Raw genomic sequence first — 288,358 nt, 5'->3', positions numbered from 1 at the left:
AGTATTTTGCTAAGTGAAATAAGTCAGACACAGAAAGACAAATACCATATGATTTCACTCATATGTAGAATTTAAGAAACAAAACAAACGAGCAAGGCAGGGGAGGAGAGAGAGAGAGAGGCAAACCAGTTAACCACAGAGAACAAACTAACGGTTACCAGAAGGGAGGTGGGGGGGCGGATGGATTAATTATGTGATGGGGATTAAGGAACACAATTGTGATGAGCACCCTGTGTTATACGGAAGTGTTGAATCACTATATTGTAAATCTGAAACTAATAATATACTATATGTCAGCTAACTGGAATTTGAATAAAAACTTTAAAAAAATACACAACTGTAAAAAGACTTTTATTTTTTTGTTGTTGTTTTTTAAGTAGGCTCCACGCCCAGCATGGAGCCCAATCTAGGGCTTGAACTCACAACTCTGAGATCAAGACCTGAGCTGAGATCAGGAGTCAGACACTTAACCAACCGACCCATACGATTGTCCAGTAAAAACACTTAAAATAAGATCTAGAATTCTTTATAGTTTGCTTACAGGTGCCTTTAATTCTCACTCAGCTTTGAAGAAAGCAAACTAAGAAAATGTAGACAATGCTTTATTCATATGTTTCAAAGTGTGTATATATCACTTTTTATCATTTACTCCTTTAACTGACTTTTCCAATTAACTGACCAACTACTGATTCTGATTGTGCCAATAGAGGGATTTTACTCTTTTTCCATTTTAAAATATTTTGTTTATTATATGTTTTTATATAATATATATATGTATATCTGTATGACAATTCGTTATGACTGAGTTCATATCATAGTTCCACCAATGACAAGCTAGATGACAATATACTTAACATCTCTGTGCCTTAGTTTCCCCATAAAGTTAATATTAGCATTTACTTTATAGAGTTGTGCCAGACAGATAAATTATGCTCTTGTAATTAGGTAAGCCTCTAGAACAGTTTCCTAATTCAGCCTATGAACAACCTAATGCCATAATTATAAATAAATCCAAGAAATGAATTCTATCCCTTCCCTCTTCTATTTTATACTTTTTACCAGGAAGTTTCTTCCTAATGCCTTCCTTAAATTTACCCTTTTATAACTTAAAGTCATTTTCTCAATTCTATTTTAAACAAAAAGCTCAATGGATTTGACAAGGACTCCAGAGACGAACTCTTGATGTCAAAGGTACTGGTTAAATGTTTAGTGAACTTCATCATTGCAGTTAAAATAGTATTTTGTGTATACTTTAATATTCCTTAATATGACAGTGGGTTTTTTTGTTTTTTGTTTTTGTTTTTGTTTTTTAGAGAGGGAGAGAGAGAGAGAGAGAAAAGAGAGAGCACAAGCAAGGGGGGGAGGGACAAAGGGAGGGAGAGACCCTGAGATCATGACCTGAGCCAAAATCAAGAGTTGGAAGCTTAACCAAATGAGTCACTCAGGCGCCCCTATGATAATTTTTTGAAGAGAAAATAAAATAAAAACAGTAAATGGTAATAGGATGTGTACAAAATTAAAGAGTATCTCAAAATGTTTTCAAACATAAAAAAAGATTAAATAGTATCTCAACACTACATAAAACTTAGTAAAATTATAATTTACTAATAATTGAATACCTACTTTGATTATGAGTATTTTTCAATTTTTTCATATTTATAAAAATTCATATAGAAAATATTTTTAAATGATGTAATATAGCCATAGATCAGTTATGTGTATTTGGGCTTGCAGTATATACCTTACCCTCACTCCCAGCCCTTGAATCACAAGGGTTATTCCAAAGCAAAAGAACAGATGAAATTCAAATACTTCTGAAATCATAAAAAATGTACTTCTGAATAGATTGACAGTGCTTTTACCTTTAAATGTAAGTAGATATCAAATTTTGAATGGGCATTACTATGACTCTCAGAAAATCATTTTTTAAGAAGACTTGATGAGACTATAAATCTCATTGCAAATAAATACTAGAAATGTATCAACAAGACTCCAATGCCATCTTTACTAAAATTTGAAAGTCATATATAAATGATTAAGGATTAGACAGAAAATTCCTAAATCAGACAATGTCACTCCATCACTGAACACTTTTTTAATATAAGAAAATACATGTAAGAAGCAAACATTACTGCATAAATGAACAATGTAAAAATCACATTCTATACTTTCAAGGGATTTGTAATCTATCATAAACAACCCATGTATTTGTCATTAATGATGGAAGTTTATTTGTAATAATGCACAAAATGTTTTGGGTAATGAAAATATTAAATGATAAAATATTTTGTTTTGTTTTGTTCTGTACTGCCCCAAAAATAAGAACATTGCAAACTTTCTACCAACCTCTACCAAAGACTGAGAATAAAGTCACTGCAAACTTCCAAGCTAAAGAGACCCTGATGGTCATCCAAATAATTTATCAATCATAGATAAAGAAACTAAAGACCACAGATATGAAATAACTTGACCAAGTTAGTAACATAAATAAGTCCTCTTGTTAAACATGGTGTGTTGAATACTGATATTTAACAACACGGCTCCCTTCTGAAAACTTCACTGAAATGATAGGAATGAGAGAAATTAAAAATTATATAAATCCAAAGGGAGACAAGAAAAGAAAGTGATGGCAACAACATTTTGGAAATTTAAAAGCTAACAGAAAAATGGCAACTAAAAAGAACAAAGAAAGTGCAAACCTATGGTGGCAATAGGACAAAGCCCAGAAGCAGGCTGATTCTGACTGTAGAAGCCTAGAATCCCACTGAAAATGGAAGTACAGATAAAGCTAAAAGCAGGAGGATGGGTTCAGACTGTATAAGCAAAATGTACTCTTCAGAACACCTCCACACAACATGGAAACTGCCCTTTCTCCCATCCTGGCAAAACACCAGGGATTTACTTTCTAGAAGTTTTAAAACATTTGCCAGGATATATTACACAAGCCCAAAACCTCAGTAGTTTGGTACAGTGATAGTTTATTCTTATTCAGATGGACAACACTTTAGGGCAGTTATCCTCCACATGCTGGCCATATCAACACATTGTTCCCTTGACTGAATTGGTAGGAATGAGTCTCACACCTGCGATTAAATGCTTCTGTTCAGGACGATCACCTCTACTTCCTTTTCATGGGCCAAAAGATATCACATGGACACATCTAACCTCAAAGAGAAGAGAACTAAAAATATTTGTGGGAAGCATCAATATTTGCTACATTGGACTCTGGAACTAATTACCAGGTAGAGCTAAACACGGGAAAACCTTACTAAAATTAAGAAGATTAATTGAAAGTCTATGTACTAAGTCATAAGTTTCCAAGCCCCCTTCCCTCATTTACAACAAGAATTCTTGCAACCCAGTTTTTTCCCCACGAGGCAGAAAATTAAAGGATCTCTTACTAGGAAAAATTACTAGTCAAAGAGAAACAATCTATGGATACTTACAGTAGGGTATCCCCCAGAGAATGACCCAGCCTACTCACCCTCTCTTCAGTCAATAAGCTTTACAAACACAAAAGTTCTAATCAGCTTTTTAGTGCCTCACTTTTAAATATGGGAGTATAGCCAGAGACCACAAATGGACATTTTTGTAAAGTCCCTAACAGGAAAACAAAGATTAAAAATAAATAAAAAGGAGAAAAGAGAATGTGGAGAAATAAAAACTATACAGTAAATAAAAAGAACCTTTTTTATACATATAAGCATATATACACATATATACATATACATTGGTTTGAGGAATGGATTTGCTGTTCTGTAAATGAGAGATATAAGAATGCTTACATATCATGAGGAAAGAGCCAATAGATAGGGGCCTTTCAGCACATCCTTTGGCAATTCACATGTCTGCTGCTCAGCTTGTCATAAATGATTGCTTGGTTAAATACAGTATCAATTCTTACCTATAGATGTTCAGCTCTTTGAATGAATGACACTTGATCTTTGATACTTCCTTGATTCATTTAATAAGAACAGTTCCAATTATACATATTTTAGAATACTTTAAAATCAACTCTGCTGTTGATCCTTACAAATACTATGTTCTCTATTTATAGATGAATATCTGAGGTTTAAAGAAGAGAATTAATTTGCCCCAAACTAGTATATAGCAAGGTTCTTCTGGGGAAAAAAGGAGAGGAAGAAAGGGAGGGAGGTAGAGAGGGAAGAAGAAAGGGAAAAGGGGAGGGGGGCCAAAGAGAGGGAGAGAGGAACAGAGAGGGGGACAGGGGGAAGGGAGAGAGGGAAAGAGAGAGAAAGAAAAAAAAGCACAATTTCTCCTACTCCGATGTCTTTTAAAGTATATCCTACAGTCCTACTGTTCCTCTATTAAGGGTATTCCAGATACTATAACAAATCATGGAGATACTGGAACAGAGTAATTTTACAACTCTTTTTACCTAGATATACCTACAAAAAAGTACACAAATCCTAAGTATGAAGACCAGTGAATAATCACAATCGGCACATTTGAAAGACAATCCTTAAGATTCTCTCTCTGCCCCTCTGCCCCTCCTCCCCCTCTCTCTCTGAAAACAAAACAAAACAAATATTTTGCTATTCTTTTTTTTTAAGATTTTATTTATTTATTATTTATTTGATACAGAGAGAGAGCACAAGCAGGGAGAGCAGCAGGCAGAGGAAGAGAGACAAGCAGGCTCCCCACAGAGCAGGGTGCCCAACACGGGATTCGATCCCAGGACCCTGGGATCATGACCTGAGCCAAAGGCAGATGCTTAACCTACTAAACCACCCAGGCACCCCTTTGCTCTTCTTCTTTACTGAATCTCAAAGTCCCAGAAATTTCTTACTAAACTTAGGGGGTTAACTTAGTTATGTGATACCAATACCCATAGTGAACAACAAAATATACCCACATTCATCTGTGTATTCTGAATATATCTTATATGACCAGTTATCTCCTATTCCAAATTATAATCTTTCTTTTCTCTTCTCATATCCCTGTGTGAGAAAATGTTTGTATAATTCCTGTAGTGCCTATCTAACATGATCTATCCCCAAAAGTCTACAGAAGATTTGATGAGTTAGTCACTTATTCCTTTAGGAAACCACTTCCCTGCTGCTAAAGGAAATATCTACGTACAATACAACCACTTTAGGAAAAAAAACAGATCTATAAAACTCATCAGCATACACTAGAATGACTGCCAAATGTATTTAGTACTTTGAAATGCTTTGAAAAGAATTAAAAAATAATGCTTTTGTTTATGCCGAATCATTAGAGTAACTCTAATTTTATCCGCAAATGTCAAAAAGAGGCAGAAAACCAGTCTCAATCATAAGAGTTTTGAAATTATTTATTCCACTTATTAAGAAACAAGCCTTTTAGCCAAGGAGCTTTGGTATATTGTTAACACTTTTACCTTATCACTAGAATAACAAGAGCTGAACTATCTATCTAAAATATTTCTTCCTAAAGGCAAACCAATTCTGCAGTTTTTAACAACTAAGTGGCCAAGCTGACATATCTTTAGAGAGATTCAAATGATCTATTATCAGTATTCAGAAAACAAATCAAATACATTTTTCAGTGCTTCTAAAAATATAAGAAGTTATGTAAAATAGCAATGTAATAACAAATAATAGTGAGCATTTTTGTGTTCAGTGTCATCAATCTAAAATTTGCCAGGGACATACAATGTGTAAGGTAACCAAAAATCCAGAAATTTCCACCGAGCTCATACTTTGTTCAATACTACATAGGTTCTGTGAACTTGAAAGTCATCAGATTTCTCACAATGTAACTTTTTTAATTTGTTTAACAAATATTTAATTGTGCTTTATTATGTTCTTAGCACTATACTAAATGCTTACAAATATTAACTAAATTAATTCCTAAAATAATTGTGGATTAATAGGCAGAATTGGAACTCAAGTCTAACTTAACCACACAAATCCTCTTAACCACACAAATAACTGAAAATATATGTATAAATATAACCAGAATAATTAACCCCTTTTTTCTTTTTAATAATAAGTCTGGGCTATACTTGGTCTTTTGATCATTTACTTCAGGGAAGTAATTTTGATCATTTATTTAAGAAAGAAAAGCTAATGCCAAGACTCAAAGGCAAGAAATATAGTCCTTTGCTATACGCATATTTAGCTTGCTTAAAACAATTGTCATCAAATTTTATAAATATATTAAGAGAAAATAAGAAAATACATCTATCTTTGGACAATAAGAAGCTTCTTGTAAACAATTTAGAACTACAAAACCCAGAGAGAATAAAAATAGCTTGAGGTCATTCTCTAAGTTCTCTAATTATTCTTGAATCAAGGATGCATTTTGAATCAAGTTTTTGTCTGCCCATTTATCTAGTCTTTACTAAGCATACTAAGAGTACCAACAGACAGTTTCACTGTATTTCTCAGGAGGGAAGGAGGAAACAAGAGAACTGAAAGGTCATTTAGTCAATTTCCTGCTCAAGCATTTTATTTTCCCTATATTTCCCAGGGCTTTGCAGAGCTACAATAGAGACAGGTCCTCACCAGAATGAACCCTTTCCTCTAGATGATATAGAGCATTTCTGGCAAAATAAAAATACATTTACTTTATTTTTTTTGTTTTTGGTTTTTTAATTGAGATATAATTGACATATAACATTTTACTCATTTTAGGTATACAACAAAATGATTTGCTATATGTCTATATTGTGAAATGATTACAAGCTTATTTAATATCCATCACCACACACAGTTACAAATTTTCTTTCTGTGATGAGAATTTTAAGATGTATTCTCTTAACAACTTTCAAATACACAACACAGCATTGTTAACTATACACATCATGATGTAAATTACATCCCTGAAGTTAATTTTTTAAAAAGAAAAGGCCTGCCTGCATGAAGCAAAAGAAAGAATGATCCAAGTCTTTGCTTTCCTGATCTAATCAGATTTCCACTCACAATGGCCCTGCTTCCTCCAAATGGTTTCACTATTAACATAAGTAATTCTAAATCGAATACATCTAGGATGATCACACATTACCAGAACAACCCAAGAAACATCTGGAAAAAACTTTGGTTCCACAGTTGTAAAAATCTTTCCAATCCCAATTCTCTGTAAACCCTATCCTAGTTTCTTAAAAGTACTAGAAGTAGAAACTACAAAAGAATTACATATTAACACCAGACTATATTTTGTGATAGGTACTCAAAAATGCTTCTTTCTCCAGCAAGCCACAGCATCTGAAATTCCCATCAGAGGAAGTTCTTGAGTATCTAGATAACACCACAAAAGTGCCTTAATGATATTACCATATATATACAATTAAACCTAGTAATAAACCTACACTTGTGGTATTTATCAAAAGAGAAAATAAGACTCAGAAGTTATTATGCATGCCCAAGATTACAGATCTTGACTGTGCTACCACTCAAATCCTCAACTAAGTCTAATGTAAATACACTGCCATAGTTCCCAAGTAGGCTGAACATTTTTCATAGATCAGTTGACCATATAGTTGTGGGTACATTCCTAGGTATTTTTATTCTGTTCCATTGATCTACGTGTCTGTTTTCAGGCCAGTACCATACTGTCTTGATGATTACAGCTTTGTAATATAGCTTGAAGTCCAGAATTGTGATGCCTCCAACTTTTTCTTTTTCAGGATTGCTTGGCTATTCCAGGTCTCACTAAATTCCTCCTGAAACCAACATTACACTATATGCTAACTAGAATTTAAATAAAAATTTGAAAAGAAGCCAGAGTTAAGTTAGGTGGATTTACTAAGGTCATGTAATAGATGTCATGTAATAGGTCATGTAATAGCTTTTAATAGGTGAAAAAAAAATAAAGGAGTATCAGAAATTCTCCTTTGTTTTAAATCATGAAATGTTTCTTGAGTGATGTAAAAAAAAAAATCAACAAGCCATATGTCTGCCTCTTTGCTCTTTAAAAATAAATTCAAATATAAAATGTCATTCTACTCAGTTCTATCATGCTGAAATGCTTCAGAAATTTCCAAAGTATTACCTCTGTGTCACAGTATTATCTCTTCACAGAAACTATAGATCTCACAGTAGTTGAGTAATATAAAAATATAATACAGCATCTGAAAAACCAAGGCACTTTTTAATTCTTTTCTAGTGGGTATACCTTCTTATATAATTTTCTATTTCTTTCTTTCCTAAAAGAATAATTTCATGATATACTTAAGGAATGAGGAGTTGGAGGAAAGCTAGAGATCATCTGTTAAATCTCCTGCCTCTAGAAATAACTTTTTTTCAATTTAAATTTTAGTTAGTTAACATACAATGCAATATGGTTTCTGGAGTAGAATTCAATGATTCATCACTTACATACAATACCCAGTACTCATCACAAGTGCCCTCTTTAATACCCATCACCCATCTAGCCCAACCTCCACCCACCTTCCTCCATCAACCTTCAGTTTGTGGTTTTGATTTGTATTTCCCTGATGATGAGTGATGTTGAGCATCTTTTCATGTGTCTGTAAGCCATCTGGATGTCTTCTTTTAAAAAGTATCTATTCATACCTTCTGCCCATTTCTTATCTGAGTTTTGGGTGTTGAGTTGGATAAGTTCTTTATAGATTTTGGATACTAACCCTTTATCAGATATGTCACTGGCAAATATCTTCTCCCATTTAGGTTACCTTTTAGTTTTGTTGATTGTTTCCCTTGCTGTGCAGAAGTTTTTTATCTTGGTGAAGTCCCAATAGCTCATTTTTGCTTTTGTTTCCCTTGCCTCCTGTGACATGTCTAGTTAAGTTGCTACAGCCAAGATCAAAGAGGTTTTTGCCTGTGTTCTCCTCTAAGATTTTGATGGTTTCCTGTCTCACATTTAGATCTTTCATCCATTTTGAACTTATTTCTATGTATGGTGTAAGAAAGTGGTCCAGTTCATTCTTCTGTATGTTGCTATCCAGTTTTCCTAATATCATTTGTTGAAGAGACTTGTTCCCCCCACACACACTGGATATTCTTTCCTGCTTTGTTGAAGATTAGTTGACCATAGAGTTGAGGGTCCAATTCTGGGTTCTCTATTCTGTTCCACCGATCTATGTGCCTGTTTTTATGCCAGTACCAGACTGTCTTGATGACTACAGCTTTCACCATTACTATTTAACATAGTACTGGAAGTCTTAGCCACAGCAATCAGACAACAAAAAGAAAATAAAAGGCATCCAAATCGGCAAGGAAGAAATCAAACTGTTCACTATTTACAGACGACATGACACTCTATGTAAAACACCCAAAAGACTCCAACAAAAAATTGCTAGAATACATGAATTCAGCCAAGTCGCAGGATATAAAATCAACGTACAGAAATCTGTTGCATTTCTACACACCAATAATGAAGCAGCAGAAAAAGAAATCAAGGAATCGATCCCATTCACAATTGCACCAAAAACCATAAGATATCTAGGAATAAACCTAATAGAAATGGGAAAACATTCCATCCTCATGGATTAGAAGAACAAACATTGTTAAAATGTCTATACTACCCAAAGCAATCTACACATTTAATGCAATCTCTATCAAAATACCACCAGCATTTTTCACAGAGCTAGAACAAACAATCCTAAAATTTGTATGGAACCACAAAAGGACCCAAATAGCAAAAGCAATCCTGAAAAAGAAAAACAAAACTGGAGGCATCACACAAAATAAGTCAGTCAGAGAAAGACAAATACCATTTAATTTCACTCATATGTGGAATTTAAGAAACAAAACAGATGAACAGAGGGGAAGGGAAGGAAAAATAAAATAAGATAAAAACAGAGAGGGAGGCAAACCATAAGAGACTCTTTACTATAGGAAAAAAATAGGGTTACTTGAGGGCAGATAGGTGGGGCTATGGGGTAACTGGGTGATGGGCATTAAGGAGGGCACTTGATGTAATGAGCACTGGGTATTATATGCAACTGATGAATCACTGAATTCTACCATGAAACTAATAATACACTATATGTTAACTAAATTGAATTTAAATCAAAAAAATTTTTAAATAAAATAAAATAGTATTTGTCCATTAGTAAGCACACAATTAAAAAAAGCTGGAGGCATCATAACTCCAGATTTCAAGCTACAGACATACCTGTTTTTTTTTAAGATTTTATTTACTTATTTCTTTGAGTGAGAGAGCACACATGAGCTAGAGGGAGAGGAAAAGAGAGAGAGAATCTGAAGGAGACTCCATGCTGAGCACAGAACCAGACACAGGTCTCAATCCCATGATCCTGAGATCATTACCCAAGCCAAAACCAAGAGTTGGCCACTTAACCAACTGAGCTACCTAGGCAACCCCATAACTGTATTTTTAAAACAGTTTTGTAAAACAACGCAAATTAAAAATAAATATCCCCAAATATTGGTATGATTTCTATAATGGCACTAAGTACTAGAAAGAAGTGCAATACCAACATGAGGATGATATTTGCTTTTCACATTTTATTTTCCTTTAGCCACTGTAACAATTTGTTGTCAATCCGAAGCTGATAGTGGTACTCAGTGTAATGGCTTAAACTGCAATGTTCTTTTTTTTTAAGATTTTATTTATTTATTTGACAGAGAGAGAGAGAGCAGAAGCAGGGGGAGCAGCAGAGGGAGAAGCAGGCTCCTCCGCTGAGCAGGGTGCCCAATGTGGGGCTCGATCCCCAGAACCCAGATATCATGACCAGAGCCGAAGGCAGCCACTTAACCAACTGAGCCACCCAGGCGCCCCAAACTGCAATGTTCTTAAAATCATCTGTGATCTGTTACTTACTAGGCATGTAGCCTTGGCCAAGCTATTTAACTACATAAGTCTCATTCTCCTCATTGTAAATATAATGATAATAATACCTTCCTCACAGTAGGTCTATAAGTATTAAATAAGTTGCAGAAATCTGTAACATACAATATATGTTCAGCACATTGATTCTTGTACTAATATGATTATTCATATGAAATTGGTATGTATGTTCTACAGTGCTATAAAAGTGGTAATACTATCATCACTGACATATATTAATGTTGTATCCTCTTCACTATAAAAAAATCTCAAATCTAGCAGGGTCATTTGAGAACTAAATAGAATAGCACATGTGAAAAATGTTTAACACAGAGCAAGCTCTCAATAAACATTTGTTTTAAAAATCTGCAAGTGAAAATTCCTGAAGCAGCCAGGGAGATTTAGTATATACCTAATTTAAACCATTATATGACTGCAATATTTACATATAATAACCTTTCATTTATAAGACAATATTATGTAGTATATTAAAATCATCAACTATTAATGTTTTGAGTCCAAAGACCACTCATGCAATGTTATTAGGACCAATATAACGTGAATTTCCCTTGCAGGACATTAGTCTTAGTATATATCAAAAAATACATATGTATATAATTGTATATATATGTTATTGCTTTCAATATATCTATACAAATAATTTTTATGTCTACATATATGACATACAATCTATTCTAAAAATGACATTTTGCAATCTTTATAATAATCAGAAATTTTATATACCCCAATTTTTCAAAATCTTTAAATAAATGATTCATTTTTATCTCCAGCTTACTCTTTATACAACATATCTATACTTACATTCAACCACATACACTTCCATTGGTATTATCTCCTCTCCTGGTTCTCTCAGAGTCAAGTTTCAAATATCTAACTGCATCCTCATCACGCCCACATGGATATCCCATTATTACCTCAAATTCAATGTGCCTGAAATAAACCTATCCTTTCTGCAACAATACCATTTCCCCCCTCATTTCCTTCCATTTCTGTCAATGAATTACCAATTTTAAAAACTCAAACCTTTTTTGATCTCTTTTTCTCTCCCTTCTGGAAAGAGAGCATATAGAAGGAAGAGCAAAGGATTTTGGAGTCAACTGGATCTGGGATAGTCCTGTTTTTATTTCTTAATAGTTCTATTACACCATTTCTGAACTTGTTTCCATGTCTATAAAAATAGAAATTCATCTCAATTACCTTGTAGGATATTTTATAAGGTTTAAACATAATGTATTTAAGGTGCTTAATAAATAGCATTCATAAACATTGATAAAGCAACTTCTCTTCCTTCATCACATCCAGTCATCAAGAACTACAGATCCTTACTTTGAAACATCCCCATTGTCACAACTAACTGTTCTGGGTCCTTCTCATTTAAATTCTCAAGTTCCAGATCTCATCTACTTCCCTTATCCATCTGGGGCAATGGCCACAGAAAAGCCAATCTGTCCAGAGACCTCTTCTAACCAGGCATCCTAGCTCCCAATGGCACTTAAACTATTTTCCATCAATTTGGAATCCCAGAATGGTTCACTCCTTCAAAACTCCTTCTGCCCACTCTTCTTCATTCCTGTGATCCTTTATGATTCCCTTATAAGTTATAATTCCCTCTGAGAGTAACTTTGGTACAAATCTTCCATCTCATCACTTCCCTTTCTTACACCCTTCTAATTACTCTGCCACCCAGTCTAGCTCCCCATGTCACCCTATCTTGTAACACTAATATAATCTCTGGGACTGGACCTCTTAAAAACTCTCTCCAATGTTCCTATACTCTTCATTGAATGTTCCCACCATCTCCTTACTCTAAAATCTGGCTTTCCCCAGATGGCACCATTACTCTTACAGTCCTCTTAAGAAGAGGCTGCTCATTTTTTCTTACTCTAGAAACTCCAGGATGAGAGGAGGAACAGTATTCTCAGTTCCATGTTTGCTTACAGATCATTACTATCCCATCCTTATTCAAAAATGCATTCTCTTTGGGAGGCCAACTCATGAGACCAAAAAATCCCCTTCTCTAAGACAGCAAACTGCTATAGGATTCCTTGTCAGTTCTTCACTGAGTGCTGAGAATACAATGATGAATAAGGTAAATAAAACAATGCTGGGTGGGACACATTAGTTAAATAAAATACATTAAAATTAATTTCACCTGTTTTTTTATTTTAATGTAGCTACTAGTAAATTTAAAATTACCTATGTAGATGGCTGAGCTACAGCTTTCCATTCCAACGTCTAGCCTTCAGTGGAAGTGGAAGAGGTTAGCTGAATGTGTTTGGAATGTAAACTCTACAGTACCTTCCCTCTCTAGTTTTGATACTCTCTACTCTTCTACCCAGACCTATTCTACCTTCTACCTATACGTATTCTACCCCTAAAAAAAAGGTCTACTTACTAACTCCAAAATATTCTGCATGTATTTGTGCCTCTTCCTACCCAGAATAGCCTTGCCCTTCTCACCCAGAGTAGTCTGTCCTGTCACAGAGTATAATATTCTCTAAAATATTTGCTGTGTTGCCCAATGACACGATTATACACCCCACTCTATATATATCAGGCTTGCTATAAGACTTGAACAGATGTATGAGCAAAAGTGACATGTGCCATTTCTCAAGCAGAAGTGATAATATGAACAATTGCTTGGTTCCAGTATAGTCTCACTTCCTCTTGCATGAGATCAGAAATGTCCCAGATAGAAGCAACGCTATCAGCTTGGGTCCTGACATGAAGATATGGAACAAAACTACAGCTGACCCCCACAGTGGATGCGTACTGGAAGCAAGAAATAAATCTTTGTTGAATGAGATCTTGCACTTTGCAACACTGATGGACCTACAGGGTATTATGTTAAGTGAAATAAGTCAGAGAAAGGCACATACCATATGATTTCACTTATGTATGGAATCTAAAAAACAAAACAAACAAAAGCAGAAGCAAACTCATAAATATAGAGAACAGATGGATGGATGCAGGGGAACCGGGGCAAAATGGGTGAAGGGGAGTGAGAGCTACAGGTTTCCAGTTATGGAATGAATAAGGCCTAAAAGTCACAGGGATAAGATACTGCATAGGGAATACAGTTAATGGTATTGTAATAGCAATGTATGTTGACAGATGGTAGGGACACTTGTGAGCATAGCATAAGTTACAGAGTTGTCTGATCACTATATTATACACCTGAAACTAATGTAACATTGTGTGTCAACTATACTTCAATAAAAAAAAAAGAAAGAAACCTTTGTTATTGTAAATGCCTAGAATTTTTGAGTCATTTATTATCACTGTATAACTTAGCCTAAACTGGCAAATATGTCATATCCTTTTACTATGATCATTCTCATTCTTCATGATATATCTTAAGCACCACTATTTCCATGAAATTTTCCCAGATCAGTTTAATCCTGTTATTTTTTCCTCCTCTAAATTCCTAGAGTTCAGCTGTACAATGTTTTTGGCAATTCTATTCCTGTTTTGAATTATTATTATTTAAATCTGAATCACGCATAATTGTTTAGTGGTTGCTAACATCATAAAAACAGATATATTACCAAATATAATATTATATGCCTCCTAATAGGAACACATAAAACCACTTTTGAAATAGTCTTTTTAAAAAAGGAGCCCAATATATAATCAGACTTCTACATATAATCAGTTGTTTACAAGAAATATAGAAGACAAAAGAATGCTGAACTCCAATATAGGAAAGCAATCAACAAAATCCAAGAAAATAATCTGCTTTCTTCAGACAAAAAAAAAAAAAAAATACAAGAAAAAAAAGAAAGAAAGATGGAGAGGGAAACCCATATACTAAATAATTCAATTCAAAACTAACTGGATATTTGATATTAAGGAATTATTATTATTTGGGATGATTTTACATATATATCAAATCATATTGGTGTGATTACATATACATGTGTTATCTAGTTTATATATAGAAAGTATGTGTCCTGAAACTAATTTAACATTGTGTGTCAACTATACTCAAATTCAAAAAAAAATTTTTTTAAAGAGCACATGTCTTTTGGAGATACATACTGAAATATTTATAGATTAAATTATATACCTGTGATGTACTTCAAAATAGTCCTACTAAAAGGATACTGGGTAGGAAAGAGGAGTACAGTTAATAATTGCTAAAGTTGTAGATGAGTGTTCTTATATTAATTCTATTGTATTTTCTATTTCTGTATACATTTGAAATTTTCCATAATACAAAAGCTATTTTAAATGGAGTTAAGAACTTGCCACATAATACAAATTACTTAAAATACAATGAAACTAAGTAGTAGATAGATATGCCAATACTGTAAGGTAATCTGACCAAGTAAAACCCTTATAGTCTAGAAGAGTGCCTTCAATGAGGATGTAAGGGAGAACATAAACTTACCTCTCTGGCGGGTCAGAAAGAAAAAAAGACATGTATATATATATGTAATATATATATGAATATATTATTACACACATATATGTGTAATATATATGTATGTATACACACACATTCACAAAGATTATCTAAAATGGGGGGTTGCAATATTTATAAACTATGCAGGTAATACCGAATGAGTGAAGTAGACAGAGAATAAGGAATTAAGGAGAAAATGGTGAGGGGTGCGGACTGTAATACCAGAAAGCCTTTGCCCCCTTCTAAGGGTGGCACCAGCCACTCACCCCAGTGAACATGCATCAATATAGGCCCAGTTTTGCCAAGTCTCCTGAATTTTCAAAAGAAGCCAGAAATTCATACTTTTATGTGAAACCTCCCAATTTTTAAACAATTAACAACCAATCAAATCTAATTAATTCCTTGTTCATATGCTTCATGAGCCCAACAAAATATTTCTGATAGGTTGATCCATCCCATGTTTTTTTTTTAAGATTTTATTTATTTATTTGACAGAGAGAGACACAGCGAGAGAGGGAACACAAGCAGAGGGAGTGGGAGAGGGAGAAGCAGGCTTCCCGCTGAGCAGGGAGCCCAATGCGGGGCTTGATCCCAGGACCCTGAGATCATGACCTGACCCGAAGGCAGACACTTAACGACTGAGCCACCCAGGCGCCCCAATCCATCCCATGTTCTGTCAGTATGCAACCACTCATCTTAAGCAAAATGTAATATGGCATGATGAAATTAAGAGAGATGTATTCCAGCCCTTTCCTGATAGTAAGAATGTATTTTGTTCATAGCCACTAAAATGAGAGAAAACTTCATGTAATTCACTGCCACCTTTGATGTTCCTGTTGTGTAAATAAATTATTGAAGGAAATTGTGAGCAGCTGTCATTTATTCCTCTCTCTCATCCCAAAACAAGGCTCCACTAAACAAGTCTCTGGTACATTTATTTGAAAGAATGGTCATAAGCTTCAGTGTGAGTAGGTGAGTCAAATGAACCAAAAATAAATGGTTTTACCTTTGGCTTAAATAGCCAATCTATGAAAAGATATAATACCCCTGGGATGCCTGGGTGGCTCAGTTGGTTAAGCGACTGCCTTCAGCTCAGGTCATGATCCCAGGGTCCTGGGATCGAGTCCCACATTGGGTCCCTTGCTCAGCAGGGAGCCTGCTTCTCCCTCTGCCTGCTGTTCCCCCTGCTTGTGCTCTCAATCTCTCTCTCTCTCTGACAAATAAAATAAAATCTAAAAAAAAAAAAAAAAAGGATATAATACCCCTAAGACAGTCTAGGAACTATACTGGTTTCCTCACATTTATCTGAGCCCTTAAGTTTGTCCTAGTTTTCTGACACATGCCCATAGAGACTGTCCACAGAGGAATTAACTGTGGAGGACTGGTTAAGAGACAGAAAAGACCACCAGAGGTCTTTTACCTTAAATGCTAATGCCTTTTGATTAATAGAGTATGCATTACAGGAAGGTAAGAGGCTCAAGTTTCTTATGCTCCTACTTTTGGTATAGAAGTCAAATTTAAATTTTAAAAACCCTATTATAATAAAATTTGATAATTAAAGTTACATTCTCAAGACCCAAAAAAGTCAATGTAGAGGAATTTGGAAACTTCTGCTCACAAATCCAATCAGACATTCCACACACCCAAGAGTCTCTTGTGCCTGAAATGAATCTGCTTATAATCTTCCAAGGGAAAATGTGCAAAAGCAGGAAAGCATACACAAAAAACCTTGAATGCAAGTATTAATGTGGTAACTATGGTTGAAATAAAGCTATATATAACTTAAAGTGTGAAATAATTAAGTTTATTTAATTCCACATAGCAATCTAAACTTTTTCAAAATGAATAATTAAAACTTGCAAAGCAGAGAGAAGGATAGATTTAGAATTAAGAAACATGGAGATGAGGGATACCTAGGGGGCTCAGTCAGTTGGACATCTGACTCTTGATCTCAGCTCAGGTCATGATCTCATGGGTTGTGGGGTCAGGTCTACTATGGGCTCCCCACTCACCAGGGAGTCAGCTTTAGATTCTCTCTCTCCCTCTCCCTTTGCCCCTCCCCCACCTCTGGAATGAATAAGTAAATCTTAAAACAAACAATCAAAAAAAAAAAAGATGAAGAAGAAATTTGGAGATTCCCTAATGTATCCAAAGATTCCTTTGCTTTTTATCAAAAGCAGTTTTCTCAGATTCAGAAAACTAGTATGAATAGAAAATGGATTTTAAGCCCTCATTTATCATGTTTACAAATTTCCAGCAGTCAAAAGTCAACTTTGATTTTAAGGAATCCTATATACATAAGTTTTTTTTTCTCTCAATTGTTATTTAAGTTCTAGTTAGTTAACATATAGTGTAATATTGGTTTCAAGAGTAGAATTTAGTGATTCATCACTTACATATAACACCCAGCACTCATCATAACAAGTGGCCTCCTTAATACCAATCACCCATTTAGCCCATCACATACCCACCTCCCTCTATCAACCCTCAGTTTATTCTCTATCATTAAGAGTCTCTTATGCTTTGCTTCCCTCTCTTTCTGCCTTCCCATACGTTCATCTGTTTTGTTTCCTACATTCCACATATGAGTGAAATCATACGGTATTAGTCTTTTTCTGACTGACTTATTTCACTTAGCATAATACATTCCACATCAATCCATATCATTGCAAATGTCAAGATTTGATCTTTGCGATGGCTGAATAATATTACATCATGAATATATACCACTTCTCCTTTATCCATTCATCAGTCGATGGACACTCGGGCTTTTTCCATAGTTTGGCTAATGTTGATAATGTTGGTATAAACATGGGGTTCATGTACCCCTTTAATCTGTATGTTTCTATCTTTTGGGTAAATACATAGTAAGGGCAATTGATGGATCATAGTGCAGTTGTTTTTAACTTTTTGAGGAACCTCCAAACTGTTCTCCAGAGTAGCTGCAACAGTTTTTGGTGATTTTCTTGATTGTTTCCTTTGTTGTGCAGAAGCTTTTTATGTTGATGAAGTCCCAATAGCTCATTTTTGCTTTTGCTTCCTTTGCTTCTGCTGATGTGTCTAGTAAGAAATTCCTACTGCTGAGTCCAAAGAGGTCACTGCCTGTGTTCTCCTCTAGGATTTTGATGGTTTCCTGTCTCACATTTAGATCTTTCATCCATTTTGAATTTATTTTTGTGTATGGTGTAAAAAAGTGGCGTCCAGCTTCATTCTTCTGCATGTTGCTGTCCAGTGTTCCCACTACCATTGGTTGAAGAGATTGTCTTTTTTCCATTGGACATTCTTTCCTGCTTTGTTGAAGATTAGTTGACCATATAGTTGGGTCAATTCTGGGTTTTCTATTCTGTTCCACTAATCTGTGTGTCTGTTTTTGTGCCAGTACCATACTGTCTTGATCACTACAGCTTTGTAATATAGCTTGAAGTCTGGAATCTTGATGCCTCCAGCTTTGCTTTTCTTTTTTCAGGACTGCTTTGGCTATTCGGGGTCTTTTGTAGTTCCATACAAATTTTAGGGTTGTTTGTTTTGTTCTAGTTATATGAAAAATGCTGGTGGTATTTTGATAGAGAGATTGCATTAAATGTGTAGATTGCTCTGGTAGTATAGACATTTTAACAATGTTTGTTTTTCCAATGCATGAGGATGGAATGTTTTCCATTTCTTTGTGTCCTCTTTAACTTCTTTCATTAAGTGTTCTACAGTTTTCAGAGTTCAGATCTTCTACCTCTTTGATGAGGTTTATTCCTAGGTATCTTATGAGTTTTGGTGCAATTGTGAATGGGATCGATTCCTTGATTTCTTTTTCTGCTGCTTCATTATTGGTGTATAGAAATGCAACAGATTTCTGTACATTGATTTTACATCCTGCGACTTGGCTGAATTCATGTATTAGTTCTAGCAATTTTTTGGTGGAGTCTTTTGAGCTTTCTACAGAGTGTCATGTCGTCTGTAAATAGTGAACAGTTTGACTTCTTCCTTGCTGATTTGGATGCCTTTATTTTCTTTTTGTTGTCTGATTGCTGTGGCTAAGACTTCCAGTACTATGTTAAATAGTAATGGCGAGAGTGGACATCCCTGTCTTGTGTCTGACCATAGAGGAAAAGCTCTCAGTTTTTCCCCATTGAGGATGATATTAGCTGTGGGTCTTCCATATATGGCTTTTATGATGTTGAGGTATGTCTCTTCTATCCCTACTGTGTTGAGTGTTTTTTTTTTTTTTAAAGATTTTTTATTTATTTGACAGAGAGAGACACAGCAAGAGAGGGAACACAAGCAGGGGGAGTGAGAGGGGGTAAGCAGGCTTCCTGCCGAGCAGGGAGCCTGATGCAGGGCTCGATCCCAGGACTCTGGGATCACGACCCGAGCCAAAGGCAGACGCTTAACGACTGAGCCACCCAGGCGCCCCTGTGTTGAGTGTTTTTATCAAGAACGGATGCTGTGTTTTGTCAAATGCTTTTTCTGCATCTATTGAGAGGCTCATATGGTTCTTATCTTTTCTTTTATTAATGTGGTGTATCATGTTGATTGATTTGCAAATATTGAACCACCCTGAAGCCCAGGAATAAATCCCACTTGATCACTGTGAATAAGACTTTTAATGTACGTTTGGATTTGATTAGCTAGTATCTTGTTGAGAATTTTTGCATCCATGTTCATCAGGGATATTGGTCTCTAATTCACCTTTTTAGTGGGGTCTTTGTCTGGTTTTGGAATCCAGGTAATGGTGGCCTCATAAAATGAGTATGGAAGTTTTCCTTCCATTTGTAATTTTTGGAAACACTTCAGAAAGTAGTATTAATTCTTCTCTAAACTTAGGGAGAATTCCTGTGGGAAGCCATCTGGCCCTGGACTCGTGTTTGTTGGGAGATTTTTGATTACTGATTCAATTTCTTTGCTGGTTGTGGTTCTGTTCAAATTTTCTATTTCTTCCTGTTTCAGTTTTGGTAGGTTGTATGTTTCTAAGAATTTATCTGTTTCTTTCAGATTGCCCAGTTTGTTGGCATATAATTTTTCACAATATTCTCTTATACTTGTATTTTTTGGTGTGGGTTGTGATCTTTCCTCTTTCATTCATGATTTTATTTATTTGGGTCCTTTCTCTCTTCTTTTAGATAAGTCTGGCTAGGGGTTGGTTTATCAATCTTATTAATTCCTTCAAAGAACCAGCTCTTAGTTTCATTGATCTGTTCTACTGTTTTTTATTTGTTTCTATATCATTTATTTCTCCTCTAGTCTTTATTACTTCCTTTCTTCTTCTGGCTTTAGGCATTAGTTGCTCTTCCTTTTCTACCGCCTTTAGGTGTTAGGTTAGGTTGTATATTTGAGACTTTTCTTGCTTCTTGAGGTAGGCCTGTATTGCAAAATACTTCCTCTTAGGACCACCTTTGCGGCATCACAAAGGTTTTGGACTGTCATGTTTTCATTTTCATTTGCTTCCAAGTATTTTTTTTATTTCTTAATTTCCTGATTAACTCATTCATTCTTTGGTAGGATTTCTTTAATCTCCATGTATTTGTGGTCTTTCCAAATTTTTTCTTGTGGTTGACTTCAAATTTCATAGCACCGTGGTCTGAAAATATGCATGATATGATCTCAGTCTTTTTGTACTTGTTAAGGGTTGATTTGTGATCCAGTATGTGATCTATTCTGGAGAATGTTCCATGTGCACTCAAAAAGAATGTGTATTCTACTGCTTTAGGATGAAATGTTCTGAGTATATCTATTAAATCCATCTGGTACAGTGTCATTCAAAGCCATTGTTTCCTTGTTGATTTTCTGCTTAGATGATCTGTCCATTGCTGTAAGTAGGGTATTAAAGTCCCCTACTACTATCATATTATTATCGAGTTTCTTTATGTTTGTTATTAATTGATTGATAAATTTGGGTGCTCCCAAATTGGGGACATAAATATTTACAATTGTTAGATCTTTTTGATGGTTAGAACCCTTAATTATGATATAATGCCCTCTTCATCTCTTGTTACCATCTTTGTCTGATACAAGTATGGCTACTGCAGCTTTCTTTTGGCATCCATTAGCATTATAGATGGTTTTCTATCACCTCACTTTCAATCAGATGTCTTTAGGTCTAAAATGAGTCTCTTTTAGGCATATAGATCGGTCTTGTTTTTGTTTTTTTTTTAACCATTCTAATATCCTATATTTTTTGATTGGAGCATTTAGGCCAATTACATTCAGAGTAATTATTGATAGATATTAATTTAGTGCCATTGTGTTATCTGTAAATTTGGTGTTTCTGGTGATGTTCTCTGTTCTTTTCTAGTCTTTGTTGCTTTTGGTCTTTTTTTTTCCTCCACTCAGAGTCCCCTTTAATATTTCCTGCAGGGCTGGTTCAGTGGTAACAAACTCATTTAGTTTTTCTTTGTCTGGGAAACTCTTTATCTCTCCTGTTCTGAATGACAGCCTTGCTGGATAAAGTATTCATGTTTGCATATTTTTCCCATTCACCATATTGAATATATCATGCCATCCATTTTTGGCCTGCAGAGTTTCTGCAGACAGTTTTGCTGTGAACCTGATCTGTGTCTTCCCTTGGGGGTTAAGGATGTTTTTTCCCTTGCTATTTTCAGTATTATTTCCATGTCTGTGTATTTGTGAATTTGACTATAATATGTCTTCGTGATGCCCAGCTTTTGTTGGATTTAATGGAGCTCTCTGTACTTCTTGGATTTTGATGTCTGTTTCCTACCCCAGATTAAGAAGTTTTCAGTTCTAATTTGCTCAAATAAACTTTCTTCTCCTTTTCCTTTCTCTTCATCTTCTGGGACACCTATGATACAATGTTATTACACTATAAAGATTCACTGAGGGGCGCCTGTGTGGCTTAGTCATTAAGTGTCTGCCTTAGGCTCAGGTCATGATCCCAGGGTCCTGGGATCGAGCCCCGCATCCGGCTCCTTGATCAGCGGGAAGCCTGCTTCTCCTCCTACTCCTCCTGCTTATGTTCCCTCTCTCCTGTGTCTCTCTCTGCCAAATAAATAAATAAAATTAAAAAAAAAAAGATTCACTGAGCTCCCTACGTCTACATTCATATACCAAAATTTTCTTTACCTTTTCTATTCAACTTCATTATTTTCTAAAATTTTATCTTCTATATCACTGGTTCATTACTCTGCTTTGTCCATCCTCACTGTCACTGCTCTATTCATTTTTGCATCTCGATTACAGCATTTTTTATTTGGCCTGACTGGTCTTTAGCTCTTTTATCTCTGTAATAAGGGATTCTCTACAGTCTTCTATTTTTTTCTCAAGCCCAGCTAATGTCCTTATTATTATTGTTTTAAATTCTGGTTCAGACATCATACTTGTATCTGTATTGATTAAATCCCTGGCCATGACTTCTTCCTGTTCTTTCCTTTGGGCTGAATTCTTCTGTCTTGTCATTTTGTTTGGGTCACAGTTTTTTTGTTAGGAAAGCCTGTTGTATTCCTACTCCTCAGAATAATGGTGATATTAAGAAGGAGTCCAAAAAAAAAAAAAAAAAAAAGGGAAGCTGGATTCTATATGTGTTTTGGTCTACTTGTTAAAGGAAGCTCGATCCCAGGCAGGGGGTGGGGGTGAGGAAGGAAGCTAGATCCTATTTCCCCTAGAGCTGAAGCTTTGCAGCACTCTATGATCAGTAGACTTGCTGCATGCAAGGGAGTTTCTGCTGTTCTTCTCGGCATGTGGCCTGATGCACTGAATCTCAGGTGGACTTGCCCTAGTGGAGATGCACCTGCAGGTTGGGGGGGGGTGAGGGAAGGGGCCCTATGGGGCTTGGTGTAGGCAGCTCTAGCCTCCACTGGGTGGCGATGTTTGCTCCCTGAGGTCAGTCAGTGTTGATAGGGGGCAGGGGGCCTGGGGGGCAGGGCAGCACAGGCAGAGAAGATGGCATTGACTAGCCCTCTCATCCCTGGAGTGGGAAGTTTGCAGCGACCACTCTTCAGCAAATCCCTCATAGAAGAGCAAACAATCATCCCTCACCCCTCTTGAGTCCCTGGCTTCTGCCATATCCCTACCTTCACCTTGCCTGCACCTGAGCTATCTACCTGCCAGGTGGCACAATACTCCTGTGTTTTATCTCAGGCTCATGGCTAGATTTCAAAACTCCCAATTTTAGAGACCCCATGGCATGAACCCATGCTGGTTTTCTGGGGAAGTGTCTCACTGAGCTTTTGCCGTTTACCAATTTGTCCCATAAATTGGCGCCCAACTGTGCAGCAGTTTGGAGTTTAAAGTACAGCACAGCCAAAACCCAGTACCAAGGTTTGCTGCCCTCAGCTGGTCTCTCTGTTTTTATGCTAGTGAATAGGGAAGCTCAATGGCACCTGCTGGGTCTTTTGTCCCTAGAGAGGCCATGCCACCATTCTCAAATGCACTCCAAGGAGGGGAACTATTTCTCCCTGGCAACCCAGGGGATCCTCAGACCATGCTGCCTGCTCCCAGGTCTCCATCCTCCTTCCCCACTAGAGCACCATCCAGCCTACCAGGCATAAACCTGGTGATGGCACAGACCTCCAAAGCTGCAGACTTTGTGCTCCACAGCTTATAAAAACTTGCAGTTGTCAGCCCCTCTCTTTTTCCCAGTCACTGGTTTCAGGGAAGAGTTTTCCTTGTGCAATCCCCTGTGCACACTTTTACTCTTTCTCTCTGTCTCTCCCTTTCTCTCTCACTCCTCTCTCCATGATCAGGGCTCCTTCCTCTCTCCAGGACCCACAGTTCTCTTCTCCTCTCCCCCAAATCAACTCTCCCCAGCTCCTACCTTCCACAAGGTGGCCATTTTGGTACCTCTAGTTGTACAATTTTATTCTCTCAGGCCTCAGATTGACTTATTGGGTGTTCAAAATGATTTTATATTTATCTAGCTGTGTTCAAGGGATGAGAAAAGTTTAGGGTCCTCTTACTTCTCTGCCATCTTAAGTCCTCCCCCACACATAAGTATTTTTTTAATTAAATTTCCTAGGCTTTTGGGGCACCTAGGTGGCTCAGTTGGTTAAGCATCTGCCTTCAACTCAGGTCATGGTCCCAGGGTCCTGGGATCAAGCCCTGCATCAGGCTTCCTGCTCCACAGGGAGTCTGCTTCTCCCTCTCCCTCTGCCTGCTGCTCCCCCTGCTTGTGCTCTCTCTGTGTCAAATAAATAAATAAATAAAATCTTTTTAAAATAAATAAATTAAAATAAATTTCCTAGTCTATTTCTGTTCTTTACTTTTTTAATATTTTATTTATTTGACAGAGAGAAAGAGCACAAGCAGGAGGAGCAGCAGGCAGAGGAAGAGGGAAAAGCAGGCTCCCCATGGAGCAGGGAGTCCGCTGCGGGTCATGATCCCAGGACCCCAGGATCATGACCTAAGCAGAAGGCAGACACTTGACCAACTGAGCCACCCAGGTGCCCCTATTTCTTTTCTTTAGCACTAAATATTCATAACAGTCAAAGTAACTGGGAATAGTATGCAGCAGATCCATTTTAGACCTGAAATACCTGAGAACCAGACTTATATTGCCCTGCCAGATAGTAATTACCAAAAACCAATAACAAAAAAAAAAGAGAGAATGATTAAAAAATGGAAGAAAGAAGGAACCAATGATCTAAGATTTATTCAGTAGGACAATCTCTTCTACTTAACTGGAGCAAGAAAAGGGTAGACAAAGACTGTAGCAGGAAAATCAGAAAAGCTCTTAAAGATGAAAAGCTTATAGATTTTGCTGTTTTAGTTTCCTTAAAAAAAAGATAATGTATTAGTACATAAAAAGATAAAAAGCTTGAAAAAATCATAATCAGCAATATGAGAACATTTAGCTCACTAGCACAGAAACAAAAGGAATTCATCTTCCCTTGACAGTACTTAACCTTGTTTTTGAAAACCAATTTGACCAAAAATTCTAAACTTTCAAAGTATGTATTGCTCTGAACAGACAGGAACAGGAAAATGATTCTTTTGTTACTCTAATAACAAGAAAACTCATTCTTAGTTTTAAGCGTGTAATGTGTTTTCAAGAGTGGTTGGCAACTTTTGATAACCTAAATGAGAAACAGCATTAAATTAGATAACTGAAAAAAATTTTACTTACTTCATTTCATCAGGATGACATGCACTTCGATATAAACTTTGCTGAGAACTCTTTGCCAAATTCAAACCATTTTGAAAGTAAGGATGGACAAATGACAAAGCAAAATTTCTCCCTTCCCTCCCCCACCAAAAACATTTGATCCCTGGGATAATCTGGTTCACTAATTAGGTACAGCACCCATTGTCTCAGAACATACCACTTTCATACCAGATGTCAATTAAAAATATATAAAATACCTCAATTATCTATTGATACCCTTAATTGAAGTAATTCAATCAATTAAAAAATACTAATCTACTCGCAATATAAAAATCTCACAGTAAAGAAATGATATAATCAGTATAATACAATTTAAAACTAGTCCCAACTCTGGCAAATATTGATACAAAGGAAGAAAAATTCCTCTTTCTTAGGGCCTTATTAAATCAGCTTCTAGGAATTAATAAAAAGATCATAATTCCCTCCTCAGAATATAGGGAAAAGTTGCTCTCATGAAGTTGAATCCTTGACTACATGTAATTTATATTAAATTGAAATAAAAGATCCAGGCTCCTCAGGGAAAATAATAAATATGATCCAACCCCTTTATTAAATCATTTCATTCTTCATCCAGTTCCATAATATGAGTGATGTTGATCTTTACGTCAAAGTCCCCACAATACTAATAAACCTAAACTGATGAGCCCTTTCAAGTCTTTTATAAGAAAATTCAAAACAATTACAATTTTTATCAGGTTCCAAAAGTGTTACTAGCATTTCTCATAAGCATTGCTATTCCTGATATGCTACACTGGTAATGATATTAGTAAAATGAAAAATTAGAGTATTATTGCTTTGGAAGATATTTCCAATTTAAATTAAAATTATTTAAAGTTTCATAATATATTTATGACACGAGGACTCATGTCCCATCAATACATTGCACTCTTCCAATACATCAAAAAGGCTCTCTAAACATAATATGAAGCTGCATATCTCATGAAAATGGAAAGCATCAATTAATCCAGTGAGTGGGTTAAGAGGATTACTACTCTATCAGAGGTATTATTACATACACCCTCACAACACTATTGAGTAAAGCATTAATATCACCATTTTAAAGATGAATAAAACTGAGACTCAAAGAAGCACTATAACACACTAAGGAGCAGTTAGAATTTTAAATTTTATCTGCTTAATTCCAAAACCTATACTCTATTTACTATGTCATGCTGCATGAAGAGATAGATACCTCCAAATGAGGTTTTACAGGTTTTTTTAATTTTAATTCCAGTATAGTTAACATATAGTGTTATATTAGTTTCAAGTGTACAATATAGTGATTCAACAATTCTATGGGGCACCTGGGTAGCTCAGTCAGTTAAGTGTCTGCCTTCGGCTCAGGTCATGATCCTGGGGTTCTGGGATCGAGCCCCAAGTCAGGCTCTCTGCTATGTGGGATTCTGCTTCTCCTTCTGCCCCTCCCCCCCCGCTCATACTCTCTTTCTTTCTCTAATAAAATCTTTAAAAACAATTCTATACATTACTCAGTGCTCATAACAATAAGTGTAATCTTAATCCCCTTCACCTATTTCACCATCACCCCGCCAACCTCCCCATCAGTTTGTTCTCCATAATTAAGAGCCTGTTTTTTGGTTTGTCTTTTTTTCCTTGCTCAATTGTTTATTTCATAGATTCCACATATGGGTGAAATCATATATTTGTCTTTCATAGGCTGACTTATTTCACTTAGCAGTATACCCTCTAGATCCATCCATGTTGTTGCAAATGGCAAGATTTCATTTTTAATAGCTGAGTAATGTTCCATTGTGTATATATACTACATCTTCTTTATGTGCTCATCTATTGATGGACACTTGGGTTGCTTCCATATCTTGGCTATTACAAATAATTTATTTGTAAATAAATTGCATATATCTTTTAAATTAGTGTTTTGGTATTCTTTGGCAAAATACCTGGTAGTGAAATTACTGAATCATATGGTAATTCTAGTTTTAATTTTTTGAGGAAACTCCATGCTGTTTTCCACAGTGGCTGTACCAGTTTGCATTCCCACCAACAGTGCACAGGGGTTCCCTTTTCTCCACAGCCTCGCCATCACTTGTTTCTTGTATTTTTTATTTTAGCCTTTCTGACAGGTGTAACATGATATCTCCCTGTAATTTTCATTTATATTTCCCTGATGATGAGTGAAATTGAGCATCTTTTCATGTGTCTGTTGACCATCTTTATGTCTTTTTTGGAAAAATTTCTGTCCATGTCATCTGCCTATTTTTTAATTGGATGTTTTGGTTTTTTGGTGTTGAGTTGTATCAGTTCTTTTTTTTTAATTTTATTTTATTATGTTATGTTAATCACCATACATTACATCATTAGTTTTTGATGCAGTGTTCCATGATTCATTGTTTGCGTATAACACCCAGTGCTCCATTCAATACGTGCCCTCTTTAATACCCATCACCAGGCCAACCCATCCCCCCACCCCCCTCCCCTCTAGAACCCCCAGTTTCTCTCAGAGTCCATAGTCTCCCATGGTTCATCTCCCCCTCCGACTTCCCCCCCTTCATTTTTCCCTTCCTACTATCTTCTTTTTTTTTAACATATAATGTATTATTTGTTTCAGAGGTACAAGTTCTTTATATATTTTTTATACTAACCTTTAATTGGATATAAATGACATACAAATGACAAGGCAAATATCTTCCCCCATTCAGTAGGTTGTCTTTTAGTTTTGTTAATTGTTTACTTTGCTGTACAGAAGCTTTTTATTTTGATGTAGTCCCAATAGTTTGCTTTGGATTTTGCTTCCCTTGCCTGAAGAGACATATCTAGAAAGATGCTGCTACAGCCAATGTTAGAGAAAGTACTTCCTATGCTCTCTTCTAGGATTTCTATGATTTCACATCTCACATTTAAGACTTTAATCCATTTTCAGTTTATTTTTTGTGTATGCTGTGAGAAAGTGGTCCAGTTTCATTCTTTTGCATGTTGCTGTCAAGTTTTCCCAACACAATTTGTTGAAGAGACTCTTTGTTCCATTGCATATTCTTGCCTCATCTATCAAAAATTGACTATATAATCGTGGGCTTATACCTGGGCTCTCTATTGTGTTCCATTAATCTATGTGTCTATTTTTGTGCCAGTACAATACTGTTTTGATGACTACAGCTTTGCACTATATCTTGGTATCTGAGATTGTGTTACCTCCAGTTTTGTTTTCATTTTTCAAGACTGCTTTGGCTATTCAGGGTCTTATGTGCTTCCATACAAATTTTAGGATCATTGGTTCTAGTTCTGTGAAAAATGCTGTTGTTCTTTTCATGGGGATTGTATTTAATCTGTAGATCACCTTCAATAATATAGACATTTTAACAATATTTGTTCTTCCAATCCATGAGCATGGACTATCTTTCCATTGAGTCATCTCCAATTTCTTTCATCAATGTTCTATACTTCTCAGAGAACAGGTCTTTCCCCTCTTTGGTTAAGTTTATTCCTAGGTATTTTATTATATTTAGTACAATAATAAATGGGATTTCTTTCTTAATTTGTTTCTGCTACTTGATTATTAGTGTATAGTAATACAACACATTTCTGTACATTGACTTTGTATCCTGTGACCTTACTGAAGCCATTTCAGTTCTTGATGTTTTTTGGTGGAGACTTTAAGGCTTTCTATATATATAATACCATGTCATCTGCAAACAGGGAAAGTTTTACTTCTTTCTTACCAATTTGGATGATTTTTATTACTTTGTCTCGTGTGACTGCTATGGGTAGAAATTCCAGCACTATGTTGAATAAAGTTGGTGAGAGTGGACATTCTTGTCTTGTTCCTGGCCTTAGAGGGAAAAGCTCTGTTTTTCCCCACTGAGTATGACATTAACTGAATTTTTCATATAGGGCCTTTATTATGTTGAGGTATATTCCCTCTAAACCTACTTGAGGGTTTTTATCATAAATGGATGTTGTACTTCGTCAAATGTTTTTTCTACATCTATTCAAATAATCATATGGTTTTTATCCTTTCTCTTATTGATGTGATGTATCACATTGATTGATTTGTGAAATAATGAACCACCCTTCCATCCCAGGAATAAATGCCACTTGATTGTGATGAATGAGATTTTAATGCATTGTTGGATTCAGTTTGCTAATATTTTGTTCAGGATTTTTGCATCTATGTTCATAAGAGATATTGGCCTGTAGTTCTCTTTTTTGTAGTGTCTTTATCTGGTTTGGGATCAGGGTATTGCTGGCCTCACAAAATGAACTTGGAAGCTTTTCCTCCTCTTCTATTTTTTGGATTACTTTGAGAAGAATAGATATTAATTCTTCTTTAAATGTTTGATAGAATTTGCCTGTAAAGACTTCTGGTCCTGGACTTTTGTATGCTGGGAGATTTTTGATTACTGATTCCATTTCACAGCTGGTAATCAGTCTGTTCAAATGTTCTATTTCTTTCTCATTCAGTTTTGGGAGGTTATACGTTTCTAGGATTTTATCCATTTCTTCTAGGCTGCCTAATTTGTTGGCATATAATTTTCCATAATATTCTCTTATAATCCTTTGTATTTCTATGATGTCAGTTATTATTTCTCCTCTTTCATTTAGTTTTATTTCAGTCCTCTTTTTTTTTTTTTTCCTTTGGATGAATCCAGCTAAAAGCTCAACGATTTTGTTGATTGTTTCAGAGAACCAGTTCCTGGTTTCATTGATCTGTTCTATTGTTTTTTTAGTTTCCATATCATTTATTTCTGCTCTAATCTTTATTATTTCCTTCCTTCTGCTAGATTTGGGTTTTGTTTGATCTTCTTCTAGACCTTTAAGTGTAAGATTAGGTTGTTTATTTGAGACTTTTCTTGCTTCTTGAGATAGGTTTGTATTGCTATAAACTTCCCTCTTAGAAACACTTTTGATGTATCCCAAAGATTTTGGACCATTGTGTTTTCATTTTTATTTGTCTCCATGTATTTTTTTTGGTTCTCTGATTTCTTGGTTGACCCATTTATTGTTTAGTAGCATGTTATTTAACTTCCAAGTATTTGTTTTCTTTCCAGATTTTTTTTCTTGTGATTAATTTCTAGTTTCATAGCGTCGATGTCAGAAAAAATGCGTGGTATGACTTCAATATTTTTTAATATGTGAGACTTGTTGTGTAGCCTAATATGTGATCTATTCTGGAGAATGTCCCATGTGCACTTAAATGTGTATTCTGCTGGTTTTGGATGCAATGTTCTGAATATATCTGCTAGATTCATCTGGTCCAATGTGTCATTCAAAGCCATGGTTTCCTTTTTGATTTTCTGTTTGGATGATCTATCCATTGATGTAAGTAGTGTATTAAAGTCCCCTACTATTATTGTATTACTCCAATTACTTCTTTTATGTTTGTTATTACCTACCTTACGTATTTGTGTGCTCCCATGTTGGGTGCATATATACTAACAACTGGTCTTCTTCTTAGGTTGTTCCCTTTATGATTATATAGTGTCCTTCTTTGTCTCTTGTTACAGTCTTTCCTTTAAAGTATATTTTTTCTGATATAAGTATTGCTACTTCAGCTTTCTTTTCACTTCCATTTGCATGATAAATGCTTTTCCATTCCTTCCCTTTCAATCTGCATCTGTCTTTAGGTCTGAAGTGAGTCTTGTAGACAGCATATGATGGGTCTAGCTTTTTTCTCCATTTCATCACCTGTCACCCTATGTCTTTTGATTGGAACACTTAGGCCATTTACATTTAAAATAATTATTGATAGGTATGTACTTATTGCCACTTTGTTATTTGTTTTGCGTTTCTTTTTGTACTTCTCTGTTTCTTTGTTCTCTTGTTCTCTCATCTCACAGTGTGGTGCCTTTCTTTAATGACACACTTGGATTCCTTTCTCTTTATGTTTTGCATATCTATTACTGGTTTTTGATTTGTGGTTACCATTACATTTGTATATAACATCTTCTGCAAATAGCAGTCTAATATTAAGTTGATAGTCACTTATATTTGGTCACTCTTTACTCCTTTCTCCCTCTCATTTTCAGTATATGGTGTCATATATTTGGTATCTTTTTTTTTTTTAAAGATTTTATTTATTTATTTGACAGAGACACAGCGAGAAAGGGAACACAAGCAGGGGGAGCAGGAGAGGGAGAAGCAGGCTTCCCGCTGAGCAGGGAGCCTGATGCGGCACTCGATCCCAGGACCCCAGGATCATGACCTGAGCCAAAGACAGATGCTTAATGACTGAGCCACCCAGGTGCCCCTACTTGGTATCCCTTTATATTCTGAATCCCTTGACTGATTTGTATAGATATACTTAATTTTATTGTTTTTGTGCTTCCTACTTTTCTTATTCCTACTTTCCATTCCTTTCCCTTTTCTTACCCCTGGTCTTTCCTTTCCACTCAAAGAGTCCCCTTTAACATTTCTTGTAGAGCTGGTTTAGTGGTGATGAATTCCTTTAACTTTTGTCTGGGGAACTCTTTATCTCTCCTATTCTGAATGATGGCAATGCTGGATAGAGTATTCTTGGCTGCAGATTTTTTCTTTCAGCACTTTCAATATATCATGCCACTACCTTCTGGCCTGCAAAGTTTCTGACAAAAAAAAAAAAAAAAAAACAGCTGATAGCCTTATGCAGTTTTCCCTGTATGTACGTTTTGTCTTGCTGCTTTGAAAATTCTCTCTTTATCACTACCTTTTGCCATTTTAATTACTATATGTCGTGGTGTGGACCTCCTTGGCCTGCTTTTGTTGGTGGCTCTCTGTACCTCCTGGATCTGAATTTCTGTTTACTTCCCCAGATTTGGGAAGTTTTCAACTATTATATCTTCAAATAAATCTTCTGCCCCGTACTCTCTTCTCTTTTGGGGATCCCTATAATGCAAGTATTATTATGCTTGATGGCATCACTCAGTTCTGAGTCTATTTTCATTTTTGTTATTTTTTTCTCTCTCCTGTTGAGCTTGACTGCTTTCCAATACCCTGTCCTCCAAGTCACTGACCCATTCTTTTGCTTCCTCTAGTCTACTATTTATTCCATCTAGTGTCAGTTTTAATTTCAGTTATCGAGTTCTTCATCTCTAATTGGTTCTTTTTTATGCTTTCTATCTCTTTGTTAAGGGTCTTACTGAACCCCTCCACTCTTCTCAAATCCAGTAAGACTGTTCGTTTAAATTCTCAATCAGGCATATATTACTTATCTCCATTTGGTTTAAGTCTCTTGCTGTGATTTTGACCTGTTCTTTCATTTGGGACATATTGCCCTGTCTCTTCATTTTTGTCTAACTCTCTGTGTCTGTTTCTACGTGTTAGGAAAGTCAGCTATGTCTCCTGCTTGAAAATAGTGGCCTGGGGCGCCTGGGTGGCTCAGTTGTTTGAGTGTCTGCCTTCGGCTCGGGTCACGATCCCAGAGTACTGGGATCAAGTCCCACATCGGGCTCCCTGCTCGGAGGGAAGCCTGCTTCTCCCTCTCCCTCTCCCACTCCCCCTGTTTGTGTTCTCTCTCTCTCGCTGTGTCTCTCTCTGTCAAATAAATAAATAAAATCTTTAAAAAAAAAAAGAAAAGAAAATCGTGGCCTTATGAAGAAGAGGTCCTGTAGTGCCCTGCAATGCAATATCCCCTGTTCACCAGAACGTGGTGCTCACAGTTGTCTCCTATGTCTACTGCATGCACCCTGCTATTGTGGCTGGCTATGATTGCCTTTGGTCCAGTCATCTGCAATGGCTCTCTTTGCCTTTTGTGGGCAGGTCTTGGTCCCTGTGTTTTTAGTGGGTCCCTGTGTTGTTAGTGGGGCCACCTTACACTTGAGTCAAATCAAACCAGGCATTTGCAAAATGCAGTAGCACTGAATTATAGGTCACGTTCCCTGTGTTGTTCCCTGAGAAGCTTTCACTAGTAGGCACAGCCAACTCTCAGACCAAATGTCTGGCCCCAGCCTACTGTGGGGGCCACAGTCAGACTGGTGTGTGTGGTTATCTTCCCCTCTCCCCAGGGCAAGAGTCACTTTGCAGTGGTGCTAGCCTCTGTCAGCCTCTTGCACATTGCCAGGCTTGTGGCACCACTCTGGATGGGCTCAAGCCAAGGGCATATTGAAGGGAGCAGGTCCACAGGAGAATACAGTAGTGGGGCACACTGTGCCAGCAAGGTCATACCACCAGTCTACTGTGGGAAGGGACCTGCAGCCACTGGGGACCAAGGTAGGCAAGGTTGGAGGTGGTGATGCACATGGTGTTTGTGTGGGTCTTCTGTGGGAGGAGACCTGGAACCAAGGCCTGGCTTGAGGGGGGCATGTCTGCAGGAGAACTCAGGGGCAGGGCATGCCATTAGCAAGTTAGATAGAGAATGATGGTTCCATGCTGGTTCCTTCTGGGAGGCAGGGAAATGGGAAATGGCACCCACCAGCTCCTTTGTTCTTATAGAAGTCTCCCAGTGATTCCTGCCCCTCCAGCACATGCTCTGAGATTATTTAATGAATCTCTCTCCCAGATACCCCATGCATTTTTTCAATTGCTGCTTCTAAGCTGTATGTATCTCTAAGGGGCTGTATGTTCTGCTCTCTCTTTAAGGGTGGGGACTCAGTTTCCTCCAGCCCTCCTGGCTCTCCCAAAGCTCAGCTCGCTGACTTTTAAAGTTCCAGGTGTTAAGCCCCACCGATCATAAGAATTCATGAAATTTGGCCCCTCTGGTTTTCAAAGACAAATGTTATGGGGACTCATCTTCCCCATGCAGGTTCTCCAACCCTGGGGTATGGTCTGAGGATCTCTTTCCCCTCCCTGCATCTGCAGCATCCTTCCCTTCTTTCCTCCTGTAGTCCATTTAGCTCCCAACCATGTCTCTACCCTTCCAACCTTCTTTCATTTGGACTCTTCTCTATACTTAGCTATGGGGAGTCTGTTCTGCCAGGCTTCAGTTGCTTCCTGGGTTATTTATTTAAACTCATATGCATGTTATCTATTTGCATCTGTGGACTGAAGTGAGCTTAGGGTCCTCCTACTGTGCCATCTTCCCCAGAAGTCTCCCAAATGAGGTTTTAAATGAGCTGCCCCATTCCCTATATATTGTGTTTAAGTCCTATTCAACTAGGACATTTTGTTTGTGAAATGTCAAAAGTTTCTCCATTTTCCCCTTCATTTGTGTTAACATCCTCAGCTTCCAATAGCCTAAGTTCAAATATTTAAACCTAAAATTTATGGATTAAAAATGTTTCCACTCATTTAGTACACAAATATTTATTGAATGCCTACTATAGCAAGCACATGCTAATTGCTATTTTAGTCCCTACTGTTTCAGCACTAATTAATTCAATGAGTACATAGAGATGCCTAAGATAAGAAACTTCATTAACCCCATATTTCTAATTACTGGATCACAGGAATCAGAAATAAATGTGCATTTTTTTATTTCATACATTTGTCTGAAAATTAAGATATGCATTACCTCTTCCTCAGTAACTCAATAACAAAAGAAAATTTTGAGTTATTTTAAATTCTACTATGTGCCATCCCTTCCCATCATCAAAGGCATTCATTTTATATCCAGGTTAAATAAAGCCAGGAGGCAGAAGTAGTCTCACCAGTATGCACATAGAGCCAGACAGACTTGGGTTGTAATTCAAGTTCTACTATTTATGGGTTGTGTAGCCTTAGCTTCACCACTTAATTATTTCTGAACCCCAATTTTCTCATATGTAAAACTGAGATAATTATACCTCCTTGCAGTAATTCTGTGAGAATTAAACAAGATATATGTAAGGTGCCTAAAAGAAGGGAGGTACTCTGCAAATGACAAAAGACTGGCTTACTGAAATAACTAACTTTGCTTTTTTTTTTTTTAAGATTTTATTTATTTGAGAGAGTGTGTACGCAGGGAGGGGCAGAGGGAGAGGGAAAAAGATCTGAAGCAGACTCCATACTGAGCACAGAGCCCAATGCAGGGCTCAATCCCACAATCGCGAGATCATGACCTGAGCTAATACCAAGAGTCAGATGCTCAACTGACTGAGCCACTCAAGAACCTCACTAACTTTGCTTTTAAAGGCCATTACTAAAGACCTGGTTATTTAAATCTCTCCATTTTAGGGCAGTATATTATTTACTGAATGGGAATCAGGAAATTTAGGTTACAGTTCTGGCTCCTCTTTTCCCTAGTTGTAGGATTCTGGTTAAGTCACTTACCTTCTAACAGTCAATATAAAGAAAAAAAATTCACATTTCCCTTACCATATGCTTTAATTTTATACATGTCTTTTCTACTTAGGAGAGCAAAAATGGAAAGAATCCGAGCTTTGTAATCAGAAATACCTGGTTTCTAGCACATAAGCCTGAACTAATCACTTAATCTCTCTTGAATACATCTATGTAACCCTGGAGTCTTTTTTTAGGTCTATTATGAGGCAAAATGAGATAGTAAACTACTAAGAAGGTACAAGTATAAGATAAACTGATGACCAAATAATTTAGGAACCAGCATTTGCTTTGGACCTGCTCTAGCAGAGATGTTATTAGATCAACCCCTTCTACCACAGTATTCCTACTTTGAAGATTTCAGATTCTTAAATGTAACCTCTGTTACTAACTGAAATGTAATCCTCCATTACTAACAAATAGAAGATTTGGAAGATGGACATTACCTCATAAAATTATTTTCAAATTTTCATATGATTGTACACAGCATGCATTTTCATGAGAATTCATTGTCTTTTCATAACATACCCAAAGAGATCTCTTACCCCATAAATGTTTAAGAACCAATAGAAGGAAAAAAATAAAAAGAAATACAGTCTTTAGCTCTGTTAATAGATGAGCAATACTAGCAATGTTCTGAATAAGCTTCATTCTCTCACGACACAACTTTCCTGGGTATATGTTGCTCTCTCTGCCCTCCATTCCTCCTCTCTATTCCCAGTTCCTCTGCCTACAACCTTCACTGGGCTAATTTCTTATTATTCAAGACTCAATTCATGTGTCCTTCCTCCAAGTAGCTTTACTGAACTACTCTTACCACCACCCCAGGCTGTCAGAGAACTATTCTCTAGCCTCAGAATCCTGTGTACAACTCTTTTCATTGACTGGATGGTAATTTTCTAACTCTATTCCTCCTCCACTATGACTGAAGCTCCTTGAAGGCAGGGACTTTGTCTAATACATCTCTGAATTTCCAAGGTTGGACACAATGCCTGGCACATAATAAGTATTCAACACATATTTTTAAAGGTTTTTTGGCGGGGAGAGAGAGAGAGTACCTGCGTGCATCATGGGGGGGGCAGTGGGCGAGGGAGAAAGAGAATCTTAAGCAGTCTCCACACCCAGTGCAGAGCCCAATGCAGGTCTCAATTTCACAACCTGAGATCATGATCTGAGCCCAAATCAAGAGTGGGATGCTGAACTGACTGAGCCACCCAGGCACCTCTCAATACATATTTTTAAATAAATAATTCTAAAAATGAATAACACAGTCCACAACATAGTGATTTCTTTCACAAAGCCATGACACAGAGATTAATATATTACAATTAGTGACTTCTAAAATTCCTGAAAAAAATGCAGCAAACTGTAATTGACAGCAGATTATTTTCCCCATTTCTTCCACCAAAACTCAGAGATTTTTTTCATAACATTGTTGAAAGTCTTTATTTAGGAATTTCCAATTCTATATAAAAGCTTTTAATCCTAGGGGCACCTGGGTGGCTCAGTCAGTTAAGCATTTGCCTTTGGCTCAGGTCATGATCCGAGGATCCTGAGATTGAGCCCAGCATGAGGCTCTCTGCTCAGTGGGGGAGCCTGCTTCTCAGTCTTCCTCTGCCTGCCGCTCTGCCTACTTGTGCTCTTTCTCTTTCTCTCTCTCTCTGTCAAATAAGTAAATAAAATCTTTTTTTTTAAAGTTTTTAATCCTATATAAAATTCTAGGAGCCTTTTTGTGTTTGCTTGTTTTGTTTTTCTTCAGTTGATATGCAAGTACATTATTCTGAAAACCTGTTCAGAGACTCAAAGGTTCACAATCAATAGTTCTCAAAAATATATGACAAATAAAAACATCTTTCTTTAGAGTTTGAAAAAAATAAATTTCTTTTATGACTCCCATTAAATAAATGCAAAATATAAAAAGTAAAAATTATCATATTCCTATACGGTGAGTAACATTAATGAATTATTGCAAGCTTTCACACTTTACAATAATATCTTATAATCAGAAAAGTCAAATTCAGCTAAAGATGAAAATTTTTCTTAAATCAATACTAAATTAACACCTACTCCATTGCTGAAATTTAACAATTAATAAAAATATTCTGACACTCATATAAGACTGTGCTGTTCTTAAATGAAACAAAGACAAAGCTGGGACTTTGCTAAAAATATGTATGCAAAATACTGACATCCTTCTGACCTTCTTAATACATAAATTTCTCTAGTATCTCTCATTGAAAGTGACACTGAGCCATGATACTGAAACTAAAGCCAAATGCAACATTTAGAGCTCCTTAGAAGAAACAAGCATATAAGCATCATGGAAACAAGAGGTACTTTCTGTCCCAATACTGTACTTTTTGGATCTTTAATAAAGCTATACTTACTGAGGTTACAGAAAATATATAGGTGACAAAAAAATTAAAGTTTTAAAAATATTTCTAAAAAGGAAAAAAATTACATAAGTCCACATTCCCTTTTCCACAATTCCAAAATCCATCAATCTCTAAAAACCAAATATTTTTTCATAGGTTTGGTGCCAAAACTAATTTGTTGGCAAAACTTAACCTAAATTGACATGAAGCTATTTATAACTTCTATTCATTTAGTGTGAATATATTAATGTTGTTTGATTACAAGGTACTTTCCCATACCCCAAGGAGATATTATGTAATCAATAGTTCATATGCTGTATTACTTTTCCACAACCCAAAAAAAATCTGAATTCTGAAATATATTTGCATCCAAGGCTGCAAACAGGGGATGGGAGACCTGGATTTCCTCATCTCCAAAGGTGATTTTACTAGTAAGCCTTTAGGAAAAGACACACAAACACACACACACACGTATATACCAATTAAGCTACCATTTCTTTGGAGGTAGGAGAGTGTAAGACATTACGCATTTTCCAAACCTATCTTTAATTCTTACCTGAAAAGTAGATGTTACTATCCCCAATTTGCAAATAGACTTAATTTTTGTCCAACTACTAACAGAAGATAGAAAATATTATTCTTATTTCTAAGGCTTTTTAAAATTTCAAGATTCTGTCTATAGATGATTTCAGATACCATAAATTACTTTAAAAAAAAAAGACTCAATTTTACAGAGAAAGTGATCAAGGTACAGGCCATTTTAAGAGACCACATCATTCTAAAATTTCTGGTCGTATGGACCTCCACAAAAGTAACAAACTTGGCAATACAGGAAAGCAATTTTACCAGGTAATTCAAACAAAAGCTTTCTTTTATGATAGTTGGAAAGGAAGGAGAAGAGTCTGAGAAATTGAAACAGGTGCAATCTAGCCTGAGAATAATACTCCTACATTTAATTAACTACAAGGTTTCTTTTTTATTATTTTTCATAGTCAAATTATTGGAGAAGAAGAGAAATTCTAACATTCTTGTCCTCATTTTTTCTTGTCCTCATTTTAAAGTACATTATTTAAAAGAAACTTCCTTTTGCAATCCTGACCTTCTTACAGAGCTATCTGCATGCTTGAAAAAAAACAAAAGTTTAACTGTCCCTTCACACCTTTAAGAAATTTCTCAAAATCTATCTCATATAGGGACATATCCCATGACGCTTAGTTCAGGTAACAATTCCACATTCTCCTAAACTAGGTGTCTGCCTTTCTTCCGATAGCAAATAAATTAAACCAATGGGAAAGAAAAAAAGAATGTCTTAAATTCACCACTGTATGTTTAAAGCTTGTTTTTATATGTAAAGTATGGGTAATACATCTTAATTTTCTATATTCAAGCTTCAGGGGAACTAAGGAAATAGCATTTATTGGGCACTTCAGATATAGCACCTCTAGTATTTACACCTATCCTGTAAATACCATCCCCATTTTAGAGATGAGGGAACTTTAGAACAGAAAAGTTGAGTCCCCGGTCCTCATTTAATAAGGTATAGAAACAGGCTTTAAACAAAGATCTGAAGCCCAGTTCTTTCCACATCACCTTGCTAACATATGCTTACCTTAGAATAACATTTCCTGTGGGGCAGGAATTTTCATCGTGGCTATTATTTCTTCAAAATATAGTATGTTGCCATACAAACAGAAAGCCAAATAATGAATCTGGATAATGTTAAAATAGGCCCCAAAATCCTACAATCTTACACTTATTGCAGTTATTGAGCAAGTTGCTTAACTTCTCTGTGCCAAAACTTCTTCAAATATTAGAGATAATACTTTAGAATGTAGCTATGATGCTGAAGTAAATTAAAACATATAAAGCACCTAACACAATATCTGGCACATAATAAACATTCCATAAACGCTAGCTATTGCTACTGAGATGAGAAATCACCAAATGGACGTTTTGCACCAGGTGACTCCAGCCAACAATAGCTGGACATCTAATCCAGAAACAGTCAATCCTACACTGACTTGCAATCCTTTGACATGATCTGGTGGGAAAGATGATAGATATCAATCAGTTTCTCTCTCGGGAATCTGAATTAAGAAACAAAGACTGCACCCATTAATAATGATTCGGAAGTTAAATGGTTTGGCTTCTACCTTCATCAATTTTCTCTCATCAATGTTACCAATAATGCTAAATCTGTTGCTAAAGCTAGTTTTTCAGTCATCCTTTTAATATCATTTGTCAGCATTTAATCTGTTCAAGGCCATTCTCTTCATTTTCTTTGGAAAGCACTGAAATATTTCAGCTATTCAACACTTAATCCCAAGCCTCCGCCTCCCACATGCTACTCTCTCTCTAGGCAATTTCATCCACATTTATGACTTCAGTAATTATCTCCATGTTGGCTCAGACTTTTCTTATACATTCAACTGCCCTGTCAATCCCTCCACTTACCTGGATGGCTAAATGATACCTCAGACTCCATATGTCCAAAACCAAACTCATGATCTTCCCTCTCAAACACAGCCAAAACCCTTTCCACTGCTCCTTATCTCCATAAGTGCACCACCAACTATCCAGATGCACAAATTAGAAAATTGGAAGTATGCCCTGATACCTCCTTTTTCCTTCTTCCCCATCTTTCACTAAATCCTATTAATTCTATCTCCTAAATATTTCTCAATTCCTTCTCTCCATCTCCACTGCCACCCTCTAAAAGGTCCACCTATATCCACTCTTGTACCTTTTGTACTTTCCACACTGTAGCCAGTTATAGTTTTCCTCATGATTCTAATCATGTCATGCTCCTTAAAAGCCCTCAATGGCTTCCTATTATTCCTAAGATTTTTGACCAAAATTTGTATCATAGTACACAAGGCCTGCAAGATCTGTTTCAGTTTCTTTTCTCCTCCTATTGCTCTACATGCAGCCATATTTGTCTCCTTTCAGTTCCTTAAATACATCATGTTTCCTTCTACCTTAGGATCTTTGCACATGGTTCCCTCTGCCTTGACCACTCTTTGTCCTTCTCTTCATTTACACAATATATCTCAGCTAAAATATCACTTCCTCAGAGAAAGTTTCTTGAACCCGCAGACTTTATCAGGTCATTTAGTTATTCATTAAATAAATATTTAATAATAACCTACTGTATACCATGTATGGTTCTAGACATGTGGGTTGTTAAACACAACAAAGACCCTTGTCTTCATGGAGCCTATATTCTAATGGAAGAAAACAGGCAATAAGCAATAAAAATAATAAGTAAATTGTATAATATGTGTAAAGGCAGTAAGTCTATGGGGGATGGGGGAGGGGGAGAAAAAAGAAAAAACAAGGTAAGAGGATCACAAGCAGAGAGTTTCCCTTGCCTAACTTGGACCTGACATGTCGCTGGCACTCAATAAATATTTCTTGAGTGGAGGAATGAATAAAGTAATGTTATGAGGAACTTAAACTATAAAAAGAATAGAGGAACTATTTGGTGGAAGAAACAGAGATGCCATGAAAGAAAGAGAAATCATGCAGGTCTTGAGAGGTAACAATCTCTTGAACCTCAATAGCTTTATTTGGCTTCCAGTTCCAGTCACTATATGGTCTTAGCATAACCTCTATCCCCCTTCCCCACCTCCAAGGGCTGGATAATTCAAGTGAGTCACTCTTGTAACCAAAATACCTAATTAGGACACATATACAAGTCTGTGTATATCACTTCCATCACTCACCACCACACATATCCCCAAAGCCACTGCTTTGCTACACACACAGATATCACTTGTCTTAAAGCTTCAGTTCTTCAGTCCCCAACCCCTTTCAGGTACAAACTCCCCCCCACATACACAAGAATGTGAAAATCTTAGCTCTCTTCTATGACCCTGTAAGACACTTATGTCACTACTCTCCAAGCCCAGTCAAACCCACAACGGGATCCCCTCAGGAATAGGACCTTGGGACCCCCTTCCCAGCAGTCTCCCTGCACCTTAAAGACTATCTTGCACACACAGATATGTGGATATACACTCCTTTGTGATTCTGAATGACCTTCAAGAGCACTGATCCCATATACACTCAAACTCAGGTTCCAGCATCCTTTGGTAAGGTTCCGAAGGACTGAGGCTCTGGGTGTCCCCTCAAGCCTCTTGTCTTTATAAGGACCCACAGGAGGGTTTGCATACTTTCTCCGTGGCCAGGGGTGACTCTAAGGCACTATATACTTCCCCCAAAACACAAATACTTGGTGTATAACCCCCTTCCGTGGCACTGCCTGATATTAAAGTAACACTCCCCCCCCACATACACCTGCCTCCTCAGATTAAGTGACCTTCTCCACCAAACCATGCCCCTTTAGGGAGCCCCCTTATGTTTCCACAGGACTGTGTACCCCCTCTCCATGACTCAGCCTACTCCTTCGATCAGCCCCATTACAGGTGCCCCTCAGGATTGGAGTCCTGTCTTCCCTGGAGTCCCAGCCCTTTCTGGGCCCATGCTCATTCAGGAGTGTGCACACTCCCGCATACACCTCTGCGCCGCCACCGGGACTCCGAGGTCCACGCCCGCCGCCACTCAGAGCGGTAAGCACCTCCCCTGACCCCTGACCCCGAGGTCACAGCCCCACCGCGCAAACACACAGGGGCGCCTCCTCAGGAGTAAGGCCATGCCCAAGTCCCCTCTCCCCTCAGACCCAGGACAGCCGTGCTGCCTTAGCGCTTCCCCCTGATCGACCGCCCCCACAGACCTGCCTCAGGCACCGTCTGGCTCCGCTCCGCCATTTTTTGTTGTCCCTCCGCCTCTAAGCCCACGCGAAAATCGGGGGGCAGTGGGGAGCGGGCGACGGGATCCGCGGGCTGACTGAGCTCCCTCAGGAAGACGCGGTGCGACGGTTGCCAAGGCAACGGATTGCCCGCGTGCGAGCAGGCGGTGCGAGGCTGGAGGGGCGGGGCGCGGAGAGGCGGGCTGGGAGGGAGCGTGCGTCGGAGGCCCCGCCCCCACAGCTACAGCACTCCGGGGTCTAGGCGCCTGCGGGGCTGGGACTCCGCCGCACCTCTCCCCCCGCCCAGCCACCGCGTCCTGTCAACTGAGCATGCTCATCCGCCTCTGGGTAGCGGAGACCAGGGCCGCTGGGATGGCGCTCGCCTGCTGCCGAGGGGGTCCTCCTGCTGACCACAGACCTGGATGGGCTGGCTTTTCTGTGGTTGGCGCTCAATTTGGGGAACTTGAGACAGGTTTCTTGACTTCCCAACGCGTCTACCCCTGACGTGCCCGGCCCTGGTCCAGGTGCTGGGTAACTTAGGTCTTCAATTGAAATGCACCGAGAATCAATCATTCTGTGCCCACCCCACCCCATACTCGGGCTCCTCGCCCCTCCACAACCTCACCAGCCCCCAAACCGAGAAAAGGCTTCTCTTTTGCTGCTGTATGTCTCAGTATACTTAAGATGCCCTTTCCCAACTCTCCGTGGTGAATCGCCACTATCTTCTAAGACCCAGCTAGAACATTACTCTTTCCTGAGCTGCTCTGTCCTCCCACAGTTCCCTGTGCATCCCTGGCCTAATACTGACTGGTTTATGCATTATTACTCTATCTTCCTTACTTAAGGGTAAGGTGAGCTCCCTGTTGCCTGGGTTCGGTCTCTTCATCTAGGTATATTCCATAATACAGCATAGTGCTTGACACAAGGTAAGGGCTCAGTAAATATTTGTGGAATGAAAAATGACTTCTAAGTTCATTCCTGCACATCTTACCAGTTTTATTGAGCACCTAATTTTTTTTTTAAAGATTTTATTTATTTATTTGAGAGAGAGAGAATGAGAGACAGAGAGCATGAGAGGGAAGGGGGTCAGAGGGAGAAGCAGAGTCTCCGCCAAGCGGGGAGCCCGATGCGGGACTCGATCCCGGGACTCCAGGATCACGACCTGAGCCGAAAGCAGTCGCTCAACCAACTGAGCCACCCAAGCGCCCCGAGCACCTAATTTTTTAACAAGTGCCATTCTAAGTAGGCCCCTTCTCTTCACGGCACTCACAGAGAAAGGAAGAGAGATAATGGCTTTACATGCCTCATAGGGACACAGCCTCTAGGCTGGTCTTCAACTTATTCTAGGAAGTCAGCCTGCCAGATGGACACTCAATACATATTCTGAATAAAAGGATATGGTCACAGAAACAAAGAGAGAGAGAGAGAGAGATAATGGCTTTGGTAGAGGTTAACTAGTATCTAAATTGCTACAGGATCATAGAGGTGGAACTGTAAATTGGGAAGGGGGGGAGGGGGGAAGAGTTAAGATTCCAAAGAGGAGTGGATACCCTAGCTAAGTCTTGAAGAATGAAAGCTGTCAGCCAGGCAAAGGAAAGGAAGACTGTGCCAGGCAGAAGGAGCAGCAGGAGCAAAGCAGAGCGTAGAGATCAGCAGTGAAACTACAAGTCCAGTACGCTAAAGCACAAACCTGATGGGACAAAGCATTATCTCTAAAGGAGCTCCTGTATAGCTAGGTAGTATCTTCAGATGTGTTTCCCAAAAGCAGAGCCGGAGGCCAGCACTTGGGTGATGATAATTTGTTTGGGAGGTAAGCCCAGGAAACAGAAGTGAAGGGGAGAGAATGAAGGAGGGAAGGGGGAAAAGCCAAGAAAAAATGTGTGAGATTGAGCTGATTGCTTTAGTAGACAACTGGGTGTAAGCTCACTGGAGAGACCCTCTGAAAACTGTGTAGAATGTGCCTCAGCATTGTCCCACCAAAGAACAAGGAAACGAGGTCATTTACCTCTTGATTTCCATCCCCATTGTTTCAGGATTATCTCCATCCCCCAGCTTGAATTCTCACATTTCCTGGTTATGCTTGCCCAGGGCTAAGCAGCCTTCTAGGATTTGAAAGAAAGCCTTGAGGCAGAAAAGCAGAGGGACTGGAAAGCATTTGGGGTGGGAGGCTGGCAACATGCATGGAACGACACACTCACCTGCACTGAAATCAGGAATAAGGTATGGGCACCACAAGAACCTCTACAAAAAGTTACATGAAAATATTCATCAGAAATATCCCTTATATTTGAGTAGTTTAAAAACTCACAAGCCATGTCACCACAACTATCGAGATGAAAATACACAAGCTTTCATAAATCAATCCTAATGACTGACTGATAAAGGCTGTGAGGGCTATAGGAATTTCAGTATGGGAGGGGTTACTGAGGACTGAAGACCACAAAGGAGCTTCATTAAGTATAGGAAAATGGAAAAGGTTCTACTCAAACTCTGACTTTATAGCTTTATAATCTGGGGCACAAATCACTTAAATAGACATTGAGCCTCAGTTTCCTTTTCCAACAAACCAGCCCTTCCTAATACACAGAGTGCTCTAAGTCACAAATGGTGGGACAGGTTAAAATGCATTTAATAAGTATAATTACAGTAAATAAAAAACCTGACATATTTTAGAACAATTAACTTAAACAAACCTTGATTCCATTTCTGAGCCAGTTTCTGTGCAGATGCTAGTGTTAACCTTAAAAAATAAAACTGTCATTTATTTTACCAATAAAAAAAGTTTATCCGGAAACAACAGAGAATTGCAATCTGAGACAAGTCAACTGTAGCAAAACCATAGATAGGCAAGGCCCAGAGCAAAAGAGAGATACACTCTCTTACATAGAAAAGGGAGGAAGCTGGGAAGGCTGTTAGAAACATAAAGTCCATTGGAGTAAACTAGGAGTCTCAAGTATAGTGGTTTTTCATTGGCTGTGTTGTGACTGTTTCTCATTGGCTGAACTGTTGCCAGGACTGGAGGAAAGCCTTTCTTCATCCTGCAGGGATAGTAAAGTAGTATTCACCTGGGAGGCTCCTCACATCCTGTGGGTCTGCAGTTATCAAGGAGTGCTGGACTTGAGAGCTCCCTCCTGCCCACTTCCCGACTCCTTTCTAAATGAATTTTCCTTTTATTAATTTTCACACTGAAGATAAAGAGATGAATATAACACTGTCTGTGGTTTCTAGGAGCTCACAATCCAGAAAGAAAAAGAGATTTAATCCATAATTATAACCCAGTATGATCAGGGTTCTGATAAAAGAAAGCATGGGAGGTTGTGGGAGTCCAGAGGGAGGCACAAAACCCAGCCTGGAGTAGAGGGGATAGGTAAAGGGATATTTAGGAAAAACTTCCTAGAGGACAGTGTCTGATCTAACTCTTCAAGGGCAAGTAGGAATAAGCTGGACAAAGAAAATGGTGGTACAAGGGAAAAGGGTGGTTGAGGCAACAGAAACAGCATGGGCAACGAAGGGATAGGGTGTCTGGGGTAGACAGCAAGGCTGCATCAATAGGTAAAGACAGATTCTGGAGAACTTCTCTATGGGGAACTTGATCCTGAAAGTGATAGAAACCCAGTAACAAATTTCTAAACAGGTCAGAGACCTGGTCAGCTCCTCTGGTTGCTGTGTAGAGAGTTGATTAGAGTCAGGCAAAGAAGAATTGGAAGGTGCAGTTCTGTACAAATGTGTTTGTTGACATTTCAAATTACCATTTGATGAGAACCTTTTATGCGCTACATATACCACACTGTTCAATTTAAATTTTAAGTAAAACTTAAAAATCAGTTATCTAGTCAGACTAGCCACATTTCAAGTGCTCAATAGCTACTCTATATTGACAGCATATATAGAGAATATTCCCATCAGTGCAGAGAGTTCTGTCGGACAACATTGACAGACATATTCCAACTGGGCAGAAGAAAGAAATGTCTGGAAAAAGTCCACCTTTAAAAAGACCAGGTTCAGTTCTCCTGTGTGTCAGCTTCTCTTCAGGAAGCAGGGCAGAAAGGAGGGTAGACTTCACACCTGCTGAAGTCCTCAGAGAATTCCTTCTGGTATAAACAGCACAGCATGGGGAGTGGGATAGACATGCCCCCCACGTGGACTCCTGGGGGTTAGTTTTCCCATGCTATCATTCAGAGCGTGCCCAGGAGGTCTGCCTTCCCCAGGGATTTCCTGAGGTTTCTTATCTCCACAGACAGTCACCCACCCATCATAGAGCCAGGGTGCCTTCCTTTTGACAAAATATTCCCTGTAGGATTCCCCCACTCCTGTAAACATTTATTAAAATGATGCCTTCCATGTGCCTGCCATTGAGTTACACAGCATGCAATGAGAGATATATTCAAGTTATAATCACATTTCTCACATGTACCAACTCATTTAATTCTCAAAGTAACATTGTAAAATTGGTATTAATGTCATCATCCTGTACAGAAGATGAAATTGAGATTCAGAGAGTTTAAGTGACTTATGGTAAGTCACACAATCAGTTAGCAGTAGCCCCAGGGAAGACTGGAAGGGTGCTAAGAAATTTACCTATGTCCTCCCAAGTAACCTCATATAATTAACTGGGGAAAAAAAGATGAACACACAAAAATCCAGCTTACAATTTCCAAACAATATAGTAAGAGCAGTGATACAAGCATGCTCTGAAAAAGTGTAGAAGCATCAAGAGGGTTGCCCTTGATGGGCATCAGAGAAGGTTTCTGTAGGAAATGACCCTGGAGCTGAATATTAAGGATGAGTGGGGTCAGCCAGATGAAGTATAGGGTGGGAAGAAAAGAAATGAAAATATTTTTTAATTCAGCTTATCATTTGTATTTCTACTCTGTTTATTGCTGGTTTGGCCTTCTAGAAATGTTACCATTCTTTTCTTGTCTTCTAAGTTTTGTTTAAAAAACAACTGCTCCTACACCAAAGCTATAAAAGAATTGAGGATTTCTTCTTAACCTGGATAAACTATTTAAATGTTAAAAAATGACTGAATTTAACAGAAAGGAAAACATTCTGATGTTGAAAGGAAGGAAAAAATCAAAGGTGTGAAGTCATTTGTCCTTGGAGTTTCCTTGGCCTAGAATGCTCTTTTTTTAGATAATCTGCCTGACTGACTCTCACTTCATTCAGATCTCATCTCAAACGTTACATTATTGGAGAAGTGTTCCCTGACAACACTATTTAAAGTGTACTTCTTAGATATTTCAGTTTTTATAGCATTGCAAGTGGTATCTTGGGTTTTCTAATTTTTTTTTCTATGTGCTTTGCTCATGTAGACAAATGCTATTGATTTTGCAAGTTAATATTATAATTGCAAAATTCTGTGAACTCTCATATTATGTCTAATAGTTTGTTGACTGTTTCAGATTTTTCTTAGCCTATAGGAAAAATCAACAGCAGAATAGCTGTTGTCATCTAAATTTTTGCCATTAAATGTAGAGTTTGACCATAAAGTCTTTGTCAAGTTGAGGAAGTTTGCAAGTTTTTAAATTACAAACAGGTAATAACTTTAAAACAAAAGCTTTGTTTGCATCCACTAAGATAATCACATGGCCTTTCTCCTTTAATGTGGTTAAACAAATGATAGATACTCTAATTTTAAAACATCTTGGCATTTCTGGGATAAATACTACTTGATCACAGCTTAGTTTCTTAATGCATTGTTGGATTCAGTTAACTATTTTATTTAAAATGTTTATGTTAGAAAATAAAATGGGCCATCTGAGCCTAGAGAATTTGGAGAGGAACATTTTTAATTATCTTTTCAAATTCTTCAATGGTTGTTATTTTGCATTTTTCTTCAGCCAATTTTGGCATTTTATATTTTTCAGAAATATATAAATTTCGTTATGTTTTAAGTTCTCATTTTTTTATTTTTAAAATCTCTGTTGTGACTATATATTTCTTTTTTATTATGAATTTTATTATTTCAATTTTCTTTTTTTCTTGATTGTTGTTACTAGAGAAATATCTATCTTATTGATCAATTCAGAACTTTTAGTTTTGTGTTTTCTCTCTCTCTCCTTCCCCACTCTCTCCCATCTGCCACCCTTTTAGTTAATCAGGGTTAGGTTCAAGTACAAGTTACAGGAAAACTCAAAATGTCAATGGCTTAAGATAAAATGTTTCTTCTTTCTTAAATCGAAGAAGTCTACAGGTAGTTCAGGGCTGTTATGGTGCGCTAAGTGTCCAGGATCAAATTATATGTATCTTCTTGCTCCACCTTGTATGGCTTCCACCTTGGTCCAAGATGACTATTGGAATTCCAACTATTAAGATTATATTTCTGCCAGCAAGTAGGAGGAATGTCTTTTAAGGACATATTCCAGGCATTGCACATACAATTCCACTTATATCCCACTGAGCAGAATTTCCTCACAGAAACACTCCTAGCTGAAGAAAGAATGGGAAATGAGTCTCTACCATGGACAGTTGTATGCTCAGATCAAGACTGGCTACACAACTGGGAGGGCCCAGTGCAAAAGGAAAATGTGGGGCTCCTTGTTCAAAAAGTATTAAGAATTTCAAGATGGCAACAGCAGAGCATTAAATTAATCTTGGGGCCCTCTGAACACTGCACCCTGGGTGACTGCACAGGTCACATGCCCATGAAACTGATTCTGACCAAGGGTTCTCTAAAACTTGTGGTTCTCTATTTAATGAAAAGGGGGAAGAAAACAAATATTGAGAGAGAACTCAAAGTCTATGGTTCATTATTTAATTTATGCCTTTATTTTTTTCTCCTTGTTTCTTAGGGTTTCCTCTGTCCCTCTTTTTTAGATCCTCAATTGAACATTTACCTGATTTCTTATTTTCTGAAAAATACATTGTATATTTCCATCCATGTACTCAGATAGGTATTATTATTGATGCCATTTTACAAATGAGAAGAATGAGCACAGAGAAGTTGAATAACATGGTCAAGCTTAAAGAGCTAATAATTGGCAGAGGTGGAATATGAACCCAGGCATCTTGTCTCTGGATTCCGTGCTTTTAACTAGTATACTGTACCACCATTCTACACTGTACATACATTTCAATTACATCTATCACTTGAGTTGTAACTTATTTTCTTCTACCTCTCTTTCCAATTGTGGGGACTTATTAAATAAAAATGTGCAAGTCTAAATTAAAGTGTTTAGGGATACACATTTAAATAATAAAACCATAAAGAAATACATAGAAGTGATCATTAAAAAATCAGGTAGGAAGGAAACTGCAATTAGGACAGGGCATGCACAGGCTAGAAAAATTCTCTGGTTGGTGGTTACAAGGATGTTTGCCTTAAAAGAACTCATAAAGCTATATATTTTTGCATTTGTGTTTTATTTTACAATAAAATATTTTTAAAACAGATATGTTCTTTCAGTTCAAGAGTACATTTCCATCCCAACCATTTTTCTTAAGGTTAATATTACATTGTTTAAGACTGCCTACAGTTCACTATAATAACTGTTACCATTTAATATGGGCTTAGTATGTGCCAAGTGCCTTACACACACTCTAATTTCATTCTCACATAGCTCCATGATACAGGTTTGTTTTTGTTTTTGTTTTGTTTGTCTTGTTTTATTTTTTTAAGTAGGCTCCCTGCCCAGCGTGGACCCCAACACAGGGCATGAACTCATAACCCTGAGATCATGACCTGAGCTGAGATCAAGTCAGTTGCTTAACCAACTGAGCCCCCCAGGCACCCCATGTTTTTGCTTTTAAAATAGGTGAATCTTACTTTATTTTGAAGATGATAACAAGACCAAACAGAGCCCATAATTTATGATTCCATTCATGTAAATGTTAACAACAGCCACAACCAAACTATATTTTTGGGACTCATTCATAATAGGAAAAATATCCAAGTGAGGTATTACTGACCTTCGCCTCCCAAGTTTTTATTTAAATTCCAGTTGGTTAACATACAGTGTAATGTTAGTTTCAGGTGTAGAATTTAGTGATTCATCACTTACATATAACACCCAGTGCTCATCAAAACAAGTGCCCTTTTGGGGTGCCTGGGTGGCTCCGTCATTAAGCGTCTGTCTTCAGCTCAGGTCATGATCCTGGGGTCCCAAGATTGAGCCCTGCATCAGGCTCCCTGCTTAGTGGGAAACCTGCTCTCCCTCTCCTTCTGCCGCTCCCCTTGCTTGTGTTCTCTCTCTCTCTCTCAAAATAAATAAAATCTTAAAAAAAAAAATGCCCTCCTTAACCCATCTCCCTGCCCCCTCCCTCCAGTCACCTCAGTTTGTTCTCTATAGTTAAGAGTCTGTTTTCTGGTTTGTCTCTCTCTTTTTTTTCGCCTATGTTCATCTGTTTTGTTTCTTTCTTTTTTTTTTTTTCCTTAGGGAGAGAATGGGAGTGGCAGAGGAAGAAGATAAGAGAGAATCTTAAGCAGACTTCATGCCCAGCATGGAGCCCAACATGGGACTCGATCTTACAACCCTGAGATCATGACCCAAGCTGAAATCAAGAGTCAGTTGGACACTTAACAGATGCCCCACATCTGTTTTGTTTCTTAAATTTCACATATGAATGAAATCATATGATATTTATCTTTCTCTGACTGACTTATTTTGCTTAGCATAATAGTTCTAGCTCCATCCACATCATTGCAAATGGCAAGATTTCATTCTTTTTGATGAATGAGTAATATTCCCTTATAAATATATATATATTTATATTACATCTTTATATATACATTTATATATATAAACATACATTTATTTTATACACACACACAAACACAACAATTTTGAAACATTTTGAAACACAATGTTCATCACTTGATGGACATTTGGGCTCTTTCCATAATTTAGCTATTGTTGATAATGCTGCTATAAACATCAGGGTGCATGTATCCCTTCAAATCAGTATATTGGTATCCTTTGGGTAAATACTTAGTAGTGCAATTGCTGGGTCATAGGGTAGCTCTATTTTTAACTTTTTGAGGAACCTCCATACTATTTTCCAGAGTGGCTGTACCAGCTTGCATTCTCACCAACAGTGGAGGAGGGGGTCCGCTTTTTCCGCACATGATATAGGTTTTACTCCCATTTTACTAACCAGGAAGCAGAGAGAGAGGTTGAATAAATTGCTTGATGTAACAAAGCTACTAAGTGTTACAGTGAAGATTTGAAGCCAGGCATGTTTCCAAAAATTGTGCTTTTTATTAATACATTCCGTTAGCTCCCAGCCTTTTCCATAACAAACTCTCAAATCATATTGATAATATAAAGGCAGCTCATTTTGAAGGACAGAGTATTGTATCAATGACAGTGGGGTTAAGGAGGTCTCTGGATGAGTCAGACTTGGCATTGGCTTAAGGAAACTCACTAGTAGAAGAGACATTGTGGCAATTTAAACCGAAAAATCTGTCCCCTTAATACTTCTACCTCTAAATCGTAGTAAGTCATGTCACTAAAGAGTATGTAATGGGGGCACCTGGGTGGCTCAGTCATTAAGCGTCTGCCTTCGGCTCAGGTCATGATCCTGGGGTCCTGGGATCCAGCCCCGCATTGGGCTCCCTGCTCAGTAGGAAGCCTGCTTCTCCCTCTCCCAGTCCCTCTGCTTGTGTTCCCTCTCTCGCTGTGTCTCTCTCTGTCAAATAAATAAATAAAATCTTAAAAAGAGTATGTAATTGATAGTAACACAATTCTGTGTAGCAAAAAGGGAAAGCCATTGACAGCTGGTTTGGTGGATTTAAAATACAAACCAGGCTCAGGAGAGCAGCAGTGGTTTCTTAGCACAGTAATGCCAGAGGCTACTGTTCTGAGAGGAGCATGGATAAATACTTGGTAAAAGAAGAGAAATGTTGTCCTTGGTAAATCTTGATTGTCTCCAAGAAATATGAATGTCACACACACACCCCCCCTTGGTGAAATTACATATTGGGTGAACTAATGAGAAAATCAATAGTGATTGTCTTTCTCTTAGGAAAAGGAAGTGACCAAGAAGAGTAGGGGCTGAGGGAAAACTGGTCCAAATCAGAAATACACAAAAGGTCAGAAGAGCAGATTATCTTCCTTCAGGGATGAGGAGTAGAATTCCCAAAGGAGGGAATGAGAGCATGGGCCTCAGGGATTTGGAAGAAAATTGAGTTAAAGGGCAAAGTTCAGGGAAATTGAGAAGGGGAAGAGGTCTGAAGGATGGAAATTCCCACAGAGGTCACCCTCTTTTTGAAGGCCCAAGTCTGAAAAGCTTCACTTTTCCAATAAAAGTGCTAAAGATGGATGGGTTCCAGTCCCTATTTCTCCCACTCCTTGCTAAGAGCTGCCTCCATAAAGAATTTATATACTTTATGTGATTCTTCACTTGAATGAGATTAGCAGGACAGGGAAATCAAAGAAGGATCAGACTTCATCAACCTCCTGGTACCTAGTGACTCCAGTGGAGATGGGACTATAGAATGCATTACACCCAGGGTGCCTTGGTGGCTCAGTAGGTAAGTGTCTGCCTTTGGCTCAGGTCCTGATCCCAGGGTCCTGGGATAGAGCCCTGTATTGGGCTCCCTGCACAGCTGGGAGTCTGCTTCTCCCTCTGCCCATCCCCTGCTCATGCTTGTGTACGCTCTCTCTCTTAAATAAATAAATAAAATATATATTTAAAGTGCATTATATCTATATACAAACTTACTTTTTTTAAACTGAGATCTTACACTATGTATCATGTATGCCTTAGTTTCATCACTTAATGTTAATTTATAATTTTTCATGTCATAAAGTTTTCTTTGCAAACATTATTCCCATTCGTGCAAAACATCCATCTTAGGGATGCATCATAACTAATTAAACCATTCACTTCTTGGATATTTAGGTCAATCAGGTCCTACTTTTTTTTCTGTTATAAATAATGCCGCAGTGAACATCCTTATACATATATCTTTGATCATCATTTCTGATCACTTCCTTGTTTGGATTTCTAGACATCAGGTAACTGGATCAAAGGGGATGATCTTTTCAAGTCTGTTGGAACATATTGAAAGTTGTCCTCCCCTTAGAACTCACACCTTTATGCTTCCAGTGGCAGAGCATGTGAGTACCTGTCTCAAGATAAGTTGCCAACATTTTGTCTGTGATATTTATGGGAAAAAATGTTTTACCTGATTAGCCAGGACACATGAACTGATAGAACTTAACCATCTGCTGAGAAGAAATTCAAGAAGTTTGGTTTAAACATGGGTAAAGCTGATTGCAGTTGTCACAGATGAAGCACTGCAAAAAAGGGGGGAAATTGTTTTCAATGTTTTATTTGCATCAGGAGAGAAGCATTGTGCACCCCAGACTTTCATGCCTCTTTCAGAAAGAGGGTTCTTGGTATAAACTAGTTGTGCTGAGTCCTCTGTGGTTTAATGGAGGAACACATCAAGATCTCCAATTTTACTCATGCTTATGCCCTTAACGGGCACTTATCTATGGTGTATTTGGAAGAAGACAAGTAGGGTATGGAAAGCTAGTTTATTTTAATGACATCAGATTACTTGATTGCTTAAACTTATTAAAGAACTGAAATAAAAGACTTCATGCTAAATGACTCTAAGCTAAAGGACTCCATTTTGGTAGGTCCCTCAGTGTCATTAAGATTAGTTTTTCTTAGTGATATGACAAAGACTTAAACACATTGAGCCTGAAACTGTAGGAAATGAAACAAGGCAGTTGCTGACTTGTTCAAGAAAGTGAAGACATTTAGATTTAACATGAGGCCTGGAATTTCATTCTCATACTCAGAGGAATAACAAATTTTAGAATCCTAGAGTCAAGATGTAGAAATAGAGTGAGAGTTTCAGAAGAGATTCACAGATTATGATACCAATGAACCTAAGTATCCAGAATCATTTTTGGAGTGCAAATTTCAGGATGTACCCAAATTAATATGCATCTCTTCAATTAGTTTTAAGAGGAAGTGGTTGATATAAAAGTTAACTATGTCCAGTAAAGAGTCACAGTTTCCCTAAAATGGTGTATGAAAGTATATAAATCTCAGAACTATTTGAAAATGTATTCCAACGTAATGAAACACTAGGCCATGACTCTTTTTAAGAAAATATGTGAAAAGAAAGCTGAATATCACAAGTGACATAAGTCTGGAATTAGAATTGAGATGTTCTCTGATTTTTAAACACAGCAGTTTTCAAAATAGTTTAGTCTGATAAAGACCTATAACCTCACTGAGTTGATCAAAATAGGTCAATGACTAATAGTAGGCCTAAAACTGGATATTTCTTTCCTAATAAATATAATTAATTTTTTCTAAAACATTTTTATTACATCTTAATACATTTTAATTAGATATTTTTGAAGAGCCTAATGGTTTCACTTCCCATCATTGTACTATAGAATGTTATATGTATTGGTAATATACTGATAGGCACAAGCTTTGGAGTGTGACAAGTCTAGTCCCAAATCTTGGCTCCATCAACCCGTATAGTTCTCTCCTAGGCCTTTAATGTCCAACATGACTTGGCTAGGCCTGCCTTTCCAATCTCACCTCCTACAGCATTCCTCCTCACTCACCATTCTCCAGACACACAGGCTCCTTGCTGTTCTTCACACACCTCTGCTTGGACTGCTTTTCCCCCCATATCTTCACATCATTTGCTCTCTCATCATTCAGGTCTCTTTTCAAATGTCACCTGCTCAGAGAAACCTTCCCTGACCACTCAATCAAAATAGCTCCCACCTTCAATCACTCACTATTACATTAATACATTATGCTTTTTTTCTTCACCATCTAGAATCATAAATTCTATTTAATTATTTGCTTACTTATTTATTGACTATCTTCCCCACTGTAAGCTCTATGGAAGTAGGAACCTACCTGTTTTGTGCCCTGCTGTATCTCCAGCAGCTAGAATAGCTTCTGGCATAGAGTGGATGTTTAGTAAGTAATTTTGAATGAATGATTAAAATAATAAACAAACAAAAGCTATGATAGCTTTATGTACAGGTATTTGGGGTATACAAAGAAGGTGCACTTAATCTAAACTTGTAATGAAATTGGGGAATGATCAAAGGAGATTTCACAGAGGATGGTAAAATGTGAACTGAGTTTTGAAGGACAAGTAGGGAGGAAGGGAAGGATCCTAGGTAAAGGAAACAGTAAAAGATGTAAGGAGCAGAGGGTAAGAGAGAACATAGCTTGACTCAGGAAATGCAGGTAATTTGGGATGACTCCACAATAAGGTGAAAACAAGAGAAAAATGGCTTCTGTGTGTTTGCTTGCAAGAGTTGATTATAGTCTTTGAAGTCCTATAGATAATTTGAACCTTAAAGGTGCTAAAAATGTCCTCTGCCTAAAGGCCCCCAAAGGTGATCAAAATAATCTGGACATTCCTTCCAGTAGAATTTCCAGTGATACAGGAAGTTAAAAACATTTACTGGGGGGAGTCCTCTTCTTTAAAATTCTCTGTGTATCCTATGTCCACCTCCCTCCCATACCCACTCTCCAACATCTGGCAGAGACCTGGGCCAGCTACCCTTCAGGACATCCAACAAGATCTATAATCATAAACCCAGCTTCTGATAGGATTAGAGACAGATTCTGTATGGTAAGTGCATCCCACATAGCCGTATTTGATAATACCCAGTAATTGCTGCTGTTGCTATATGTGTCTTAGCTGATGTTTTAAATAGTAGTTCCCCCCCCAACAACTTCCCCACAATAAACTGATTGCAAAAGACACAATTTCACATATGTATATTTTCATGGTTCTTACCATTGTCAGGTTAAGAGTCACATGTCCTCTGGATTTGGAGGCAGAAAGAGTACATGTTGCTTTGCAGCAGGTAAAATGGTCCAAACACAAAACCGCATCCACACCCCAAGGAGTTTGTAATCCAAAAGCAAGAGTGGGCATGCTATGGAACACTGCAGAACAATACCCACACAATACAGGCAGTTGGAGTGACATATGGCCACCACAGCTGGAATGCTTTGTAAACGATCCTCAAACCATCACTGGTCTTTGAACACTTCCCCAGTTCAAAGTACAGAACACCATCTATTATCAGCAAACTCTGAAAAGCCAAATGAGACATTTAAAGTAGCCTTGAGTCAAGGTCATATTCCTAAAATGTGCAGACCTGAAAAATAAAGCTTTCTGATGAGAAGTGAACTACTGCCCACTTTTAGTGGTAACACATTCTGTGTCCTTGTTGTCAGAGGCAGACAACATCTTCCTGATAAGATGCCACTAACCAACACTCAAATTAGGATCTTAGATAAATGTCTTTTAAGGGCAAATAGGAAAGAGTTCAGGAATTATTCACTTGACCTATGTTCATCAACCATTAAAACCCTAGTGCTGTTAGTGCCTATATTGTTGCTAACATTTGGCAATAATAGATAGACATGTAACTGAAATGTGGTGGAAAGATCATTGGTACTAGAGTCAGATCAGTTTTTGATTCCCAGCAAGTCACCTCATCTTTCCAAGCTCTACTCTTTCTAACTGCAAAATGTGGGTCATTAATTGTATCTACTTCATTAGGCAGTTTAAAAATTAAATGAAATGGTATATATTAGGTCATTTCCTAAATTAGAAAGCAGTATACAAATGTTAGAGCTTATTATGTAATATTCATTGTGTTCTCCTCAATCCCCATGAAAGCTCTTTGAATGACCCTATAAGCACTTTGTTAGTTTTTTTAAAAAAATAGGTTTGGCTTTTTAGAACACTTTATTTTAAAGTTTATTTATTTATAATCACTACACCCAACAAGGGGCTCAAACTTGAACTCATGACCCTGAGACCAAGAGTCACATGCTCCACTGACTGAGCCAGCCAGCCTCTCCTAGAACACTTTTAGACTTACAGAAAAGTTGAGAAGCTAGTATACAGAGTTCCCATATATGCTATACCCAGTTTCCTCTATTATTAACATGTTATATTAGTATGTTTTACAATTAATGAACAAATACTGATACCCTATTATTAACTAAAGTCCAGAGTTATTCAGATTTCCTTAGTTTTACCTAATGTCCATTTTCTTTTCCAAGATCCCATGCAAAACACCACATTACAGTAGTTGACATGTTTCCTTAGGCTACTTGTGATTGTGACATGTTCTCAGACTGTCCTTGTTTTTAATGACCTTGACAGTTTAGAACATTGCTCAAGTATTTTGTAGGATGCCCCTTTATAGCAATTTGTCTGATGTTTTTCTCATAATTAGATTGCAGTTATGGATTTTGGGGAGGATGACCACAGAGGTAAAGTGCCATCTTCATCACATCATATCAAGGCTATGTACTATCAGTATGATTTATGACATTCATGTTGACCTTATCACCTGGCTGAGATAGTGTTTGTCAGATTTCTCCACTGTAAAGTTACTATTTATCCCCCTTTCTGTACTATATTCTTTGGAGGAAGTCATGATATGAGGCTCACACTTAAGGCATCAGGAGTTCTACTCCCCTTCTCAGTTTGTTTTTACCAAATAACAGCAGCATTTCCATGGGACAGAGCTTGGTCACTGGCAGTAGGAGAATGTTGGGCTATATTTCCAAAAAGCTGGTATGAGCTCACTGTTTTTCAGAAGAAAAACTACAGTGAGAGTAATTTTCTATTCCTTTCCTTGAAAACCATAGCCAGTTCCCATTTTTTCTTCAAGATAACTTTTACCTTAGAGAAAAAATGTTTACTTTGTTAGATTTCACATTGAATACTTAAGGGGGTCTTGTCCTCTTCATATAATGCTCTTTTTTCCTTCCCTATTCTACTTTCTTATCTGCACCTTCTTTAAAAGGAGAGCTCCTGCATTCATTTCTTCTTTTAGATTTTTCCACCATGCTAGTTCAAATATGTTGCCTGTATAATTTTCTGAGATAAAATTTAGAATCCAAGTTTCTCTCTGAGGAAACATTACCTCTGAAGTTCAGGGAAGCATCAGAATCAAAGTGAAATCTACAATTTACCTCCTTACAACAAATTCTGGGAAGATAAAACTAACAAGATACAAAAGGAAAAAGTTTCAAACTGATAATAAAGATGTTGTAACGAGTAAAAATAAAGAAAACATGAGAAAGTCATGAATAAAAGTCACTTGGTTTACAACAATTCCATTACCCTAAACTCAGCAATGTGGGCCAGCCAAAGTATCTAAATCTCAAGGTTCTGATTCACCCTTTCCAGGACAAACTTCATTCCTCAAATACTAGTCTCTATGGCAGAATAAAATCACCATACACGTACAAATACACAAAGTGATGGGGTGCCTGGGTGGCTCTTGGGTTGAACGTCTGACTCTTGGTTTCAGCTCAGGTTGTGATCTTGGGGTCATGAGATGGAGCCCCATGTCCCGCCTCAGGCTCCACATTCAGCCATGAGTCGGCTTGAGATTCTCTCCCTCTCCCTCTGCCCCTCCCCCAGCTCATGCTCTTTCTCTCTCTTTCTAAAATAAATAAATAAATCTTTAAAAAAAATACGCAAAGTGAGGGGCACCTGGGTGGCTCAGTCATTAAGCGTCTGCCTTCGGCTCGGGTCATGGTCCCAGGGCCCTGGGATCGAGCCCCGCATCGGGCTCCCTGTTCCACAGGAAGCCTCCTTCTTCCTCTGCCACCCCCCCTGCTTGTGTTCCCTCTCTTACTGTGTCTCTCTGTCAAATAAATAAAATCTTTAAAAAAAAATAAATTAAAATAAAAATAAATAAATACACAAAGTGAAATCTAATACAAGGAACTTAGATGGGTTAAACCAAGTCATTAATATTTGTTTTCAAAGAAAGTTGTATAGAGGTAACATTTTTCTAACAACAGCCATGTAGATACACAATTCTTGCCATCTTCCCTGTCAAAAATATGCACATATCTAGAAAAGAAATTTAACATTTGGCTAACATACCTATTAAGACAATTTATTTTTTGACAAAAAGGTAACAAAGATTAAAATTTCCTTGGTTATAGTACAATATTGTATAAAGGAAAGAATACTAGTTTGGAACTGGAAAGACCTCATATCAAATTCTAACCTCACCACTTACTAACGATATGACCTCTCATGAGTTAACTTCCTGAATCTCAGTTTCTTCATCTATGAAAGACACACTAGCCTGACCTTACAAGTCGTTATGACAATTCCATATAATGTAGGTTAGATGCATAACAAAAAGCCTAATTAATATAACCAGGTTCTGAATTAGAAAGAGTGTGGGACACTGGGGTGGCTCAGTTGGTTAAGCATCTGCCTTCAGCTCAGCTCATGATCTCAGGGTCCTGAGATGGAGCCCCACATAGAGCTCTCTGCTCAGCAGAGAGTCTGCTCTCCCTCTCCCTCTGTGTTTTCTCTCTATCTCTGTCTCTTAAATAAATAAATTAATTAATTAATTAATAAATAAATCTTTAAAAAAAATAGAAAGAGAGAAAGAAGATACTAGTCTGATCCCCATAGCATTTATAATCTAGTGGAAGAAATGGAGATTAATCTAGGAATACTTTTTCAAAGTAAAATTATCAAAATAATACATTCTACACAGTGACTTAGAAACAGGTAGGCTTCCCTAAGAAAGTAATGTTTTTTTTTTTTTTTAAAGATTTTATTTATTTATTTGAGAGAGAGAGAGAATGAGAGATAGAGAGCATGAGAGGGAAGAGGTTCAGAGGGAGAAGCAGACTCCCTGCTCAGCAGGGAGCCCGATGCGGGACTCGATCCAGGGACTCCAGGATCATGACCTGAGCCGAAGGCAGTCGCTTAACCAACTGAGCCACCCAGGCGCCCAGAAAGTAATGTTTAAGCTAAAATAAATCACTGAAAGAGCTAAAAGAAAGGTAAGCATTAACTAAATAAAATCCTGAGGCGGAGCATTGCAGGCAAAGGGAATAGAACATGCAAAACTCCTGTGGTGGGGCACATGATGGTGCTTTCAGGGAATGAAAGGAGGCAGGCTCCAGGGACAATACGTGGGAGAGGTGGCAGGAGCCAGGATAAACAGGGCCTTATAGACCACCTTAAGGATTTTGGTTCTTGCCCTACCAATAATGAAAAACCTTTGAAAGGTTTTGAGCAGAGCAGGAACATAATCACATTTTTAAGAAGGCACCAGGCTGCTGTGGGAAGAGACTGTAGGGGCAGGAGAAGAGACAAGAAGGCCTGAGGAGGCCAAGGCAGCAGGCTAAGCAGGGGCTTGACGGAGGTCCCAGAAGAGGAAATGTAGGCACAGAGCAATTAGCAAATGATAGAGCCAGAATTGGCAGGTCCATCTTCCTCTGAAGTTTGTTTTCTAAAATTATATGTTATAATAAATAATAAATACCTGCAACAAACACACATAGAAAGCAGGATGCTTGTGGAATAACCTGTTAAAGAATTTCCCTAGCGTCCAGCATTTAGATTTATTCCCCAGCAGCATCATTACATGGAGAAAATGGAGTGCACAGAATAGCAAAGTTCACAAGCAATTGAGGAGCTAAATACATGAAGGAGAGACAGGGTAGTGGAAAGGGCACTAGATGGAGAAACTGGATTCGCAACTTCTAGTCCCAATTCTGTGACATATACTTGGACAAACAAGCTATTTCTCCTCTTCAGACCATCTGTCATAGGGTCAAGTAGAGCTAGCTGATCTCTAGGGTCCTTTTCAGGGCAAATGTTTTCTCACTGTGGAAGATACATCTATGAACAAAAAAGACGGTTGTTTAGTACAGTGGTGTAGGTGCAGGTTCTGAAGACACCATAGGAAGAGCAAACAATAAATGCTTATCATGTGCCAGGCATTCTTCTAAGTATTATGTATAAACTGCCTTACTCTCCCCAACAAGTCTTATGGGTAAGAACTATTATTATTATCATTAGCTTCATTTTATACTTGAGAAAACATAGGCACAGAGATGTTAAGTTACGTGCTCAAGATATAACAATTACTAAGAGGCAGAGACAAAATTTGAATATTGTAGCTTAGCTATGACATATACATCCTCATAAGGAAGCCTGGGTTCAGGGTGCCTGGGTGGCTCAGTTGGTTAAACAACTGCCTTTGGTTCAGGTCATGATCCTGGAGACCTGGGATCAAGTCACAAGTAGGGCTTCCTGCTCAGCAGGGAGTCTGCTTCTCCCTCTGATCCTACCCCCCTCATTCTCTCTCTCTCTCTCTCTCTCTAATAAATAAATAAAATCTTTAAAAAAAAAAGGATGCCTGGGTTCAAATACTGGCTCTGCTATTTTCCAGTAGCGTGAGTCCTTCTGTGACTCAGTTTTCTCATCTACAAAATGGAAATAATAATAACTTTTACCTAAAAGTATTTTTGTGAGGATTAATTCAGGATACACATATAAAGTGAATAGAAGAGCATTATCTAGGACTTAGTAAGCACTCAGTAAATGTTAGGTGTTATTATTACTTGGTGGCCCAAGGAACATTTTGGGAAACACTCAGTGGCAAGAATGACTCATTCTTTCCCAAGCTTTCCTGATGTTTCCAAGCCCAAGAGGCAAATTTTAAAAACTATGAACCCTAGGGAGGGGAACTACTGTCTGTTCTATACAAAGACTTTCTCCCCACATATTTATTTTTAACGTATGCCCTCACTTTACACTTGAAATTAAAAAATGTGGTGATGGTAAATAAAATAACCTATGACAAAATAAAACATAGCTCCTAAACCTAATCTAATATGATTTGAATTAGGTTTGGAACTCCTTAGGGTCATAAATCAATTTGTTGGGTCATAACCAACATTTAAAAGAAATGAAATAGGATGGTGTAGGATTGGTAGCAAACATCAGAGTGAATTGCAATTAGTAAAGGTAAGTATTGTTTCATAAAATGAGAGAGGGGAGAACATAAATTATATTCTTTACTTTGCACAGTTAAAAAAGTTTCAGGGTGTGGAGCAAGATCGCAGAGGAGTAGGAGACCTGGATTTTGTCTGGTCTCAGGAATTCAGCTGAATAGGGATCAAACCATTCTGAACACCTACGAACTCAACAGGAGATCGAAGAAGAGAGTAGCAACAACTCTCTGAACAGAGAAGCGACCACTTACTGGAAGGTAGGACGTGCGGAGAAGTGAATCCGAGGCGATATTCAGGAGGATAGACGGCGGGGGAGGGGGACTCCGTCGGCAGCTTCTGGCAAGTGCTAGAGCCGCGGAGCACAAAATTGGACCTTTTAGAAGTCGGTTCCACTGAGGGACGTCACTCCAGTGGCTAAGCGGGAGGTGGAAACCTCGCAGGACAGTGTGGACTCAGGACCCTCAGGGTCACAGAAAGACCGGGGGTGCCTGAGTGCAGCAGAGCTCCTGGGTATCGGAGCAGGGAAGCCGGCTGCAGAGATGGAGCCAAGGCGCGGTCGCTCAACTCGGGGTGGCCATAAACTGTGATCCGCGGCCCAGTTGGGCCACTGCGCCTCCAGCAGGGACCCAACAAGCAGCAGAGCCGGGGAGACTCCCCTTCCTCCCCCAGGAGGAGCAGCACAGGAGTGCACCGCAGGGATCTGCTGGGTTTGGTGACTCCACACAGGGTCGGGTGCCAGAGATAGAAACGCTCGGTCACAGGCTGGGTGAGCACGGAGTGCGGCCGGAGACCGGGGAGACGGGAGTGATTGATTGCTTTTCTCTGGGGGTGCACTGAGGAGCGGGGCCCCGAGTTCTCAGCTCCTTGGGGCAGATAGTGGGAGGCCACCATTTTCACCCTGGTCCTCCAAAGCTGCACCGAGAGCTTGCAGGGAACAAAAGCTCCTGAGAGCAAATCCGAGCAGCTTGCTTAGCCCAGACCGACAAGGGCAGGGCAATTCTGCCTCTGGCAAAGACATTTGGGAACCACGGCAACAGGCCCCTCCCCCAGAAGATCAGCACGAACAGTCAGCAAGCCAAGACCAACTTTACCCATCAAGGAGAATGGGAGAACTCCAGCGCTAGGGGAATACTGCACATAGAATTCATGGCTTTTTTTACCATGATTCATTAGTTTTTTAAAGTTAATTTTTTAACTGGTTTTTGTGTTTTTTTTTTTAAAGATTTTATTTATTTATTTGAGAGAGAGAGAATGAGAGATAGAGAGCACGAGAGGGAAGGGGGTCAGAGGGAGAAGCAGACTCCCTGCTGAGCAGGGAGCCCGATGCGGGACTCGATCCTGGGACTCCAGGATCATGACCTGAGCCGAAGGCAGTCGCTTAACCAACTGAGCCACCCAGGCGCCCCAGTTTTTGTGTTTTTTTTTAATTTTTCTTTTTCCCCTTTTCAACCAACATCTTATCAATCCCTTTTTTTAAAAAACATTTTTTATTTTTCATTTTTAGAGTCATATTTTATCCCTTCATAGTAGTTACCCTTATTTTTGGCATATATATATATAAGTTCTTCTCTCTTTAAAATTTTGATATACAGTTTCTTCTAACAGATCAAAATATACCCTAAATCACTAGTGTATGGATTGTTCTAGTCTCCTGCCTGATCAAAGTCTCTCCCATTTTTTTTCTTTTAAATCTTTTTCTTCTTTCAAACAACTTCTTATCAATTCCATTTATAAAACCTTTTATAATTTTCATCTTTACAGTCATCTTCCATCCCTTCATTGTATCAACCCTTATCTTGTACATATATAAGTCTTTCTTCAAAATTTTAGGAGGCACCTTCTTCTAACAGACCAAAATCGCCCAAAATCTAATGTGTGGCACTGATCTATGCACTAGCGTGATCATTATTGGTCATATTCTGGTTTTTTTTGTTTTGTTCTGTTTTTATTTGTTTTTATCTTTTTCTTTCTTTTTTTTTTTCTCTTTCTTTCCCTTTCTTTTCCCCTGGTTTCAGGTCTTTTCTGATTTGTATAGAGTATATTTGCTGGGGACGTTGTTAACCTGTTATCATTTTGTTCTCTCATTCATCTATTCTCCTCCAGACAAAATGACAAGATGAAAAAAATCACCTCAGCAAAAAGAACAAGAGGTAGTACTGTCTGCCAGGGACCTACTCAATACGGACATTAGTACGATGTCGGACCTAGAGTTCAGAATCATGACTTTAAAGATACTAGCTGGGATTGAATAAAAAATGGAAGTTATTAGAGAAACCCTTTCTGGAGAAATAAAAGAACTAAAATCTAACCAAGTTGAAATCAAAAAGGCTATTAATGAGGTGCAATCAAAACTGGGGGCACTAACTGCTAGGATAAATGAGGCAGAAGAGAGAATCAGCGATATAGAAGACCAAATGATGGAAAATAAACAGGCTGAGAAAAAGAGAGATAAACAACTACAGGATCACAAGGGCAGAATTCGAGAGATAAGCGATACGATAACACAAAACAACATTAGAATAATTGGGATCGCAGAAGAAGAAGAAAGAGAGAGAGGGGCAGAAGGTATATTGGAGCAAATTATAGCAGAGAACTTCCCTAATGTGGGGAAGGAAACAGACATCCAAATCCGGGAGGCACAGAGAACCCCTCTCAAAATCAATAAAAATAGGTCAACACCCCAACATCTAATAGTAAAACTTACGAGTCTCAGAGAAAAGAGAAAATCCTGAAAGCAGCTTGGGAGAAGATATATGTAACCTACAATGGTAGAAACATTAGATTGGCAACAGACCTATCCACAGAGACCTGGCAGGCCACAAAGGACTGACATGATATCTTCAGAGCACTACACTAGAAAAATATGCAGCCAAGAATACTATATCCAGCTAGGCTGTCATTGAAAATAGAAGGAGAGATAAAAAGCTTCCAGGACAAACAAAAACTAAAGGAATTTGCAAACACAAAACCAGCCCTAAAAGAAATATTGAAAGGGGTCCTCTAAGCAAAAAGAGAGCCTAAAAGCAGCATAGATCAGAAAGGAACACAGACAATATACAGTAACAGTCACCTTACAGGCAACACAATGGCACTAAATTCATATCTTTCAATACTTACCCTGAATGTAAATGGGCTAAATGCCCCAATCAAAAGACACAGGCTACCAGATTGGATTAAAAAACAAGACCCATCAATATGCTGTCTGCAAGAGACTCATTTTAGACCCAAAGACATCCCCAGATTGAAAGTGAGGGGGTGGAAAACCATTTACCATGCTAATGGACACCAAAAGAAAGCTGGGGTGGCAATCCTTATATCAGACAAATTAGATTTTAAAACAAAGACTGTAATAAGAGATGAAGGAGGACAGTATATCTTACTTAAAGGGTCTATCCAACAAGAAGATCTAGCAATTGTAAATATCTACACCCCTAACATGGGAGCAGCTGATTATATAAGGCAATTAATAACAAAAGCAAAGAAACACATGGACAACAATACAATAATAGTGGGGGACTTTAACAACCCCCTGACTGAAATGGACAGATCATCTAAGCAAAAGATCAACAAGGAAATAAAGACTTTAAATGACACACTGGACCAAATGGACTTCACAGAGATATTCAGAACATTCCATCCCAAAGCAACGGAATACACATTCTTCTCTAGTGCCCATGGAACATTCTCCAGAATTGATCCCATCCTAGGTCACAAATCAGGTCTCAACCAGTACCGAAAGATTGGGATTATTCCCTGCATATTTTCAGACCACAATGCTTTGAAACTAGAACTCAATCACAAGAGGAAAGTCGGAAAGAACTCAAGTACATGGAGGTGAAAGAGCATCCTACTAAAGAATGAATGGGTCAACCAGGAAATTAAAGAAGAATTAAAAAAATTCATGGAAACCAATGAAAATGAAAACACAACTGTTCAAAATCTTTGGGATACAGCAAAGGCAGTCCTGAGAGGAAAGTATATAGCAATACAAGCCTTTCTCAAGAAACAAGAAAGGTCTCAAATACACAATCTAACCCTACACCTAAAGGAGCTGGAGAAAGAACAGCAAATAAAGCCTAAACCCAGCAGGAGAAGAGAAATCATAAAGATCAGAGCAGAAATCAATGAAATAGAAACCAAAAGAACAGTAGAACAGATCAACGAAACTAGGAGCTGGTTCTTTGAAAGAATTCACAAGATTGATAAACCCCTGGCCAGATTATCAAAAAGAAAACAGAAATGACCCAAATCAACAAAATCATGAATGAAAGGGAAGAGATCACAACCAACACCAAAGAAATACAAACAATTATAAGAATATATTATGAGCAACTCTATGCCAGCAAATGAGATAACCTGGAAGAAATGGGTGCATTCCTAGAGATGTATCAACTACCAAAATTGAACCAGGAAGAAATAGAAAACCTGAACAGACCTATAACCACTAAGGAAATTGAAGCAGTCATCAAAAATCTCCCAACAAACAAAAGCGTAGGGCCAGATGGCTTCCCAGGGGAATTCTATCAAATATTTAAAGAAGAATTAATACCTATTCTCCTGAAACTGTTCCAAAAAATAGAAATGGAAGGAAAACTTCCAAACTCATTTTATGAGGCCAGCATTACCTTGATCCCAAAAGCAGACAAAGACCCCATCAAGAAGGAGAATTACAGACCAATATCCTTGATGAACATGGATGCAAAAATTCTCACCAAAATACTAGCCAATAGGATCCAACAGTACATTAAAAGAATTATTCACCATGACCAAGTGGGATTTATTCCTGGGCTGCAAGGCTGGTTCAACATCCGCAAATCAATCAACGTGATATAATACATTAACAAAAGAAAGAACAAGAGTCATATGATCTTCTCAATAGTTGCAGGAAAAGCATTTGACAAAGTACAGCATCCTTTCTTGATCAAAACTCTTCAGAGTATAGGGATAGAGGGTACATACCTCAATATCATAAAAGCCATCTATGAAAAACCTACAGCGAATATCATTCTCAATGGGGAAAAGTTGAGAGCTTTCCCCCTAAGCTCAGGAACGCGGCAGGGATGTCCACTATCACCACTGTTATTCAACATATTATTAGAAGTCCTAGCCACGGCAATCAGACAACAAAAAGAAATCAAAGGCATTCAAATCGGCAACGAGGAAGTCTAACTCTCACTCTTTGCAGATGATATGATACTGTATGTGGAAAACCCAAAAGACTCCACCCCAAAACTGCTAGAACTCATACAGGAATTCAGTAAATTAGCAGGATATAAAATCAATGCACAGAAATCAGTGGCATTCCTACACACCAACAACAAAACAGAAGAGAGACAAATCAAGGAGTCGATCCCATTTACAATTGCACCGAAAACCGTAAGATACCTAGGAATAAATTTAACCAAAGAGGGAAAGGATCTGTACTCAGGAAACTATAAAATACTCATGAAAGGAATGGAAGAAGACACAAAGAAATGGAAAAACGTTCCATGCTCATGGATTGGAAGAACAAACTTTGTGAAGATGTCAATGCTACCTAGAGCAATCTACACATTCAATGCAATCCCCATCAAAATACCATCCACTTTTTTCAAAGAAATGGAACAAATAATCCTACAATTTGTATGGAACCAGAAGAGACCCCGAATAGCCAGAGGAATATGGAAAAAGAAAAGCAAAGCTGGCGGCATGACAATTCCGGACTTCCAGCTCTATTACAAAGCTGTCATCATCAAGACAGTATGGTACTGACACAAAAACAGACACCCAGATCAATGGAACAGAATAGAGAGCCCAGAAATGGACCTTCAACTCTATGGTCAACTAATCTTTGACAAAGCAGGAAAGAATGTCCAATGGAATAAAGACAGTCTCTTCAACAAATGGTGCTGGGAAAATTGGACAGCCACATGCAGAAGAATGAAACTGGACCATTTCCTTACACCACACACAAAAATAGACTCCAAATGGTTGAAAGACCTAAACGTGAGACAGGAGTCCATCAAAATCCTAAAGGAGAACACAGGTAGCAACCTCTTCGACCTCGGCCGCAGCAACTTCTTCCTAGAAACATCACCAAGGCGAGGGAAGCCAGGGCAAAAATGAACGATTGGGACTTCATCAAGATAAAAAGCTTTTGCACAGCAAAAGAAACAGTCCACAAAACCAAAAGACAACCGACAGAATGGGAGAAAATATTTGCAAATGACATATCAGATAAAGGGCTAGTATCCAAAATCTATAAAGAACTTATCAAACTCAACACCCAAAGAACCAATAATCCAATCAGGAAATGGGCAGAAGACATGAACAGATATTTTTCCAAAGACATCCAAATGGCCAACAGACACATGAAAAAGTGGTCAACATCGCTCGGCATCAGGGAAATCCAAATCAAAACCTCAATGTGATACCACCTCACACCAGTCAGAATGGCTAGAACTAACAAGTCAGGAAACGACAGATGTTGGCGGTGATGTGGAGAAAGGGGAACCCTCCTACACTGTTGGTGGGAATGCAAGCTGGTGCAACCACTCTGGAAAACAGTATGGAGGTTCCTCAAACAGTTGAAAATAGAGCTACCATACGATCCAGCAATTGCACTACTGGGTATTTGCCACAAAGATACAAATGTAGGGATCCGAAGTGGTATGTGCACCCCGATGTTTATAGCAGCAATGTCCACAATAGCCAAACTGTGGAAAGAGCCAAGATGTCCATCGACAGATGAATGGATAAAGAAGGTGTGGTATATATACACAATGGAATATTATGCAGCCATCAAAAGGAATGAGATCTTGCCATTTGCAATGACGTGGATGGAACTGGAGGGTGTTATGCTGAGTGAAATAAGTCAATCAGAGAAAGACATGTATCATATGACCTCGCTGATATGAGGAATTTTTAACCTCAGGAAACAAACTGAGGTTTGCTTGAGTGGTGGGGAGTGGGAGGGATGGGGTGGCTGGGTAATAGACATTGAGGAGGGTATGTGCTATGGTGAGCGCTGTGAATTGTGCAAGACTGTTGAATCACAGATCTGTACTTCTGAAACAAATAATGCATATATGTTAAGGAAAAAAAAGAAGAAGAAGATAGCAGGAAGGGAAGAATGAAGGGGAGTAAGTCGGAGGGGGAGACGAACCATGACAGATGATGGACTCTGAAAAACAAACTGAGGTTTCTAGAGGGGAAGAGGGTGGGGGGATGGATTAGCCTGGTGATGGGTATTAAAGAGGGTACGTTCTGCGTGGAGCACTGGGTGTTATGAACAAACAATGAATCATGGAACACTACAACAAAAACTAATGATGTAATGTATGGTGATTCACATAACAATAAAAAAAGTTTCAATAACACTGAGCTAGATTATTTATTCATTCAACAAACATTCACTATGTGTAATTTGTGCTAAGTATTCTGCCAAGAGCTAGGTTCATAAGAAATAATTAACAGAGTGCCAGCGTCAGGAAGTTCAGAGTGAAGTGGGAAAAACAGACACTAAACAAAACCAAACTGCACTTTATCGGGCCTAGGCCTTCCTTCCTAGGAGAGGAGTGATGTTTATAAGGGAAGGAATCTTTGGAATTACTGAGGTGTCATGGGAACCACTTGGCTGGGGAAGGAGTGCTTATTCTGTCAAGGTCACTTATAGCTTGGTAAATTTTCTTTGATTTTGGATTTACATTGATTAAAAAATTACAACATTTACACAGCTAAGGAACAGATAAACTGTGAGATATGAATTAAGTAGCTGATTTAATATGTTTTCTTGCTTTTTGACAGGTGCTTTTCTTTTGGAACACTGAGAGGGGACATAGGGTGGCATGGGAGAATATTAGATCCCTGTTCACTCCTTCTCCTCTAGATCCTATCATTAAACTGTGTTAAAGAGAGAAGATGCTGAATTGTTGGAACTGGATATAGTTAAAACCTCACTGTAATTATTGCGGGATCCCCACAGACTGTTAATAAGGTTGTTTGAATTAGCACCTGCTCCTGGAAGGGTAGGGTGTGAGCCCATTGGCAGCCAGGCCCCTTGAGTCAGTGAGGAAAAAAATGGGACTGGAAGAAGGAGTCTACGTACTGCCTTGTAGGTGTTTTCTGAAAGTCCCTGAATCAGCATTTTATTTTCTGCTAATTTGTGTCATTCATTATGTGCAAGAGATTGGGTTAGACAGCAAAAGAGACATAAAGGTAAGAGATTCAAACTTCTAACACAAAGAACTCAAACAGAGGGACAAAACATTTACACAAGGGACAAAAGTCCGAAGTACATATGGAGCAACACAGTTCAGCACAAGAATACTGACCTTGGAGTGAATCATGGTCCTGCCACTTTCTAGCTGTGTGACTCTGGACTCAGGTCATCTAACCTTTCCGAGCTTCAGTTTCCTTATGTACAAAATTAGGATGATGGGTATTTATGAAGAGTAAAAGATAGCCATGAGTGAAATGGGCAGCATATCTTGAGTGAATGGTAGATACTCAGTAATTGAGGGGACTACAGAATCAAAGTGCCTGCAAAGACATAACACTGAAATGGTTTGGAACTTCAAAGGAGGAAAGTGTCATTTCTGGAAAAACTTCTTAGAGTTGACATCTGAGATAAAACTTAGAGGACTAGTCTGTCATTAAAAGAAGGCAAGGCAGTAAGGGGAAAATATTCCTAGGGAGGAATGACATAAGCAAAGACATGGAAGCAGGAAAAACTGGTGCCTTCCAACTAGTAGACATGTTTTTGCTGGGAATTGTAGTTACGTAGATGAATAAGTCAGTCTCCAACCTCAAAAAGCTCATAGTCTAGCGGGGAGACGACACAGGAACTGAAGCTGATAAAGCAGAGTGACACCAGCTGTGATAGAGGACTGCACAGGAGCTGTAGGGATCCAGCGGAGGCCCACTTGGACCAGCTGGGGCTAGGAGAAAAAATATGGCAGAATTCTATAACTTACAGGTGGAATCATTTAATGCCATGATGAAGCCTGTGGTCGACAGTGGGGCTGAGTGGCTGAAATGAAGGAGAGTGAGTCATTAGAGATGAGGAGTTCAAGGATTAGTGGGATTAAGTGGATTAAGTGATCAAAAAGATTGTTGTTGTCTGTTGATGGCCCACAGGGCAGAGATAGAAGGAAGTCTATGTGGAAGAGGTCAATGACCTAGGTGTAAAAGTCACCCAGAAAGGTAAGATTATGTCCTGGAGGGCAGTAGACGGTTTTGGCATTTGAAATGTGCTAGCTACTTTCTATGGAGCACCTGCTTTCTGCCAGGCACTTAGATTCATTATGATATCTCTAACTGTGTTGGGTAGAATATTGGTTGGTTTGCTGCAACAGAAAGGTCCAAAATAAGTGGCCTAAACAAGATAGGAGTTTGTTCCTCGGTCAAGTGAAAGTCTGGCTATGTCATCCACGGCTGCTATGACAACGCACATAATCATCAAGATTCCAGAGTCTTTCTGTTTTGTTGTCCTGCCAACTTGTATCTCAACTCCCATCTTGACATCTGCATTCCTATCAGCTGGGAAGAAAGGACAGTGGATAATGTGATCCAGAGTCACTAAGAGTGACCAAGATTCAAGGGGAGGAAGAATAGATTCCCCTCTTGGTGAGGGAGCAGCAAGGTCACATTGCAAAAGAACAGGTGGGTTTGGGAGATACTGTTGTAGCCACATTTGGAAAATACAATCTGCCACATATTATAGTTTATGACCTTTAACAGAATGCTGCTCAACCTAATGAGTATGAGTAATCTGCAGAACAAATGGCCATGAATAAAATGGATTCCATTTACTTATTTCATTCATTTTAATCCATACAACAACCCTTCAAGGTAGATTTATTTCACACCCTCACTTTACACATAAGGGAAAGAGGTAACTTGCCAAGATCCCTAAGATGGCTAGCTGTGGAGCAGGGATTTGACTACCAAGCTTGTGATCCTTCCTGGAATGACAGAGCCTCTCATGAAGCCTGACATCCAGAGAAAATGCAATAGAAAAGAAAGATTTCCTTGCTAATGCAAGGATTCAACAAATATGTGTCAAATTGAACTGAATTAAATCAACTCCTAGAGGAGAATCTTAGAAACAAAATTTGAAAGGTGTATATAAAACTAAAGTTAGCGTTGAAAAAAATACATTAACCAGCTAATGAAACAAGCTCTATGTGTACACCGTTCCTTCATTCGCTGATATGCACACAACAAATATTTACTTTTTAAAAAGTATTTATTCTTTGTTTCATTCTAAAAGGATTCGAGGCATAGGTGTTAGACTAGCAATGTCAATAAAATGAAATAATACTTAGAGATTTCAGTTAATCACGTTAGCACACTGGAAACAGCCAGTATATGGTAGTCATTGCCATTGGTGAGAGCACTTCGTGGAGAGCTGAGAAAACTGGGTTCTATTTCTGACTCTGCTTCTCACCAGTTGTGTGAACTTGGGCAGATCACTGAACTTCTCTGGACCTCCCTTTCCTTGCCTATACAATGAGAAAGATAATGTCAATGATCTCTAAGATCCCTTCCATCACTAAAACCTATATAAAGGTATAATGATTTCTTATCATTTCCTGTATGTCATGATTGGCCAAGCTATTTTCTACTACTAAGCAATTAATTAATCTATTAAGTGCACACTGCAACAGTTAAGGAGCAACTAAGAATAATAAAAACTGTTAGATCAAAGGTTCTAATAAAATGTTTCTGAACATATGCTCATACTTGAAAAGCTTATTCATTGTTCCATTGAAATCTCATGTGATGAAACATTTGAGAATGCACAAATTCTGTTATATCCATAATAATAACATTACAATGTAGGCTTATTCTGACAATGGAATATACCATTTATCCCACAGCTATGTAGAGCAGGTCTTTTCTAAAAGGCACCTTACCTCTATCAAGCTTCAATGTTCATTCAGTCTTTCACCTTCTAAATCCTACTTGTTCTTCAAAACTCAATTCTGGAATCATTTTTTTTTCCCAAGAAACTTTCCTGGTCCCCCTCTCACCTAACCCCCTCTCCCTCAGGCTGCATTGGATGCCCCACTCTGCACTCTTAAGGTCCCTGGTACTTCTGTTTTAGCACTTGTTAACACTGTGCTACATGGTACTATCACAGTCTGTCATTTCCTTATCTACTGTCCCCTCAGGCTGTGATCTTGAGGACAGAAGACAACTCCACTGGCAGTGGTTAGCAGGAGGCCTAGACCTAGTAGGTGCTCAGTGAATACTTGCTGAATGAAGTTCTTTCTTCTCTTTCCGGAGATGTTGATGATGAAAATAATAGATGCACTTTTTATCTTAATCAAATTCCCAAATCCCTCAAATATTATCCATACCTTCACACTTGCCTATTCTCCTGTGAATGGTCATAGCTGGAGTCTTTTTTGAATGTGTACTATGCAGAGGAGAAAGGGGAAAAAGAAGCAACTTGTATTAATGGTTACTGTACACACTTTCTCCATTAACATTAAAATAATCTTCATAAAACCTATGCGGTCAGTTTATCTCTATTTATTATCCCTGTTATACAGAAACTGAGGCTCAGAGAGGTTAAATAAATAAATAAATAAATAAATAAATAAATAAATAATAAAAGCTTGCCAAAGATCACAGAGCTTCTGAATGACAGAGGTGGGATTAATCTGACTCCATCTAATTTCACACTGCCCCTCCAGGGAGGAGAGTGGGGTGGTGGGGGGTGAGGGAGAAGGAGGTGAGAGTGGAAGGGTGAGGGTGGGGTCTCCTGTTCTGAAACCTCTCCTATGTTTAAAAGTGATCTATCCTACAAGTTTATCCTTACTACTCTGAATTTTAGCCCTTTACATGAAGGTTATCAGCAAATGCTCCTCCATTATAACTAATACCTAGGTTCCTCCCCAGTCATTATTTGAGCCTTGGAGGGCGTACAGATGCTATTGTTAAGTTGTTCTCATTAAGAGAGAAATAGGGCGGGACAGAGGAGGAGTGTGGCAAATCAAATCTCAGGTCCAACCAACCAGATAAACAAAGAAACACAGGTGCCCTTATAAGTAAGGTTCACAATGAGCTTGTGATGCCTTTGTGTGAAGATTTGAGACTTTTAAAGAAAAATAACTTTAACATTGCCCTTAATACAGGAATTGCCTTTCAGGGGAAGAAAGTAAGTTTCCATGCTCTTACTAATTGCTTTGTTTCATGAAGCTGACTATCCTAGAATCACAAAAGATTTATAATTGTAAAATTTTAACATATTCTATTTATGGTTTGTATTGGGATGGAATGTAAGTTAACATTATACTTTGGAGAATTTAACATTATTCCAAAACATTTGTTTTAGATAGTTAATACCATGCTGATACAATTAATATTTTAATGTTATAATATATACATATCTATTATATATATATATATATATATATAATTCAGCCTAAAAGATATTTTCAGGTGATGAGAAATAGTTTTATTTTCCTGTATCTTAATTCTAGGATGACTTATTTTTTATGAGATTTTTCATAAGTAGTATTACCTTAACATATTTGAGTATAAAATTGAAAATGTATTATTTTTTATTTATGTGTAGAACTTTTCAATTGTTTTCAAAAGACCTCATAAATCCAGAGAATAGATCAAATCTTTGAATATAATAAACAAAATGCATGACAAAGTGAAGTTCTAAATATGCCAGAATCTTTTCTTTGAAGAATTCATGGTTGAACTGATTTTGGAAAAGTTAAGACTGAAAGAATTGGTGGTTTTTTGTTTTTTTTATTTCATGTCTGGGTTTGAAGTCTGTTTTAGTAATACAAGCACACATAAATGCTACATGAGTTTCTTTTAAATGGGGACAGCTTCCTCCTATGAATTCTGACAGGTTGTGCATTTACACAATCTTTTAGTGTTAAATAACAATATCTTCAGATATCAATATAAAGAACGTATAAAATCTTTATATCAATGTAAAAAAGAACTTGCAATTTGTAAAATGTGTTATCATTTAAAGAACTCTAAGTACACCAGGTACTGTTCTTGCTGCTTTCTGTCTGTTAACTCTTTTTTTTTTTTTTTTATTTTTTTAATTTTTTTTATTGTTATGTTAATCACCATATATTACATCATTAGTTTTTGATGCATGTCTGTTAACTCTTTAATGCTCAAAACAACCCCCATGAAGTCAGTTCTAATATTATGCCCATCTTACAACCAAGAAAACTGAGGAACAAAGAGGTTAAGTGACTTACCCAAGATCCCAGGGCTAGTAAGTGGTAGAGCTAAGATTCAAAACAAGATAGGTTGTAGAGCCCGTGGTCTCACCCACCACACTGAATAGACAAATTAGATTCCCTGGAGATGTGATTTGAGTAGTAAGATGATTATAAAGAACAGAATTTTGCTACAAGGGTTGTGCCTAAATTATTGAAAATGACAGGTTTCAAGTTTATATATATCTACCTGGCAGTGTGTTAGGCTAAGTGCTTTAAGTAGCTCCTTGCATTTAATCTTCACAACCATACTGTGATGTATTTATCTAACTATGTAAACTAGGGCAAGTTATTGACTTCCCTTAATTTAAGCCCCAATTTCCTCCTCAGCTGATATGAGGATGAAATTATATACAAAGTGCTTAGCATAATGCCTAGCACAAAGTCAACTCTCTATGAAAGTTAGCTATTATTATCATAATTGGTTTTAGGCTTAGAACAACCGAGTAACTTGTTCAAGATGACACACCTTAAAGAGGGCAGAGCTACAACTTGGAAGCTAGGTCTGATTGCTACCCTAACTATAGTAGCTAAGACTATGTTCTTCACTGTGCTAAACTGCACTGAATTCTTGTCTGCTCATCTTGGCACAATGCCTTGCTCATTGTAGGTACTTTGATAATAGAGACAGTGATTAAAACAAAATTTATTTTTATTCCAAAATAATAAAAATTTACTGCTGATATTTTTTAAAAATGCAGGTAAGCAAAAGAACTAAAAATCACTCATAATCCCACCTTCCAAAATAACCACTGTTACCCTTTCACAAACAGGATCATTCTAAGCACACATTTGGTGATCTGCTTTTTTTTTTTCCCCTTTGAAATATATTGTGAACATCTCTCCATGTTGATAAAGATTTATCTACTGTATCATTCTTAATGTCTGCAGAATATTGCATTGCATGATCAGTCTCATTTGTTGACCATTAAAGACTACCTCCAATTTTTCCATATTCCAAAGAATGCTACAGTACACAATCATAGAGCTTCATCTTTGAATACAATAATGATTACTTCCTTAAAATAAATTTATAGAAATGGAGCTGCCAGGTCAAAGGATACCAGTTAGAATTTTGAGTTGGTATGTACTATCTGCTCAGGAACAAAACTCTTTTGTAGTTCATAGTCAAAGGAGACTGGGAAAACAGCTCTTATAACCATCAGGGATTATTCCATTTTAAGGCTGCACTAAGAATGAATTCATTTAAAACTTGGATTAAATGAGACAATCCATGGAATGTAAATACAATAAGTGGTCAATAACTAATTGCTATTATTATAATGAAAACAACATCAAATTTGTTTCCTTTGGCCTTCCAAGTCCTTTTATTACCTAGACGTCCTCTTTAGTTTCTTTGGGTTTATTTGAAGGTCTGAATGGATCAAGCCCTAAAACCAGGAAAAACTTGGAAATCCTGAGAATTATTAAGGAAATCAATAGACCAGGGGTCAGGAGAACTTTTACAATTTTTCCTCCTGCCTCCCTTGTGACCTTGGGTAGAATGTCTCTAGATCTTAGAGCCTTCATCTATAAAGAGGTATTGGATAAGGAGACCTCTTTAATATTTTCATTCTAACACTATGATGTTAAGTTTACTTTAACCCAGTAATGCTTATTCATACCTGTATTTCCTGTATTTTGAATCAAGGTAGATTTTCTTTGGGCAGTAATGGACATTCTCAGCAACCCAAAGATCTGTGAGTTTCTGAGCCCTGAGTGTAGAAATTTTATAAAGATCAGGGAGTGCAAAGAAACCACTGCCCCCCCTTTTTTTCTCACCTTCCTATCTTTAATTATCATCACATTACCCAGCACTGGACTAACACTGTATCATTCAAACATCTGACGTGATTTAGAAGGCCAGAGAGTAACTGAAGGGCTCTCCCAAATCATTCAGGCCAACAAACATTTTTACCTTCAATTATCATTAACATGTTTATTTTAAATAATAGTACACAAAAGTCTTGGCCATTTTTTTAAATTTAAATTTTAGTTAACATACAGTGAAATATTGGTTTCTGGAGTAGAATTCAGTGATTCATCATTTACATACAACACCCAGTACTCATCACAAGCTCTTTCCATAATTTGGCTATTGTTGATAATGCTGCTATAGACATTGGGGTGCATGTACCCTTTCGAATCTGTGTGTTTGTATCCTTTGGGTTAATACCTAATAGTGCAATTGCTGGGTCATAGGATAGTTCTAGTCTTAACCTTTTGAGGAAACTCCATACTGTTTTCCAGAGTGGCTGCCCCAGTTTGGGAATCCACCAATAGTGCCAGAGGGTTCCCCTTTCTCCACATCCCTGCCAACACCTGTTGTTTCTTGTGTTAATTTTAGTCATTCTGACAAGTGTGAGGTGGTTATCTCATTATAGTTTTGATTTGCATTTCCCTGATGATGAGTGATGTTGAGCATCTTTTCATGTATCTGTTGTCCATCTGGATGTCTTCTTTGGCAAACTGTCTCTTCATTTCTTCTGCCCGTTTCTTAACTGAATTATTTGTTTTTTCATGTTGTTTGGTAAGTTCTTTATAGATTTTTGATACTAACTCTTTATCAGATATTGTTTGCAAATATCTTCTCCTATTCTGTAGGCTGCCTTTTAGTTTTGTTGTTTCCTGTGCTGTGAAGAAGATTTTTATCTTGATGAAGTCCCAATAGTTCATTTTTGCTTTTGTTTCCCTTGCCGCCTGGGATGCCTCTAATAAGAAGTTACAGCAGAGGTTGTTTGGGATTTAGTGATGTCATTCAGTGTCTCCATTTCTTAGTTCTTTGTACTTATCTTGGACACACTAGTCAAATGGCCAAACATGGCTTGAGGGACCAACTTAAAGTGTCCACACTGCCTGCCAGAGACAGGCCACTTTCCTAGTGCGCCTTCACCCAAAGGGTAAGATTTATCCTAAGGATTCCAAATTGGACAAGTTTTTGAACCCTCAGGACTCAGCATTTTGCCAATAACAGCGGTCGGAAAGGTGTTGGTAGGCATGAACCGCAAAGCAGCTACCTCACTTAATATTTAATCACAGGTAGCAGTATTGGAGTAAAGAGAGAAATTTTACTCATTCACCTTTTCCAGCATAGACTCTAGGTCAAGCGCCAGGCCAGGATGGAAGCCTGCCTGGCAGGGGCCGGTCTTCCGGCTCTCCCGCGGGGCGCCCCCTGGAGGCGACGGTGGGGGTGACGGCAGTGACGGCGGCGGGGGTGGGAAAGCGGCCGAGCGGCTCTGGGCCTGCGAGCGAGGTAGCGAGCGCTGTGCGACTCCGCGGACGTCCCCCTGCGCGTCGCGCCTCGCGTTGCGCCCAGCCTCCGTCGCCTCCCGCCGGACTGCACCGCCAGGAAGATGCGCCTCAAGAACCAGGTAGCCGCGCCTCTGGTCGGCCCCGCGCCCCTGACGCCCCGCCCACTCGCTGTCACGGTCGTCCGCGGCCGCGCGGCCACGTGGCCGCGACTCCACCGTTCCCGGCGCCCAGCCCCGCCACCCCGATTCCCAAGGAGGGAGTGGGAGCCCCTGCAGTTGGGAATCGCCCCGCGCGCCTTTGGCGGGAGGACTCCCGGCGACCCCTCCCCCGCCCGTCTGGCGCCTCTGTTCCCGCTGGGCTCCGGGTCATTACACCCGCCGGCCTCCCGAGACTCCCCTGGCCGCAGGGGAGACAACCGAAAGTTGGAAGAGCGCGCGCCCCCTCTCCTGCGACTGTAGACCCTGCCGCGCGGAGAAGCCGCCGCCCTGCGCCACTCCCCTCTGCGCCTTTCCCGAGCTGTCGTCGGAGTGGTTTTGCTGAACTAGCTGGTGGCGCCAAAAAGTCCGGGCGGCTTCGGGCGAGCAGGGCCCCAGGGTGCTGGGCGAGCGGGCGCGGATGCTCTGGGGGCCCCTCTGTCTGTGTGACTTCGTTAATTGTTGAGAAGCAGCACTCTCCGATGCTTTCCCCCCATTACTGCCCGCTGTGGACCTGGGCTTGGGATATTTCCGGATGAGATTGAGAGGGCGCTTCTGTTTTACTAGGCAGTGCTCTTGGTTAACCGAGGGAGAAGGCTCAGGTGTTGGGTAGGGTCGGTCTGTGTTTTGTGGTTTTTGTTTCTCTTTGTCCTGGGGGTTGTCAAACGTTTCGGATTTAGTAAACACACGCCCTGAAGTCTTGAACTTGCTGGAGAGAATTCGTTTCTAAAAGGGACCGAAGCTCTCCTCCCCTAGCATATGTTAAGGGGTTTAGGTAGATCCCAGGGAAACCGAGGGGAGGGGCTTCTAGAAAACAACTTCAGGTTTGGGGGAAAGTGAGTCATATTGATTCCCAAGGTGTTGGCGGTACGCTCAAGGGTGGTAATTCGCGTAAAATCTTCCCCATAGGGATTCAAATACCTGCCTCTATAATGCAGTTTGCCAGGAGCTTTGTGGGATCCTGAAAGCCTACCTGTGTCCCTTACCTACCTGCTTTATTTTACTAGAACCCCTTTAAAGAGGCTGTGTCACTTTACTCTCCTGCATTTGTGTGCCTAGTTTTTTCATATTTTATAATACTTGCAAATTGACACTGAACAAGCTTTAACCTCAGTCATTTCAGAATAAAAGTGAAATGTGAATGGAGCTTCATTCATGAGGGAAGTAGTCTGTGTGAAGTGTTTTGTAAATGTGAGTGGGTAGAATTTTAAACTGAATAAAATTAATGTAATGAATCAAAAGGTTCAATCCAGATGTTTGCCTGCACGCATCCCTAATAAAGTGACAGTGCAGTGCTGCACAGTGCCTTTCCTTGTGGTTCTTGGGTGGAGTGGGCTGTGGCACTGTGGTTGTCTAGGAACAAGTGGGTGGTTGGATTCCTTCCATTCATCTTCCAAGGCACTAACCATTTCTTGGGGCTGATGGGGTTGTGACCCACCCACCTATGTAGAGGATTTCCCCCCTCTCCAACTACTTTAGAAATATATGAGGGATTTACGTGCAGATTTTTATTTAAAGAACTTGTAAAGTAATCCTCTTTAGTTATCATTAGTACTAGACCCTGAAACCCTTGCTTGCCTGTTAAGATGAGGTGCCTGGATGTGATTGTAATAGAGGCGGGTTGTGATTTAGAGCTGGTGGCCTCACTAATTCCACTACATAGTGTGTGTTTTGAATTAACAGAGAACTCCTTACCATTTGTGTAGAGGAAATATAATTTGACATAAGGGATTCCAATTCAGATATTCTTGGTTCAGGTCTGATCCCACCACTCAGTAGTATGTGACCTTGCATAATTAATTTCTTGATTCTACCATCCCCTCCCCCTTTTTTTCCCCAGTAGACCAATAGGGATAATACCAGCCTTTAACATGGGAATGAAATGAAATACTCTGTATATAAAAAATGAAATACTATGTAAGTACAGTGCCTGGCATGTAGGCATTCAGTAAATACTCCTATTGTTAACTATCCATAAGCAGTAGCTATTACCGTCACTACTACTGTATTTACTTAAAAATACCTATCCACCTATGGTTGGAGAGAGAGATTGACTGCAAAGGGGCAGGAGGGAACTCTCTGGGGTGATTGAAATATGCTATATCTTGATTGGGGTGTTGATTAAGAGGGAGTATCCATCTAGCAAAACCCATCAAACTGAACCATTAAGATCTGTGCATTTGATTGTATGTATATTACATCTCAATAAAGTTAATTTAAAACATTAACCTCCAAATGTGTTAAGTACATATCTTTTGGGAGGTGAAAGTTGATGTACCAGCCTAATTCTGCATGATCTAGTAACTCATTTCCAGAGGTCCCTCTGCATATGAGCATATATTCTTCATAAGCTGGGTCTTCATATGTTGGATCTTAGGAAACAGAAAGAAGGTGCTCTCATTTTTCAGATTGTTGTCAGGAGTGATGGTCCATGAAGAATGATTGTTTGGCACATTCTGAGATGGTATTTAATTTGAAACTTACATATACTATTAGTTTTTACTAAATAGCTTTTTAAAAACCAGATTAAAATGTTTTATTTGATCCAGTAGTGCTTGTTCGCATAACATATCCATCCAGTAAGCACAGTTTCTGAAAGGTCATATTCATTTTGTATCCCTTTCCTTTCTTTCAATAAATTCTTTATATTGTTTGTAGTTAAGTGATACCTAACATGCTTTTTGGTACCAGGCACTTAGTAAATGCTAATTTATGCTAGCTGTTATTATTAAAACTGATGTTTTCAGGGCACCTGGGGGGGCTCGGTCTTTTAAGTGTCTGCCTTCAGCTCAGGTCATGATCCCAGGGTCCTGGGATCGAGTCCCTCTTTGGGCTCCCTGCTCAGTGGGGAGTCTGCTTCTCCTCTGCCCATTCTCCCTGTTCATGGTCTCTCTCTCTGTCTCTCAGATGAATAAATAAAATCTTTTAAAAAATTGATATATTCATATTTTTGGGGGGTCAGAAATCAACATTATGCATGTTTTTAATGGCAATTCACTATAAAGATGCTGTGAAAAACAGTTGTTTTTCTGAAGCTTCTCTCCTTGGCTGGTAGATGACCTTCTCTGTCTCCACATGGTATTTTCTCTGTGTGTCTGTGTCGTAATCACCTCTTATAAAACGCTAGTCCTTTGAATTAGGGCCCACTCATATGACTTCGTTTTACCTTAATTACTACCTCTTTAAAGGCCGTATCTCCAAATAGTCATATTCTGAGGTACTGGGTGTTTTAGAACTTTAGCATATGAATTCTGGGGGTGGGGGGCACAATTCAGCCTACTACACATGGTATCTAGTAAAAAGCTGTATTGGTTCTTTCAAAATAGCTCAGCACATAGAATATGAAACAAGTCAGATTTTTACTGTTGTTTTAGAACAGTTCAATTTGGATCTAAATGTAGTTCCCTGTTGCAATGAGAAACCCAAACTTATCCATCAGGTACACACACACACACACACACACACACACACACACACACCTTTTACATGTAAGGTCAATTACAACTGAAGAAGAGTTAAGGTCATTGTCTAAGCTGAGTTTAATCCATGACTGGATCCACTAAAAATCATGTCCTTCATTGATTGAGAAAGCTAGCTATACAGTGGCTTCCTAATCTTTCTGGCTTTCTAACACTTTGGGTAATGAAGGTAGAAGATTTGGCTCTCTGGAAAGAAACCATTTACCCCTTTGATACCTTAATACCTAGTTCTGTCTTTTGAGCCCTTTGTTTGACTTTCCAGATTATCTCTGCAACAAAATAATTATACTAATCCCTTAATACATATTTCCTACATATTCAAGTCGTGAATTTATGGACCCAAATTTACTGCACAAGCAAACTTCGTTCCTCAAATCAGAGCCTGGAGATAGTTTACTCAGAGCTACTTGAACTGCCCACTTCATGGTTTATTTGCCTTACGAGTTTGAGGTTCATCTTGGCTCCTTGTGTTCATGCATCAGGATGTGATATTTTATCTAAAGAAAAAAAGTCTCTAAACTTATGTAGTGCAAAATGGCTCTCAAATGCATTATGTGTGTTACTCTCAGTTTGTGCTAATTTGCACAGCCTCTGAACAACTGGCAAAGTGGCTAGTGTTGACGTTGCAGCTGCCATGGAGTTCCCAGTTGCTTTAGGAATTTTTACATTTTATTAGTGTAATGACAGAGTTTATAGTTACCCACAGTGTGTTAATTACAAACACTTATTATCTATAGTACCAGTTTGATGTTTGATCTTATATTTCTTTTAATAGAAATGTTACAGCTTTTATATTTAATTATAATGGGGATTAATCATCACTTATATATCAGTTTTCACCTACAAGCAAAAATCTTGGAACAAATTATAGTTGAGATGAGGCTATTAGATTTAAAATTCAATGCCAACAAAGCTTTCTTTTTTTTTACTTTTAAAATTTCCATGAACAAAAACTTGCTAATATCACTGAGCCTCATTTCACAAGACTGATCTGATGATTGACTGACTCATTCATTCAATAAGTATTTGTTGAGTGTCCAGTATGGGCAAGGCCCAGCTGTAGGTGCTTGGGATATAACAGTGAACAAAATTCAAATATCCCTGTCAGCAAGGGTCCAAGGGGAGATAGACATTAAAAATGGCCATAATAAACAAGTACATTATATAGCATATTAGAAGGTTACAAGTGTTGGGGGGGAGAAGTAGAGTAGGAGATCAGGAGCTTGGGTGGGGGATTGTGATCTTGAATAGGGTAGGCCTCACTGAGAAGGTGATACCTGAAGAAACTTGAGGGCAGTAAAGAAGTTAGCCATGTGGCTATGTGGAGAATAAGCAGAGGGAATAGCCAGAGGATAGGCTCTAAGGCAGGGGTGTACCTAGAAGACTTCAGGGAACTTCAAGGAAGACAGCGTAGGCTAGAGAGGAGTGAGCGAGAAGGAAAAAAGATTATACATTGGATTATAATGTTTGTATGCTGAATAAATATTATCATGGTTCATCATCCATAGATGCTTAACTTACATACTAAGCACATTGTAGGCGCTCTGCATATGCTTGCTGAATGTTCCTTTGGCAAATGAATTGGCACTCATAAGAACCAGTCCTGAACCTCAGTAGAAAAAGGAATACGCTTCTGGAATTGTTGCTGATTCTGGTGCCAGCAAAAGTTAGAACTGGAGCTGGGAAAGGGGAAGGGCAGGAAACTAACATGGAGATGCCAGCATGTAGGTGACTGAGTCTTGCCAGACTGTGGTCACACTGACTTCACTAGGGAGTCAATTTTTCATGTGGACTTAAATGTTTGGTTACTGAAAAATTCCTTTTCAGTTTGATTTTTTTTTAGAGATTTTATTTATTTATTTGACAGAGAGACACAGCGAGAGAGGGAACACAAGCAGGGGGAGTGGGTGAGGGAGAAGCAGGCTTCCTGCAGAGCAGGGAGCCCAATGCGGGGCTTGATCCCAGGACCCTGGGATCATGACCTGAGCCGTAGGCAGACGCTTAACTGACTGAGCCACCCAGGCGCCCCTCAGTTTGATTTTTGTCCTCATGATTTGAACTTTTAACCAGAAAGAAGAAATTCTAGTGTAGAGGATATTCTTGAATTGAAAGCTTGAGATGTGTCAACCTCAGGATTCCCATACCATAGCATTATTCTTTCTTGTTTACTTCTTATTGGATAGATCTCATAATTATCATATTTGTGTATTTTTTTTACAGTTTACAAAGTATTTTTATACATATTATTTGTCCCTCACAACAGATGTATGTGTAGTCCACCATAGCCATTATTACATTTTGGACTGGGTGTCTTCCATTTGTCCTCTAGATCTGCTCTCTATCATTTCCCACATCCTTTCTGTGGCCTTGGAGGCTGACCTTTATAGATTGCATCAGTGGGGCCCATTGCCCTCTTGCTTTGGGAAGGATTCAGCTAGTGGTGTACTAGCAGGATATCTGAGGGCAGAAAGAGAGGTCTAGGTATTTATTCCCCCAGGTCCCACTCTGCGAGGCTATTGGTTAGCAGTGGTGTGTGAAGGCCACAGCCCCTACCCATCCTATAGCTATAGTTCTCTCTCTGAGTTCTCTAAGGTCTAAGGGATGGCAGAGGGTCTCCTCTCCTGCAGGCCCAGGGTGCTTCATCTCCCTTGATGAATTTCCTTCATTAAATCCTGTTTAATTTTACTCTTTGAGTATGCCTTCCGTTTCCTGTCTGGGGCCCTGACTGAGACACAGCTTTCAAGATGACAACGTAGAGAAGTCGGGTGACTTGCCCAATGATAGAAATCTGGTAAATGACAGAGTAGGGACTTGAATCCTAGTTTTGTGACTCAGAGGCACAATTAATTTTAAATATACCTTTGTGAATATATTCCAACTGGTGGATACTGTTGAGAAACCTTTCCATTTTGGTCTCCAGTTAAAAGTATATTATATGGGATATTATGTATTGGTATTTCCTTAAACGTGGAAAGGCTTTTGTAAAAAGTAGGGGTCTTTAGAAAGAAATACCATTCTCTTTCTTGCCCCCAAACAAACAGATAAATTCCTTAACATGTCATATCTTCATAAGAAAAGCACGGAAACAAAATCAGGAAGCAATTAGATGGTTTGCTTTTGGTTACTCATGGTGACGAAAAATAGGGATAGTGTGTATAGTTAATAATCTGTGATTTTCCCTTTCATCTTTCTGTTGGTCTGCCATAAAATCCTCTTTACTATTTGTCCTACTTTCCTGTCTCTTCCCCTCCAACTGCTCACCAACACCAAACATTGTCTCTAAGATGTAGATCTGACCCTATCATTTCCCTGTCCCCCACTATCCACAGGATGAAGCCTAAGCTTATTGGTTTGTCTTTCTCCATCTATCCTTACCCTTATATCTAACCTCATGGACCTCAATTTCTCCAATTTAAATCCTCTACTTGCTTCAATATTAAATTATTTGCAGTTGACCAAACATGCTTCATATTTGCTTTTGCCAACTTGCATTTGTTCTCTCTGCCTACAATATCAATCATCCTTGCCCCTGAGCCCTAGTGTCTGCTAAGATAACCACTTACCCATCAGAGTTCTGTTGGAAAGCATCACATGAAACCTTGTGGACCCCACAGGCAGAACTGCCACATTTGAGGAAAAAAGCCAAACTGCTTGAGGACAGGATCTAGACTTTATTCATCGCTATATCCCCTGAGATCTGGGGCCTTGTACTTAGTGGATGATCAACAAGTATTTATTGAGCAAATGACTCAGTGTAAGGCTCTTTCAACCAAAATCTTTATAAGAAAAGTTTTGAAGTTGTTTTTACTGATTTGAATTAAAATGTCAGAAAGATAGGGTGAGCATGGTAGCAAGGAAGAGATAAAAAGCAAAAATTCTGGGTTGTTATCAACTAGAGTTTCTATATAGGGAGTCCATGCCACGGAGTCATGTTTTTGCTACTAGAGGCCCGAGTAGGACTCCGTACAACTTTGGTCTCTTATCCAATATATGGACACCTGTGGTTGACCTGTGTTAGCCTGCTCTGCTCCTATTATAGAAGGGATTTCTCTTTTTTTTTTTCTCCCTGAAGATTAGTTGGCCATCTTTTCCCTACATCTCTGATATTAAAGATCTTTTAGTTCTCACAGCATGAGTTTCTGAACAAACGGTCATCTGGGAAGCAGCAGTTTTGAGGATCTTACTTAGGTCATTGGAACTAGTGTTCCAGAAAGTGCCTGGTGCATAACTGTAATAATAGAAGTCAGATCCCAAGTTTGTATTACAAGTGAGTGTTTTGTACTACACACTCTTCCTGTCCACTCATACTGTCACTTGTTGAGGGGAAAATGATACTAACTATAATACTATACTGTAATTTGAAGTCCACTTACTATGTTGTTTGGAAACATATGGCAGAAGGACAGAGCTCAAGAAACTTTAGTATACATGGGACATCCTTATTGTGCACTGAAATAATATTTCTCTCTCCTCTGAGGATGTGATCTATTCTTTTGATGTGTCAATTTTGCAAGGTTAGAATATTGTTATAATAAAATAAATACAAAATACAAGTGGCATCAAAACATTTTTACCAAATTAAAGTAAGTTTGAATTATTCTTTCCGATTTTTGAAATGGGAGAATCACAGTCTATAAGGGAGAAGTGATCAGAGTAAACAAGAATTTAGTGATCTGTCCTCTAGTTACAAAATGCTGTCCTATGGAATCACAATGGGCCTGCTTTTCTGCTTTTCTAGATGAGTTCTGTTTAGTGGGAGACATGCTTTAGTTCATAAGACAGAGAAGAGACTTAATAAATTTGCCAAACCAAATGGGGATAACCAATACTGTCAGGACTGTCATAGTAGTCTTTTACTCTCTGGAAAATTGTACATATATGGGATGGAGTGACATTAAGCTGGGATGAGGACAGGATGGGACATATAGGAAAAAAACCAAACCACAAAAAATTAAGGTGGGAAATGTTTGTGCATAGTAGTATTTGTAGAGAACCTTTCACTTTTCTCTTACATGTTTCTGCATAGAAAGAGTGGTATAAAAGGAACATGAAAATTGAAGAATATAAAGTAAAAACAGAACTCTGAACTAATGGTAAGAATTCTGAGATAATGTCTTACCGCAAGTGTTCCTGTTCCTGTATTCATTATCCTGGTTTATGGCACTGTCATGTACCTGGGCAGAAGAATGCTGAGGAATTACTGTAGATCCATCCTTCTACCTTACTGTCTACATCTAGTTTCAGTCTCTGGGTCCAGAGAGTCAATTTGATTTCTTTAATTAGTTAAGTGCCTAGTATATGCCTTATTCAGAGAGGGAGAATGGTATAGATAAAAATTACTGCCCTTGTGGAACTTATATTTTCTTAAGCATCATATCTTTCTGATTTGAAGATAAGATTTCTGAAATGGAAACTCATTTTAACAATCAACATTTGAAAAAAAAACATGGAAACTAAGACTTAGTGGGTTGTGGTGTGGTTATCATTACCTGTACATGCCTGAACTTAGTGAAGCTCATAGGAGGTATCTGTTCAACTGTCACCTCAGTTGTATTTTTTGCATTTGGAACTCCCATACACAATTGAATTTTAACTTAAATTTGTATCCCTGATTGTCATTTAAATTCAAAATAGTCAAAAAGCACATGAAAAGATGTCCAGCATTCTTAGTCATTAGTGAAATGCAAATCAAAACCACGATGAGATATCACTTCACATCCACTAGTGTGGCCATAATAAAATAATAATAATAATGGTTGACAGAGATGTGGAGAAATTGTAACCTTCATACATTGCTGGTGGAATTGTAAAATGGTGCGACTGTGGAAAAGTTAGCCAGTTCCTCAAAATGTTAGATATAGAATAATTGTATGACCTCCACAGGTCCACTCCTATGTGGGTACCCACAAGAATTGAAAGCAATCATTCAGATACATGTACACACATGTTCATAACAGCACTCTTCACAATAGCCATAAAGTGGAACCAGCCCAAATGTCCATCAATGGATGAATGGATAAACAAATTGTAGTATATACATACAATGGGATATTCTTCAACTATGAGACGGAATGAAGTTCTGTTACGAGCTACAACATGGATGAACCTCCACAATATGCTGAAAGAAGGAAAAGAAACCAGACACAAAAGGTGACACACAATTCTGCTTATATGAAATATCCAGAATAGATAGGTCCAAAGAATGAGAAGGAAGATTGGTGGTTGCCAGGGACTAGGGATGGGGGTGGGAATGGGGAGAAACTGCTTAACGAGTTAGGGGGTTTTACTTTGGAGTGATTGGAATGTTTCAGAACTAGACAGAGGTGGTGGTTGCACAATTGCCAGTGTACTAAATGCCACTGAATTGTTTACTTTAAAGTGGTTAATTTTATATTATGTAAATTTCACCTTGATAAATTATTTTTTTAAAAATATTATACTATGATGCAAAATAGAAATAAAAGTTACCATGTGCCCTGAAGTTTGCCTGTCATATACTATTCAGTGCAATTAAAAACAGAATAAATGGTCAGATCTCTTTCTAAAGATCCTAGAATTTTCAGAGTTTCAGAGTTGAGAGATTGTTATGACCTTTTCGTGTGTCATTAAGGACTGCCATATAGGCATCTGACATCTGCATGTCAAAAGCTTGACCTCCAGTGGAAGCTGTATGATACAGATATAACTGGGGTATCTACATTCCTTTTCCCCTCAGCAGCTCAGAGCACATCAGTATCCCCCACTTGGGACTCATAAATGATTTTGCCTTTTTTTGTAGTTGTCATGAGTGAGCACTGGTGCAGAGTTGCAACTTGCCTGGGACAGGTGGATCCAGAACCGAGATCCAGAGCAGTGACAAAGGAGTTTGTGAAACAGTCTCCTGCTATTACCATGTTGAGGAGGGCCCAGGCAGGCTGTAGCTGAGGATATGCTAGACTGGGTCCTCTTATAACTATGACACTGCTACCAGCATGATCCCATTTACAGCAGCAGTATTCCCACTGTCATTTTCCAAGTCTCAGACAGCCCTCGGAACCCAGTGACACTGTGAGCTCATGTTTCTATGCCCCTACAGGCCCAGAACTCTGACCTATTCCATCTCTTGGAGTCTGGCCAGACAAGCTGTCTGCTTGCTTATTATAGGTACCCTGAGTGCCTTGTAGTACTCAAGCATGATTTATACATTCAAGGTGATTTTTCTTCTTTTTCTCTTATTGGAGAAAAATATAAATAAACACGTTTAATATCCAGCAGAGCATCTCCATACATTAGAAAGTATGAAAACTTTGAAGTTTTCAAATGCAGAAGAAACCCCAATATTCCTTGATACCTTTTGAGATTGTAATATCTCTCCTAACATATCAAAGAGGCCAAGTTCACCAGCATGGATTATGAAAAGCAGAGTCCCTGTGATGCTCTGCTTAGCTATCAATGGCCAAAAATGATGGATAAGATCTTTGCATAATAGCTTCTGTTTATTCACAAAATTATATACAAATTTAGTTCTCAAAGTTTGAATCTTAGCCAGGCTTTAATAGTTGCTATTTTATTTGATATCATTTTTAATCTTAATACCATTAGGCAGGGTATATATTCTCCAAGTAAGCTACAGAGACCATGGGCCCCCTTTCTCCCTTTTATTTTACTCAGACCAACTTATATGTGTTTCCTAACTAACCCCTACAGTCACCTGAGTTTGTAATTCCCAACAAAGATTGAAGTTTTACAGTTACATGTAATTGTGCAAAGAATTTACAGTAAAATTAAATACTTTAATAGTACATACTGAGTTTCTGGGCACTGTTTTAAGTGTTTTATCTGTATTAACTAACTTATGAAAGCTCACAGCCTCATTAGGTAGTGTGGCTACCGTGGAGGTGTACCATTCAGACCTCTGTTCAAGAGAGAATTCACTTTATCTGTGAGGAGTGAAGTCAGATGACAGCCTCCAATCACAGCACCTTTAGGGCATGCTTTTCCTGGATAGCCCCAGCCAGTGACTGAGCATGGGGGAGATCTAGAACTTGACCATTTTTTCCCAATGTGGGACTCCTCTTGTCGGAAATCTTTGTTCCAGTGCTCCCCTTGGCCAAGCCTTTGTCTGATCTTCATCATGGTCTGAGGTTCTCCCTCTCCAATTCTACTTCCTCTCCCCTATATTTTCATAATACACTGATAAATCTCCTGCATGCTTGGCCCTGTTTAGTGTCTACTTCTGGGAGGATACAACTGCTACAGGTAGGTACTATTATTATCCTTATTTTACAGATGAGGAAGACAAGGCACAGAGAAGTGGCTCAAGGTCTTGTGGTTAAATGGGTTTCAATGTCTTTAATCATGTTCTTAACCCATTATGGTATGTTACCTCCCCATTCTAAGGTTCTTATCTATCCAATTAAGTATGCTTTGTATGGCAGAAACTCTCTGGGTTCTAGAAATAAAGAAATGTATAATATAGCCCCTTATCTCAAGAAACCCATAATCTAGTGGAGAAAACAAAAGGAAAATAAGACAGTTTCAATCTTTGCTCTTAGTGCAATGATGAGATGTGTGCAGGGCACCTTGAGAGTCTAGAGGGAAAGAACCTAATTTGTGTCATTTCTCACTTCCTCTACCCCTGGTATGGACATCCGCTTCTCTTCTTATCCCCCCATCCCATGCCATCAGACTCATCTGAGATGCCTATCATGTTCTCTGACTTCCCTCTGACCTCCCAAAACTGAGTTGGGCATGATTGTTCTGTATTTTTTTTTTAAGATATTATTTATTTATTTGACAGAGAGAGACACAGCGAGAGAGGGAACGCAAGCAGGGGGAGTGGGAGAGGGAGAAGCAGGCTTCCCCCTGAGCAGGGAGCCTGATGCGGGGCTCGATCCCAGGACCCCGGGACCATGACCTGAGCCGAAGGCAGACACTTAACGACTGAGCCACCCAGGCACCCCTGTTCTGTATACTCATAGGAGCCATCTGTCTTACCATCTCATACCCACCTTAGTTGATGTTTACTACTTGCCTTCTGCTTGTCCAAGTGCATGGTGCCTAGTGGCATGCCTAGCTACAGAAGTCTTTGTTGAATCAATGAATGAGGAGAATCATTTGTTTGCTTGGCAGGTTAACTCCCAAACCTTGAACCTTTCAAGGTATGAGTAGAAAAGAGATGTTGGAAGAGAATGCACAGGAGGTATTTCTGCTCCTTTAAAATTTGGGTTCAAACATGGACAAATGCTTTCTATCTTATTTATTATATAGATATGTTAGGCTGATATTTTTATTCATTCATCCATGTACCCATCCAACCATCCATCCATCCACCCGTCCATCCATTTGTTTATTGAGTCTGTCAACACATATCTATGGAGTGCCCTCTGTGTGTCAGGTATAGTACTAGGTACTGTTCATAGTGGTGAAGGAGAGGCACAGTATCTGACCTCAAGGAGTTTTCATTCTGGCAGGGTAATTAGGTTCTAAACAAATACAACCTGAATGTCCCCCAGGCCCCTCCAGTTCATGGATCTTAGATGAGGTCACTAAATCTTTGTCAGTAGATCCAGTGTATCTGTATTCTTCCATGTACCAAATGGCATGCTGTCAGTTCTGGTCCTCTCATGTCTCTATGGGCATCCTCAAAGCCTATTTTTTTCTTGCATATGAAATAATGCTTATCATTGATACATGCTTGGTAATTGAATAAACCTTTCACAAATTGAATGTTTTTATCATTATTACTAATATAATCATATAATATATCTTGCTACTTACATTTCTACTTTCCTTCTCCTCTGATGCCTCATTCTCACCATATTTCCTGGCCACTGTGTGCTGTTCTGTTTGTTGCTATAAAGCTGCCTATACCTTTCTACCACTGTTGGAAACACCTACATGATGTGACCTTCTGGTTTATCAGCTTCCTCTATGGCCACTGTCTCAAGATTTCTGTTCTTTTGTCAGCATCGGCAATAATGTACTACTAAGACTTGCTATGCTCATCTCATCACCTAACCACTGGTCTCCCCCCTCTTGGAGCATCTGCTCTTTCTCCTGCCAGTTTGAGTTTGTTGCCATTTTTCCATACCTCCAGATCTCAGGTGCTCACCTCTCTCCAGTCAGTAGTGAAGCATTTTCCTCTTTTTATGTCTATCTGCTTTTGTAGGGATCCCATGACGTTGTAGCTTGGGCTTCTAGTGAGAGTTATTTTATTATCAGACGTCTTTCGTTTTCTTGCACTGTTAAATGTGACTTTCAGTTAGAACCTCCCACTGTAGCTGGAACCACTGATCCCATCCAGCTTTTAGGCCCACTGTACCAACTTCTTTTCTCATTTATGGTGGGGGTTTTTCCCACAGGGCTTTCTGTTTTACCCCTGTTCAACCTGGAAGGTTTAAACCAAAGATGAAGAAAAAATAAGGATTAGCTAATGGAAGAAGGGAAGCGGGATTAGGTAGGGTGCAGAGAGGAGATGAGAGACCCAGTAGAAGGAAGGGCCCTGTGCAAAGCCCCAGAGGCCAGGAGCAGCATGGGTGTGTGATAGAGCAAGGTGTGCTGAGAAAATGCAAGCATTGCAATGTAACCAGTGCACTGTAGAGTGCAAGGGCTTAGATGGCAAGAGGTAATCCTGGGAAGTTCAGTTGTGTCAGAACCAGGAGGGCCTCTCCTAGATACTGAGAACAGAGAAAATAATCTGGAAGTGAAACAGGTTGAGTTTTCCCAAGTGCAGGTGTTTTATTGGTAGCTAATTTTTCCCTGGTCCCTAAAAGCTGAGATACAAGCTGCTGACCTTTTGTATGCATTAAGCATGGCTTGTATTTCTTCTTGGTCCTTTCTCCATCACTTTTATTACCCAATGGGACTGGTCTAGACAATGTATAGACTTCTTGTCTGTTTTCTGGATCTGTTGATTGTCATGACCTGATTGTTGCCTCAAGCTTCCAGAATCCAGTTATCAGCCCTCTTAAGTTTTGGATGTTAGGACTCTCAGATTAATCTTTTTTTTTTTTTTTAAGATTTCCCCTTTTTTTTTTTTATTATGTTAGTCACCATACAGTACATCATTAGTTTTTGATGTAGTGTTCCATGATTCATCGTTTGTGTATAACACCCAGTGCTCCATGCACTATTACTTAAAAAGATTTTTTTTTTAAGTAATCTTTACACCCAATGTGGGGCTCAAACTTAAAACCTGAGATCATGAGTCACACACTCTATGGACTGAGCCCACCAGGTGCCCCTCAATGAGTCTTTTTTACCCCCATACAAGGAATTGCCCGTGTCCAAACCCACCAGATTTGAATAGTCACCACATGGATATCTTTTAGATATAATCACCATGATAATCCTGTGACAAAAATCACTTACCTACAGCAATGGAAGACTGCTCCCACAGGGAACTCCCATCCTGGGCATCCTTCATGGTCCCTCCCATGTGAGGCCTTGCCAGTCCATGTTTCTCCCACTTTCCTTTTAACTCTGGAATCTATTCCATTCATTTGACAATTACTAATACCTCTTAAACTTCTTACTATACCATTTAGCTTTTTGTAAATTTCAGCCTTGCATCCGCAACTAATTGTGAGTTCCTTGAAGGCAGAGAACATGGAGTTAACTGCTTTGAAGCCTCCTCAAGAGCCAGTCTTGCGGCTGGAGACATAGGAGGTATTTGGTATGTACTTGCTAAATGAAACAGTGGGGCCACCGGCAAATGAACTGCAGGAAAGATTGAACTTTGGAGAACCCCGAGAAGAGCAACATGAGCCTGGGCTCTGGAACTATCAGACTTGGAGTTACAGCTCTGCTAGGCTGCTCACAGGCTGTGTGACTTAGGGAGGTAGGTTAGTTTCCCTTAGCCTCCCCCTCTATCTTTTTTTCTTTTTCTTTGTAAGACAGAGTTGATGACACAAACTTCACAGGTTTGTTTATGGATCAAATGAGATAATGTATCAGCAAATGAAATCACTGCTATTATTGTTATTCTTCATAGAAATGGCTCTTTGTGTAGGAAAAATCAGAAGGGCAGGGAAAGGTTAGGGCAAATTATTTATCATAGAAAAGACTGGAAAAAATAACTTATTTGTTGGATTAAGTAGAAGATCCTCTTTCTTGGATTGAGTGCTGCTCTGGAGTTGGACTGATGATTTGAATTTTGGCCCCATTGTCTGCTAGCTATGCAACAGTGGGCAAGTTAACTTAAACTCCGTGTACCACAATTTTGTAATTTATAAAATGGGGATAGCAATATTTACTGCATAAAGTTATTGTGAGAAGCAAATGAAACAATCCCTGTAAAGTGCTTATTAGCACAATGCCAGGCACATAGTAAGGCTCCTGATAGGCTGTTTTTTTTTTTTAATTGCTACTTATATCAGTTACCTATTACTGTATAATTAACTACTGTAAAACTAAGTGGTTTAAAACAGTGAGTGTTTGTTATTGCTCACGGGTATACAGATCAGCTGGGCAGTTCTTCTGATGTCATCTGTGCTCGTTCGTACATTTGCAGTCAGCTCTAGGGCAGGTAGACAGCTCTGTGATCTTGGCTGGGCTCTCTCACATGTGTGGGGTCAGTGGGCTATGGGCTGTTCTAGGATGGCCTTAACGGGGCTCAGTAGGCTGTTTTCCATGTAGTCTTTCTTTTTTTTTTTTAAAACTTTATTTATTTATTTGACAGAGAGACAGCGAGAGAGGGAACACAAGCAGGGGGAGTGGGAAAGGGAGAAGCAGGCTTCCCGCCAAGCAGGGAGCCCGACAAGGGCCTCTATCCCAGGACCCTGGGATCATGACCTGAGCCGAAGGCAGACGCTTAACAACTGAGCCACCGAGGCGCCCCTTCCATGTAGTCTCTTTCTCTGGAAGGACAGTCAGGGCTTGTTCACATGACAGCAGGGCATGAATCCAAGAGAGAGATTGACACAGTGGGATTTCTACTGCATCCTATTGGCCAAAGCAAATCACAAGGCCAGCCCAGATCCAGGCATAGGGAAATAGATTATATCTCTTGATAGTCAGATCTACAAAGTCACATTGCAAAAGACATGGGATACAAGGAGGGGTGAAGGTTGTGGTCAGTTTTGCAGTTCCTCTACCACATTACCTTTACATTCCATCTAGAAATAATAAAAACAAATATTTGTACCATGGTTTGCAATTACAAAGACCTTTTGCTTGAAAGCACTGAGTCTTATAATGAGACTGTGAGTTAAGTATTTTTGAGCCTTTACTAGGTGCTAGAAACTATCTTAGGCACATACTTCTATTGGAATATTTTTCTTACTGTTCCAGCGATACATTGATTTGCTAACATTTGGGCAGTAAGGTTTCCTCCTCAGCCTACTGCTCTCCTGACTCTTCTAGGGTCATTTTATTTACTTTCATGGTTTCATGTTCTATCTTTATGTAGGGACATTGATACTCCAGCCTAAATCTTCCAGAATTTTGTTCTTAGTGCTTGTTAATCAGTGCTTCATAGTTGTCACATGGCCACCTCAAACTCAGCGTGCCCAGATGTGTAACCAGATGTGTTATCATTTTAACATATAATTAGGATGATACTTCCCAGAGTAAAAATGCTATGAAAATACAAAATACATATCGTAATCTTTTGGTCCTTCTATGACTTTTATGTATGACTTTTAACTCCTTAAACTTTGAGAGACACTGCAAATGGCTTTCTGTAATTAACATGCTTAGGAAAAATACCCTTTGGATAAAGGCATTTCCTAATTGGCCTTAATCTTGGGTTGGAAGGTTGGGTCCTGGATATAGATTGGGTAGTTTTTATTTAGGGTTTTAGTGGTGCTACTAAATATAGCATGTCCCATTTTTCCTTTTCCCTCAAACTATCTCATTGATGTAACATGAAACCAAATAGAGCAGTGCCAAACAGCTTGAAAGAGTGAATATCATGTGTTGAAAAGGAATATCACAGTATCACCTGATAAAAATAGCTTATACCCACAGCAAGCAGAGATTGGTGCACTCTAGAAGAGTGCATGCTTTTTAAAGGTTTGATTCACTTTTTTACCCCCTAGAAATTGGTAGTTGTTTGCAAAAGCTGTACCAAGTACTGGTTTGTTAGATGGGGGGAAAATAGCCTTTAAACTTGGTGGTCAAGTATCGTTCTTAAAAACAAGCAGCAGAAATGTGGTTAAAAGGGTCCTTAACTTTTCCATATTACCAGTCAAATACGTTCATATTTCTGAGGATTGAGGTAGAGGTTTGACAAAGTCAAGATTAAGAAGCCTGAAGAGGAAGGGATCATATTATTTATTTATTCTACAGTCTTAACCAAGGGACAGCATCATTTATTCATTCAACAGGCATTAGCCAAGGAAATGTTTTATCTCGGGTATCAGAGGATACAAAGGTGAAACAGACAAACTCCTCAGGAAATTTCCTGCCATGTAGGGAAGACATATATATGCATATAAGTATGCATAAATATATTACCATGTCAAAAGGGACAGGTATTTGTCAGAAAGGTATAAAATGATACGGAGTTTGTATGTTCTATCATTTATTCTGACAAAAATTAATTGAGTACCTACTTCTCCAGGCACTGGGGTAGGTACCTGGGACACAGCTTCCACTCCAGCAGGGCATATAAATAACAATATAATGAACTATTAAATAAAATAATACAGGTTCTCGGGGAGAGACCTGGGGGTGTTGTTTTAGGTAGGTGGTCAGGATTATGTAGAGATGAGGGTGGGGAAATGAAGGTCTTTCTGAAATAAAAAACTAGACATGAGGGGCGCCTAGGTGGCTCAGTTGGTTAAGCGTCTGCCTTCGGCTCAGCTCTGTGATCTTGGCTGGGCTCTCTCACATGTGTGGGGTCAGTGGGCTATGGGCTGTTCCAGAATGGCCTTAATGGGGCTCAGTAAATGATCAAGAGGTGAGTTTGGAATTGCATTTCTGAGCATCACACTCATGTGTGACAACGTGTGGTTGTGTGAAATCCATGGATCTTCTTGCAAGTATTCATTTGAGAAGGCTATGGATTTAAATGGAAGTCTACAGCTAAGTTTGCTCCAAAAGGATGGCCTATTCGATTTTGGCTCCCCTGGATGAAATGAATTACAAGTAACCCTTTTTCATTTCATAGATGTTTTCTCTACTAGGATCGGAGAGTGGTTTTGTTGTCCATAGAGCTGTACCTGATTTAAACAGGGCATGGTAATTTAATTTCTATTTATTTCACTTATTCACAAACATTTATTTATTTCAGAAAGGGTAATTTTATCCAGGATTTCACAGATGTAATCACTGAGGCCTTATGGCTCCAAGTCCATGCTCTTTCTACTACATCCTGCTGTCTTATATGAAACCGATTTCATTTCATGCAAGTTCTGTTTATGTACCTTTGTGTCATATTTCAATTTCTTTAAAAGCAGAACCATTTTACCAGCTAAGAAGACTGCCTGCTCTGGATGGAGACCTAGTCACTGTGCTGAGGAGGACACCTTACTTCTTTGTTCTCTGTTTAATAAAGCCCTTCTGGATCTCTCTGACCCCCATTATTCTCTCTTGTCTCTGGTTTCAGCAACATTTATTTATACCCTGCCCCCACACCTTCTCACACTTAGCTTGTTTTCCTACTCTTTCTTCTGGTTGAGTCTTATCTCCCTAGATGGGTTGTATGTTCTAACCCCAAAGCTATCTTTTAAAGCAGGAACTCCATTTGTGTTTTGTGTGACACTAGACAGGGGTGCTTATGAGGAACTACTTGTTTGGTCAGAACCATCCATGGGTGCAAGGAAAGTTACCGCGAATTCCTCCAGGGCATAGGTCATATTGTCAATCTCATTTGTATTCCTAGCCACTGGTATCGAGCCTAGAGTAGGTGCTCAATAAATATGTTTCGCATATGTGACCCTGGCTCCCCTCCACCCTTGCAGTTTGTTTTTGGCATCTCTGTTTATTCTTCTTAGTGATGTTATTTACTTCACCGTCCTTGACACAGGGTCTGGGGTTTATTTATCTGTGCAATAATGGTAATAATAATAGTAGCTTGGTTTTTAGTTATTCCTATGTGCTGGGCATTATACTAAGTGTTATACATGAGTTACCGTATTAAGCCCTTACGACCACCCCCTGAAGCCGGGCAGTCTCCAGGATCCAAACTCCTAACCTTGGTACTATGTTGCCTTTGTAGACGCTCTCTCTGTGCTTGATAACTCACAGCGGGTCAGCCCTCATGAATTCCTGGAGTAGGCTGATTGAAAGCATTGCCTAAGTATTTTACACATTTCTAAGTCCTTTTTGTTTTAGTGTCGGGCTGTTATTAATATCTTCTATGAAATTCTGTGGTTTCTTTTTTTCTCCTAGCTGAATTTGCTAAGTACAGGATTATTACAGGGACTATCTAGACCAAACTGGGATTGACGTATTTGCCGCCCCTGGCTTTGCCAGGCAACAAGATTCCCTGTTTTCTGAAGCTTTCTTGGCACTGTTAATGTGGTTGGACATAGAAGGATATCTGTGATGTAAATAATGGCCACTGGGATGGAGGAGATAGCAGTTTTGGGGATGGTATTTCTAGTTTTGGTGAGGTGCAAAGGAACTGCAATGACCAGAGAGGGTTGAACACTGTGTTTATTTTCCAGAGCCCTCATTCAGATTTCTACTCATTTAGCACTATTTAAGAGCAGTTCTTGGTGGGGGGTGGAGTGGGCGTGGGAGCATGGGCTCTCCTATGGGCTCTTCTTCCCCATCACTTTCACTTTTCTCTTAACTGACCTGTGTTTTCATTTGATAGCAAGAATATAGAATATGAAACTTCCACAGCTAAATGGTGAGAATTCATAAGGGCAGAGAAAGCTGTATAATCACTTTAGGCCTCGGTGTTTTCCTGTGTAAATACCATGTCCTCCATAGAACTGTTGGTGGAATAAATGAGATCCAAATTCCTAACTGTGGCCTGCAGCATCCATTATTATCTGATCTCAGCTTGCCTCTCATGTCTTCTCACATCACCCCACTCCAGCCTCACTGGCCCTCTTGTCTTGTTCCAGGATGCCCAGCGGGCTCCTGACTCCGAGCCTTCCTGCTCTACCCACACCGCTCGGATCCGCAGGTGGCTGGCTGGCTTCCTCCTTCCCTTGGCTCAGGCCTCTGCTCAAACGACCCCTCCTCGGGGAGCCTTCCTACCCCCGGTCCAGAAGAGCTCTCCTTCTTCCCCTGTTTTGTCTAATCCCCCTTACCCTGCATTCTTTTCCTTATACTACTTACTGCTATCTTAAACTATTTTATTTTTTATTACTTGTTTGTTCTCCCCTCACTTGAATGTAAGCTCCATGAGGGGAGGAGTTTCGTCCATCAAGTTTCCTTAACTCCTCAGCCCCTCCAGTGCTGCCTGGCACATGGTAGTCAAACAGTGTTTCTGGTCACAGATGTAAATGTGCCTGACACGATCCATTCCTTGTGGAATGTACAGGCTTCCTAATTACATCTTTTTGTAACCACTTTTTTCCTGGGTTATACATTTTTTTCTTTTTACTAATTTAATCAGTAAAACTTCATTGAACGGTTTGATTACAGAGAATCAGGGTCAAATTGAGGTCTACCATGGATACAGCTTCCCTAAGGATTAGGTGGCTGTCTTAGAGGGTAGGAATTGTTAGGTGCAGGGTTATCACTGGCAGCTGATTTTTGGAGAGGCAGCCAAGGTAGGATGGGAAGAACTGGATTTGAGTAGGTGAAGAGAACACCAAGAGTTTTGTTTGAACATGACAGGGCTGTAACTAAACTGGACAGGCAAGGAGTGCTGAAGGCCCTGTACTTACTGATGGTGTGACTTTGTTCAAGTACTTTAACCTCTTCTGCACTTAGATTCCTTGTCTGTAAAATGGGGCTCAGAACTGGAGAAGGGAAATGGGGGAGGGACTGCCTATCACATAAGGGTTGTTGTAGAACTTTTGAGAGAATGTACGTGATCATAGTTTATATCAAGTGGCACTCATATAAATCGACATAAATGCATATAAAGTGCTTGGCACCCAGTAAATACTCAACAAATGGCACCTAATATTTGTATTAAAATTATTTAAATAGTTGGAAAATTATTTGAAACACTTGTAAAGATTTGGGTGTCTTGACATTAAGGATTAGCTTTTCTTGAATTTCAGCAAACTTTAAAACAAACTGCTGGATTGTCTTCTGCTCTCTATTTGCCTTTAGTAAGCATAGGAGGGCCTTTGAATGTAGTAAGAATCTGGACTCTGGAATCAGACAGAAATGAGTGCAAATCCTGAAGTGAATGAATAAGTAGGCAAATGGACTAGTGCCCAAACCTAATCTTAGCCTATGCAAATTTCAGTTTCCTTTCCCTCTCAAATTGCTGTCCATCATTGAAAGGAAGCACTGTGGCCAAAATGCCAGAAGCAAGAGAAATAAAGTGTGGCCTAGATAATTTCCTCCCTGACAAGAGGCAGCGGCATGCTTGGTCCACACAGCCCTACTGGGCCTTCCCACTGTTTTATGAGACAGATGCCAAGACCCACTGAGTGTCAGCCACTCACTGTCACCATCACTTGTGAATGACAATAGTCCTGGAAAAGAAAGGGCTATAGGCAAGTCATCTTTTCCTCTAGCTTATCAAGGGGGGTACATGGATCCTCCTTTCCTTGGTAATTGGACTCCAACTAACTTTGAAGTTTCCTCAAATCTGTGGTCTTTGCAACTTCTGGAATGACATAAATAATAATCTTGATACAAAGATTGACTGAGTACTTGCTAGTGTCAGGCATTGCACTCAAGCCATCATCTGAATCCTTCCACAACACAAGAAGGTATAGGTACTATTGTTGTCCCATTTTTTTCAGATGGGGAAACTGAAATTTCAAGAGATGAAATAACTTACCCAAAGTACCCCAGCTAGGAAGTGGAGGAGTTGGGAGGTCAGTCAGAATCATCTGACTCTGGAGCCTATGCTGAGTTGTCACTCTCTAAGGTGGTCTGTCATCTCTGCCAGGCTGTGAAGTCTTTGGGATAGATCTTTTCACCTTAATCACCATTGATCCCCAATGCCCTACTCAGTAGTTATTAAGATGAAAAATTAAAATCCCCTCTGTGTGGATTTGAAGGAGTATATGCACCCCAATATTTATAGCAGCATTATTAACAGTAGCCAAACTATGGAAAGAGCCCAAATGTCCATGAACTGATGAACAGATAAAGAAGATGTGGCATATATATAAAATGGAATATTACTCAGCCATCAAAAGGAATGAAATCTCGCCATTTGCAATGACATGGATGGAGCTAGAATGTATTATGCTAAGCAAAATAAGCCAGTCAGAGAAAGAAAAATACCATATAATTTCACTCATATGTGGAATTTTTTTTTAAAGATTTTATTTACTTATTTGACAGAGAGAGACACAGTGAAAGAGGGAACACAAGCAGGGGGAGTGGGAGAGGGAGAAGCAGGCTTCCCGCAGAGCAGGGAGCCCGATGTGGGGCTTGATCCCAGGACTCTGGGATTATGACCTGAGCGAAAGGCAGACGCTTAACCAACTGAGCCACCCAGGTGCCCCTCATATGTGGAATTTAAGAAACAAAACAGATGGGAAGAGGGAAAAAAAAGAGAGAAACAAACCATAAGAGACTCTTAACGATAGAGAACAAAATGAGGGTTGATGGAGGGAGGGAGGTGGGGGATGGGCTAGATAGGTGATGGGTATTAAGAAGGGCACTTGTTATGATGAGCCCTGGGTGTTGTGTGCAAGTGATGAACGAGTGACTTCTACTCCTGAAACGAATATTGCACTGTATGTTAATTAACCAGAATTTAAATAAGATTTAAAAAAAAGAAAAACAATTAAAAAAATAAGAAAATCCCCTCTGTGTGGATGATGCCCTAGTCTATATCTCGAGGTGCAAGATAGAAAGTGCCTACACCTGTGCATTCTACTCAGCCCTTTGCTCAGATACACAGTCTCCTCAAGTCTCATAGCACCTGGGGAAGGAGTGGGGCTATTACTCCATTTTATAGAGGAAGAAATATTCTCCCAGTTCTTTTTAGTAGGCAGTGAAGTTGGGATATAAACTCAGGTTTCTTAATTTCACATTTGGTCATTACCCTCCTCTGCATCTTTAAACTTTTAAGAGACTTAGACATTTTCTGGATGGGGGCAAGGATATTTGACAAAGTCTCTTTATATATATATTTTTAAAAGCCTACCGTAATTGTGTGGTAAAAGCTATTTTAATCTCTAATACAGGCACAAATGCTCTATTGATTTTTTTTTAAAGCAAAGTAACAAAAACTCTTTTTGTGAAAAAAATCTTTTTGTCCCTCTTTTTGTGAAAAATCATTATACTAGGTGTTGTGGTCTGCAAGATGCTAAATAAGGATTCTAGCTAAAATGCTTTGCAAAACTATTTCAATGCAAAATCAATAATATACATGAAAAAATTATAAAAAGATGAATTAAGAATAAACCAACTCTTTACCTTTTAGTGACTACACACACATGTATGAAACATTAATAGGCAGTGTTAACTTTTGGTCATCTGCTGGGGTTTGAGATCTAGTGGATGAGGAAAATACCAAGAGTCTTGCCTGAAATATAATGGTAGCCATAACCAAACTGGGCAGGTACCACAGCTACCCCAGGTTCCAAAGACCTTAAGTGCTTAAAACAGTAGAGATCTAGCATGGGGCCAGACTCTGGACTTCCAGGTAAGAGTCCTGTGCCTCCAGTTTCCTTCTGGACATTTTCAGTGGACCGTGTGGATAAGACTGTGAGCTGGTATTTGGCTAGTCGTGGCTGCAAGGCATGCTGTGCAGTGTAGAGCCAGGAGGACTAGGAATAGAGAGGGAAGGGGTGGATTTGAAAATTATGTAGGGGTAAAAATGCTTGGCCCATAACAGTTGTTTGATGTTTCCCAAACGAGTGAAAGTACAATCAGCAGGACTCTGAGTCCTGCTGATGAAGGACAAGGAGATGAGCTATAAACTGTGCAAGTCATTCAACCTCTAGCCTCATCGATAAGAGGGGAAAGGTGAGAAGACTTCCTGTATTGGTTGATTAGTCAGGGTTTTCCTGAGGTTATATGTATGAATAGAGATTTATTATAAGGAACTGGCTCTTGTGATTATGGAGGCTGACAAGTCCCAAGATTTACCTTCAGCAAGCCAGAAACCCAGGAGAGCCAATGGTGTCATTCCATTCTGTGTCCAAAAGCCTGAGAGCCAGGAGAGCTGATGGTGTAGTTCCAGTCTGAATGCCTGCAAGCTCGAGACCTAGAAAGAGCTGATGTTTCAATTAGAGTTGGAAGGCATGAAAGAACTGATGTCCCAGCTTAGTGCAGTCAAGAAGAAGTTACCTTTTACTCACAGGAAGGTCAATCTTTTTGTTCTATTCTGGCCTTCAACTGATTAAATGAGCCCACCCACATTGGGGAGGGCAATGTGCTTTACTGGATACACTCATTCGAATGCTAATCTCATCCAAAACACCCTCATAGACACCCAGAATAATATTTGACCAAATATTTGGGCACCCTGGGGCGCAGTCAAGTTGACATATAAATTAACCATCACAGTCCCCATGCTTGTTGTAGAAATGCTATGGGAGTTAAAAAAAATGCTGAACAAATATAAGAGAGTGCTGCCATTTATTCAAGGAAAAGGTACTTACTCCTTAAGGGTAATAGCTTGCAGTTACCTAGTGCTTCCCACATGCCAGTTAGTGTTCTGTTTTACTTGCCTTATCTCATTTAATTCTCGCATAACCTCATTTCTCCTTTTACCCTCAGAGGGGACCACATCTATAACTGTTACTACACATAGACTGCCTGCCCTATGACATGGTGAGCTCTGGAGCCAGCCTGCCATGGTTTGAATTCTGGCTCTTTTTCTGTGTCTCAATTTCCTCTCCTGTGAAATGAGATAATAATTATAAAGTGCTTAGAACAGAGCCTGGCATTTAGTATGTAAATACATGCTAGGCACGTCTGTACGTATATATCTATACATGCTGGCAGGTATGTGTGCGTGTTGCAGTGGTGGTGGTGATTGTAGAGACAAACTCGCTTGCCTTCAGGGGCCGGTCAGGTAACATCGGTGTATGAAGCAACCAAGAATAAGTCAGTAAGGAGTGCAGGAGTGAGAGAGCTAGAAAGTGCCCCCTTCACTTAAAGGTATTGAAATTTGGGAATCTACAAATCATGCTCAGACCATGATCAATCTTTTTTTAAAGATTTTATTTATTTGAGAGACAATGAGATAGAGAGAGCATGAGAGGGGGGAGGGTCAGAGGGAGAAGCAGACTCCCGCCTGACGCGGGACTTGATCCCTGGACTCCAGGATCATGACCCGAGCCGAAGGCGGTCGCCCAACCAACTGAGCCACCCAGGCGCCCCCAGACCATGATCAATTTTTGACGCCCCCTCCCCCCACCAAGCCAAGCTCCTGTAATGTGTGTTTTACCAGTAGTTCCCTTAACAGTCCTGCCAGCAGGGTGGTCCATTTTACAGGTGTCAAAATTAAAGCTCACTCTGCAGGTAGTAAGTACCAGAGGGAACTGGGACTGAACAAAGGGCCCTCCTTATGCAAACCCCACCCCCTGCTGACCTCACTCTTTCCAGTATTAGGCCATTTTCAGGCCTAATACTGGAGCCTCTGTTGGTGGCCACGGAGGTTGTGGCTGTGTTTGCATTTGTGTTGCTCAGTCCTTTGTGGGCTCAGAAGGGTTGGGGCCTTATTCATCTTTCTATCCCCTGCCTCCCTAGCACACTGGTATCCACTCAGTAACATCTGCTGGGTCTAAATTCTGGTCATTGTCCATCTCTCATCAGGTGGTGAACTCGGGCAATTAGTGTACTGTCTAGATGTTCAGTTTCTCCATCTTTAAGATTGAGATAATTCTCACAGGTTGGATTTTCTGGGAAGGGAAGCAGACTCAGATGTAGACTAGCATGCAGGAAGGAGGCTTATTAGCAAGTGCTCTTGGGATCATCCCCAGGGAAGGAAAGAGAAGGCAAGGGGGAGAGGAGGAGAGGGGAGGAGCATGGAGGGAGGAAGCAGGATCAGGCAGAGGGAGAAGTGGGCCTGCAGCACGGTCTCCATGAAGGTCTCAGCCAAGCCCATGAGAAGCCATAAAGCTGAGAAGACCCTCTGTCAACCTGTCACTGGATGTGGGGTGCCACAAGAAAGGGGCATGACTTTGGGAGAGACAAGTCTGTTCCGTCAGCTGACGACTGTCTAGGGCACAAAGTCCTTCAGTCCTGAAGGAAGATCTGGGCAGGTCCCAGCAGCCTCCACTGCAGCAGCTTTGCAGGGTGTTTGGAAAGCTGATACATGTAAAAGCATACTGGGAAGTGCTAAACAAATGTAACATTTTAGTTGTTAATGTGAACAGTAATATATTTGGGGCTCAGGAAATATTTCAGCTAAGTTGAGTCTATTTTTTTAGAATAGGTTCTCAGTAAGAATCATGAAGTTGGTATATACCCTTGTTTTTATTCCTCTCACTTCCCCAAAGACACCCTTTCCCCTCTCTCTTTTGTTATTAATCTCATCTTAAAAGTGCTTATGCCATCCTATTTTAAAACCTCTAGGGTTGGTTTGGTTTGATTTGATTTCCTTTCCACTAAAATGACTGTTCTGAACTCTGACCTTAATCCGGGGTGGTTAGAGAAGCTGGAAGCACTTTCTTGACTATCTATCTATCTTCACACTCTATATTCCATATAGGCTCAGAGAAATTCTAAGTCCAAGTGCAGTTTTTAAACATTGCTAACATTAACCATTCCTATTATCAGTGAGGTTAATGAAACATAATTGAGTGCCAGCCCCAGCATTCCCACTCTGTACTGACCCTGGAGTCAGTTCTGTCAGCTTGTAGAGCTCAGACATGAGAACAGCGTGGCAAAAGCCGTCAACGTGAAAGATGAATGTTCCGGAGATCAAGAGTATTGAGTAACTCTGAGTCAATTCCAGGGACCAGCTGCTTATAGAAAGAACTATGTTTGGGAGTGCAAAGGTGTAATATATTGTTGATTTCACACACACACACACACACACTGATGTACTCAGGCAATAACACTGTGAATTCCATCATCATATGATTTCAAACATATGTGTGTATGTGTCTGTATATATTTCTAACTCACAAATTTCACCATGTCACTTGTCTGCCAAAATATCTTCTGTCACTCTCTAACATCTCCACCATAAAATCTAAAGTCTTAGCAAAGCTCTTTTAGTCCCTGAGTATGTCAGGTTCTTGTATGCTGCCACGTCTTTGTGCATGCCATTTCCTTTCCCCCCAAAAGCCTTCTCATTGCCTATGCATCCTTCAGGTCTCAGGTCAAATGTCACCCCCACCAGGCAGCCTTCCCTGGCTTCCCCACATTGCCACAGTGATACTTGCTGCTGTGTACTGGCTTTCCTCCCACTGAGCCACTGGATAGGAGGGAAATGAATTCACTGATCTGTCGGAGAGGTGATGGGGTCAGGGTGGAGAGAGAATGGGAGAAGTGATATGCAAAACCCTTTTACTTAAAACTTATGTCCTGTAGAGTCAATATTCAATTATAAGTGTGACTTAATGAATGTATCTCATCCTTGATTTTGGTTTTGGTTTTAAGAAGAACCAAGAACCAACTTTTGACCCAAGGATTAGGAGAGCTTCTAAGGAAGTTTTCTGACAGAAGAAAGCTTTCCCCTGACTGCCCTCTTGTGGAGGTGCTGAAAGAGCCCAGAGATGATAGATAAAAATGTAAACCTTGTTCCCCAGGTTGAGAAAGTAATGTATTCTGGATTGTCCATTGTTCTTTAGTCAAGCTACCATACGTAGATAATTACAGATTGTTAAAGAATTAGAGTATAGCAAGTCATGCCCCAAAATGAATTCAGTTTGCCTCTGGTAAATCAGATGATTCTTCAGAAACTTTAGAATCCCCGAAGAGAAGGCTATGAACAGCACATGGGGAAAGGTCATGTGTGATTAAGAGAGGTCTCTGGCAGATGAAGTGCTAGATGCACACCAGCTTTCACTTGCACATCTAGAACACTATTAAGAACATTTTCAGTTCTGTTTCTCTTAGATTAGTGTCTCTTGCCATGTCCAAAAATCACCTGATGAGCTATGTGAAAATGCTGATTTCTGAGCCTCTCATCCAGATTCTGATTCAGTGGATCTGGGCTGGAGCCCAGGAATATACATTTTAATAAGCACCCTCAGGTGATTCTAATGGACATGACCCACACACATCTTGCAGTGTGGATGGGTTTTATAGAGCCATTTACACACTTTTCCAAGACTAGGCAACTTTCTGTAGAAGTCATGATTTTAGATATTCTGAACCGTTGTCCCTTGACAGCACTCTTTTTAGACCTCATGCCCTGATTTTTGGCTCGAAAGACATGGTTTTCATTTCTGTACATGAAATTGCTAGTTAGAATTAGCATTTGACCTCTAACTTTGGAACAGACTTTCTTCTTTTCCCCCCTCCCTGTCTTTCTTTGTACCCATCTACCTGTCCATCTGACTGTTTACCTATGTACCTTTGTACCTACTCACTCATATTAATGAGTCATATTTATGTGTTGTATGCTTAGTGAACCAACATGAACCACAGGGAGAGCCAGCCTTTTGAGAGAGGGGTTCCCCTAGGATTCTGGCATTTTTGATGGGTAAAGGTGAAATGTACTATCCAGGAATTAAACTCCCCTGAGAATAATACCTACTGCCATTCCTTGAGCACCTATGAGGTACCAGTATTCTACAGGTCTTCTTAGGTGCATCATTACTAACCCAGAAGAGGGTAGTTCACAGGCGAGGAAACCAGAAACTTAAAGAGATTATGTAACCACTCAAGTCTTCTGGAGTCTTGGAGGTTGAACTATAACTTGAATCCAGATGTGTCTGACCCTAAAGCTCCCTGCTCCCTTTCTCTTGATGAACTTGTATCTCTGGCTACCCATAGATGGGCACCAAAACTCATCAACCTTTTTTTTTCTAGGTCCACCAGTTAGTTTTGTTCTCATTAAACATAGAATTTTAGGGGGAAGCTCCATTTTATTTGTTTTTTTTTTTTTTTAAGATTTTCTTTATTTGAGAAAGCACGAGCAGGGGGAGCGGCAGGTAGAGGGAGAAGCAGACTCCCTGCTGAGCAAGGAGCCGGATGCAAGACTCGATCCCAGAGTGGGATCATGACCTGAGCTGAAGGCAGACACTTAACCGACTGAGCCACCCAGGCGTCCCGGGAAACTCCATTTTCAAGAAAGTTAGCAAATCAAGAATTTCTCCAGGGCACTGCTACTAACATCTTCCCAGTTTCTGGGAAATCTAAAAATCAGTTGTACTGAAGCAAAAAGAAGAATGCTTGCTGTGATTTTTTTTTTTTTTTAGAGGTTTCTGAAAGTTGTTTTAGGACCAAACTGGGCAGCCATGTATCTTAATTTTGTATTTTGTAGAGAACCCACAGCATTGTTGACACTCCTAAAAGGTCAATAACAACTTGTTTGATATTTCAAGTTAATTGTGAGTCTCTGCATGTTTGCATAGCTGAACCTTTATTGCTAAAGGTCCCTTATAAATGTTGCATTGCCCTTAATGTTTGGGGCTGCCTTGAATGCCTAGTATGGCAATGAAAATGCATTTGTTGCAGTGGAAAGGCGTTTGATTTAACACAGTGTAGTCCATTTTCCTTTAGCTATCAGAACATTTTAAAAAATAAAGTTTGTATTTTTCTGGTTAAAATTGTGTTTGAATGTTAAAAATTAGGAAAATATTAAACGGTATAAAGAAGATAAATCACCCATAATCCTCTTATCCAAGGGTAATGGTAGGAATAATAAAAAATGCTTTTAAATCAGGCATGCTTACTGTGTGTCAGCTCACTGTGTGAGGTGACATAATTCTAATTTTATAGATTTGGTAACTAAGACTTGGAAAGGTTAAATATCTATCCTCCTAAGTGGTAAGTAGCAAAGCCTGGATGTAACATTCGGGACTTTTTCTAGTTCCAAAGCCAGTACGCTTTTTGTGCCTCTCCCACATAACCACTGTTAACATTCTAGTATGTTTCTTCCAAGTCTTTTTTTATGCGTATTTTTTCATGGCTGAGATCATACTGTGAAGATAATTTTCGACCCTCCCGTTTTCACTTAACATAATGGCATAAGCATTTTCTTTATACAATATGGCTCTGCCTTTCTATCTGACTTCATCTTATACTACCTTCCACCTTGCATGTCACACTCCAGCCACACTGGCCTTCTGTCTGTTCCGGGAATAAGTCAAGAATGTTCTTGCCTCGGGACATTTGCACTGGCCTTGCTCAATAGCTCTTGTCTCAGTCCTCAAATGATTCGGTTTTTTTGTTTTGTTTTGTTTTGTTTTTCTCAGCCTTTAGGCCCCAACTTAAATGTGTAGGTTTTCCCTGAATGTTTGTCTCAAGTAGGTCCTGTTCTCTTTCTTAGCCTCTTGTGGGTTTTCTTCATAGCATTTGTTACAACTTATTGTTAGTTTATTTTATTTGCCTTTTCACTGTATCCTCATATCACCTTCATCTTTTTAGGTCTAGCCTAGCATGGGCTTACACATGATTCTATACTGGACATTTTTGTGTATTATATGCTTTCTTTATTATTATGGTAGTTTCATGGTAGTTCACCTACTGGGTCAAACTATAGGAACTTTTTTTTTTTAAGATTTTTATTTATTTGACAAAGAGACAGCTAGAGAGGGAACACAGCAGGGGGAGTGGGAGAGGGAGAAACAGGCTCCCTGCCCAATGCGGGGCTCCATCCCAGGACCGCGGGATCATGACCTGAGCCAAAGGCAGATGCTTAACGACTAAGCTACCCAGGCACCCCTATAGGAACATTTTTAAGTCTCTTGCTTCATATTACTGCAAAAATTTCATCCCAAGAGCCTGGGTGGCTCAGTCAGTTAAGTGTCTGACTCTTGGCTTCAACTCAAGTCATGATCTCAGGGTCATGAGATCAAGCCTTGCATTGGGCTCTGTACTTCGAGTGGAGCCTGCTTAAGATTCTCTCTCTCCCTCTCCCTCTGCCTCCCCAGCCCCATAAAAAGGAAAAGAAAAATTCATTCCAGCAGCCTAAAATGTATATAACTGCAAGCTCTTTGTGAGGATGCTGCTTTCATTGTACCTTTGCCAGTGTGATCAGTTTTAAAAGTCTTACCTAAGTACATATCCGTGAAACCATCACCTCCATAAAGTGGTTTATAAATAAATAAATAAAGTAAAATAGACCAAAAAAACCAGCTTTAGCTATTTTGATAAGTGACTCAAATGATGCCCACACATTGTAGGTGCTCAGGACATTTTTGTTGAATGAATAGAGGAATCTCATTTGATAAGGGGATGATATAAGGTTGCATTTAGCCAGAGTTCCAAGAACACTCATATCGTTTTCTGGACTCCTTTTCCTGTGAGGTCACAGAGAAATATAAGTGTAGAGAACAAGCAGAGGTGCACAAATGAGCTCCATCTACAGTCCTTGTAATCTGGGTTGGACCTTGTAAAGAATTGCTTTTGCTGGGCCTAGATGCGGCCAGAGCCTAAAAATGCGGTTGCCCCGTGTCCCTTTTCCCCATCTGCATTGGAATGGTAAGGAAAGTCCTGTTCAGAGCAAAGGAAGACTAGTTGTCCTATCATTGCTGGTATACACCTGTCCACATGCTATTTCAATTTCATTTCCTTGACAGATGAGATACCATTTTTTTTCAAATATATCAAATTAACAAAGCCTTTAAAAATTGATAATATTTAATGCATGGCATGGTTAAAACTTTACCATGGAGATGTGATCCAATAAAAAGCTCTTGAACCTGACTGGATTTATTCCTGCACCCATCTTACTTAAGTGGGCAGTGAAGAGGGAGACAGATACTGAGACCACCCCTTATCAGTGTTGTTTTAATGTACACATTTTTTAAAACTAGTTGTGGAGTTAGATATTTTCCATACTTGTTAACCAGTTGTAAGTTCTCTTTCGGATAACTGTTCATGTGTTTTGCCTGAGTCTATACTGACGTCTTTTGTAATTTATGTGAGTGCTTTAAAAAGCAGTAGTCCTTTTTTATACCTGTGCTAAATATTTTTCCAGCTCATCTTCTTTATAACTTCTTTGTTTTAGACTTAACAGAAGTTTTGAATTTACATGTTGTCAAGTCTATCAGTATTTTTCCTTGTTAATTACTTTTAAGCTTAGAAAAGTCTGGGAGTAGATAAATGGTTATTTTTTTCTTATTTTACAGTTTGAAAAGCATGGCTTGTTTAGAAGGTGCTTTTTTTTTTTTAAAGATTGTATTTATTTATTTATTTGACAGAGAGAGACACAGCAAGAGAGGGAACACAAGCAGGGGGAGTGGGAGAGGGAGAAGCAGGCTTCCCGCTGAGCAGGGAACCCGTTGCGGGGCTCGATCCCAGGACCCTGGGACCATGACCTGAGCCAAAGGCAGACGCTTAACGACTGAGCCACCCAGGCGCCCCAGAAGGTGCTTTTTAATTGTATAAAGGAACACTGAAATTGTTTGAGTTGTAAATAACTTGTTCTGTAGTACCTTCCCTAAAATTGTTGTGAACTTTTTTCCAATTTGGCTTTGAAAAAAATAGATTTCAAAATTAGGTGTAACTAGATAAGCTTTAAAGATGTTTCTTTGTTTAGTTCCTTGGAATCATTCAGCTTTTTTTTTTCATGCTCTCCCTTCTATCTCCTGGAATAGTACGCAGAGGAACTCTTTAGCATACTAATATAATAAGGATGCTTTTTATGGCTTAAGAGATCTTGGGAATCCTTGGGAAATTGTTCGGTGACTCTCTGCAATGGAATTAATGTTTTTAAGCCAGAAGCCTGCATTCTATATTAGAGATACATTTTCAGAGCTCTTCTTGCTGTGAGCTCTCCTACCCCCTCCCTCCTGCCGACTGTCCTGGGACTGGTGCACCCCCCCACCCCACCCCATAATTGGATTGTGGCCAGTGTTCCTTTGTTGTTGGCTGTTCAGGGAAGGGAGGTTGTGTATTATATTCCCGAAGGAATGGGGGCTACGATAGTGTGAGTGCATTGTCTCAGGGGTTCTGTAGACCCAAGGCCAGTCCTTCATTCTCTGTCCCTCAAGTCACTTCTTGGCCTTGGCTGTTCTTCTGCTAAAGGGAAAGATTCCCAAATGTTACTGATTGTTCTTATCTGTATTTCCAAAGGGAGAATGTTAGTGCCAAGGAAGAGGGGTGGGTGTGAAGGGGCAATCAATTATCTTATGGGCTTGAAACTAAACAAAATGAAAAAACTAAATAGATTAAGGGTATTTATTTTATCATCCATTATTTTCCTTTTATAGACTCCTTTGGAGCAGGGGATTCTTTTCCTAATCACTGTACTGATTTGGATCCTCAAAACAACTGAGCAGAGATGGCATTCTGAAACATGGTTTATTTTAAATTAACGTGTTTTCTTGTTTACAGCAGCTTGGTATAATGAGGAAACAGAGGCACAAGAAAGGCTGGGGACTTAGCCAAGGTGGCACAGATAGTTAGTTACAGAATAAAGACACTTGGGGTTCATGCTTCCATTCCAGTACTTTCCATTGTCTCTTTTCTTACAATCTCCAGAGAAATATATTTTACAACTTTGGTTATGAACAGCAAACAGCACACATCTTCTGGATTATATTTTTTAAAAATCTTAGCTAAAATAATCCATTGGGGGGACCCTGGGTGGCTCAGGTGGTAGAGCATGCCACTTTTAATCTCTGGGTCGTGAGTTCGAGCCCCATGTTGGGTATAGAAATTACTTAATAAAAAAATTTTTTTAAATAACCCATTGAGGTTAAATATAATTTTATTTTTGTGAATTTCATCTTAGTGGTGTGACTTAAACTGTAACCACCTGAGGTAGACACTGAACTTTCTGTATGAAAGTTGCTATGGCCTGAATTGTGCCCCTCCAAAATCTATATGTTGAAGCTCTAACCCTCCAGTGTGACTTTATTTGAAGATAGAGCTTTTAGGAGCTAAGTCAGGCTAAATGAGCTCATAAGGATGGGGTCCTATTTCAATAGGATTGGTGGCCTTATAAGAGAGAGAGATCTTTCTCTCTGTCGTGTGAGCACACAGTCAACACGAGGCGATCAGTCTGCAAGCCAGGAAGAGTATCCTCTTCAGAACCCATGGCGCCCTGATCTCAGACTTACAGCCTCCAGAACTGTGAGAAAATAAATTTCTGTTGTTTGAGGCATGCAGTCTATGGTATTTGGTTATGGCAGTACAAGCTGACTAAGACAAAAGTTTTAATGTCTTATTAAATTCTGGTTCCTAGACCCAGTAGACCCAGATCTTTGATACTCTGGATACCTTTTGTGTGTATGATTCTGAGCACTTTAGAGCACTTGCTTTACTTGTAAGAACTAGCTTATTGTTGACTGGAAATATCCTCGCTCACAGATTGAACTGGTGGATGGAAGTTGGCCTGTCCTCCACTGAACCAGGAATAAGGGATGCATTAGCATTGTGATGTCACTGCAGCCAGAGGTCTTTGCTGGGCTGGGAACTCAGTTCTTGGCTCCCGAAATCACTTAATTAAAGGCAAATGCACATAATACCTGAACAGACTTACTGTACTGGTTTTGTCTTCCCTGCCATGCTGAGTTATTCGTTAACATTTGTGTAAAACATCTGAATCATAGACTCCTTTTAGGAGGTCATCCAGCTCATTGTTTTCTCTGTAGACCAACTCTTCCACAAGCATCTCTAACAAAATTCTGTGCCTCTCATCTCTCCCACTGCAGAGTTGGTGCCCTTGCATTGATAGATTCAGCTGATGTCAAAATTGGAAACAAATGTTTAACAATGCAACCTTGGACAAAGTATGAGATCTAAAAATGTACAGCCTTATGCCTCATAAAGTTCTTGAAATAAGAGAAGGCCACCTGCTGGTCTTTATGTCATAACTGGATGGTAATGGCTACTTCCATAATGTTAGCCACCAAATGTCCTCCACCTCCTAGGATGGTCAGGCTCCTTGGATCACTCAGGGCACTAGAAACCAGGAAACAAGAAAGGACACCCACCTACATAACCAGCCAGGACATCTTACATCCTCCCACAGACCCTGTTCTCCAAATGTTAGAGAGCAGAATAATCAGTTAAACCTTGGTGACTGTCAGTGATACTTCAGATCCATTCAAATGACTGTGTTTGGTTCCTACTGAGAGTTGGCGGTTACTCTGTAAAGTAAGCTGGGTGCAGCCAGAGCCCCATTTCACAGCCGATGATGCTGATCCAAAGCAAGGCTTGAGGGCTCCACAGCAAAAGAATTGAGCAGCTCTGTTACTATGAACCACACTAAAAATTAACCAGCTCCTCAAGGATTATCTGGCACACTGCCAGGCCCTGGGATAAAGAGGAGAATCAGACATGGTCCCTGCCTGGCCTCGTAGAACTCTTAATGTAGTGGGAAAGAAGGCCCCGTAAACTGATCATTACAGTGGGAAAAGTGCTGCAGGGTTGGAAAGGAAGCAGAGGAGGCTGTGAGGGCAGAGAGGAGGACACCTAATGCAGATTCTTAAAAAGTGGTCAAGCTCAGTTAAAGAGATAAGGTATGGTAACTTTTGAAAGGTCTTCCTTTTTGATTCCAAGGTGATCTCCATAGCTCCTAATTCGATTAAAAACAACAACAAACAAATCCAAACTTTTGATGTATGTTGGCTTTCCTGTATTTTAAGAACTTTATTAGACATAGGACCATACATTTTTAGATCTCATACTTTGTCCAAGGTTGCACTGTTAAATATTTGTTTCCGATTTTGATATTAGCTTGATCTATCAGTGCAAGGGCACCAGCTCTGCAGTGGGGCAGATGAGAGGCTTAAACTTTCAAACTTTCTGAGACTTTGATTTAATTTCAACACTATCTCAGGTGTTGGCTTTTAAAAAACATCTTTCTTTCATACCCCTCCTGTAGTTAGAATGGGCTGTAGGGGTGCATTTTCTCAGCAGATGCCACCAGGGATGGAAAGGATGAGGCCAGGTGCAGGAGAACACAGCTGTTTGCTATGGCCAACTGCAGAAAAGCTGCCAGATTGGGAAACCCAGTGTCCAAGGGACTCAGTTGTTTGTTTTAAGAGTCATGAAAACTCCTGGCATTCAGGGTCCTAGCATGGAAAGCATAGCAACAGGGATTCTGAGGTTGGTGTTTGGGGATCAGACAGACAGGTGGAAGTTGTGAGAAGGTCTGTCCACAGAAGCCAGTTGGTAGGTTCTGGTGCTGAAATCAGTGGGAAATGGCTATGCCCAAGGATACTTAGGTTATGTATACCAACCTGCCCTAGTATCTGTTTCCTCCTGTTTAAAATGGTGGTGATTTTATCTCATAGGCTTATTATAAGAGATCAAGGAAATTTTCATGAATAAGGAGGCTGGTCCTTGAGAAAATGTGGCCTTCCCCCCTCTCCTTCCTTCCCACACCCTCTTCTCCTGCCTTCCTGCACTGCTCCTTTCCACTTCTCAGGAGCTAATAGTGCATAGAGCTATACTATACATATATTTTATACAAGTATGCCACTAAGGCTTCTAAGAGAGATGCTGATACGGGAACTCCTAAGACACTTAGTCTGGTACTGCTACTTTAAAAAATTGGATGAATGGTCTCTATGTCAGAATATGAATTATTTAACAAGCAGCCCTCAAATCTCAGTGGCTTAACGCAGGCAAGGTACTTTTTATTCATATCACAGTTCAAATGGGTCTGCAGGAGGCTGTGCTCCACACGGTCATTCATGGCCCCAGGCGCCTGCCATCTAGTGGCTCTGCTCTCCTTTCGGGCCTTAGAGTTCAGCATTGTACCCTCTGCATCTACTCAGTAGACAAGGGAAGAAAGAGAAGATGGAGCATCATACAGAAGTTGTTGGGGGACCAGGCTTGGAAGAATGTGCATCACTTGCATCCACATTCCAATGGCCAGAACTCAGTTACTCAGCCCCACTGTAGTCTAGCTAGCTGGCCAGGCAGAAAAGGAAACAGTTGGTAGACACATGGTAGTCCCTGCCCTATGGCCAGAGCTAACCCCAAATTGGGCAAATTATTAGAAAAGTAGTGAATGAGCTCCCTTTCACTGAAACTATTCAAGCAGAGTCTGATGACCCCTTGTTTGGAATGTCCTGCTGGGGTGGGGTGGGACATGTTCAAGCTAGAAGAATACAGAGGATATTTCTCTCTCTGAGATTCTCTGATTCAGTAAAGCAGCAGAGAATTGGAGCCGATTTATCCAGCCGAATTTCCGGTGCCTCAAACTGAGTTCTTGGAGTAGAAATAGAACATTGAATTTCATTTCATAAATTGTTCTTCCAGCTTGACGTATTGGAGATTTTTAGCACGCACACTCACACCTGGCTACCCGCCACCTTCTGCCATTGCAGATACGCTTACAGGAAACCGTAAGTGGATCTGCTTTTGATGCTGGCAGCATCTTACTAAAATGCTTTTGCTGGCATCATGGAACAGGAGCAGAATTCAGCTGGGACCAATAATGAGGCTATTTAGAAAGTTCTTTCCTCCACCCCCTGACAAGGCAGATGTAGTGGGGATTTTTCCACTCCCATTCTGTGGATGGTGGCCGAAATTAGTTCAAGGCCATCAGAAATGTTTAGACTTCGAGAGTTGAAACCCCAGACCCATAAAGAGGACAAATTCTCTTTCTCCTATCTAGCAAGAGAAAAAGAAACTCACCCCAGAGACTCCTAGCACAGAGGTTTGTCACCTAATTTGTCCTGTTAGCAGACCTAGAAAAAGCACAGCCATGTGTCAGTTTAGAAGGAAAGAAGTATTGGTCTAAATTAAAAAATCTCCAGATAACATTACTGTGGCTAATGCTTCCCCCCAGCCCAAAATCATGCTATATTGAAACAACATTTTATTCTAAACATTTTCACTTCTTTCATCTCATTTAAAACTCCCAGTCATTATTGTGTGAGGTAGGGATTTCATGCTTTATCGCGATTTAACAGATAATACTAATTGAGGTCCAGAGAGATTAAGTGACTTCATTTAAGATTAAGTGACTTCAGGATTGGTACCCAAATCTCGGTAGTTCCAGACTCTTTCACTGGAGCACATGAGGTTATATCAGCTGATGCTTTTTTTTTTGGTGGGGAGGGGGGAACACTCCATCTCATAACTGAGTCCATCTCTGTTGATTCATTCATCTATATGTCCATCCACAAAATCTGTACCAAGCACTGTGCTTGAGATACAAAGGTGAATGAGGGTCTTTACCTTCAAAAAGTTTGTAGCTTAACTACTGGGTATTTACCCCAAAGATACAAATGTAGGGATCCGAAGGGGTACATGCACCCTGATGTTTATAGCAGCAATGTCCACAATAGCCAAACTATGGAAAGAGCCAAGATGTCCATCAACAGATGAATGGATAAAGAAGATGTGGTATATATATACAATGGAATATTAGGCAGCCATCAAAAGGAATGAGATCTTGCCATTTGCAATGACGTGGATGGAACAGGAGGGTGTTATGCTGAGTGAAATAAGTCAATCAGAGAAAGACATGTATCATATGACCTCACTGATATGAGGAATTCTTAATCTCAGGAAACAAACTGAGGGTTGCTGGAGTGGAGGTGGGGTGGGAGGGATGGGGTGGCTGGGTGATAGACATTGGGGAGGGTATGTGCTATGGTCAGCGCTGTGAATTGTGCAAGACTATTGAATCACAGATCTGTACCCCTGAAACAAATAATGCAATATATGTTAAGAAAAAAAAAAGAAGAAGATAGCAGGAGGGGAAGAATGAAGGGGGGGAAACTGGAGGGGGAGACGAACCATGAGAGACGATGGACTCTGAAAAACAAACTGAGGGTTCCAGAGGGGAGGGGCTGGGGGGATGGGTTAGCCTGGTGGTGGGTATTAAAGAGGGCACGTTCTGCATGGAGCACTGGGTGTTATGCACAAACAATGAATCATGGAACACTATATCAAAAACTAATGATGTAATGTATGGTGATTAACATAACAATAAAAAAATTTAAAAAAGAAAAAAGTTTGTAGCTTAGTGAGGAAGATGGATCTATAGATAAATAAATGATGGATACAATCAAGTGTGTAGACAGAGTACAGTGGGTATATATGTGGGGAAGGAGCAGGATTGGACACACAGTGAAAGCATGGTCAGTTTTTCCTAGGAAGCTCAGAGATGGTATCACAAAGGATGCTACATTTGAACTGAATCTCAATGACAATTGGATATACAAGGGGTATAGGGGCATCCCAGGTAGGACACCAGCTTGGGCAAAAGCACAGAAGCTTGAGGGAATGTGGCCCATGTAAGGATATCCTGGCACATTTGGGAATGGTTTTGAAGAGTGGTGAACCCCAGGGGCAGCCTGGCAGCATTGCTGGGCTAAAGTGAAGGATGATGATCTTTAACACTTGTGTTCACCCTCATTTCTGGGCCCATGGTGACATCCTCGTTCTCAAAACTTAGGGAATGTTTTGAGTCTGATCCACACCATCTATCTAGTCCTGGATCATATACTGTCTTGTCTTGTTCTGTCCCTGTTCTCATCAATAAACCTGGCCTACCAAGTCTGATTATAAATGCTCAAAGATCCTGAACCATATCACATTCTTACCACATCGCCATCCCAGTGCAAAGAACAATAGATTGTGGGTGCCAAGAAATTGTTTGGTGTTTTAAAAATGTTCAGAAATCAAGCAGTGAGCTCAAGGAAATGTTAGCAGGCTATGACATTGTGGGAAGGAAAGCATGTGGCCTTCAGTTCACTTGGGTAACCCAGTACTGTGTCAGTCCTGGGGTACATAGATGAAAGTAGGTTGTTGCCCTCAAAGAGCTTACATTCTTGAGTGGAAGGTAGACATGGAAGGCAGCCATTGCAATTCCATGAGGAATGGAGTAATCTGGAGAACAAGTTCTATGAGAAGTCAAATAAGAAACTGCTAATTCTAAAGGAAAAGGAAAAAAAAAGAAACTGCTAATTCCATCTGGGGAATTTGGGAAGGTTTATTGTCTGCTTTCAGTTCAATGTAAACTTTCAAGGGAGAGGATTTATGTGCCTTGTTTAATGTCTAATCTTTAGTGTCCAGCACATAGTAGGTTCTCAGTAAATATATGCTGAATGAATTTGTGGGAATTAATACTTGAACTTTATTTTGAAGGATGAGTAGGTGTTCACTAAGCAGAAGAAGAAGGACGGTATGGTGTTCCAGACAGAATAGCTCATACAAAGATATGTACATAAGTGTGCACTTTTATTTACCTGAGCTATTTCCCTAAACATAATTCCAGAGGGTATTCTTAGAGAGGATGGATATCAATGGGATTTCTGGTTTGCTTGGACAGTGCTGGTTTATGCTTGTTGTCTTGGTGTAATTATTAATAGAGTCTTCTTGCACTCTCCAAAGTGTCTGGATTTGACCAAAAGAAGGAGGGGTCCCTTCTCTCAGTCATCAGTCAAGAAAAGTGGTTGATGTAGAAAGGCCTACTACCAGATTTCAGGAGCACTAATTCAGTGCTTATTCAGCAGATATTTATTGAATGTGATTCTATTCTGGATAGTCTAGAAACCCCTAAAGATGAACAAGACATGGTTTTTCCTTGGCCTTTATTTTAAAGTGATGATTGTACATATCCTTTCTTGCTCATAGTTGGTTGTAAAAATAGCACAGTAAACACTCTGTGGATGTTTGCTGAATGATTACAGTGAGTCAGTGTATATTATTTAACCTCTCTCTGTCCTCATTAGTCATCCTCGTGTGCCAATGAAGGGATAATAGTAATAGTTACCGACCTTATAGGATTATTGTGATATTAAGTGAGTTAATGCATGTAAAGAGCTAATGCTAGCACCCAACATAGTAAATGCTCAATAGATAGTGGTGTGAAACCACTTTGCAAATGGAAAAGAGCTACTTGTAGCTCTCTGCAGCTTAAAAATGAGAAAAGCAACTATTTGGAAGCTTTGTTTAGGGAAAGTTGCATTTATTAATCTATTCGCCCATCATTTATTATGAATCATATATGTGCCCCACCCTTTAAGGAGCTCAAGCTTAGTAGGAGAAACAGATATGCAAAAGAAGACTATGAACTTATATACATTTGTGTCATGAACTTATATACATTGGTGTAATGAAACAATGTCCTATTGGCTTGTGGTGAGAGGTCTGCTGGGTGAATTTCATTGGAAATCTCAGCAGAAGAGGGATGAACATTAATATTAATCAAGGAAGCAATGTGGTTAGACTGGAATTTTAGAAAGGTTGATGTGTCTGGCTAAAGGAGTTCAGTCAAAATTGGAGGTAAGGATATGTTGATGACAATAATCCGGGAGAGAGATACAGAGATTTGAATTAAGTGAGTAACACTGGATATAAGAAAAGCTAGGGAGATAGAATCTACACAGCTAAGTGGTTGGCAGGACTCTTAAGAAGCTTACAGTTAATTTTTCTTGACTGGAGAGAGGTATATCTCTCAGAACGAGATCAAGACACTCCCAATATATTCTAAGCCTTCTCTGGATATTTGTGAAACCTGTGTTGCTAACCTTGTGTGTCCCCACTGTTAATTGTTGAACTCTGTGTTTGTGTAATTGAAGAATGATGGGGATATAGATTAATTGTGGAGCTTTAAGGTAAGTAGAAAGTAGGAGAGGAGTAAGCACTGCTATCGTTATCCTGTGTGCTTGAGAAGCCACAGAAACTGAGGCGTTGCGCTTGGAATCTTGGACAGCAATTACCAAATGCTTTGAATTAGATGTACTAGATGAGGAGCCTTGGGCCTAAGGTGGTAGTGTTGGTACTGGACCCCAAGTGTTTGACTCCCAGTTCACTTTTTTTGCCACTGCAGTATAGACGAGACTAGACTAGATTGGTTTAGTGGGACCCAGTCTTTTCCCAACCAGGAGAGCTGTGCTGTTTTATTTGTTTATACGTTAGGAGTGCTAATAGATTTTACTTAGATAAAAAGCACTTCCTGGAAAAAACCTTGAAAGTAATTCCTCTGGAATTACGAACTGGCTAAATAGCCTGCTACTCCTATAGTGTGGAACTATTGACTCTCCTTTTAAACTAATTATATACACACACACATATATATATGCATATATATATATATACACACACACTAGTATATGTATATATTCCATGCGAATATGTTCATTTATATATATAATGATGTAATTTTATACACGCAAACATATATACACACATTAAATATTAAGTGTTATTGTTTATATAGGCAGTAACATTAATTAAAGAATATTTGGGATACACTATTAATTCTCTTAAGCACTTGCCCTTCCCAGAGTTCTTCCAGAGTCCTGGTTGGATAGAGTGTGGGAATGTGGGCAAATGATGAAGTCAGACTCTGGGCTGCAGCATCAGCCGTATCCTCCTCTTTTCCATGCCTTCCACACCAAACAGGGACTTATTGGAGTTTTCTGTGACTGTTACATCTCCAGCTATGGAAGCACACATTCAGTTTGCAAACTCTCACATTATAGCCACTAAATGAGGTTGCAGCCAGAGCACTGCCATCTCTAGTAGTAAAATAAGTCTTTGTTGAAAGCTCATGGCTTCAGCTCGATGGATTTGTCCTGAAGAGCAACTTCCACTGTAGTTTCTGATTTTAGTCATGTGAGCATTTCCAGAGGGAGAAAGACCTTACTTTGGCAGAGATTTCTCACCTCAAAAAAATGGTTCCATGGAGGGGTAGATTCCAAAAGTTAAGTTTTTTTGGAGTCATCTTTGGTATTCATCTATTTATTATCTATTTCTAAGAGAACCCATATCTTAACCTGTCATGTGAATATGTTCATTTTACATTAGCAGATATTTACTGAGCACCAGCTATGAGACAGCCAATGTGCTCAACTGGAGGAAAACAAAGCCAAGTAAGAATAGCAGTCCTTGCTCCAGCGTATTTTGAAAGCAGCTCAGGGAGACAGACCTGTAAACAACGGTGGTGGAGGCAGAAAGAAGAAGCTACTATAAAAGCTGGAATAACAAATCAGCTCATTTTGCTTAGTGAGGTTGAAGCCTTGAAGGATGAGTATGATTCTCCAGGGAGAGAAGGCATTTCAAATGGAAGAAACAGCAGGAACAAAGGCATGAGGTAGAAGGGCCAAGGGACATGGGAGAATAGACTGCCATGTGTAGGGCTGTATATATGGAAGGGAATGTCCCAAAGGGCTCAAGAAGCTTAAATGAAAACCAGATTGCAAAGAGCCTTGAATGCCATACTGAATAATTGGACTTGATATAAGCAGTGAGGATCATGGAAGGTATTTTAGGCAGGAGAGTAACAGCACAGGTTGAACCATATAAAAGTGACAATATTTGATTCTGTTTAACCTATATAAAAACAATTTTATGTGTTTCTACCTAATATTAAAAAATATTTAGCATCTTTGAGTACTTAACAGCATGTACTACACCCTATAATACATACCATGCATGCATTATCTCATTTAAGCCTCACAACCTCAGGCATTATTATTGTCCCCATTTTTAATATGATGACACTAAAGCTCAAAGAGAATCTTTGAACTTGATCAAGGTCTTGGTCAAAGCCATTGGTTTTAATGATGTTAACCAGCCATCTCTAGTTCTGTATTTTATTAAGATAACTTTGGTGACCAGACTGGATATTGGGGGAACATGATACTAACCTGGTTCTTCATTTGAGGCAGATTTTAAAATCCTCAAAAGCTTGACTTCCCCTTAGCCAGCATTCTAACACTGTAATGTCAGTTGAAAATCCGAATTAAACTTACTGAAAATTTTGTTTGCTAATTACAAACCATTTATTTATTGACTCTGACATATTAGAGCTGGCAAGGACTTCAGAAATCGCCTAGTTTAAGTTTTGATTTAATCAAAAAGATTCTGGTCCAAAGAGGAGAGTGATTTGCCCAAGGTCATAGAATTATCAGTAGTAGAGATGGAACTGGCCTTAAGGTCTTCTGACTCCTCCTCGTATGTTCCCTAGTGATTTAAAATGGATCTTACTTTCAGGAACAGGCATCAAGCACCTCCTATGTATAAGGGTCGTTGCTCTAGGCACGTTCATCAGTAATATCCTCACACATGGAAACATGTAAAACTTCACATCAGGTGGGATGGCACAGTTTAGCTATTGATACCAAGTGAAAACATGCCTTTTCGCTGTCCCCATCTTGGGATTGGCACACATAAATCAACAGTGAAGATGTTCATTGTTCTAAGCCCTTGTGCGTTTTGTGCTCCAAGGTACCCATGTGCTAATAGATAATAGAGAACATATTTCAAGCAGAAGTTTATATATTATCTGAGTTACAAAACCTTTAAGATGACAAAAGAGCTTCAAAATTTTTGAGCAAGATTAAAGTTTTAATGATAGGCATAACATATATGATATGCACATTTTATATTCCTAAGGGTTTTTGAAGGCTAGCAAAACCTTTTGCAAGCACTCTCACTTCACCAACAATGTAAAAACAATTAAATGTGATGATTATTTGATTATCTCATGATCCATTTTATAGATAATAAAGTGAGCAAGGTAAGTATTGAATAATAAAACCAATAAGTACCAGTTTGGGGTAAAGTTGGAATTTCTTTTTATATTTTTCTTTAAACTGTCCACAGAACCTTAGGTTACATGTAATAAATATAGTTGATGTAGGTTTTAAAAACTGTGATTTTAGTTATTCACTCTTCTCAGTAAGGGAGCAAACTGAATAGCGAGGTCAATATCAATAACCCTTTTTAAAGAACTTAAGTGTAATTTCTATAATAAGCTAGGATTAATGGTGACTTGATAAAATAAAAGTTATGTATTTGTGAATAATTTCAGAGTAGGACCAGGGCTTTTCTAGGGACTGAAATTTCGCAGGAGCCCAGCATCATTATGGTTACCACATAATATCATAAAGGAAAGTTAGCATGAAATAGATATTTGTAGCCTACAAGGCTTTGGGGGTTGTAATGTTAAAACATCTGTTCAAAAACCTTACATTAAAAAAAATACTCATCTTCGTTAAAGATGTGATCCTTTTCAAGGAGGTATTTTGAACTTGAAGCTGCCGTTGCTAAGGGGTTGCTAAGGGAAATGAGCTACTCAGCACTAATGTGTAACTTTACTCTTCTACTTAAAAGTAGTTAAATCATTCCCCCAGCTTCAGAGTCAGAGAAGAGAACTAAAAAGGGTCAAGTGGAGAGTTGCCTCTTTCTGACAGGTACATAGCATGCCTCTCTTGTTTTTCACGGTTTTTCTTCATCTCCCACAGAGAAAGGAAGCGATATTCCTGGGCATAAGACGGGTGAAAAGGTAAACTAGAATGCTGTGCAGGGCAGGGCTTATAATGAATATAGACTGTCCCTGGCTAAGGCAGAAGGAAGTACCTGACCACTGAGAGAAATGCTTCTGCTGATGACCAACCTCAGGAAAGGGCTTTTTATAATAACCCTGCATTAAGGGTGACATGAGAAAGAAAGTTGTGTTGATGAATAAAGTACCAAACAACTGTGCCCTAAGCATTTGGTTCAAAAGTTTTTCTAAAATATTTAGAATCAATTAATGTTCTTTTACTGAGTGCCCACTATGCTCTAGGTTGACATTCTTCATGCTGGGATGATAAGGCAAATAACATACAATTTCTATCCTGCATGCTCACAGTACAGTGTGAATGTAACAAAGAACTATAATTCATTGAATATAATCTGTGATAGAATTGTTTGAAAATTGTTAAAGTTTAGAATTATGCTCAGAGTTGAATTTTTGATAAATAAAATTTGGAAAATATTTGGAAAGATTAATGTTTTGGGGCTTTAATAGACAATTCCATCAGAAGATCAGGCACTCTTTCCTCCCCTTCCAGAGATGGAGGCACACACACAAAATAACAGCAGGCAAAAAGGTGACGCTTGTAATTCTCATAGGACCAAGATTCTATCATCACTTAGTAGCAGAATACTGAAATTGCAAGCATAGGTTAGGTTTTTTTGTTCTTGGGTTTTACTTTGTTTTTTATTGTTGTTATAATGTCAACAACTGTCAATGACATTACTTTTTTTAAGATTTATTTGTTTTAGAGAGAGATAGAGAGAACATGCACACATGAATGGGGGAGGAGCAGAGGGAGAGGGAGAGAGAGAATCTCAAGCAGACTCCCTGCTGAGCCTGGAGCCCAATGCAGGGCTTGATCTCATGACTCTGGGATCATGACCTGAGCTGAAATCAAGAGTCAGATGCTTAACTGACTGAGCCACCCAGGCACCCTGGCATTACTTTTTTTTTTTTAAGAGATTTATTTATTTACTATAGAGAGAGAGAGGGCACGTGAGCGGGGGGGAGGGGCAAAGGGAGAGGGAGAGAGAATTCTCAAGCAGGCTCCCTGCTAAGCATGGAGCCAGATATAGAGCTCCATCCCAGGACCCCAAGATCATGACTTGAGCTGAAATCAAGAGTCGACTGCTCAACTGACTGAGCCACCCAGGTGCCCCATTAATGACATTATTTTGAATGTTAGTTTCTGAGTATAGAATAACATAGAGAATAAGATTTAAATTTCTCTTGATCTACACTCTTCTTTGTAAGATAGTATTTGTAGTAAAGTGAACTGAGGTTGGACATGTATAAATTTGCCTCTTGCTAGCTGTGTGATCTTGAGCAAATTCTCTAATCTTTAGTTTCCCTGTTGGAAATCTCAGAGTTATGAGATTAAATGAGATATATAGGCAAAGTACCTAGTGCAATGTTGGACACAAAATAGATGTACAATAAATATTAATTCCTGCTCCTTTTATGAAAGTACTTCCTGAATAAAAGGTCTTTTCTCCCACAGTCATCATATCATAATATTCCTCTATTTGTAACTTTTAAAAAATGGAAGAGGTTGGAATATATTCAGAGGAAACCCCAGAGGGGATCTAACTAGAATGAGCTGGCTGCCACTATCCCCTTCCTGCCCTCCTCCCCCGCCTTTATTCTTATATGAAATATCTTGAATTTTCCTAGACAAATCCTATCATTCTTTAAGCCTAGTGTTAGTTCCAGCTTCTTCCATGAAGCCTTCCCCCATCAATCCAGATGACATCCTCACCATCAACTGTCCTTCAGTATTTCATTTTGATACTATTCTTTTTATATTCCCTACACTATCAAGATTCATGCCTAAGAAGGAAAGTTCCTTTACCAATCAGACTGTAAGCTCCTTGAAGGTGGGATCTATGACTTGTATTTCTTTTTATTCTTCACACTTAGAATTTAGCACTGAATTTTGCCTATTGCCTAAGTCCTAATCTGCAACAGTCATTTTCATTAGAACTGGAACAGACCATTCAGCCTTTCTTAGTTATTATTCTCTTACTATTGTCTAATTGTTTTGAGAGTCTCTGAATTGTATTGTCCTTAATAAGATTGAATTATCTTATAGCTAGGTACTAAGTCATACAGTTTCTCCCTGTTCTCTATTAATTATAGTAGGTGCCACTTAGAGCACTGCCTCCACCAAGCCTGTATCTGTTTTAATCCTGGCAACAAACCTTAAGGGAAGTATTGTGCCCATTTTACAGATGAGGAAACTGAAGCTTAGGGAGACAGCTTATTTCTTCCCTTAAGATGGTGTTCAGCGCCCCCTAGTTGAATCACATGAAATAGGCCTTGGGATAGTTTTTGAGGTGATGTTGAATGGAATTGTTGAACTTTATTCCTTCCTCGTAATTGAGTGTTGCCTGGAGCCAGGCTCTGTCCTGTAAGGGGCTAAAGACATAGAAGTTCATCCAGCTAGTGTTTGCTGAGCAACTCCTCTATGTAAGGAGTTTTGCCAGATTTAGAAGTAAGGAATGAAGACTTAATCAGGAACTCATCCTACCTGCTAAGATTTTTTTTGCTTCCCGCTTTAATCCTTTGTGTCTCTCTCACTTCACATGTAGCCTGGTCATAATGATAGATTAAATGAAATACATTTTGACAACATGCTTAGTTAGAAGCACATCACAAAGAAATCTCTTGGTCATTTTTAGATGAGAAAAAAATTACATGTTTTTCTTTCTCTTCTAGTCTGTACCCATCTTCCTCATTCATTCAACAAATATTGACTAAGCATATTCTTCTATGAAGCGATGGAGGGGAGATCTTACTTTTAGATGAGGAAAACGTCTTTCTAGAAGAATGCTTCCGTATAACTTTTGTCACCACTATGATGTCGTGTGAGATTGTGCATGTCAAATGTCTACTGTAGTGTTCAGTATATAAGACTCTTGGTAAAAAATAGGTTTTGTTTGTACTTTGTTATAAATCCTATTATTTATTTCTTTTTCTCCTCCCTCCCCTCCCCTTTATCTTTCCTTCCTTCTCCTCCTCTTTCTACAAATTACCTTCCTTGCTTTTTACAATACTGTACATCTGTTTATTTATAGTTACAGAATTATAAATGAGTGATTATATATATTATATATCCCTCAATATATCAATATATATTGAGGGACGCCTGGGTGGCTCAGTCAGTTAAGTGTCTGCTTTCAGCTCAGGTCATGATCCCAGGGTCCCCAGATCAAGCCCTGCACCAGGCTTTCCACTGCTGCTCAGTGGAAAGCCTGCTTCTCCCTCTCCCTCTGCCCTTTCCCCCCCACCCCCGCTTGTTCCTCTTTCTCTCTCTCTCTCACACTGTCTCTCTCTCTAATAAATAAATAAAATCTTTTAAAAAACTCTATAATGAATTATTTTCAAAACAGTATTAATCTGGATAAACACTGTATCCTTTGATGGTATGGCTACTCTGTATTTATCTGGCTCAGTGGCCTTTGATTTATAGAGATTTATATTTATACTAAGGTTTTTTTGTTTGTTTCTTTTTTTTATTTTTAGTTTTTAGTGAAGCTTATCTGAACTGAAATGGAAAGGCCTCAAATCCTTTAAAGCAGGGATCTTCAGAAATCTCCGTGTGTTTGCACATTGACCCTACTAAGTTTTCATAGGCTATGATGAAGAATATAACAGTGAAAAGTCCAGACAGGGACTCCACCTAAATTAGATTTTTTTTTTTGATAAATGTGTATTTACCTTTTTCAGAATTTTGTAAGTCAGGCAGTTTTCCTGTCCTTTAAATTTCCTTTCCCAGAAAGATATCCTCGTGCTTTAAGGGTATGGTCAACGTGAAAAAGTGTACATTGATTCTGGAAAGAAACCTTCTGCTTTCAGCTGCTATTCTATGTAAGGCTCAGGAGCATGGAAAGAAAACAGGAAGATCAAGTATGAATCCACCTGGAGGTTAGTTTACCTACACAGGTGAACTCTTGGCAATGTAAGTGGACTAGACATCCATTTGTCACATTTTCCCACATGGTAGCATTCTTGTAGCTCTTTCCTGCAATCCATAGTAGATGAAACTACTTAGGAAAGAGAAAAGCATCGTATAGTCAGGTCATATATCTCTAAGAGAACTTCGACAGTACATTCCCGATCCTTCCAGTAGAGTCCGTGTCAGTCTGGTGCATCTTTCTTGCCTCTGTGGGGTAAGTTTGCATTTTCCTATAAAATTTGATTTAATGGTTTTCACAGGAAAAAAACAAAAAACAAAACCAATACCACAATTCATCAAAGGAAAATTAGGCTTTAAGTTTTATCAAAAACCCTTAAATAAGTATACCATTGTCTGGGCATACTGATTGTATTTTCTCTAAAGAAAGAAATGCCAGCAGTTTAGGTTTAGTTTTCAAGGGAAGAGGGAGAAGATAAAAAGAAATAGCACTACAGGAAAATGTCAGGTCATAGACACTGATGATGCTATTTAAATGGTGTGCCATAATCATATTAGGGCAGCGCACATGGAATTCCCGATTTTCTGCATGACAGTGAAGAAGGGCCAGCAATTATCTGTGTGTGTGTGTGTGTGTGTGTGTGTGTGTGTGTGTGTGTGTGTGTGTGTCTGTTTGCTCTACCTTCCCACCCTATTTTGCTAATTCCATTAAGGGGCAAGAAGAGATAATCCAGACACCCAGAACAGGAGGAAAAGGTCTGCAGCTGTGCTGGGAGGGACTGGTGTGAAGAGAGAGGCTCAGTCAGACTTGGAGTTTTGTGCTATTGCTGGTGAATGCTCTGGAACTGCCCTAATCGACTGAAAATGAGCCGGCTACGGTCATATGGAACAGGTCTGTTTAGCCACATCGCTGGGTAGCACGGCAGATGGTAGACCGTCAATGGGTGGTATTGATTGGCTGGATTTGCCTTAGGGTAACAAGACTATGGTCCTTAAAACCCCGCTTCATCTTATTTTCCTTTGTGCTGCTACGTACAGTTGTGGTTTTCTCTTCTCACTCCCCAAGCCCTCAATATCTCCTTTTTTTCCCCTTTTCAAATCAAAAGCCTTTCTTGGTAATCAAAATAGAGAGGTTACCTTGAGATAAACACTCTTTAAATTATCACCAAGGCAAGAAAACTTGAGAATATTTTATTTACTAGGCTGATTACATTTTAATGTTTGAAGAAAGTGACATTTTTTAATTAGTGTTTAAGACATATGGTGAGTGTACAAATTAGCTTATTTCATACAACCAGAATTTGATGAGAGCAACTCCTCCTTCTCATTCCCCAGTTAAAAATTGTCACTTGAAACTTAATATATGCGAGGAGGTTAAATGGTATTAAGTGATGCAGCCTTGACTTAAAGATGAAGGAGACAGTCACTGTTGTGTGTGGCTAAATATTGCCTGGATGGGCTGGAAAAATACTAGATACTAGTATCGACATCTGTGTTTGCAAGAGGATGTGGAAGTTCCGGGGCTTTAATTTTGTCTGGCCAAGAAAACAAAATCCCAGGTATCTGTATGTGTTGGTTTCTCTTTTAGATACGAGGGAATGTAGAAGAGTGGATGCACGCTCTGTAATAAAATCCTCCTTAAAATCAGGCCATAGAACAATATAAGGGATGAGATTTATTTTTGTCCAGGTCGTTCTTTATCTTTGAACATCCACCCTCCATCACTTGGGGTTTTCAGCTTGGGACATTCTGTTTATTCCTGGCACAGGAGCAGATTAATTGGAATAGAATTGTACAAAGGAGACACCAAGTTAGCTATATACCCAAAATAACATAGGACAGAAATGTTCCACTTTGAGGCAGATCTTAAGGAAAAAGAACAGGACTGGGGAGAGATATATGATTACTTTGCTCTTGTGGTTGTTAATAGCTATTCGTATAATTGCATTTTTAAAAGAGATGCTTTAGATTTTTTTTTTCCAGTGTCTTTTAAAAAGCTGTTGGGTTATTTCCTATCATGAAAGACCCTATCAAATAAACCTAATGCTTTACTCAGAAGAAAAGTTTCACCCTTAAACTCTTGCCTCCATCTTGTATGTGCTTCCTCCATATGTTTACTTTTGAATTGGGTTTTTATCACGTGAGTCAATATTTTTCTCTTTTTGCTAAAGGAAAATATTTCCGTGGAGTTTTTGGTACACCCCCCCACCCCCCTGCCTTGCTCTGTGTTGATTGGATTTTCCATGTTCATCCTTTGCTGAATGAAGCAAAGCGTGTTTGTGTTTCATTCTTCACAGTTCTTATTAGAATTGGTGATGGTGTTTTGTTTTGTTTTCTCGCTATAAGTCAGGAGAAGGAATTTTATTTATTTATTTTGACAAGATACAGAGAGATACAAGACACGAAGCCTGTTAGGATGTGGGATGTGGGAGTTTCTCGTGTTACGTTCTACACCTAAAGGGAGAAACAACAACAACAACAACAACACAATCCTTTAAGATGGTTCATTTGAATCTGTGCACTCTACCCACCTGGTGGTTATATAGTGAACTGTTACTTTAAAGAGTAGTTTAACACCAGCCATGTTTGGGGCAGGCTGCTCTTGCAAAAGAGAGCAGTACATATAACAGGAGTCTACTGTGTGTGAGATAAGGGAAATTCAGCTCACTGACTAGAGGTTTCAATGTGCGAACTCTAGGGAAATAATATATTGACTGTTCCGTGGCGCGCAAGAAAATTGAAGAACCCTTTGCAGACGGAGTGCTTTGCAAAGGATTCTATCTGTTTCTCTTAAAACAAAATCTGTGGCAAGATGTTTGAAATCAGCAGGACGCTTAATGCTGCTTTGTTAAATAATGAGGTAATATTTTGTCACTTTTTTCTGGGCAGCATCTGTTTTCCAAACCCCCTTCATCCCCCCCCCCCTGTTTATGAAGGATTCTTTTTCCTTTTCTTTTCTCTTTTCTCTCCTTTTTTTTTCTTCATGGAAGTCAAGGAATACAGTTCACGCTTCCCTTTCTGTTCCTTCCTTTTGGTGCTTTTGGAGAATTTGGTTTGTCTTTTTTATTTGCAGTTTCAGCCGGCTGCTGTTTCCTAGCCCATTGTGCCACGTAAGGCTTCTCCACTGCGCGGAGTAGGTAGTTATTAACGCTGAATTGGCTTCTGGTACAGTCCATCTGGACTCTGTGTGGGAAAGCTGGCTGCCGGCGACTGATGCTGACATGTCCGCAACCTTTGGGATGTGTGCATGGTGGCAAGGGGTTGACCGATATGAGATTCCTTCTTTTAAGGGAAATTGTTATTAATGAGTCAAGAAACTGCTCATTTATGGTAAGAGGGATACAGCGGCGCTAGCGGCCCCACAGCTTTGGGATATCATTTTTAGGTTGGCTTAGCTGCCTGAGTGAGACAAGTTTCTGTGGTGGTGGAGGATTGTGGCAGGAAAAAAAAAATCATGCATGACTGGGAGACTTGCCTGCCTGATTCTTGAGATAATATATTGAGAATCTGTTGCTTTACAAATGTCACACCACTGATGGAGCGGTCAGCCCCTCACTCTGAAAGATGAATGGTACTATTGGAAATGCAATAATAAGGTTGACTTTTCCCAACAATAGGATTCTGCCTTTGTCTTTAGAGAAAAGGCCTCTGAGGACATTCGTGCATTTGTTTGAGGATTCCATTGAAAGACTTTAGAGTGGAGGTTTTTTGGAGAAGTGATCAATATACAAAGTGCATGGGGTTTTTTTAACCTGGCAAAACCAGCTAATTATTTATACTGTAATATACAGTTCCTGTTTCAGAAGAGTGGCCAGAACATCTTTTGATATACCTAATGGTAATTAATGGCTCACAAAGTGTGCTGAGATTAGTATGGTTGGGGGAGAATGGGTTTAAGAAATTCTGACTTTTCTAACCTCCAGAGAAAAACAAAGTAAATATTTTGTTCTGGAGCAAGCTGTTTTCATTTGTGTGTTTGTCAGCATTGTGTTCATGGTTTTCTTCTCACAATATTTCTGTATTGTGGAGATCGCACTCAGAGTTTCTGTCATTGATTTGGGGCATCTGTACCTGCCCTGTGTCTGTATGTTGAGTTCTTTAGAACACTTAACCTATGAATTCATCCCTAGAACACAGTTCAGCAGATACTGTAGTACTATTGTGACTCAGTAGGACTCTTTGTATATTTGCTAGAGAAATTATTTTAAAAGTTTACTTAATTCAGTCTTGTTCCACTCGAAGGGGTTATAGTTTTAACATTTCTACTTTTCTATTTCATGGATTTTTATTTCTAACAGCTGAATGTATTTATATTCAAGTCTAATTCTCCATAAAGTGTACCCAACACATTTTGTTTTGTGGTATATCTGTATTTTTAAAAGTGTGCATATCTATGTATATTTACGTGTGTGTGTTCGTGAAATAGTAGCTGGGAGAGAATAGTTTTATTTTTTTTAACGCAAAAGTTATTTTCTTTTCTAATAATTTTTCACAGACACAACTATTCTTGGACTTGAAGCCCAGAGTGTAGCATGATTTTCGGTCTATATTTTTATTCTGCCCAGTCCCATCTCCTGTCAACTCCAGCCAAAGATTTAAAATTATGTTGAATTATTTCTTTAGTAATATTTGTTACCTCTATGTATTCATTGAGGAACAAATTGACTAAGTTATGAATTAAATAAATAGCAGTAAGTTAGCTTTTTGGATAGAAGTAAAGCAAAAACTCCTCAGGTAAGCCACTTTAAAACCCAAACCAGAACAAAATACTACACTATTGAAGACTGGTATTGTGGAGGTTATGAAATGTATAACATAGGTATGCAAACTGTATACATCACCACACACTTTCTAAATGTCTCTTTGCAAGTCTTTTAAGAGACCAAAGAAAAAAGACATCTTTTGAAGGAGAAAAGCAAAATCACGAGTTCAGTTCAGCAAGATATGCACTCTGCACCAGTCATGAAATGATGCTGTTGTCAAAAGCATGCTTTACATTCTTTAGAGCATGGGGAAAGCAAAGAGAGAACGTGTTTTAGTGCATTTTTAAAAATTCAGATCATGCCCCTATCCAAGTTGAGAAATAAATTCATTTAAATAAATCATTCATCATTCTCTGTTTTGAAAAGCTCAGACAGAAGGCAGAAAGGTAGAGGCTGACAGCTGCCCCCCACCTCCCCCCCCAGCTTTTTTTTTTTTTTTTTTAGCAAGTAGTTTTCTGAAGCAAACTTGTAGGAACCCAGTTCGCGGAGCAAACACAATTTCAAACTTGTTTTCTCTTGAAATGCTGGCCATATTAGCTGCAGAAGGAGCATTACTTCTTAAAAATCAGCAATATTAGGAAATAATAAAGTTAAAATGTAGATGTATTAGCACATTAAAGTGCTTTTGTTGTATCTTTAAGCCTAGAGGCAGATCATTAAATATGCATTTCGCTAGAAAGCAACTGTCGAGAAAGATAAGGTGCTTGAAAATATTTTGTACTGGAAAAGCCCTCTGTCAAAGGGGTTTGGTGGGGCAGGCTTCAGGACAGGGGAAAGGGAGGACACTCCCACTGGTAAGGTTTGCAAGCAGCCGGCTGATGACCTGCAGTTGTTACAGTACTTTTGAGCTAGGAGGAGGGAAAAGGTAAAAATACAAGTATGGCTGTTGTTGCTTCAGCCTGGCCTTAATTACCAGACACAAGAAGCAGTTCAGAAATCTGGTCTCTGTTGTTGTAGAGGTCACCAAATCATTAACATCGTCAATCTGGCAGTAGCTAATTTAAATAGCACCTGATGTTGCAACGCCTCCCTTCGTTTCCCCAGCCAATCAGATCCTGGCTTCGGCTGACAGATGGTCCCATAAATGGATGTAAAAAGGGGAAGCTTCGAGCCAATTTCAGCAAGGCTCTGTTCAGTTGTTCTTATCTACATTCTAGAATCGGGGGTTTCAGCTCACTGCTCCTTTTCTTTCTTTTTTTTTTCTTTCTCTCCCCCCTGTCCCCTCCCCCCAAATAATTGATTTACTTTACAATCGTCCACACTGTGTTTTGTGGATCTTTAAATATATATAACAATAGTAGTCATTTAAAAAATATATCCTGAAACCTTTGCAAATTTTAAGAGAAGAGTCGAAGCTCTGCGAGACCCAATATTTGCCAATAAGAATGGTTATGGTAGGTATGACTAGATTTATAATCTGTTGTTTGTGTTGCTGGAGGGAAGAAAAGCATCTACACCTTGACCAGTCTTATGCTTGCACAAGAGTTTAGTTCTCTGCTGCTGTTTGGTTCCTACATTTACTATCTCTTTTGTGTAGAGAGTGCCGGTAGGTCCTTTTATTGAAAAGCAGTGGGGAAATGGATTGTCATTTTTAACAGGTCATTGTCAGTTTTCCCTTCAACATAAAGGAGGGGGGTGGTGTAGAGGGGAGGTGGGCAGAAATAATTGCTGGTTTGTTGAAAGAGGTTATATTACACGAGACCATATTGGCAGAAAAGGGATTTTTTTTTTTTGTAAGGGAGAGGGGGTTTGTCTGTGTGCCTGGGTTTTGTGGGGCTGGAGGTGGATGCAGCGGGGTTAAGAATCTCCATTTCCGTGCTGGAAATTTAAAGCTCGAGAGGCAGTTCCTGGATACTGAACGTTGAGATGGGCAGTTGTGTTTCGGGGGACTGCGCAGTCAAAACGGCAAAGAGAGTGATTTATTTGGGCTTCAGTAAATGCTGCATCTTGTATTTCAAAGAGTTTCCTGTCATGACCTCATAAAAAAGAGGAGGCGGCTTGTATGTGTAGCGGTGCCTGGCGTGTTGAGTTGTTGCTTCCTTCTCTGGGCAGCAGCTCTGTAAGAAGGAATGTCAGCTTTTACATAACGTTCCTTTCCGCTTTTGACACACTGTGTGAGGGTCCATCTTCTTCTGATCACAGATGGAGTGGAATGGCTTGAAGATGGTAAGTGAAAATTCAGAGGAAGGCAGCTTGGAGATTCCAGCCGTGTGTGTGTGTGTGTGTGTGTGTGTGTGTGTGTGTGTAAGGATGATGGACTGTGCATCGTAAATCACTGTGCAGATCGTGTGTGTGTGTGTGTGTTTATTAGTATTTCTCTTTTCTGAAAGCCAGAATCCATCTCCAAGTGTAATGGCACTGCATGCACACAAGGCACACACACTGCCTCTACCATCGAACACACATTTAGCCAAGCAAGGTTGGTGTCTTTTTTGACAATCACAATGTCACCGTTGCTGTTGGCTGGCGTGTCCACCGCCTCTATGAGCTTTCAGCAGAATTACATGACTGTTAAAGTTAAAGGCACATTTCTTTTTCAGTCTCTTGCTAGGAGTGATGGGGAAGGCTGGGTGCGAGGGGTGGAGGAGGTGAGGTTCAGTACCAGCAGATGCAATTGTGAAACAGGACTTGGGATGTGGAAGGGGAAGTGGAAAACCTTTCTGCCAAAGTAGTAAATCTATTTTTAGTGTCATCTTTTTCGGAAAAAAAAAAAGAAGCAGGGAAACTCCTTGAGTGCCGCTCCTGTCGCCTGATGTTGACCCTGAAGATGTGGCACAAAATGGCACAATCAGATGCCACGAGTGCCCACTTTGACTTTGAATTTCACCAGCAATAGCTTTCACGGGGTTTCAAAGCCGGGTATGTGGGGAGGCTGTAAATTCATATCCATCTCACTTATTTTTTGCTAGAAAAGCCTGGGGAGGACTTTTCGCTCTGCATAGATGTTATAACAAAGCTGTGGTCTTTTTCCCATTCTTAGAGGATTGCCTTTGTCTGGCTGCTTGTTTTGATGGGTGTAAAACAAATAAGATTAGACCGAGCAGCCCAACTGAAAGCGATAGCTGGGAGGAAAACCCAATGAAAGGTTGCCGGGGAAACGAACAGAGGAAAAGCCGAGTAGGGAGCAGGTGGCTATCATGAGAACACACTGCAAACAGTGTAAAAAAGGGGGGGAGGACAGGACCTCGATTATCTTTGCTGTTCTTTGTGGCCGGCCCAACTTTAATTATTCTTTATAAATAGGTGTTAATTACATTTCTAACTCTGGTTTACAGTGATTTTTAGAAATCTATTTTTAAGCATCTGTTCTGTCTCTCCTGTTTTTTTTTTTTTTGGTTTAAAAAACAGAGGGAGAGAAAAGAAGAGGGGGAAGGGAGGGTAGGGAATCTTGCTTTCTCTCTCTCTCTCTCTTTCCCCCTTTTCCCTGCTGTGAAATTGTACGTGCGAAAAATCGCAAGGAATCCTGTGAGGCCATTTGAAAAAAAAATGTAAATTATATTGAATGAAGTTGACGGAAGCATAATAGTGAACTCCCACAGCTGATAGGTTCTGCAAATGATTCCTTAGAAATTTCCAGCAAATATCCATTGGAGAAATATAGGTAGAATAGATTTATCCTAAAGCAATGATTTTGTGCTAGGTGATATTGGTGTTTTTACTAAATCAGATTTTGATACTACAATTCCAGGGAGTTCATTGTATCTCTCATTTTATATCCCAAGTAGAAATTACTTTTAAAAATAATAAATGAAAAACTGTGTTCTGGCCTTTTGCTTCGTTTTCCTCTCTATACCTCCAACCCCAAGGTCCATCAGGCTGCACCCTTGCAGCAACTGCAGGGCATTTGGTCCTGGGTCTGGTCTTAGCATAAACTGAGTGAAAAGCTGAAATTTTTTTTTTTTTTTTTTTTTTTAGTGTCTCTGAACGTCTAGGACCCGTGCGTGCGCTGGGTGACAGGCATCTCTCCCTTTTTCTCTGAGTGTGCTTTACTAGTAGTCTCTTTTTCTCATGATGGTGGGTACCAGAAGGACTGAAAGGTATAGTGCTCAGGCAAATAGGATGTAACATAAAAACCATGTTCTGTTATGATTTCTTCCAAATTAGATATATGATCAGGTAGCTAATATTAAGCCCTAGAATGAGAGATTAAAAAATACTGAAATATGCTTAAAAGGTTAGGAAATATAATTGGCTTTACTGAAAGTACTCTTAATTTTTACTCTCTCCATCGCAAATCTCTGCACTCACCTCCCCCCCTTCTTTTTTCCTTGCAAGGGTCTTCTTTTTGTTTTGTCTTCTTATTGGGGGATTTTTAAAATTTGTTTTGACTCTTGAGGTAAAAATAAATAAACTTATTTTTTTGTCATGTCATACACTTGAACCTTTGCATAACTATATGTCTCTTAAAAATTATGATAATTTTTTGATTATCTCTAATATAGTTTTTTTTTCTGAGAAATTTCTAGCATTTTTAGTTAGGGGAAAATAATTTCCATAAGAACTGTCATCTTGTCTTGGGTTGTAAAAAAGACACGTGGTTCTACTGCTGACCTTTCTTGCTTCTTTGTCTTAAAAATATTAATGCCTACTACCTGCATGTGGAGGTGTGCCTTTACAGAAGCATAAGGCTGAGTGTGCGTTTATTAAGAAATGAAAATCTGATCGGAAATATTTCTGCAAATATCACCTGACTACATCGCAGTTTTAATGATCAGAATGTCCGTATATGTCATTATAACATCGTGGCTACATCGTTTAATATTTAAATTTTTAAAAAGATAAAATGAACATAAGTAGGGAAATGGCTGAGAAATTACTTTGAGAATCACTGACTCATAATTTTAATATCTCAGAAAAAAAAACCTAACAAGCAACTGAACCACTCATTTTTGTAGTCCCATTCATTTCTAACTGCCATTCATTCAAGTCATCCTCCTGGCCAGATATAGATGAGCTTGCTTCTGTTTGATAGTTTTCCAAAGCCTTAAAACTTTTTTCTCTCCCGATAGCCCTTCCTGAGTCCTTTGAATATTCAAAGATTTTGTGGTGAGACGAAGGCCAGATTGTTGTGAGCTAATAATAATAGAATTTTTTTTTTTAAGGAAAGAGAAAGAAAATGAGCTACGCATTTGCATTTTAGTTCTTAACTCAGTCTTGAAAAAGGGTTTGAGACGTGGTAGACTTCAGGTATTTTAAACTTAGCATTTCTGTTGGGGATAATCTATTTGACATTTCGAATCTAGAAATCATTGCCTGAGTAGTGCTTTGTGTGTGTGTTTAGTATCTTTAAAAGAATTTGTGGGTGAATCAAGGTGTTTTTCTCAAGTAAGAATTACCATGAACAATGAAAGGGTTTCCTCAGGGCAAGTCCTTTCTTTGGTTTGATTTCTCCCCTTTGCACTCATTTCCTTATTGTGGGTGGATTCTTTTCCTATATGTAGACCAAACACTATTCCTTCCATGAGGATATACGTTGTTTCACTTAGCCCTTGGCATCTTAATGCCTTATTTTAATTAAAAAAAAAAAACGAAACAAATTGTGTGTACTGTAAATAAGGAATGGCGGTCTTGATAGAGGTCATTGTATGTGGACAGAGGTACTTTGGCCTTGACAAATTTCTTCATCAGTTCCAATGATCTGTGGCCACCAGGCACTTAATTTATATGCCTGGACACTTAATATGTACATTTGTTGGTGAGCTGGCCGGCGGGTGTTAGACACACGAGTGTGCGCTGGGAAATGCTGCAATGCAGTATTTTTTCCCAATGTCATTAGGAATTTGGGGGGTATGAAGGGACACAAACATTCTTAAGCTTTTATCTTACTATCTTCCAGTAGATGGACCATGTTGTACAGAATTCGCCAATTCTGCTTTTAAAAGTGAAGTCAACCTTTTATTGCCCGCTGTCTGTTCTTCCATCCATTTGATAGATATGTAGAAAGTATGTATATGTGAGAGAGGGAGACTCTGTGTGTGTGTGTGCGTGTGTGTGTGTCTGTGTATGTGTGTGTGTGTGTGTGTGTGTATCTGTGTAAGCATGTGTGTTTCTGGAATCCTGCACCTGTCTTAGGTTTTCCTTATTTGGTATAACCAAATGTGTATACATATTTGCAAGTATATGTGCATCTAAAAAGGGAAAGAAAACCAAACTGGGCCGGCTTCCCATAAGAAGTGGCTTCTCCTCCAAGAGTTTTCTTATTAGAAAAATACAAAACTTAATCAAAAAAGATAGATCCAGACCCTGCAGACCTGCATTAGAAACCAAACACCCCCTTCTTTAGTTGCCACTTGAGAAACTATAAATGTGCAGATCCATCACAATATTTGTGAGCTGGAAGCTGCTCTCTCAAGCAAGGGGCTGGGCTCAAATTTAAACGCATGTATATGTGGAAGGAGAGTTGTTTTTTTCTTTGGGAGCATTTGAACCTAATCTTTAACCATTGGTAAAAACAAGTAGGAGGTAGGGTGACTCTGTTAGCAGTTTGTGCATTATTTTGTGACTTTGTGTGTGTATGCGTGTGCTTTAGAAACATCCTCGTATTTTTTAAATCTCAGTGTATTTTAAGGGTGGAGGGCTATTGTAGGTCAGTGGCTTTTTAAGGGTAAGAAGAAAGGTGATCTGTGGGTGGGTGGGAGTTGTCACAGGCAGTAATTGTCATAAATTACTCATCTAGAAGTGGAAAGAAAAAAGGCTGGAGGACAAGAGTGGAGAGGGTACCAACATGTGGACCTGCACTTGCCGATACAAGAGATAATGAGTGATAAATTTGAACTGGTGCAGTGCGGGATGCCCGATAATCTCTCAGAACCTTGACTTTGCAGGTTCATTACTTCCTTGCTTGCTTGTTCACACCTTTAATTATATCCAGTTTGGGATGCTAGCTAGGGGCACCAAAGATGAGCCATTTTGTTTGTTGTTTACTTCATTAAGTATTCAGGCAGTGTGCTCACAATAGCTTTGGAGCATCAGTGTTAGGAATCAAGCACTTTGGAAATGGAATTGTTACAAAAGAATAAAAAATAAGAAAGCAGTCGGCCAGCTAGCTTGATTTGGGTGTTCACTCTGCTTAATGGTAATATTTATGCTGTTCCTTGTACATTCATTAAGAAATGAATTGTGCAGTGTCAGTGCTCTTAATATGCTGGTGGCTCCCCCTATCCACCTACTCTATCTCTTTTTTATCTCTCCCCATGCTCCACCCCCAAGATTTTGCCTTTTACTTGACCATTTTAGGACTGACCATTTTTGCTATGGGGAAGATCTGTATTCAGTTACTCGTTGTATTTAATACCAGAGATATTTTCCCTTCAATATGGATCTTTCTTCATACGGATCACGAAATGCTGAACACCATAAAGGAATCTTTAAATAATTTTTGTTGAGGAAGCAGTGAAAATGTTGAAGAAATAAGGTCAACGTAATTGTTGTGCTTGCGTTTTGTTTTTTGTTGTTTTTGGAAAGCCTTATTTTTAACCACAAAAGTAAAGTGCAAAACTAGCATATGTGATTTTTTAAAAATGGAAAAAAATTACAAGTCATAAGTCTCTATTAAAAATAACTTACCTGGGACTCTTGGTTTGAAAAATAACATTTAAGCTCGAGTTTAATTTTTTAATTATTCATGTTAAAGCTATAAAAATGTAATTCATAAATACTTTTTCTATAAAGTTTAGTTCTATTTTCTTTTTTTTTTTTAAAGATTTTATTTATTTATTTGACAGAGAGAGAGAGACAGCGAGAGAAGGAACACAAGCAGGGGGAGCGGGAGAGGGAGAAGCAGGCTTCCCTTGGAGCAGGGAGCCCGATGCGGGGCTCGATCCCAGGACCCTGGGACCATGACCTGAGCCGAAGGCAGCCGCTTAACGACTGAGCCACCCAGGTGCCCCAAGTTTAGTTCTATTTTCAGGATATGAGGAAGCAGAGAAACAATTCTAGCAAGATGGAAAATTCAAAAAACACACAACGTGGAGGTTGCCTCCTCTCTGCACTTTGTGGCATTGAATCCACTCCTGCTCATTCAATGAATCAGTTACCTTATATTGTCTACTGTCTTGTAGCGACTAGCCCTTGAAGTTATTTTGCCAACTGTGTTCATTGTAGAGGCTAGCTATCATTTGCTGTTAGATGAAGATGTGTTTGTCAAGGACTTACTATGTGCGTTTCTCTGGAAGGTGGAAATCAAGGTCACCTTTTCTTTTTCTTCTGACACTGATCAAAAGACAGAATAAGAGTCTAAGTCCCTGTGATTGGAGCTAAAGTTGGAGTGAGGGATTTAAGGTTGGATGTCACATAATGCAGTTTGTGTCAAGTTATGAGAAGAGATCTGTCGGAACATTCAAGTACACAAATGTTTTTCTTTCTGTATTTGTAAGAGCCTAGGCATGACTCCAAAAGATAGAAATCAAAGATTTTCTGGACATTTTTGTCTATAAGTTCCCATGTATACAGATGCTGGCTTTCAGGAAAAGGAAAGTTTAGACAGTTGGGAGGAACCTGTCTTTCTGTCAGCTACCCGTGGAGCTTGGCGAGAGCCTGTTTATTTTATAGAAATAAAATGCTATTCTTCTAACAGAGATGACTCTGAGTACCTTTCCCCCATGTTACCCTCCAGGTAGGACCTGAGAAGATAGTGACCCTCTTGGCATGCCCCTGTGCAAACTTTTAAGTTTGCACATAGAACAGACGTCATAGAGTAATGTGGTACACACTTAGATACTGCCATGTACTCTGTGTGTGGGGGGGGGCAGGGGTATAGATAGACAGCCGTGACCCCCGGTGTGCTCTGGGATGTGCCAAGAATGGCTTCTCAGGTAGCCTGTGTTTTCCTAAGCTGCCAGTCTAAACCTTTGGAGTTTTCCTTTCTAATTTGTACATGAAAAATAACAGGCTGAGTTGAACTTTTTTTTTCGAGTGCCCCCTTTGAAGATGCAGCAGTAGTAAATACAGCTTTAATGATAAACTTTAGCTCTAAGTGCTATTTAAAAGTCTGTCGTGGAAAGCCTGAGAACTTGCAATCTTTACTAATGAAACTTTTATTAGGAGAGTGCTCACTTAAAATGGAGTAAACGACTAAGTCCCTGTAATGTGTGATTTTGACTAGATTTGACTCATCCCCTCTTATGTTACTTTTTGTAATGCAGCCAGCCACACATCTAAAATTCTGGATATTGTACTTGTCTTCAATATTAATTATGTCTGTTGATGCACTGGGTACAGACAGTACAATTCCCACAAGTCCAGATTCTTACTGTAACACCAAAACAAAAGTGATATTTATGAATAATATTGGGAAAGTTGTCCTCATAGTAACCATTCCCCAAAGGAAGCTTTACATAAATGTGCATTTATTATTCAGGATATTAAAAGGGAATCCTTAGCTTTTACTTTTTAATTTGGACTAAAATATGTAAATTGGTTTTATTTTGGAGTTGCTCTGTTTTAGGTGGCTTTGGGGGAGGATAACTTTCTAGCTTGATGATATTTTAATCACCTCTGTAGTAGAAAGGGTTCCAATCCTGAAATCAACCTGGTTATTGTGATTAAGACCCAGAGGGCCAGTGTGCAGATGGGGCTAAAAACATGTTACATCAACTTGTACATATGTAGAAAAATTAGATTTTTTCTGCTAGATACCACTGTCCCTGTGTCTTCACCGTCAGGGCCCACTTAGAGGCTACGGAATCCCAGGTCTGCCTCTGGATTCATAGGACCTTCATGTTGTGCCTGTACAGGCAACCATCTGGAAAGATTGCTCTTTGTCTTACAAAACCAGGAAGTGCTAAGGACTTTGAGGTCAGGTGGATTGGGGGCTAAAGTCCTGACTTTCCCTATTAGTAACTGGGTGATCTTGGATGAGGTCCTTCAGCTTTCGAGCTTCAATTTCCTCATCTTTAAGATGGAGATGATAAGGCCTGACTCAGAGGGTTTTATGTGGATCCGATGAGAAACAATATGGGAAGGTACCAGTCATACACCTGAATATTAAAAACGCTTAGAGGATGTTAGGTCTCTTTTAGTCTGCCCGTGCCAGATGTCCTGGGGAGAAGTGACATTGAACTACCTCATAGTCTCTGTCCTCTCCCCAGAACTCAAGGAGGGTGGGGGTGACACACAGTAATTTTTAAACACAGACAAGCCCTCAGTTCTTCCCTGGAATTATGTGGCTTTATTAAGTTGCTGGCATGCTCATAAGCTTTTGCAATGTACATTCATGGTCCCCTTTGGAATTAGAATTAACTTGGGATTTAGTTGTTAAAAGAGAAAAAAGGTGAACATATAATCGATGCTGTTTTTTCTTTTTTTAATTTCATAAAAGAGTCTGTTAGGAATTTCAGAAGTCAAACAGAAAAAAAATCAGGTTAAGCTAATGAATATGGTTTCATCTTTGCTGTCTAAAATATATTATTATAACCTGTGAGTTATTTGACTTTGGCCCAGAAACCAGCTTACTTTGGAGCTATTTTTTTTCCTCTTCACCACATCAGCTTTTTTCTTCTATCCCTCTTATTTCCCCAACAGACTGAATTTTGAAGTTCTGTTTTTCAAGGAGTGGTGAAGAGGTTGAGGCAAAAAGTGGCTTAATGAGATTTTTCTAACTTGCCATCAGTTTTCTTTCTCCTGCTTGGTGAGGCAGGATGATGGATGGCTTTGGCAGTGCAAACAGCTCTAGAAGCGATCACATTGACTGAAGAGGTGTGGGAGATGTGAGCAGAATGCTGGCCCCCAATTTATGACCCTCCCGTTTGCAGGAAAGAAAGAGACAGGACCAGAGTCACCGTAAAGGCCTGATGTAGCTGTTGATCACATGCACTTGGGAAGGGGTAATGGGGGGTGTCAGGACCGGTGTTAGGCCGAGCCTAATTTTGTGCCTTTTCCCCAAGGTTCTGAAAGAGGGAATAAACAGGCATGTTAAATAAAATTCACAAGCTATTCTAAATCAGGACCTGTTGCTGTCACCAGTGAGGACGAAAAAACGATACAAGTAGTACCTGAAGGGGTTCGAGACTGAAACTGAAAACATAACCTCCTTGGAACAGTATTTTAATGTTATGGATTTTGGATTCCACTTTATATAATCATGGGAAGGATGTGAAAGGGAGCCATTTTCTTTCCTTCAATTTAAGCCTTAAAATAAGGGGAAGGATTATAAATTGATCGGATCCCCCAAGCACCATTTTGCAGGCCCTATGCTTTTGTTAAAAAAAAAAAAAAAAACCTTTACTGTGAAACAGACAATAGAATTTTTCTCTTTCCATGTGTATCTATTTCAAGGCTTCCCCAAAGTTCTTCTAAGGATTTTGTAAGCAGCCTTGTGTGTCATACACAAGCTCTCTGGAAGAATTTGGTTGATTTTTGCAATGTGTTTTGTATGGGCAGAAATACGCCAGTTGAAGAAAGGGGCTCGAATGTGGAGAGGGGTAGAAGATGTTTGTGCAGAGTTTAGCCTAGAAAAATCTCACACTTATTAATGAAAGACCAAAAAGAGATGATCGGGTGAGCCATTTGAGCAAATAACTGGGCAGGGGAGGGGCAGGTGGATATTCTTAGGACCTCCTTGCTAGAAACATGTTCGTATTATTAAAAAGTTGACCCCTATATAAGCCAGTACTTGAGTCTCAATTCCTTCTTGCTTTACACCTCTGGCTTAAGGTTATCAGCGAGAAGAAAAGAATTTTAGCTTAGAAGAGCTTTAGTAAAAACTCTTAAGCAGGTCTCTAGTTGGTGAATTTTGGAGACATGGGCTTGCAGTTGCTATAATCATAACAGTACTCTTCCTGAACTATCGTCGTGTCATTTTTCTAAGAACAGAGGAGCAAGTTTGTGTTTCTAGAACTCCAGCTATTCCCAGCACAATTCTTCTGTAATGGATCTGTGACTAGGGAGATCATTTCTCATATTCACTTAACATCGTATAATTTTTGCCCTATGGTGTCAGGTTGATCTCCTTAATGCAGTTAGGGCAGGTGTTATTAACCCCTTTTTATAGAAAATAAAGTTCAGCCACCTGCCTTAGCATACATGTTTAACAATAGCAGAAGTCTTAGCTCCAGAGTGTTTAGGAATACATCCAACCTAGCCAAAGTTTACTTCTCCAGGGGAAAAAAACAAAAACAAAACAAAAAAAGCAATTCCTTTCTAGATCAAGTTTTTCAGTGTGGATTCAGCAAATACAATTGCATGTCTGTGCATATAAACCACATTCTAGGTGCCTCCTGGAATGTCAGTATTTAAAACATACTCTGATATAATGGGTAAGGACAGTGACAGGCAGAATGTGAAAAGTGTCTCAGCAGAGGAGGTACAATATACAGAAGAGAAGACATTCATTGTTGTTGGGGGAAAGAGACAGCCTTCATGGAGGAAATGCCATTTGAGTGGAGCCAGGAAAGATGGATAGGCAGAGAAATTAGGAAGAGGGGGCATTCTGTGTGGAAGGAAGACCATGAGTAAAGGTGCAGAGATGGGCACTTGCTTAAGGAATGATAAGTAGTCTGGGGTAAACGCAGCATAAGATGTGTAAAGATAAAGCTAGGGATAGGTAAAAGCTATCGTTTAGGAAGGGTAAGGTGTTTTGACTTGGTTTTAACTTTATTTGAATCAGTACTATGGAATGTCTTAGATCAGAGGATTATGGTTTCCTGATTGTTTTGCAGGGTCAAGACTTGCCTTTATCGGGTCATGATTTCTCAGAAGTTGAAGTCACCCTAAAGATACTACTGAATTAGACATTGGTTATTTAGAAAGAATTGGCATTAAAGCACTCTTCTGATCAGAGTGTGATGTGATGATGATGATGATGATGATGACGACAACGATGCTCACTGGTGCGACTGGGGTTACAGTGTCAAAAAGCACTAGGAGGAAAAATAGCAACTTTATTTCAGATTGTAAAGAAGTGCCATTAGAGGAGCACACTGCATCTCTCACCAGCAGGTACCAGTGCTCATGTCGTGGGAAAATGTGTGGCCAGAGAAAGGAGGGTGGTAGTTGGGAATCAGCTTATTTCCTCCAGAATAGAGAAGTACGCACCTCACACTTCCATGTACCAAGGCGTACTTGTCTTCCCGGGTAGTCTGTGAGCCCTGGAGGGCAGAGAGCTTGTCAAATCCTCTCTTATTTCAATGTGGGCACACAGTAAGTACTCAATAAATGTTTATGGGATTGAGTTATAATTTTTTAAAGAGTCTGAACTACAGAGTTATAAGACTTGTGAGTTTGGGCTCTGTCGTTTAGTTTATTCGTCCAAGTCACCTAACCTGGCTGAGTTTCAGGTTCTTAATATGCAAAAGAGAATTAATACAACTTCATATCTTGATGAGAGGATCAGTTAAACCGTATCCTAGATACACCCCAATAACAATATTAGTAAACTTTAGTAAATATGAGTAAAATAGAATAACAATACTAGTCAATTACTAGGTTCTAGTTTTGCCTACAATTATTTTACTGCGTCTTAACCAGAATTTAAAAAAGAATTAAAACAATAAGTGAAATAGGCATTTTGACTTTGTTATATTTCTGCTTTCTTGGTTATCATCTCAGAGCTGAAACACTCCACATTCACCAGCAGTGTGGGGGGCCAACTCAAGTTTAAAATTCTGAGAGAATCACCCTATCTCTGGCTTATCTAAATCCTCTGCCCCTCACTCCTCTTTATTAAGCATCTCATACCCAGAAGGTACACTAGCAAATTGTGCAATTGAATAAAACCCACACTTTTCATTTAGGTTCTTGCAACTGTATCATATGTAATAGTATCACTTTTTCTACATTTTGGTCAAATAAATTTTTACATAAACTAAAAAAAGTGAAATAGAAAAGAAAAAATCAGTGGCTAGTGCTTAGTAAGGGTAAGTATTATTTCATGAAATTTTTGGTTCAGTTACCTATGTTTTGACTTGTGACGTGAAGTTGCTGTGTGTTCAATATATTTCTTACTTTTTTGCTTTGTTCAGTAAATTTTGAAAAACACTGTTCTAGTTGATAGTGAGCTCTGCATTGTCCAAAAGAAAACCAGCCACCTTTTTTTTTCTTCAGTGCTATGCAATGCAAGATCTCTAGTATCTTCCAAATTATTAAACAAAGGATGGCATCTGATTATTTTAGATTTAATGTGGAAAATGTATCTTAAATCTTTGAAAGTTAATGATATCTGCATGGTATATCTTGGGACTCTCTATTAATCAGAGTATTCATTAACTAGCAAATCTCATACCTTGGTCATGCTACCTAGCTGAACCTTCAAAGTAATAATAATAATAATGATAGTAATAATAATAATAATGATAGTAATAAGTAGTGGAGGTGATCTGGAGTGAGACTAGAAATAATGAGATTATAGCTTTCATTTCTTGAGCTCTTACTATGAGTCAGGCACTGTGCCTTACATACCATTTCTTTTAATCCCTAAAACAACCTTAAAAGGTAAATTGTTAATTTTCCTGTTTTATGGATGAACTGAGATTTTAAAAGGTAAATTAAGGTTACACAGCAATTGGGCCAGATTTGATTTAAACCCAGGTGTGTCTAGTTCTAGAACAAAATGCCAAAGATTTATTCAGTTCTGTGAAAATGTACTAAGATGCCTACTCTGTGTTAGCACTGTACTTCTTTACAGAGATTGGTGGGTCAGTTGGTCTCTGCCCTTGAGGGTTTACTGTGCATGAAAGTGGGTGAGATGTGATTTAATCACAAGAGGACAGGCCCAAAGACTTTCATACTAAGTAGTTCTGGAAGTAGTGTGAAAAGTACCTGCCACATAGTTTAGGTATTCAATAAAGATTTATTGAATTGAATTGAAATTGGATGAATTCTCACCTGGTGATTTGGAAGGGAGTGGCTGAGTATTGGGGAACCTTTGTGCTGAAGAATATCCTTACCTGGAAAGTGGCGGATCCATCTGCCCTAAAACCATTCAGTGCCCTTTGGAACTTCTGAAACTGGCAGCAGCAAAAAGCCAACCAGAGCTCAAGAACTCAAATTATGAACTCCAAGTTTCATTCAGGCAGAGAGAACATTTTCCATCTTAGTATGAAAAGAGAATCCTGTGGCAGAAACATTTAGAGAATGATAAATAGAGGGCAGCCTTCCTTAGAATGAAAAATAGTAATTATTATTGATGTTATTGCTATTTTTACTATACTAACTTCATAACCTCAAGCAAGTCACATTACCTCTGTGAGCCTCCATTTCCACATTTGTAAAATGCTACTTCTTAGGGTTGTTGTGAAGATTAAATAGATCCATTTAATAAAGCCTTGCTAAGCACTTACAATTTAGTGGTGTCTGAGGATTTAGTATAAGGGGGACATAGCCCCCTGCCCTCAGGGAGCTGAGTGTCTGGTGAAACTGCCATGAGGGTGGGATTGATTCAGCCCCACCACCTGCAAAGCCCATTATTGACAGAATGCACCCCTTGCAGTCTGCTTTGGGGTGTATATAATATTGTCATGCATGTCTCATTTACATCATTGGAAGTTCAAGTTTATTGAGGATAAGGGTGCCATGATAGTCTTCTTTTTATCTTCTACTACCCTTGGACCCCTGCCTTACCTGTTGGTCAGGGTTACCCTATATACTTGTCACTCAATGAATCCAGACCCGTTGAGCAAATATTTACGAAGTTGTTCTAAGTGCTGTGCTGGGAAAGGGAGAGTAACATTTGCTGAACAGAGAATGACTTTAGAGTACAAAAGGGGAACAGTATCACCAGGTGGTGATAAACTACACTAGTGCTAAAAATGCCTGTGACCTATTCAGGAAGAAAGTGAGGCCCCAAAGAAAATTTGATGGTGAGCCTAAAAAAATAATGTGTTCTTTCTTTTTCTCAGTGCTGTTTTGTTTGTATTTTGTGGGGAACCAGTGTATTTACTACAGGCACACAGTTGAGATGTGATCTCAGAGATGGCTACTTAATAGATTTGTGGCTCAGGATCAAGCCCAGGCACCTTCACAACGCCCAGGAGACCTTCTGTGGCCCGGCCCCCAACCTCCTTTTCAGGCCCCCATCCTGCAGCTCTCCACCTTCCATTCATTCTCCACTGTGGAACTTTGCCATGCTGTTCCGTCCGTCCCTATGCTCAACAGATCCCTTGGTCTCAAACATCCTTCTGTCTTCTTCACCTGGCTTTAAGAGACAACTAGGAGGTGACTTCCCACTTAGGAAAGCGCCCCTGACTCATGCTGGGTTAGGGCCTCGTCTGTAAGCACTGCCAGCGTCCTTCCTTCCATTGGTCTTCCCCCCCCCCCCCCCCCCCACGTTATCACTTGTTGATTTGTCCATCTCACCACCATGTCAGCAGTCAGGGCTAGGCTCCTCTCTGTGCCTGGCCCCTAGCAGGTGCTCGGTAATGAATTGTTAACTGAATGATAGAGTTGGATGTTGGTTAGATTGTTCATTTAGGGGTTGCCATCAGGTGCCCTGTTACCTCTAGCCTGTGAGAGAGATGTTGGACCCAAAGACCTCTTGTCATGAAGACTGGTTTTGACACTATGGTTGCTCACCAACCACGGTTCTGTAACTTTGGGTTGAAGATCTTGAGTATGTCTATTTACATGAAACTTCCTGACTACCATGACTCACCTGCACTTTCTCAGTAATTCTTTTTTTCAGACCCCTTTATGTCACTTGGTCTCTACCATACAGTTAACAATGATACATCACAATAATAAGGACCTTTTATAGTGTATCTGTCAGGCTTTACGGGAAGAACAGACTTAGGTTATCTCATTGAACCTCACAACTATAGGAAGCAGGTGTTTGTGTTCCCGTTTTAAGAAAGAGCACCACGTGGTTTTCATAACTTGCACAAGGTCATATGGCTAGGGAGTGTCAGACTTGGAATTCCAAGCCTAGTCTGTTTGATTCCAGAGTCCATGTTCTGTCTCCCATTTTGTGAAAGGATTGTTAGCATATGTAAAGAGCCTGGTTTGGAACCTGGCACATAGTAGGCATTTAATAAAGGAATATTTTAAAAAATAGTTCAGTCCCCCTAGGGTGTATATTTTAGATACTGGTCATTTTTTTGCAGGACTCATAAGGAGAGAAGATTTAGAATAAAATATGTAAGCTATTTCCCATTTCATAACCTTCAAAAAGGAGAACAGATAACCTCAAAACTGAGGCTATATCATCCCAGAAAGGATCATGGATGCCAGAGGAAGATAAAAGAGCTTGGTAAAAGAGCGCTGGCATGTGAGATCCTGAGTTCAGTTCTTGAGTCTGCTACTTTCTAGTTTTAAGTTCAAGTGCTCACTTTTGAATTTGTATCTTCATAGGTCAAAAGTATTCAGGCCAAGACTCCTGTATTAACTGGAATTGTAAATAAGCCTACTTGATGCTCCAGTATGAGCAACTAGAAAGCATTAGTTTTAAAATATAAATATGTATATTTTATGTATTTTTATCTCCTCTCTCCATTGTGTATACTATTGCATAAAATTAGATTGAAATCTTAAGATTAAAAGAGAGATATAGTTTATTCTTTTTTTTTAAGATTTTATTTATTTATTTGACAGAGAGAGACAGCAAGAGAGAGAACACAAGCAGGCGGAGTGGGAGAGGGAGAAGCAGGCTTCCCGCCAAGCAGGGAGCTCGATGCGGGGCTCGATCCCAGGACACTGGGATCATGACCTGAGCTGAAGGCAGACGCTTAATGACTGAGCCACCCAGGCGCCCTGAGATATAGTTTATTCTTGTGCCGAAGCTCTTTTGTTTTCATTTGCAATGTGTGGATTTAAATTACTTAAAAAAAAAAAGAAAGCAAAACTCTTCATGAAACACTTGAGAGTAGAAGAATAACTGAACATTTGGCAATGCACCTTTTGTGCACAGCCCTGGATGAAGCCCTAAATATTTTCTTCCTCTTTTGTTTAGTGGCATGTTAGGATTGTGATTCTCCCAAAATTTATTTGCCCCACCCTTGGCCACTAGTTCACATTTGTTTTAATCTTGATGCCTGCACTCATCTAAAATAAATAGTGCAGGGCGCCTGGGTGGCTCAGTTGGTTAAGCGACTGCCTTCGGCTCAGGTCATGATCCCGGAGTTCCGGGATCGAGCTGCTCAGCAAGGAGCCTGCTTCTCCCTCTGACCCAACCCCCTCTCATGTACTCTCTCTCATTCTCGCTCTCTCAAATAAATAAATAAATCTTTAAAAAAAATAAAAATAAAATAAACAGTGCAGGTAGAGTGAAGAAAAGGCTCAAGAAAAGGATTTAAAAATAGAGAATCACACATTTCTCTTATGGTTTTCTCAGCACACTGCAGAGCCTGGTGGGCTGGGAAAAAGGAAGTCTCCTGCAATGTTCCCCTTCTTTCCCCCTAAACTCTCTTAGCAACCTGCACCTGCCTCTGATCACTGTCAGTCAGCGGACTTTGGTCAAATTCTTCCTGTATACTGCATGCCTGGAGCAAGAAGTCAGTGAAAATTCAGGCCCTGTTCTCAAGGAGCGCCCAGTCAGTGGGGGACAGGCAGATAAACTGTGACTGAATGTGGAGTGGTGAGTGCCATGACGAAGGAGAGAGAAGAGGTGCCTAGGCCATGTGGGTCAGGGAGGCAGGCTTCAACTGAACTTTGCAAAATGGCCAGGTTATTTAGATGGTGGTGGAAGAAGCATTTTGGGGCGGGGAGAGGAAACCTATATATAAAGACATGGAGGAGACGTACGTAACACAGAAGGCATTCAGAGTAGGGCACTTGCCTTGTTGCAGTTTGGAACTTTGTTCATAGATGTGTCTACTGCTGCCCCACCTCCCCTTCCAGAACTAAATTCCTAGAGGGCAGGGATCGAATGCCATGGAACTCAGTTATCGAACTATAATAATACATTTAATCCTTGCCACATTCCTATGAACACTATCAACACTGAGAAAACTTAGACACAGAATTGTTAAGTAACATGCCCAAAATCTCACAGGGGAACAGGGATTTGAACCTACGTATTCAGGCTCTGGTGCCTGTGTTCCTAATCATTACACTCTGCAATAGATATTGGAGACCATGCTTAAATTGATTTGAATTGAATGGAAGCAGAAGTAATTGCATGATAGTTTATTTACTCATTTGTTTACAAAAAATACCGTGCAGGGCATTCCGAGCTCTGATAGTTGTTGCAGCAAAGTATTGAGTCCCCATGGTCTTTGAGTTTGGCTTGTGTGACTTGTAGGGACTCTCAAAGGTGGAAATGTTCTGTGGGACTCTTGACCTCTAGATTTTAGCCAGATTCAGACCCAGAGTGAAAATGAAATGGGAGTTTAGGCCTGAAGCAGAGGCCATCTGAGTTGGAAGGAATGTGGGGGTAAAGAAACAGAGGCTATGAAAACGGCCTTAAAAACACAGTCTTTGGGGAGAGTTTGAAAGAAGTTGAAAACAAGAGTGATAAGGGCAATATAGCTTTAAAAGATAAAAGTGCTCCTATTTTTAAATTGCTTTTGAAGAAGTGAGAGAGATATGAGAGAGGTTTATGATGAGAGCAGAGTGGTGGGAAATAGAGCAAGGAGAGCAGATTTAGCTCTCCTTGCTCCTGGAGAGCAGGAGAGCACCTAGAGAGCCATCCGTTTATTCATTTTTTCTACCAACAAAGCCCAGAGCTCTGCACTGGTCCCTGGGATTATAGATGAATCAAACACAGCCCCTGTCCTCAAGATGCTCACAGTCCAGTGACAGAGACAGGAAGATGGAGAGTCTCGGGCTGTGTGGTAAATGTCTGGGGGGGAAGCATATGCAAAGGATAGACATGGGAGCTGGGGAAAAGCTTGTTAGGCCTGATGGTGCGAGAGGAGAACTTTCCAGGACAGGAGTGCTGGTGCACAGTGTGGCACAGGAGAGACCACAGCGTGTACTACTTTGCCATTGCTGGCGGCAGAAGGATGTTGCCAGGAGTGTGCTCTCCAGGGTTTATGGAGGCTGTGGTGGGTTAAGGAGGAAGATGAGAGTCAGTGACAGAAAGACCTTGGTTCAGATCCTAGCTCTGCACCTTATGAACCAGGGCTAGTCACTCTACTTTCTGTTTGCTCCTTGACCCTTGGTCTGCTCACCTATAAAATGCAAATGATAGGGGAAGGGGGCAAATCCCACTCATCCCTCAGGGTCTTCATGAAGATGGAATGGGGTGTTGGGTGTGAATGTGCTCACAAAATCCCCTGAGACAAGCATGTGATTGAAAGGCTTCTTTCCAGTGGCTTTGTAAGGGTTCATCTCGCTTCAGCGGGGAGATAACACTTTCTGTGTTTTCTCTGCACTTCCCACCACACCTTTCTAACTGTGCCCTGGACAATCCTCTTGAAGTGCATTTGGTCAATGTAGCTGCTTCTTGGGGTCCACAGGAAGGATGGAGCAGTCCAAGTGGAGGGTGGACCAGGGTCATGGACCTGCTCCACCCTGAGCAGGTCCATGTGGAAAGCCAGAAATGCCCTCTGCTATCCATACCCAGAGCCCACTGTGGCAATTTCCCAAAATTTCCTATGAAAACAAGAGGATTTCCCTCTTGGGAAATCAGAAACCTGAATGACTGCACTTATTATATTTGAAGTATCTAACTTTAAGCCATTCACAGTAGAGGGTTTTTTAAAAAGGCAAAGTGTACCAGAAATTATGTTTGTAAGTGTTAAAAATGGTGCTTTCATTATTCACTTTTTAAAGTTCACTTAATCCCTTCCCCTTTGCTCTGTATTTTCCTGGCTGGTATTATTGTGAGAACTTATTAGTTAATGTTTGTGAAACATTTTGAAGATGAAGGAAATAGCTATTGACACAGGTGATGAGTAGTAACATTTTTAAGTGTTCTTTTTCATTTCAGAAATTAAATTCCAAGGATAAATGTTACCAGCTCTTAGTCGACTTTGCCACCTCATTTTAATGGGAATATATTTTCAGAATGTTAACATTTTTGATAAGGGGAATGAACATGTATTGAGCCCTTACTATGTGCCCAGGTCTGAGCCAGGTGCCTTAAATGTGTTATTTTTCAAGGCGTCTGGGTGGCTCAGTCATTAAGCGTCTGCCTTCAGCTCAGGTCATGATCCCAAGGTCCTGGGATTGAGCCCCATATCGGGCTCCCTGCTCCACAGGAAGCCTGCTTCTCCCACTCCCACTCCCCCTGCTTGTGTTCCCTCTCTCGCTGTGTCTCTCTCTGTCAAATAAATAAATAAAATCTTTTAAAAAATTGTTATTTTTCATCTTCACAGCAACCCTGCAAGGCAGATAGAATTGTGTGTATTTTTCAGATGAGTAAATTAAATTGCACCTCCGAGAATCTTGTGTCTTAACCAAGGTCAAGGCTGGAGCCACTTTCAAACCCAAACTCTAAACTTCATGCTCTTGCCATGGCACCATGTAGAATTTTGAATCACGATCTTTCCTATAACAGCCATTTATTTGGCAGTTTTGGTGACTAATAGCAGACACATAGCCCAGAATGGTTTTAATCAGATTATATCATTTCCTTTCTCCAAGACTACTGGTTTGCATTTTATGGTGATAGGAACTCTTTCCTCCGACTTGGTGGTTTCAGAAAGGGCACAGAGTTTGGTTTCACACTTGAGTTCAGATTGTGGTTCTGGCTGAGTGAGAACGGATACTGCCTGCCCCAGGCCTCACTTCTTCATTCTGTGTAGCGTGACTTCAGTTCTTCAAGCCTTGGTTTCCCCAACTGTAAGTGGGGGGAATGACAGTTACCTACTTTGGAAAGTTGTGGGAGAATTAAGTGAAGTAATGTACCTGATGACATCTATCACCATTTATTATGTGCTAAGTGGGGTAGTATTGGAAAGAGTTAATGGTAATTGCTTGCCTAAACCTTTTCCCATGTAACCCAAAGCACTTTTTAATCAGTGTTATCACAGGATCTTCGTTTATTGGGCCTTTGCCATGTTCCTGGCAGGGACTTTGCTGAGCACTTTGTATATACTTCTCCATTACCACATTTATGACATTATAGAGTAATTACTTATTTATTGATTTATTTACTTTCTTACAGGCAGGAACCCCTTTTGTCTCCTGTATCTTAGGCATTTATCATAATGGCTTGTGGCCCATTGAAGGAACTCATTAATGTTAAGGAAGTTAGCTTGACTTTTTTTTTTTTTTAACATATAATGTTTCAGGGGTACAGGTCTGTGATTCATCAGTCTTATACAATTCACAGCTTGACTTTTGTCCCTTTGTACTGCCTTTCCTCTTCTTTTAAGAACGAACTTCAGTTGTGGGGAGGAGCTGTTCAAATGGAGGACAGTACTGTCATTATTAAATTGTGACTTGCTTTAAAATATGCCTGTAACTAAAAAAAAAAATTGTTTGCCCTAATTTGACAACAGCTGATTCTGAATATTTGTTAGCCTTTCACCTTTTTGAAGATAAATTTCGGGGATAAAAAGACTATATCAAGATTTGGAGGAGTTTGCCAAGCAAATTTACTTTGTATCTGTGATTTTAAAGGACATGGTTACCTGATGCAAAGAAGTAAACTCTTTTTTTTATTATTACTACTAACATATAATGTATTATTTGTTTCAGGGATGCAGGTCTGTGATTCATCACTCTTATACAACACACAGAGCTCACCACAACACAACATACTCGTTTCAGTACCTGAGTGTATACATGTATCTATTAGAATTATTCTTAGGGACTTATTAAATTAGTCCTAAAAGGGTCTTATCTGAGAATTACATATCATGCAGTTTGAATTTTAGTATAAAGGTAATAATTTTGAAACCTTACCATTTCTGTCTTACCATTTCTGAATTTTTTAAATGCCAATTTTACTCATGCCCAATTAGTATGAATTAGTGAGATTTCAAAAGCATTATCTTGAAACGCAAAAGATTATTTGTGAAGACATAACTATTAACTTATTTATTCTTTGTTCTAATCCAAACTTCTCTATTGTCATAAGGCAAATCATAAAAATACATCTATTTTTGTTTTTTAAAATACAAACAATGAGAAAATTGAGGTGCAGGAAAATTAAAAGAAAAAAATAAGATAAATTCAGAGGTAAAGTTTGTGTTTAAAAAGAATTAAAAGTTTGCAGCGAGATTCTATGCTCTTTCTTTAAACACAGAGGGCTACAGATTTGCCACTCGTTTTCCTAGCAATATTACAAAGAGGAGACCCAGTGAATTACAAGATGCAGAGTCCATAAAACTAAAGCAAACCCATCATACAGAGGACAAAGAATGTTAGTGATTCGTTGTCATAACAAAGTATTTGTCTTAAAGTAGACAAATATCCTGATAGGTGGTATTTGGGTTTTGTTTTGTTTTTTTTGCCTCTCCACATTGCTTCTCGTTCATGAGATTTTTAATAAATATGTATTAGGAAGATCTCCATAGGCAAGAAAGAGAGAGGGAGAAGCTTAAGAAGCATGGCGTGGAATGATGCTTGCTAGTGTCATACATTCATAAGATGTCCTTGAAGACGGAGCACAGAACAGAGATCAGGGAAATTTTGGCAGCTGCAGTTGGGAAAATAAATGGCTGTTGTGTGATTGGGCAGATCCTAAAAGCAGGCTCCTGCTCAAACCATGTAATTAAGAAAAGTGGGAGCTTTTGTCCAAGTGCAGAATGTTCATAATATCAGAGTTTGTCAGCAGGAGCTTTTAGAACGGATCAGTACTTTTCACTCCCTGATCCAGGGAACGGTTTTCTTATAAATCATCTTCTCTCCTTGCTGTCCTCCTGAAGGTTGCTGCCAGGCGATAAGGCGGACTTAGATTGTAACCTTGCTAATACACAGTGATTTAGGTGAAGGAGAGACCGAATCACAGTCCGTTTCAAGAAATGCGATTTTTATTCATTTGGGCTCCTATGTGTCCTCTAATGTAGGAACAGAGTGTGGCCAGGGAGAGATCCTGAAGGATGGTTCTGGGAAGGAGATGGAATCATTTTTAATACTGTGACTACAAATGGTTTGAAGGATTTGGCATTTTCTTTCATTTTTATTTTATTTATTTTTTAAAGATATTTTTTATTTATTTATTTGACAGAGAGATAGAGAGCACAAGTAGGCAGAGCGGCAGGCAGAGGGAAAGGGAGAAGCAGGCTCTCTGCTGAGCAGGGAGCCCGATGCGGGGCTCGATCCCAGGACCCTGGGATCATGACCTGAGCCAAAGGCAGCCGCTTAACCAACTGAGCCACCCAGGTGCCCCTTTCTTTCATTTTTAAAAATAACTTCCTTTCAGTTTATAAAAGTGCTGTATTTTCACTTTAAAACAAAAAACTTGGGAAATAAAGATAGAGATAAGTATAATCCCACACTTTATTGTTAGCCTTTTTATTTTTCCCTCCTACATTGTGCATGTTTATATAATCAAGATAATCATTTTTTTACTTCACTTTTTTCTACATTTATCACACATTTTCTCATGCTATAAAACCCATTATACACATCATTTTAACAGCTGTGAAATACTGGATCATAAAACTATACAATAACTTACTTAGTCATTCCCCCTTGTTGGACACTTAGGTTGTTTCTATGTTTTCACTCTTTTAGATACACTTTTAATAATGTATCTTATTGTGCATACTTTTGGTCTTTAGAATTCTGGATTCTTGTCTGAGCTTCAGAATGGATCTTTGGGTCCAAGAATCTGAACATAAGGTTCAGAAAGATTGTGTCAAATTATATTTCTACCAATGATGATGAGAGAGACTATTTCACTGCACCTTAAAGCTTGCCAGTTGCAAACCTTGAATTTCTATGTTCTCTGTAAACAAGGTGTCCGCAAATAACTCAAAGATACACTTCTCCCAGCCCAGGTCTGCATTCTCACCAAAACTGATATGATAGAGTCCAGTTTTACTCATACCCATCTGCCTTCCCAGAGGGTGTCGGGGATGAGTAGTAGTCCCAAATGCCTCACTGAGGTAGTTGAGGGATAACATTCTCCTATTAGATCAAAAAGTCCTTTTTTCTAATGTATCCTTCTTATTAAAGAAGAAGAAGAAGAAGAGGAAGAAGAGGAAGAAGAGGAAGAAGAAGAAGGAGAAGAAGAAAGAGAAGAAGAAAGAGAAGAAGAAAGGAAACAAAAGGAAGAAAGAAGAGAAGAAAAATTCAGAGAAGGAAGAAATTAAAAATAAAATTTCAAGTGTGATAAAGTAATTTTCAAATTTAAAACTGCCCTATCAGAATGATGTTCGGGATTTTTTCAGTAATGAACACGTAGCTATAACATGAGGTTAGTGTGAATTGTCCGTGGGTCTAATTTATCGTGGCCACGTACACAAAGCATAGAAGTACTGAGAGCCATTTTATTTCACTCAGTATCTTTAGCTTCAAAATGCCCCCAAATAATTTCTCTCCTTTGAATTGCACAATTAGAAGAGTGGCATTATATAGTTCTTAACAAAGAGAAGGTTGCCCTGTGCAGATTTTTCTAGACACTAACTCCCTCTACTCCCCTTTACTATCCTCCCCATCTCCACCCAGCTTTGTTAAGAAAACAAATATAAACTTTAACAATAAAAAATATTTTATTTGTATTTCTGAAGAATTTAATCTGAGTGTGCATAAGACAAATTTAGAGATGTGACCCATGATATCTTTATCATGATACAGATACAGAATAACCCATTGCTTTGTACAGCTAGAGCTAGGTGAGTTTGCTCACACTCTGAGGCAGGAGCCAGGCATTTTATAAATACACAATATTTATGTGTACATGAATTGTGCCATTGCCTGTTGGTTATGCTTCAGAAGATAAGCTCAACTTAATCAGTCTGGAGGCAGTTTTACAAATGATTCATTAATGTTCTTTGTATGGAAGATGCAGGTAACACATCTCCCATCACGACTGGTTCCCACCCCAGCAGGTGTCCTTAGCTTATCATGAGGCATTTTGGTTATTTTGTCCACATTAAACATTCAGAGTTTGGGAGCTTAGAGGGTTGGATAGGAAAGAAATTGTTTTCCAATTGATTTTTTATTAGTTCTAATATTTTTGCAGGAAGCCTAAGAGCTTGGCCACAAAATTGCATTTATATTGAAATGAAAACATTTGTGCTTTTCAGATATGTCTTTAACAAAGAAATCTTATCAAAAGTTTGGGATCATCTTTATTTTATCGGCCATTTTGGAAAAGAGGACTAAACTGGGGACCCGGGGGGTGGTGAAAGAAGGGTCTCCTCATCTTTCTGATGAATTGGATGGTCATGCCATCCCTCAGCTCTGGAGAATTTGCTGGAAAAGTCTGTTAAAACCAAAATACCCAGGGGTTTGACAAGGACTGCCCCAGGATGGGCATACCGGAAATCATTTTAGGCCCAAACGGAAGCCCTAAAGAAACACTGCAGGATATAAAGGAGGCCAGTATTCATTTTAGGAGGGGAAATGTGTGTGATGTATCTGGGAAGGAAGATTAAGAACTCGGATTTCTGTGAATTTGAGCATAATGCCTAAGAGAAATTAAATTTTGATTATGCTTTTCATTTCCATGCTGGCCTTGCTATTTTAAGTATTAATGCCTCTTGTTCTCTCCAGCGGCTGCTGATTTTTTAAAAACCCGATCCCCACTGAGAATACTTTTGGCATGCCCAGTATTCCTCTACAGCGAAGAAGATGCTGTTTCAAAGAAGTAATGCCTCAAGCTTACCTCCTTGTTACAAAGTCAGTAGTCTAGGACATAAGCATTTAGACTGGAAGCAGGACATGTCCATTCAGTATCAGGACATGTCTGTGTGTATTTCATGTATGTGCTCTTTGGTAAGGAGGGGGAGTCATTAGAGAAGTTCTGGAGGCAACTGCTTAATGAAAGGGGGATATGCAATTGATTTTAGTTAATTATTTGTTTACCTGCCCTCCTCTTCCATCCCCCTAACTTGAACCCTCTAAGGGCAGGGACAAAATTATTTTTGTTTTCTGGATTCCTAGAGCAATGCCTTGGTCTGTAATAGCATTCAATAAACTTGTGTTGAATGGAACACACTTGTTTTAAGGATATGCCAAGAATTTATTACCACGTAACTTCCTAGAGTAAATAGGTCTTTCAGGTTATTTGTGCATCTACCCAAAGGTACTATTAAACTGTCAGCATGTTTTCCCCAGTTGGAACTAAATATTTTTTCTAGAGTTTTCTAGTTACCTTCCAGCAGAATTACGGAAACTTAGTACAAATGGTTTTGAGGGACATGAGTGCAGTCGTCAGCCAGATTCTTCTGCTCCAGGGGCCTTTGTGAGTCATCACCTGTAATCTGGTTGCAGCCAGGGTGGTGGGGGGGTGCTGGGTATATTCCCAAGTTCCCTTTTCCTAGAGTGATCAGATCATCAATCTCAGTCCCTGCTCCTGGGCCCCATTAATAACACGTGTCTCCTCCCCAGTTGAAACATAACCAGGAAAGCATTGCATTTAGAAAAAAACATTAATCTGAAGGGACTTGAGTGAATTAAAGCCTCTTGAAGAGAAGGAGGGGAGAGTATGGATTTTATGAGCTGATGGACAAAACTTTTAAAAAATATGAAATTGGGGGGTTGTAAGGACATTTTTAGCATCTTTCAAGGAGCAAGAAGAGAAGTGAGGAATTATTCCTAAAAATAATATCTGTCTTCAGGAACACAGAGCCTGCTGTGTAATTTTCTAACTTTGGGGATTTGTTTTTCAGGCTTTTGAAAGGCGGGTGAGATGCAGTAGTCTGGGCTGCACCAACCAGGGTCTAACATACTGCGTGTCAGGATTTTATAAGGGTTAAGTGGGAAATGCCTACAAAGAGAATTAGGACTTTTATTTTTGTTCTCATGAATAATTTAAATCTATTTCTTTAATGGTTCGATTCAGTGACTGCCCTTGGTAAACATTATTCTTCATGCTCTCGGGAGCGCTTGTTCTATTACATAAGGGTTAGCCTTTATACATAAATTTTCCCAAAAGTCCTTCCAACATGGTGAAAGAAAACACCTTTAAATACTCATTAAAATATTGAATAAAATACGTGTGTGTGTCTTGGATGTACACACCTGAGACATGTTTGCAGTCAGTACACTCCATTAACCTCTTTCTCATTTCTGGGGATGCTGACAATTAGAGGGTGCTGGAGGTAGAGGGGAGAGTGTTTGGGAAAGAAGCATCATATTCCTGTGATCTTCTTAGGTTCTTTTCTCTTGATCCTTTTGCCTGAATCGAGCATCATGGCCACCCCTCTGCCAGGAAACCAGAAGTTGAGGATGGCTGTGATGGGGGTACAAGGACCCTGCCCTGGGGTTGGGGATGACGAATGTCAGCAGTGAGTTCTACAACGGCACAGGTTCCTGTAACATAAAGTCAGAACCTTATATGTGTCTCACAAAGTAAAACCTGAGAGTGTAAAGTAGGTTAAGATGTGTAAATGCAAGACCGTGCAGTATATTATTGAACTGCCATTTTTATGGAAAATATTGGAACAGGGCCACACAGTATGGCTGACAGGATTGGCGAGGGGGCTGCCGGCCGACCTCTGATGTGTTTCTCTGGTGCCCGGGACAGTGACAGTCCTTAGATGTGAGAAGGAAGACCAGCGCTCTAACTCTAGCCTGACTCTCCCCAAATTTGAGCAAATGAAAGCCTTGTCAAGAGTGGGGGACAGAGGGAGCTGTGAGGAATTCATGAGCTGGTGGAAGAAATATTAAAGGAGGCTTTAAGTACATTTTTAGAATTTTAAGTGGTCTTGCTTAGTACACTTAAAGGGCCTTCTGGCCATAGGACATTCTTACTCTCTGCTCTGACATGTAGACCCTTCAATAATCAGTATTTGTTTGGTTAATGAATTAATGAATTCTGAGAACAAGAAATAATATAAAAAGAGTGATTTGGGGAGGAAGGGAAGTTTTGCACTTTGTATTGCTCTTAGAATCAACTGGAGGATTTCAATCTGGAGACGAAGGATTGCCATTAGTGTACATAAAATGTGTGTGTGTGTGCATTTTTCTGGTGCGAATAGGCAAAGGCATTCAACAGGTTCTCCAAGGGGTCCTTGTCAGCCAAAGATTCAGCCTCTTGTCTTGAATGAATGCCTCTTAAAATCTATATTTGAAATAATATCTAAATGTATGCCTGGCATATAATAGGTACTCAGTAAGTGTTCTGTCCTTTTTTGTTATATGTAAAATTGGGATGACATTCATACCATTTTGGTTTGTACTTTACAGGGTTGTTTGAGGGATCTAGTGAACTACTGAGCATGCAAGGGCTTTCATTCATTCCGTAGTCCTTTATCCAGAACCTACCAATCGTCAGGCCCTGTTGCAGGAGATGCTATCATAAACAAAACAGATGTGGTCTCTCTGCTGTGGAGCTCAGAGTTCAGGTCACCATTCTTTGTGAACTATTAAGTGCCAGACTCAGTAAGGTATGGAGGTAGACCCATCTCTGCATGTCTGTTCAAGTACATTTTTATGATACGGCCACCCCTCACTGCCTCCTCCCAGAAAAGGAAAAGTAAACCCTCATCTAAATGTCCATGTCTGCACTGTCACATGTATCCTATCACTGTACTCTTGTGGACTCTTGTGTAGACATGGGCTCAAGTCCCATTTCCTCCTCTAACTAGCCATGTCACCCTGGGTAAGTCATTTCCCCTTTCTGGTCCTTAGATTCCTCATCATTAAAATTATGGCTTTGGGCGCTGTGGTCCCTAATGTTCTCTGATATCTGTCATGCATCCACATTGTGAACTCAGTTCAGCAAGGGCCAGCTCTTTGTCTTTGTTGTCTCTGTTATCCCTAGGGCCCAACACAGTGCTTGGCATTCTGGGGCTCTATCTCTGTTCATCTAGCATTCCCAGATCTAGCCAGAGTGGAAATAACCTTGTTTTTTTAATGTGCATTTGATCTGACAAGTCCAGGAAATAGTGTAGCAGATGCCTTGGGTGGACAATAATAAGAGATGGGATTGAGCAGGTATTTAAGACTATCTGGAAGGACCCAGGATTGTGGTGATGGAGATGTTATGAAGGGATGGTTTTTTCAGGAGCACCCTGAGAAAGAGGCTGAACCCAGCCTCTGCTTCTTCCCTCCCTCCACAAAGATATGACCCTGAGTGGTGATCCAGCAGCTGCATGTGTGAGGCCTTCCCTCTTGCTTTTGTTGTATATTTTGCTGGAAAAAAAAAATGGTGGGAGGGGTGAGGTTAATGCGTTGAGTGTGAGTAATTAGTCATTCAAACCATTGACATTTACAATGACAGGATGTGAGTGCCTACGTTATTGTGCACTGCTCTATTGGTTTATCCCTGAAATTTTCTGCCTGTATAATGTTTCTTAAAATATATCACAGAAACATAAAAGATTTAATGCAGTGCTTTGTACAACCATTAGAGTTTGACGTCAACTGAACCTCCTCAATGCTCTATCCTGGATGCTCACTGTAATTCTGTTCTTAATTGCCATTCAGAAGAGGGAAGGAGGGCAAGTCAGGAGTTTGGAACCTGGTCAGCTACAAAGTTGGCCATGTGACCCACACAGACGGTTTCATGAAAGTACATAGGCACACTTGAGTAACTGATATATTTATTTGCAATGAAAATTGTGCTGTTAGAATATCAAAGGCCTGGAGAAGGAAGTGTTCTGATCTTGCTGAGCCAGCCTCTGTGCTTATTGGAGGATATGCTTCCCGCTAACACACATGTTTACCCCTGGTTTGTTTCCCACATTGAGATTACAGGTGACCTCTCTTTAAGATGTATCATGTAACCTTAAAGTATTATAGTTTCATATTCTTGAGTTTGATATCTTTAGATATCACTTGTGTGATTCACTTGTGTGTCAGATTTCATTCTGACATTTTATATTTGTGATTCTTTTTTTAAGCCTGTCTTGTATCCTGGGATGCATCATTAAGACCAATGAAGGGTCTTATTACATGATGTGTATTAACACATTTACAAGTGTTTCTCAGCTTTAGTACATTTCTGTTGAGCAAACTCTGTGTGCATGTGTGTATTTTCATCAGTTCTTTCTGAATACACCAAACAAGAACTGTGTAGTGTGTGTGCAGAGCAAAGAGTGCTCCATTTCCATAAGCCAAGAATGACTTGATCTAATTTATAGATTTGGTCGGTTGAAGTAGCTCAGTACCAAACACTGCATCTCGTGGATCCTTTTCAGAGGTTTGGGCCTAATTAGGGTTGTCTGACCTACAGATGGGGTCAACTCCATCCAGGATAATTTAGGAAATCTACATAAGATGTAAGGAGATCAGAAAGCTGGTTGGGGAACTGAAATTACTTTGCTGCGCACTTGGTACTTCCTAGGCTTCTCTGGAGCAGGGAGACCTGTGAGATGTTCGCATGGACTAGTGCTGGCTTTCACCACACACGTCTGTGAGGCGAGTGTCCGGTGAATGAAAGATGAACCCGGCTCTCGGGTGACCTTTAATAGTCGTGGTCCCATAAAATCTCAGCATGCTTTGGTATGATTTACATTCTTCTTCATACTCCATCATTAATGTCCCAAAAGCTGCCTCAGTGCAGGATATTTTCTAGGTGTTTGTGGGGCAGCCTTAAGAAGGATGGAGAGCAGGGAATGTGTTCTTGAGATTGTGGGACTGGCTTGTCTGCCAGTAAGTCAAAAGGTAGCAGTTGGGTAGCCCTGTGGTTCTGCCAACCCAGCCTCCTGAACTGGATAAATTGTTTTTAAGTGCCTTATCAAGTTGGCAGTGCTCCTTGGGTTTGTTGCCTGGACACCTGACTTAGTGAAGCAGCGAGACAACACAGCAAATGGAGACACTGCTCGCACCCAGGATGCCCAACAGTTGGGCAGAGTAGAAACCTGCCTCCCAGCCAGGAGGTGTGATGATGCTCTACGACATCATCTCCATTAGCATGTGCCTCCCTTGGGCACATCTCCCTCATGTTTTCCTGGACAGAGCAGCTGAATAGGCTTTGTTTGGGTACAGCTTCTATCAGTGCTGAGAAGAGCTTGATTTAAGATTCTTCTCAGAAACCCTTTGTTTTCTCCTTGCTTTCTGGACCAGCCTTCCAGAATCTCAGAGTTGACCTGAATCTAAGAAGTTCTGATAATGTGGTAAGCGGAGCCACTTAAGTTACTTACATGATGGTAAAGAATCTTAGAAGCTCCTCGCCTTCCTCAGTCTGCCTTATTCCCTGACTCCTCTTGAGACTTCTTTTTTTTTTCCTTTTGGTTTCATTTCCCATTTGTGATCATTCAGAAAAGAAAACAATCAAAGTAACACCTACGTAGGGCATGATGAAGAATAATAGTCGTAATGCCTCCAGGCATTCATTCTGAAGATAAACCTGCATGTGAGGCTTTATTCCAGTTCACAAAGAGGAAACTGAGGCTGAGTATTGAAGTGACCTGCTTGAGATCACATAGCTAATAAGTGGTAGAACTACAGTCTTAAGTCAGCTATTGCCTTGACTAAGAACTTACTCCTTTTTTACTTTATCACTTACGCTTCAGTGTAAAATAAGCAAAAAAAAACCCAAACCAAAACAAAACCAAAAATTCTCTGAGTATTGATGAGGATGTACAGCAACTGAGACTTTGATACTCAGCTGGTGGGAGTGTAAGTTGGTACCACCATTTTAAAAAGATACTGACAGGGGCACCTGGGTGGCTCAGTCGTTAAGCGTCTGCCTTCGGCTCAGGTCATGATCCCAGGGTCCTGGGATGGAGGCCCTCATCGGGCTCCCTGCTCGGCTGGAAGCCTGCTTCTCCCTTTCCCACTCCCCCTGCTTGTGTTCCCTCTCTCGCTGTGTCTCTCTCTGTCAAATAAATAAATAAAATCTTAAAAAATAAATAAATAAAAAATACTGACAGTGTCTACTACACAGAACATGCATATACTCTGACCCCAAAATAGACTCCCAGGAATATTCCCAACAGAAATGTGTGTGTATGTAAACCATGAGACATGTGCATAATGCTCAGAGCAGCATTATCTATAATAGTTAAAAACTAGAAACAACCGAAATGTTTACCAACAGAAGAGGTAAATAAAATGTGATATTTTCATGATTTCACAATGGAATTCTCTACAGCAGTCAAGTAAAACCTACCACTATATCTAACGACATGGATGACACCCAGACACAATGTGTGAAAAGACATAAAAGAGTACATATTGTGTGATTCCATGTATATAAAGTTCAAAAGCAGATAAAACTAATCTATGGAATAGAAGTCAGTTACCTTTGGGGAGTGGTGTGCAGGGGCACAAGAAAGGCTTTTGGGAAGCTAGTCATGTTCTGTATCACGATCTGAAAGGTGATTACTCAGGTGTGAATTGTGTTCTCTTTGTAAGGTTTGCATGCTTTACTACATGTATATGAAAGTGCTTATCCCCCCAAAATTCTCTCAGCAGCCAAATGGTGGTAATAATGGAAGCTGCTAGTTATCAGATGTCTGCTAAACCTTGCTTTCCACGTCTATGAGATGTAGAGAATATTGCCTTCTTGTGAGGACTCAGTGAGAAGTCACGTCAGAGGATTGGTAGAGTGGCTTTAATAAATATCAATGATGGTGAATTACATTCCCACCACTATTCAGGTGTTTTCTATACCTCATGTCACCACCTTGCAAGGCAGGTGGCATTGTTCCCATTTTTCAAATAAGAAAAATTAAGGCTTCTAGAGTTTCTTTCCGTTCCCCAAGGTCACACAGCTGGTGAATGGCAGAGCATGATTCCATTTCCAAAGAATTGATCAAGGTCAGAGGCGATGGAAGTCCTATCATGAAGGACAAGTAAGAGATGGTGATGGGATAGAGCAGAAAAGTGGGCTCCATCTGGGGCCAGGAAACCTGGGTGCAGGCCCAGACTCTGCTCCAGTTTCCCATTGATGACAGAATTCACTGGATGTTTCTGGAATTCATCTCAAACATGAGAGTTTTGAACTAGATTTTATTTCCTTAAGTGCCTTCTGGCTCTGCAGTTTTGTGATTCTCTGTGTTTGTCATGCTACACAGGACCTCTTCATAACCAGGCTCCATGAGCTTACATCCATTTTCCATGTAGAACGTATTCCAGCTTCATCTTCTCAGTACTTTCCCTGAATCCCATCCTGTGAAGAAGGGCTAATTCCTCCCCTACTGTATGCCCACTGTCCTCCTGGGAGCCATTTGCCAGTCTGTGTCCTCAGTAAACTCTAAGCTCCTTGAGGGTAGAGACTGAGATTTATTCATCTCTTTTTTCCCCATGCATGCTGCCCGGAACAATTCACACATTTGTGGAAATCTTTGTTTAATTAACTATTTGAATCCAAATTTAATTTAAATTTAAACTGTTTACTTTTTGAGTATAGTGTGAGAGGATAGCCTCGGGCTGTGCTGGACCTAAGGTAGAGGCCTAGAGAGAGCTCTTCCTTTATGTTTTTTCTTTTATTAGAGGTCCAGGAGAAACAGTCACTGAGCGGCGAGGGAGAAAAACCATTAGATGACTTCGTAGCTCCCCAACATGTGCTTATGAAATCTGAAGTTTGATCAGTGCTTAAGCATCAGTGAAAATCTAAACCCTTCCCATATGGAACGGCCCCACTTAATTTAATGTCATTTTACTTTGTGAGATAGTTAATAAACAGGTACTGTATTTGATCTTGTGAGCATAACCCTCTATATTTAGTTTTTCAGCTTTAATGGAACTATAATTTTAATCATGATTATTACTTTACATTTTAATTATAATTTGGTGTGGCTTAAGTATACATTTCTGAGAGTGATTGTGTAATGAAAACAGGAATTAGCTTTTCATTAACAAAATAATGGGAGAGTTCTCACTGCATTCTAGTCTGTGTTCAAAATCTATGGGCTGGCCTAAAAATAGCGAGGGGAGTTTAACATTTTGGTGAAAAACATGCTTCTAAATTGGCGGTGTTCACAACCCAGTCTCTTTTGCTCCATCTTGCTTTATCTTGTTCTCTTTCTTTTCAAAACATAAAATAAAACAAAATCTTGAAAAAGACTTTACTTGTGTCTTTAAGATTTCAGGAGGCTTATTTTATTATTTTTATTTTTATTTAGATAATTAGCACCATGGAGCCACAGGTGTCAAATGGCCCGACATCCAATACAAGCAATGGACCCTCCAGCAACAATAGAAACTGTCCTTCTCCCATGCAGACAGGGGCAGCCACAGATGACAGCAAAACCAACCTCATAGTCAACTATTTACCCCAGAACATGACCCAGGAGGAATTCAGGAGTCTCTTTGGGAGCATTGGTGAAATAGAATCCTGCAAACTCGTGAGAGACAAAATTACAGGTATGCTCTTCTTCAATATTCTAGGCTTAGGATTAGCAGCTACCTTGTTCCATTAGATGTACAGACCTTAGCAGAAATGCACACAGACAGTGAATGCATCTGAGTGTCTGCAGTGTGTATCCTGCATTTGAGGATGGCACCCATGTGTGTACTCTACATAAAACCACATTGCAGATTGGGAGGACTGGGAAGCAGATGAGGATGTTGGAGCTTCCTTGGGCTTTACTTTTTGTGAAATAACCCTTCAGTTGGATCCCCTTTTATTCTCCATCAGCCACCCCTGCCCTTTGTTCTATAGTTCTCCGTTTTGCCCTCTGCCCTCCCTGTCTGTACTCCACACTAGTTTTTATCTCTTCCTTTCTTCTCAAGCATTTGGTTTGCGTGTGTCCAGTGTTCTTCCATGTGTCTGAGATAGTGGTTTCAAGGGGGGCCATTGTGGACTTTGGAAGGTGTTCCCAACTGCCCATTGTCCCTGGGGAGAAATAGGCTCTAAGGATAGCATATTCTTCTGGAATAAAACTACGCCGCAGTAGAAAGGAGAAGTTTAATGAGGATCTGCAGTTGAGGTATTTTACTTCATTTCGTTTTATTTTGTTTTTGAAGATACTTTTTGAGAAGCCAGAGATGTTTTACTTGAGAGTAAATCAATACCCAAACAACTTCAACACTTGAAATTTTTAGCTTCTAATTTTTTCCGAATCGACAACCATTTGTTGAGGACCTAACGTTTGCCAGACACTCTAATTCTCTGGGGTAAAGTTTCCCTGCAATCTTTTTGGAAGTGAGCATATTTCCTCAGAAAACGGCTGGGCTACCTCACGATGGCAAGGCAGCTGCTGGCTGTGCTGCGGCCCTCGGCTCCTGAAATCATGCGTACTCAGCTGAGTATCTGGCATTTTTTCAGGATTGACTTTTGTTTCCCTTTTGCTGGGAAGTTTAAGAGACAAGCAACTGGTCTATATTAGAAAAGGAAACCCTATCATTAAAATAGGAAGATCCATCATCTTGATTTTCAGTAGGGGAATCCAGTGTACCTGTATGCATGTCGCTGTATGTGTTCTCCAGTTCTTCCACCTCACGTGTAAATCTGTCTCCCATATAAATTAAACACTTTGCAAAATCATAAAACTAAAATGACGGTTGAAAATAAAAAGTCAACCCTCCAAACATAATTTCCTCACCTATAAAGTTGGAAAAGAATATTTATCTCAAAGGGCTTACTGGGAGGATGAAATGAGAGCCTGGATATATGTACAGTACTGCCTAGCATAATGCCTAGCATAGTGCCTAGCACCTAGTGGTCTCTCAGTACATGGGAGATGTTATTATTACAGATACAGGTAGTGTGTTACAAGGAGCACGGCTGGACAGAGAAATTTTATCAAGGTCCCCAAATGGGGCCAGGACTTTGATGATCTTATCTGAGGGCGCTGGATCATCCATCCTTTAACAGAATTGCCTGCACTCTCAGGAAGCCAATGTTTAGATTTCTGAATAATCTTTATATAATAGGATGATAATTCAAACAAAATTAAAACCAGTTAACCATATGATTCTTCCTCCCACTCCTGTATAGAAAATGTATTTTTGGTGGATCCTTACCTTCTAAATAGGGACTCTGCCAGCTATATTAGTGAATATTATTAATCACCTTTTCAAAAGAATTCCCTTAGAACTGTAGTGAGATTTTTGAAAAGTACTGATTCATGGTGTTGTTCCTTGTTTTCTAAAGACACATGTTTAAACAAGCAGATTCCTTTACTGAAAGAATGCTAATTTGGTAGTTCACCGAGTGGATTTGAATAGGAGTGACAGCTTCGAAGACAGCCTTTAATTTGGTATACAAAACCAAAATTGTCAACTTTGGTTTGTTTAGCACCCTCTCCAGCACAAGCAGAGACATACAGTAGCATCTGAGCTTAAAGAAGAAGCTTATGGGTTGAAAGCAGAAATATAATTCAGGCATAAATTTATAATTATGCATTTGTTAAATTCCAGGCAAAAAAAAATTTTTATTTGCAGAGAACTTATGGGAATGAGGCAAAGAAATATAGAGAGACCAGGGATATTTGCCCTCATTTGGTAGCAGTGTTTAATAAAAGTAGAACTTGTGGTTGTAAAGAGCGCTTATTAAATTCTTCATTTACACTACCTAATTAATTCTAGCATTTTAAATTAACAGTGAAACTGGTCCCTGCTGTACCATTCCATAGATGCAGCATATTTCCTCCATCCACCAGTTGTTCAGGTTTAATTGACTACGCTAAAAGTCAGAGAAGGAGGGAGAGATAAGGCTGTGGGGAGGTGGGGAAGGAGTGAGGATCGCTCTAATGGAAGACCCTCTGAGGCCTCCATTTGGCGGTAAGTGATAACACAGGCTGGGAGAGGTGAAATGTAACACCAGCCCAGTTGAAAGGCTGCTGCTCGTGGTTCAGAAGTCAGGGTGAATGACATCATAGGTATTTTTGTTGCCCTGATTTTTAACATCCCAGTCCCCCCTTTTCCTCCAACACCTCCTACAGATCTCAATACATCTCGATCCTGTGAAGTTTACAAGGAGTTCTAAATATCTAGTGGGAGGATTGGGGGGTGGGAAGTGGCGAAGAGATAAGAATTCAAGATTAAGATTTTCCAGCCCAAACCACTCCCTAAGAGAATGGATTCCCTTAGAAGGTTCCGGCTTATCAAATTAAGAGAGACCCTGAGAGGAAGAGAAGGAGAGAGAGACTCCTTGTTGATGGTGTTGCGTGTAGGCTGGGTTCCCTCCTGGCTGTGGGCTGTTGATGAACACTCCATTTGAGAACACATAGAGGGAATTTGGGCATGGACTTAAATGTTTGGTGCTGAGGATATAATTGCTATCATTTATCAAGTACTTACTCTATACTAGGTACTTGCTAAGCACTGAACATATCTTATTTGATTTAACACTGAGAACAGCTTCCATTTTCTTTTTTTTTTTTTTAAGATTTTATTTATTTATTTGACAGAGACACAGCGAGAGCAGGAACACAAGCAGGGGGAGTGGGAGAGAGAGAAGCAGGCTTCCTGCGGAGCAGGGAGCCCGATGTGGGGTTCGATCCCAGGACCCTGGGATCATGACCTGAACCGAAGGCAGGCACTTAATGACTGAGCCACCCAAGCATCTCCAAGCCTTCATTTTCTTAGATGAGGACACTGAAACTTTGTGAGGTCAAGTAACTTCTCCCGGCAGCACAGGTATTACCAGGTGGTAGAGCTGGGGTTCACCCCCAGATTGCAAAAGCATGATCTTATGGGGAAGTACGGGCAGGGCACCCCTGCCGGTGTTGAGTGAAGACCCCTGCCTAACCCTCACCCCATAACCCAATGAAACATTGTGAGCGTCTCCGTAGCAGTTGCCGGCCATCCTCTGGAGAGTCTACCTAATGCACCACGGCTTTCAACTAGACTCCTGTGTATAACACGAGGCAATGATAACAATATTTATCATCCTCTGGGGATACAACTCAGCCTTCAGAGTAGAACCAAATTTACTGAAAGTGCCAGGTTTAAGATTCTGTTACAGTGCTTTTGGACATCTCTGTTACTTATCTTCTCAGAGATATTAGATTTTCTTTTTCCAGTTGGGAAAGGACACTTAACAGGATAATCTAGGTACCAGGGAGAGAAAACATGTCTCCCAAGTTGCTTTTGTGTGCAGCCGTGGACACGTGATGGCCCTGGAAGCCATGTTCTTCCTTTTTCTCCTGCATCCACCTGCAGGTCCTGCTGCTGGAGAGAGAGGGAAGTGGTATGTGGCCCGTGAGCTTTTGTGCAACCTAGAAACTCAGGCAAGAAAATATCAAACCCCTGGTAGAAATTCTGTTATTCCCACGAACTGCAGAGAATTGAATTAATTTCTAATTTTTAATTTTGTTGCCTTTTTGTTTTTTCAGGCTTTGAGATTGCATTACAGATGCTCAGTATTTTAGGGGAGGAAACATGGCTTAGGCAGAATACCGTTAGGCGGCTCAGGGAATGCCTTAAAGCCAGCAGAGCTGGAATGCTAAATTACGTTTTAATAATTGTCTGTCTTGTCATCACCCCTCTCTAAAAGGAATAGAGAAAGGAGGAAAAAAATAACCAAAAAAAAAATCCCCAGAAATAAATCAGTGTACAACAAACAGTTTGATCTGCCTATCTAGATTGTGTGATTATTTGCATCGTAGCGATCAAGAAGAATTATATTTTTACTTGATGTTACTCTTCATGTGCCCATGCAGTATAATTTTTTTATCCATTTCAGGCAGGTAAGAGCTCTGAAGGGAGGGTTTTAAGGACAGAGTGGTCCAAACTGAACGTTATCTATGATAAAGCTGAATATATGGAGTGACCCAGGTATGGAGCAGACTGTAAGGACTATAGATGGTTGATAAAGGGTGAGGTCTGTGTTAGCTGGAGCTGCTGGGAGAGGTTTGAAAGATAGGGTTAGGATTTAGGTAGAGGGAAGGAAAGCAAAAGTATAGAGCTAAAATTCCAGTCTAAGAACAAAAGACTTTTTTATTCTTTCGTGTTTTGGACACAGGAAGTAGAGCTGGGACATGCCTCTTTGGCAACAGCGATCTAAGATGAAGCAACATTGCCAGATGAAGTTAAACATAGCAAAGAATGAAGCCAGTTAGAGTTGCACCCCAACAGGCAAAGATAGCATTTCCTAAACCTCACCTCTAGCTCATTCTTTCATTTTTATTCTTTCTAACACATGTCTTTGGCTTAATTAATGTTATCATTCAGTGGAAAAGGCAGAACAAGGCAAAAAATACCCTTCAGTACTGTGGACATCAGGGTGAATAATGCTTTGCCACCACTTTTGTATCTGGAATCACATCTCTAATTAAAGGAACGAACTCAGTTTTGATTTGGTGACACTGGGTAACTTCTGTTCTTTCTCGGATTTGTGAAAATGCTACTAATCCCATGTGTCCCTCTCAGTAGGTGACATGCAGGACATGGACTATGGCAGTGGGGGGTGGGAAGGTGTGTTAGGGCACCAAGGCCAGGAGGCATTCCATGGAATAGTCTCTTGGGGTGAAGACAGAAAGGAGAGTGAGGGCTGTGGATTGCTTTGGGTTACCTCATATACTTTCAAGGAACTGGACTTATAGGGCACTATGGGAATGTGACTGAATTTTACTTCTGAGGTAACTTTATAAAACAATAAAAGACCCTGAAAAATTCTAAAATATGAAAGTGCTTTTAATTCACTCCTAAAATGTGAATTCAGCCCTAAGGTGAGTTATTGGCATATTTTCTTACATCACTTAGCAAAGACAAAAAAAAATAATAGCAGCAGCTTTTGTATGTTTGTGTATGCCTTATGTATATTCTGGGCACTATATTAGATGCTTTGAACATAGTAGCTCATTTAAATAGTAAATTGGGATTTCTTGGAGACTCATAATGATAAACAGTGTTTATTGTGCACTTACTATGTGCTGAGCATTGTGCTGAGATCAGTGGATGGAATTTCATGTAATCCTCAAGACGGTTATTTTACAGATGAAGAAACTTGGATTTAGGAATGATTGAGTAATTAGTCCAAGGTGACTTAGCTTCCAAGTAGGGGAGCTGGGACTTGAACCCAGGACTGTCTGACTAATTGTGAGTTGTCTACTTTATAGTTTATCTTTGGCAGTTTCTCTAAAAATACTCAACTGACTTCTCCCCTTTACAAACCAACTCAGCTTTTGTTAGCTAGGGAATGAAAACTTTTAGTTGAGGGAAAACAGAATTAGAGTTCAAAATCTTTTGTTTTGATAAAGAGTATACAATGCATTAAAAAAATAATAAGTACCAGTGGTTTTTTAATTAAGCAGGTCACTGCTTACCTGAATGAGGAAGAACAGACTTAGAGTGGTTTTTAACTTCAGATTTTGTTTCTTCACAAAATACTCTTCACTGTGTTCGCCTTTTCTTTGTTTTGCAAGCACTGTATTAAAATGGATGCTACCTTAAAGTTAAGCATAGTTAAAACCCAGCCTCAGTTATGCATAATCCAAGAAAATCCCAAGATATTGATTAGTAAATGAACTTTTCTACATGCACATCAGAGGGATATCCATTAGTGATGGGAAGGGTAGAGGAAATAGTAGCATTTATCAGCACATTTTGTTGCTGACTTTGAAAATGTGCTTGGTACGGTGCAATGTGTCTCTTGATTTCAGAGGAAAATCGGGCAGATTTGCATCTGTCATTTTATTTATCACCTCCCTGCAGTCATCTTATATGTATTCCACAAAGAAGAATGAAAGAATTCTGATTCGTTGACTTGGGGAAGGAAATGAATTATTGTTGGGGTGAATGGAAAATACTTAGTTATGGAGAAGTTTTGGCAGCCTAGTGGGGTTACACAGTGGGAGAATAGGGGTCTCCCTTATTAAGGGGAACTTGGAAAATGTCAGAATGTTAAGCGCAGACAGTAAACTATGTAATTATTGTGCCTCTTACACACCCGTCAGGGGCAATCAGAGACCTCCCATCCTTTCTAATTAGTATAAGTTGGCAACTGAGTGGAGCTGTGAGGTTTAGAATTTGTACAGCTACATTCTGCTTCTTTCAACATAATTCTTTTCCCAGGATGGCAGTAGTCAGGATTACAGACCAGGTATGGTTTCCTTTTGCCCGCTGGCTCTCTGCCTTCATCTTCCCTTCCATATCGGATGGTTCTGCCCTGCTTCCAAACTCAGATAACCGTAGGAAAGTATTCTCACATCCCAGGAGAGATGTCTCAAAGGATTTTTACCTAGGATTTGAATCAGGCCTGGGTATTTTAAGGATTTTCTACTTCTGTACTTTAGCTGACTGTTTGGTTCATAGGACCAATTCCCCGTTCACCCAGCCTCCCATCCTTCCCCCAGGACATACATACACACACCCCACACACACTCCCTCCTTCAATCCGTCCCCGCTTCTCTGTGTGACCTGGTTGATTGAGACTAGGAACCAAGGAAGAAGGTAATGTCAAGCTGAAATTTCCACACATTATCTAAAAAATGTAATTCATCAGCTTCAGGGTAGGAGGAAAGTGCTTTCTGAAATGTGTTAATGGGAAATTCATTTTTTTTCTTGTCTTCTGGGAGGTGTGGCAGGGTGATTTCTCTTTTCAGTCTGCCTCCCCCACCCCATTCCACATCTCCCTTACTGCTCTTAACTGATGAACTCTGTATCTGTCTTTATTCCTTGTAAGAACTAAAGATCTTTAAGTTGCCTTTTTATTTTTTCTACAGTCACCAAATTGAGCTTTGATGGGAGAAGATATTTCTAGTTTGGAGAGAAGATAAAATTCAGATAGAGACCATATATTTGTATAAGGCTTTTACATTTGTAAAACACTTTCAGTCAGCCAACAGTATTTATTTAGTGTCTCTGCTCTCAGACCAAATAAATGTTATTCCCTTTCCCTCTCTTCTCTTAAATTCTGTATCAGGGTCGGTGAGGAAGCTGGAGAGGATAAAACATAGTTTGTGCCCACATGTGGCTGCTAGCAGGGCAGTGATGGAAGCCAGGACAAATCTCAGAGCCCTGCAACAACCTGCAGGTCTGGAGGGGGCTGGGATGCACATCACTACACATCTACCTTTGCTGTCTTGTTGAAGGTTTTGTTTTGTTTTGTTTTTCACCAAGGTACAAACTCACCCTTCCTGACCCTGACTATTAATTTCATTAGCACAGAAAGACTCATAACAATACAGTGAAGTTGGTGTTTTGATGGAATGCCTGCTATGTGTCAGCTACAGGGTTAGGCATATTATTCTATATTATCTCATTGAAGCTTTATGTCAGTTATGTATGATCAGTGGTATTATCCCCATTTTATAGACAAGGAAGCCACGACTTAGAATCAGTTAGCTGGAGAGTGGGGTTAGCTGCCTGACTGCAAAGTCTATGGTCTTTCTGTTACCTTATCACTCTGCCTCTGCTGAATGAATATGAAGACATCAGCTATAGGTGTTCAGAGGAGAAACAGAGGACAGTGGGCTGGGGATCTTGGAACAAGTGTCAAATAGGAGTGAGCCTTGATCTCGGTAGAAAACAGGTTGTGGGAGACGCGTCCATGAAGAGGAAGCAGCTGAGACAAGTTTCAGAGACCTCTTCAAGGGATAGTGAATGGAACAGCCAGGACTATTCTGTGGGTAAATGTTAGTGCCCCCTTTGTGTGGATGAAATAAATGAAGCTCAGAAAGGTTAAGTAAGTTATCCAAGGTCACAGCTAATAAGTGGTGGGGCTGAGATTTGAACCCAAGTTTGTCAGACTCCAAAGTCTGTGTTTTTCTACTTTACTAATAAATAACCCGACCTAACACAGAAGGAGGTGGACAATTTGCAGACTCCCCGTGGTGTCTATGATTTGAGAATCATTGTTTATCCTGCTCAGGTCAGGTACATGTTCTCTCAGTGACCCTCTTTCCACCTCCTTCAGTTTCTTGCTGACTTCTAAGTTTGGCTTTCTGCTTGGCCCTTGTTTTATAGTTGGATGTCTGGTGATCTGCGAGGTCCCATTACCATTACGTGGATACAGCTAGTTAGGGTAATTACTCTAATTCCTAAAGCTGCTAATGGAATTTCTCATCACAAACATCTTGGATCAGATTAAATCATTTTATTGGTGGTATGGAATAAAATGTATACTTAATAATCCCCAATATTTGCCATTTGTGTTTGTTTTCAAAGGTTTTTTACTTTTAGTTCCTTATCTGACCCTTTTGAAATAGCCAATATGGACAATGTCTATACTCACTTTACAAATGAGGCCAGTGCAGCCCAAGGAAGACTTGAATCAAGAGCACTTGGCTTCTTATTTTCCTTGCTCTTTCTTCTCTTTTTTCTTTTCTTTGCTTGTTGCCTGTCCTGTCTCCTCTTTTTGCCTTTTTATTTACTTACATGCCATTTGATTGAAAAAGGATTTCAATTGGCTTTATAAGATAATATGGAAAAGAGCTAGAATTAAAATAGCTATGGATTTTTTAAAAAAGCAAGGTAGAGCGAAATGTGTGTAGAATGAATGGTAAAAGGAGAACCAGAAGGAAAATTAAATTAAATGTGGCTAGGGGACTTTTCCGAGAAGTAAAACACCACCTAGCCCAAGTTTTCTTTACATCAAGGAAAAATAGATGGTGACAACCTTGATCCCATTGTCAAGTGGTAAGCAGGATCACAGCCCTGCCCCCTGTCCCCCACACCCACATGAGCCCACAGACTTCTGTGGAGACACTTGCCAGCTATATATACTACAGAGAGGGATATGAAGCCTGAAATCACATACATAGAGTTTTCCCTTCCTCATCTTTCTGCTTGAACCCATGTTGGATTGAGTGACATGTTTTTTTTTCTGGTGAGGGCAGGCAGTGACAGAGAGAAGCTGCCTGAGTGGAGTACCAGTTTTTGTAAATAATGTGCCAAAGCGGGTGTTCTGAATTGGGCTTCCGTTCTTGCTGCCGTGAACTGAGGTTTTACCAGCTTCTGGGTTTCTTCAGTCTTGTCTGTCGTGTCAAACCCTGAGGCTGGACACATAGGCACTTCAGTCCTCTGCTTCCATCTCCCTGGTAAGGGTTCCTACAGTGAGTTCTGGCAGGTTCCCCATTGCCCCAGACTCTGAGCTGGGCAGCAAACAGGAAAATCAAATGTTACTCTCACTTCCCGGTCCTGATCCCACAAACTGGAACTAGTCCTCAGACACCTTTCCTCTTCCCAGTGCCCCTTGCGAGTCAGGGGAGCCTTCCCAATGAGACAGACCACACTCTAACTAAAAGAAAGCGAGCACTACCCCAGTGCACCACACTCCCCAACATACATGTGCACACACACACACACACACACACACCCCAAATGCTTCCTTGTGAGAAATACCAGACACAGTTGTGAGACAAACATCAGTGAAAGAAGTCCTGCACCATCCCCCAGGCCCCCTCACGTGCATGCTGAATAGGTATGTGCCTGGCCTGGCGTTCATCCTTCTGTCTCTATGGACCTCCATTTTCTCGGCACACAGTAAGAAGACAGATCCTTACCTTACCTTCTTTGCTTGGTACTTGGCGTTCAAACCAGCTGACACAGGTGGAGGCACTCGTAAACCGAAGCAGCCTATAAATGGGAAGGGCCCCTTGGGTCTCACGAGTCCTTCCCTCTTCTCACCAAGTGTCCTGCCCCTGGGCCAACAGATGGAGAAAAAGAGAGGGAAGGAAAAGTAGATATCTATCTGTTTCAGGCTCAGTCCTCAGTTATATGATTCCAAGGAGGAAGTAGGAGATGCTGTATGAGATGGCAAAAGAGTGGAATGGGACCTCACATTTATTAAGCACCGCTGGATGCCAGTTGCTTTATGTTTGTTAGCTCATTTAATCCTGACCACAACCCTGAGAGGTAATAGCAGCCCCGATCTTTAGATGAGGAAACCAAAGCTCATGTTGTTTGAAGTGACTGACCACACTGTCTGTGTATCCATGTGTGTCTGGCCACATGCTGCTGCCAGTGGGAGCAAGAGACCTCCATGGAGAGGGCTCCTCGCATTCTTGCTGTTTCATCCTGAGTCTGGCATGCGGCTGTGTAGGGTGTCTTCCGGCAAACCTCAGAAATAGCTGCAGTAATAACGAACAGCAGTTTTAGTGGTTCTGGAAGACTGTAAATGAAAGCCTTTAGTTCAATATTTGAAAATGTGTGGCTGATTTCTAAGATTGTTTTTAAAATCAAGCCACCTTTATGAGTGTCAACATGATAAAATGGAAGGATCCACCCAGTTCTCATTCTAGCTATGGGACTTTCAGTGGGTCAAACCACTCTGTGCCTCAGATTGTTGCACATAAAATGGAGATAATGACACTGGCTCTTTCCACCTTACTGTGTCAACATGAGATGAGCTGCTAATGTGTTGGTAAGTCTTTAAAGTGCTATACCAATTCAGGCTATTGCTATGGTCACCTAGAAGATAGGACATTGTAAGCAGGGGACTTATGAGGGTAAAGCAAATACTATACCCCTTATGATAAGCTAGTTTTGCTTTCTAGTCTGCTTTCCAGATGTTTTGTTCAGTTATCTACGTGCATCTCAACAAAAGCTGATTAACTCTCTCAGACATCAGTGTCTAACTATTATTAATGCTCAAGCTGATCAAATTACAATGCCACAGATCCTACTTGTGCTGTTAATATTAGATTTTGGATTCCGGTCTATAATGAATGATTTTTCCTCCATGCATTGGAAAAATTGGTTAGCAGGGTTCATAAGAAAGTTTAATTAGCAGGCTGTTTGTGAAAATAGTGGTTGTGAGTCATCATTCAGAATGAACTAACATTTCTCAGCGCTGAATTCGTTCTGTTCCTTGAGCAGCTACATAGGATCCTCGTGTTTGGGAAGCTGGTGTCTACATGCTGCCCACTTGAACTGCCCGTGTAATAAACTAATGACAAAAACAGCACATTTTAAATCCCAGAGAGTAAGAGGAAGTGTAGGGTATTTGTGTATTTGTGTGTGTGTCTGTGTCTTCCCAGGGAATATCATGCACCTACTATAATCTGGAACTGTGCTGGGCAGGATAGCCCGGTAATGAAGAGCTAGGTTGCTTGAGTTAGCATACCAGCCGTACTAGTTCCTCGCTGTGTAAAGGGAGATTCTTACCCTCTCTGTGTCTGTTTTCTCATTTGTAAAATAGGGATATTGATAGGATTACTGTGAGCATCATTATGTACAAAACACTCAGAACAGCACCTGGTGTATAGTAGTATAATTCTTACAGCAGTTCTGTGAGGTGTAATAATAATTAGCCCTATTTTACAGGTGAGGAAACAGGCTCAGAAAACTTATGTAACTTGTCCAAGGTCACACAACTCTTTTTTTTTAAGATTTTATGTATTTGAGAGATAGAGAGCGTGTGCACAAGCAGGGAGAGGGGCAGAGGAAGAGGGAGAAGCAGGCTCCCTACTGAGCAGGGAACCTGATGTGGGGCTCGATCCCCATGACCTGAGCTGAAGGCAGCTGCTTAACCGACTGAGCCACTCAGGCGCCCCCAAGGTCACACAACTTCTAAGTGTCAGAGCAAGACTGAACCCATGTTTGTCTCTTTTTTCATCTGCAGGACTGTATTGGCTCCCAGGGTCATGTGCTTAGTTAGTTAAGCATAGATAATGTGCAGGTGTGCACCCGTATGTGTGCTCCTGCTTGGGGGTCCATTAGCCACATACAATTATGTTTTGTTTTTTCCTTGGGTCTTTGATTCTCTGCATGAAACTCCTTGAATGATTGCATGCTGACCACTGACACATCGTGAGCTAGGAATCAGACCTGTACGACTTGTACCAACATGAAAATACATCTTCAAATGTCTGACCCCCTCCCCACTATGCATCTCTGTTCTATGTCCAGACACAAGTCTGTGTGATGTCTTCTAAGAAACAGAATCATAGGCTGTTACAGCGAAAAGAGACCTTAGAAATGCTCTCTGGCTTGATTTCCTTTTTTCTGTGGGCCCCTCTAGTATCTCAGGAACTATAGCTCAGAGCACAGGCCCAGAACCTGCAGCTCAGGGTAATTATATCCTGAGACAGTATTCAGTCCTGTTTCAAAGAGTAACAGTCATTTGGGAATCTCATCTAAAAGTCTTCCCAAAGATGTTTAATAGGTAATATGTTTTTTGAAAAAGAGGTTTTGTGACCAAATGAGTTTGGGGAAACTGAAGTGAACCAAGTTAAAACGGGGTTTCTTTTTATCACTACTTCTTGAGTCTGTACTAATGTGCATTATAAATCTTAAAAGGAATGATATAATTCGTAACCTTCCCCTTGGAACCTTTATTCTCCAGCATTTTATGGACTTTTGTTCTAAGCCAGGAGGGAGGGGTGGAGTTCCATTAAGGAAAAGTTTGCAGGTAGAAGGAAAGGGGGCAGTTTGGAACAGTTCCTACCTGATGACCTCATTTCTTTTGTTAAGAAAGAGGTGGGGTCCTCTTTTGCACATGGGTGTGCAAGTGGAGGCCTTGGTGTCCTAGAAAAGTCTTATTAGCTCCTGAGAGAAACCAGATATGGTGCCAGATGGGTCCAGTCTCTTCAGCACCAATGCAGCCCCATCACGTTTTAGGCATTTTTGTTGAAAGTCACTGAGTACTGAGCATGTTCTGGGCACGATTTAAATCATGAGTTCTTTTGGTTTTCTGTCGGGGTGACATTTCATTTTCCATTGCCCAAAAGAGCTGAGCCATTGAAGGTGTTTACATATTGTGATTCTCACACACATTCCCAGGCATTCCTTCATTTTCAGCTCTCCCAGGTACTTGACTCAGTGTAATGATGCTGCTCACACTGGCACGGTATAGCCATTCCCTGAGAAGCCCTTAGCTTTAAAAAAAAAAATCAAAGATGGCTTCCCTCCTTAATTCCTACTCTATGGACCCATTTCTGCATGAGTTCTTTGGTTTTGGTTTTTATTTCTTGATTTTGTCTTATTTCTTATCCACAAACTGAATGGTAAGGAAAAGGGGAAATGTGCTTTTCTTGTTTCTTTTCTTTTTCATGGATCTGGGGAATTTCACTTTTAACATTTGTTGGACCTGAACATGGTCATGAGCTTCCTGTCTGGTACTTTACTATCGGTGAACTCCTTGTTGATAGGGATGGGGTACTCATCTCTGCATTTCACACAGCTCTTAGTGGTAAGTCCAAGGCCAGAGAGCCCCAAGCCCATTTCAGAAATGATACGCCGACAAAGATGCTCAAAGTCCTTCTCCAGCTCACATTTGACATCCTGACTTCTCTCTGCACAGACAAGTTATTTATCTCACCTCCTTCATCGAGAGCCATGAATTTTCTTTGGATAGAGACAGTTTTAATAGATTTATATTCAGTTAATATTTATGAAGCGTCTGCCTCATGCCAGGCCCTCTCACATACTTTATCTCATTTAATCTAAATCCCAACATGGTATCAGGAGCCTCCACACATGCTTTATACAAACAGTGTCTGATGGGAGTTTTGGAAGCCCTTGTCTTTGGTGTTAAACACAGCACTTCCTTTCACCCACAGACATTTCACCCACAGACAGTCTCATTTTGCCTGAAGGCTGATTACAGTGTATGTAACTAGTACTCACCTGATAACTATTACAGTGTATGTAACTAGTACTCACCTGATAACTATTAGTGTATGTAACTAGTACTCACCTGATAACTATTACAGTGTATGTAACTAGTACTCACCTGGTAACTATTACAGTGTATGTAACTAGTACTTACCTGATAACTATTACAGTGTATGTAACTAGTACTCACCTGATAACTTTTTCTACCTCTCCTTCCTTTGTTGCTAGACCATTGTCTAACATCGGCTGCGTTTCTGGAATCACCTGTGGGTGCGCATCCCTTCTGGGGGGGCAAGTCTTGTCTGTCTGACATCCAGACCTTTTTGTTTTATCTGAGAGCAAGCTAACCAAGAATTAAGAATTCTGATTTCTCTGGCTAGCGGGAGTGTGCCAAAATCCTCCTCTTTTTGTTTCAACCCTCGTTAAAAATATGTTTAAATGTTTGACTATTCTTTCCTGTCTGAAAGAATATTCTGCACATAATTTAATTGAATGTTGCTTCGATTAAGAACCTTGCATTGCCCCAGGGTCACCAGTCTGAACACTTCTCTTTGTGTGATAGATGCTGAGAGTGAGTAGTTGTCACTGATGTTTCTATTATCCCTGGCACATTCCCTCTTTTTCCCTTTCAGCTTTTTTTAAAACTAAGTATTTGATACTAGCTTTTTATCTTATGAATCACCTTTCTTCCCTGAACAGACAGAAGAAAAATAGCGTTTAGATTAGTTGCATTTTGTCATTTAAGGGGTTTATTATTGAAATATAGATTCGAAGATCTATCATTTGGAGCAACTTATTTTATAGGAAAACCAAAAGAGGTTAAAAAAAAAACTCCTTTGAGAATTTGTTGGTTGGCTTTCTTTTTGAAATAATGTAGATTTGTAACTGGTCCTTCCTGCTTTGGGGACTGCTGGAAATCGTTATAATATACACTCTGTGCATTTCCATATGCCTTACCCCAGTAACAGAGGATTTGTTTCACGTTTACTTGAACAGTTTGGTTGAGATTGTCTCTGAAATCGGGAAACTCTATTAAGAGCCTGCATGGACTTTGGAGCCAGATGGACTTGTGTCTTGGGATCTGAGGCCTCTGGACATTGGTCTTCTTGATTGTAAATGGCAGTGATAATGCCTACTTGTAGGATTGTTTTAGGGAGTAGATGAGATGATAGACATAAAGTACTTAGCTAGAACTTGAATGTTCTCACCAAAAATATAAGTAAATAAATGTACATATATATCAAATCATCACAATGTACACTTTAAATATCTTACAATCTTATTTGTCAATTATACCTCAATAAAGCTGAAAAAAAAAAAACAAAGCACTCAGTACAGTGACTGGCACATGGTAAGCACTCAAAAAAATAACCTTTTTTTTTTTTAAGAGAGAGAGTGGGGAAGGGCAGAGGGAGAGAGAGAGAATCTCAAGCAGGCTCCACACCCAGAGCAAAGAAAATGCAGGGCTTAGTCTCATGACCCTGAGATCATGACCTCAGCCAAAATCAAGAGTCAGACGCTTAACCAGCTGAGCCACTCAGGTGCGCCCCAAAATAACTATTTTTGTTCCTATTTATTCACTTGTTGAATTTGTTAACTCATTCATCCATTCGACATAGATTTATTGAAAGCCTACTATGTGCCGGACATTGGTCATACCAAGATTAATCAGATTCATGTTCCTGCCCTTAAGGGATTTAGGATCCACTAAGAAGTGCATTTAGTTCAGCAAGCTTATATTGAATGCCCACTGTGGGACAAGTGCTTTGCTTATTGCCATCTTGATGCCACATGATGAGTTCTCAGCTTCTGGGGAAATTACATCTACTTAGGAAGCCAGAATGTAACCTCTGGAAATAACCTAGTACTGGTTCAGTGTAATTTTAAATACTTTGGGAATTCAAATTAAGGACGGCTGGGTCCTGTCTTTTTCAATAGTGTTTGTTGTTGGCAGAAAGCAGACACACTCAAAATTTCAGATGCCTAAATGATTCCTGAATCTGTGCCAGAGATCTAGGGAGATGTCATATATACATCTGAGCACAGATTCAACTTGGAAGCAGTACTGACAGTTCAGGTTGATATCAACAATCAGCGGCTTCCTGGAAGTAATGGCTATAAACTGAGGGGCAGGTCTCCTTGAGGAATGGATGCTCATGCTGTCCCCTTCTGTTGGAATGCCCTTCTCCATCTATTGCCTGGCTAGCTCTTATCAATCTTTTTGAATTCATCTCAGAAAGCCCTCTCTCCTAACTGTCATAACACTGAACCCATAATCTGCTGTCATTATTGATTCATAGGTCTGACTTTCCTACAAGACCATGAACTCCTTGCTTCTTCCTTGGTCCTCAGTTTTAGAATCTATAGAACAGACTTGAAGATGATTGATACTAAAGTCCTTTCCAAGACTCATTCTGTGATGTACTAGATCCAGGCACAACCAAGTTAGAAGGTGGGAATGGGATAGTTTGAGAGTATATATTGGAATTAAATGGAAAGAATGAGGACTTGGAGATAGTACTAGAAAACCCAGCTCTCTCTCCAAAGTCTCAGACACACTGTGCCATGCATGTCCAGCAGGTGTGTTTAGCATACAAATGAGCACATACTCAAGAAACCAGGGCACAACAAAAAAAAGTGCACAGGCTCTGGAATCAAATGGGTCTGGCTGCTATTCTGTGGCCAAATAACCTTGGGTATGTTATTTCTACTTTCTGGGGCTCAGTTTCCCCTTCTGTAAAACAGGGATAGAAATGCCTATTTAAGGGGTTGTGAAGATTTAAATAATGATGTGCATAAAGTGTTTGGCCCACAGTAGGTGCTTCGTAATTATTCTCTATTCTTTTTATTTCCTCGGTTAGAAATCAGGATAAACTGAAACCAGTTGGGAGTGTTGGGTCTAAAATAAATATAATTTAGCTCTTTCCCAGCTGATACCCAGTAGCACAGAGGCAGAGGCTCAGGTGCACTCAACCCACTTGGCTCCACCCATAACCCACTGCCATGGCCAAGGAAGGCATTGCTGCTGGAGGTGTCATGGACATTAATAGTGCTTTACAAGAGGTGTCGAAGACTGCCCTAATCCACAATGGCCTAGCAGATGGAATTCACAAAGCTGCCAAAGCCTTAGACAAGCACCAAACCCATCTTCATGGGTTTGTATCCAACTGTGATGAGCCTATGTACGTCAAGTTGGTGGAGGCCCTTTCCAGGAGGCCCTTTCACAGACGCCACTTTCCTCTTTTCAGGCATTTAACAAATGCAGTGGTATGTTGCCCTCACGTTCACTTCTGTCATTGCTCCAACATGCCATGCATGCTCCTGCCTCAGGGCCTTTGCCCAGATTTCCTCTGCCTGGGATGCCCTTCCCTCAGATAGGGGGGACTGGTTGCCTCCTCTCCCTCAGGTCTCTGCTCTCGTGTCACCTTAGCCTTACTTGACCCTCTATTAAAAATTTGCAACCCCATCCCCTACACTGTCTTCCCCCTTCTGTGCTTTATTTCCTCCCAAGAACTCACCATCATTTGACAAACTTTGTATTTTATTTATGTTTCTTGTCTTGCTCCATCACCCCCAATCAGAATATACATTCAGTGACGGCAGAAACCAAGTATTTTTGTTCTCTGCTATAATCTCAGTAAATGGAACTATGGCTGGCACATAACAGGTGCTCAATAAATACCTGTGGGGTAAATTTATGCAGTGCTAGGATTCAGCCCCCAGGTTGGAAGCTCATCCCTTTATGGTAAAATCCTATCAAAATTCTCTTGTTTCTTCAAAGCTGAACTCAAATGCCCCCACCTCCAGGAAGCCTTCTGTTCAGTCAGAATCAGTCTCCATCTCTTCTCTGTCCTTGTATGTAGTTTTTTTGTTGTTGTTCCTATATATAGTTTTAAATGAAGTATCTCTGATATATTTATTATTTTTGCTGAACTAAAATTAATTTTTATATCCATCTTTCCCTTCTACATATTAAGTCCCCTGAAGTCAGGAACAGTTTCTTGGTCATTTGGTCATTTTGGGGCCCACTCATAGTATCCAGCATATTGTAGGTGCCTGTTATATATGGAATTTTTGTGCCTGCTGCATATCACGTGCTCCGATATAAAAGTAAAGCATCAGAAACATTCTCTACCTTTAAGAAGGTTGGGGCCTCACTGAGGAGATAGCATTCTCATAGACAATAATAGAAGGCAGTATTTAATGGGGTGTGGGAGAAAAAAGACAAGGAACGAACACTTATTGATATCTATTATATGCCAGGCACTTTGCATGCATTATCACTTTTAATCTTCCTAATAATTCCATGAAAAACTAATATTAAGTTCATTTTACAGATGAGATTACTGCAGCAGAAAGGGACAAAGTGGGAATGCAGATTTGGGGGAAAAAAGAAATAGTGTATACAAAGAAATTCTGAGAACTTCCCTATCAGAGCTTTCCTTCCCTGTTACTATGGATTAGGATATGTAGCTTTCTCAGAAACCAAGGTGTAGGAAGGTTAAGTTAGTTAGCCAAGGCCACATAGCAATAAGCTGACGCTGCTTTTCTCTCATCGTTACATTTCTGTATCAAGTCCCCAGATGATGCCATCGATGCTGGTACAGGGACCACACTGAGCATACCAAGACTTTAAACCATACTTAGTCTGAGGCAATTGTGTGAACTACCAAAAGAAAACAACTTCTCTGGCTAGTTGTCTCTCCTAACCCTGAGCTTGCAGAAGAAAAGCCAGGACTCAGATTGCCCAACACTGTGTAAAACCCACAGAGGTGGGAGGGGTGGGAACAGAGGCATGGATGCTCCAGCACCTCAAAGCATCCCCAGTCAGTGTTAAGAAGGGGAAGAGACCCCAACGTAGGGTATGTGCATCCCCCTGAGTGCTTACCTGATACTGGATACTTCCGGGCCTTTTCACAGACGCCAGACCCTGTGGAGAGAAAAGCGTGAGCTGAGAAGTCACATAGACCTGGACTTACTCAAATCCTAGCATGGACCCTACTTGCTGGTTGCCTTTGGGCAGGTTACTTCACATGTTTTAGCCCATTTTCTTTATCTACACGATGGGCCCCATGGTACCCATTTCACACAGGATTAAATAAGGAAACATTAGTAGGTCACTTAGCACAGTGCCTGGCACCAGGTGGACCCTGAATAAATGGAAGTTATTGTTGGTCTGTGTGTAACATCGTCAGCCCTCACAATGACACTTTGATTGTGAGGGTAAGGGATTATCCCTATGCTTCCAGACGAAGGAACAGGCTGAGCTTAAATGACTTAACCAAAGTTATACAGTAAGTAGAGTTTTCACACACACACACACACACACACACACACACACACACATGAAGTACATATGTGTACAGTATGTGTGTGTGTGTGTGTGTGTGTGTGTGTGTGTGTGTGTGTGTGTAGTAACAGCCGCAAGCCTCTCCAACCCTCCTTAGGGTGTGTTCAGGTAGATTTTGAGGCATCTGACAACAGGGAAAGGCATCTCTGGACTGTCTGAGAGGGAGTCCTGGGATTTAGAGTTGGCTGCAGTTAACCCAGCATTCGGATTACTGCCCTGCAGGTGATCTTAAGGTGACTGGGGGGATTTTATCATGTGCTTTGAGAACAGAATTTCAGCCTGAGCTAGGTGTTCTAACATTCACAAAAATTCCTTACTCAACTCAGAAGTTTTTATCAACAGCAGCTACCCATCTGGCTGCCCCCTTGGGGGCTTTGCAGATGAGGGGAGTAACTGTTAGGTTTCTGGAGAATGACGATTTTTGAAGAAAGAAAGAGCCAAGTGTGCAGGTTGGCAGTGCAGAAATGCTGAGGTTCCTTCCAGCCAGCCCTGCAAAGGGATGGCTTCTCTGTTGCTGCCATCAACCATGAGGATGTCACATTTGGGTTCCTGCTGTCATAACCCCCAGGACCCCAAAGGCAAGGGAAAACAATGCCAATCCAGAATGATCAGGAAAATGAGGGGTTATGATCAGCTATGATGGTGATTCCTAGAATTTGAATACAATAAAGATGCTTAGCACAAATTATTGAAGATAATTTGAGTTTTTCTTAGATGATTCAAAAAAGCCTCAGAGGTATTTCAGGGCTTTGGAATCATTGTCAATGACATTTTAGTTCTAATGGAGTAACTGTGAGTATGGCAAAAGGTACTGGATTTGGAGTCAAAAGATCTAAACCAGTCAGCAAACTATGGCCCAAAGGAAGCCTATTTTTCTAAATGTGTTTTATTGGAACACATATTGTCTATGGCTGCTTTCATGCTGTAATGGCAAAGTTGTCATGGCAGAGACCAGAGGAGCCGCCAATCCTAAACTACTTACCGTCTCACCCGGTATGTAAAAAAGTTTGCCAGCCCCTGATACAGAGTGAGATTCAGCTCTGTAATGGAGGGCACATCACTATTTTCTCTGATCTTCAGTTTCCATATCTTTTTTTTTTAAGAGTTTATTTATTTATTTGACAGAGCGAGCACACAAGCAGGGGGAGAAGCAGAGGGAGAGAGAGAAGCAGGCTTCCCACTGAGCAGGGAGCCCGATGTGGGGCTCAATCCCAGAACCCTGGGATCATGACCTGAGCTGAAGGCAGATGCTTAACCGACTGAGCCACCTAGGTGCCCCTTCAGTTTCCATATCTATAAAATGAAAACCCGCGGGGTTACTGTGAGAGTCAGATGCAACAGAACGGGTGGCAAAGCACTTTGGAAACTCCGAGGGTGGGCAGCACCTGATCTGTGCTGGAGGGGAGCCCACCCAGATATTCTTTGTGTTTTCTTTTCCAATCCTTGGTGTCAGCTTGTCACGCTCTCCCTTTCTCACAAATGCAAAAAGAATTCACCGGGTCCCCTTCCTTTCCCCCAAATATAAAACATTCTTCCATAAATGGAGGGTTGGTACAGACAGGTGTACCCACTCTTTCTTCTGTTTGTTGAGCACCTACTATGTTCAAGGAAGCAAACTTTTATAAGCTAGTTCTTGTGAGAAGTGTTTGGTTTCCAGGGGGAGAAGTTGGTATACACATTATTACAGCAGAATGGAGATGTTGCCATGTCAGAGTAGGAGGACGCATCATGTGTTCATGTGTGCACATGTGCATATGAGCAGTTTATAAAGACAGAGATATTCAGGTTCAGATTTAAGAAAAGCTTGTTAAAAACACGAACCTCTTTAATCCAAAGTACACTGAAGTGCCTTAAAATGTAGCCATTATGTATAACTGTTTCCCCTTGGAAACTACGTTCTAATTTTAAGTTACCTCCCCAAACTGCCAAGAATGCATTTCCTGCTCATGCATGGTCACTGGGGATCCCTCATCCATGCCTGCTGGACAGGAGTATTCAGGAGTGGTCACATGTAAGGATTGTGGATCACCTGAGTATCAAGGAGCCAGGTACTCATGATAGTTTCTAAATTTGGGAGGAAGTCTTCATTTCATAATATCATCTTTTCTTTATTGATTGTATTTTTTACTGATGATTCAGTAAACATAACCTCAATGGTTTAATTGTTTTATTTGACCAAACTGCTATCAAAATAAACTCATAAACTGAGAACAAAAATAAAGTCTAAAAAAATTTTCTTTCTGAAAATACTGTCACTATACCTATATGGTCAAATCTTGCTATTGCTGATAAAGGAAGATGTAATTATTTGGGGGAAAAGGAATAATAAGAGGACCTTATGGACCTATTTCTGGGATGCAGATATGCACACACTTCGCTCTAGGCTCCAGACTGTGTCCCCTGGGGCCTTCCCAGCATGGTGGCTCTCTTGGTCCCCATGGTAATAGTGTTGGTGTTTTTTGTGAATGTGTTTCATCTATATTTTTCTATGTGCATTTAAATATAGAACTGCAAACCCAAAACTCATCACCAATGTATACCCACCAGACAGACAAGTTAAAACATAGAATTCTTCTTCATTTCACTCTCCCCCGCTACTAATAATTTTTGAAAGAAATGAGGCTTGGGTTTTTATATTTTCTACCTTGGGATTTAATCCTCTCTAGAGTGTTTTAAAAGAGATTGCTTAGTTCCATTGAGTATTTTTTATTAGACTTAGCTGGACTCCTCCTATGTTGGCAAGAAGCATGTGAGGAAGCTGTTCTCAAACTAGGCTAACCACAGGTAGTTTCACTGTGCTGCAGTTTATCTCACGCCTTTCAGTTCACAGGCAGTGCTTCCCACCTCTGTCCCCCTCTTGTTCAACGCAGTGTTCTGTTTCAGAGTTTGCACCTCATTATTTCATATCAAAGAGAATCTCCAGTCTTTCCCTCCTCTTCCTTTCTGAAACGATGTTTATCTGGTTTTTAGTTTTTCTCAAAAGCACCCTCATTCCTGATGTTAAGTGCAGTGTCTCTCTAAACCTAGAGCAGGTGATGATAGCACAGTTGTGCTAATTGCCTTCAACCTGAGGCAATAGTGGGTTTGGGACCGATACAGGCAGGTGAGTAGATATGACACAGCTTGCTGAGCAGGAGTCCTTTCTTTTGGGGCGCCTCGGTGGCTCAGTCAGTTGAGCATCTGACTCTTGATTTCAGCTCAGGTCATGATCACATGGCCCCCTCTCCCCGGTGGAGCTCTGCACTCAGCAGGGAGTCTTCATGAAGGTTCTGTCCCTCTGCCCCCCCACTTTCTCTCTCTCTCTGTAAAATAATAAATAAATCTTAAAAAAAAAGAGGAAGTTCTTTCTTTCACTTGACCTTCAGAACCTTCCTAGGACCTGAAGCAAGGGTCTAAAACAAAGATAAAATATAGAATGTAAAAATCATAGCCACTATATTTATTTTAGATTTCTATAAACATATGAATAATTAGAAAGATATATATACATATATCAGGGAATATGCACCACTGGTAGGCATGATAAATTCTTCCACATACATTCCATCAGTGTGATGAATCATGAAGTATTTGGGTTTAGGTTCAATGTTTGCAGTTAAGTGGTGAGTGTTTTCTCTGTATTTTTTCATATTTCATTTTAATTTTATACAAATTCAATTTAGCTGGATAGATTGTCTGACTTGTTTCCGAGAACTCATAACTAAAGTTTATCATTGAGATTATTGCTTTAAAAATGCCCTTTAAAGCATCTCAACTTGGTGCCTAACTGTTTAAAATGAATAATTGTAAGAATATTTTAGTACTGCAATTTTTAAGGCTTCTCTTATTTACAAGGAAAATAGAACTGATAAATTTGAATGATGAAAATGGATTTAATTAGGTGAATTTAGTTAGGCTTGATGAGGTGGAGCCAAATCTAGGATAAATGATATTTTTAAACTAATGTCTCTTACATTTTTAGATTTGCAAAAGTTTCTCAGAACATGTGGCAGGGTCTTGTAATTCACACACACCTCTCTTTGTCACACTTTTACTCTCTTGCACACACACACGCACACACGCAGGCGCACACGCACACAGAGAGGCCCGGCAGCTGGAGTGTGTTCAACATTCTCTCCTCCTTCTTCAGTTACTAATTCTGCCTATAAAGGGTATATCTGGCAAAGTTTGCTCCTGTCTTTCCTGTTCTAACCCTGTTATTCCAAAACACAAAGGAGTATTCTAATGGAAAGTATTGTCATTTTGGGTTTTCCATTTTGGGGACAAAAATGGGCACTTAGCTATTCCTCGTGATGCTCTTTGCTTGTGTCCTATAAAGGATAACAAAGTCACCCATTTTCCAATCCAGAACCCAACTTGTTTTCCCAGGTTCCCTCCTACAACCAACACAAACACAGACATTTACCAGCAAAACAGAAGCTGTTGGAAAGATTTTTTGGCTGCTGAAATGGGCTCCTGTCACCAGGACATGGCAGGCTTTTTGCTGTATTGTCTCCCAGGCCTGGGCCGGGTACTCCAAAAAGAGCTTTATGTAATCAGTCTTCCCTGACATGTGACGTCCTGTCATTTTCCTCCCCTTCGGCTCTGCTGCCACCCACAAATCAATAACATTGCCTGGGAAGTTCAAGCTGATTTTGCAGCCACTCTAAGCTCCGTGTTTCTTAAAGGGTATGTCAGAAAATGTAAAGTTTCCTAATGATATTTCTGGCTGATGACACATGGCAGAGCTGATGGACTATTTATAATCAGTGGCACGATCGCAAGCACATTATTTTTATTTCACTTAGGGGGGAGCCCTGTCACTTGCTACCTCTCTTTGCAGACAAGTTGATGCCATCTCCACCTAAAGGAGCTAAAACCCTCTTTGCAGAATGCGTTTGCACTCTCCCCTTTGTGTTAGGAGCTCCCCAGTTCTTTCCAATAGAATTCTCACCCCCCTTTTTTTTAAACTGTTCTTGGGCTGGGGGGATGATGAGGGCAACCAATGATTTGTAGCAACTGCTTTAGATTCTGGTCATGCCTTCACTATAAATGTCTCCGTCTTTGCTGCTCAGATCCTGCTACATTCCTCCGCGTGTGGGCGTGGCTGGCATGACTGAGGCAGCAGACACAGCTCCTGCATTCAGCGCTCGCCCCAGTTTCACAGGACTGAGCATAGCATAGCCGTCTTTCGTTGAGCAGCTACTATATTCTAGGCAACGTACTTGGTAGGCATTTTATACACAAGATCTCATTAACGCTTTCAAACCTGTCTGTCTGTTATCTCCAGAGAAGACATGTAGGGGAAAAAAACGGGACATTAAATAACTCCTCTCCACAGTCACACAGCTGATAGGAAAAGCCCCATGACTCAGTTCAAATCTAACAAACCACACCTGCTCTCTTTTCACTACCTTCTCACTTCTTTCCGGTTAAGTGGACACTTGTGTATGGATGTGGATGGGCAGGGGCACTTACCCATTCCCAACTTGGGCAGCTCCTGTGAGTTCCTAGGCTGACCAAAGTGAGAGATGGAAGAACTGGAAACTTTTCCACCTGGGATAAACCCTGGTGTAAAAGGAACCGTATACTAGAGGCGGGTTTTGACTCACCGCAATGGGAGGTGTTACTGTTATAAAGATACTGAGCTCTCTCTCTCTCTCTCTCTCTCTTTCTCTCTCTTTTTTTAAAAATGTTTCCACAGGACAGAGTTTAGGGTATGGATTCGTTAACTATATTGATCCAAAGGATGCAGAGAAAGCCATCAACACTTTAAATGGACTCAGACTCCAGACCAAAACCATAAAGGTAAGAAGTGATACGCTGGCTCCTGATTGGGAAGCACTGGTTAAATTTCATCCATTTGATCTAATAAATCCAGGCGATGAGGGAGCTGGAAGTGGTGCTCTTTATTTATGCAAAGGACATTTATCATCCACTGTACTAAGTGGGGGATGCAGATCATTACAAAGAATGAGATGCAAGCTGAGCAGAGGGAAGGGACCAGAGGGCAGATGGGGTGTCAGCACCCACCAAGAAGGCCTGTGAGCCCAAGTCTGCAAAGATGGCCAAAACTGAGCCATGGTAAGAGGCTGGGGCAGGGAAGATGTTCCAGACAGAGGGAACAGCACATGGGAAGCTGTGAAAATGAATGTAAACATTATGAGTGGGGAACAGCATATAGAATAGCATGGCCTAAGTTTGGATGGGAGGTGGGCAGGGGCCTCGTGTGCCAGGCTGAACAGTTTGGCTTTACCTAAGGGTGGACAGTTCATCTCCTAACTGAGACTAGAAAAGAAAAAATCAGTTATAAATAAACTCTAGTGTGATAGGGATGGGTACTATAAAATTGTTAGGAACATAGTAAAGGAATGACAGAAAAAGTAACATTCGAGCAATTGGAGAATAATCAGAGCTGTAGATAATATCTCTGGTGGGATTGTTTTAAGTCGAAAAAGAGAAACAGTTACCCAGAGCCTGCTCTTCCAGACAGAGGTTTCTGTGACTGGGCTGTCACTCTCTCGGTTCAGACTTCACCTTGTGGGGATCCTTCAGGAAGTGGTGCTGCTTACTTTGAGGGCCCCCTCCCACAGCCAGTGGTGGTCTCCTGGATGGAGCCTCCTCCTCCTCAGCCTCCCTTCCCCTTCTTCCCCCACCTCCAGGCAGCGTCCTGCTTGAGGGCAGCTGCCAGCCCATTAATGAGTCCCATCCTTCATAGCCTATCACACCACAGGGAGGTGTCTCCTGGGCGCTCTTATCCTCACGACAGCAGGTCTGACGCAAAGTAGGACAAAAGAGAAACCTCTCCCAGAATGGAAATCTATAGATGGCACCAGCTCTCAGCGTATGAAAACACAAAAGCAGAACTTTTTGGTCCAGCAGAGCTACTTCTCCAACATTCCGACTGACAGAGGAGACTATTGGTATAAGATAATCTTAGCTAGGAGGTAATCAAAACAAACCAAAGCCAAAACAAAAACCTTCTTTTTTTTGGAATATATTACATGATTGCCTGTCTTCCTTCCTTCCTTCCTTCCCTCCTTCCTTCCTCCTTCCTTCCTTCCTTCCTTTTAAGCAGCTTTACTTTTGCAATTGAGTTTCGTTTTATTTCTAAAGATGATTCCTTTCCTGATCTCATACAGCCTGTGGTACACACAGACCCCAAAATGGGCCTGACTCAGGCTGCCTCCATCTCATCTTACAGTCAATCCCTATGAATTATCTAATGGAGAAATAATTAAGAGTTGTTTAATTATGGGGTAGTCCTCTGAGAGGCAGGAGGATTAATTTCTTTCAAAGGAAAAACATACCTATTTTTATGCTTTAAGTGAAGGTGGGAGGCTCACGTCCCTGACTATTTGTTGAGGCCACACCAGGTTGAGGCTGTATTTGTGGGTTTGATTGATTTTTCTGTGCTATCCAGTTCAGCATTAGAATGTCAGACACTTACTCTTCCCTTGATGGACACCCTGACCTTGAACTGAGAAAGTACTTTTCTTTCCTCTGTAGTATTTCTTGAAACCCAAACCTTCCCAAGAGTTTAGGATCAAATCATCACACATCCATTCTGCCTTTTAAAAAATATATCTATATTCCATGAAGCTGTTGGGCTTCCTGAAAGACTGATTGGACCTGGCTTTTCTGATCTCAGAATTCACCCCCTGATCCATCATGCCATCAGAAGCAGTTCTTTGTCTAGGTGGATCTTACAGACGAGGAACATTGATTATTTTTGTTCTGTGAGGAGACAGTCTGCCTCACCCCCTCACCCACCCTGTGCTCACCCTGCATCAAAACGCTGCCAACACATTTGCACCCAGCAGTAACGTGGGCTTCCGAGGCACTGTAGGATTCAGAATGCATGATGCCACGGCTGAATCAATAATTTCCATTCTCTACTACAAATGAAAATTTAATGTGCAAACCTAGGGATTTCAGCCCTTTCATTAAAGCAGTTTATTTCCCATACTAAAAATTAAGTTTGAGTGATAGGTTCCTTTATTAACTTTTCTTCCCTTTCCTAAAGGGACACAATGTTTAAGGTAAAAATCGTATTAAAGGGGAGGGGAAAAAAGCAAACCCTTTTCATGTGCTGTTAATAGTCTCATCATTTATTAATTTTTTTAAAATTGCTTTTCTGCCTTTCAGGCCACTGTTTACTTCTGCTTCAGTTTGCTTTGATAAGTGACAGGAGATTTATCTCTTTGCCCTGCCTCCCATAAAGCAATAGATAACTTGCCTATCTGGAAAACAGAAGTATCCTCCTGGAAGCATGCTTTACAGAGATCTCCCCAGAACCATCTAGCACATGTTTGCAAGCTGTGGTCAAGTTTGTCCCTCCTTCTCACATTTCTGGTGCATTTCTGGACTGCTCTGTGCAAAACACCCTACTTTAAATGTCATGCACAACACGGATTCAGGCAAACCAAGAGTTAATTCCTAAGTTGTTTTTTTTTTAATTCCTAAGTTTTGATGCTTAATGATTAACAGCTAGATTCCGGGATAGTTCTGGAAAGCCCTGAGGAAGTGGTGGAGACTGTAGTGAGGTGGAGAGCAATAAAAAGGTCAGCTACTCTTCAGCTATTGCTGATTGTTTAAGCCCAGATTTTTGCCAGATCTTCCAATTATTCAATAAAAGCCAAGATCTAGATTTTTTTTTATGCCATACCTCTCAGTTTTTAAAGGTTGGAAACCAACTTAAAAATTTTAAAGCATAGGTGGTCAGGTCAAACAAAATTTAGTAGTTGACCTGTGCACAAACAGTTTGCAGCCTCTGGAATCCAATTTGAATACCCAGATACTGTTTTGCTGCTAGGGAAGGTGCCCACAAGTGATGGCTCCCCGTTAACAAAATTTCACTGCCCCTTTAGTAAGGGGGATGTGACTGCGTGCCAGTGCCAAAGGCACGTGGAGGGCAAGGCCAGGCCTCTGTCGTCAAGGAGAATACAGTCTTGGCACAGACACAGCATCAAAGCAGAGAAAGAGCATGATTTGTTAATTAAGCCCCTGCGAGTAGTATGGATGACTGCAGATAATGTGCCTATCTGGAAAACACAAGTACATTATTTGGAAGCGTGCGTTACAGTGATCTCCTAGGAACATCTAGTACATGTTTGCAGACATGCGACTACAGAGGGATTATTCTTTGGATTATAACTTGTTTTCTGGGAGAAAGTGGCCAGGCTCAAAGATGAAGTGACTTGTCCAAAGGCACACAAGCAACCAGCAGCTGAGCTGAGTTAGCATCCAAAGGTCCTGTGAAGGGTTCTGCCACAAGAAGGAAATAATGATTACTTATTATAATTATACTAATAATGAATAATAGTAATGCTACCTTATACTGAATATTTACTCTGACAGTATTCTAGCCCCTTTACATATTTGATAGGATTTAATCCTTGAAACATCTCTAGGGCTGGGTGCTTTACATACATTAACTCTACTTTTTTTTTTTTTTAAAGATTTTACTTATTTATTTAGAGAGAGGGAGAGCATGAGAGGGGGAAGGTCAGAGGGAGAAGCAGACTCCCTGCTGAGCAGGGAGCCCGATGTGGGACTCGAACCCAGGACTCCAGGATCATGACCTGAGCCGAAGGCAGTCGCCTAACCAACTGAGCCACCCAGGGGCCCCACATTAACTCTTCTTCTTAAGATAGCCCTGTAAGAAGGTTCTATTCACTCCTTTATACAGTTGAGGAAAGTAAGGCCCAAAGAGGTTAGGAGACTTAACCAGGATCACACACTTGGCAAGTGAGATTTGGACTCAGGAAGTGTGTTTCAAAAATAACTCTGGCAGTGGGTCGTAAGTGTTGGAAGGTCACACCGTGTGTTTGCTCAGCAGCGCATGCGTTCTGTGAGGTTGTATGGGTGTGTACTGGCTCCGCACACACACACAGGTTATACTCCCCAGCATGGGAAGGAGATATAAAAAGCAAACAAACTGTGTGGTCCCTCCAGGTTCTTCAGTAAACAGACTTGTGGTTTGGGGCTTCTGCCATCAGCCTGGGGATAGACCTGACTTCAGGTCATTTCTTCTTGAACCCCTGCTTTCCAGGCTCTTTGCCAGGTCCTGGGATTTAGGTGACCTAGGGATGGCAGTGCCCTGGGGAGTCTCCCCTCCATGTGTGTCAGAGAGGCATGGGGTATGGACCATGGACTTACATGTCTAGCCTGCCAGACCAGCCTGGTGCTCCACTTGGGAAACTGGGTCTTTTCTCTGGATTTCAACCCTGAGCCCAGTGGAGATGATTTGCCCTGTTTAGGGCTTTGGGAGTGCTATTTGTTTAGATTTTTTCCTCACTTGTCTCCAACAGAGATCACTTTAGACTCTGGGAAGCACTGGGTGAAATGGCTGTGGGTTCTAGGAAATGATTCCGGTGCTGCTTGACCCCACACCAGAAGCCTGTCCCAGTCCTGGGCTCTCTCCTCTCTCTACGTGTTCTTTAAAACAGCAGCTTCTGAATTCACACTGTAATTTCAGCCTCTCCATGGGAAGCACTCCATTGAATCCAGCTGTAGTGGTCCAGCTCTTTGTTGTATTAATTAGTAACAAAGGAAATGAGATGGTCTGTAGTACCTTCAAAAGGAATAGCTTTACAAAAAGTTTGGATTGATATTCAAGTTACAACTGAGTAAAAAGTGATCCAAAGTGGAATATGGTGGTTTGGAGTCACTCCCTAGAAACCTTTTAGAATAGTGGGACACCAGTTTGGGTTTTAACCTGAGTTCAAGGAGCAGAAGTGTTCACGGTTCTGCCTCCGTGGGGGCTCCTGTCTCGTGGGGAACACAAACATGCAAAGGACCAACTCTCATGTGGTGAGATAGGGCGGTCTTGGGGCTGCAGGGGCTCCCATTGGTTTGGGGTGGAGGAGCAGGAAGTAGGAAGCTGTGCGAGGTTGGAGCAGGAGAGGGACCCGGTCAAAGTTAAGTTCCAAGAAGGCTCATCTGTCAGTGGTGTGTCACTGGGGGTGTTTGACGGATGAAACCAGCGGCTGGCAGGCTGGAGGTTTTTGTCAGCCTTAGGCACTGGTTTTCATCACCTTTTTAGGAGCTTTTTTTACTCATTTTAAAAGCAAGGCATGCTTATTTATAAATAATTTGGAAAATACATTATCATATAATGAAGGCAGTATCAGCCATTCCCAACTCAATACTGTAAACAACGTTTTTATATATTTTCTTCCTTTTGTCATTGCATTACAGGTTTACAAATGATTTTGTGTCTTGTCTTTTTCTAATAATTGCATTAAGCTATTACTCAAATTATAAAAATATGACTTTAAAGAAAACATTCCCAGAGCACGGCTCTTGTGCAAACTGGAGGTGTGAGTGATTTCGGGACTGGAGCAGGGATGAGGGTTCAAAAGGCTGCCTCTGCCACACAGAGTGAACCCAGGAGGGTTGGCAGGCACTCAGGAGAGGGGCTGTGAGAGTAGGAAGAAAGCTTTATCACAAGGCAGCAGCCCAGTTCCAGAGGGAGCAGGACTGGAGAAGGGGAAGATGTGAGTGAGGGCTTCTCAGAAGGGAAAAACTTCCCTTCTTTGGGAAGGAGAACAAACTGAGCTTCTGTATTCAGGCATCTGTGTGCGGTGATGCTGCTTAGCCATTTCTCCATTCTTGCTTTATTCTTCTAATAGCACTAACGGTGCCTCCAGGGGATCCCCCCACACTGGAGTTTGCAAGGTCCAGTCTGCCCCACCCGCTTCTTCCTCTTGCCAAGGGTCATCAGGGCTCTGCGCCTCCCTCCCAACCTCCCTCGCCCCGCCATCCACCTGCCTTGCTAAAGGCCTTCGTTCTGCTGAAGCATCTTTTCTTTGCACTTGGCATAAGCAATTATTTCTCCTATCCCTGCTCTTAATGCTTCCCTGAGAGTTAGCAGATCATTTTTTGCTGATGGGTATCACCCCACCCAGAAATGATAGACTGCCTCCCTCTGTCTTATTAATAATAAAAAGGCATTTTTCTCTCCTCCCCCACGACAGCTATAGTCAGAGCAGTGTGGGAGCACTTCCCTGCCAAGGTCAGCAGGGGAGGCTGGATCACTGAATCCCCAAGGAGCCAAGAGAGCACACAGCCACAGCGGTGGAAACTGGAGACCCGTTTACCCCCGTTGCACCGGGCAGCGCTTTCTGTCCTGTGAGAGCTTGTGTTTCCCTGCTCTGCTTCCCAGTGCCCTGCTAACTTCCTCTGAGTGAGTAATTTCAGATACAGGTGCAGGAGTTTGAGAGATCGACCTAGAGCGTCCTTGCTCTCTCCGCCCGGTGAGGTTGTTATGATTCCAGTATCTTAAAGGTCATCCAGTGTCCTGGGTCTGGATTACAAAAGAAAAGCAGACAGGTACAGGTTGAGAGGACACGTAGGTTTTCAGAAGTGTGTGGAATGGGGCTTGGGGGGCTTTAGTTGTCTATAAGTGTGAAAGACACCAACAGGGGGATATGAGCTGCCTTAGAAAAGCCAGCTCACCTTGGCTGTGTTAGGAGAATTGTGGATTTCAGGTCACAGGAATCCACTCTGGTCAACCTGTCCTTGGTGTCTGTGTCCTATTCTCAGCCCCACGTTCTAAGGAGACATTCTAAGGGTTATCCAGAGGCAAATGGGGAAGACGGCGAAGATGGTGCTGCACTGACAGATTCATCCACAGTGGTTGCTTCTCTGTTCTCTACGGGAAAAGAAGTCTGCAGTGACTCTGAAGCTCAGTCCTGTGTTTCAAGAATTCGGGAAGAGACCCTGTGCAGCTATCAGGGGAGAACATTTGCCTTGGGTGGTAGTGAGTCTCTGATTGTCAGACATTCAGATGGAGTCATCGGGGATGATGTAGAAGAGATTCCTATACCACACTGGGGTCTGACCTAAAGGTCCCCTGAGCTCTGAGATTCTGTATTTCTGTGTGGTTTCTGGGCTTCAGACTGTTCTGTCCAGTATAATAGCCACTAGCTACCTATGGCTTTTTAAATTTGAATTTAAATTAATAAAGTTAAGTAAAATGAAAAGTTCAGTTCCTTAGTCATGCTAGGTACATTTGAAGTGCTCAGTAGCCACATGTAGCTAGTGGCCACCGTCGAACAGGACAGATCTAGAACATTTTCATGATCCCAGAAAGTTCTATTGGATGGTGCTGGCCTGAAACATCAGTGGCTGTGGGGAATAAAGAATCTCTTCTCCGTTGCTATCATGAAGCCCCAGGGCAAATCAGCTGGTCTGTCAAAGATTGTAGAGCCAATCTCACTTCCCTTCCCCTTTGTTGTCCATTCAAAAGAGCTCTGAGTTATGATGAAGAGTCAGTCAAGTCCCACCTCTGTCAAAACCACCAGGATAACCTTGGGCAACTTACTTTACCTCTCTGGATGCATTTCCTCATCTTCCAGCTCTGACAATCTAACTAATAAAATATTATAGCATGATCTTGTCACCTTGGTAACTTTCCAGGAAAGTGGCCATCTGTGCCAAACGCACAGCTTTTATTTTACTGTCCATGTTAGCCTGACATAGTGGAAAGATCCCAGAACTTGGAGTCATATCCAGCTTTGTCTTCATTCAGCTATGTGACCTTGGACAAATACTTGATCCCACTGAGCCAGAGTTTGTCATCCAGAAAATGGAACAAATAGTATCTCACTTCTGGGTCATCAGAGTTTATAGTGGGTTGCCCAAGTAATACTCCCCAGAATGAAGACAAATGTGAATAGGGTTACCCCTGGTGAAAATTACATGAGAGGGGAAGACTTTTTCCCATCTACATGGTTCAGAGATGTACACGCTTCAAAGATGCACTACAAAAGTAAGGAAAGAGTCTTGAGTCTTTCCTATAAATGCTGCTCAGGCAGCATTTATAGAGGCTTTTTGTATAGTGGGAAGTATAACGGGGCTCCCAGGTGGCTGTAGTCACCTTATTAGTCTTCCATAAAGCAAGAATCAGGAAGTGTCGTTTAGTGAGAAGACTGAGTGTCTTCAGCTCTGAGACTAGCTCTTCCGCCATCCAGCCCATGAAACCTTTAGCGCATCTCTACTTTCTGGGGGCCACTAGACAGGCGGCGAGATCCTTGTACTAAGTAAGGCCCCTTGGTAATTTAATGGACTTTTTTAAAGTTGTAGGCATACGAACAGATCACTACACCATTTTTTTAAAAGAAATGTTTATCCAGCTTACTGTATGCCAGATACTGTCATGATATCCTTGGATACTCTTGAACTCCATGATGGAGACATTGTGATAGCTGCAGCCATGTAAATGTGTATCATCTATAGAGTTCAAGGAGACGGCAGTCCTTTGTGCCTGGGCCTCCTGGAGGAGGCAGCATTCAGGCCTGGTCTGTAGGGATGGGAGGGGTTCATTTTGACATGATGATGAACAAATAGCAAGAACAAAGACAGAAGTAGAAACGTTAAGTGCATATTCAGAAAACTGACCTTTTTAAATTTGAACTGTGGCACAGGGTGCATGGAGAGTTAGCAGGAGGTGAGAAGTTGGCCCAGATCCCAGAGGGCCTTGAATGCTCAAATGAGGAATTTGATCATCCATCACAAGGTGCTGGAGAACCACTGAAGGTTTTGAGCAGCGAGAAGTGGCACCATCGGGGCTCATTAGAAACATTCCCATCGGGTCTTGCCCCTGATAAAAGAATATCGTGTATCAGGTGACAGGTGGGGGAAAGTATGAGGAATGGGGCCTCATAAGCAGACACCTGTTCTGCCTGTGGGCAAGGCACAGGGGTAAGCCGATCCTCACAATCAAAGCTGTTGTATCTAGGAGCCAGCTGGCTTCTTTCTTCTCTCCCTGCTCTTGGAGGTGGGATCTGAGGTACCTGCAAGGGTTTGCTCCTCGAAGGCCCTGGCAGTGCCAGAGTCTATGCTCCACTGCCATTCTCCTGGGCTCTTTGGAATGAATATCCGCACTGGGATCCGTAAGCTCTGGGGAGTTTGTGCTCGCTCAGAGAGTAGGGTGTTAACAACAGATTGGGGAAAATCTGCAGCCTGATCTTCTGAAATGATAGGTCTCTGTGTGTGTCTCCTCTGCTAGACTAATAGTTCTACATGTCAGGGACTGTTGTATTCATCTCTGTACCCCCAGCATCTCACATAAGGCCATAGCAGTTGTATCAAAGCAGCTATTTATTGAGCACTTCCTGTGTGCCAGGCATAGTGCCTAGGAACCTTTTTTTTTTTTTTTAAGATTTATTTATTTATTTGAGAGAGGGAGAGAGAGCAGGGTGAGGGGCAGAGCAAGAGGGAGAGAGAGAATCTCAAGTAGACTCTCTGCTGGGCGCAGAGCCTGAACACCGGGCTTGATCTCATGACCCTGAGATCATGACCTGAGCTGAAATTAAGAGTCAGATGCTTAGGGCGCCTGGGTGGCTCAGTCATTAAGCGTCTGCCTTCGGCTCAGGTCATGATCCCAGGGTCCTGGGATCGAGTCCCACATCGGGCTCCCTGCTCAGCGGGAAGCCTGCTTCTCCCTCTCCCACTCCCCCGCTTGTGTTCCTGCTCTCACTGTCTCTCTCTGTCAAATAAATAAATAAAATCTTTAAAAAAAAAAAAGAGTCAGATGCTTAACCAACTGAGCCACCCAGGCGCCCTGTAGTGCGTAGAAATCTTATATGCTTTAGCTTGTTTAATGCTCCAAGTGTTCTATTAGAAAGCTTCTAAACTATGTTATTCAAGCAATACAGCTCAGAAAGGTTGAGTGACTTACCCCAAGCTTACATAGTTAGTAAATAGTCAGGATTTAAATCCGTATCTTTCTAGCCCCAAAACCCTTGCTCTTAACCTTTGTCTCTTTTCCATTCCAGAATAGATGCTCAGTGTCAGTTAAAGTAACACAAACAAGAACTTCCTTGGAGTGGCCTGTCTCAAAATACAGTTGCCTGATGCTCCAGCTAGCACCTCTCAGTGAGAGAAACCCACAGGATAAGGGGTGATGCAGACAGGAAGGATGCTTCTAGCGTGTGGAGCCAGAATAGAAATAGGAAAAAGATGGGAGCTGTAGAAGAGACACGTTTGAACTCAGTAGAAGGATGAGCTTGCCCATAATCAGTGATGGCCAGTGATGGGGCAGGGTGTTCATGAAGCAGTGAGCTTCCTATGTAACGTATAAGGCAGGTGGCCAGCTGCGTGGGATCTCGCCCAGAACTTTTGAGGCCACTTCCAGCACCAAGTTTCTGTGAAGCGGATTTCAAGGATAATGCTTTCTGCTGGGATCACCAATGGCACCCTCACCTTTATTTCCGCTTACCAAAAACCACGGCTGTAGAGATTAGCAGTTCTGTGAATAGAATGCCTAACCCATGCAAACATCCAGTCAATGATAGAGATCCTTCTTATAATTCGAAGGGGTCTAACAAGTGATGCCCTTGTTTCCCACGTCCTAGCTGTAAACCAATTGAGAGATAAGACAAAAAAGAAAAACGTATTAAATCCTAAGGTCACCTTTATTACATATTATGGCCCAGATGGATTTCCTGAACACACTGGGCTTCCTGACACAGAACCCCACACTTTGACAGACTGACAGCCCCCGTCACAGGTGCTGTGGATGCCACAGGCCTCCCCGTATGAGAACAGAGTCTGCTCCCATAGTACAGAGCCTGGAACAGAAAGTGCGCTGCCAGCTGGCATCTGGCTGCCAGAAGGGAGGAGGCAGGCAGCGGCTGAGGCACCCAGGCCCATTGCCCTTACTGAAGCCGGTTCCAAGTGGTCCCTCCGGTCCTCCCCCAGAGAGGAGGAGGTAAGGGGGGACTGGGAGGCCTAGACTGCTACTCCGGGGGCTCCCTCCACATGGAAGCTAACACTGGGAGTGGGAAATGAGTAACCCCTCGCCAGGAACAGCCCTCTGTACTGCACTTTTCATTTATTTGCTCACTTCCTCACCAGGCCGTGGGGTCCTTGAAGCTGAGGCTCCACCAGCACCGAGCATGGGGCCTGCCAGACAGGAACTGTCCCGAAAAGAGGAGGAATGAATGAACTCTCATCTTCTAATGCCAGGATTTGATTAAAAGAGCCCCTTCCTAAGGCAGAGAAGGATGCCTTTTCTTATCTTACCAGTCTCCCAGTACCCAAAACCAAGCCTTTAGCATGCTTTCCAAGCCCTGTCCCTTTTCTATACCGTGGCAGGTTAGACAGGGGGTGAGGGGTTGCCAGAGGACTCGGGAAACGTTTTCCCCAGACTGTGTTGTTCCTCTCACCCTGCCCAGGCCGACCCCTGGCTGTGAGCAGGTGACAGAACCTGTGAGTGCTGTGTGGGTGGGGCAGCCCGCAGCCCTGGGCCCGCTGCCCCGTTAGTGATGAATGCTAACGCCTACTGCACCACCTCGGTGAGAATCACTGAGAGCAGCCTTACGAAGTCACTTTGGGAAATGGAAAGTGCTTTGTGGAAACTGGGAAGTACAGTGGAATCTGTGGGAATGTGCTAGAGGAAATTCATGGCAGTGAAGTAGTAAAGGATGACCCAGACTCCCCCAGGCTGATGGAGGAGGACTGTGGTGCCTCTGTAGGTGCTCGCTGGTGGTATCCCAGATGTTTGCTTGTGCAGTAAAATTGTAAGGTGTGTCCCAATGGGGGCTAGAGTCCCACACTGGCCCACAAAGCCTGTAGTACTTACCACATAATAATGTTTACATTATAGTTACTAAATTCTAGGAATGCGATACACATTAAATTTATTATCTCAATTTTTTAAAGATTTATTTATTTGAGAGAGTGCAAGAGAGTGAAAGAGAGAGAGAGAAAGAGTGAGCGAGATGAGCAGAGGGAGAAGCAGGCTCTCCACTGAGCAGGGAACCTGACACGGGGCTTGATCCCAGGACTCCGAGATCACGACCTGAGCCGAAGGCAGCCGCCCAACCAACTGAGCCACCCAGGCGCCCCTATTATCTCAATTCTTTACAATAACTCACCGAAAGGAAATTGTCCCCCTTTATACTAGTAGAGAAACTAAGATTTATCAAGACCGAATTACCTGCGCAAGGTCACACAGCTAATGAGTGCCAGAGCCAGCCCACAGTCGGGGTTCATAAACTCCACACTGTACTGTCACTCTTGCGGGGGGTCGAGGTTAGGGTAAGCCTGCAGAGATGGGGAGTTTGGAGAGACTACAAATCTTTTATCAAGATCATTTGTAAAGTCACCTGCCTCTGGGCCACCCTTACCAAGAGAGAGGAGTAGCTTCCCCACTCCTAGCTCTTTCTGAGCTCCAGAGCAAGGTCAGTGCCAGCCTAGAAATGCCAGTCTTGTCTTCAAAGATTCTGGATGAATGAAGCGAGTAGGATGGTCTGAGGCATGGGATTCTCTAGGGTGCTGCCTTCAGCTTTGGAAGCCCTGGGCTCTAGGCCACTAGTTTAATGGGGTTAACAAACCAGCAAAGGCTGGCTCTCTGCCGGGGCTAGAAGTGGATCATTTTTGAGAAATGTTTTAGTGCAACCATGTGCCTGACACCCATAGTCACTCGGGATTTCATAAATGTATGAGGACACTTGAGAAGTGCAAATACCAGGACGAGCAGTTGGATATCCAATGTAGGGAGATCCCTTTTCTGCCATTTTTACCCACACCCACTTCTACAGATTTCCTGGACAGGGGACTAAGAGAACAAGGGACTTAAGGTTCCAAGTAAAGGAGAAAAACTAAGCAAGAGTTAGGTTTGGTGAATGATTGAAGTGCTGCTCTTTACCTTTGGGACTTGTTACTGCTCTGTGGCTATGATCTATGGCAGTAATTCTCCCTGGATGAGGCTTGGGGAAATGGTTTTGGTTCTGTCATGGACTTTCCAGTGCCAGCTTCTTTTCCTAGCAGGTCTGTCCCCAGCCCACACCCTCCCCCAGCTCTGGCTGCCCAGACCATTGGGTGTCAAGGTCATTACTATCCATTGCGCATTTATTGGGTGTCAAGCAGGCACTAAGCTCTTGACCTTCATCATCTCATTTGTCCTCACAGCAGAGGAGGGCTATCATAAGGCCACCATTCCCTGACCCCACCATACACCTGTCTCACCGCCAGTCTCACCTCAGCTCTGTCTCCTTCCTGGACCTTTTAACCCTTAATTAAAAGGGATATTAGTCTCCCCTTCTCAGTGTTCCAGTCCCAGCAATATAGCCCTGGAATAGCACACATCTTGGGGCATTGTGATAATTGGTCCTTGTGTGTACCATTCTTGCATTCGGCTCATGTTTATTGGGTACCTCCTGTGTGTTGTCTGTTGTCCTCACTGGACTTGGAGATCCTTTGGGGCAAGAGACCACTCCTTGTTCTTGCTTGTTGTGCATCCCCAGCACACAGCACTGTGCCTGGTTCATAGTAGATCCTCGGGAAATGTTCGCTAAGAGAAGGCATCTAGGTGGTGTCTAGTCGTAGAACAGTCTTCTTTCAGTCCTTCCAACCCCAGACACTGGGGAATAGGAAACCTGTCCCTTAGCTCTTGGCTTAATAGGGAAACACAGCTATGATTCTGGATGCTTAACTCTTGTTGATCCCCCTAAGTGGAGGAATCTAAGCTGCAGTTAGCCCCAAAGAGTCATTAAGGCCCACATCATTCATTATGTTCTGTGGGTACGTTCATTTATTCTTTCCGTAGGTGTTGAGCATTCTGCAGGTACCCGGCTCTATGCTGGGAGCTAGAGCCGCAAAGATGAATTCACACACACACACACACACACACACACCATGACCACAAGGAGATCAGCCAACTAGATGATCAGCAGACTAGACAGAAAGATGGTGAATTAAGGTACAAATGGGTTAAGTAAGTACCATGGGTGCAGTTCACTGAGAGCTCTACAAGGGGGATTTTTAGGAGGAGGTAAGATCGGGGAAAGCTGCTAGAGAAGGTGACATTGGAGCTGGGCCTTAAAGGAGAATAGGATCAGGGCCTGAGAAAGTAGGTGGCAAAATTTTCCCCACAAGAAAAGACATAGAAGTAGGAGGGTATGTTTTGGGGCAGCATGGATGTCATTCAGATAATTAATTTGTCTAGTAATTGGCAGGGGTGAGACAGGTGTAACTCTTATTACCATGAACATATCACTACAACGTTCTTTTTTCCTTCTCCCTACCACTCCCTTCTCATGCCTAAAAAATAGTTCTGCTGGGTTATAACCTGAAAGACTTTGTTCTTTAAAGGATGGGGTAGGAGAGCCTTATGTGGAGTGACGCTCTGTCCAAGCAGTCACATGAGACTCTCGGTCCTTCAGCCCCCCACTCCCCGAGGACCGGCCATGTAAAGGTCCCTTTGCATGTCTGCCCTGTGCTGGGAAAGAGCTTACAGAGGCCATCCCTGAGTTTCTGGAAGGGGTAGACACTGCAGATAGGCTGACTTGCTCCATCAGCAGGAGGAGACCAGTGAGCCAGATTCATCACTCACATCATTTTATCTGTGGAGTCAACATCTATTTTTCAGTGTGGAACCATAAAGGGACCCGGCATCTCTGTCCTGGAGAGGGAAAGAGTGCCAAGGGTGAGGGGTCTGCTCAGCCTCCGTTCCTCTTTGCTAGATCCACCGCCAGACCCATTCTCAGATGCAAGGTCGGCTTCACTGCCTGATGTTTAGTTCTTGGGATGCCAAGGGTCCAGTTTAACACGTACACTTTCTTCTGTACACATGCTTTTGTGTGTGCACAGTGCACATGCATACACACACTCGCTCACCCCTATAGTCTTAGCAGGCCTTGTAAATTGGTTATATGGATTAAATAAAACTCCCAACTGAAAAATGCTAAGGCATATAGGTCCCTTCCTGTCTAACATTGTCAGATGTGCTCTGAAATGACTGTTTTCATCATCTATTCTGAGCCATAACTGCCCCAGAAATAGCTTTAGCAGGAAAGTGCTTTTGTTAGACTAGCTGTAAATTATATTTCAAATGTCTGATGTTGTTTTCTTAAAAAATAAATAAATAAGTAAATGAAAGTCTAAAATTAATGACTGCTGGGGTTTGCTTTGCTTATGTGTACTGCTACAGATTTGGCTTCTTGCAGATGGAATTTCAGATCTGTTTACACTTCTGTGTTAGCTTTTTGGGGGAAAAAAAAAGCAGTTGAGAGATCTGGGAGGACAAATTTACAAAGTCGAACTTATTATAACCATCCGTGAGGCTCGCTTCTTTCTTCCCCTGCCCTCTCCCTCCCTCCCTTCCCCCCTGCCCTCATTTTGTTGATTGTGGCTTTCTCTGCTCCTCCTCAAAGTTAGATGGCAACTGGTTCTTGCAGATGTTATGACAAGGTCACAGATCCAGTTTCACAAGCAGATGTTCACGAAGCCCCATTTCACCAGCACTTTGTCATTCAGCGAGAGCAGACCTTGTGAGAGCAGATTGGAACAACACAAAGGATGGGACATAAAAAATCTTGCAGAGAACCTGATCGCTTTAATGTGTTGAAGACGAAAGGCTTGGGGGTGGGGAGGGTGGCAAGGAGAGAAATCTGCAGAGCAGAAATTCGTGGAGGGTTTTTTTTTTTTGGTTTATTCAAAGATTATTATGTGTTGGATACAGTAAATCATCTATACACCCACATGCAGGAGGTAAATCTTCAGAACTCCATGCGTGGGTAGTTCTGCATTTAACAGCCGCCATACAGTAGCTATTTTGTTCTGCACTTAGAGACCCTTATCTGTGCATTTGTTTTAAGTTATCAGCAACTCTCCTTTTGTTCCTCTATTGCTGTTCTCCTGATTCTCATTACTATTACAAGAGTAGCTAAGAATCTGAACTACTGAGTTATTTAAACTGACACCACAAGTTAGAATGATAGACGAGGGGCTGCCATCTCAGTGGTTGACTCAGCCTCTACTTGGAGGGTGTTGCTATAATGGATTTAGCTCCTCTTGCCTTTTCCTAGGTCTCATATGCCCGTCCGAGCTCTGCCTCAATCAGGGATGCTAACCTCTACGTTAGCGGCCTTCCCAAAACCATGACCCAGAAGGAACTGGAGCAGCTTTTCTCGCAATATGGCCGTATCATCACCTCTCGAATCCTGGTTGATCAAGTCACAGGTTAAGTGTTTCTTTGTCATTTCTTTCCTTGTGTCTCAATGCCACAGCCAGAGCTCTGTGACCCATAGGAGCAGAGAGATAATGGTTATTTAGGGTAAAGGATGTGGGTCATGCGTAGACAAGATTTTTGACTTAGGAGAAAGACTTCTTATCATTCAAATGCCCACATTTAAAATGGGCTGTCTTAGGAGGTAGATCTCCATCTTGGGAACTGTTCCAGCAGCAGCTAAACTATTTGGCAGGGCTGTAAAGAGGATTCAGGCATCAGGTTGTGAGTGGGACTGAATGACCTTCAAAGTCTCTTTCAACCCTCAACCAAGTAACATTACTTCTGTATGTGAAAAGAACCTGTATTAGAGCTCGGCTCCAATGATAGAGCTAGAGGGAACCTCATGCTGCCTCAGTTCACACATGAGAAAAGAGAGGTCCAAAGTGGGGGATCTGACTTCTGCCCAGCTAGTTAGTAGCAGTGCAGGGACATGAAGCCAGGGCCTGGTACTGTGGTACTTTGTCCATCATAAAGAAAGGCAACCACCACCTCTCAGTAAGAAAAGTAAGCCACCCTGGGTTGCATTTTTAATGACAAAATGTTTTCACCTACTCCACATTTGATTCCAATTTAAACCCCCAACCCAAGAGCAGTTTAGCATGTGTTTATCATTCAACTCATGTGACAAACCCTTACTGAAGCCAGTTCTGCCCCCAGACACCACAGAGGGACCCTGGGCACCAGGGATGAAGGAGGCATAGTCCTGCCCTTGCAGGACTCCAGTGTGGTGCACACCTTCAGGGGGCTGTCCCGTGTCCCTCGTGTGCTGTGCCCGGCGGGGATTGTTGTGAGGGCTCCGTCAAGGAGGTGATGTTTGAGCCGGGTTTTGGAGGATGACTTGCAGTTATCTGGCACAAAGGAGGGGTAGAGAATTCTAAGTGGATATGACGTATCCTGTAGAAAAGGTGGAGAGGACATATCGTAAGGCATGGAATCGAGGAAGAACACAACCAGTTCCAGGAGTGTGTGGCAGTTCAAGTATGGCTGGCCTGAGGCTCCACGGGGGACTTGGGGCCACATCATCAGGGGCATTAAATGCCATGCTAAGAAGTCTGACTCCATCTCTATGCAACATGGAGCCATGGAAGGGTTTTATTTTTGTAGGGGGGGTTGTTACTCTGTGCATGGAGTGGGGGGCAATGAGGAACAGGTACCATGCACAGGGTAAAAAATTGAAAAGTTAGGAAAAATGTATAAAGGATGTTTTTAAAGGGTATCGTGTGGTCAGAGTTTGCTTGTCAAATAGATTATGTAGTCGCTAGGTGTGGAGGGAGCATTGTAGGACTAGAAACTGGACAGTGGGTGATGGGTTACGGCAACTGAGCAGGTCGGTTTTAGAGGCTGGACTGAATGTGAGAGGTGCCTGTGTTCTGTGAGTGGGAGTCACCTGTCCAGAGCCATGATGGCAGAAACAGGCGGATGCATTTTGATGGGTGAGAGACATGCAGGGAGTCAGGCTCAGCCTTGGCCCCACCAATGGGCTGACTCCCCACAGAATATCCCTGGGGCCCTGCCCATCTCTTCCCAGAGATGCTTACCAGTTTGGTTTGTTCACTCTTTATGAATGCTCTTTCTCTTTCCCTAGGAGTGTCCAGAGGGGTGGGATTCATCCGGTTTGACAAGAGAATCGAGGCAGAAGAAGCCATCAAAGGGCTGAATGGCCAGAAGCCCAGCGGTGCTACGGAACCGATTACTGTGAAGTTTGCAAACAACCCCAGCCAGAAGTCCAGCCAGGCCCTGTTGTCCCAGCTCTACCAGTCCCCCAATCGGCGCTACCCTGGCCCGCTTCACCACCAGGCCCAGAGGTTCAGGTAGGCACACCCACGGGGGAAAGGGCCCTGCTACACGAGTGCAGAGCTGGGCGAGGGCCAGGGAAACCCACAGCCCTGGAAGATGGGGCAAGCGTTAAGAACCTCCACCCCCAGGAGTCACTGGGTGAACCTCCCCACCGGGCCTCAGTTTCCACTGCTATACCATGAAATGGTTGGACCAGATGCTCTTCCAAGCCCCCTTTCAACTTACTGCTGTGACTGTGGTTAAACTTCAGATTCTAGGATTAAAACAAAATTCCTACATTTAACCAAACCAGAAGGTTCCAACAGGAGTTCATCACAAATAAGTGACCACATTCAACAGCTTAGACTTAAGGCTGAGGGAGTGGCTTTTAACAAAGTCAAAGAAAAGTGTAAGCCAGGAGGCAGATCCTTGTCAGGGAGAGTGGTTCGGCCTGTCTTCCTTTTTTCTGCAGGAAACTCTGTAGCATAGGTACTCCCTTGTGTGTTAACTTCACTCTGACTGTTAAGTCAGCAGATTCTGGGAAGACAAAAAGGAAGATTTTCCTAAATCTTATTAACGTTTCCTTTAGGCACCCAACCCTCCCAGTGCAATGGGGCACTTCCCTTCTCCTGGGACATTTCCGAAAGGCAGGTTTCACTTCATGAGGGCAGTCCAAACTTGACTGCCTTTATTGTACAAGAGATAAGAACATTCTTGACCTACCCATAATAATTCTAAATAATTATTTCATTCCACCCATGTCCCAACTGCTCTTTAATGAAAGGGGTTTTGTTTTGTTTTGTTTTGTTTCCCTCCTTTTCAAACATCCCATGGAAAGATAGTAGGCCCTCCATCTGGCCATGAGGAGGAGGAAAATCAGCCTCAGTAGCTTCCTCCCATGTCCTGGGAATTTGAAAGGGTTAATGATTTCATGAAGAGTCCAAGTCATCTAATTTTTATTTTGTGTGAGAGCACATGCAGTATTTATGTAAAAAGCCTTTCCAGTAGGCTTCTAATGGTGGAAACTATGGTTACTACTGCCCCATGGTGTGCATAGCTTGTCCCCAAGTAAAATACTGAACATGAGGGAGATTATAACATAATGGCAATTTGCTAGGAGGAGCTTTCAGGTTGTAAATAGTAAGCTAATTGTAAAAAATCTTAACCCCGAAACTCCTCCTTCCCCCCAAAAATGTGTGTGGTAGGATTTAGTTAATGTAGCTAGACTAAGAGAAAAGATCCATTCTGATATGCATTGTGCATGCACGTGTATTCCTTTCATTCACAAGTTTAATTGCAACAAAAGGTGAATTGTAATAAAAGGTGAACAACTTAAGAATCTGCCCCCTTTTAACAACTTCACACACAATATAAAATGAAATCCACACAAATGTTCTGAGAGGAGGGGGGAGCGGGATTAATTCAGACCTTGAAAGAAAGGTCTGCCTTCATTAGACACTTGGTTTAAACTCCAGCATTGACCTGAACATGAATTACTCATAGTTGGAGGCAGAGAAGGGGGAAACTACCAGTGGATAGACTCCTAAGCATTGGGGAAAGTTGTTGAGCTTTTCTTCTTTGAAAATGGAGCATTCTTATTAATAGTTCCATTGAGCGATCTTGCCATCTGTGAGGCATTAACCCAGAGACCCTCCTTCTCTTTGCAGGCTGGACAATTTGCTTAATATGGCCTATGGCGTAAAGAGGTAATTAAAACTCCACAGATTGCCAGATGTCCGTGTTGGCACAGACTGGGGCTAGAAATTTTTTTTTTTTTAATTCACTAACTTTACTTTTTTTTTTTTTTAATTCTTCTTTTTTCCTCCACCAGCATGTCAAATTCTTAATTTTAATTTCAGACCTCAGTTGGTTTTATTTCTTTTAGGGCACACAAAGTGTGTTTGTGTGTTTCACTTTTTCTTTTATTTGCAGGTGGGCTTCTCCTATGGTTCAGGTGCCACAGCTACCAAGCCCTTGATAATCTGGTTCTCTGGATGGCTCCCCTAAGCGAGAAGGCTCCTACAGTACTTTGCCAGCTGATTTTGCAAACTTGCAGAGCAACTGTTTTGCATTAGCAATGCCAAGATTCAGTTAAGAGGGCAGATTCCAGCAAATCAAAATTAGAACATTTTGCTAATCATGGTTGACAGTCTTATGATTGTCAGTGGAAAAATTAGATTTTGGACTACCAGCCCTGGCCACAGCATGAATAAACGTGTGGATGACCTGCTGACTCCCACCCCCACCTCAGTGTGCATTTCAGGGCACAGCCTGAGAACAAAGTGTATCTGTGTGCACCTCAACCAGGGGTTTCTTTTGTTACAGGTTTTAACAGTTCCTATAAATTTTCCCTTGGTTATACATGTATTATGTTTTAAACTTGCGGTTTCTTTCATGTAAAGCCTTTCTGTGGGGTTGGGGGCTCAAATAGAATCGAGGTTTGTGGGCCTCTCTGAATGCAGTCACAAGAGTGATCCAGACCTAGTCTGAAAGCTGAATCTTGGGAAGTTGAGTGCGTTATGTCACTGTGTCCATGAGATTCCCATATGTGCTTTTGATAAGCTCCACTGAGCTGCTCAGGACATAGCATCTTCATCATCCTGCTCAGTAGAGCTGCACACTTTAATTCCCCTTCGTACAGTCAGGCAAAGAGATGTGGTCTTTAATAGTCCCAGTCACACTCTCCGTGCTCTCACCACTTGGCCACGCATGGTAAGTACCCCAACTCTGGAAACCGGCACACAGTGGAGGGAGTTGGCCTGCCGGCTTCGCTAGCCAGTCTCAAGCCTGGCACCAGTGAGGATAACTGGGAATTACTTCCACGTGTCGGCACACTGCTTGCCTCTTCCCACTCCCGCTTTTACATTTTTTCCCCACCTCTGGCCTCTGCCCCCGTCTACCTTCAGGGAGGCAGCACGAAGTATGGACCAAGTATGGAGTGATGCTTATGCGTGCTGAGGCCAGAGAAGGCACAGCTGCAACCTCGCTAGTCAATAAAAGCATCTCTTTTCCTATTAGACCCAGCTTTGGGTCCGGACTCCATCCTATCAAAGCGCTCCAGGTAGCCATTACCGACCAGAGTTGAGACTCTGCTTGAAACCTCTTTGCTGGCTCCTGACTTTGGCCTTAAAATAAATACCTCGCTGTTCTCTACCTTTAAACTGAAAGGAATCAGTTCACTCAGTTGGAGGAGAGAAGGTTGAGAAGACAGTCTTCAGAAATAATGCAAATAAATCGTAGACATGGATTTGCCCTCCTAAGAATCCTTACCATGATGTTTATTCGTTTTGTCTTGTTACTTGTTTTTAAGCAAGAGAGAAGATCGACTTAGTGAATAATGCCAAACTAGTACCTGTTGAGTTGTTATGTTTAGCATATCTTCAGCAGCCATTTGATTATCTAAATTCTAGATGCAGCCCTGTTCTTTCCTAGGACTCTCAAATCTCCAAGAATATTTGCTTATTTTTTAAAACGCCCTAGGGACACCTGGGCGGCTCAGTTAAGTGTCTGACTCTTGATTTTGGCTCAGGTCATGATCTCAGGGTTGTGAAATCGAGCCCCGCATCGGGCTACACTCTGGGCATGGAGCCTGCTTCGGATTCTCTCTCTCCCTCTGCCCCTCCCCCCTCTAAAAATCAGAAACCAAACCAAAACAACAAAAAGTCCTAGATCACACTTTATCCCATTCTCTCTCCAGTTTTTTCTTCCTCTCTCCCTCCCTTTCTTCAGAAATAAAACACCAAAACCTAACCACATGAAAACCAAGACACTAGTCAATGGGTAGGGCCCAAATGCCTGTCTATGTTTGGTATAAAACAAAATGTTAACAAATATTTTTCTGCTGTAGGCACTGGTAACCTAATCCGATGCATCCATTATGAATCACACATGGATATATTTTATCAGACAGTGAATAGCATCTGAAGGGTTGTTTTTCTTTTCAAGATAACATGAAAACTGAGATTTCAAAGCCTACTACAAAAGTAGTTGTAATAGGGCAAATAACAGTTTTCAGCTTTTCTAAATTTAAGACATATAAATGCACAAACCACTTGAAATCTCACTCCTGTGATGCTTAGAAATGAATTCCAGATAATATAGCATCAAGGAATGATACGTCTTTATTATTATTGCTTGGGAGTTTGGGGGGAACTCCTTTGAATAGATGCTAAATGAAACATGAGCCACCCATCTGATTAATAACAAGGTGTATCTGTTCATTCTCACGCATCTCTCTCCTCAAAATATCAAGAGATCTTTGACAACCATAAGTCAGGGGACTGCAAAGATGGTAGACTTGAGCACTCCTAGGGCCATCCCCTAATCTGTCTTAAAAAAGAAATAAAATTTCCCAAGCATTGATATCCACCAATGTTATTCACTTATGCAATCAATAAGTATTTATTGAGTATTTCCTCTGTGTTACTGTGTGTGTGATATTCCCATATGTGCCCCCACTGAATAAATAACTAGAGCAACAGGATGAATATAATAGAGCCCCTCCTCCCAAGAGCTTCCTGTCTATTGTGGGGGGAGGGAGGATAAGGGTCAGGGTGGAATACCCTATGACCACATACCATGGTAGAAGTTTGATAGAGCCTTGCTCTGGGAGTTCCTTATGGTTATTAGGAATTGACCTAGCCTTTCTCTTGGCATATCCGGACCTTAGCCAGTGTAGCCATTCCACTCAGAAAAAAATGCCACAGGCGTTACTTTTTGCATTTTGGTTTTTAAACCCTGAAGACTCTCCTGCAAACACTCACTCAGCCCTCTGCCCCATGTCTGTGTCTGTGCATCTGTGTGTTATCCATGGTCAGACTGATGTCTGGACCAGTCCCCCCTTCTGCCTGTCCCCCCAGGTTCTCCCCAATCACCATCGACGGGATGACAAGCCTTGTGGGAATGAACATCCCTGGTCACACGGGAACAGGCTGGTGCATCTTTGTCTACAACCTGTCCCCTGATTCCGACGAGAGTGTCCTCTGGCAGCTCTTTGGCCCCTTCGGCGCAGTGAACAACGTCAAGGTCATCCGCGACTTCAACACCAACAAGTGCAAGGGATTCGGCTTTGTCACCATGACCAACTATGATGAGGCGGCCATGGCCATTGCCAGCCTCAACGGGTACCGCCTAGGAGACCGAGTGTTGCAAGTTTCCTTTAAAACCAACAAAGCCCACAAGTCCTGAATTTCCCATCCTTACTTATAAAAATATATATATAAATATATACGAACAAAACACACGTGCGCGCACACACACACACTCACACACACACACGCACACGCAAAAGAGAGAGAAACAAACTTTTCGAGGCTTATATTCAACCATGGACTTTATAAGCCAGTGTTGCCTAAGTATTAAAACATTGGATTATCCTGAGGTGTACCAGGAAAGGATTTTATAATGCTTAGAAAAAAAGAAAAAAAAATACAAAAAAATACCTTTGATGCATTGAATGTTCTTTCATAGCTGTCGTTGTTGAATATAATATACATAGATAGCGATGTGCAGGGATTTTAACCCAGCCAGCTAACTTTACTACCTTCCTTGAAGGTGGGTCTTTTTAAGATGACCATTCGCTCATTTGAAGAAGAAAAACAAAAAACAAAAAAAAAATAATAAAAATAAAACAATTTTTACAAAGTAATGGGATTCAAAGAAAGAAAAAAAAGATTTTTCTTTTTTGTCAAAAAAGTTGATCCAATCAGATTGGTAAAAAACCCCCCACACAAATTAAAGAGGAATAATAAAAATTGCAAAAATGAAAAAAAAACTTTTGCAAATTTTTTTATTTTTCCTTTTTTCTTTTATATCATGTGAACTAAAAACAGTCTTCTGTTAGGGGATGGGGGCAAGGGGGATACCTGATGACATTAACAATTTAATAACATTAACATTGTTGCCAAAGAGGTGGTCTCTTTGCTGAAAATGGGTTTCAAGAAAAATCTATTTTTATAAAATATAAAGAATTTTTACAAGAGAATCTGGATTTGAGAAAAAAATATTTTGACTGGCTAATTTAGGGGAAATTGACAACTTTGTCGCGTTCATACTGCACTGGTAACTTTTTAGAGATCAAGATGTGTGTTTTAAACTGGATTCGTAGACTGTTTTTTGAAGGATGGGCTATAAACAGATGATCTTCATATCTTTTCATAGCATGTAATAATAATAAAAAAAACAATTATTAATTACTAGGGGAAAGGAGTGTTCGTTCTACCCAGGGTACCACAGTTCCCCACAGTCAAAACCCAAAAGCAAGGAGATGAGTTGAAAGACAGTTTTTCTTTAAGTCATCAGTATGGGATGTCAGCAGAACAAAAATTAAAAAGATTAATTTTCCTTTTGATCTAAAACTTCCTTAGTTTGAGCAGTAGGTGCTACGAAATTATTTACATATCTTAGTATCATAGTTAAATGTAATGTGTTTAGGAGAGGAAAACAAAAGATACATTTGCTTTAAATTCATTAAGGAATTTTCAAATTCACTTTGTAGCCCATGCTGATAGAATTGGGCTGTGTTGGTACATTTGAAACACTGTTTATGTTGCTTGAAACACTTATTTATTTAATCGCCGATGTGATGATGCCTATGGCCGAGATCAAATATAGCTAGATTGGCTAGACTACTTATTTGTTTACTTAAACTATGGGAAGAAGCATATTATTGTGTCATTCTGTTGTGTGTGTATGTGTATATACAATATAAATATATATATATAAAGTTATTTTTCTTTGGGTTAATTTATTATAAGTTGTAACACTTGGCTAGTTTTGTTTGTATATGTCTTAAAATGTTTTCTTATGATATTTAAGTGACAGTTAAAGAGGTATCAAGGTAACTTGTGTAGAACTATTGTTTGATATATTGTCATGTTTGTTGTGAATATTTTTTCTTACTGCACAGTAGAAAAATAAAAACAACTGGGTCTTTATTTTAATGTAATTCAGATTGGGGAAAACAAAACAGAGCTAAGGGAACAAAATGACTGAGGGAGCATTCTCCCACGTCCAGTGCACTGATCATTTTAGTATGTTTGTGCTTTGTACGGTTATATATTTAAAACAAAAACAAAACAAAAAAATACAAGGGTTCATGCTCTTCCCTGGGTAATAGAAACAGTTACTCGCTATGCATAATCTAGTTGATAGTTAAATTTGCTATTGCTTTTCTTGTCTTGTTATATAAAATCTTTTCAATACAAGTTTAGTCTTAATGGTAATAAAACGTTATGGTTATTTATAACTTGTGCTTATTTTGTGCGTTTTTTCCCATGCTGAACCCACTAAGTGCATGTAGACGGAACTGTTGTTTTCACACTGAAGAGGCAAACTTTGTAGTAGTAGTCGTAGTGGTAGACAGATAACGAAAACCAAGGCTGCATCATAGACTCCTCCTTTAAATTTTTTTTCTGTTTTTTTTTCCTCTTTTCGGTTTTGAAAAAAAATGAATAAATAAAACACCAGATTTCAGTTCAGAGAACACTCGTTCAACATTCAGGGAAAACTTTCTACATCACCTGCTATGAATGAACGCAGTTTGCTGGCAAAGTTTTGATGCATTTGCTAAGCATTAGTGGGAAAGGCATGCCAAATCTCTTCTCTATAATGTGTTCACTCTTGGGGGAAAAAAAAAGGAAAAAAAATCTTAGGACCAGGCAGTTGTATACTTTAGTTATAATGAATGACTTCATGTTAATCTTGCTAGTTTAGATGATTTCTGAGGGAAAGTATTGTAAATGTTTTTTTTTTCATAATCTCGTTGTGTTTGAATTATTTGTACTTTATCTGTCCAGACAATAAATGAAAGTGTGTAGAATGGATTTGAGCTTCCCAGATTTTTAAATGTGTTCATTCAAACTTTTTTTTTGTAGCATCTTCAGATTTCCCCCAATAATTTTATCCTTAAACACACACACACAAAAAAAGGGTAGAGTAAAATTGTGTTTTGCAACTTAGCCCAGTCTCTCAAAGTCAATTCAGTATTCAAAAGTCATTGCCCTAGTTCCATACGACTAAAACTGTGGGCTCCAGCCGGCAGTACCTGCATCATCTGGAAGCTTGTTAAAATGCAGAATCTCAGGCTGAATGCAAATCTATATTTAATCGGATCCCCAGGTGAATCGCTGGTACTTTAAAGTGAGAACACTGCCCTGATTGATAACAAGCCGGCACATTTGGCATTATGTTTGGCATTAGGGTACATTAGTGTCTGTTATTCATTTATAAGCGTATCTGTGACTTTTTCAGAAGAAAGGAAGTCACTGTTTGCAGAGCATCTCTTGTCAGGCTGTGTGGTGTCCTCTACATTCTCTCACTTTGTTCTCCAGCCATCTGGGAGAAGTGGATAGCACTATCCTCATTTCACAGATGGCAAGACTGAGGCACAATGAGATTAAGTAACTTGAAACAGCTAGCAAGCTTCCAGCTGGGATTTGAATCCCAGTCTGATTCTACTGCACAGCACCTCAGCCTTGAGATTGTAGAGCTTGAGTGGTAGTAAGGAAACAGACCATTTGCATTGGAAGTGACAGCTAAACAAGAAAGGTCACCTTTTTATTTTAGCATTCATTTTTGCATAGAAGTCAACAAATACTTGACTTTCTTACCTTTGAGTAGAAACCCTAAGCAAAGGACTTATACAGTATATATATAAAAAAAAAAAAACATGGATTTTAAGCTCAACTGAGAAGGGGGGGACAAAATGCCTAAGGTATCATGAAGTCATATTAAAATATGCCCTGAACTTTACAGATGAACTTTTTTAGTGATTTCCTGATACAATCACTCATTGATGATCTACTGTCTGTCTTTTGTTTCCATTTTCTCACTAATTGAAAATTCATAATACCCCATAAACCATCACCATCCATAAACTGACACTTGCAGAAGAAATGCTCCCACTCAGCCAGATGAAGGAATAGTCAGATTCTCTTCCATTTCTCATTAGCCCCATTTTTTATTATTATATTAAATTACCTCAATGGTTGGGATAATTAAATTCAGGGCAAAGAATGGGATTTTAATTAACCAAGCTAAATATTAAAACTAAGTCAGCCTGAACTTCACATAGTTGAACTTAAAGGTTCTTATTTTAGTTTTATTTAAAGACAAGCCCCTATGTTCCTTTTCTGAAGAAAAGTGGGCAAACTCATAGCTGCCTCCAGAAAGAGCTGAGCCTCACAAACGTGTGTATAAGGGTCTAAAAATGTTACCGCTAAACCTACAAGGGTTATCACTAATCAGCACCACCCCTGATCCTTAAAGGTGTAATTTTAGTGCACTTTCAACAAATGGATACGTTATTTTGGAATATTAGAAGTTTGTGGAATCTTACCAGTTCATAGAGTTCACTCCCCAGCTTCCAACAGATCTATCCTGAAAGTTTCACAAATGGCCATAGGTGTTTAAATAGGTCTGTAAAATATCTATAACAGGCCATTCTACATACACTCTCTTGGCAACACTTCCCAGCATCAGCATAACATGTCTGCCTAACATCTAATCAAAAAATTCATCTTGCTGTGAGTGTAAGCCTGTTACCTTAAATCTCCAGGCAAACATTATATAGTTTCTGTAGGTGTTTGTGGGAAGGTTTTAACAAATCACAAGAATGCAGAGATTATTACATTTCTTTTAGGTCCTAGGTACAGTATGTTTTGCTTGGATGAAAAATTGCATGCCAGGGAAGGCTGAAGGCATTTACTTGGTGTTATTTCTGTCAAATTGATAGGAAGAAAAGAGAGCAAAAAACCATGTGCTTGCGTTTGTAGCCATCCCACATTATCGCCGCCAGCATCCAAACTACCTGCGTCTGATAGGGAAGATCAAACAGTGACCAAATGTGAGTTGCAGCTAGAATATTTTATCAACTTGGCTCCTGTTTAAATTTCTTTCATCGAGATCAGTCATTTGTTCATTTATAAATAAAACATGTAAATCTCAGAGAACAACGTTTAAAAGTGCATTTGAAACTCACAAAGTCTCATGGGGCTCGTAGGCAGTCAGTATTTGTGTCTGGCTACCTTAACCTTGTCAGAATTTGGTACTTTAATCACCCTTCACCATAGGTGATGCCGGAAACAGTTCTTCAAATTATTTTGCCCTTACTTTCTGTGGGCACTGTGTGTTTCATTCTTTAACAGACATACACAAGCAAACACACAGAGGCGAGCGTTTGTACAACTGACTAGGAAATGGGGTGTTTTACTTTCACTTGTAAATTCAAAAATCATACCTGACAAGACATCATTAACAGCAAGAGAGTGTTTTCTAAATGGAAGAGTCATTAAAATCTTAATTTGAGGCCATCCTGCCTGGATCCATTCCACAGCCTCAAGAAGAGCTCATGGAACACAGCTGTATAATATCCCTGCACCCTCCACTCTCTTTGTTCTCCTGAAAAAGAGAATAATAAAAGGAAATTACATTTTATTTCCATGAGCTAAAATCAAGTTTTAATATTGTCCAAAAATGATTCGTACCATTCCTTTATCTTATTAGCTTTTTGGCATATTAAGTAATAAGATAATTTCTCATGGTACAGTATTTATGTAAGAATCATATTTCTCTCTGTGCAGATCACTTACAGAAGTGTCTGTTAAACAGGAGAGAGTGATGCATAATCGGCACTTAAGATTAAAATAGACCTGAGAACAAAAAAGTGTTCCTTCAATTAAAGGAATAGCATTTCTTCAGCCCCATCTTTTTTGTTTCTGCAGCAGAATGAAAACTGGCTTAAAATCACCCAACCCCAGGTTAATTACAGGAAGGTTTCCCGATACAAGTCCGGCTTAATCTACTAGTAGTTCGAATGCAAAGTAGACTCACATGCGACTCCAGGATACCATGTAATTATTTTAAACAGTTTCCACCAAAGTCCTTGAGGTTTAAGAGATTATTTCTAGAAAGAGCAGTAGCATTTATTATCTTTCCGATATGCCAAGCACTATACATTTAGCATTTGGTCCTCCTACAAACGCGGTTAGGAGTAGAGCAAAAAGAGACTCGGAGAGATTTGTTATCTTGTGCAGGCAGGTAGGTGGTAAAAACAGAATTCAACCCCAGGTCTGCCTGACCCCAAAGCCCCCAGTTTATACCACCCTGGCTACGAGCCAATTCTATCATACTTAGAGCCAAAATAATTACCAAATCGTCCTTACTACAATTAAAGGTAGAGTTGAGTCCTGTTATGTAGGGACCAAGGGAAATAACATGAATGCATTGTGCCTGGGGCTAATCCCCAAATTTTTAATGGGAAAACAGATCCAATAACGGTTTACCAGCAAATTGGCAAGGAAAAACTAAAAATGACAGTTTTTCAATACTGATGAGCGATAGCGTTTAAAAATGAAAATTCCATTGACAAGTCTATTCAAACCACCAAAAGTCAGTAAGGTAGAAACGAGTTGAGGATAGGACCATAAGGTAAGAAACGTTTACAAGCCAACTCAGCTGACCTTGGAGCTGGCCCTCCAAGTCTCCCTACAAGATGAAGGCACTGTGTGAACAATATCACCATGATGAGAGCTCCTTTCACTACCTGTATTGCCTCCAAATCCTCAGAACATTCCTAGGAGGCACTGGTATAATCCCTATTTTACATCTGAGAAAACAGGCTAAGAGACGTTAAGTATCTTGCCCGAGCTGTTACAGCATGTCGCAGAATTGGAATTTACACCCACGTTGTCTGGCTCCAGTGCAATGTCTTTCCACTAAACCACACTGATGGCCTTTCAGTAGGGTACCACCATTTGCTGCACACCCACCTACCTATGAGGTCTGGCAGGCTGGGGGTGGGAGACCCAGCCTATGCCTTGTCTACACTAGAATCCCTGCTCTGGACACCCGCCATGTGCCAGGCACTGAGTTCAGGGACATGGTGATAAACATATTCAGCACTTTTTTCTTCCGCTTGTTTTGTGCATGGCACTGTGCAGTGGGTAAAGGAAACAAACAAGCAAAGGAAAGGAAATTCAGACTTTTGTCACAAAGACAAGGTACATGAAACAATTATTTAGCCATGCCAGGTAGTTTCTGTGCTGGAAAGAGAATTACAGGAAATTCTGAAAATTTGCGGGGAGTTAAACAATATTTTGGTACTCAGAACAGAAGGAGAGTGTGGCCTGGTAGAAGGACAACAAGCTCTAGTGAAAGTTCTAGGTTTGGATCCCTAGGTAAATCATTTCATGTCTCTGAGATTCCTGGTCAGATAAGGATGAGAGATAAAACATGTCAAGTTCCTGGACCCTGATGAAGAGTACAGTCGACCCTTGAACAACATGGGGCCCAGGGGCACCAACCACCACATAGTCAAAAATCCATATATAATTTTCGACTCCCCAAAAACTTAAGTACTAATAGCCTGCTATTGACCAGAAGCCTTACCAGTAACACACAGTTGATTAATACATATTTCATATGTTACATGTGTTATCTACTGTATTTTTACAATAAAATAAGCCAGAGAAAAGAAAATGTTATTAAGAAAATCATAAGGAAAAGAAAATACAGTGCTATAAAAAATCCATGTATAAGTGGACACTCACAGTTCAAACTTCTGCTGTTCAAGGGTCAACAGGGGTAGGAAATAAACTGTAGCCAGAAAGATTCCCAGAGGAAAGGAGCTTGGACCAGACCCTTTGGCAGGGGAAGTGGGTTTGGCGGGTGGCTGTGGATGTAAGGAACAGAGAAAGCCTCAAGGAGGGAGGAACTAGTCAGATGCATGTGAGAGTAAGCACTTGGAAATCTCACTCGGCCTCGTGGAATCTGAGCTTCTCTTGACATACCATATGCCGTGAGGGGCTGTAATGGCCCCTCCGCAGCCACAGCCCCTGTGGGTCCCTCCTCTGGTGCCTGGCCACTCCAGAGACCCCACCACTCCACCTCCTCCCTGTGACTCTTCAATGATGCCCCTTTGCCAGTGGTCCAATTCTCCCTAAACAAACAGTTCTGATCCCCAAGAGAGGGACCATGTTGGCCCTGGTTGGTTGGCATTCACAGGCTGGTGGCACCGTTAATTCTCCTTCTTACAGACCAACCCACTCCAAATAGCTAAAGCCAGGGCTGAGGTCATGGCTACACACCATGGCCAGCTGGCAAAGAGCGGCTTGCGGGAGCTGCACCGAGCGGGGGGCTTGAGGCAGGGCAGGCAGCTTGAGCAGCTCTGCAGTGCAGTGGGAAGTGGCTAGGCAAGAGGGAGCTGAGGCAGGCCCTCCGGAGTTGGTGAAGGGACGGAGACAGGTGCTAAGGAGCTCAGGTGGGCAGCAGTGGGAGGATAGCTGAGGAATCCTGCTACCCCCAAGCCCTACTCGTCTTTGCTGTAGGTGCAAGAAAGACTCCTAAGCTCTGTCTCAAGATGAGAAAGGGATCCAGTGAGACCATTTGTAAAGGGCAGCCCTCCCCTGCTCGTCACCCAGTCAGGCTATCACTGCCTGCTTACTTAGCTATGGAAAGCCCTTAGAAGTCAGTTCCATCTCCTTATTTGAATCCTTGAGAGAAAAAAGGACTTTGGGTCGTCCAACCCCACCCCAAGTAATTAGCTGCTTATCCCATCCTACAGACACTAGGATTCCTCTCCTTAGAATGCCCACCCCCCACACTGCCACAGGCCCCTTTTCCCTCAACACACACACACACACACACGCACACACACACACATAGGCACCTTCGACATGGCTAATCCTGCTTGTTCAGCTCATGATTCACTGCCTCCTGAGAACTTTCCCTGACCCTCAGCCTGGGTTAGGGGTTCTTGGACAATCCCATATCCCTCTCCTTTCCCGTCTCACAGCACACTTCACGCACCACATCTGTACGGCCGCATGCATGCCTCCCTGGGGATGGAGAAATCAGAGGCAGTGCCCGCCAAGGAAGAGCGCAAATGCAAGCAGAGCACTGAAGAACAAGAACAAAGCTAGAGTGTGTTTGGGGAGCACGGAGAAAAAGACAGTCAGGTGTAACTTTGGCAGGGAAGGGTGAGACTAAGAAAGGCATCCTAGAGATGTTTAGGAATCAGCTTTACCTGGAAGGATGAATCAGACTTGGACACTGGGGCACTGGGGCAATTTCAGGAGCATCACACTGGGAAACATGAAATTGACCTAGGACCAGGAGTCAGAATCCTCAGCCCTTCCCCTGACTTACTGTGTGACATTGGGCAAGTCACTGCACTTCACTGGGCCTCTGTTTCCCAGAAGTTAAGGGAAGGTGTTGGACTAGATGGTCTCTGATGGTCTTGCTCCTGCTTTCTGCTAGACTTTCATTTTCTCTGATGTTTTTCATTGATTCAGCAAATATTTACTGACCACCTGCTCTGTGGCACTGAGGATACAATGAGGGGACAAAAGAGATGTTTGTATACAGCTGGGGATGAATGCTGTTGAAGTCAAGCTCTGAGAGTAACAAGGATACCTGCCTATCTGAGGACAAGGAAGGCCCTGTTTCTGGGGGCATTTGAGCTGAGGCCTGAAGGATGAGGCGGGCATACCCCATCCTAGGCAGAGAGAAGAGCATGTACAAAGGGCCAGAGGTGGAGAGGAGGCTCCACTGAGAGGAGCCCAGTGACGGGGCTGGGGCTGGGCTGGGAGTGGTAGCAGGGACCTGATAACCAAGGGCCTCACAAGCCACAGAAAGGACTTTGATCTCTACCTTAAGTGTAGTGGGAAGGACCCACATTCCAGCCAGTGGATCATCTTTTCTCAGGCTGGTTTACTTATCTATAAAGTAACAATAATAAAGTACCCACTTTATGTGGTATTGAAAGAATCAAATACATTAATATGTGTTAAGTGATTAAAACACAACCTGGCAAATAGCAATAACAATACGAATGTTTGCTATCATCATTATCATCATCTCACCATTATTCATCTGGCTAATTCTCACACATTCCTCAAAATTCAGCATGGAAGCCATCTCCTCTGGAGCTCCTTCCCTGACTTCCCAGATCAGATTATGTACCACTCCCCTGGGCTCCCAAAGTCCCTATGATTCCCTCCCTCAGCCTGCAGAGTAATTTGCTGTTTACATCTCTGCCTTCACCCTTAAACTGTAAGCTCATCAAGGGCAAGGACTGTGACCTATTTGTCAGCACAAGATTGGGCACAAAAAGAATGTCAGTGAAGGTGCTCAGTTGTGGTAGGCTGAATAATGCCCCCCAAGAGGTCCATGTCCTAATCTTTGGGCCTTGAGAATAAGTTACCTTATTACATAATAAACATGACTTTGCAAATGTGGGCAAAAGTTAAGGATCCTAAGATGGAGAGATTATCCTGAATTATCTAGTGTGCCCACTATGATCACAAGGGCGGCAAGAAAGCAGCAGGAGGATCAGTCAGTAGTAGGAGTTGTGATGACAGAAGCAAAAGGCTGGGCCCAGGATCTAAGGAAGGTGGTTGCAGGTGGTTTCTACAAGGTGAAAAAGGTAAGGACCTCCAGAATTCTTTTTTTTTTTTTAAAGATTTTATTTATTCATTTCAGAGAGAGAGAGAATGAGAGATAGAGAGCATGAGAGGGAAGAGGGTCAGAGGGAGAAGCAGACTCCCCACTGAGCAGGGAGCCCGATGTGGGACCCGATCCCGGGACTCCAGGATCATGACCTGAGCCGAAGGCAGTCGCCTAACCAACTGAGCCACCCAGGCGCCCGGACCTCCAGAATTCTAAGAGAATAAATTGGTGTTGTTTTAAGCCACTCGGTTTGTAGTAATTTGTTATAGCAGAAATAGGAAATTAATGTACCAGCCAAGTACAAGGCAGGGATTAGAGAAAGAATACTTGTAGGAGAAGCCAGCGCTGGTCCAGACACTCCCTGACCCCCCTCACATCAGTCAGAGCAGGGGTGGTGTTTATGGTGACCCCTCTGCCCACCCTCTTAGCATACCCTTATCAAACTAGGCCCTCCAGAAGCAAGATGCCACCACCACCATTTTAATTTCATTCCTGGAATCTCATGACCTGGTTGGGAGGAGAAAGGAGGAGAAAAATCAGTGGGTCCCAAAGACATCAGTGTACTGTTTTTCCAGGCTCCAGAGGATAGAGGCTGGAGTATAAAGTATAGTATATGATCATTGAACACTACATCTGAAGCTAATGATGTACTATATGTTGGCTAATTGAATTTAAATTAAAAAGCTAGAATTAAAAAAAATAAAGACAGTTAAAAAAAATAATAAAGTAATGGAAGGAACACTGGCCCAGGAGACCTGAGTTCAATTCCCAGCTTGTGTGATTTTGAACAAATTATACATTCCAGACCTGCTCTTTCTTTTGTGTTTCACATCCCAATCAATGGAGGGAGAACCCACTGGAGTGGAGTGGAGTGTTCTTAAACTCCACCCCCTTCCCCCAACCATCCAATCAATTACCTAACTGAATTTTACCTCCTGAATATTTCTCAAATTCATCCCTTCCTCACAGCTGCTATCCTAATTTAAGTTTCATCAGCTCATTCAGAGGCTTAAGCGGACACCTTCTATGTACACGGATTCTGGCACCAACCTCACAGAGGACGTCCCTTCCTCAACATCTGCACCTCGTCCAGTCAGACCTGAACCTCCCCTCAGTCAGAATGAGCTGCCTAAAATATCCATCGGACCAAATCCCTTCCCAGCCTAAATCCCCTGAGGGGAGTCCCATCACCCAGGTGACTCAGTCCAGATGCCTGAGCATGACTCCAAGGCCCTGCAGTATCTAGGCTCTGACTGCTTAACTAGCCTCATCCGCTCCTCTTGCTGCCTCACGGTTTGTGTCCAGCTATGCAAAACTGCCCATATTAATTCTCTTCTTTCTTTCTAACAGAACCCTGATTTTATTAGGCAACAAAACACCCAGCTTCAACACGTCTTTCGGTCTTCCTTGCAGTTTAGAGGTGGCCACACCACACAGCTCTGGCCAACGAGATGTAACAGGTCCCTGGTGAGGCTTCCAGGAAAGCTCTTTATATTTTTTATTTTTTTTAAAGATTTTATTTATTTATTTGACAGAGAGAGAGACAGCGAGAGAGGGAACACAAGCAGGGGGTAGTGGGAGAGGGAGAAGCAGGCTTCCCGCTGAGCAGGGAGCCTGATGCGGGGCTCGATCCCAGGACCCTGGGATCATGACCTGAGCCGAGGGCAGACACTTAACAACTGAGCCACCCAGGTGCCCCAGGAAAGCTCTTTAAAAGGGAGCAAACTCGGCTGACATTCTGTTTTCCCTTTGCCATCCTCCTCCTCCACCTCTTCTTTCGTCTGCCTTGGAATGCTGATGTGATGTCTGGAGCTACAGGGGCCATATTGCAACTATGAAGGCAACATCCAAGGCATCTGCCAATGGATGGCAGGTTAGAAACATGAGACACCTAGGTCCTCAGTGGCATCTCTAAGCTGCTACAGCAGCCCTGGATTATATTCCCTGTGCTTCCTATTACACAGGAAAAAATACATTCCTTACTGCAGAGTTTCCCAACCAGTGAACACATTCTTACTGATGTACTCATTCTATTTCCTCAACATTCTGAGCAGCCGGGGGAGGCCCTGGGCTGTTAGAGCTCCCAAGCCATTTATCTCTGGCCCCAAACATCCTGTCCCTCTACCCTGTTGGGACAAACAAATACTTTTGTATATATGTCACTATGTGGAACAGGTTAGACAACTTTGCCTCATTGATTTAAGTTTGATTATAACATTGTCCACACTTGGCCATTACCTGTGCCTCTCAGTCTGACCACATTGATGAGACCATGTTGGTCTTCAGACCCACCCCAGATGTCCAGTGCCCCTACAAAGGCCTATATCCCCATTTCTAGGAGTTCTATCCCCACCTGCCTCCATAGTGTCCTTGCTTTATTGCTGCCTGCGTCAGTCTGCCATGCATCGAAGGGCTCCCCAGCCAGCAGCACTGACCTGTTTTTGACCCCTGATGCTCCCTGTGGTCTCAGTTCCTGCCACACCACTGACTGAAATATCTCGGCATCTTTGCTCACCTCCAGATCTGCAGGGCTCATTTCTTTCTCATTTGCTCACTCTCGCTCTCACTCCTCATTAGGGATTGTACCCTCCCTTTCTCTTCTCCCACTTGGCTGGGAATTGTCCTACCACAGAGTCGCTTAGACCCCTAGTGACTTCATAAAATAGTTCTTTGGATTTGCCAGGGTGGGGAGGTCAGAGTGGGCTAAGAAGGCCCACAGCTAGTGCCTTTTATTTTCGAGCCTGTTTGCTAGCCTGGTCCCCTGTGCCAGACCCCCTCCTCACTTACGGTGATCAGGGATGTTTTTCTCTTGGGACCTTGTTGTCCTTATTGTAATCTGGCTGCCAATGTCCCTATCCCCATGACCTCAGTGCCCATTATATATGCTTGTATATGTCTGAATCTCAAATATGAACCATCCACGTTCTCACTTATGGAGTCTATGTCAACCGGGGGATGTAGCTAGACACTGAAAGGGCATGGGATGTATGTAGAGTCCTGAGCCTGGCCACAGAATGAATGATTATATTCTTTAAGCCTCAGTTTCCCCATTTGTAAATGCAGACGCGGGTCTACGTGATCTCAGCTCCACCATGCTGACTCCAGAAGGAACCCCAGGGAAAGGCTGGAGGCCCCAAAATACATAGAACCAGTCTAGGAGGAAGAGGAGGGGGAGAAATGAGGGGGAGAGGAAGTTTTCATCAGGTGCTGAGCTTTCACTGCCAAAAAATTTCCCACAAACAAACCCACCCCAGCAAAGGAAGCTACTGTCGGCTGGCACACTGCAGAAAAGAAGGCGGGCACGAGGCCTCATTAATCCGGCAACTGTGGGATCAGTTGCAGATCCCCCCCAGCCCACCCACTTCTCACCATCTGCTGCTGCTGCTGCTGCTGCCGCCAAGCCGAAGGCATGCGGCTCTGGTGGGAGTCCAGCCTGCAGCCAGCAGAGGGCCTGGACCCTAGGCTGTGGGGCAGCCTCAGCACTGGTACCGGCACATTCCCTCAGGGCCAGCTCGGGCCCCCACGCATGTCTCCCAACCCCTATCCCCACCCACCAAGCTATGCCACGACCCTCCAGGAAGTTCTGCTCTGGAAGCAACTGAGGGAGAAACCCCAGCCCCCTGAACAAAGCCTAAGCAAATAAATGACTAAAGGACATTGATTGAGAACCCACTGTATGCCAGGCACATACCTCATCTTGCACACTCCCCCAAACCCTACTAAGACTCTCTCCAAAACTAGTCCATCATAAGCCTTGATGATTTCATTATGCATACAGATGATCCCTCCAATATCCTGGCTTCTCAATTCCTCAGCCTTTGCTTCTCCTTCTACCTCATTACTCCCTTCCTGCTCAGACCTCAGGCCTTAACACCTTAATGTCCATTTCAAGCATCTCTGTCCATGCCTACTTCCTCTCCCGCTCCCTCTAGTCAACAGACTCAACCTCCTGGGACCTTCAAATCGCCTTTTACTGTCCCTTTTCCCCTGCCCCGCCTCACTGCCCTCCCTGCCCTTCCTGTCCAGTGTAAACTCCACGGTCAAACATCTAACCCCACCTTGCATGCATTCTCACTGTCCTCACCAGCCCTCGTTCCCCTGTACTCGTTAGCTCTCTATCTACTCTTCACCTGCACCTTCACAGCTGAGCAGACAAGAGGAAAGTACACGCTAATGCTGATCAGGCTCCTTCTAAATTAGGAACCACCAGCCTCACGCCCAAAACTGCCTGAAGGAGCGCTGTTTCTCTAATTCATTTTCTCTCCCTCTCTCCTAGATGGCGCTTTCCTGCTCTCTCCTCATTCCTCAAATTCCAATACCCCCTCCCCCATCTTCATTCTCAAACAAAGACTCTGCTTCCTAGTCTACCTTTCTGGCCAGTTTCTTCCTCATCTCTTTGACCTCTAAATGTTGAAGGCTGAGTTCTTAGACCTTTTCTTTAACTACATTCACTCCCCAGTGTCACTCACCCGGGGTCTTGGCTTTTAGCATAATTGATGTTCGGATGACTCCCAAATGTATTTCCAGCCCAGATCTCTGCCCTGAATTCAAGTGCCATATATACCATTGTCAAGTTGACATCTCCACCTGACTGTCTAAGGGGAATCTCATACTTACCACAATAAAAAAAAAAAAATAGCATTTTACTCCCTACCCACCCAACCTTCTCTCTTTCCCGTTTCAGCAAATCGCAGCACTGTCCTACCAGTCATTCAAGCCAAAACCCTTGCAGTGACACTAACCCCATTTGCTTTTCTACTTTCCTTTAGAAAGTGTCCCCATTGTGCCGAGATTGGTATCAGCTCCTGAAAGAATGGCCCTTAATAGGTGTTCAAAAAATATTTGCTAAATAAATGAACAATTAAGTTAACTTAATTGAACATCTTGGGTACCAAGGTATTCATCCATGTGTTCATTTAATAAATAATTACAGATTGGATGAAGGCTGGGAAGGGAGGTGCCGCGGGAGGAAAAAAACAGAGGGGTTCTACCTCGGGTAGAGGTCTTTTCCCTCAGAAAATGACTTTGGAATGGGATCTGAAGGATGGGAAGGAGTCATTATAGAAGAGCCAGGCAAAGAACATCAATGCAAAGGCCTGATGAGTTTAAGGGGATCTGGGAAGTACCAGATGGCTAGAGGGGCAGAAGAACGGGGAAGAAACAGAGGTGCCAGCAGACACTGGATTACTGAGCAGGGCCTGATCATGCAGGGTTTGGCAGACCCTAGAAAGGAATGTGGATTTTATTCTAAGATCACTGAGTTCACTTGTCTTGTCAACTTTCTAAATAAAAAATGTAGAGTAGTGTTAAAACCTGAGGATTTGGCTCCCTGTTCTGCCAGGCTTATGGTATGTGGCCTCTAGCAAGTATTTCTCCCTCTCTGAACTCCACATCTATAATCTAGGGATTTCTGACCTGCTTACCTTGTACCATTGTCTTCAGATTCAAGTGAGATTAGCCAGGGACCTTCAGAGGTGTCACTCCAGAGCTTAGGGGACATAGAAACCAGATCATTAAAGACGTGGACTAAGCAAAAGGAAAAGCTAGGAGCGGTTTGTGTTTAAAGGCGTTAAATATGGTTAAAATCAGCAAGGGCTATTTTGCTACGGTGTAAGTTAAAAGGTATTTCCTAGCAACGCCTGAGGCGTTCCAGCCAAGATGCCAGCCAAGTTCCTGGCCTTTTAGAAGACAGGATGAGAAGTGGCCTGCTGACCAAAAAGGACCTGGAGGTGGGAACTCTGTCCTGTTGAGGTCTCCAGGTCAGGGCTCACTTTGTCTACTCCTGCCATAGCCATTAACTCTCACCCTCCTCCCTCTGCCAAGGCTTGAGCACCTCATCTCTCTGCTCAGGGAGAGTTAATATAAACCGAACCCAACTCTAGCCACTGCTACCTTGAGGTCATGACACGCCCAAGAGGAATCACAGAAGGAGCAAGACATCTGAATCAGGCTGACCAGTCCCATGTGCCTCGGGGACCTAAGAACCAGGCTGGAGTTCCAGGTCCGCGCCGGCTAGGCAGGGTGGTAACTACAGGCAACATCTCCTCCTCCACTTTCAGACAGTTGCCCAGGGCTGCTCAAGGGAATCTGAAGCAGGTCAGGGAAAAGGAGAGACTTCCACATGCTAATATGGCCAAGCCTGGCCCAGGCATGGGGTCTGAGAGCTCAGAGCAGAGGTAATAAAAATGACTGCTTTTTCATGAAGACCAGCCGGGAGCCCAAGGCTTTTAGTACATTCTCTATGATCCTCCCAACACCTCTTTGAAGTACATAGTATTTTCCCACTTTATAGGTAAGAAATCAGAGGTACAGAGGAGTCCCATTACCTTTCCAGCAACTACAGATTGGCTGTGGGGAGGGTGGGATTCTAGCCCAGTCTGTCTGACTCCAAAGCTCATGAACTCTTTCTACTAAGAGTTGCTACCTCTTCCAGGGATATCTGCCTCGCCCCTCCTCTTACAGAGCCTGAGGGAGGGGACATCTCAGGCACCTTTGCCCCTCACAGGTGGAAATTTAAGAATAGTTACTTTGGGGCGCCTGGGTGGCTCAGTCAGTTAAGCATCTGCCTTTAGCCCAGGTCATGATCCCAGGGTCCTGGGATGGAGCCCTGTGTCTTCAGTTTCCCTGCTCAACGGGGAGTCTGCTTCTCCCTCTCCCCCTGCTTATGCTCTCTCTCTCTGTCAAATAAATAAATATATAGAATCTTAAAAAAAATGTTTGTCAATGAATATAGAGTTTTGTTAATAATAATTTTTTTTAGGGGCACCTGGGTGGCTCAGTGGGTTAAGCGTCTGCCTTCGGCTCAGGTCATGATCCCAGGGTCCTGGGATAATCGAGCCCCGAGTTAAGCTTTCTGCTCAGCGGGGAGCCTGCTTCTCCCTCTTCTCCCCACTTGTGCTCTCTCTCACTATCTCTGTCACTATCTCTCTCTCTCTCTCAAATAAACAAAATCTTTAAAAATAATAATAATTTTTTAAAAGACCCTGATATACAAGGTGGGTAGCACAGACACACCAAACCGAACTTGACCCACCCTCTCTGAAAGTGGCATCCAGTTGTCCTCACCCTTACACACATCAAGAATTGGATACATTATTAAAATCCCTCAAAGTGACTTCCCTCCCAGCTGTCCTTCAGACTGCAACGTAGCAATAGAGATCTGACATCTTCATCACACAATTACTAAAACATCCTTCTTGAGTTACTATTTTAAAATATTTGCCTAATTTAGCTGGAGTTGGGTTTAATTACAGGAAGAATGTGGGCTTGGGTTAGGTCGACTTGGATTTAGGGAAGGGGGAGCAGATAACTGGGTCCCTTTCACTTGCCGAAGAACTTTTGCTGGCCAGAGAACTCCCAACTAAGACTGGGCCAGTCCAATAAAGCAAATGACACAAAACAAACTTGGAAAGCTCTTTGGAAAGAAAGAGAAGGTCATGGAGCAGGAGTCTGAGAAGGTCTCACTCCAGCTAAAAATCATTCAGTGTCTCTCTAGGGCCTCAGAATACAGGTCAAGGTGCTTGGCCTGGCATTCAAGACTTCTAGGATCTGGCCACACCTCCAATCTCTGCCACCTTGTGCCCCACCCCCCAACTCCCGACCACCATGTGCCCCACTGACTTTAAGGACGTCAGGGCTCCCCCAGCTTCTTTCTCTCGACCAGGGCCCAATTTTATTTCTTCTTCCTATACAGCGGAAGAAGAAATACATATCTAGTCTATCAGTGAATGAATGCTTACCGGGGGCTTGTTATGCACCCAACACTGTTCTAGATGCTGGGGAGAAAGCAGTAAACAGAACAGGTAAAATTGCCTGGCCTTTAGGAGGAACCAGACAATAAAAATGACCATATAAATAAACAATATCGTCTTTTAAATGCTGTGATCATTGCTTATCATATTAGTTCTTTTTCCCTTTTTGCCAGAACTGGTAAGTGAAGGTGGCAAAACAAAATTTGTGCTTCATTCAATGTGTGGTTTTTGAAACATCTTTGATATTCTAAAGACGCATGGAAACACCCTGTACCCTCTTTTACCATTGCACTGAGATCCATTAACTGATACTTACAGTGCATTATATAGTCCTTCGGACTAGACAGGGAGCTGCTAGAAGGCAGGGGTGGAGGCTGAATCTCACAAAGGCACTGGAGACTCTCCGCTGAATGAATGAGGGAAAGACTGTGCCAACTCTGAGCTGTCCATCCATTGACCCCTAGTCATAAACCTTCAGTTCTTTTCTACAAACATTCTGCTATTCTGTTCTGGTCTCTAAAGTGCTCTACTGGTGATAAAATCTCCTTGAGCTGAGATCCCTGATGACAATATAGCATCCCAGAAATAAGCATGGCATTTCCCAGCCCAACTCCATGAAAATAATGATTGCCAACATCATCATCTAGTGAGCACTTCTATTGCCAGGTGCTGTGGTAGGCCCTTGACATAGAATGTCTTCTTAATAAGTGAAAAGTTCTCCTTGGTAATCCTCCCAGTGCCAATAACCGTGAGAAATACATGGAAATTACTTGCTGCTATCAATATTACTGTGTCTAAAACTACCGTTTTTCCCCTGCATTAGAACAATCTGAACATTGTTAGGCAAAGACATCTAAGCAATTTTAAAATTATTTGAGTCATGACAGAGAGACTCACAACTGAAATATTTACCTTTCAATTTCAGGTGAGGATGTTCCCAGAGATGGAAGATGTGACAAGTTCCCACATCGTGTGAGCATCAGAGAAAAGTTCCCCTGACAAGTCACGTGCAGAGATGGGAACCGCTGATTAAAGAGAGGATTAATTTTATCTTCCAAGTATTTCTGCCAGAGAAATACTCTAAGATTTGCAAAACATTGAGGCTGGAAGGGTCCTTTGAGGTCTCCTGCTCCATTCTTGTGCCTTATGAATGGGGAAACAGAAGCGCATCCTAATTGTTCCGACTGCTTCCTCACATTTCCTGCTCCAATCCCTCCACCACATGAGAGTTTATTAAATGAACAAACGAATACAAATGAGGGGGTGTTCAAATCTTGGTTCATCCGTTCATTTGCTCAACAAACACTGAGTATTCACTATTTGCCAGGCACTGCTCTAGGCCCTGGGGATATAGCAGTAGACAAAATAGACAAAAATCTTTACCCTCATGGAGTTTACATTCTAGAGAGAAGAAGCAAGGAAGGGAGCCATGTGGTCAAAATCCAGATGGAAGGAATAGCAAATGTAAGGGGCTGGATTGTCTAAGGAATCCTGAGGAGGTCAATGTGACTGAAGCACAGTGAGCGAAGTATAAGATTTTGGACATGAGTCCAGAGACATAATAGGGGACTGGGGAGGTGTGCACCATATCGTAAAGGTCCTGTGCCATCAATAGCTGGTTTCCTCTCATATTCATCCTTCTCTGTACTGCTCCCTTGCCCTCTGGCTTCTGGTTAGGTTTGGCCAATGGGAGGCACTAGTGGGGGATAGAGTGGGAGGGGATAAAAGCGAAGTCTCTCTCTCTCTCTCTCTCTCTCTCTCTCTCTCTCTCTGTTTCAAGTGGTATATCTAGCGGGGGCCTCAACTCCCCATGGCTCCAGCTCCCACCAGACAGGCCAACCAAGGTTTGGGCTCTGGTGGGACAGCTCCAACCCTTGGCTCCTCCTTTTATTCCTCCATCCCTAAGGGAAGTAGCAGCCACTGCATTTGCTAATCTCAGAGTTGTCTCATCTTCTCGGTTACTCTTTCAGCTCTCCTAACACCTTTGTAACTAACTCCTTACATTAAACGATCTCTACTAGATTACCTGGTTTGAGTTGTGTTTAGCCAGCTGCACCCTGACTGATACAGGCTCCCTAAGCCTCTGTAAGACTTGAGCTTTTACTCTAAGTGAAATGGGCAGCCATTGGAGGATTCAAGCAGAGGTTCATGAAAGGCCTTGAAAGCTTGGGTGAAGCATTTGTGTTTCCATAAGCATTTCTTGGATTGAAGACACTTGACCAAAGTCACACAAAATATGTGATGGAACAGACCCCTGGTGCCTGCTTCTCTGTTCTCCACTCAGTGCTCAATAAATGGCATTAAGGATCCAGAAATTTCAAAGACAAGGAAAAGCATTTGCATATTCTTAGGCAGTTTTGCACAGGACTCCAACCCTTTGAAGACCTTTGGGGGTCAGGAGGGGAGATGACACTGTGCAGAGGAAGGCTTTTATCTGTTGATTTCCCAGGAGCACCAGCGGAGATGGAGAAGAAAAGCTAACCCTTAGGAAGCCCTTGCAGTATCCTAGGCACCCTGCCAGGCAATTTCACATCTAATGGCTCATTTAATCCTACAAGAACACTACTCAGTGGATATTATTATCTTTATTTTGCAAACAGCTTCTGAGTTTCAGAGTGGTTAAGTAACTAGTCTAAGGTCACACATCCTCCTTTTCCATTGACAAGTGGATCAAGGATCAGTCCAACCCTTTAAGGTGATCATCAAAGCAATGGAATGGGGATTTTTTTGGCAAAACCCCTGGACAAGAGACCAGGTCTTTGGACTAAAACTCATTTTGCCTCTCTGAATCTCAATTTCCTCATCTATAAGCAGGAATAGTATCAATGAAATCCATTTCAAAGGATGGCTTTGAGGGTTAAAATAAGCTGCATGATTAGAACTGTGCACATTTTAAAGCTCTGTATCAAAAATTCTTAACTTGAGTTTCATGCCTGAGCTTTGAGGTCCATGAACCCCTTGAAGATGATGCTAAAATTTGTATGTACAGGCATAGATCTGCTGATCCTGCAAAAAAGTGTGACTTTCCTCATGCCTCTTTTATCAGTAAGCATCTTGCTGTGTGGATGGTGATTCTATTATTTAAAGAAGAGCTTTTCTATACTACATGGCTCCCAAATGTAAACCAACTAACTACTGTGTAGACACGGTACTCTGAACTTTAGGGGCAATTCAAAGGATTTTCAAGAATAATTTCGATTCCATGTGATTTTTGCCTCACAGACCATCTTTAGAATCCAACCCCTGCATAAGATGTGACTCCTCCATTTTTACATTTTAGCAGGAGTGTCTGTGGCTCCCAGTGACAGATTCTCAAAGGAGAAGGTGACCCAAACTTGGTTGGGAAGCACAATTTTAGACAAATTTTGCAAGTATTACAATGTTAATAATGAACATGCTATGGTTATTGTCATTACATATACATTTATTGAGCACGTATTATGTGTCAGACATAATTCAAGAATGAATTAGAGACATGCATGCCCACAAGGCTCATAGTGCTTTGGGAATAACAAACCATACGTAGCTGGCAGGTCTCTTGGAGGGGATAGGATACGAGCTGGATCCTAAAGGATGCTAAGAACCTCAACAGGTGAAAATGATAGAAAATCCTGCCAGGTGGGAGGGATATCTTGAGCAAAGACATGTAGTGAAGAAGGTGGCAGGGCCAGCTTAGAGAACTAGGTGTGACTGGAGTACTGGCCAAGATGTGGAATGTGCAGGGAGGAGGCAGGAGTACTTCTGGAGACAGAAGTAGACACTGGCTACGGACACCTTCAGTGTCAGCCAGGACAGAAACTCTCCTCTCTGTCCCAATATCCACAATTCATTCAGCCCTTTCTCTACCCTAGCACCGATTCCAGGGCTGAATACTTATGATGCTCTGGGAGAGGGAGACACTTAACTTAGATAAGAGCAAGACTGACTTGGAGTCTAGTCCTGATTCATCTACAATCCAGCTATGTGATCTTGGGCAAGACTCTTCCCCTCTCTGAGCCTCAGGCTCTTTATGTATAAAATGGAAATAATCATACTTCTTCTGCCAATAATACCCAATAGGGTGTATAGCATTTTGTGGGAGCTCACCTTATGTTCTTTGAACTGGGCTCTTGGAGGGCATCAAATGAAGTAGTAGGTGGTCCAGTGATTAGGAAGAAAGACCAAAGACAGCCTCAAAGTCCTGTGTTATTGTTGTGGTCACGACCTTGAGCAGCTCTCACTCCATCCAGAGTCAGCCCGCTCCCGTCATGCCAAGCTCCCTCTGCAGCAAAGGAGACAGGAGGGAAAGTCGTCCGTCGCCTGGGCTGAGCCAGACTTTGGAAATCTCCCAATGCATGCTAATGCCATCGACCCTTGCTGAGATGTGCAAGGTTTTCAAACAAGCTTATTTGACTCTGATTCACCTCTGGAGAAAAGAAAGGTTACATTATTGATATGAAGAAATACCAGGAAAAAAGTGACCCAAACAACAACAATTCTCCTCAGGCTTCAACTTTCACACCTTCTCCTTAGATTGAAGTGACAGGGCCTTCTTGAGAGGCCATCATGCCATCATCTCCTCACTTGAGTATCTAACAAATACTCACTTTGAGCAGACCCTGAGCCAGACCCTGGGAGCACCAAGAGAACATGGAGCAGACCTTATGTTAAAGAAGCTCCCGATCCAGAGGCAAGAACTGAGCAAAACCATGGACCCAGACAACTGCAGACATTAAGATGTGATGGGTCATAGGGCAGAGTAGTCCAGAGTGCTGTAGGAGCCAGAGAAGGGAGCAGTCTGGTAGGCAAGGCCACAAAGGTCTTGAAGACACCAGGCCCTGTACAGGCTAGGTCCAGCTGCAGCCCCAGTGATCCTCTTCACTACACCTGCTCACACCAACGGCACCACTATGCCAATGACTTATAGCATTTCATCCGCACCAGGCCATTTCATGCATTCACATCCATGATGAGGTATGTAAAAATAAGGCTTGGGAACCAATAAGTGAAGCCCCTTCCTGGAAGACGATTCAGGCAAAGTTTCACAGGGCGATGCTACAATGAGTAGGAATTCCTTTGAAGAGATGTCCAGGGACTCTGTGTGGTGTGTGGGTAGGAAGGAAAGCATGTGCAAGGGATAGTATGAAGTTTAGTGTAACTAGAACAAAAGGTGAGAGTGGGGGAATGTGGGAGTTGAGGCTAGGGGCAGGGGCAAGGTGGCCAAGGGTCTTGGATGCCAGACTAAGGAGTTAGGACTTTATCCCGTGGGTGATGGGGAGCCCTTCATGGGTTGTAAGCCGGGTAGTGGCTTGGTCAACCACCATGATTCTGGGGTCCTTGAAGTAAGTTCAGAGGAGGCCAGGCTTCTATAAACTGGTGGCAAGAAAGCTGGAATCTGACCCAAAGACAAGAAAGTGCATTCCAGGTCCCAAGAGAGCCTCAGCCAATGAGCAATCCCTGCCCCTCTTAGCCCACAAGGGGCTGAGGACTTCCCAAGGTCACCCTGATGGCCTTTGATGTCTCTAGCATTTCTCCCCCACCTTCCTAAACCATCACCTTTCAGCAGATGTTGCACCAAGGACAGATTTGATGGTGAGCAAATGGCCCGCTAAAGAAAGAAAATGCTTGTTTCTTCAGCCGGGAAGGCTGCTGGGGTTTTTTGTTATCATTATTATTATTTTTCTCTGAGCCAAACAAGTGACAGGACATAATAATATCATTTATTCTAACTTGCTCTTGCAAATCAGAACTTTTTAATATTTTCCTTTCAAATGAAAATGCCATTTATCATTATCAAATGAAGTGCTAATGAAAACAACATGTATAAGAAACACATTCACACAGCAGAGCATGATGGAGCACCTTGTCAGCGGTCCATAGTTTCGCCGTTAATTTGATTTCTGCCAAAAATCACTTAAGTGAGACTTGGGGATTTTTTTTTCTCAATGCTCCAGGCCCTTCTACTGAGGCCTGTTTATTCCCCTCTCCTGAGAAGGCTCTGAAATCCCAAGCCAGTTTTAATCTGACTTTTAATGGAACTCCCGTTGATTGCATGAGGGATGTGTGTGCATGTCAGGGAGCATGGGGGGCTATGCTCCCCTGAGTTTTACTGCGCATTTCTTCCAGCCAAAACATATGACTGGTAAACTTTGGTTGTGTCCTTGTTGAGGTATGTGTGTGTTTGTGTACTTCAGTCTGGGTGTACCTCTGTAAATGATTATGTGTGTGTGTCCTTAAGCTATGAGGACAGTAATTATGTCTATTTGTTCCCCACTGTAGGCCCAGCATCTGGCCTATTGCCTGACACGTGGTAGGCACTCAATAAATATTTGTTAAATGAACGTTAAGTGAACATGTCTGCATGTCTTCATGAGGCATGTGTTTTTGTCTGCATGGGTTCATATCTGTGTTTCTATTTACATATATGGGACCTTCAGGGCAGGAATTATCCCTGAATCTCTAGTGCTTTGTATGGTTCCTGGCACATGGGAGACATTCAATAATGTTTGTAGAATGAATGTGTCTATGGGTTTCCATACATTTTTTTAAATTGAGGTAAAATTTACATAACATAAAACTAACCATTTTAGGTGTACAGTTTGGTGGCACTTAGTACATTCAAAATGTTGTGCAACTATCACATCCATCTGGTTCCAAAACATTTTCATTGTCCCCAAAAGAAACCTTGTACCCACTAAGCAGTCACTCCATATTTCTCCTCCCTCCAGTCCCTGGCAACCACTTATCTACTTTCTGTCTCTATGGATTTACTTATTTTGGCTATTTCATATAAATGGAATCATACAATGTGTGACTTTTTGTGTCTGGCTCCTTTCACTTAGCATAATATTTTCAATGTTCTCCATATATGTTTTTACATTTGTGGGTACTTAAGTTTCAGGTGTGTATTTATGTGTGGGATAGTTGGCACCAGTGCTATGTCCCCAGGACCTAACCTACGACCTGACAAAGAATAGCTGAGCAATGAGGAAAACTTCTTTTGCTGTTCTTCCACCCCCTTCCCTGCCTGGCACCCCTGAGCCTTTGCATAAGCTGTTCCTCAACCCAGATCACCTTTCCTCACCCCAGCCTTTGCCATTGCCGGGCTAACTCTGATTGATTCGTTGATAATCTTTCCAAGCATTATCTGCTTCAGGCAACCTTTCTCTACCTCACTCTCGGTTACAAAACCTTCCTCTGTACTCCCACTACCCTGTGATTTCTTTTGCCTCTGCCTTGCCCCACTATGTAGTCATTGTTAATGAACTTGTCTCTCTCCCTACTATCATGGGTTCCAAAGGGCAGGGGCTGTATTGTCTTCACCTTTGTGGTGCCAGTGCTTAGCACGATATTTAGTTTATGGTGGGTGTCCCATAAGTGTTGCTTAAAAGAATGAATGAATTTTTAATAAAAGATATTCCGTGTAGAGAAAACAAACTGTGCAAAAGCCCTGAGGCATGAGAGAGTACATTCATTTTTTTAAAACTATAGCAGTTCGGTATGACGTGAAGCCTAATGTGCATGAATGAGGAGGAAAGTGAGAGTTCAAATAGAAGGCAAGAAGTAGAAATGGGCCCATCAGAAACCATCCTGAAGACAATGGGAAGCCTTGGAAGGGTTTAAGCAAGAGCATGGCATGGTCCGATTTATGGGCTGGAATGATTCCTCTAGCTACTTGGTGCAGAATGGTTGGACCCTACCGGGATGAATAAGGGTGGACCATTTAGGAGACTACTGCAGAAGTCTAGGCAAGTGGTGGAGGGGTGGCTTAGTCCAGAGTGGTGGCAGTGGAATTGGAGCCAGAGACTTGAGCAGTGCTCAACAAAGTGTGGTCTGCGAACTGCGGCTAATCCATGAGCTATTACCAGTCCACAATGAGAGAAGTACATCAAGGGAAAGGTGAGAGTAAGGACTTAGAAAACTTTACAGTGATCTGATATTGCTGAGATTTTTTTATTGAATTTTACAAAAGTATTGGTCCAGGACATATTGGAAGTGGAAAAATAAAAGGTCCTCCACCAGATAGTTTAGAGGACATGCTAATGAATGGGGTATGCATTCTGGGGAGGGGAGGATTGGAAGCAGGGGTGATCCCAGCAAGACTGTCAATGACATGGACCATGTCTGAAGCATCTCTATGTTCTTAGGACCCCTTTGGGAGGAAAGGCTTGGAACTCCCAGGGTTCTTCAGGAGTTATGGTGCTGAACAATGTCAAGGCTCCCACAGGATGCCAGGAACGGTATCTCAGTCCTCTCAGCTGCTATAACAAAATACCATAGACTGCGTGGCTTAAACAAATGAACAAAAAGGTATTTCTCACGGTTCTGGAGGCTGTAAGTCCAAGATCAAGGCACTGGCAGATTTGGTGTCTGGTGAGACCCTGCTTCCTGCTTCATAGACAACTGTCTCCTTGCTGTGTCCTCTAATGGAGGAAAGGGCTAGAGAGATCCCTGGGGTCTCTCTAATAACGGCACTAATCCCCATCATGATGGCAGAGCCCTTCCAAAGGCCCCATCACCAAATATCAATCACATTGTGTTTAGTTTTTAAACTATGAGAATACAAACATTCACTATAGTAAAAAGTGAGGACAAAAAGCTGGGTCCCAAAAGAAAATGGGATCTGGACATAAGCCACAGAGGAGTCCAGCTGTGCTTCCTTCACCTTCCTTCAGCTCTGCCTTGCTCTACTGAGCATGAGCTTCTATGAAAACTGAGAGTCATGGTGAACTCTTCCCTGCCCTTCACACCCATGCTGAATCAGACAGTAAGTACTGGGATCTCAAGAGCCGTATAGTGTGGGTTTGAGATAATGGACTCTGGAACCAGACTACCTGAGACTGAATCCTGACTCCACCACTTACTAGGTATATAACCTATAATCCTGGAATATGATATATGCCCTCCCAGGCCCATTTCTTTGGATTATTGTGAGAGCTAAATGAGTTACTTGTCAAGTTTTTAGACTGGTGTTTGGCGCATGGGGAGAGTTCCATGTGTTCGCTGTTTGGTTCCTGTTATTACTTTGGTTGCCTCTACTTTGTAACTATCTCCTGCACAAACCTGCCCCTCTCTCCATTCCTTGTACCACTGCCTAGTCCAGGCCACAGACCCAGCAACTATCCCCTCCTCAGTGACTTCCCTGTCTTGCTCTGGGTCGCCCCTTACTCCACTCTGGCCACAGAATGCTGTTTCTGAACCACGAATCTGGCCATGTCACTTCCGGCTTAAATCCCATCAGTGGCTGTCCATCGTCCCCGGGATGAGGTCCACGCTCACAGACATAACTCACAGGGCCCTCCATGATTCAACTCTTTCTGGCCCCTCATAGCCCCAGCCTTTGCTGCCAGGGCCTTTGCCGCCAGGGCCTTCACCCTCCATGTGTCAGCCGCAGGAGCCTTTCTCAGCTCCCCAGATGGCCCTTGCATATTCTGCTCCCTCTGCTTGGGTCAGTGCCCTCAGCTCCTTCATCAAACCAGCTCTTCTGCCTCCTTCAAGGCTCAGCTCAGTAGTTGCACTTTCTGAGACACCATCCCCAATTCCCCAGGCAGAATCAGGAGCCCATGTTCTGTGTTCCCACAAGCCCGGTGCTTCGTCGACATAGCACTGACCAACACAGTGTTGCCTTTGCTGTTACATATCTGCCTCCCCCGACGGTGAGTTCCTCCAGGGCAAATCCAGGCCGACCCATCTGTGTAGATGCTGGATAAACCCATGTGAAGTGGGATTGAATTGGAACCAGCCCAATATTGCATTTTAAGAGACAGAAAGCAGAATAAAGTAGCTAGATCCAACTTCACTGGGAGAGGCTCATGCGTGGGCAAGGGCAGCATGAGATGTTCTTTTCTCACACCGTCCTCTTCCTGATGCCAACCCCCTCTTAGTCGCGTGAGTCTCGTGAGTTGACTCCAGATGGGATGGGCTTGGCAGCGGCTGCCTGGCTCTATGCCCACCACCTGTGGGCGCCCAGGAAACACTTGCTGAAAGGAACTGAGCACCACCAAGCAGTCCAGCCCTGCAATTCCTACCATGGGGCCTTGGAGACAGGAGTAGATGGTAAGCAGAAGGTGGGTTACCTGAATCTACAATCTCTCTGGGCCTCAGTCTTCTCTATGAAATGGAGGCCATAATCCCTACTTTAATGGTTGTCATGAGGCGTCAACAAGATCACAAATGTGGGCACAAAGTGAGTACTTTTTACTTCTGTTTGACCTCTGATAACTTTCTTGACATCACCAGGGAAATTGGGGTGAAGAGAGCAAGGAAAAGCACAACTTCAGGTAGGATCCCATTTTGGTGCAGCATAGAGAGGAAGGTTCTCTGCAAATATATGATACTTTCTGAGGATCTGGCTCATTTTTTTTAAAGATTTCATTTATTTATTTATTCACGAGAGACAGAGGGAGAGAGAGAGAGAGAGAAGCAGAGGGAGAAGCAGGCTCCCAAGGAGCAGGGAGCCCAATCCAAGACTTGATCCCAGGACCCTGGGATCATGACCTGAGCCGAAGGCAGATGCTCAACCATCTGAGCCACCCAGGCGCCCGATCTGGCTCATTTTTAAAAGCCCCCTGATTAGTGAACCTGGGCACTGATTTGTAATGGTTAGGAAGAAGAGATAAGCAGTTCAAGAAACATAGGATTGTGTGGATATGGAAGGGAAGTAAACTGAAATATCCTACTGCCAACAATAGCTAACATTTATAGAGAGTACTTATTATGGACAGGGACTATATTAAGTGTTATATATGTGTAATCTTATTATGCCTCATGATAGCCCTATGAGGAAGATATAAAAGTATTATTATTCCCACTTTACAGATGAGAAAACTAAGTCAGAGGAAGTTAAGTAAATTTGCCCAAGGACCCATTAACGCTGAGGCAGGATATGAACCCAAAGCCATCTGATTCCCAGACCCTTGCTCTTTCCATCCTGTCTTTGATGTTGTCATTGGTCTTCAGCTCCATACCTGCTGGTCTCAACTCTTCTGGGCACCCCTACAGCCAGAAACCTGAGAACTACATTTCTCAGGCTCCCCTGCCTGCTGGGTTCCAGTTTGGGTCTGCAACTTGAAAGGCACACGTGGGCCATAAGACGGCCAGAAGAAATTGGCATCTTTTTTGGCTTCTGTTATCCAGGAGAGTGTGGATTCTTGGGTTGTAGGAGCTGCACCAATATCAGTTCCAGGAATGTCAGGGGGGTAGAGCCTCCACTCTCCCCCTTTTACTTCTCTAGACCAAGAGCAGTGATGGCTTCCTCTCAGCACTGATTTCTGGGGAGCACAACTGTTATTTCTTCTTTTGCTCTCCAGCCCATCCAATAGCTTCATAACAAAGTCTCTCTGCTTGACACATCTAGAGGGGTTTGCTTCTCGACCAGACAGTGGCTGACACATTATTGTTCTTTCTACTCCTTTAATCAAAGGGAATAGCCAGTTATAGGATCAGGGTGTCTGCCAAGCAGGCTGAGGGCAAGGCTGAGGCCTCTGCTGGGTACTGGAGATCTATCAGGGAAACTGAGGCAAGCATCTATTGGGCCAACAAAAACAAAGGAGGATGTGGGTCAGAGTGCTCCCAGCAGGAATCCAACATGTTAGGCTCAGGCTCTGGGCCTAATTCCAGAATCCACCCACTCTTAAGTCTGAGGCCAAAAGCCATCCTGCTGGCATCAGGATGGCTCAGGACTTGAGTGATGCGAGAGAACCTTGAGGCTGGCAGCTGAGCAGGCTAGGAGATGCAAAGCCAACAGAATCTCTTCTGCCTCCCTCCCCTACCCCTAGAAACCCATCTACTTTGTGTTGACTATTTTCTTCATTTGGGAACTTAACTAAGAATAAACTTTGGAAATTTGACAAACCTGGGTCCCCATTCTTTACCAGCTAGTTCTGTTCGTCACTTAGTCTCTTCACCCAACCCACAGTCTCCTTGTTTATAAAAAGGGGGCTGTCATGCCCACTTACACAAGTGTGAGGATTGAATAAGATAATGTATGTAAAGTACCTAGCCCAGCTCCTGGCCCACTGCAGATGCTTAATAACCGTGCATTCCCACTTCCCCCTCTTCTGAATCATAAGCTCCCTTATTTAGTTATTTAACATATCCTGTACGTGTGTCTCTCAAGTTCCATTATAAGGTCTGAGAAAGTAAAGATCATGTCATAGCCTTCTTTGCCTTACTCAGAGTACCTAGTTCATTTAAAAATAATAATGTGTTTTTAATAATAAATAAACCTTCACGTTCATAAAAAAATAAAAAGAAGAAGATGGGAAAATAAAAATGAGGCTTCTCCGTTTGGCCTGAGTGTGGGGCATTGAGAAAGACTGCAACTTTAGAGTCTGCTCAATTCATTCCTCTTTCCCCACCTTTCTCCTTCCTTCCCTCCCTTCCTTTTTTCCCACAAATATTTATTTTCCAAGCCTGGAGATGAAGATAAATAGGTATAGTTATTACCCCAAGAAGTCTAGATTCTAAGGTGGGAGACATCCTGTAAACAGATGACAACCCATGGATATATATGTGGGGCATTTGTATCCATGCCCACAGCAGAGACCAGCACCATGACAAAGGAAAGCACAGTGGGGAGAAGGCCCACAGAGGATGCTCCCTGGAAGAATACTTTTCTGTGCTGGTCCTAATGGCAAAGTGGAAAGGACAACACACAAGTGCAGGGATGGGAAGACACAGCAAAGGAGTCAGGCCAACTGTAGTTCAGAGCCTTCTCAGCTGTGCAGCCCAGGGTAACTCATGCACCCTCTATGGAACTCAGTTTCCTCTTCTGTAAAGTAGGATAATAACACCTGCTGGACAAGTTTGTCATGGGTTTGATGGTAATACAGAAAGGACTTGTCATGAAGTAGGTGTCAAAGGGTTATCAGGTCCCTCCCACCATTACCATGACAATGGCTTTTCCTGAGGGGAAAGGAATCCAAAGTTAGAAGTGTATGGGGCCAAGATACCTCTTGAGTACACTTTGCTGGCTTCTGCATGTGGACTGTTTCCCCATATTCCCCAGTGGGCCTCCCTTCTGAGCAGGGCTTATTACAAAACAAAAGACAGTGAATAATGAAGAATCCAATCCCTGCCGCCATTGCAACACACACATCGCTGAGCTTAGAACCACCCAGAACACAGGCGAAGAGACTCAGCAGATTCCAGAATTCAGCGAGCCCCTCTCAGTTCACACCTCCACCGCTTTTTAAGATTTGGGACAACACAACACAAGAAGAAACCAACCCTGACTTTCTTTTTCCCTTTTCAAACTAAACAAGTTCCCGAACTTGTCAAACATAAATGCAAAATTATGAAAAACAATCATAAGCGAAAATTCCAGTTATTAAAATGTATGGGGACTAATTATTGATCTGATGATATGCTGAATAAAAAAGAAAGAGACACGCTTGGATAAACGGAAATCTTTTAAGTTCATTAATATACATGTGTTTATTTTTCCTTGTCTACACTGGAAGCTGCAGTAGGGCTATATTGTCTAACAAATTAGAGGGGGTGACAATGCCATGTTCAGCCCGACATGTGATGTCTCTCCACTCAGACCTATTTATGTCTGCCAAATTAAAGCAAGGGCTCCCTCCCCACCGAGGGCTACAGGAATGTGCAATGCAAATATGAATGTCATTAGGAAAACTCTAACCGGGGAACCTGTACACCGGCCTGAAGTTGTTTCAGCACAGACAGGATACTGCTGGCCTAAAACCGGTCCCTGTCAGCAGGGAGCTCTGCCAGGAGGGCGGAACTTAGTTCTGTTCCTGGAAGGGTGGCCGTCCCCACATGCCACGCCCTCACTTTCCCAGGACCGGTCCTTTTGTCCCCCACGTAGCATCACTGTCCTGCGACTCCAGTCCAAAATGATCGCTACTCCTCTGAGCCTTGGTTGTCCCATCTGCAAACTGGATTCCTTGGTGCCAGAGACCCAAAAGGATGGTGAAGAGCTGACAATCCAAAGTCAGGCCAGGGTACCATGTTCTATCTGTGTGGTCCCGAGCTGTGTAAACTCTCTGAGCCTGTTTCACCAGGTAAACAGGGAAACAACACTCATATGAACCCCATGGGACTGTCTGAGGATCAAATAAGATAATACATGAAAAGCACATAGTTAGAGCTTGGCTACATGGTAGATCTTCAATAATTTGTCCACTGTTGTTATTATTGTCTTTCTCACAGTTAAATAAAATCACATCAAGTATGCCAAAGCAATAAACACAATGTCTCCTCAAAATATTTCCTCAAATAAAAAGAAATTGGCTCTGAAGTCACTCCCTGCATTTTTGGCTGAGCCAGATGCCCTCTGAGGGCACTCTCTCTCTCTCTCTCTCTCTCTTCAGACTCCTGCAGGAAACTTAACTTTGGGGCTTTAGCATCAAGCTTCAGTATTTCCGCTCACGTGTGCCATTCTCACCCTGCAATGCCACAAGGCAAATCCTGCCTACCTCCTGGTGTGGACCTCTCCAGGAAGCCTCTTGGAGCAGCCCCTACAGCCACCTCTGGTACCTTGAGTTATGGCTGTGCCTGTAGGTGTCCACCTCCCCCACCTGAGAGTGACGCCTGGAAGGCAGCATCTGAGTCTTTCCCAACTCTGGGCCCCAGGGCTGAGCACAGGGCCCAGTCCAGGAAAATGAAGAGTAACTAACATTTGCTCTGGGCCTTGCTCTGGGCTAACCAATTCACAAACGCAGTCTCACTAAATCGCATAATACTTTATAAGCTAAGAAGAAGCAGCACACAGTTTTACATAGGCTTGGGGAAATCAAGTCCCTTGCCCAAAGTCATACCTCCAGTGAGGGGGGATCCTGATCAGACTGTGTGTCTGTCTTCTCCACAGCTTTAACCACTCCAGAGCCTAACTTTAACCTCTCCTGCTTAGAGGGGAGGCAGGAGGGAGGAGGAGAAATTGCTTCACTTGCCTCTCTCAGCTTTGACTGGGGGGGACATTGGCTGGGAAACTGTTCCCAGCATGCAAATGAAAGGTGACAAGAGTTTCAGCAGGGTGGGGGGAAGGAGAGCAGGTGGTAGAATGGAGAGATGCTTAGGGAAGGGCAGCTCAGGATCTGTTCCCTTGCTGAGTGAGGAAATGCTGAGGGATGGATGGGTGGACAGTGGTGTTGTCATCAGAAATGTGGACTGTAAATCATCACCTGCATCATCGTCATTACGGTAGACGGATGGAAGTTCATGCCAGGCAATGTACTAAGTACATGATCCCACTCGGGCCTCACAGCAACCTTGGGAGAAGGTATTATTACCATTCCCCTTCTAGAGAGGAGAATATAGAAGCTTCCATTAACCTACAAATAACCTATTTGGGACAATTTAAAATGAAAATGACTCAAATCTTATAAAATAAACATTTTATGAGCCCTTTTGAACCACGAAGTATGTGCCCTGGCTACTCAGTCCCTCCCCCTGACACAAAGAGGTTGGGGTGTCTTGTGCCCCCACTTTTGCCTCAAAGTCGCCATCCCAGCATCCTGGGACTGACTGTGAGTCTACAGCATTCCCCTGGCACCTCTCCCCACAAGTTTACCAACTAGAACTTGGAGGCATCCAGGATTTCTCAAAGGGGCAGGCAGATCAGCATCCCCCTCACTGATGTGCCCAAATTTCCGATGTCCATCTGAGGTCCATAGTCCATTGCTCCTGAATCCCTGGCTGTCCTGCTCCACGGGTTGCAGGACTCACTCTGGCAGCCTGGCTGTCGGGCTCACAGCCCCTGGAGAGCTATCAGAATGGGGTAAATGCAGCTGTTCTTTTGAAGGAGTAAGTTGAGGGCACTTATCGAATCAACTTCCTAATGAATCTTTTCAGGTCTGGATGGAAGTTGTTCCGTTACTATGGAACTTGGCTTGATTTGGAAATTAATGTGGTAATTTATAGCCACTCTGCCAGGCAAGAAGATTAAAAGAGAGGGAGAGAGAGAGTGTGAGGGGAGGGAGACCTGCAAGGGCAGAGCGTTAAGAGGCACCAGCCGGGGGTGTGTCTGGAGAGCCAGGCCGCATGCCCTGGGAGAGCAGGCGCAGAGGAGGCAGGCAGAGAAAGGCACTCCTCAAAGCAGACCCACAAGTCAACAGCCCAGGCCCTCTTCTCCCTAGAGATGATAGAAAGAGGATTGAGTAGATTGACAAGTGATCATGATGGTGATAGTTGGAGATAGAGATAGAGAGATAGATAGACAGACTTTTATTGCTTCCAGGATTTACTTCCCAGTATCACTGCTTCTTCCAGGTCCACACATCACCAATACCATTATTTCTTTTACATTTTCCTTTAAATTTATTCACTTTTTATCTTCAATAAATTTTATATCACTATCATAAATGGAAAATATAATATATATAAATATAATATATAAATAAATATAATATTACATGCCAGGTAGAGAAGGTAAATGTAAAATCTATACATTGAAAACAAAAGTTTATAAATTCTGCAGAGGCTCTTGCCTGGCAGAGCTTCTGAGTCTGAAACCTCACCCCATTTGGGAAAAAGCAAGCATTAGAAAGATGTTCATGACATAGTAGTGCAGAGTCAAGGTGTACCTACCTCTTGGAATCCACTTTCTCAGTGTATGAACCAGTGCTATTTAGTTATTTTCTTTTTTAAAAATTTTTTATTTATTTACTTGAGAGAGAGAGAGGGAGAGAGCACAAGCAGGGGGAGAGGCAGAGAGAGAGTAGCAGACTCCCCGCTGAGCAGGGAGCCTGAGTGGGGGCTTGAGCCCAGGACCCCGGGATGGTGCCCTGAGCCGAAGGCAGCCGCTTAACCGACTGAGCCACCCAGGCGCCTTGAACCAGTGCTATTTAATGCTATCACCTCCGCAGTTTACTTAACAAACATTTACATAGCATGTACTATGTGGCAGAGGTGGTTCTAAAAGTTCTTTTAAAAAATTAACTCATTCTCCATTTAATTTGTCTAATAACCTCGTGTGGTGTAGCATTATTCCCATTTTAGAGAGAGGAAACCGAGGCACAGAGAGGTTCAGTAACTTGCTAAAGGTCACCTCAAACCATCTTAGTATCACCTAAAATCGTGTGTACTTCGGTGAGTCAGAGTGTCCCAGAGCTGCTCCAACCACTGTGGAGGACAGAGCCGCAGGCCCGTGGGAAGGGGCTGCTTTCAGACGCAGGTGAACTGCTGGGTGGCTACAGACTGATTCCTCAGCCCCGGTGCAGCCAGCGGTGACGTCTGTAGGCGGTCCCCACCAGGCCATGCCTCCAAGCCCCTCTGGGCCCTCCGTCTGACTGTGAGTCTGGATTCTATGGCTGGTGAGTGACATTTGAATGCTGATCCAGATAAGAGCTTCCAGAAGGAAAGAAGGGAATGTTTGTTTGGTTTTTTTTAATTGGTTTTTGGTTGTTTTATATATATGTATATATTTAAAGAAATATAATAAACTTAAAGAAATATATAATAACTTAAAGAAATATACATATAATAACTTAAAGAAAAGCCCCTGGAGCTGCTGCTTCTTTCTGCTAAATATTCTTGAAAGAAATCTCTGAACAGTGCTGTGAGAACCAGACCAGGGCTGCAGTTGGAGATCAGGTCGCAGATCTGAGGGGGCAGCAGGTTCCCTTGGCACAGGGAGCAGCAGTGGGGGCAGATGGGGCCGTGTAGAGATGAGGGGCCGTCTGGTGAGGGCTTCTGTGACCAGGTGCCTCTGCAAGTGCAGCCAGGTGCCCTCAAGGGGCTCACTGCAGCCTTTCCACCCTGGAGAGCCCATGCCTTGTTTGGCCCAGGGGTGCAAGATGCGCTGCAACCCTAACCACAGCCTGGAGTGTTGACAGGAGCCCTGCATCATTATTATGATAATAAAAGGGTAGCAGAGGCAATATTTTGGAAATGGTCAATGCATTATTCTCTTTGCTTCAGCAAGTACGTGAGCCTTGCCCAATCTGACTAATGTGAAGTTGAGAATCTTCCAGAAGGAATTCCAAGAGAAAGATGAGGTAATATGTAGATACTGACACTTAAAAAAATAGCCAGAATTTTATCCTGGTTGGAACTAAAAGCTATATTTTCCCCACTAACTTAGCGGAGGGCAGAGAGAAGGGAGGCTCAAAAGGAAAGCTAGGTCATCAACTGAAAAAATAATGCAATCTTGTTGCAGATTCAGGTTAGAGCGCAAGTTAAATTTGAGACCCTACTATGATAATTAACACTGGCTGAGCACTTTCTTTGTGTCAGGCCATTCACTTGCCAAGTGTTTTACACGCACAACCTCAGGTAATCTTCTGAATAGTCCTGAGGTTGGTGCTATTATTATCCCCATTTTATGGATGAGGAAAGGGAGGAAAGATAAATAACTCACCCAAGCTCAGACATCCAGGAGGTAGAGCAGAGATTTGAAGCTTTGATGCATTTCTCCAGACAGCAACATTTGTCCCTAAGGAGCTACCACTCCCTTAGCCACCACAACTCACCTCCCAGGAGCAGAACATACCTTAAACGAGTCTATCACCAAGACCAACATTCTTGGGCTCATGTCAATCAAGGACTCACCCCAGGACCCTCCAGGTAAGAATCTCTGTCCAGCTCCTCACAAATACCAGAGCCCATAAAGATTATAAAGGCAATTGAAAATGCACAGGCCCCACACAAGGGGATGTAGATCTGGAGGCATCTGCCTCCTCTGGTACCACGTCAGCCCTTAAACAGACCAGGAGCCTGCTCCCACATTCAGAATCTGGATCTGTAAGTAATACAAATCCTGCATCCTCACCAGGGGCCAAAGCTTGACTCATGTACTCGGCCCCTCAGTGAGACCCCTCAGCTGCCAGAGGCTCCAAGCACCAGCCCCCCAGCCATATGAGACTTACCACTCCGCTCTCCCCAAAATGCAGCTCAAAGGTCAAGCAGGACCTGGCTTTCCCTCTGACTCCATGGACATTGGAGAAGGGCCACCTTACCTCTCCACCTTTCCCCCACCCCAGACACAGCCCCAGCAGGAGGGCTGAAACCATGTTCATCTGCAGGCCCTATCCCTGGGGTACCCAGAGCTCTCCCCTCCCCTCAACCTTGGGCCTGGAGGCCAGCCAGGCTGTGCTACTGTTTGCTGCATGACCTTCAACGGGAAGTTAACCTCTCTGCCCCTCAGTGTCGACAGCTGCTACATAGAGAGTCAGATAGAGCCTCTGAGGTTTGTACCTACTCTTTCCTCTGTCTGGAAAATCCTTCTTCTTCTTGATCTCTCTAACTCCTAGGTCTTTCTAGACTCAACTCATGTTATTAGTTCCCTTTGGAGGTCTTTCCCCACCTTCCATCTTCTAACTCCTATCCCAAGCTGGATTGCCTTCCTCCGTAATAATAATAATTGTTTTATTAAGCACTTACCACATGCCCAGGCACTGTTTAAAGCACGCCACGTGTGTTGATGTAGTTAGTCCTCACAATAATTCCACTATGGGGCGCCTGGGTGGCTCAGTCGTTAAGCGTCTGCCTTTGGCTCAGGTCATGATCCCAAGGTCCTGGGATCAAGCCCCGCATTGGGCTCCCTTCTCCGTAGGAAGCCTGCTTCTCCCTCTCCCACTCCCCCTGCTTGTGTTCCCTCTCTCGCTGTGTCTCTCTCCGTCAAATAAATATATAAAATCTTTAAAAAAAAACAATAATTCCACTAGGTGGTTGCTATTATAGTCCTTATTTTACAGAGAAGGAAACCGAGAACTAGAGGTAAAATGAATTATTCCAGGTTACTTGGCAAATAAGTGTCAGAGTGGGGATTTGAACTCCTGCGTGGTTCTCACGAGTGATGGAAAGGTATGATGAGGCATGAGGAGAGCTGCTTTGCCCATTTTCTGTTTTGATACATGATCCCATTCAGGGAGGCCCAGGCAAAGTTTTTGGCCAAATTGCATCTTTTTTCCCAAAGCATTTTATTCCTCAGTGATGACCCCCAATCTATCCTTCCAGGCCAAACTCCTGACATTGTAATTCTTCTATCAGTTGCCATTGCTGCAATTACCCACAATTCACTCCAGAGCAAACGTCCTCAGTGTGGAGACACAAGGGCATGGTGGAGTTGTCAGAAAGCTCGGGGTCAACATCTGACATGCTGTGTGACTTTCGACAAGTTCCTGCTACAATCTGAGCTAGTTCCTCACCTGCAAAATAGAGACACAATACTTCTCTCAGAGATTTAGAGAGGGTCAAATAAAATAGTGGACGTCAAAGCCCCAGGCAAGCAAGGAGTAACTCAGTCAACAGCTGCTCAGCAAGCGCTTAGCTGTGCAAGGCACTGCTGCTGTCAAGCAGAACAAAAAAGAACCTGCCCTCTCCTAGTTTGCATTTGGAGGTGACATTTGCACTAGAGTTACTTCCCAGACCAGCTCTTCATGAAGGAGTCCATCTCTATTTATGAAACCACCACATTCTTTGTCATGGCAGGACCTCAGGATCCTCACTGACAGGTACCCACTCACCTACTCACTGCTGTCCTCTCCCTCTCTGCTCTGCCCCCACCTAGGTGAAGGGGCGGCCCCTGCCAGTCCCTCCCCTTCTCTAAAATAAGGAGCTGGGGTCAGGGGATTTCCAGGCCCTTCCAGGTGGCCATCAGTGATTGTATGGTTTGTTACTCCTTCCCTCATATGCTGAAGTCAGGGTGGGCAGGAGAATGAGCCCACACATCCAAGAAGACCTTCAGAGTTCACCAGACTTTTCTTCATTGAGACTGAAGGAGTAAGATTTACTCCCTGGCCACATCAAACACCTTCAAGTTCCCTTCACCTCCTGCTAAGACCACACCTTCTTTTGGCTGGGAGCTCCCCTCCATTCTTTGTTTTCCTGGCCAGTCCTTATATTACCTTTAAAACTCAGAGTAGAATCTGCCTCCTCCCTAACCTGTCTAATTTTTGCAGTCAATGCACTAGAATATAATTCATGGATTTGAACATCTGTTCTCCCACCACACTGAGAGCTTCTCAAGGGCAGGGACTGTATTTTATAATACTGTGTCTCCAGGCCCTAGGTTAGCATGAGGCTCATAGCAGGTGCTCAGTTGCTGTTGGATGGATTGAATTGAATGTAATTTAAAGTCACCTGCTGAGGTTCCCAGTATCAGGAAATGGCAGGGCTAAGACTGGAACCCAGATCTGGGGATGCCAAGTCCAGCATACCTCATTTCCCTGTAAGTGACCAGGAATGGCACAGAGAAGACCCGCTGGGAGATGAGGGGTGTCCAGATAACTGCCTTCACCATCCTTCCACTAGGCAGGGGAAGGCCTGGGGCAGAGATGGTCTCCAGGAGCCTGACTGCCTGAGAAGGGTCCTCAGGATGCCCCAAGTCCCTGTCCATGCTGGCATAGCTGCCCACCTTGTTTTCCTCCCTTTTCCCCTCTCAGCCCCCACCTGCCCAACACCTGGCTTTCTGAGGACTGAAGTCAAGCCACCCTTTCTCCCTTCTGCTCCCTTTCCCCAGACTTCTGTAAATATAGTGGGAGTCTGGCTTTTTGAATGAGGTGGGAGGAGACAAAGAGAGCCACCCACCCCCATGCCTGTCGAATGCCCAGTTCATATTCCTGCTGCGACTGTATCTAAATTTGCAAATCGTTACCTCGCGCCCCACCATCATGTGTCATCTTTTATGCATGGCCACCTCTGCCGTGCTGCTCGGCCAGTTGCTACGCAACCGACAACAGCGCCGCAGGGGCCTGACATTAGTGAAAGCAAATTGACCAGAGGAGTCCTCATCCTGCATGCAAAGCAGCCGGGGCCTCCCCAAGTCACCCTCTTTCTATCCAGGCCCAGACCCTTGGAGCACAGCCTCAACAGCCTAAGCTGCAGACACTGGCACTCCCACGCCTCCAGAAAAGGCTAAACCCTGGCCAGTGACAAGAGCCACCTCCAAAGAGAAAGGAGGGGCCAACGTGCCTTCAGGCTCTAAAATTCTGAACCTTGGGTGGGATGGACATTGGTTCCTGCAGGAAGGGAAAAGAGGATTCTTACTCATTGAGCACTTACTATATACTAGGCACAGTGAAAACAGTACAATGCACAAAGCTCTAACTTCCTGGATTCCAGCCCAGCTCCACCATTTCTCTGCTGTGTGTTGTGCATGCAAATCACTTTTCGGGACTGAGACCAAGCCACTAGAGGAAGCTGTCTTCAGACATCTTGGAAAGCAATAAAAGGCCAGATAATGGGCTGGAGGGGGAAGGCCAGTAGAACAGCAGGGGTGAGAAGATGAGAGAAAGGAAGGAGGGCAGCAGACTGCCTTGCACACTTAATATTAAAGGCCTCTGAGCCTCCTGTTGGGAGGAGCAGAGGAAATTAGAAGCTGGACGTTCTGGTCTCCCTTTCTGCTCAGCCCCTCGTGGCTCCCACCCCCAGGAAATTGACCTCAAAATTTGCCACTTGAGTATACATCCTTTTGCACTGACGGTGGTGGGAGATGCAGCAAGTTGTGTTGGAGAGAGTAAGGATGTTGGAATTGATTAGAACAGGCCTAAAATCCTCAAATCCTGACTCACTTTTCTAAACTACATGACTGCAGCAAATTACTTGTCTTTTGAATTTCTATTTTTCAATCTGTAAAATGGGCATGATGATACCTACCTCACAGGGTTAAATGACTGACATGTAAAGCTCCCTAACACAAAATAGTAAAAGCCACTCTTCTCCCCCATACTCTTCAGTGGCTCTGAATTGTCAGAGAAGCCTGCTTCCTTAGGACCACCTGACCCCCACCCACCTCCCCAGCGTTGCTTACCTGCACCTCTGTACATTTGCTCGGAATACTGATTCTTCATAGCAAACAATTTAACTGTTTGCTTTTTGAAATCTTGTCTATTTCATAGGACCCAGAAAAAATGAAAATAAAACTCCAATTTTAAAAGTTTCAATAGGCAAACCTGCCCCATCAGACCATTCCCTAATCTATTGACATTTCCTAGTGGAAGAAGGAGCAGAAAACCAAGAAGTGACCCTCCCTTCTTCACTGGCGATTCTGAGAAGCTTTCTCAAACTTTATGATGAAATGTCTCAAAGCTCGCTCATCTTTTGAGGAATGCTGTTCTGTGGCTCCTGATGTCTCAGGGAGAGACTTGAGGGTAGATATGCCCTGAGGATGGGCACGGGGCCAGCTCAGAAGGCATAGCTCGGTGACTTACTGAACACCAAGCACGGTTCTAGGTGTCATAACAACATCTTGGTCTTGACCAGTGTTTAACACTTCATAGCCATTGATGAACTAATTCACAACTACTTGTTTACATACTAACAATATCTTTCATTTTCATACAAATCAGTAAGGTAGATATTACCCCCACTTGCTGAGGAGGAAACTGAGTTTCAGAAAGGAAAAATGACATGCACAAGATCACACAGTGGGTTGATGATGATAAAACCAGAGCAGGAAATATGCAGTTCTACATGAAAATGTGCTAAGAGGCTGTAATGTATGGACTTTGTCTATATCATCAATCAAGTTAACACTTCAGAGTGATTTGCCCATTTTAAAAACCCATAAGTTACTGGGGAAAGCCATTTATCTATTTTTTATAAGGGCAGAGCCTTTACCGCACCCAGAAAGAGACAGCATGGAACGTGCAGAGAACACTAGCCTAGCTGTGTGTCCCTGGGCAGATTACTCTATTCCTTTGAGCCCAAATTTCCTCTCTCTGAAATGGAAGGTAAGGTTACCTACCCCTCTCCCAGTTCTATTCCAAAGGGTAAAATGATACAGACACCAAAGCGCTAAACTATGAGGTCTTGCTAAGTGTTAGTATCCCCTTAGAAGTGACATTTCTCAGAACCATGGGTATACAACTTGTATCTGACATACGCATTTCTTTAATTATTCAATGTTGAGAACTGTGTTGTTTTGTTTAAAGGGAGACATGTCAATTATATTGCCTTTGTGTTGTATTGAAAAGCATTTCTTCATCATTTGGACTAATTTCCAAACAAATTAAAAACTGTTGTAGCAGTCAAGCTCTGACTGCTTCATCTATTAGATTCAGAAGATGGCAAATTTCTTAAAACACAGATATAAACAATTCTGGTAACATGATCTGATTTTATAATTAATTTTCTGCCTGGGAAGGCAAAAGTTCTCCTTCTCACTGTCTTTGCACTCAAGTTCCTGACTGTTCTCCCACTTCTGGCAGACTCTTGACTAAGGAAAAGCAGATACTGTTACCTGGGACTCTGCTGCATGTAAAAAGATAAATCTTTTCTCAAATGATCTTTGATCACAGAGATGGCCAGGGTAGAAGAAGTCGAGTTCCTTTATGATCTGACCATATTGGCTCCTGTTCCTCCCACAATGCAGCCATGGTGAACACATCTTCACTCAGTGAACCTGCTCTGGTTAGGAGCCTGTAGCATCTCCACCCTGTGCCAGCTTGTGGGGCAAACATACCAGAGGGGTGCTCAAGATCTAATAGAGGTATGAGGCTGGAATACCTGCAGGTCAAATAGAGCTATGAGGCTAGAATTAGTGAAACAAGAGGGGCAAACATGTATGCAAGGAGTTGTTTAAATAGCAAGAGGGGGAGCACCTGGGTGGCTCAGTCGTTAAGCGTCTGCCTTCGGCTCAGGTCATGATCCCAGGGTTCTGGGATCAAGCCCCGCATCGGGCTCTCTGCTCGGCGGGAAGCCTGCTTCTCCCTCTCCCACTCCCCCTGCTTGTGTTCCCTCTCTCGCTGTGTCTCTCTCTGTGTCAAATAAATAAATAAAATCTTTAAAAATAAACAAACAAATAAATAAATAAATAAATAGCAAGAGGGTTGGCTGGGCTGATCCCCTTGTGAAATAACAGACATATTAGATGGACCTAGGGTCTAGTCTATGACCAAGATCAAGACTCAGTCTAGAGCCAAGTTTACAGTTCAATATATGACCAAGATCAGACCTCAGGCTTGGATCAAGGTCAGGGCTAAAGTTGTGACCAAGATCAAGGCTCAGACTATGACCAGGATTAGGTCTCAGTCTGTGGCCAAGATTAGGGCTCAAATGAGACCTGAGTTCCAGGACTGGTCTCTGGCCAGGGCCAGTATGCTTCTTCAAAGCAGTCTCTGTGATGGGGATTTATGTACAAGTGATTAAGGAAATGCTTCCTGAAAAAACCAGGAAGGGAGTAGGAAAAGAAGGACAGCAAAGAAAGGAGATAAACAAGGGTGTGACCTCAGGTAAAAGTCCTACAGAGAGTAGATTTTAGCCAAATCCTGCAGGAGAACTCTGGAGTGTGAGTCATCCCAATTTGAGAGTGGGGCCGGGCTTTCATTCTCTCCCTTGCAGTAAGCCAACAGCCATTGGTCAACTCCCAGACACATCTAGCTGTCTGTGATAGTGGGCTAGTGCTAGTCCAATAGCCTGAGGGCAGTCCACTGAAGAAAAGCCACAAGAGCTATTGAAAGCACATGAAGTGAGGGGTGGGTATCCAAGGAAACCAGAGTAGAATACCAACAATATCTGCTAGAAGGTTTCCATTTGTGTTGGTTTCCCCAGGCCTGTGTATTGGTTTCCCAGTCTCTCTGGCTATCCCTTCTCATTCCTGTAAGAGCTCCACTTTTTCTATTCTTTAAATGATAGCGTTTCACCTGTTTAACCCATCCCTAGCTCCTGACTGCTTGCAGGATAAAGTCCAAGTCTCCAAAGGACTAAGAAACCCCTTCATGATCTGTCCTCTGCAACCACCACCAAGCCTCATCACTCACTTGGCCCCCTTACTCCATCCCAGCCAAGAACTTTCTGGGTATGGGGATCATAATGGGGTTTTGGGGAGCCCTTACACTCCTTGTAGCCCAATAGGGGAAAGACAGTGATATGAGAGGAAAATTAAGGAGTTTGTGGGAATAGAGATAAATACATAACTCAGCCCAAGTTCAATGAAGACTTCCCAGGGAGACAAAAGTGAAGACTATAGATGGGGAAGTGGAGAAGAGTGATCCTGATAGGATTTGCAGCAAGGGTAGAAGGTGAGAAGATGTGCAGGAGATCTGGCAGAGAGTGGTCACAAATTAAATATTTGTGGAATGAATAAACGAATGAATGATCATACAGGCATTACACAGCCTGGGCTTTAGAGCTCAAAAGCCTTGATTCCTATCTCCTCTGCTTACTCACTGAGAAATCTCCAACAAGTCATTTAACCACATTGAACCTCAGTTTTTGTTTTTGTTTTTTGTTTTCTCATTTAGAAAATGGGGCTAATGAGAATATCTGAGACAATGGATGTAAAAAATACTTTGCCTGCTGGAAAACCCTGCTCAAAAAATTAATATTCATTCATTCATTCAAAAGATACTTTTGAGTTCCTACTCTATGGCAGACAATGTGCTAGAAATCGACCTACACAAATAAGAATTAGATGGGGACTCTACTTGCAGGTGAGGAGGAGATAGTTCAGGGGAGGAAAAGAGGAAACAAAGAGAGAAGACAAGTTTGGCTCATAATGAGTCAATGTGCTGTAATCAAGATCTGAGAGTTCTGACTGAGGAAGTTTTCCCAAAAAAGGTAAATTTGTATAATTGTGCCCTGAAGGATAAGTGGGCTTTTGCCAGATGAAGAAGAGGTCAGGGTAGAGGGAACATATATGAAGACACAGGCATGAAAGAGAAGTGTGTTTAGGCCATCAGGACTGGTCTCCATGTCATAGTGTATACAGGATGGTGTTGAGACATAAAAGGAAATGGGTAAGTCCCTAGAGGTCAAGTAATATAGGGGAAATTTGAATACTTCTTTGGTATGAGAGTCGCAGTGGCATTAAGATGAGAGGAATAGGTGAGTAAAGGCTGTTTGGGTCCCAGGAAGAATAATTGGGGTAACCCATACCTTAAGAAATGGAGAAACTTCTGGACCTTCACAATCATTACCACCAACACACAACCACTCCACCACCACCACCAAGCTCCAGCAATCTCTCCTTTAGACAGCTATCCATTATGGAAATACCTGCTCAGTATGGTTCTTCTTGAAAATGTTACTCCTACATCATGAAAGTCATTACACGCCATCTCCCAATGAGCTTTGTTTGGTTATTTTAATTGTGTTTCTATTGGCAGGGTATAAGATGAAACATCTTCTAATTAGTCCTAAATATCCCCCTGAAGAGGTCTTTACCAGTTATCTATTGCTGTGTAACAAACCATCCAAAACTTAGTGTCTTAACACAACCATTTATTTAGTTCATGATCCTGTAGGTTGGCAATTTAGGCTTTCCTCAGGTGGGCAATTCTCCTGCTGATCTTGACTGGTCTTATTCATTTGTCTGTGTATAGCTGCAGGTCAGCTAGGAAGCTTTGTTTCTGGGGGTTAGCTGGCTGTCAGCTGAGGGTAATGGGGTCAACTGAGCCACATGTTTTTCATCATCTAGCAGGCTAGCCCGCATTTGGTCACATTGGTGGTAGTCTCAGTGTTTTAAGAATAGCAAGAGAGGAAGCTACAAGGCCTCCTGAAGCCTAGACTTAGAACTCACCCAATATTATTTATTCTGTTGACCAAAGCAAGACAGAGCCAGCCTGAAATGCACTCCATGTCTCAATGGGAGAATTTACAAAGTATTGTGGCCATTTTTGTAATATCCCCTACAGTTTATGAACTTTTTTTCTATAATCCTGGCATGTGCAAGGAAGAAAGAATGAACATTTCAGACAATTGTTCTTTTTTTTTTAAAGATTGTATTTATTTATTTGACAGAGAGAGACACAGCGAGAGAAAGAACACAAGCAGGGGGAGTGGGAGAGGGAGAAGCAAGCCTCCTGCGGAGCAGGGAGCCCAATGCGGGGCTCGATCCCAGGACCCTGGGATCATGACCTGAGCTGAAGGCAGACGCTTAATGACTGAGCCACCCAGGTGCCCCATTTTTGTTCTTTTTATTAATTAAAGTATTCCCTATAACCATAACATATACTGAAAGCATGGTAAACTCCCTGTTATTTATTATTATGTGTTATTATTACAGGTCTCCCCCACGATCCAAAAGTAGACTTGTCCTTATGAAAACTTTTGTAAGCCAAAAATGACATAAAGCAAAGAAGCAATTAACATTTATTTATATGGAAAAAAATTTTTATCATTCCCAGACCCAAAAAATAACCTCTCTTAGGCTTTTCTGATACATTGACACAACTTGATAAAGGATGCAGAAAATAAATTGAGATAAAGCACAGATGCTCACATAGTTCAAAGTATGGAGGTGAGATGCTGAGTGTAGTTCCCAGGAAGGAGCTTGGCATTGCCACTCTGACTACTCGATGCATGCTGCCTGTATAATGGCTTGCTGCAAAACAAATGCTGACAACTATTTTTGTTTTTCGCCTTTATTCATGAAAGCAAAAATCGTCTTTGGATTTTTTTTTTTTTTGGTTACCAAAAATAGGCACTAATGTAGGCCTTTCCTAAAAGCAAAGTGGCACTGGGCATTTGCCCCAAAGATACAAATGTAGTGATCTGAAGGGGCCCATGCACCCCAATGTTTAGAGCAGCAGTGTCTACAATAGCCAAAATATGGAAAGAGCCTAGATGTCCATCAACAGATGAATGGATAAAGAAGATCCATATTATGCAGGCTTCGAAAAATGAAATCTTGCCATTTGCAATGACGTGGATGGAACTAGAGAGTATTATGCTTAGCCAAATGAGTCAGTCAGAGAAAGATAAGTATCCTATGATCTCACTGATATGAGGAATTTGAGAAATAAGACAGAAGATCATAGGGGAAAGGAGGGAAAAATGAAACAAGACGAAACCAGAGAGGGAGACAAACCATAAGAGATTCTTATTCTCAGGAAACAAACTGAGGGTTGCTGGAGTGGAAGGGGGTGGGAGGGATGGGGTGGCTGGGTGGCGGACACTGGGGAGGGTATGTGCTATGGTGAGCTCTGTGTATTGTGTAAGACTGATGAATCACAGATCTGTACCCCTGAAACAAATAATACATTATATGTTAATAAAAATAAATAAATAAATAAAAGCAAAGTGGCCTAATGCAAACTTTTGAAAACTTAGGGGATACCTGTATTATTTGAGCACCTCCTATGTGCCAGGTCCACTCAAAAACAGTGGAAAATGTATGCACAGCACTTGTTCCCATGGAGCTCACAGTCCATTATGGAAAACATCTTAAGTAATTATAATAGTTTAATATTAAAGTATTATGTCTAAAAGTTTTATAGCATTATTAATCTTTTCCTTTATGATTTTTGTCACCGGAGTCTTGACTTTTAAAACCTTCCACAACACTCAAATTAATAAATATTCACCTGTCCAAATGGGTTTTTGAAAGAAGGAAGTTGCACCTCTGCCTGGAGGCCCTCTTAACTTGGGTCCCTAGTGAGCAAACCTGAGCACAGCCAGAAAGCTAAGACCAAAAGAGGGGAGCCCCTAGTTCATCTCTAGACCCAGGTCCTGGCCCCTCCTGAAAGAGACTGGTGCTATGCTCCCTTCACATTGTGTTGCCTCCCCAGGTGGATACCATTAGAGGGAGAATAGAGGCTCTACTTCAATCAGCCTAGACTTGATGCCAACCCACCTCCAGGCTGTTTTCTATTGCCAGATGGCCTATTGGGCCTCTCTCACAGGTGTTTTAATGCACAACCTGATTGAAAACCGGACCCCTCAGAAGCAATGCACTAGATTTCATTCAAGTGTATACATACATACTTACATACCAACAATAACTATAGATGATAGATAGTTTTGCATATTTTTCCCATTTAACAATGTTTATTTTATTTTATTTTATTTCATTATTTTATTTATTTTTTTAAAGATTTATTTATTTTGAGAGAGTGAGAATGAGAGAGAGAGAGAGAGAGTACATGAGAGGGGGGAGGGTTGGAGGGAGAAGCAGGCTCCTCGCCGAGCAGGGAGCCCAATGCGGAACTCGATCCCGGGACTCCAGGATCATGACCTGAGCCAAAGGCAGTTGCTTAACCAACTGAGCCACCCAGGCGCCCCTTATTTTATTTTATTTTATTATGTTATGTTAGTCACCATACAATACATCATTAGTTTTTGATGTAGTGATCCACGCTTCATTGTTTTTGTATAACACCCAGTGCTCCATGCAGTACGTGCCCTCCTTAATACCCATCATCAGGCTATCCCACCCCCACAACCCCCTCCCCTCTAACACCCTCAGTTTGTTTCTCAGAGTCCATAGTCTCTCATGGTTCATCTCTCCCTCCAGTTTCCGCCCCCTTCATTTTTCCCTTCTTTCTCCTAATGTCCTCCATATAACAATGTTTTAAGTTTTCATTTAAATTCTAGTTAATATATAGTGTAATATTCATTTCAGGAGTAGAATTTAGTGATTCATCACTTACATACAACACCCAGTGCTCATCACAAGTGCCCTCCTTAAGACCCATCACCCATTTAGCCCATCTCCCTACCCACCTCCCTCCATCAGCCCTCCGTTTGTTCTCTATGGTTGAGTCTCTTATGATTTGCTTCCCTCTCTTCTTTTTTCCCCTTCTCCTGTGTTCATCTGTTTTGTTTCTTAAAGTCCACATATGAGTGAAATCATATGGTATTTGTTTTTCTCTGACCAACTTAGTTCGCTTAGCATAATACATTCAAGTTCTATTGATGTTGTTGCAAATTACAAGATTCCATTCTTTTTGATGACTGAATAATATTCCAGTGTGTGTGTGTGTGTGTGTGTGTGTGTGTGTGTGTGTGTGTGTGTACCACATCTTTATTCATTCATCAGTCAATGGACATTTGGGCTTTTTCCATAATTTGGCTTAATGCTGCTATAAACATCAGGGTGCATGTGCCCCTTCAAATCAGTATTTTTGTAGCCTTTGGGTAAATACCTCATAGTGCAATTGCTGGGTCATAGGGTAGTTCTATTTTTACCTTTTTGAGGAATCTCCATACAGTTTTCCAGAGTGGCTGTACCAGTTTGCATCCCCACCAACATTGTAAGAGGGTTCCCCTTTCTCCACAACCTCACTAACATCTGTTTTTTCCTGTGTTGTTAATTTTAGCCATTCTGATAGGTGTGAGGTGGTATGTCACCATGGTTTTGATTTGTATTTCTCTGATGGTGAGTGATGTGGAGCATCTTTTCATGTGTCTGTTAGACATTTGCATGTCTTCTTTGGAAAAATGTCTATTCATGTCTTCTGCTCATTTCTTAACTGGATTATTTGTTTTTTGGGTGTTGAGTTTGATACGTTTTTTATATATTTTGGCTACTAACCCTTTATCAGATATGTCATTTGCAAATATCTTCTCCCATTCTGTAGGTTGCCTTTTAGTTTTGTTGATTGTTTCCTTCACTGCAGAAGCTTTTTATCTTGAAGTCCCAATAGTTCATTTTTGCTTTTGTTTCCCTTGTCTCCGGAGACATGTCTAGTAAGAAGTTGCTACAGCTAATGTCAAAGAGGTTGCTGCCTGTGTTCTCCTCCTCTAGGACTTTGATGGCTTCCAGTATCACATTTAGGTCTTTCATGCATTTTGAACTTATTTTTGTGTATGGTGTAAGAAAGTAAGGTGTTTCATTCCTCCACATGTTGCTGTCCAATTTCCCCAACACCATTTGTTGAAGAGACTGTCTTTTTTCCATTGGATATTCTTTCCTGCTTTTTTGGGAAAACTATTTGACCATATAGTTGTTTTTCCACTTACAATCCATTAAGAAAATTGTCTTATGCTGTTTAATGGCTCTGCTCTGAGGGATATAGAATGAATAAATAAATATTTTCATGGAATTTCATAGCATTTCATGGAATGCTGTAAGGAGGGCCTCTTCATTCATCTCTCTGTTCAATAAATATTGTCTCCTACGTGCCAGACTCTCTTCTAAATGACCATTTCTGTATTGTAGGGTATGGGGCCATCTGGCCACTTCACACTGGACTTTCTTTTCTTTACAGATGAAACTCCTAGGGTTCATCCAGTCTACTGTTTGTCAATCTTTTTTTCCATTATTGCCTACCTAGGAAATCTTTCTAAACATTTTTTCTCTTAATCACCCCCCCTCATAAATTTTAATACCGGTTATACTATGTATCTGCTTTTATACTCTGTGTATTTCCATGTTTTATACACTAAAAAAAAAAAAAAAAAAGAGTAAGCTTTTGTCATCCCCGAAGAACTACTTTTCACTCTTTTGTGGGCAATATCACCCTCTTTGAGAAACCTTTTCATTTCACAGTTGAAGAGATTGGTGCCAGCCAGTCAGGGGAAGGGATTGCCTCAAGATCACTTAGTTCAGGCCCATGGAGTCCAAAGCAGATCCCAGCACCCCTGGTTCTCCACTCCGCACTACCTCAAACATGCCCATGGAGGCCACTGTTACGCCTTCCCTCACCATCATCCCTGTCTTTCCTTCCTCAACTCAGGGCTCCATTCCAACTCAGGCCCTCAACTTTCTAAGAGTGAAATTGTCTGAACTTAAGGATCCAGGTGCCTCCTAGACTCAGCCATGGACTATTAGGAAGCCCAAAGGGTCAGCTGCTCACAGAGGCCAGCATGAAGGGACAAGCATTGATCAGTTCAGATCTTCACCATGGGCCCAGGGATCACACCGCAGCTTCCTTGGAGGTTCAGTCCCACCACCTTTTCCAAATGCAAGACAAGAATAAAACTACTGCAGCAATGAACCAAAAAAAAAAAAAATCAACTTGGAAATAATTAAACAGTGAGGCAGCCACCCATAATCATATTCTGCAGCACACTTTGGGGACAGTTTGCTGCAAAAGCGCCCGAGCACTCCGGTTGTTTAATTAACATTGAAACGGCAGTTCCACAAGAACTAAAAACCCTGTTAATTTATGTGTCTCTTAATGATGCTCATTTAAATACTGTCAACTTTCCCTTGGTTTAATATTCATGATTTTGAGTCATTAAAACGTCATGATCAGCTGGGGAGGGGGGTGTCTCTCTCATATACCCAAAAACACAAACTGTCTGAAAACAACAATTCCCAAATTCCTATCTTTTTATCCCTCCCCACAAAGGTTCAGCCTCTTACAGAAGCTACAAACCAGCTGGGGTGTTTTTGGAGCCACGGACAGTACAGGGGGTGGGGTGCTAAGTATAGTTGATGACTTATTGCCCATCTTCCCTCAGAACCAAGAAGTCCTCTCACATTTTCAGCAGTTACACAGTTGGGGAGCCCAGCTGGCAAATGTAAGTTCTTGATATGCACCAAGAAGCCAGGCTCCAAACCCCAGAGTGTTGAAGTATTTCAATCAAGCCTAGGAGACACGAGTTACCCTGAAATGTATTTCTAGAAGAGAGAGACATTTGGGTCAGGCTAAGATGCTGATGAGGTGAGAAGGCATACATAGGGTTTAGAAGGGACCATGGATGCCCTTGTAAGAAACTCAGAGTCAATGCAAGGCCCCATACAGGAGCTGCACACATACAACACAAGCTATGAGTTAGCCCATATAGAAACCCAGGCTCAACATGCACAAATACAGAGACACATGCAAAGTCTATGAAAGCATGTGGAAATCAACAAGGAAAATTCAAGTCAACCCAATTCAGGATTACCAAACTCCAACAATAGCCCACATGCTATGCGGGCCTCTGAATTTTCCGAACTGATCAAGTAGAGAATACAAAAATAGACAAATGAATGGGCAGTGACCAAGAGTCACTCACCATGATAAGAAGAACCATGGTAGATGAGGATGGGAGGGTGCTGGAAACACAGAGAAAGGGACACATGGGTGGAAATTGGGTCTGGCACCAGAACACCAGGCTGTCACTTAGCAGGTACTTCCTAAATGCTAGTTCCCATCTCTTTACAAGATCTCTCTCTATGAGACCACTTCACAACACTGGATCCTGCTTTCAGTGAACTAAAAACAAAGTGTGGGGGTAAATCAAATGTACCAGCATTTCTTTTTTTTTATATCCTCAAGACAGATGGACCGTGATAAGTATCATGGGAGCTGACCGGAGCAGGAGACAAAACACTGACTTCAGTGCCACCCAGAGCAGGGTTCCTTTTACTATCCTTAGGACCCTGGGCAAAGCCAGCCAATAAATAAATATGAGTCCAGCTCCTCATCGGCAAAACAGAGATAATAGTCCCTGGTACCATTTTTATTGAAAGTATCTGTTAATAGGTGTGTTTTCTCACTAAAATGTGAGCTCTCTGAGGGCAGGGTCAATGTCTGATTTATCTCTGTATTTTTAGAGTGTGGCACATAATAGGGACTTGATGGATGTTGAACTGAACTGAGCTGTTAAGTTCACAGGGATGTCATAATGAATAAATGAAATAAAGTATATAAAGGGAAATCAGTCATGCTCAATAAATTACCTGAGGCCAAGGAGGAGATCAAGGAAAACTTCAAGAGTTTGAATTTAAAATGGATCTTGAAGGGTGATGTGAGCTGGGCCAAAAAGAAAATGTCCTCAGTTGAAAGAGCACAGTGCATAGAGAGCCAAGCCACAAAAGCCCAGCCCTGCCGGTCTCCGTCTCCCCACACACAGTTCTAACCACAGACATCCCTGCACATATCATGCTCTCTCACAACCCGTTTTCCATCCTCATAATTATCTGTTCTCCTTCAATCAGCCAGCTAACTCCTACCCAGTCATTAAAGAACTGGTTCCGCAGTCACCATTTCTAGGAAGCCTCTCCTGATTTCCTACCTCCTTCTGGTGCCTTTTCCTCCTCACCTCCCCCTTTCCCAGATAACATCTCTTCACCTGTCAAGTCTCAGCTTCCATGTCACCTCCTCCAGAAAGCTTTTCCTGATACCCCTCAGGGGGCCAGGGGGCTGGACCAGCCTCCTTCTATCTTCCCTGGATGTCTCTCCTAGGAGCCTAGGTGGTTGTCAGTTGAAAGGGAAGGTACTCAGGTGATCAGAGGTAACACTATGCGGAGGGAGAGAGTTCTCTGTGGAGCCTGCTCTTTTTCAGCATATTTCACTCCTAGGGACAGCTCTGAAAGACCCCTGCCCCAGCACTGCATAGGCTTTGCCAGGGGAGGAGAGCTGCCAGAGCAACAACGCCTTCCTCTTGACCTTCTGCCTCTGCAGGTTCCTGTGACTCACTGATGGAAAACATCCACCCCTTCTGGGCCTCTTCCTTATTTCATCACTTTAATAAATTAAGAACAGATTGAAAAGCAGGAAACATTGTCTCCCGAGCCCCAGCACCCACATTCCAACTCAATTACAGGATTTGTTTTTCGGGTCTGGCCAGAGGCACCTGGGATGTAGCAGAAAGAGGAAGAGAAAGAGTTTGAACCAAGAGGCCAGAGAAGGTGATTCAGAGTCCAGCTCAGTTGCTGACCAGGGACCTCAGGTCCATCCATTCACCTCTCTGAGGCTCCTCATCTGCATCTGGAAAGTGGGGATAACAATGACACATCCCTCATCCCTCACAGGGTGGGGGCAGCATGGCAAATGAGATAGGAAGTGTAAAAATGCTTTGTAAATGGTCAAGTCCTAGACCATCTGAGAAATAGGTCACTGCCAATTCTCTTAGTTAAAGCTAACATGGCGTCAGGCCCCTTCCCTCCTAATAACTTAGCTCTAGGACTTTGAACCGAAACTCCTGAATTCCTTGAGGTAAAGTCTCTGTTCTCCCTGGTGCAATCAGCACCAGGAAGAGGAACTCTATGGATCTTTAATCATGTATTCAACTGTTGTTCTTGATGTTTTCAGTTGACATCCAGAGTGCTGTGTTGGGAAAAAGAAAGGGGGGGTGGGTCTCAGTGGGAGCTAGGAGACATAGCTTTGCTCCTGACTGCACTACTTGATTTCTTGCCAATTGCGTCACTTTTGTGGTTTGCAGTTTCAGTTTCTCCATGTATAAAATGAGGGCAGAGGGGGAATGAGTTAATAATCCTTGTCTTGATAACCTCACAGGGTGGCGATTAAGATCAAATTAGACCTTTTACAAGCTGTAAAGCTCTATACAAATGTAAACTGCTGTTAAAAGGATATTAATAATTCAATTATTATAATAGTGACTAAGTAGTGATGAAGAAGGAAAATATTCCAGCTAGATGATAATGTCTCTTTCAGGGAAGAGAATTGCATGGCTTTTCTTGATCACCTCCCTTGAGTTTCTTACAATCTATGATAGTGGAAGTTCTTCCTTCTCTAACCCAATTATCTCATGCTTTAAGTTAAGCCATTCTCATTTTCTGCTCTCACTTGGAAAGGAGAATAAGGTCACCATTATCTTTTCCGAAAACTTCCACCCAGTTTAAGACCATTCAGAAGACACTCGTCTTCCTTCTAACATGTCATCTGAGGAGAGCACATTGGAGGAAAGTGGTAAATTCTGTTTTGGAAAGGTGGGTCAGAGATGTATGTAGATCTTTCAACTGAGATGCACAATAGGCTAGCTAGAAATAAAGTCTGGAGGTTCAACAGCATGCTCTGTGCTGAAAATAGTAGTTTAGGAGACCTCAGAATAAAAGCAGCAGCTGAATAGCTTCAATTTTATTAAACTACTCTTCATTTCCTGGCCAAGCCATCCACTCTCATGCCTCCCTACCTTTGCTCCTGCTGTTCTCTCTGCCTAAAATGTCCACTTCACTTTATCTGCCAGTGAGATCCTATGCCTCACCTCCAGAGAAGCCCTAACATTGCTAGAGATTTCATTCACCCTTCAACAAAGTGTTGAAAAGCAAGGTAGCTCTTATGTTCCAGGCACTGCACAAGATGCTTTGCTAACTCCATTCTACTTAGCTCTCACAACACCACTGTAAGTATCATTATCTTCACTTTACAGACGAATAACTAACCCGTCTAAAGCCATGCAGATGGTTCATAGTATAACTATGATTCAAACCCAGGTCTTTGGATAACAATTCCAGAGATATTATTGCTACAATATTCTGCCAACTACTATAATAGAAAATGTAAGGCAGGGTAACACTAACTTCCAATTCTGAGACTCAGACTCAGGTAGTGGTGGCCTGAATTTAGGACAGAGTTGCTCTGTCTTGGGGTTGAATTGTCCAGGCAAATCAGCTTATCATCTGCCAGGGTTCTCCTTTGCTTCAGGAGGTCTCTCCAGAGATTGACCTCCGTTGGAGCTCTCCGTGGTACTGACATGACTTCCATCTGCCAGTCCTAAAAGCCTGACACATTCCCCCCATAAGCACTATGTAGGTTTGTTAAGGATGGTAGTCGGGTACTTGCCAAGTGTATCCCCTATCTCCAACTTCTAACATTGTTTTTCCTTATGCCAGATACTCCCCTCTCACATATTTGGTGAATTTCTCATCATTTTTCAATACTTGGCTCCCATTGGCTTCAACCACATTAGCTTTTTAGAAAGGGTTCTTTGATACCTACTATGTATCAGGCACTGTGGTGATGACTTTCATAGGCAATATGTTTTATTACATACTATCATGCTATGTGGCTTACTTATGTATTGTATTTATTATTTATTGTCTGTCTTCCACCACAAGGCCCACAAGGGCAAGGATTATTGTCTGTCCACTGATTTATTCCTAGCAACTAGAAAAGTGCCCGGCACATAGTAAGTGGGCAATAAATAATTGTTTAATGACTAAATTAATTACTAAGTTATAGACAAACAACAATATAACATTAAGAGAGCATTATGATTGCATTTCATATATAAAGGTTTGGGCAAAATGACATCTCCTGGGTGTTTCTTGTCCCCTCCAGGTCCAAAGTCACAGTGGGCAGTGAGAGAACTGAAATGTCAGAGTCATCTTGGATACAGATCAGAGCTGGTTACAAGGGTTTGGGAGAATGATGTGCCATTGTTGACCTCACAAGTAAATCTCAAGAAGAATATATAGCCTTCAGTATTGAGACCATTGAGACTCTCAGCTTTTAAAAAGGAAAAGAACTGAGACCAAGAAAAAGGAAGGGACCCCAACTCATTAGTCACAAAATCTTTTAAGGAGTTTACTATGATGGAAATAGGATGCACTGAATGAGTTCTATTCTTATTCATGTGACTCAATGTATCCTGGCATCAGAGCCCAATCTGAAATCACAGTTAGGGCTCAGTGTCTGCACAGAGACATCTCAGTCTGATAACAGGGTTCAAGTTTGTGTCGAGATCAGAGTTCAGTGAGGGGCTCCAAATCAATTAAACCATTAAATTAAATGATATACACAAAATACTTGTACCAATACTCAATCTCATTTGGTGATATCCTTAATAAATCAGTCCCTCTTCCCCCAGATTAAAAGGAATTCTACACAATTTTAAATTATCACTTATTAACCCTCTCCTTTCCTGGGCTCCTTTCTCTTCTTTAAGGAGCCCTTCTGGAGATGCCTGCATTAGGAAGGATCTGGAACAATATGACGGGAACTTCTTATTTGTTTTAAAGATTATGAGGAGTAGAAGAAAGAGAGACAGATTCCAAGAATCTTGGCCTCTTCATTACTGTCCTCCACTCTGTCTACCAACCCTGCTGTAGCCTGCCCTGCAAATCTCATACTATCAAGGCCTGGAGCTAGACCCACATTTTCTTAAAAAGGTTCCCATTTCCTGCCTTCCTGGGAACTTCCACTTGTAGACAAGATCAAGTAGTAGGGATAGGGCTTACCTTGTTGTCTGAAACAGCCAAAAAAAAAAAAAACAGACAATGGATATGAAATAATGGCTTTCAGGACAGTTTATGTTAGGCAACAAAAGACAAAGACCACTGAGAACAAGACACAGGCAAGGTGGAACCAACAATTTCCCCAGCTTGCTGTATTGAGATAGATTCTAGGCTTCAGAACAGGGAGAACCCAAGGAGAATCTGATGGATTCCCTGAGTTGAAGAGTCAGAGATGACAGTTCAAGGAGAGCAAGACAGAGTGCTGGAGAGAAAGAGCACTGAACAAGAGAAATCCAGAGATCTGTGGAGGTTTCCCTTCAAGTATTGAGTCATATGTATGACAAAACTACACAAGGTCCAGGAAAGATCCATCAGTTCCCAGCACTCACACAGTATCAGAAATAGTACCTGTTTTCCCCAGGCAATTTGAAAAAAAACAACATACAATTCATAGGTTATGGGTAGAACATTCTGAATGGTCTTACCTCAATAATGGGGATTAATTAGTTTTAGACTAGAAGATGCTCTTGTCCTGCCTTAAAAGTCTTCAAATCAAAACCTAAAAGGATCAACTGTTTCCAAGTAACTTAACTGCATCCCAGAACAAAGCTCAAAAATATTTCACAAAATACAAAAAAAAAAAAAAATCCAGCCCCCAGCAAGGTAAAATTCAGTGTCTAGAATCCAATCAAAGATTACCAGGCATGCAAAGAGGCAAGAGAATATGGCCCACACTGAGGAGAAACGTCAATCAATGAGAACTAACACAGATATTAGAATTAGGAAACAAAGGCATTAAATAGATACTATGATTATATTCCTTATGTTCAAAAAGTTAAAATAAAGTCATGGAAGATACAAAAAAAAGATCATATTTTAAACTTCTAGAGGCAAAAACTATGATGTCTGAGATGAAAATACACTAGACTGGATTAAAGGCAGATTAGACCCTGTGGAAAAATACATTAGTGAACCTGAAGAACTAGAAATAGAAACTATTTAAAATGAAACACAGGAAACAAAAAGGAATTTTCAAATGAGAAGATCATCAGTGACCTGTGGGACAACTTCATTCAACTTAATATATGTAATAATTGATAATAATTAGAGTCCATGAAGGAGAAGAGGACAGAAAAATTATTTGAAGAAATAATGACTGAAACTTTTTCCAAATTTGATGAAAACAATAGACTCACAGATCTACGAAGCTCAATGAACCCCAAACACAAGAAAAATGAAAACTACAGCAGGACACATAATGGTCAGATTTCTCAAAACTAGTAATAAAAGAAAATCTTAAAAGCAATCATAGAAAAAAATTATATACAAAGGAACAAAGATAAGGTGAAAACAGATTTCTTGTCAAAAACAATGTAAGCCAAAAGACAGTGGAGCAGCATCCTTAAAGTATAGAAAGCAAGCTGTCAACCTAGAAGTCTATACATAGTGAAAATGTCTTTCAAAGGAGAAAGCAAAAGAAATTTTTTTCGGACACACAGAAGCTGAATGAATTCATCACTAACAAAACAGCCCTATAAGAAATGTTACAAGAAGGACTTCAGTCAGAAGGAAAATGAGACCAGATAGGAATAGAAATCCTCACAATGGAATAAAAAAAATACTAGAAATGGCAACTACATGGGGTAAAGGTACAAAGATTTTTAAATTATTGTTTAAATCTATTTAAAAAGTAATTGACTTTAGTGGGTACAGAGTTTCAGTTTTACAAGATGAAATGAGTTATGGAGAAGGATGAGGATGGTTGCACAGCATTATAAATGTGTTTAATACCATTAAGCTATACACCTAAAAATGGTTAAGATGGCTAATTTTATGGTATGTGTATTTTACCACAGTAAAAAAAATTTTTTTAAATCACTGTTTAAATAAAAATAATAACAATGTATTATGGAATTTATAAGTCAAATGTATGGCAAAGTTAGCATAAATGTCAGGAGAGGATAAATGGAAGTATATACTATTTTAAGAGTCTTATACTCTATTTGAAGTGCTATAATCTCACTTGAAGGTAATGCAATGTTAAAGATGTATACTATAAACCCTAAGGCAACCACTAAAATAACATACCAAAGAGTTAATAAGCCAACAAAAGAGATGGAGTCATGAAAAAACAGTGTCCATCCAAAAGATGATAGACGTAAAGCTACCCACTCCACATCAATAATTACATGAAATGTAAATGGCTCCCTGCCTTCCTGGGCCTATTGAAATGACCATTTGAAGAGCATTATCTCTCATATCCGGATTCAATCCTCAGAGCCATCTCCGAAGTAGATAGAACACAGTTATTGTCTCCTACCACAGATTAGGAAACTGAGACCTCCTCTGGGAAAGTAACTTGCTCAGGTCAACAGCAAGTTAGCAAACGAATCATCAACCTCCTTCGTCCCAAGTCAAAGCTGCTTTAACCCAGCCCTAAAACAGACTCCTCCCTTCAGAAACTCATTTATTCCCATCTACCCCCACTCTTCTCTCTCTCTCTCTCTCCCTCAAAAGAAGAAATACAATTTGGCATGAATTAATGATGAGGCTGCCTGGCCAATTACCAGGGCTAAGTGCTCTCCTGCTGGGAGCAGCTCCCACAAAGCACTAAGTGATGTGGGTCTAGCTGAGCACACCCCCCCCCCCCCCCCCAGCCAGGCCTAGCGCCCTCCTGGGTCCAGGCTCAGAGGAAGCAGCTTTCCAATTAGCTCTTCCCAGACAGACTGGCTTCTCTACACAGCAAATTGGGTTACAGAGCTCTCCTCCAGCTGGCCTCCTTGTCTGGTCCCACTCGCCCCAGCAAAGATGGAGCTAATCAGCTGTGAGGGCAAGCCTGCAGTTTTCAGGCATCCATGGAGGGAGATCTGTGCAGACTTCAGCCCTGTCCCACTAAGGTGGCATTCTGGAGCTGAGTAGATGTGCCCTATACCAACCAGATAATGGCCTCAGACCCCTGGAATCCAGGCTTCTGAGTGAAACTGATAAAATAGTGCTCAAGAGAAAGAACCCCAGGTCCTATACTTTCACCCTGCTCCTAGCCACCCCCAGGAATAATGCAGCGAGCTAGAGCTGCCCCTTGTGCCATCACTGGGCTTTTCTATTTCTTTCTTTTCTAGTACTTCAGAGATAGCCCAGACGTCATTTGAATTGGGAGAGAAAACTGAGGTGAGGGGAGCCTGGGACCTGATCGTGATACGTCTTGGATCCTGTGTTCCTTTTCTGGGCCAGCCACATGGCTCTGACAAGGAGGGCCTGTCCTGCTCTGCTACTCCCTCTAGTGGGCATTGCCACATCAAAGTGCCAAGCTCTCCCCCTCGGAATGAGAAAAAACAGGACGGGCACTTCGCAGTTTAGGCAGTAATGTCAGAGACATTGTCACACTTGGTCCTCACAATGACTCTGTCAAGTATGCTGAGCAAGGGTTATGGTTCCTATTTCAGAGATTGGGAAAGGAGTTTGGACAGATGAGGAGAAAGCTCAGAGCCAGTGGGAAGCAGGGTTGGTCCTGAAGCCCAGGTCTCTCTCCAACCCACAGCTGTACTGGGAGTGCTCCCAGCTCGGTTTCACCTACAGTGTGTTTTATTTGCCCTGTAAGCCTGAGGGTTGGGTGTGCCCTTCCTATAGACTGGAACCCTCACCCTCACATGCACACTGCAGTTAGATTCCAAGCAACAGGTAAGGGTCCTAGCACCATGTACCCATCCAGCCATCCTACCAACCAGCCAGCCAACACATACTTGTAGGCACCTATCATGATCCAGGTACTAGAGACTCCAAAGTGAATTAGACCGTCTCTGTCCTCAGGGAGCCCACAGGCTTGCTGAGAAAATAAACAGGTAATATCTGTGCTGTGTGGAGGTGCCACAGAGCCTGGGACGTGCACAGGAGAGGCCCCTGACCCAGAGGAGAGGTGACACCTGAACCAACCAGAAGAGCCTGTAGGATTTCACCCGGCAAAGGTGGAGGGGTGGGCAGGTGGAGAATATTTCAGGCAGAAGAAACCATTTAAAAAAGAGAAGTCACAAGATGCCTTCAGGAAACCTTTCAGTCTGGCTGTAGCCTGGAGCATTGCGGGTGCAGAGGGGCATGGCATGGGGCTGAGATGCAGCAGGATCAGACCATGAGATTCCCTGAATGCCCAGCTGCACAGGTCAAGGCTTTGTGAGAGTGAGCTCCCTGTGAAGTGGTGGCTGCAATCCCATAGCTATATAGGTTTATGGCCAAATGTTCTTATACCCATCAGGGAGCTGAGCAGAGACAGGGCCTCTAGGGAGTGAGCAGCTGGTGATGCTGAAAAGTGTCTGCCAGGAGAATTCAGCTGCAAACACTTCCCATTCCCAAGAGGTCAAGAGGCCCTGTTGTTCCTCCCTAGTGGAGGCCCTGAGATCACACTGTCATCCATAATTCAGTCAACAAACACTCACTGGGCCTCCTGTCTATGCCAGGCTCTGAGCTAAGCTCCAGGGGCACAGAAATAAAAAGACATGGTTCCTGCCCTTGAGGGATGCATGGTCCTGGGGGAAAGGGAGCCAGAGGGGAACAAACAGACTGGGAAATTATCACAGTGCAGTGGGAGATGGGCACAGAGGGGGAAGAGCAAATCTTGTATGGGAACCAAAGAAGAGAGGGGATTTGAAGTAGGTTTTAGAGGATGGGTAGGCATTTGCCATGCAGAAAAGGGCATTTTAGGAAGCAGGAATAGTGCATAAAGCATAAAGTCATAAAGGGGCATTGAGGAGTAGGGAGAAGCAGGAAGAAGCAGGCGGTGGCTCTGTGATGAGCTGCCTGGTCAGACCATGAGAAACTAGTTTGGCCAGGCTGAAGAGCTGGGATGCTCTCCTAGGTCAGGTTTGGGTTTTATAAAGGTGACTCTGGCAGAGAGGGGAGTGGCTGACACTGAGGGATGGAGCAGGAGGATCAGATCCAAAAGGCAGTACCGAGGCAGAACTGGCAAAGCCAGGGGACTGACTGACTATGGAAGGAAAGATTCATTTGTATCTTGTTCTTTTATTTTTTTTAAGTAGGCTCCACACAGGACTTGAACTCACAACCCCAAGATCAAGACCTGAGCTCAGATCAAGTGTCAGTTGCTTAACCGACTGAGTCACCCTGGTGCCCCGTATCTTGTTCTTTTAAATTGCCAGGCTCTGCTAAGTGAACCTCTTCTGCTGGGCATATATGAGTATTCAATAAGCTAAGGTAAGTGAGAGCCTCTTGTTCACATACCCCTGCCCCACACCCAGTAAACATGAAGTCAACACTCAATGAGGATCTGTTATAGCTGACTCTCTACATGACCCAAGGAGTAAGTAAATGAATGAGTAATGAGTGAACAAATGGATGAAGGAATTGGTGACCTGTAGGCCCCCAGCAGGCAGCATCAGCATGACACAAGTCTCTAGATCTTGCCAAAGTGCTGGGGAGGTACTATCCAGAAGGCTAACTTAGTGTTATATGTTGCTTAGGGAGGTGGGTATATGGGGGAGGGGCAGGGAGAAAAATTTCAGGGGCTGCCTTGGGGCTTGGGGTCCTGCTGACCCTCTCTAGTCTTCCTTCTTTTGTCTGGTATCAGGTGATGGAAGAGTGACAGGTCTATACCTGACTCTGAAGAGCCTCCATCTCTGAAATGCAGGCTTGGACTTGGCTGTCCCATCCTCACTGTGCAAACCTCAATAAGTCAGGAAACAACCTGTGAGAAGTGGAAGAAATTGACATCACTTAGTCCTACAATGCACAGGCACTGTGCAAGGAACATTATACCTATTATCTCATTAAATATAGTAATCCTGAAAAGAAGGGAGTTTTATTGACATTTTACAGATTAGGAAACTGAGGCATAGAGAGAGAATGTAACTTCTCTTATTCCATCACATAATATCCTGGACCAAGTCCACTAACTTATCTATAATTAAAATGTTAAATAGCATTATAGAAAGTTGGAAAAACAGAGGAAAAGTGTCTATAATTTTATCATCCTAACATAGCAGCTATTATTATTTCACACAGCTCTGTATACTTGGTACATATTGAGATTTTATTATTCATAAAATTTTGTCTTACTTCTTTCCTTATTTAACATTGTAACATAAGTATTTTTCCAGGTTACTATGTCACCTTCAGAAGCACTATTTTTCATAGCTGCAGACTGTCAAATCAGGTGTAAACACCAGATTTTATTTAACCATTTCCCATGGTTGGGTATTTAAACTGCTTCCAATCATTTGATATTATAATCAATCTTTTTTTTTATTTATTAGAATTGTGTTCTTGTAGCAGCATTCTTTCCTTAGGGCAGACTCCCAGAAACAGAAATACCAGGTCAGAGGGTATGAGTGTTTTTAAGACTTTTGGTATCTGCTGTAAAAAACTTTCTCATGCGGTCTTTCTATTTCACTCTCCATGTCTGGGTGCCCTTCTTTGCCTCTCTTCTCATGTCCCCTTTCCCAAACAGGACACCTCCCTGATCCTCAGCCCTTCCTTATCCATGAGATGGAGTTAATGACCCTCCCCTTCTAACCTCATGAGCTGGAGATAAAATGATTCAGGGACTCTAGCAGAGATTAGCAGGTTATAAGGCACAGTGGTTATACAGCACAACCTTTGGCACCAGACCACATGGCTTTGAAGCCCAGAACTACCGCGCAGAAGCTGTGTGACCTTGGGTGAGTCACTTAACCTCCCTGTACTTCAGTGTCCTCATCTGCAAAGCAAAAGTGATGAAAATAATAGAAGCCCCTTTGGGTTGCAGATGAAGTTTAAGGAGTGATTTTGTGCAGAAAGCACAGTGAAAGCTGTGGTTGTTATAAAGGTGACGTCTGATGTGGGAGGGGGACCCAGCAGGAAAGGCTTCAGCATTCCTTCCACAGGGGCTGCCCCGAGGGGAGGGGCCACCATCCAGGTGCCTGACAAAAGTGCTCTCTGTGGGAACAACTCATCTAGTTCCAATGGCAATGACCATTACTCCCTGCCTGCAGCCTGCACAGTACAGGTCTGGGTCTCTCTTGCTCCCCCCTCCACTCTGCCCTCTGGCTGCCGTGGCCCGATCTTATCCCTTTTTCATCAGGCTGCCTAACTGACCGGAAAATGCAAACGCATCCCTAAACGCGTGCAACTGCCCCTCTACCACCCCGCCCCAGCCCTCTCCCCTTCCGGGAAGCCGACCACAGCGCCAGCCTGACGAGCAGCACTTAATTCTTTATTGAAAACCATTAACTGGAGTTCAGTTCTCTGAGCCCCAGTTTCAAATTACCCACAGGAAACGCCAGACCGAGAGAGTGGCTTTCAAGGGCAGAGCCGTCTCCTCTAAGAGACTGGCTCCAGGACCCTGACTGTGGGGACTCTTTTGAGAGACAATGACAACAACCACATGACAACAACAGCAATCATTTCAACCCCTAGATGTACACACAAGAGCTGATGAAGCACCCTCCTCTTGCTCCTCTTCCCCTCCCTCTCCAGCAATAGCCCATAGCCTGGCGCAGTAGGGCTGGCAGGAAGTATTATCACCCCATGATGGATGAGAAAGCTGATGGCTTTGGGGTCACAGGCAGGGGGGTGTTGAACTGGGCTTCCAATCTCCCCACCTGAGCCCCATGATCCTCCTGTCACAACAGCTCGTGGACCACCCACAGTGGGGCCTGCCCTGTAGGAGGCACAACCGGGAGACAGGTGAAGAAGATAGAAATGAGCCTTTGACCAGCTGAAGTCCTGATTGGGAGGAGAGGCATGAGAAAGAGTCTGGACTAGAGCCTCAGAGTTCTATCCTGGGCCTGTCACTAACTGCCTGGCACATTGTGCGGCTAATTATTATTCTGGGAAATACAGACAGGAGTGAAGAACTGAAGAAAATGTGTCCTCAGGCCTCTTGATCAAGATTTCTAACCAACCTAAAGGAAACTCCATTCATTCATTCAGTCAGTCATTCATTTTGAATTGCTTACAGTCACGTATGTGCCAGGCCCTGAGCAAAGTACTTCACAAATAATACTCATTGACTCCTCCAAACAGTCTTTGGAGGTAGGTAAGACTAGGAAAGTGAGGCTCATGGAGTTAACTCACTCATGACTATACATCAATGACAAAATCTGAACCCAAGGCAACCTGACTCCCTGCTTTTTGCTGCTTTTTGTTACCATTACAGTTAGAGTTCTACACCCCACAAGACCACGGAGAGAAAAAAGGCCTATGTGGATCTCCAGGAAGGTTTTCCAGACGTGGTGGCATCTGAGTTGAAGGATGAATCAGCCTTGGCCAAATGGAAAGGGCAAGGGAGAAAGTTCCATGAGGGGTCAAGAGCACAGGCCCAGGCCAGTAACCATCAAAGGATATGGCACATTAAGGTAAGTCAGGAATTGCGGAGCCATCGGAACAGAGCACAGAGGGTACAAAGGGACACTGCCCTCTGTGAGTGCGCAGCCCAGGAGAGAGATGGAAATGTGTCAAATGACTTGGTATTTGAGGCAAACTGGGTAAGAATTTTTATCTAAGAACAAAGAGCTTTCTGCTTCTGTATCGCAATTCCTTCTCACAGTAGACTGAGAAACAGCTGAAGAAGAGGGCTGGGGGCTGGGTGAGGGTAAGAGCTTTGGCCTCAGAGACCAGGAGCCTGCTTCCCAGAGGCTGTGCAACTTATCACCTCCCTGAATCTCAGAAGGGGAACCTCTCTACAAAGCGGCCGCTAATACCCACTTCCCAGCACTGCACGTTACTGTACCCGATAATAATTTGAAAATAATAAAAGGATTGGATTTTATTCTAACTTGCTTGATAATACATATGGGGATGCTGAGGCTCGGAGGCATCAATAACCTTCCTATGGACATACCCAGAAAATGCTTGATCTGAAATTTGATCTCGTATCTGGTAGATTCCTCTGCCTACTGTCACTTCCGCCCACAGGTCCTAGTTTAGCCCACTGGCACCCAATGCAATAAGCCTGTTCCTCTGCCCACAATGCCCCTTTGGATGGATGAAGACAACAGCTGTGTCCCCAAATCTCTACTTCCCAGCCAAAAACTCCCAGATTTTCACAATATGATTTACCAACCCTCAACAGGCTTGAGCTGCCCTTAAGAAAGAAACAGGAAAGAACAAACAATAGAAGGAGCTCCCCAGTGCCCTGACCAGATGTAAAACATCCCCTGCCTCAGGACCAGCAGCCAAAATAGCAGCAAACTCCCCATGGAAAACAATAGTCACAGCCTGTTTGCTTTCCCCAGTCCATAAACTGCCACAGCCACACTGGACACCAGCTTTGAAACCCAAGGGGCCTGTCTCCACCTAAACCTTGTCTCTTCCCTGCCCCAGATGATCCATATTTGAACTGGATCCATTTTCTTGGCCACCTTGCTGAATGCGGTGTACACTCATTCCAGAAAATGCTGACCTCTGCTCTAGGCCGCCTTGTCGGCCGTTTCCCAGACATGGCTCAGCTGTTTATTTATTTATTTTTGTGTTAGCAAAGAGGAGAAAATCACATCGGCCTAAAATGAATACTAATGAAATGCCTTCGTTAACTTCCTTTGTGATAAGAATGAAAAATCGGATTTCCACAGAATTGCAAGCCATATATTTCTTTCCCCCAACCTTTTTTTTTTTGCCCTTTCCTCTGATAAGAAGATTACAGACAGCCAAGAAGGAGAGTAAAGTCATTTCATAAAAAATATCTGCATTTTTAAGGGCACCTTTGTTGCAGAGGGACGTGGCACTGCAATTTCTCCAAACCCACTTTTCTCAGCCTGTAAAGCAAATGTACCTATTTGTCCTCTGCTGCAACAATGCCAGCTGCATTCAATCAACTGAGAAGCTGCAAGCCATAAACCTTCTTCCCCAGCTAGGGGGGTGGGGTGGGGGGAGGGAGCAAGCAAGAGAGGAGGCACGCCATAAAAATTCATCAGAATAATGTAGGGATGAGACGCGCTCCGATCGCCGGCAAGCAATCAACCAATCACTCATCCCGTGGCATTTACAGCACGTCTCATTCCCCTGTTCCTTAAGGACAATTGATTTTTCCTGATTCCATTAGCATAACGGCGTGGAAAATGTCTGCAGTGCAATATTTCTGGAAAGTTCCAACAAGTAGGCTGGGCACTGGAGTGTGACCATCTCCATAAAGCTTCCTTAGGCTCTGCAGCAGACACCACCACAGCTGCGGCAAAAGGCGTGGAGAGAATAGTGTAGACTCCAAAACTTGGGGGCCAAGGGCACCTCGGGGTGTCAAAGCAGGTAATTGGCACCAATATGAAACCCCTCAATTTCTCATTCCTGGACACAGAAGCACTCTTTTCTGCAAGATGGTATACAGTGGAATGGTGAGGAACAAGCAAAACCCACCCAGCCCAGGAGGGGCCATGTCACAGATGCTGAGTCCATTTGTGGCCTTCCAAAGCTCCTGGATTTAGGAGCTGAGAAAACAATATTTAATGTGATTACTCCTTTGTGTGTGAACAGGAAGCTGCAGGAGTGGATGCCCAGGAGCCATTATTCTGCTCCTCTGTCAGCTGGGTCTCCACCAAAGCAGCATGTGCAAGAGGAGGGAATGTGAGGAGTTTGGGGTCATGCAGGTCTGAATTCAAATTCTAGCTCTCCCTTTTATTTTGTGTGTGGCCATGAGCCACAGTTAATTGGTATCTCTGATCCTCTTTCGTAAAGTTTCTCTTTATGGAACCTGGGGACCTCATTACTTTACAAGTTGTTGGGGGAATTAAATGAGAATATGTAAAAAACACCTAGCATGGTGCTGATGCATAGTGACTATTCAGCAAATCAAATTCTCCTTCCTCTCTCTATCCCCAAATTTCAATTCCCCCCATCCACCAGCAACACAGTTCTCACAGTGTCAGCTTCAGCTAGTGAGGTGGCAAACCTTTCAGTGCCAAAAGGAAACATCCAAAACCCAGGATATTTCCATTGACTTTTGCAAATGAGATGAAAACCTGGCTATGCCTTTTAGAATGAGCTTGGGGAGACTCCTTCCTCTTACTCAGTCTCCTGAGTCAACCCCTGCCTCTCCCTCTCACACCCTCCTTTATTCTCACATTGCACCAGGGGGACCTTTCTGCTCTCTCCAAGATTCAGTTCAGGCTGGGCCTCCTCCAGGAAGCCTTCCTTGACCCCACAACCTCTGTGCACATCTCAACTCTGTTATGATTATCTGTGTCCATGTCTTCTCCATCCTACATGGTAGGTTCCCTAAAGGCAGTTTTCCAGTTCTGTGTCCCCATCACCTCTCACAGCACCTGATACTTAAAAGATGTTTGGCTGATGTTTGTTGACAAAACCAACTTACAAAGGCAGTGCTGATCTCTTTGGCCAAGACTAAGCTTATTTTCAGAGTTTGTAGGCTGTTGGGTTGCTGTCCGTGGTTCTGAATCCTTAAGCCCTGAGGAGAGAAGAAAGACATAATAAAGATACCTCGAGTATGGTGAAAACAATACACTTTCATTCAGATAACCTCTAAAGAGTGTTTGCAGAGTAGAAGGAGGGCAGGGATCCACTCCTGGCTGTGCTGTGATTACTCTGCTCAAGGCACAAAACCTTTCTGGGTCTCCATTTTTCTCATCTGTCAAATGGGAATTTGACCTTCTCATGTCACAAGAGTGTTCTAAAGATTACAAAGATGATGTCTGTGAATCTTTTTGTAATTTTTCTTCAAATGCCTTCCATGAAAGACCTCTGAGTTTCCTTCCAGGTCATTCAGTGCTCACTAACCGTCTCCACTTCCTTACCTCCAATTTGCTCCTCAGCCCACTCCTGTGTGGCTTCTGGACCCATAACTCTGACAAAACATCTCTCAATAACGACCTCATGCTGCTAAACCTACTGACATCTTCCAGTCCTTACTATACTTGCTCTCCTAGGACCATGCTTCTTACTTTCAAACATTTATGATGTAATTATACATTTATTTTTTTACTTTTTGATTAATATTCACTCCCCAACTAGACTATAAATTCCATGAGGTTAGGAATTGCATCTATTTTTGTTCAATGCTGCACTTCCAGGTCCTGACACGATGATTACTGGGAGCAGTCTCCCCCATGAAATAGCAGGAGAGCAGGCAATGTGCCCAGAGCAGACCTGACCATTACAGCACTGACTGAGACACCAACAGATGGCCTGGAACCTCTCTGTAAGTCCCTGAGTCAAACCCCCAATGCCAGAGCTTCTGTCTGATGGGGCTTGGGGTTCTGAGGAGGCCTCTGCCCTCTTTAGAAACATGGAAGGTATGATGATGACTGGCATGGTGCTCAGCAGCATGAGTACAGAGTCATCAAGAGGTAAGTATTGTGGAATAAGGTCTGGCGAGACCATTGAGCCCAGATACCTTGCTGTGCAGAGAATGAAAACCAAGGCCAGAGAGTAAATATGACCTGTCTAAGATCTCACAGTGAGTCAATGTACTCCACAGTCCAGGGAGAGCAAGAGGCAGAAAGTGTGATCTTTCAAATCCCTTGGACCCTCTGCTCTGGGCCACCATGACCCCTGGGTTTTCCTCTACCATAACACATGTCTCCATAGGTTGTCATTGTCTGTTCACATGTCTGCCTCCCCCTAGAGGGTAAAGATAGTGTCTGGTTAATCTTTATATTTTCAGGACCTAGTTCAATGCATGATACATAGAAGGAGGTTCTTGAATAAACCAATGTTTCTTGAATAAACACTGGAAGGTGAAAAGATTGGAAGAGTGGGTGTTGAGGTATAAGGCTGACTGGGAACTAGCCTCAGAGCCCCACCAGCTCAAGAGCTCAGGAATAAGAGATATTCAGTCTCAGGCCTGGGTATTCCCCAAATCCAGACTTGGGCTCCATGATGAAATCCCTGACATAGATCTGCAACTGAGTTCCTGCTGAATTTCTAGCCTTGTTCATCCAAGAAAGCCAGAGCCATCCCATAATCTCCTGAGAATAACAGAACTTCAGAGTTTATTATTCATCTTTACAGGTAACACAAATCACAAAATATTACCTGCATTTGAAAGCCGAGGAGAACGAAGTTCTTTCATCCATTCCATAGGATACAGAAACAGGGGCTCTGCAGTCAGAGCCCCCAAGTATTAATTCCAGCTTCTCCACTTACATCTGTATACCCCAAGTCTACAGTGTGGATTTGTGAAGATATAGAAGACATCAGTTTTGCCTTCAAGGAGCGTATAATCTAGTAATAGGAAAAAGACATGTCTATAAGAAGTCTAATGCCAGGTAGAATGTGAATAAAAGCTCCCAGAGAGATGATAGAGGAGGCTCACAGCCAACAGGGAAGAAAGCCTTATGGAAAAATTGCATTTCATCTGAGTCTTGAAAGATGCACAGGATTTTAAGGGAAAATAAAGAATATTCCTAGTAAAGGAGGAAGCAGGAGAGGATGGATCACGTTCCTGGAATGGGGAGTAAGCATGTTTGACTGGAGGATTTAAGGAATATATGGAATATAAGTGGGAGCTGGAGCTATAAAAGGAAGTTGGGCCAAAGTAAATAGAGACTTGAATGCCATTCAAGAAGTTAAAGAATTTATCCAAAGACACACAAAGTCAGTGGGGGATCTATGATTGGACTCCAGGACTCTGCCCCTTCACCACTTTGCCTTTATCTTCAACACAAGTAACAGCACAGCAATTGGCAGGGGCAGGGGACTGTCCTGAAAATGATAAATAAATAATCAGAATTAGAGTGACTGGCTGTGGGGCAGGGGCTCAGAGTCTCTGACAAAGAAAAGTGTGAATTACAGGATGAAAGGTAGGAAATACGTTCTTCCCCACACCTCTACAAGTGGCATGTTCTACTGCCCATCAAAATCATGCTTAGAATAGCTAACTCCTATGAATGAATATAAATCTTTGCCATGGGCACATCATGTTGATATATTTAGTGCCAATCAAACATGCACCTGGCAATTTTTTTTCTTCAAAAATATGTACCTCTACTAAGATTTTTCATGGCAAAGGCAAAGGTAAATTTCACGCCAGCTCATAAGTTCTGAATTATCACAAATTATGAGTTTGTTTGTAGAAAGAAGATGAAATTGGAGCCTGGTTGATTGTTAGGATATTCCACAACTTTAGAGTGTTCTATCAGAATGTTCCAGCACCTCCCAGGGTCTAACAAATTGATTTATTAGAATGGCAGCATGGGCTCAGCCTGTCCCAGGTCCAAGGACCCACTCAAACATTGCCTGGCTTTGTGATCCTCAGACTTTTGCTCCATTTCTGTGGGCCCATCCAATATTGTGAGGATAAAATAAATCAGACAATAAGTACAAGGGTCTCATTGGGGAAAAGGGTTCACATGGTCAGGAGAGAAGCTCAAGCTCAGGAATTCAAAAGCAAAGTGGGAAGGGGAGGCGGTGCTGGTCCCAGACTCTCAGTGCCTTCCTGCTCCCTACCAGGATGGGGTGAGACTCAAGGTGTGGCTGGTGTTGGGGTAGAGTCTGAGTATACCTATCTTTGGAGGGGTCTGAGTTAGGGGAAGAAGCGGAAAGTTTGGCAGAGTCTGATGCTCAGCCTCTTAAGAAGGCACACACCTTATCATGGAAGATCAGTACCCAACTCCTCCACATCCTTCAAAACCCTCCTTAGATTTCATTGTCTCTGAGATGCTTCCCATGACCTGTTCCCTAGATTTGATTAATCCTTCCCTCTGCCTTTCTATTGTGACATCTTCCTCACCATATAAGCCACTGTCAGTTTACACGTCCATCTCCTCTTCCAGAGTGAGAGATTCTCTGAAGGCACAGACCCACATCTGAGGCATCCTTGGGTCCTCAGGGCCTGGCAAAAAGTTCTGATAAGCTCAGGAACTGTTTGC

The 288,358-nt window shown here is 41.3% G+C and overlaps 2 protein-coding genes across 6 annotated transcripts in view; one reads left to right on the top strand and one right to left on the bottom strand.

Annotated features, from left to right (window-relative positions):
- LOC112823825 (AGBL carboxypeptidase 4) overlaps positions 1–42,668 on the bottom strand; it is a 1,550,619-nt gene extending 1,507,951 nt beyond the window's left edge. Inside the window, exon 1 of the mRNA XM_073896781.1 lies at positions 42,552–42,668. Within this exon, the coding sequence (XP_073752882.1) occupies positions 42,552–42,585 (34 nt within the window). The 5' untranslated portion in view covers positions 42,586–42,668. The remainder of the gene's footprint in view (positions 1–42,551) is intronic.
- A 29,155-nt stretch (positions 42,669–71,823) lies between these two features.
- Positions 71,824–219,710, top strand: ELAVL4 (ELAV like RNA binding protein 4). Of its 5 annotated transcripts, none has more exons than XM_073896777.1 (7): positions 71,824–71,963; positions 168,447–168,687; positions 193,803–193,906; positions 209,920–210,073; positions 211,708–211,933; positions 213,566–213,604; positions 216,758–219,710. In XM_073896777.1, the coding sequence occupies exons 2-7, from the start codon at positions 168,459–168,461 to the stop codon at positions 217,083–217,085; spliced, it is 1,080 nt and encodes a 359-aa protein (XP_073752878.1). In that variant the 5' UTR covers positions 71,824–71,963; positions 168,447–168,458; the 3' UTR covers positions 217,086–219,710. The 5 variants fall into 5 exon arrangements, with proteins under 5 accessions (XP_073752878.1, XP_073752876.1, XP_073752877.1 ...); XM_073896775.1 differs by lacking the exon at positions 71,824–71,963 and adding an exon at positions 78,833–78,939; XM_073896776.1 differs by lacking the exon at positions 71,824–71,963 and adding an exon at positions 134,721–134,891.
- Positions 219,711–288,358: the final 68,648 nt, after the last annotated feature.

Source organism: Callorhinus ursinus, unplaced genomic scaffold, assembly GCF_003265705.2.
Source record: "Callorhinus ursinus isolate GAN/ISIS: 27379988/994484 unplaced genomic scaffold, GSC_fseal_2.0 scaffold9, whole genome shotgun sequence".
Taxonomy (NCBI): Eukaryota; Metazoa; Chordata; class Mammalia; order Carnivora; family Otariidae; genus Callorhinus; species Callorhinus ursinus.
Note: the sequence above shows the minus strand (reverse complement) of the source record. Positions and strands in the feature narration are given on the sequence as shown.

Coding starts and splice junctions, on each gene's coding strand:
- ELAVL4 (XM_073896774.1), top strand. CDS start 135,640: ATGGAGTGGAATGGCTTGAAGATG. Junction 135,664..168,446: donor AGTGGAATGGCTTGAAGATG/GTAAGTGAAAAT, acceptor ATTTTTATTTAG/ATAATTAGCACCATGGAGCC. Junction 168,688..193,802: donor CGTGAGAGACAAAATTACAG/GTATGCTCTTCT, acceptor ATGTTTCCACAG/GACAGAGTTTAGGGTATGGA.